The following is a 288358-nucleotide window of genomic DNA, read 5'->3' as shown; positions in this document are numbered from 1 at the left end:
AGGTTTCCCAACAGTTGCCTGTACACCTCATAGCAACAAATACTTTGAGGGAGAACTATAGCCAACTCTAGAAGTCAGGTCATACCTGTAGTCCTACAACCAGGTGAGGTTAAACTGTGGTAAATATCAGTGTGCTGATTTAGAAAGAAACTGATTTAAAAGTATACTTTGCTGTTATTGCTTGTTTGTTTTATGTTGTCATATGTTTGCTTTCCTGATCGCTGGCCGATGGTAAGGAATGAAAATGTTTGTTTCATTTATTCTTTAAAAATTACTATCTTGTCTTTTCTTCTCACATATAAGGGTAGACAAAAGAAATATAGGCTTAGTGATTAAAGTGTGGGATGGAGAAGTGAAAAAAAATACTCTTGAAAGACTAAATAACAATGGATCATTGTAACTGCAGTGGCTCATGATAATTTGTTTGGCTGACAGTCATTATTCATGAAGTATGTACATACTTTGCTCTAAATGTCATTTTAAGTATTTCAGATTGAAACACACGTGAGATACTAAGTATGAGTCACAAAGGGTTAATTTTTCACTTCTCTATTATAAGCTAGGAAGTCTGTCACAAAGGTATATAGTTATGGTGATACCGAGTTCCATATGCGCTTAAGACGGACGACACTGGATTGCACGGTTGACCTAAGACCCCCTAGTTAAGTTTGGGGAGGGGGTCTTAGTTTAACGAATAGCTAAGGGTATTAGTGGAATAAATACAGCCAATCTCCCATAGTGTCCAATCCAGCTGTCATGTTTGCTGAAAAATCTCCCTTTCTGCCATTCTGTTTGTTTTCAAATCCTTGTATTCAAATCCTTGTATTCTTACTATTCGTTGCTCTCCTATTTCTCATTCTTTACATCTCTGCTAGTATCTCTCTCTTCTCTTGTATAGAGATAAATTTAAAAAAAAGAAAAAAAAAAGACGTAGACACGGTCTCATTCATAGGGCTAAGATATTTGTGACATCAGACGGACTCAGGGACACACACACTAGATTGATATAAGTCACAGAACCAGTTAGGGGTTTATTTTTATGTGTATAGAAGCTGCTGATTTTAGGCAGAAAGGTTTTTGTTGTGGAAATATGATTCATGTTTTATAGATCACATATCTGTTCTATTTTTGTCTCCAGTGCAAAGTGTGCCTTTATATATATGCACAAAGGGTGGACAAGAGATTGCTGGGGGTTAGACATACAGATATGCATCTCTGTGTAGAACATTGGAGTAGGATTTTTTCCACAAGACATAATGTGAAACCCTAGAAAATTTAAAATTTTCATGTTTTATATTTTTTCACGTTTTATATTTTTTCACTGTTAGACAGACATGTACTAGATACTGTTATATTCGAAGAAAGTGTTATACAGATAGACCCCTTTGCCCTTCTCACTTAGCCAAGTAGCTGAACGTGTGGGATTGAAAATGGAATGTGAGTTGGCAGAGGGAAAATCGATTGATATACATTGGTCTTCAGCATTTTTCTATTCTAGGGGGTGACGTTGAGGTGGCTGAATTTTTTTTTTAGAATGCAATGCCGGCACATGAGTAGGACATTACATAGAGGACTTGATACAGTGACACAGTTACCAACTGAAGTAGCTGCTAGTAAAGTCCACACTTACACACACGACTGTACATTTTTGTCACACCAGGGCGGATATGGCTGTCAAATAGACAGCAGGGTTTTATGTGACAGCTGACAAATCTAGGTTTTGTTTTGTTTTTCTGTGTATTGTTTTAAACTGGGTATACACCCACACACACATGCACACACATATCAGTTAATGTATGATTATTTGTGTTACCTGAAGAATTTCTCCAGGTAAAACAAATCCACGTCATCCAATTACCACCTTGTAGGATCCTCAAGTATGCACTGGTGTACCGATAAAATATGTCTGCGTGGAGGTGTATTAAAATGTTTCTAATGTAATGCTGTATCATACTCAGGACTTTTGTTATTCAATGTGATAGCCCTAGAGTTATAAAACGTGATAGGGGTATTTATGTTATTGATAATACATGTATAATGTATGAGCAGTGATAACAAAGTACATACTTTTTGATTAGCCACAAACCAGTTTGAAAATAAAGTAACGGTACTAGCTAAAACAAGTTGAATAGAATGAGGGTTGAAACTTGATTGAAGTGGCTTGTAGCTTTGGCCACTAGTCCTCCCCACTATCAAGATCACTTCTAAGCTGCCTCCTAACCTGTTGTCTTTTGAAATGTTTTTGACTTTTCTTGTGATGAGTTTGTAACTGAGAGACTAGTCTAGACCTTGAGAGTAAAGGTAAATAGGGAGACAGCAACCAAGAGTGCTCAAAACACTGTCTTCTGAAAAGTTACACTAACTGTCAGGAGTTGGACCGGGAGAGTAATTTGTGGAACAGTAATTTCCTAGGCTCAGGTTATTTGACAGACAGGTACCAAGTGTAGGCTACCAGCATCACGTCCTTAAGGGTAGCAGAGAGACACTGGTACCCATTCCACCCACTGCAGAGGAGCCAACACCCAGAGAAGGTTTCAACTACACTCATGAATCTGTTCTGGGAGGCCCCGAATGCAATAAGCAACACCTGAGCCAAAGACTAAGACAGTTGTCCAGCATGAAGTGGTAGTTTTTCCTGTTCTGTGTTTCTCTCATCTCATTCTCTTTTCAGGACAGTCAATTCTTTTGATGGCAGAAAGGTGACAGAGGCTGGTATGAAGGAGAAGTTGGTAGCACAATCGGTCCAGCCAATTACTTTATTCAATTCAGGGGTAAAGGAAAATTTGGAAAGCTTGGAGAAAGTTTAAGGGACTATTGTCTGAGTAGTATTACGTCCGTAAGTACGTTGACCCCATAGTTGAAGAGAGGTACATCCAGCGATGCCAGTTCAGTAATATTTGGATTTGAGCAGGCATCTTTGAGAATGATTATCATTCTTGGGTGGGTAAGGTTGTAGACAGAAAGGTGCTGGGTGTGCTCTCACGTTCCTCAGAGTTTATAGCAAGTAGGACTAGCTCTCTTTCCACTAAATATTCCTGAGGTACCCGAATTATGGGGTGGGAGGTCACTAGGGAAAGGTAAGACAGCTAGGTCCCTTAGTTTGGAGTATCATAATATTTGGCAAACTGTTCACTGTTACAAGGAAACTTGAGCATTGGGAGACTGGGAAGAACGAAACAGACAATAGCCCGCCCCACAAGTGTTGAGGAAAGGAAATGTTGATATTATTGGAATGTATATTTTAACTCAGGTTGATGATGTTATTGGTGAACATGAAGTGTTTAAATGTTGTCTGAGCTTAACGACATGCGTTGAACGGATGAACCTGTTAGACATGTTCTATCGTACTCTGTACCCTTCCAAATAATGTATTACATGTTTTGTTGTACCCTTGAAGGGCATACAAAAAGGTTATCTCCAAGCTCCAGTGGTATACGGTCTATAGTAAAAGTAAAATATTTTTGAGGATTAAGACTTTCTCTTATGGTAACCTGTAGGGATCTACAGACAGCGTGGTCATACACCAAGGGGGACTTACATTACAGAGCAATGAAACGTGGTACTGAGATCCTGCATATAAAATCTTTAAGGTGATAGTTTATTATACTATCAAAGGGTGGAACTGTCGAAGTCGTATAATTGGATGAATGAAAGTATATTAGTTAATATTGTTTTACCGTGCGATTGCAATCAGTATGCCACGTAACATGTGACATGGTGCGATCACGCGGTAAAATACGCACGCACACACTCACACTCTCACATTTAGTTATTTATATATTTCATATTTTATAATAGTTCCATTCCACAGTGATTTATGAGCAGATGGTAATTAGTTTATAAATATATATAGATATAGATTATATGAACACTTTAGTGATACTTAAGGTTGAGGTTACAGATAACATGTCATGTTTAGTATAATTTTAATCCCCTATTCATCCGCAGTTGTCCGGTTTATTCACCGAAGGGATCGCAGATTGCATACTCTAGTTAGCGATTTTAGGGAATAAATGTTTAAAATGTTACTGACTGTGTATTGTGAATAGACTAGCTTAAACTGGTTTCCGGGCGGGAGAATCATCTGGAATGTTGACCCTCACCCTTGGAGGGGGTTGTTTGAACTGGCCTATGACCTGTTTACACTGTACCCTCCTGAAGTCTGGACCTATAGAAGCAAGCCACGTCATCTGTATTGTTTTCTCTGTAACACTGAGTCTATATATACAAGGTTCCTGGGAACAGCTAGGCCAGTCATTTTCTGACCACAGTATTCTGGAGTGAAGTACTGTTCTAGCTGGATCCAGCAGAGTGCACAGCGATCGCGGCGGTATGTATATATCTTTGGTATCGACTGTACTGTATTATAATTATGTATTGAACTGCTAACTTTTGCATCTGCTAAATAAATTATTTTGTGGTTTGGAAACACAAGAAATCGCTTAGACAATGCTTATTGTAAAACAATAAAATTACTTTAATAAAGACCATTTCTTTAAATTAAAAGGTAACAACTAATATACAAAATAAAGGTCATTTAATAAATAGCGGTGGAGGTTTCTATCTCATGCAGTCACATATTTAGTGTTAAGTGACCGAATATAGGATGGTGCGCAGCTATTATATACTCAGTATGATCTATTATAGGGAACTCACTGCTGGTTAAAAACGGTGCGGATAATCGTTAGTGGGGTCGGGAAGGTCTCACAAACAGCACAAGCACACTTGCGTGTGTGTGCAGTCAGATGGGATTTGTGTTCCACTGTAGAATGCACTGTTTCCAGACTACAGAAGTAGTACAAAAAATAGATTACCCAACGCGTTTCTTCTCAGACTTTCTCAAAGGATAGTGTGTGTCGGCTGTTGTGGCAGTGGTCATTGATATTACAACTCCTGGATCAATCAGGATGAAAATAACGATGGTTTAGTGGAAATTATCAACCTTAATAGAGGAGTCATGAATTTATCATCAGGGTGTCCTTACATTTAATAAAAAAGGTGGGATTAGTAAATTTTGTACCCAGGTGATACATTATGGTTATCGTAAACACCTAACTTTTTTCTTATTTAGGGGGTCAATCAGTAATTTGATCATTTAACCGGGGATCTTCTCAACTGTGTCATAAATTAAGTAAAGCTTATCTAATACATATGATAATAATTGTACTAATGTACCTATTATAGAAGCACATTTGTAAATTGCTTTTAATGCTTGTATAATAAAATATTATAAGGGTTAGAAATTCCTATGACCCTCCAAATATACTATGGCGAATAGTATCAAAGTTTGTCATGTGGATCAAGACTGATGTTGCAATTTTGCCCCAATATGATCGCAACTTAATCGAATGTCCCGTTGCATGATATAGTATACAATACCATACCTCCATCTAGCAGACATGTAGAGGCAATGTGACCTACAGTACCAGGTGTTCTCAGGTGGACCTCCATCCTGTTACTTACCTGGCTCCTCTCTGCTTGGTTTCCAAGATCGGGCATGAGTAGGCATGTCCAGAGTGGTAAGACTGTAGCCTATACACTCTTAACATGACACCTATAGATGCAATAACCATATGGATATGATAATCATAGTTGTCTCCTAAATTTGGTGACCTTTATAGACATGGTATAATGAGAAGGGATATTGACTTATTCTTCAAAATGCAGACATTTACTTTCTATAATGGTAATTCGAAATTCACATTTAAACCCCATCGTACAAGGGTCTTGAGGGTGTAGATCATTCTGGCTTCCTCTTTCTTAATATTTTTGATAAGATCCCCCCCCTCTTCAATTATTTTTCACCTTTTAAATATCAAAAAACTTCAATCCTGTGATATCACAATTGTGATCTGTGTTAAAGTGATGAAAGAACTGATGGTTATTAAATCCTATTGTTATATCCCTGAGGTATTCGCCTATTCAAGTCTTGATCTTTATAATTGTGTGTTCAATATACTGTTTCTCACATGGGCACTGCAATAAATCACATGATCTGTACTGCAGGTAATGAAATCTTTGATTTTAAAGCTATTACTATTGTGTGTTGATTGGTATTGGAGAATAGATTGTGTACTTCTACAATTTAATAATTTGTAATTGTTGCACTGACCACAGTAGTAAAACACTGGTGTTTGACTTTCAATGTTTAACCAATTTTATTTTTTATTAATTTTACTTTAATATGATTGGATACCAGAGTTTTTTTAAGTCTTTACTGAAATTTACCAGCCGAGGACAGACACAATAACTTCTTGCTTGAATAAACAGTGCTTTTATTGCTTACATCACCAATAAGACTAGTTGGTGTCTGTTGAGCTGCACAATAGAACAATACAGGTTTAAATACAATAAGCCCATCCCTTCAGTCTAATTACCTCCTTAGACTTTATCCTCCACCTGTATATGTTAAATCTAGGAGTCTCACTCTACAAAAGTTTAACCCTGTCTGCAGGCTGTACCTACAGACTATTTGTGTAGATATGTGTGTGTGTATGCAGGAGTGATAAGAACATATAATTATATATTTATTCAAAAACTTAAAATAGGAATGACCAGAATCCCCTATTCTTGCCCTGTAATTGTGGATGTAGTTTTATCTGTCAAATCAGGAGAACTGGAATATTAGTGTCAGGCGCCGTTCCGCACGGCCGCCTGTCTGCTGACAGCGCGTCTGGTTGCATAGCAACCAGACGCATCACTTCCGGATCCCCCTGCCGTCCGACCTCTGGGTGTGATGACGCGCCCCGTTGCTAGGCAACGGGACGCTATGAAGGATTCCCGGCGGCAGGTATGACAGCGCTGCAGCGCTGATTCTGATTGGGTTACCACAGTATTTAAACCTCTTCCTGCCCCCTCACCAGTGCCAGAGTATCAGGTCTTCCTGCCTCCAGCGTTTGTGTATACCAGTTGCTGTATTCGTTCCTGACTATCCTCGTGCTGCTTGTGACCTTTTGACCCGGACCGTTTGACCACCCCTATTTGGATTCTGCCTTTGTACTGTTCTCCCTGAAAGTTACCGACCCGGCTTGCCTCACCATTCTTCTGGATTTCCCTTTGTACCTCTTCTACCTGAACGTTGCTGACCCGGCCTGTCTGACACCTCCTTGTATCTCGCTGTGGACTCTAGGAAGGACCGCGACCTGCGTGTCCCTGCAGCGGAGTCCATACTTCCTTGCGGGGGTTCCTGGTGAATACCAGGGGCACGTTAGACTCCGCGCCTTCCTCTGAGTTGCGCCAACAACAGCAGGTACCCACTATCAGTCGTGACAATTAGATTTTATACTGGATTGTGTGAAAGTGAACATGCATTTTGTCCAACTTAATGCCCTTAAACAAAAATATATATGTTCTAACATGCTACTAAAATAAATAAATAAAATGTGCCTGGGTACAACAAAAATTGTTAATCCTGGAGAAATCAATGTATTACAAAGTACAAACCATAGTCCGGTCATTAGGGCCATGGAAATGTAAAAATATCAGTTCACAAAAATGTTCTCAGTTTGGGCTTCTGTATATAGTCATTAAAATGAAATAATACATTAAAATAAAAAAAACAATTACCAGTTAAGCTGTAGACAATCAGTCAGGTTGTGGTTTCTAGGAATAGTAAGCCTCTTATAGTGTTTCTTGTACATCGTGATGTTGCTCCTCCAGGGCACATCTGGGAAATTGATCAATAACTTGCAATGGGGCTAGATTGCCTTGCAGGCTACACCAATCCTGGAATGATGTTTACAAAGATGTTATTTTTAACTCTCAAAAAAACATTGTCTCTATAAAGATTTACATCCATAAAAATGTTTCTTTCCCCTGATAAAAATACACACCAATGGAAAAGTATTACAAAATGTATGAGACTCCTAAAAATGCATTTGATGATATAAAAAGCAAACATTTAAAGCCTTATAAATAATTTCCAAAGTAAAAAAAAAAGCAATAAAATAAACAAGAATAACATAGAAAAAAATATTCCTATATTCATTATTTTGTATTGGAACTTGGCCCACTTTAAACACATAATTCAAAAGTTAATGAGAAAAAGCTGCACTTTAATCATACATAGAAAGTTTGGCAACATTAAGTAAAACTAATTTGCGATTATTTACTATTGTGTTCTCCTTTCCTTAACTATCCCAAAAAATTAAGTAAAAACATTTTTAATCCTGGGGACATGGCTTGGCATAGAATAGAGTAGGATGCGTTTCTCCTGCTCTCCTCCATAATCCGACATATACATCTGTATTTCGTGTGGCTAATGCCACCATACCCTCACCACATCTACACTCTGATGTCCTGCTGGTTTTGTGGTGACACTGGCCCTGCTCAGCTCTGACTTGCTGGCTCCCTACCTTCCTGAATGTCCTGTGTCTGTCACTGCCGGCAGAGTGCACTACCTGCCATCTTTCTCTACGCCACTGTAGATATATTGGCCCCACTGCCTCTGAAATTCCAATGGTGGCTTAGCGGGTGGTAGTTCCTCCCTTCCTCCCCCTGTGATATATGTCCCACTTGCCTTGTTGGTGCCTGGCAGCTACCATCTGCCCTGCTCTTCCATTTAGCTGCTGCTCTGCACTCTCTCCACGATGTCCCCAGCCTGGCTGGATCCTACGGATGGAGCGTGTATTCCTGCTAGGGCTCTCCATTGCTCTCCAGTGCCTGATTGGCCGCTACCTGGCTCCACATGCTGTTTGGCGGGAGTCCTGTAGATTGCAGCCGCCAACTTTGATCTGCATTGCTGCATATTGGTGAGCTCCCTGTCTGTTCACTCCCCACAGTACAGCTGCCTTCAGTGGGGTAGCTTGAATTCTGTACTAGGACACAAATTTAGGACATCCTAATCTCAACAGTTTGGCACAGCCCTATCAGCTTTACCACCTTAGTTGATGCCTGTTCCACTGGATGCCCTGCATTGCCCCTTCATCTGCATGGCTGAATCCCAGTCATACCTCATTAGCACTTAGATCGCAGTAAGTACTTTAATACCAACACTCTACTGTTACTTCTCATGGGAGAGTCTATTGATCAGCGTTGACTCAGCTTTCCCAGGGCGTAGAGTCTAACGGACCTCCCGGTCTTCAGCAAGAGCCGCCGCAAGGCGGGATGGGTTTAGCTGCTGGAGGCCCACAGGTCACGGCCCCTAGGTTAGCCCTCTGACGTAATAGGCATGAGATTTGTAGATGAGGGATCCAGAAAGCAGACTCTGTAGTGGTACAGCAGGACAGGGTAATTAGCTGAAATAGATCAGCATGGTCTGAAGATTCCTGACATGTTTCAGTAACGCACCGTATCGGATACACCAAAGATATACCACAGGGAGGAGAGTCGCTGGATTGGGTACCTAGCATGACAGCCAGGTGGGATACGCAGGAACACGGGCCACAGAGATGTAGATATGAATAGCCGGGTGGTATACACAGAGTGTTAGCCGGGTTGGATGCACTGAATGTCAGATGGGTCGGATACATGTGGACAAAGCATCAGAGGAGTCAGTGAGGATAGCCGGGTCAGATACACAGATAGTCAGCCGGGTTGGAAACACCAGAGGCACAGGCAAAAGAGTGGTCATATGTGGATAGCCGGGTCGCATACACAGAATGTCAGCAGGATAATCCAAATGATTGGTCTAACAAGGCAGAGGTCACACACGAAGGAGACACCAGGAACCAGCACAGGATGCACAGATGGAGAGCCAGACGCCAAGCTGTAACTTGTTGCTCTGACACAGGCAGTGTATCACAGCGAGCAAGATATAGGGCAAATTCCCCGCCTCCGAATTCACATGACTGCAGCCGCCCGTCGCCTGGTAGAACGGAGCATCGGGAGCGATCTAGCAGGAATGAGGAGAGGTAATTTCTTACATATACGCTAGTCAGTGCCCTGTCACCCTCTGTAACTTTCACTCCGGGGGGGCTTCCCTTACTGTATATATTTTCCGTTTCATATTGTCATCATGGGAATGAGTGGCCAGACGACTGCAGCCAAACTTGACTGCTAAAGACAGCCCATCACTTTTTCAAGTCTAAAGGCCCCCTACTGACTCAGACCAACAGAGCCAGGATCTAAATCCCTCCAACAAGTGCTACAAGCTATTACTACTTAGGAAAAATGGTTCACTGATAACAAGTACAGATTGACCTCTCCCTGATCAGACATGACCTTCAGAAATGCGTGAGAGAGTAGGAGAAGCTGAGCACCATATCTCTAACCTGGAAGAGTCTACTGGTCCCCTCAAAGGAGAGCATCTTAACCTGGCTGCTCAAATTAACCAGTGTAAACTAAAAATATCTGACTTTGAAGGTAAGTTGAGGCGCAATAACCTAAGATTTGTTGGTCTTCTTGAACGTGCTGATGGCACTAACCCTAGACTGTTGCTTAAATCCTGGCTCGTTACAGAATTTGGAAAAAAAGCCATTACATCTCAATTTGCAGTAGAGAAGGCCCCATCGTCTTCCACCTCAGGCACTTCAACCCAGTGCACCACGTACCTTTATAGCCAAGCTTCTATACTTTAAGGATTGGGATGTTGTTTTTAAGCTGGTGCGACAACAATGGAAAATCATACTATCTCTGTGTTTCCTGATTTTGCGGTGTACGTGCAGAAATTTGGATTCCAGTTCATCCAGGTCAAATGTAAACTGCGTGACCTGGAACTGTTGTATTCTATGTTGTTCCCAGCCAGACTTTGAGTAGAAGTGAATGGACAACACCACTTCTTCTCCTCTCCACAGCAGGCCACAGCAGGCTGGAGAGATGTCAGCCAGCCAAAGTCTGAGATATTTAGCTGTATCCTATGTGGTTTTTGGTTTTGGGGCATGCTATGCATCTTGTAATTTATTTCTTGTGCAAGCACTATGTTGTCTCTAAGTTTCTGGAGTAATGGTGAGAGAGGTTATGCAAACTAACATATGGGAGGCTTCCTGCCAATTACAGCTAAGAATGTAGAGCCCCTCCCTTTCATATCTACTTTTTCTCCAGTTCTAGTTAATAGGTTTTTTACAGTCTAAAGTGTACCTTATTGGGAATTCTCTGGGTATATTGGGTGGGTTTGGTGTTTGGGTATTTAATTCTGTTTTTCTCCTATTTTGGGTGTATGGGTGTACACGTGTAAGAGTGTGTGTAAGAGTTGGGTTTGAGTGGTATCATTCTGTTTTTGTATGTACTTGTTTTATCAATGCAATGGCTCTGTATGTATATCTAACTATATGTGTTAATTCTGTACGCTGTGCACAGGACTGGCTGCTGTATTCCTCACCTCTGTTGTTGGGGAAGGTGGTACACCGCTTGCCCACTTGGAATACCAGGGGCCTTAATAACAATGTTATATGTTCCCTAATCCTATCCCATGACAGGAATATAACCCAGAGATTAAGTTTTTGAAACTGTCAATTCCTCCCATCTTATGATTCTTGCTATTTATATACCACCCCCATATAGCAGTAGCATCCTTAAGAAGGCCACAACTTTTATAGCACTCTCACTTGCTACTCCGATGGTGTGCCTGTTCAATTTTAATAATGTCCTCAATGGGGGTTGACTACCCTTTTCTCCCAACTGATTGATGAGTTGGTCTTGCTGATATTTGGAAAATTAGATACCCATACACGCAACATTTTTCCTGCCACACCACTACATACCATACTTTTTCTCAGATTGACCTAATTCTGACCACCTATCGGTTGGCTCCATTTGTCACTTCTATCGAATATCTTGCCAGAGGAATTTCGGACCATTCCCCAGTGCTGATGTCTTTTGACATGACTAGTGATAAGGGTATTCGGTTCTGGAAATTGATCCCTATTTGTCTTAACTCAATGGGGGCTGGGTCAGACTTGATATATCTATGTTTTTTTCAACGAGAATAGTCTGGCATTTTCCCTGGCCATCCTATGGGACGCCTTTAAGGCCTTGTTTAGGGGGATCCTTATCAAGCAGGATTCTAACAATAAAATCTACAGTAGGAAAAATATTAGCTGAATTAGAACAGTGATACAGGGATTTAGAATGCTTGTATCTTCAGTTGAATGTAAGGGAGGATAGGCTTCTGTGGCTGGGTGTGCATCTAGATTGGAAGGATCATCCTTTTTATAAGTCCAAACCTCACCTGTTTTTTTAGATATTTAAATTACATGCAGGGCATTATTTGGCATGCTTGGCTAGGGTTGAGATGGCCAGTAGGAGAATACCGGCTATATACAATAGACAGCAAATTAAACTTTTTAAGAGTAGTGAAATCACCCAAATCTTTTAATACTATTACAAGGACCTCTATAAATCCAAAGGGGCATACACCCGCACTCGACTAATTTCTTATCTTAATACCATTAAATTGCCCAGACTCTCTCAGGACTTGTTAGCTCTTTTAAATGTGTCTCTCACTGTTGAAGAGATTTGGCCATTGCCTCCATTCCAAACAATAAAACTATGGGGATGGGTGGCATCCGTATAGAATTGTGCAAAAGAAAATTGAGAATTATTTTTCCTGCAATTATTGGAGAATTTCACACAACTTTTGGACCTGGGCACCCTGCCACCTTCCATGTCAGAAGCACTTATAATTGTTTTACCCAAACCTGGGACAGATCCCAGGTTATAAGGAATCCTATTTCAGTACATCCCTTTTATGTATGCATGAAATTACTGACCAAATTCCTTTCTGTTAGACTTAATATTGTTATTTCACAAATAGTTCATCTTGACCAAATGGGATTCATGGCCGGGAAGTCTAGTACGTCTAATCTCCGCCACCAATACACTCACATCCAGTTGTTCCATGAAGCTGAGTAGGGGGCTGTAGTGGTGTCTCTCAATGCTGTCAAGTCCTTTGACCCTGTGGAATGGGGCTACTGATAGGAAATACATCATCAATTTGCTTTGGATGATGGATTTATTAAATGGATTAAATTGCTATATTACATCCTTGCGGTTTGTGCCAATGGTCACACCATGACCCCATTTAGTCTGGGACGGGTTACTTGACAGGAGTGTCCCCCATCCCCTGCGCTGTTCATTTTGGCTGTAGAGCCTTTGGCTTGGTTGATCCGGGCCCATACATACATATTGGGATTCCCCGTGGGTATGGTCACGGACTCTATAGCCCTCTACGAGGACGATATGCTCTTATTTTTATCTGATGCTGATGCTTCTTTGGATCATCTTCTCAGCATGGTTAATAATTTTGGTCAGTTTTCAGGTCTGACAGTTAGTTAACTGGGATAAATCAAATATTTTTCAGTTACATGGCATAATTCCCCCTGCAGCTTCCCCACAGCATTCCCTGCAATGAACTATGCGTTTTAAGTATCTGGGTGTATGGATATACCATTCCTCTGCTGAACTTATTACTCCCATTTTGATCCTGTCACACAATATTTTATTCTAAAACCACACACCTGGAAAAAGCTCCCTTTCACTGTGACAAGCATGAATAATTTGTTTAAAATAATCATTCAACCCAAATTCCTTTATATATTACAACATTTGCCTGTATACCTCCCTAGCAGTGTTTTCCAGAATATCAACAGACTCTCCCCACTCCTCATTTGTGTGGGGGGAGAAGAGAACTAAACTCAGACTGCATACACTCTGTAGATCTAAGACCTTATGGGGCTTTGCCCTCCTGAACCTCAAATTATATTATCTTGTGGCATAATTATCACATTTGATTGATTGGTTGAAGGATGCACTCACTGACACTTTTATGGGTTTCCTTAGCACTTTATGTCTTTGACACCGCTGCAGGTCCTATTGGTGGGTAGGCATACTAGACATGTTGCCACGATTATTATACAAGCAATTGAAATATGGAGGTTTGCACATAATCTGCTGGCAGGTCAGGGATATGACCAGCACACTTCACTTTCACCCAATTCCACTCTCCCTGAACTTGCTAAACTGCAGGAGCATAACATTTGGCAAATGATTGGTATTAATACTATAGGTCAACTAGATCAGGATGGTTGTTTAAAATCCTTTGAGCAGTTGAAACAGGAGTGTGGGATCCCCAACCACAGCGCTTTGTTCACCTTCAACTGTGACATCCCTTACCTCTCACTTCCTAGACTCCCAGACTCCCCACCTGTGATTCAGGTCACTCCTCTTATGTCCACTATCTATTGTCCACTGTTGGAACTCGTAGACCCATTTCTGTTCTGTACTCTACCCTCAACATTGAGATTGCCCCTGATGGATTGGCAATGCTTTGGTCCAAGTAGGAGGATTATTTGGGGCTCCTTTTTGATGAGGATTGGACCCACATGTTTAAAAGTGTTAGAGATGCCACGTCTTGCTACTGTTGTCAACAAATACACTTGTTTATCCTTAATATGGACTACCACTTTCCACTAAGGTTGTTTCGAATGGGTAGAAGAGACAATGCATCTTGTCCGAAATGTGATTTGAGAGGCATATGGCATATGTTATGGGAGTGTCTAGTGATCCACAATTTTTTTTGTTTGAAGGTTCGGCATTGTGTCCTCAATACTGTGCCTGCTGCCCCCCCAACCTCCCCCCCACACTCACACACAAATGGTGTCTCTATGGTATTTCCTTAGTGGACCTTATGTTAGGATCTTACCTGTTCCCCGCTCTGCTGTGCTGTCGGGTCTGGCAGCTTGTCATCTTCAGCGGGGAGCGCTCTCCCTGATGGCGCTGCTGCACTTATGGATTCTCGCAGCAGGGGTCATGTGACTCTGGGCGGGGAATTCAAAAACTACTTATTCCTGCTCTGACACGCTATCTGTGTCAGAGCAATGTGTTTCCTGTTCCTGGCTAACAGTACCTGTGTTCCTGACTCCTGTGAACCTGCTTCCTGTGTACTACCTTATTCCTCCTACTCCTGTGTACCAACCTGGCTGTGACCTGACTATTCTTTGGCTTATTCCTGGCACCACGTATTGGACTGTCTTACCTGTGTACCGACCCAGCTGTGTTATCAACTACTCTCTGGATTTCCCTCTGACACCGTATACCCGATATCTCCTGTGTACCGACCCGGCTGTGTTATCAACTACTCTCTGGATTTCCCTCTGGCACCGTATACCTGATATCTCCTGTGTACCGACCCGGCTGTGTTCCTGGACCCATCTCCTGCTACGCACTCACTAACTCCGTGCACCTACCGCTTACTGCTCCAGACCTTCAAACCCTGGAATTTTACGATTAGTGCCTGTACTTACATCACTTGTCATATTGCCTGTCTGACTATCCATCACTTAGAACCTTCTCCCTTACGTCAGTAGGCTAACCTGGGGACCGCGACCTGCAGTTCTTTGGCAGCAAAGACCACACTACCTTGCGGTGGTTCTTGGTGAAGACCGGAAGGCCGTTAGACTCCGCGCCCTAGGTAAGCCTGTGCAAATACTGACTAAGGCATTTAAATCGTAACACCTTACTGGCAAGACCACCTATACATATATAATCACTCTAATAAATATAAATAGAATTATATATATATATATAATATATAAATGCTTAGTGGCGTCTGTGTGTGTGTGGAAAAAAAAAACAAGTTGCAGCGCCACCTGCTGGGCAGAGTTATACACTAACCTACTAAATTCTTAGTGTGTGTGGGAAAAAAAATTCAAAAAGTGCTGAAATTTGGTAGGGCTCAAACTCATTTTCGTGAGGTAATTTTACCTTATGAACACACATGTGTAGAGGCGTGCGTTAGTGTGTGTGTGTGTGTGTGTGTGTGTGTGTGTGTGTGTGTGTGTGTGTGTGTGTGTGTGTGTGGAAAAAACTATTTTCTCAGAAAGGGCTCATCCAATTGACCTGAAATTTGGTATACTGACATTATTTGACAAAAAAATTAGAATAGTCAAGTCAGTTAACTTCCATCATCCCCCCTTCCCCCCGTGGGAGGGGTAGTAAAGGCTAAATTTACGAGTTGAGGGGTCAAACTCATTTTCGTGAGGTAATTTTACCTCATGAACACACATTAAAAAGGCCGCTTGCGTCGGGAACTAACGCTCTTCCCCTGAGGAGGCCTGGGCTAGGTCCAAATGCATGACAAGAACCTTTTTAAGACCTTAAGTAGCTTGATTTGACTAGAATGCATGAGTATCATGCACGGGTTAACTTGTATGTATATATATATATATATATATATATATATATATATATAAGCAGAGGACTGGCTTGTTCCTGACCCACCTGACTTCAATCAATAAACAATGCTTGTCAATGGCACACTGCGACATGAGAGAGATATGTACACTAGTAGTAATGCAATGAATAAATACCAGAAGATTTGGTCCAGATGGTACCCCTCACAGTACGGAGCTTGTTCGGTTGACCTGATAGCCTTTGACTAAATTGCTATTGTGATGGGTGGGAGGGTTTCCTGTCTTATTCTGTGCACCCTCTTGTTCTCTCTAGTCCGTGTGCCTTAAATACACATTTTCTGTTTCCTACTTTGGTCACTTAGTAATGTCATAAACTTCGATTGCTACATCAGTGTTGAGGACATTTCTGCCTGCTGTGAAATACTCCATGCATTTTCTGTATATGTTACATTCTAGATACCAAACTGTTTTTGGGGGCTTGAGGGTTTAATGGGATAGTCGTTATTTTCTGTTGTGTTTTCAAAATTTTTTTTTGCTTTGAAAGATTTCAATAAAAATGTATCTGATTTGAAGAAAAAAAAAGCACTTTTAGTCCAAATTGTTTTTAATTGTTTGTAATGTTTAAATTTAGACCAGCAATATGTTTTGTATCAAATCTGTTTATTTTTGACTTTTTTTCCATACATGTAAATTTGTCATAGTTTTTAGATCACTTATTTTTGTGATGGTTACATTCTTTGCATTGTTGCTGATTAACATAAAACAATTTAGTCATTTTCTATAATTTAATCAATGCATCAGACTGAAGGAAATACTCAATGGAGTAGATTTACTAAAACTTCTGAAAAGGAAGATGGAGATGTTGCCCATAGCAACTAATCAGATTCTAAATATCTTTTTCTACAATGTACTAAATAAATGATAGCTAAAGTCTGATTGGTTGCTATGGATAATATCTTCATTTTTCTTTATTTTAGAAATTTTAGGAAATCTTCCTCTATGTCTTGCCAGAATAAAGTGATCTAATCTACTTTGATAAGTCAATGGTATAACATTATAGAAGCCTACCTAGATTAAGCCCCTAGACTTGTGGTACAATGCTAAAATACATTGAGTATTGAAATTTGGGTGTATGTTAAATATTATATAAATATTATATAAATAAGTATGATATCTGAAAGAATATAGTGTTTCCTGTATTCTTTACAATAATTATACCATACAAAAGGTGATTGATCAATGGATGGCTAATTTATTTATAGAAAAAACATAGTGTCCGGTTGGCAGCATGACTAATCAGTACGTTTATTCTAAATTCTAAAGGTTATATCAATCAGACTATTGCAAATATATTTCAGAAATGATTATAGTTAATCGTGTCTTTTCTTACCTTTAACCAGTTCCTATTACTTAATAGATAATTCTGCTTCGTTTTTTTCCATTATTCAGGTTTATATTATTATCTTAGATTTTTATTCCATTGACATATGTTAAATCAAGACATTGGTGAGTAAAGTGCAGTAAGCACGAGAACTACACTATAGTGAAATGTATAGTGTACATTGAAGGCTTTTTCTTTTTTATCAGTTGGACTGGTAAATACAATGCAGACATTCATAAGGCCTTAATAAAATATATTAAATAAGATTATGAGGATTTTCCTTGTTTCATTAAATATATTTTTAATCTGGCGTTTACATTTAACAGTCATTGGGCATCTTATTCATTATAAAGTGACCTAATGGGCAGAGCTGTAAGTTAAAATTTTAGCGCCTGGGGCGATACGGAAAACTGTTGCCCCCCTAGCCTTCAATTTTAACCTAATCAACTTAAAATGTTCATAAACTCCACCACACTACAGCACACACCCTTGGTGGTCGCCCCTCTCGTACAGCCCTAGTTACGGCCCTGCTTATGGGGGACAATATTATTAGCCCTTATAGCATTACTTTCAAAACGAACCTTCAGAATTTTGTGTTTCCTTGTTTGACTGACAGACAGGATAACTCATTCTATGACGTCTACCTGTTTATGGACTCAGTGGAGGCAGACACAAAACTGGGAGAATCAAATGTATTTTTTTGATTAAAAAAGAAAGAAAAATAATAATTCCTTTAAGTATGATTTATAGTAACTGGAATTCAGGAGAGTGCAATTAAATAAAGGCCATAGCCCTGCAAAAATTACACCGGGGGCCAAATCTCTAGATTCCTTATTTCAAGTAGTACAACTAAGATTTATTCTTTCCCCTAATAGCAGCCTTTCTGTTTTGCTCTGAAACTATGTGCTACAAATAAATGTGCTATAAGTAGCACGAAAGGAATTCAATCTGGCATCATTAGAACTTGTTATACTGGTGTGGTTTGCACAATCTAGTAATTTCTCAAAGACCTTTCAGTAAGAAATTACCTAGTTAAAGATCCTTCATTTCTTTTTATTGCACTGATTGTCCTCCATCAGTAAAATAATTACAGTATTTATTTATTTATAGTGATATTGATTGCTAATGTACATAATACATTGCTTTATAAGGTAGAAAAATGAAGTCAAACAAACATTACATTAACAATACAGAAACCGAATAAAACATCACCTGCTGTATTATACTTTTTTATGTTGACTTGTGTTTTGTATTTAATTTAAAAAGTGTATCCTGTACATATAAAGTATCATTTTTATCACTAAATTAAAATGTACAAAGTGTCCTCTGGTTTGCTCAAGAAGGCAAACAATGTATGATCTATAGATGCTGCCCCCACACGGGCTTAGTATGTCCCATAGTCATGGCAAATTAGCTAGTGATGGATATCTATTCCACATACTTTTTTCCATCTCATCTCATAAATGCTCAATTGACTTAGGATCTAATAACAGGGGAGGAAGCTGCATTAAGATAAATTCACTGCCATATTTCTGAAACCGTTTTAGTGCTTGCTTTCCTTTATGACATGGGTCATTATCTTGCTAAAAAATCCCATCTACAGACAGTACACTGCTGCCATGAAGTATACACCAGATTAGCAAAAATGTTTAGATATCCTCTTGCATCCAACCTTGATATTTGTATCAAGGGACATATTTTATGCCATGAAATAATGTCCAACATACTTATACTGCTATCACTAGTCTGCATTGTTGACACCTAGCAGATTGGCTCTATAGACTCATGTGGTTCTAACCATACCCTGGTTCTACCAGTAGCATGGGAGACACCAGAAACCAGATGTTAGAAAACTAATCTGGACACACTTGGTACCAGGGACTCAGCTGTATTCATTGTACACAAGATATAACAACATTTCTTGACTAAAAAATCCAGGGGTAAATGTAAGGGAAGATTTCATCAGTTCTTGCAATATCCATTGTCAATTGTTGTGGTGTTGAGCCCTCTGCATCCAAATCTCATTGTGTTTCTCAAATGAAGCAGAACTTAATTTGAATTCAAGCTGCTGTACTTAATTTTAGACATGATATGCCTCTTTTGTCACTACAGAGCCAGTATTGACTGGATGTTATACAGGTGGTTGCCCATTCTTAATGCACCTTTCATGCATACAGACCCCAGCATTATTGCTATTCATGATAGACCCATGCCAGAACATCTGACTACACTGAGAAATCAAAGTAGATTTCTTGACGGATAGTGTTGATTTTGTCTTTCAGGTAGGTGAAATTGTCATGGACAGTGCAGGAAGATAGTGGAGGTGGGCAGAGTTGAAAAAGAGATGGCAAAGAGGTGACCAATTTAGTCAACTGGGTGAATATTTGGGCTCTAAAGTAGGTTTGCTTGTTGAAAGAAATAGGGCAGTATATAAATGAAACAGGACAAATTTGTAATGGAGGAAGTTTGCCCTGGAGTGAGATTTTCTCCATTAGTGCTTGGCAGTATGTAACACTTTTACAGGAGATTAGTCTGTTTGGACTGCAAGGATTGGTGGAACCTCTCCTCTAGGGCTGTAAAGCATGGAGTGTTTTAGTTTTATGTTTTACTACAGCATTAGGGCAGGACAGGGTAGAAATAGGAGAAAAGAGTTGTTCAAGTGAGGCTGGGAAGAGGATCGGTTCAAGGCCATTTTGGTGTCATTGTGTGTGCATGGATTTTGGCACAGGTATGGCTGCATAAACCAAGATGAGGTAGAAGGAAAGAAGGTTGCTGTATGAGAGTGGGAAGACAGAGTTTAACATGTTGAAGATGGAGTAGAGATGAGATGGGAGAACACAAGTTCCAGGTAGTGTTCATCACTATAAGTAGGAGATAATGTCCACTAGGATAGATTACAGGAGGAAGTAAGCATGGAAGTGCCAGTAGGGTTATTGATGTGTATGTTAAAATCTCCTAGAATAATAGTGGGTAGGAAAATAGAAAGCCACTTGGTGAAGTTAACGTGGAATTGGCAAACTTGACTTGAGTGGCGATAGTTGACAGCAATACAGTGGTGTAGTGGAGACAAGAGACTTATTTGTGGACTTGAAACGAGATGAAGAAGAAAATGGGTTCACAGGGGATGATTCCACCAACATTATGGTGACCAAGTTGAGGAGTGTGAATGAAGAAGAGACCCCATAAGAGAGACCTACAGGAGAAGGACTATCAGAGGGAGAGAGCCAGGTTTCAGAAGACTGAAGGAGTGAGAGAGTAATAGGTCATAAATTAAACTTTGTTGCAGATAAATCTGGCGCTCCAGAACGCACAGAAAAAGGTATAGTGGAAAAGTAAAGAATGAACATGAGGTTGGAAATTTTGGTTGTATGTATATTTTGGTGGAAGGAAAAATGTGAACAGATTGTCGGGAGTGGGGATTGAACAGAGTCCGGGTTGGGGGATATCTCACCAGCAGATTAAAGGAGGAGGTGGGTGAGAAGTAGGAAAAGGGAGGGAGATATGTATGTGAGAGAGTAGTTGCAGTTAGTGTAGGCTAGGTAGCGATAATGGTAGAGGGAGTATTTGAAGCCACAGACAGGTAAGTAATTAGGGGAAAGGTAGAGCTGAGATGATGGAGAGGAAGAGGTAAGTAGGAGTAAGGTTGAAAAATATATGCATGGAGGGGTGGTGAGAAAACATATAATATTAAAGGGATGAGAGTATCTGAATCAGCCAGTAGAGTGCAGAGGAGGGGTGGTAGTAAATAGGGAGAATGCCTGGAAGGAGTGACAGAGGGAGTAATTGTAAATGAATGAGAAAGTTAAAGTTATTAGTAAACTGTGGTGAAACACACAAAATGGGCACAATTAAGAGCTAGCAAGTGTGGTTTAAAATTGAGTTCACAAACAAAGACAAAATAAAAGGTACAAAAGCATTGTAATAAAGCAGTTGTAAAAAGAAATGTTTGCAATCTGTTGAATCGGGTGTGCCCAGGCAGTGCACAAAGCAGGTGCATGAGGTGAAGTGTACCAGGAGAATGTTAGATGTCTTATTGTAGCAGTATTTTCAGGTAGAGTATTCGCCTCCTGCTCCTAAACTGAATATGAAAGGGTAGCAAAGACGTGATCAGTGACTGGAATTAACTGTTAATAACCCCACACTACTGAAACAAGCAATACAATTATTAATCAAATAGAGGCTGATGCTGCATTGGATGCCTATGCCTTTTAAAAAGCGCACTATTCAAATTGAAGTAAAAGTACTGTATTTGCTTAGTTGGAAGCATCTCAAGAATGGTCAGTAGTGTATGTACAGGTTTACAGCAGGCGTACATCTGATGCATTTAAACCCAACCAGGTGATAAGCACATGAAAAGTTTTTCAACATTTGTTTTTATAGCAAAAAAACACATTCGCTATTAGTTTTGTTTTAAATAAAAATAAACACCTCTGTATCATAGCAGATATAATCTGTCAGAGTAGGTTCCATGGATTTATTTTTCACTAAAGTTGAATGGCGTTGCAACTTGTCACCATTTCTTTCTGCAGTCAGCGCATCTCCTCTGCTTAGTGCCTTCCTGTCATATAACCCTTACCTACTGGTCTAGCATCACATACTAAACAGAGAGAAAGAAGAAATTGTGTTGCTGGGGCACACTAATAACCCAAAACTTAATTACTAAATTAAAATAGTAAATCTTTATTATATTTTGTTAAAATATTATTGTAGCGAAATATTAAAAAAAAGAAGTTAAAAACGAACTGAAAATTCAAAATAACTGTTAAAGGGGTAGAAAAGTTTTTACCCTGCTGGCTGGCTGTCTTGTAATTGTATATATCAACAAGATTCGTGGACTTGAAAGGAGTTATCATAAGTCTTGCTGAGACTAATACACACACACAGTCTGAGTGATAAACTCATTAATGGTATCAATTGCTTAATCCTAGAGCGTACTGGGTATTTCTGGATAGTTAACAGTTAACCTGTATGTGACATTGTAGCGAGGAGCTTAATCAAATCTTAAATTGAATGATAATGATTTTCATCTCCTCTATTCCCCTTATCTGTGCTTATAAAATGAGGAACTAAAATAATATCCCAATGCTGTCAGCTCAATAGCTATATGTAGTAATTATATTATAGCCTAATAGCAATAATATTCTCAGTTCCCCTAATCGGCTTATGTAACACAGTGAGTCTAGTTTATATCTCTCAGCTTTCAGCCGATAATAAGGTCCCTTAGTGTAGCAATAATAATTGTCCCTCTAACTGAGACTGAATCTGCGATCCTACTCTTAGATAAATATCATAACTAAATCAAATTCGTGCCACGAACATTCCTATTAAGAGTCTAAAATAAGACTCAATTTCATTATAATAGATTGAACAAACAGCCAGTGCAGCATCCGCCGACGCGCGTTTTGCTTACTGCTTTTGCAACGGGGATAACAGTGGCCTAGTGGTTAGCACTTCTTTCTGCCTCACAGCACTGGGGTCATGAGTTCGATTCCCCACCATGGCCTTATCTTATCTTATCTGTGGTTGCGTGGGTTTCCTCCGGGTGCTTCGGTTTCTCCCCACACTCCAAAAAACATACTAGTTGGTTAATTGGCTGCTATCAATTTTGACCCTAGTCTGTCTGTCTGTGTATGTACACCTTAACTCTGTGCGGTATGTTCAGTTGATACAACACCTACTGGTGTTGCATTAAATGTTATTACATTTGGCATGCAGTGGTTAGTGAGTGCTTGCTTTTGTGGTGGAGAATACCTTATTGACCTAATGCTTTCACTTTGGCAAACGAAAATAAATGGTGTAGGCAGGATCGAAAAAACCATGCCACAATGCAAACACTCCCGACCACAATTGCAAATGAGTTCCATTTGTACGTCCGTTTGCATACTTCTGCTTTAAAAACCACTAATAAAAGCATGTATTTTGATGTCAGTGGGTAAGGGCTCTAAGTTAGCACATTCTTCCCCACCTACAAATTAGAAGAGAGACCTGCTGTGACTGTTGTACTCCTTAATGCATCAGCCTGTGACATGTACCTAATCATGTGTTTTGGTATTAGTCTGGATTTAAATAAAAATTTAGAAAAATAAAATAAAATCATGTGATTATGAGCTGTTATTGTTCCTACATTACTATTTACAACATCAACATTCATTTACAGTCATTTATAGTCTATTTTCTAATGATCTCTAAATATGAGGTTTAACATAGATAAATGTAAGGTTATGCATTTAGGGATCAAAAACAAGAATGCAATCTATAAATTAAATGGAATTAATTTAGGAGAATCTATAATGGAAAAGGATTTGGGAGTGCTCGTAGACAGTAGACTTAGCAATAGTGCTCAATGTCAAGCAGCAGCTGCAAGGGCAAACAAAGTATTGGCATGCATAAAAAGGGGCATAGATGCAAGGGAAGACAGTGTAATTTTTCAACTGTATAAATCGTTGGTAAAACCTCATCTTGAATATGCAGTACAGTTCTGGGCACCACTCTATAAAAAAGATATTCTGGAACTAGAAAGGGTTCAGAGAAGGGCGACAAAATTGATAAAGGGTATGGAGTCATTAAGTTATGAGGAAAGGTTAGCCAGTTTAGGCATGTTTACTTTAGAAAAGAGGCGTCTAAGGGGAGATATGATTACTATGTACAAATACATTAAGGGTCAATACAGAGAACTTTCATGGGAACTTTTTACCCCAAGGACTATACACAGGACACGCGGTCACCCCCTAAGGTTAGAGGAGAGGAAATTTCACAACCAGCAAAGAAAGGGGTTCTTTACAGTAATGGCAGTCAAGATATGGAATTCATTGCCAGGGAAGGTTGTGATGGCAGATTCAATAGATATGTTTAAGAAAGGGTTAGACAATTTTTTAGCGGAAAAGTGTATCCAGGGATACGACCGCTAATTAAAATTAAGGATAGTAGTGGATATAGGGTAAAAATAGGACTGCAATATAGAGTCTGGGGGGATTTTCACAATTGAAACAGATTGGCGGTTGCTTACTCTGGATCAATTTCAAATATAAGTGCAGGATCGCAGGAGATCCAAAATAGGTTGAACTTGATGGACTGGTGTCTTTTTTCAACCTCATCAACTATGTTACTATGTTACTATGTAACTGTCATCCCACAAACTGAAATGGTTTGAGAAAATCGCTGAATGTCGTCCAAATGAATGTCTAGCTGTCAACCGCATACCTTTGGAAATATGAAATTGGGTAGCAATGACGGTGATTTAGACATAGAAATTGAGAATGCTACTCTGGAACTTGCTAATGTGCAAAAGGATGAGGGTGATACTTGTGGATCTGAAAATGTTACAAGGTGTTGTATGTGAACAAGATAATGAGGAGAATAATGTATGGGGGGAATTCAATTGACCGCATGTTTTTTTTTAACACCACGTTAATTAATTGTCACTCATTTTGCAGCGGGTTAACTTTAACCGCAATTTAATTCAATTTTTAACGCACTGTTTTTCTTGCTCAAATTGTCCTATCACGCTCAAGTAGAAGATCTATTGAAAGTACAGGGTGGGCGAGAGATAGCCGCATTAAAAGCTATTCAATTGTTTTTTAACGTGTTGCGATCAATAGGCCAATATGCTGTTTTATCTCGCACCTCTTTGAGGTGTGCTAAAAATAAAAAAGTGTTTTAAACTAAAAAAACAGGTAATAAAGGTATAAAATTGAACTAAGTAGTTTCTTATTATATTTAAAAATTAAAAGGATGAAATATAGTTTAAAAAGGGCATGATAAAAAAATATTAAAGTAAACTTATTTCCCCTTAGAAAAATAGCTTAATGGTGCAGTCCTTTATTTTAAATAGAACAGACACACTTTTTTTCTTTTAATCACTCGTGTTGACAGTGGTGAAGGAGAGCATTTTTGAGTGAAAACTGTTGACCAAGTGATTATTTGGGGAAAACCACCTTATCCTATATTTTTCTGAAGTGATTTCTGCCAGATTATCGAGTATTTCCAAAGACACATATCGTATTGTTAGGTTTGTGTTGTTTGTCATTTAATTAGCTAAATATACATATAAATTAATCACTTCCACCAAAGTAATATCCTAGTAAACTAGTGCTTCGCACAGGCCCATTCTTCCCCTACACAAACAGGCCTTCTCCCTACATTTTTGGGTGTAAAGAAATAGTTAATAGTTAAGTTTAGTTTAGTTTAATTATCCTTTCTATAGTTTAGTGTCTCTTTTTTAATGAAGCCATTCATGGACACAGTGTGGATGTTCATGTATGCTGCATGTATGGAGGAGACTGCTTTAGATGCAATGCAAGGCGATGCAAATGTGGGAGTGGTTGGAGAGAATGTTGATGCATGTGGTGTGAATGTGAGTATGGAAGAGTGCGAGTCTGTGGTAGAGAATTGTGGACAGGCAATTGCAGCATTGTCAATTGAGGCAAGTAGGACTAGAATCCAAAGGCCACGTCTCTGTACTGCAACAGGCACTGGCTTGATGGATTGCCCAAGGAGGATGTTAGAAGACTTTATCGCCTCTCTTTCAGAACAATTTACAATCTGTATGAGATAGTAAAAGAGGACCTGGAACCTCGTGCCACTAGTAACCGAGCAGTCCCTGAATTTGCCAAAGTGCTTGGTGCTTTGAATTTTTTGGTCTCAGGAACATTTCAGCCCACCTTGGCACTTATTGCTGAATTTTCCCAACCAAAAATAGCAAAAATGTGTGATTTTAGCATATATTAGCAGTTTTTCTAAAAAAATACAGATTCAAAACCAAAACACACGAGGGTGGTTTTGCCAAAACCCGAAACTAATCCAGATCCAAAAACAAAACCACTTCACGGGGGTCACCTCTGTGATCTTTCCACCAGTGGAAAGATCAGATTATTGCATTTTTATTGTAATGTAAACCACAACCTACTATATTGGCGCTATAGTAATACATTTTGATGTTGAGATGACTTATGTATCTTTATTGACACATATAGTACATCCAATACATAAATATTATCTATATATTTATATTCATGTTCGTATTTTGGGAGCAAATATATTTTTCACTACTTGACATGTTATTAATAGTTCACATTTTACAGAAATTGGTTTAAAATATAAAAATGGTTATTATTGTGTGCAGGAGTCTGTGGTGGTATTGTTGTGTTGATTAACAAATTAGCAGGTTTAATAACTGTTTTTTCATACCATCTAAAAATGTGCTAATACATTTTAGGTGAACTATGTGAAAGGTGGCTGTACCTATTGCTGTGTTTATTATCTTTTGAAAAATAGTTGTTCTACACAAAACAAAAATGTGCAAATACATGTTAGGCTACCTATGGCCAGGAATGTAAGGAACATTGCTTATTTTCATTGCATATTGGCTTTTTAAAACCATTTGGAAAAACACTCTTAAGAAAAATATACATGGGAATACTATTGAATTTGTTAAAAAATTGAATCGTTGGCTGATTTACATTTGGACCATAAACTATGTTATCTAAGTTGGCAAATCCATAAATGAATATTTAGTATAATGTCATATAATACTATTGAAAAGTTTTCATCATCATACCTTCATACCTATCAGTGTAAATTCAAACAGTATCATACCTTCTCCTTCTCCACTCCTCTGGCCCTTCTGTCCTCGAGTAGAACCCAAATCTAAAATAAATATATAACACACATTAGACAAAGACATCATTACCTACTAACTATTTTGAAAATGAAAGTCACCCGAAAATAAAAACCTAATTACACTTGGATTTTTTTTTACTGCTAATAACAGTTAAATACATTTTTTGCATTTTAGTTTTAAAAGTTACCTGCAGATTTGGCTTTTCTCTTTCAAGGTACTGCTTCCCTTGCATCTCTTCTGGGGTGAACTGGTTCTTCTTCTGTTTTGAATGAAAAAACATAATTTTTTTAACATATAACTAAATAAAAACAACATTTTTTAAAGACTTGTTAAATAAAATATACCTTGTTACAGGAAAGTTGAGGGTTCAATGGTGTCCACTCCTTCCACAAGATCAGCCCTGAGAATCTGATGCATTTCCTCCTCCCACGGTTTGAATTTGATCTGCAGTGCCTTGCCACCACCAGTGCCCCTGGCATGTCTTGATACTGTTGCCATCTTTGCTTTGGTGGTTTGCTTACCGTCCCGAAAGCGCTTCTGACACACTTCATGTCATGTACTTACCTGTTCCCCGCTGCGCTGTCGGCGATGTCTGGCAGCTGTGTCCTCTCCGGAGGTACAGCGCTTTCCTCTGATCGCGCCCAAGCACTTCCGGGTTCTCCCAGCAGCAGGTCATGTGACTCCTGGGCGGGGAATTCAAAACTCTATATCTACTCTGCTCTGACACGCTATCTGTGTCAGAGCAATGTGTTTCCTGTTCCTGGCTACCTCTTCTTGTGTACCTGATCCCTGTGTTCCTGCTCCCTGTGTGCTCCTGCATTCTCTCAGACTCCTGTGTACCGACCTGGCTACGTCCTGACTATCCTTTGGCTTAACCCTGGCACCGTGTATTGGACTGATTCCCTGTGTACCGACTCGGCTGTGTTTCTGGCTATTCTCTGGACTACTCCCTAGCACCGCATATTGAATCATCTCCTGCGTACTGACCCGGCTGTGTATCCGACCATCCTTGGACTCATCTCTAGTACTAGGCATACGACAGATACCGTGCACCAAACCAGCGTCCGCTCCAGTCGACCAGACCCTGGATTTCACGGTTAGTGTGCTTAATTACTTGCACTATCCTGTCATATTTTCCGCTGTCTATCCATCACTTAGTACCTTTTCCTAACTTCAGTAGGCTAACATGGGGGCCGCGACCTGCGGTTCTTCGGGAGCAAAACCCATCCTACCTTGCGGTGGTTCATGGTGAAGACCGGAAGGCCGTTAGACTCCGCGCCCTAGGTAAGCCTGCCAAAATACTGACTAATGTTCCTAAACCGTAACAGTTTGCTGAGACCTCACTCTCCTACCTTAGATTGGCAGAGACCTGAAGTTCTTGCATGGGGCCCAGGTTGCCATTCCCGTTGTCTTCCCAAGATTCACAGGCCTAATACTGCTCGTTCCAGAGGTTTCTCAGTGGTGTGGGTAGTCACTGATCGCCTTTCTCGGGCTGCTCATTTTGTAGCATTAAAATGTCTCCCTTCTGCTCCTGTTCTGGTTCAACTTTTCATCAAAGAGATTTTCCGCCTACATGGTTGTCCAGATGTTATTGTCTCTGATCGTGGAACTCAGTTTGTGGCTAGATTTTGGAGGGCTTTTTCTCGTGTCTGCGGAATTAAGTTGAATTTTTCTTCTGCATATTATCCTCAAAGTAATGGTCTCACTGGAAGGACTAATCAAGAACTGAAGAAATTCCTCAGATGTTTCATTTCAGCTAAACATGACGATTGGGTCGATTTGTTACCTTGGGCAGAGTTCGCTCACAACAATCATTCGCATGACTCCACCTCTACATCTCCCTTTTTTGCTCTCCAAGGATTTCATCTTAAAGTTCCTCCCTTCAATGATCTACCCGCTTCTGAAGTTCCTGCAGTTGATTCCCTTCTATTGGACTTCTCGGCTAGGTGGGATCTAATCAAACGCAAATTGCTTCACACCTCTGCCATCAGTAAGAAAGCATTTGACAAAAGAAGAAGACCATCTCCATTACTTGCCCCTGGTGACAAAGTATGGTTGTCTACAAAGAATCTTCGCTTGCTGGTTCCCTCTAGGAAATTCGCTCCCCGATTTATTGGTCCCTTCAAGATCTTAGAGGTCGTCAATCCAGTGGCCTTTAGATTAAAGTTACCTCCTACCTTAAGGATTCTCAATGTGTTTCACATTTCCCTTCTCAAGCCACTTGTTATTAACAAGTTTTTCTCTTCTAAAAAATCTCCTGCTGCTATTTCTGCGCTAGATCAGGAATTTGAGGTTAAAGAGATTCTAAACTCTCATATTTCCAGAGGTTCCTTACAGTTCCTGGTTGATTGGGAAGGCTACGGTCCTGAGGAGCGTTCTTGGATTCCTGCACGAGATCTTCATGCTCCAAGTTTGTTGAAGAGATTCCATGCCAGTTTCCTCAGAAGCCTTATAGGTTGTCCATAGGCCGCCCCTGAAGGGGGGGTACTGTCATGAACTTACCTGTTCCCTGCTCCGCTGCGCTGTCAGCGATGTCTGGCAGCTGTGTCCTCTCTGGCGGCTCAGTGCTTTCCTCTGATCGCTGTGTTCCTGCTCCCTGTGTGCTCCTGCATTCTCTCAGACTCCTGTGTACTGACCTGGCTGCGTCCTGACTATCCTTTGGCTTATCCCTGGCACCATGTATTGGACTGATTCCCTGTGTACCGACTCGGCTGTGCTTCTGGCTATTCTCTGGACTCCTCCCTGGCACCGCATATTGGATCCTCTCCTGTGTACCGACCCAGCTGTGTATCCGACCATCCTTGGACTCATCTCTAGTACTAGGCATACGACAGATACCATGCACCAAACCAGCGTCAGCTCCAGTCGACCAGACCCTGGATTTCACGGTTAGTGTGCTTAATTACTTGCACTATACTGTCATATTTTCCGCTGTCTATCAATCACTTAGTACCTTTTCCTTACGTCAGTAGGCTAACCTGGGGGCCGCAAGTGTTTCACAGTGCTACAGTACCCAATCGACAAGGACATAATTCTACTCCTCCATGAAGCTCCTGGACCTTGATGCTGCTGTCCGTTCATCATCATCTTCCTCATTGTCATCTTCCTGATGTGCCTGCTGTCTGCTTGTAGGTGGTTGAACGCGGCACAAATAGGGCACAAACACGGGGAGAACATACAAACTCATCACAGATAAGGCCATGGTCGGGAATTGAACTCCTGACCCCAATGCTGTCACTGTGCTATCCTTACTTGTACATGTCCCGACTTGCACTTACTGCCCCAAAAGCACATCTACAGGCATAAAGCATGGCAGATGCAAGTTGCACAAAATTTAAAACTGAACGCATTCACTGCCCATGCACCGTAAAGAAACATGGCATTTTGCAGACTTCAGTTGGATTTACATCTAAATCAAGCCCTTAATGCTCATTCTTGTGGTTGCTAAATCCTGTGTACTAGCTTCACTATGTTAGCGCTTATGATTCCATTTATGCTGCATTTGTTATGAATGTGGTATAAATGTATTACCCAGCTAAGCTAAATGGAAATTTAAGTTTTGAATCTAAGCAAGAAAGTTAATAGGTTGAAGAGTTATGCAGCAGAAAATAGATCAGTGTAGCACAGACAGCATTAATAAATAGAGCCATTGCATACTGTAAACCAGCCACAGTTTACATTTGTAGAGAATGGAATATAAGATACAATGGATTAAAAGCAAGCCTAACACAAAATGAAAATGAAATAGACCTTGACTGCATTGTAAATGCTTATAGACCTGTAAAATGTCAGGTTTTTACTTATAAACCATTTATTGTCTTATTTGCATTCAGATATAGAATTTGTGGTTTCTTTCACACACCACTAGCACCAAAACCCAACTGTCTAATGTATAGCTCCCCTAGTTATAGTGTATCAGTAATGTTCTTGTATAGAAAGAAATATTAGGAGCCAGAGTATCTACATGGAAAAAGACCTATGTCAGTTCTGCCAATGCGGAGTTTACTGGCATTGAAAAAACGGTCAAAAAGTTAATAAGCTCCCATATTTTTGGTTGGTCGTACTGTTTAATATTTTCCAACCAAACACCGACTGATCATGTAGTGTGTATACACTCATGCTCACGATCAGAGTTTACAGAGTCATGTTCTTTTCCAATGGTAGCAATGAATGTCCCGGTGAATAAATGTAGAGACTGCTGTAGAAGGAATAATTCATTTGTTCGTTCTGAGATGGAATGTTTCGTTTCAGAGTCACAGAAGCTAACGAAATTCATTAGGACATGTGGATAGGTATAACAAGGCGGTTTTAATCAGTGTGACAATGTGACAATAATGAATGAATGAATGAATGAATATTGTGCTGTCATTCTCTGAAGACTAGAGGACCAGATGAAGGACCAGATGAAGAGCACAGATCGTGTGAGTGTGTACGCATGAATCATCAGACTGATCGGACTTTCAGTCATAGGTTCAATCGTTTGAGATAACAAGTCATCAGTCGGAAAATTCTTTAATGTGTACCTAGCCTAATACACAGGAGAGTAGTGATGGGTAGTTCATGAATGATTAATTCAAAATGAACTAATCTTCAAAGTGAAGAAACTCATTTAGTTCACAGCTCTGGCAAAGATTAGTTCATCAAGAACTAAAACAAGTGGGAGGAGTTAGACAGAGATAAAGCACATCAGCTCCAGCAGGCTCACTCACTGTCTCACTCACACTGGCTCTTTAGTTCCTAACTGTAAAAGAAAAGTAGAAAGCACAACACAGTTTATGAAATACAAATCTATTTTTTTTTAAAAAAAAGCATCTGAAATGACACTGACTAGCCAAAGCCTATGTGCGAGTGAGAGTGTTTGTGTGTGCATGTGAATGTTTATGCTACTCACCTTTTTGTGATAAAATTACTGTCCTATTAGTCCAGAAGTCCAAACTCTTGATGCTGGCCTGAACTCAGCTCCCTCTACACTCCTAATCTGTGCTAAATACGCCACTGGATTTGTAGGTGCTACTACAGCTTGCTATTCAGCTCTTTCATGTAATACTCATGAGTCAGTACCTATAAACTACGAAAGGTGGCGCTGCTGTGCGCAGACATTGAGTGGGACTGTGGAGCTGATCATTGAACTATACGTTATGAGTCATTCTCCTGGCTCAGTAGTTCACTAGTTCATCTAGGGCCAGCTAGCATGATCAGACTTGCAGTTAGTCCACAGCTGAAAAGTGTCTGAGACCGTCATCTTCATCAAAAGGAAGATAAATAAGTAATAACACACCAAACACTGTGACACCACAACTGCTGCATTAAGAAAAGAACACTGAGGCGTGGCTTGACAGCCAACATGCAGCTAGCTCTCTCCATAGGGAGCTATTTTGGGGTGCCAACTGTCAAAGTCGTATAATAGGATGAAAGAAAGTATATTGATTAATATTGTTTTACTGTGCGATTGCATTCAGTACGCCACATGTCAGGACGCAATCGCACAATAAATAACGCATGCATACACTCGCACTTACATATTCACTTATATATAGTTCATATTTATTAAGGTTCCAATCCACATTCATTTATTAGTAAAATGTATTAAATTTGTTTATGCATATATAATACTGTAGTAAAGGTATTTATGGTTCAGGTGTTTTAAAAGGTAAAGAGTTTGGTCTCATATTAAAGCTTATTTCAGCAGCATTAACCCGGTGTGGACAGGATAGCGATCGCATCTAGTGATCGCAAGATACAAGCAATATGAGATTAATGCTCAAAAATACTTTTGTGTGGGTCAGTTTGAACTGGTCATTCAGAGTCAAATCATGTAAACAATGTAATGATCAAAAGAACTGATCTATAACTTGTAAGGAACTGGAATATCATTAACCCTGGACCAATGAAGACCTCACTAAGAGTTGTAATCTATACAGTATATACAAGCATGCTGGCTTTTGTTCTTTTTGATCCTGGTAAGGTGAGAGCATAGCTGCATTCATTGAACCTGGGTGAACCCTATAAGGAAGATGTAATGTTTTATACTTTCCTGCTTTAATGTAACATCTTTAATATGAAATAATGACTTGCTGTAAAATCCTGCTATATTTTGCAATTAAATACAATGTGCGTTGGAACCACAGCAATCGCATTGAACAATGTTTCATTGGTAAGCGATAAAATTACTTTAATACAACTGATTGTTTACCAGCACGCACCATTTGAGAACAACTTGTCCGGATCATTGACCCCTTGAGCTACTACCTGAGGCTCAACATATCCGTCTGCATGCCATACGGAGGTCCAATATTAGAAAAAGAAGACTTTAAAACAAAACGCACAGCCATTTCCTTGTCGTTGCACAGATATATTTTTTCGGACAAGGCATTGATTTGGGATCATAGCTGGCACCATCTCCCCCAATGCCGTTATTAGATCTGTGTCTCCTGATTACCAAGTACTCTCCAGACACAGCCAGTGAGGTCCCCTCGGTCCGCCACCACATTATCAGACAGGTATACTACCTCACACATTACCCCTACTGGGGTTCTCACTTTGGGTACCCGCTATGTAACCTCTTGTTTTCCCTAAACTGAAGAGTATGCAATATGTAAAAGGCTAAAGTGGATGGTCTCTGCTTCACAGCTACAATCTCATCTATTAGTGCAACAAATCACAATTTATAAGTTTTGAAAATGGAAAAATACATGAATACGCCTTCTACAACTAAACCGCATCGTTCAAAATCAGAAAAGTCTGTGGGAAAAAAAAGGCGACTCTCACACAAATACTTCTGGAAAAGGGAAACTTACTACTCAAGCCAACTCTGACCCGGCTATGGATCTCCCATTGCCTAATTCATCTTCCTCTAACCAGAATCCATCCCAAGGATTTGTTCCCGGAAATTTATTAGGCCGGTTATAATGTTAGGCTGACGGTCTGTTCACAAACTTACAGAACTTAGATGGCGGAGGTCTTCACCTTTAGCAGTCGCCTTTCCCATAGAGCTTTATACGCTCACCGGTACTCAGATGCCCCCAAGACTTAACTCCAGACGTAGTGCAAGTTTGTAATGCAGAACCGTAGCGGCAGGCCAGGAGGCAGATTAGATGGCAGCGGATGGTCCGACGAAAGCCGAGGTCAGAGGTCACGAGCAAGCAGAATGGTCTAATAACACGCCAAAGGTCAGGGTCACAGGCAACACAGAGGGGGTTCCAAGGTATAGGCAAAGGAGTCAGGGTCACAGGCAAGCAGGCAAGGTCTAAGGTACAGGCAGGGGTCATACCCAGTAATCAATCCGACAGGTTTGCACCAAACACAGTACAGGAGCAGGTTAGCTGACAGGGAAACTGGACGCTATAACCGGCAGGGAGGCTAAGCCCTCCCTGCCTTAAATACCAATGCTGGCCAATTAGGGCCAGACTAATGAGAGCCTTATTAATTAATCAGCCTGCAGGCTGGGAGTCTTTAGCACGCATGCGCCCGGCTGCCCTGTATTGCCGGGGCGTGCTTATCTGAGTACTCGGCGTCTGGCCGTTGCCCTGGCAACGGTCAGGGCCGAGAATAGAAAGTGACGTCCTGGTCGTCATAGAGACGGCCGGGACGCCGGGACCTGAGAGGAGTGAGCTACCGCTTTGCCCGTGGCTGCCGCGACTCCTGACAGATACCCTCTATTTTGATAGACACGCTACCTTCACTGATTTGGAGAAGGGGGTTAAAAATGTTCATACCAAGTGGGGTGTATATATAAAAACAATAGAGATCATGCACAATCTCACATTATGCAGGTATCTGAAGGTACTAAATGGTCGTTACTGAGACGGTTATGATGTTATAACTCCAGAGGGAGAAAGTATGTTAGGTTATAATAAGCCAATATGATATGCTGTAATGTACCAATTGTACACCATTGCAATTTTTAAAAATAGAAATGTAATATAGTTTATTGAATATTCGGCTGTTCGCGTCGAAACTTCCAGCCAAGCATTGAGAGAGACGGACACACTGTCTAGAGTTGCGTACCGTTGCTCATATAAGTCCCCCAAAAACATTTAATAGGTCACCGGAGGCTCCCAATAATCAGTAGGGGAGTCTGTGCCACATCACAATATAAACTGCACGGCTGTGCAGTATAGTAAAGTACCTGCATCTGTATATCTGTATAAAAGTGTATCACCAACTGCATATTTACAAGTGTGTACTGCATATAATCTGTATTGCCTGATTGCTGCAAATGTTGTTACTGCTAAATAGTTCTGTACTACGATCAACTGTGAGTAACTGCATTCATCTATTGTTATCATCTTTAAATAAACAGCAACCTGTTTAAGTTGCAAAAGTATTGTGGATTAACATCCACATTAACACCTTTAGGGCCTGATTCATTAAGGAACTTAAATTAAGCAGTTTCTTATTTCAGTCTCATGGACAAAACCATGTTACAATGCAATGGGTGATAATTAGTTTTCTGTTTTGCACATAAGTTAAATACTGACTTTTTTCATGTAGCACATGCCTATTTGAACCTCCCTTTCTTCATGTGTTCAATACTTTTTCCCTTTGTCATTTCACAAAGGGAAATTTCACAGGAGGCCTCTTGAAGCAGTCACTACCAACAAAGGCTTTTTACAATTCACATCACAGCAAATATCCATTGAGTAGAAATATATATATATTCTTCAGGCTACTTTCATACACTGCTTGAGACTTTGGATTGTGGATTAAACCTCACTTTTGATTGAAGCCCTGTGACTGTGTTTATGTCTATATGTATATATTGTACAAGTTAACCCGTGCATGATACTCATGCATTCTAGTCAAATCAAGCTACTTAAGGTCTTAAAAGGGTTCTTGTCATGCATTTGGGCCTAGCCCAGGCCTCCTCAGGGGAAGAGCGTTACTTCCCGACGCAAGCGCCCTTTTAAATGTGTGTTCATGAGGTAAAATTACCTCACGAAAATGAGTTTGACCCCTCAACTCGTAAATTTAGCCTTTACTACTCCTCCCACGGGGGGAAGGGGGGATGATGGAAGTTAACTGACTTCACAATTCTAATTTTTTTGTCAAATAATGTCAGTATACCAAATTTCAGGTCAATTGGATGAGCCCTTTCTGAGAAAATAGTTTTTTACACACACACACACTCTAACACACGCCGCTACACATGTGTGTTCATGAGGTAAAATTACCTCACGAAAATGAGTTTGAGCCCTCAACGCGTAAATTTAGCCTTTACTACCCCTCCCACGGGGGGAAGGGGGGATGATGGAAGTTAACTGACTTCACTATTCTAATTTTTTTGTCAAATAATGTCAGTATACCAAATTTCAGGTCAATTGGATGAGCCCTTTCTGAGAAAATAGTTTTTTACACACACACACACTCTAACACACGCCGCTACACATGTGTGTTCATGAGGTAAAATTACCTCACGAAAATGAGTTTGAGCCCTCAACGCGTAAATTTAGCCTTTACTACCCCTCCCACGGGGGGAAGGGGGGATGATGGAAGTTAACTGACTTCACTATTCTAATTTTTTTGACAAATAATGTCAGTATACCAAATTTCAGGTCAATTGGATGAAACCTTTCTGAGAAAATAGTTTTTTCCACACACACACACACACTAACACACGCCGCTAGGCTTTTACTTTTATATATTAGATAATGCTAAGAATTTAGTTGGTCAGTGTATAACTCCGCCCAGCAAGTGGCGCTGCAGCTTGTTTTTTTTTTTCCACACACAGACTAACACACGCTGCTAGGCTTTTACATTATCGATTGGAAATCCAGGAGCAGGTGCTAAAAATATTTTTTTTCCTTCACTGCCACTTGGAAGATGCTTCTGTGCACATAGTAGAGCAGAGACCAGCACTACCCTGTTTTTAGAGAAATTACAGTATTTATGTCTTGTGCAGACCATGCTAAGCACGAGTAACTAAGTCCTTAAGCTCTGCTGTGTAAATTCATTAATGCTTATTAACGGATTATTTTGACTGACATATTGTCAGCTGTAATAAAAATCTATAGCTAATGCTAAAAAGTATAGACACATTTATTAAAACATTGATTACAATTAACAACTTTTAATGCAACTAAAAGCTCCTTCTAAATTGCACAAAAGCACAATTTTTTTTACACCTTCTCAGTCGCTAGTAGTTTTCATTAACTGTACAAAAGTTCATTGCAGTGGTTAATAATTTATTACTGTTTCTGAAATTTGCCATGCTTGTCTGACTTGCTTGTTAGATGTGCTTTTATAATAATTTATTAAAGAAGCAAGAAGATAGAATTGTAGTATTTTTACCTGTTCTTCTCTTGTGTATTATTTATTAAGTATTTTGCTTTCAGTTTTAGATAAATGAATGATAGTTCAGAAGTCATAATAAAAGAAGTAAAGTCCACTGTCAACTGTCACAAACTGGTATCTTAAAAAGAAAGCCGCTGACACCCAGTGTCAAATCTCTGTACAAGACTAGGGGCTAGATTTACTAAGCTGCGGGTTTGAAAAAGTGGGGATGTTGCCTATAGCAACCAATCAGATTCTAGCTTTCATTTACTTAGTACCTTCTACAAAATGATAGGTAGAATCTTATTGGTTGCTATAGGCAACATCCCCACTTTTTCAAACCCGCAGCTTAGTAAATCTAGCCCTAGGGGTTAGATTTACTAAGCTGCGGGTTTGAAAAAGTGGGGATGTTGCCTATAGCAACCAATCAGATTCTAGCTTTCATTTATTTAGTACTTTCTACAAAATGACAGCTAGAATCTGATTGGTTGCTATAGGCTACATCCCCACTTTTTCAAACCCGCAGCTTAGTAAATCTAGCCCTAGATATATTTGTATAATGTGTAGTGTATGCAAAGAGCAAAAGGCAGACCTGGTGCAAGGATTGAACGTTGTTCTGGAACCGTGATCAGCTTCACCACCAATTGGTCTGTGACACGTTTATCCAATTGATGTTTGTTGTGCAACGACACCAGTAAAGAGGATACATTAAAGAGGATGCATGAATGTATATATACATAAGGGTCAAAATTACATATCACAGGTAAATCAAAAACAAGTTCAGGATTAAAACCTAGTGCACAGGCCATGAGAAAGCAATGGTCAGAATTCCAAACTACATAAGCAATTATAATATCACAAGTAATGGTGAACCAATGCAAAGTATAGTATAATAATAGTAAAAACTCCTCAAAAGGAACACAGTAAACTGAAGGTACAGGAGTAGTATCAATGTTCCCAGTTGGATATAATATAAGGTGGATGTTAGCAATAATAATAGCCTTCAGTAGAAATCTGATGCCCCGGTTTCAAACAGACAATAGTAGATGTTGCCAGGTGTATGGTGGGTGATGATATCTGCAGTCGTCAGCAAGAATCTGGTGCTTCGGTTGCAAATATGCATTAGTAGTTCTTTCATCAGGAACCTTATTCTCCAGTAGTTAGCGGACACTTGCGAGTAGTCAGAAAGACAGCCGGGGTCTGGTACAAACATAAAGCTCATAAAACAAAGCAGTGGGCAAAAGATATAGCTAGGTTCAAAAGGCAGACAGAGACACATGGTGATCAAAGTGCATGCAGAAAGCCAAATGGCAGCCAAATAGGTATAACCAAAATCAAGTACACGGATAAGGCACAAGAGAAAGTATGCTGCATACTGGTCAGGAATGGCTAAAAAATCTGGAAATTGCTTGCGTGCATTGCTGGATCTTTATAGCTGCAGGTATGCACCCAGCACCTGTAAGGACATCACTTCATTCAGGAAATGACATATGTATTCCATTACCATAGTTTGTAACACCTTCTTATCATGTATTCTACCATCTTGACCAGAACTTGTATACGAGTTCCCAATACTCTGCTCTGGGCACGTCACCAGAGAACAGAGGAACAGAACCAACCACACCTATTCCTCAACCCCAAATGGACAAAAAGCATCCAATCAAAAGATAAAACATGCACCAATTCCACATAACATGCCAGGGTAACAACAACCTACAGTAAGTATCTACTTTTACTATTCTTACTATGTGGAGGACTACTGTGTATGTAATGCACACACCGCACTACTGTCACACCTTTTACAGTCAGTGGATCCTTTTATGGGTTTACCTAGTTTGACGTCACCTACTGGGAGGTGCGGAGTCTAACGACCTGAAAAGGTTTTGACCACTGACCAACATTATAAGCACCCGGGCAAAGCAGTGCACCGGAGCCCCTATATATATATATATATATATATATATATATAACTTTTTTTATGCACTGGTCAGCCGTCAGCGTCCCTTGACATAATTTTTTTAAAAAAACTTACCGTATTTTCCGCACTATAAGGCGCACCTAAGAACCTTAAATTTTCTCACAAATCGGCTGTGCGCCTAATAATCCGGTGCGCCTTATGTGTGCACTGAGTTCCCAAATCTGTTAAAATGTTGTTGTGCGACTTGATTGACTGTCGGACCATTTCCGGCTGACACAGGGACGTAATACGTACACTACGTACGCTGGTTTGTCTAAGGGCCTCCGAAAATGGCACCAGTGAAGAGACATGCCTACGAGGCACAATTCAAACTACAGGCCATCAGTTACGCGGTTGTAAATGGGAACAGAGCAGCTGAGAAAGAATTCAACATAAATGAATCTATGGTTCAGAAGTGGAGGAAGCAAGAAAATGAATTGGGCCAAATTAAGAAGACGAAACAGAGTTTCCGCGGGAACAAAGCGAGGTGGCCACAGTTAGAAGACCAACTTGAGCAATGGATTATTGAACAAAGAACAGCCAGGAGAAGCGTCTTTACAGTCACCATTCGACTGAAGGCAACAACGATAGCACAAGACATGAAGATCGAACACTTTCAAGGAGGTCAGTCTTGGTGCTTTCGTTTTATGAAAAGGCGTCATCTCTCCATCCGCGCAAGGACAACCGTGGCGCAGCAACTGCCAGTGGATTACAAAGAAAAGCTGGCCATCTTCCGCACCTACTGCAGTAACAAGATTACGACAAAAAGATCCAGCCCAACCACATCACCAACATGGACGAGGTCCCCCTCATTTTTGACATCCCCGTGAACCATACTGTGGAGATAAAGGGGACCAGCACGGTATTGATACGCACCACGGGGCATGAGAAGTCGGCTTTCACTGTTGTTCTTGGTTGCCACGGTAATGGACAGCAACTACCACCTATGGTCATTTTTAAGAGGAAGACGCTGCCAAAAGAAAAGTTTCCAGCCGGAGTCATCGTTAAGGCCAATCAAAAGGGCTGGATGGACGAGGAGAAAATGAGAGAGTGGCTGAGAGAGGTGAATGTAAAGAGACCGGATGGTTTTTTCCACGCATCACCGTCCCTGTTGATCTGTGACTCCATGCGCACCCATCTCACCGCTACTGTGAAAAACCAAGTGAAGCAAATGAATTCGGAGCTTGCCATCATTCCGGGAGGATTAACAAAAGAACTCCAACCTCTGGACATTGGTGTAAACAGGGCATTTAAAGTGAAGTTGCGAGCGGCGTGGGAGTGATGGATGACAGATGGCGAACACACCTTTACTAAGACTGGGAGGCAGCGCCGGGCAAGTTGCGCCACCATATGTGAACGGATTGTGGATGCCTGGGCTAAGGTATCTGCTTTAATTGTTGTCCGAGCTTTCGAAAAAGCCGGCATCATTGCTGAACAGCCACCTGACAACGAGACTGACTCCGACAATGATGAGAGGGAACCCGGCATGTTTGATGGCGAAATTGCCCAGCTGTTCAATTCAGACACAGAAGATGAGGACTTTGATGGATTTGTGGGAGAAGATTGATTAAAAAATAATGTGAGTGTATTGTTAATAAAGTTCAACTAAACTCACTGTTTTGCTTCCGTTCCCTTTTTTTTTGTAGACCGTATGTTTTAGCATGCGCCTTATAATACGGTGCGCCTTATATATGGGTTAAGTACAGAAAAAGACCCCGTAATTGAGACTGCGCCTTATAGTGCGGAAAATATGGTACCTTTTTCTCCGATGCGATTCTCTCCACTTTTCTTCCAAGTCACTGCTGCTGTCTGCTGATTAAAGTTGTTTTTGCGCTGGGGACTCCTCCGTTCTGCACTCTGCAATGGATGTCAGGCGGGCGTGATGACGTTATGCCCGACTTGCACTGCGAGTGCCGCACGGAGGAGGAGACTAGAGAGGGAGCTGGATCGCCAGCAGACCGCAACGTAAGTATTTTCTTCTTTTTTTTTGCAGGATTTTTTTTTTTGCGCTGCCTCTGACGGGCCCCCAGGCACCTGCTCATTGTGCCCAATGGAAGAGACGGCCCTGAAGGGGATCTGGGCTTGGCTGCATTCGTGCCACACGTTGTGGCTCTCCTAGTAGGTGCTAAGTGTAACCCAGTGAAGAAACAACAGAGGAGAGGATATAAATTCGGTAGAGGTGTGCTCCAGGGATGCTGGCAGCAGGGGAGCTGGATCAGAACGTAGCAACTGGTAGCAGCAGAATTGCAGGGAGCCAGAAGAAAACACATCCACACAAGGTGAAAGACAACAAAGAACTGGCAATTGAATGAATGCAAAACGGTGTATTAAACTCTGTGGCCACTAGGGGGCATCTACCAACGTAAGTGGATGGAAGGCTTCAAAAGACGGGTCTGAGCATTTCAAAGTTGTCGACCAGGAACTGTGGTGCTGCATGCCGTAGAGCGGCAGGGAGAAGGTCTGGCCTGGTAAGCCGGGACATAACCGCAGGATCGGTGGGCCTTGCATGTGATAACTACAATGCAAACGCCAGTCCCATTACAGAATTATATTAGGTTTCAGCAAACCACAAATTTAAGAAAATCCACCTTTTATGGGAGCAAATGGTAAATGGGCATGCTCCTTGGCAAACAAGTAAGATAGTACTGCATATTTTGTAGTTCCTGTCAGGTGTCCAAGTCTGAGCTTTCAGCTCCACTGAGCATGCGTATATCAGCATTTCTCCTCCATCTGGCCACTGCAAGTCATTATCGCTGAAGCAATATTTTATTGATAGCAGCTGCTGATAAAGTATATCGGATAACTTGTTTGTTTCACTAAATTAAAAAAATCCATTTACTACCACCTTAATATTATGACCTCATCTCATCTCATCTCAAACTGATAATTTTTTTGATAGTTGCCAATACTGTATAGTATAATATATCTCTGTATAGTATAACTTTGTGTAAGTATATATATATATATATATATATATATATATATATATATTACTGCATATTCATGTTCTCAGTGCATATGAGATATGTAAGATATGTTAATATTTATTGTACTGCAGTGTTTAAAATAGGACAGCAATTCACTGTAACACTGATCATGTAGATGGCTGTAATGAAAACGACAAGTAAATGTAATTGAACCAAGCTGTCTGTGTGCAGAGAATGTTAATAGCTAAATTGATGATAAGCAAGACCACTAGGGTAAGGGTTTTTATTTACAATTTATGGAGTTCTAGGCACGTTGGGCTAATGCTGCCCGACCAAGCAAAATTAAATTGCTGGCTCCATCCCTTTTTTGGCTGCAATACAAATGTATTACTTTAGAGGGAAACACTACTGTAGCCTGCTAGACATTCAGCAAACACTAGCAAGTTGGATGTTTCAACCTTAAGGCTTACTTGCACATTCAAAACTGCAAAATTGTAGTGCAATTGCTGTGTTTCATCATTCTATTTTTCTGCAAATGCACCTACTTTTACCAGTAAATGCCTGGATTTGCGAATGAAGATGTGGCATCCGTTGTGTAAAAAAAGATGGACTGTGTAATGGGAGGAGTTGGGCGAATCATAGAGTTCTTTGCTGAGTGCGGATTAGGTGTATAAGTGTTCCACCTTTTCCACCCCACATGTACATATTACATTATTTAAATGAGATAAAGGGGTGGAGAAGAGGGATTTAGAAGGGTGTTCTTTTTTTTACAGGAGGAAGTGCCAGAGGTTGGGCCCCTTCCTGTATTTTCAGTGGGAAGCATTTTGTTGCATTCGCAAATCCAGGCACGTACTGGTAAAATAAGGTGCATTTGCAGAAAAAAAAGAATGAAACACAGCATTTGCACTACGATTTTGCAGTTTTGAATACGCAAGTGAGCCTTAAAGTTAAAACAACCAAATTGTTAGTGTTTGCTGTATGTCTAGTTTGCTACAGCAGTGTTTTCCTCTAAAGAATCACATAAACAAGGTACATGGAACGCAGATAGAATATGTTGAAACAACATAGCAGGCAAACAATCGAAAGGGGTGTGCCAGGGTTTTCCAGTAGCCCACAAAGGGAGGAGACTGGAAAATGGCATATGTCCTGCATCAGTGGAAGTGCATTTTTGCCATGGGTCAGAGGGTCGGGATACTAGGGCATGGACATGGGAGGGGGGGTGGGGAGGCAGCAATTAGTAGAAGTGAGGGGGGTTTAAATTGTGCCAGGCAGTGGGGTCATATGGTGCGAGTACCAGATTCCCAGACTTTGTCGAAGGAGGCCACTTTGTTGCTCTGGAGGAATGTTATATATTCCATCCGGGGCACAAACCATATATGATTGACTACTGAAGCAAGGGGGGTTTCTTTTTTTCCAGTTACGGGCTATTTGGAAGTTTACGGTACAAAAAATGTGCAAAATCAATTTGTCAGTGGTTTTATCAAGATGAGGGATGGAGGCAAATAAGAGTAGGTTGCAGGGGTCAGGTTGAGAGTGAGACTGGTTACTTCTGCGTTAAGGATCTAATAGTGGCCCAGAATGAGGACAATACCAGGCAAGTCTACCAGGTGTACATGAAGTCCCCCGTTGACCACACTGCCTCCAGCAAATATCATGGGTGTTAGGGAACATAGTGTGTATGTAGATGGATGAGGACCAGGTACCACCTGCTGAGAATTTGATAGGAATATTCTTTGACGGCCATGCTAATGGAGCATTTAGAGATTTGAGCATGGATTGTGTCCCACTCTTCCTTACTCAGATGGTCACTCAGGTCGGCCTCCCAATCCATTATATAGGAGGGTTCGGCGGTACGAGAACAGAGTGATAGGGAAGGGAGACGGAACCTTTGTGTAATACTCACCTCTCCTTGATCCTCACTCTGCCGGCCGCTTGTCACTTTCGGGTTGCGGCAGCACCGATCATATGACCCCCGGCGGGGAATTCAAGCTCCGACCGGCTTTCTATGTATATCATGCTCTGACACAAGCCCTGTGTCAAAGCAGCAAGTTATGTTCCTGTCTCCTGCTCCCTGTCTTCTAGCTCCCTGTGTTCTCCTGCATCTCCAGAGTTTTTCGTGTGTACCAGACCTGGCTCGGCCCTCACTACTCTGTTTGGATTCTCCTTCGGCGCGACGGACATCTGATAACGTGTACCAGACATGGCTCGACCCTCACTACTCTGTTTGGACTCTCCTTTGACATGACGGACATCTGCTAACGTGTACCAGACCCAGTACAGACAAGAACAGACAAGGCAGACAAAATTAACGGAGACATGAAAAAAAAGGGTATGGAGGACCCTGCTCATTAGAGAGCTTACATGGTAAGGGGAAGAATGCACAGCTGAAAGAAGAGGAGCAAGTGTGGCTCAAAGTGGAGATTGGGATAGTTTCGAGGGTCATTAGTGTGAATAGTGTTATCGAGGATAAGGTCACCTCTAAAAAAGAGATGGGCTTTCAAAGAGCATCTAAAAATTAAGGCTGTAGGAAAGTCTGATTGAGCGTGGTAGGGAATTCCATAAGTGGGGAGCAGCATGGGAGAAGTCTTGTAGGCAGGAGTGGAAGCCTTCCTTAAGCTTAAAAAGGCCTTCACTTCTGCCCCTACTCTACAACAACCAGATACTACCCGGCTTTTCATTCTGGAAGTAGATACCTCTTCTATTGGTGTCGGGGCTGTCTTGTCCCAAAAATCTTCTTCTGGAAGAATCTTCCCCTGTTAATTGTTCTCCTGGAAACTATCCACTGCGGAAAGAAATTAGGGAATAGGTGACTGTGAGTTGCTTGCTATGAAATTGGCCTTAGAGGAGTGGAGACATCTACTGGAAAGAGCAACCTTTCCTATAACTATGTTCACCCTCAAAAATCTGTTATACCTTCATTCTGCCACTTGTTTAAACCCACAACAAGCAAGATGGTCTCTCTTTTTCTCTCGCTTTGATATGCTTTGATATGCAGATCACATTTAGACCTGGCGTTAAGAACACCAAGGCAGACGCGCTCTCACATTCCTTTGATGCCAACGATCAGGAAGATCTAGATAAATCTAAACACATACTTGATCCTAAATGTATTCTGGCAACTACACCCACCAGCCAAGCTATTTCTAGGGGGAAGACCTTTTTGCCCCTTGATGTTTGAAACAACCTTCTTAAGTGGGCGCATGCCCCACGCTTCGATGGTCACGCTGGCATCAAGACGAGCCAAGAACTCATCTGCTGCAACTGGTGGCCAACTCTACTCTCGGATGTTTGACTATTTGTCTCCTCCTGCGCCATCTGTGCACAGAATAAAACTCCTAGACAAAGTCTGTATGGGTTCTTTCACCACTTTCCTGTTCCTGATCGTCGTTGGAGCCATTTGTCTATGGATTTTTATTACTGACCTAACATTATCTAAAGGATACTCGGTGGTTTGGGTAGGCACTGACCGTCTCTCACGGGCAGCCCACTTTGTACCGCTAAAGACTCTTCCATCTGCATCTTGCCTAGCTCAGCTCTTCATTAAAGAGATCTTTCGGTTGCATGGATGTCCTGATGAGATCGTTTCTGACTGTGGTACCCAATTTGTGGTCAAATTCTGGAGAGCATTCTGTCATCTTGGTGGAATTAAGCTAAACTTCTCTTCCACTTACCACCCTCAGACCAATGGTCTAACGGAGAGAACAAATCAAGAATTGGAGAAATTCCTAAGATGTTATGTATCACCAGCACACGATGATTGGGTCGAGTTATTACCTTGGGCTGAATTTGACCACAACAATCTATCTCACGAATCCACTTCAGTGTCACCCTTTTTCACTCTCCAGGGCTTCCATCCCCGTCTTCCTCCATTCGCTGATCTCCTACCCTCTGGAGTTCCTGCAGCAGATACCCTTTCCAGTAAAAAAAAAATTGACAGGAGGAGACGGTCTGCATCTCTTCTTAAGACGGGATATATGGTATGTTTGTCCGCGCAAAATCTGCACTTACGAACACCTTCTAGGAAGTTCTCTCCTAGAGTCCATTCAAGATCTCGGAGGTTGTCAACACTGTTGCATTCAGACTTGAACTTCCACCTACCTTAAAATTCCAAATGTATTCCATATCGCCTTACTCAAACCGGTGGTCATTAATAAATTTACCTTTTTTTGGAAAAGACCTGCCGCCCCCACCTCTGTACAAGATCAGGAATTCAAGGTCAAAGAGATTATTAATTCTCGTATTTCCAAAGGGATGCTGCAATTCTTAATTGATTGAAAGGCCTATGGCCCAGAAGACCGTTCTTGGATTACGTCTCGGGATATTCACGCATCCCTCCTTCTAAAATGGTTCCAAAAGAGATTTCTCAATAAGCCGTTTAGGGTGTCCCTAAAAAGGGGGGGTACTGTAATACTCACCTCTCCATGATCCTCGCGCTGTCAGCCGCCTGTCACTTCCGGGTTGCGGCAGCGCCGATCATGTGACCCCTATCAGGGAATTCAAACTCTGCCACCGTGTACCAGACCCAGCTGTTCCTCACCAACCTCTGGAAGGATCCTCACTGCACATCGGACCCTGCCTCAGGTAACGTTTTCGTATTCCCTTGCTGCTAGTCTATCCATTCCTCACATCTGTAAGCTCAGTAGGGGCCACGACCTGCAGTTTATCAGCGGTCAAGCCCATCCTGCATTGCGGCAGGTCTTGGTGAAGACCTCAGAGGCTGTTAGACTCCGCGCCCTACTGAGCTGGTGCTAATACGGACTGAGGAACTCCCCTCAGCATAAAACTTTGTAGTTGGCATTATAAGTACAATTACGTTCAAATTGTAAAAGGAGTTGTAAGGGGCGAATGGAGAGGATGACTGTATAAAGTGTCGTATTTGGAGGTAGTGGTAAAATTTTGAGTTAGGAATGTGGTGCCTGTTGTGTATGTCTTAGAATGGACAGTCCAAATTCGCCCATTATGTGGTGGAAACACTTGATCTCTGCCGTCTTCCACTCCGCGGTCACTCCGGGCTTCTGGTGAGGGAGAAAAAGAGGATGATGCTATATTGAGGCAAATAAATACTTTTTAAAAACTCCAAAAATGTTTGCCATACATCTCGCAATCACAGAAAACATTGATTTCTGCATTGCAAATTGTAGAACAAGTGGAACTTTGTAAGTGCGATTTATTATAGGTACAACATAGCTCACTAGTAAAGTGAAGAAATTCATGGCTGCTACCTGTAAGCAACTTTTTCTTTCTTAAGCTAATTTGATAGATAGAAGTGAACGTTGATCAAACAAACTTTGACAAATGATACTTTTAGTACACTGTCATATTAACTTACCCATATTCATTTCCCTATGTGCCTTTATATTTATGTTTTGATATTGACCTTATACAGCAGCACAATGCTGGGGCTGTTGACTCCTCTGGGTACTGTAGTTTTCTCCCAAACAGTCCAAGAACATACTGGTAGGTTAATTGGTTTACTACAAAAATGGACCCTAAAGTGTGTATATGTGTATTAGGGAATTTAAACTGTAAGCTCCAATGGTAGGGACTGATGTGAATGATTCTATAGAATAGCAGCTAAGCTCAGCCAAGATGGCTGCCTTACACTCTGCAACATGTAAAGTACTTTGAGTCCTTTTTGGGAGAAAGGCACTATATAAATATTTTCTATTATTATATTATCATAACTGTTTTGTTAATTTTCCACTTCATGCTTAACTGGTCTCATTTTGTTCCAGTCATTTTAACAATATTATATTTTGACGTTTCTCCTATGTCTGCCTTTGTTTATTATGATGTATTTATGTCATCATGGTTTGTTTTTATTTTTATCAGAAGTAGCATATTTTAAATGCTGTTTTTAAAATAATTTAACCTTAAAAAAAACAGATCATAACTCATAATAAGCTATTTTTTTATGTATGTATTATGTGGATGTCATGTATAGGAAAACAAATACAATGCCTTACAGTATTTTCTGATAAATCCTATTACATGTTGCATCTTTTAGCTATTTTCCATAAACTATCAATACACTTGCATTTGTATTATAATACTTTGGTTAACTCAGCTTTAATTTTTTTTCTTTTATAATGCAGTTCAACACATTTCTCTAGATCAGCTTCGGTGACCTTGACATAGATTGTAGAAGTGAATGGATCTCTTTTGGACATGATTTTGAACTTGATATATTGTTAATAGTGGTGGAAAACATTGTCTTGGGTGCTGATCACCATCCCCACTGATCCTCATAAATCATGAGAAACTTTACCATCTATTGTCACTGTAGCTCCTTCCACGTGTACCCCGGCATTTACTCCCTCTCAAGGTAATTGGACCTACAAGTCCCTAAGCATGATGGGATATTGCACACACTGGTGGACAGTCTCCTGCTTTCAATATTTATTTTATCCCTCATTTACTCAACTGGTTTTTGGAAGTTATGTTGTTAAATAAAGACTGTAAACATGTTGGTAATTCTTAATTTGTAAAACAACAAATACAACTTCAAGTCAATAAAAATAATCAATATAAATTGTATAAATAAACAAATCCAACATTATTTTATTTAAATAGATCTTAACATATTCTGAAAATTCACAATCCCTGTCACAAAAATGTTCCTGATTGCAGTTGTATCCTGACACTGGTGACATTATAGCTTGTCAACATATTTCCTCAATCTCAGTCAAAAGGACTTTTCAGTATGCTAATATATTCTGTGAGAAACACTCTCCTGCTCTCTTTCTTTGCAGTTTGCATAGTGTAAGTTATAGCTTTAAAGCACCAAGATAAAATTGCTGGTATCATCATTGTTACTGGTGCTGGACCACATTTAACTTAAATATTGTAATGTTTTGTTTAGCGGTATACAATGCACGTCCTATCAGTTTTACGATCCAAGGAATTAATTTATAGTAAGTATGTCATGATCTAATTCAGTTGTAATCTGTTAGAAGTGAATGTTTCACTGAAACTGAGCTTCGGTTGTACAATGATGATAAACTGACATAGAGAAGGACTAAAAACAAACAATTATTATTATTATTACTATTATTATCGTAGATTTGTAAGTCGCCACAGTGCTCCGCAGCGCCATATAGCAGGGAAGAAAAGGACATACATAAAACAGTACATACATAAAACAAGAACAGACAAGGCAGACAAAATTAATGGAGACATGAAAACAAAGGGTATGGAGGACCCTGCTCATTAGAGAGCTTACATTCTAAGGGGAAGATTGCACAGCTGAAACAAGAGGAACAAGTAGTTTAGAATAGGTGAGATGAGCGCATGTTTAAAGGAGGATGGAAATGTGCCAGTAAGAGAGAGACAGGTTGAAGAGGTGAGGAAGAGGTGAGTTAGAGGTGGGCATGCAGTGGAGGAGAGGGAGCGGAGCAGTTGGGAGGGAATAGGGTTGAGTGGACGGGTTGTAGGATGAGATGATAAGATGAATGCAGAGATTTCGTCTTCAGTTACTGGAGAGAATGAATTAAAGGTGGATTGGAGATTGTAGGTAAAGGTGGGTAGAGTGAGTGGAGTGAGAGGAATTTGGCAGGATGAAATATCTTGTTGAATGGTGTCACTTTTGTCTTTGAAATAGGTGGCAACATCATGGGCAATGGAAATATAAGGCCTGATTCATTAAGGAAAGTTAAACAAAGGTATGTAAGTAAGGCAAAACCATGTTGCATTGGAAGGGGAGGTAAATTTAAAATGTGATGGCAGATTTATAGTTGGGGTAGGGCATGTACTGACAGACAATATTTTCCTTATGTGCAAAATAACAAACTAATTTGCATCCCTTGCATTGCAACATGGTTATGTGCAGAAAACTTGAGTAAAAAAGCTTACTCAACTGTTTTATTAACTTTCCTTAATGAATCAGACCCATAATGATTAAAGAGTTAGGGGTAAATGTATCAATCAGCGGTTTGCATAATTTTTAAAAACAGCAATTTTATTAAAGGCAATGCCCATGAGTTTTGACTTTAATAAAATTGCAATATTAAAAAATGACAGCAAACCACTGAGAGTCACCAGTTTTAAGTAACTTCCAATTGATACATTTACCCCTTAGACTGTTTACTTAACTTTGAATATAGGTTATCAGTGCAGTAAATTTCAGGCAATACATTTACAGCTATAGCAGAAGGCTACCAGACCACTTGTATGTAAGTCCACTGGACAGATTTCAAAGTACTTCTATTGAGACTGTATTGCATACTGATACTCAGATCCAGGGGAGGACTGGCATTACATAATTCCAGGACCTGAGAGCTAAGGGGACCGGCCCCGAAATTGACAGGCTTCCTGGTTGCTAGCTCTTCCCCATGAACCAGCCACCTTGCTTCATGTGCAGCGGCTGTGTGGATCAGGGCTGTTCCATCCTCTCCCTCGCCTCTTCCTTATCTTCACCTCTGTTCCTGCTCCCAACTGCCTGTCTGAGCTGACAGTTGCAGATTCTCCTTGCTGGCGCTCCCAGTAGGAAAACAGAACACAGGATGCCATAATCAGGTATGGTAAAATATTTTCTTGTGTGTAATATATTTTTGATTACTTTTTAAACAACCTTTCTTGAACTGGGGGCACTACTGTATAGCATGATATCATTTGGGGGCACTACTGTGTGGCATAATATTATTTGAGGGCACTACTGTATGGCATATTATTATTTGGGGGTACTACTGTATGGCATATTATTATTTGGGGGCACTACTGTATGGCATAATATTATTTGGGGGCACTACTGTATGGCATATTATTATTTGGGGGCATTACTGTATGGCATAATATTATTTGAGAGCACTACTGTGTGGCATATTATTATTTGGGGATACTACTGTGTGGCATAATATTATTTGGATGCACTACTGTGTGGCATATTATTTGGGGGAACTACTTTATGGCATATTATTATTTGAGGGCACTATTGTGTGGCATAATATGATATGGGCCACTACTGTATGGCACCATAATATTTGGGGGCACTACTGTATGGCATAATATTATTTGAGGGCACTACTCTGTGGTATAATATTATTTGAGGGCACTACTCTGTGGTGTAATGTGATTTGGGGGCACTGCCCTGCAGTATAATTTGATTTGGGGGCACTACTGTGTCATAATATGATTTGGGGGCACTATTGTATGGCATAATCTGATTTGGGGGCACTACCGAATGGCATTACATGATTTGGGGGTTCTATAGTGGCTTAATATCAATTGGGGGCACACACTCAGGCATGAGGGATGTGTGAGGTAAGGCGGGTCTTAATATAATGTGGGAGGTAGGCTATTAATTTAATGGTGGAGTGTAGGTGGGGCTAATTATTTAATGTGTGCTTTTGTATTTGTGGGGTGATGGTGGAGCAATTTAATTTATTGGTGGGGCTGTTTCGATAGAGGGAAATAGATTTATTTATTAAATAGGAATACTATTAATATAATGTCCAGGCTGGTTGGAGGGAGATAGATCAATTTATCAAATGTGAATACTAATATTTTAATTCTGGGGCTGGAGGGAGGCCTAATTATTAAATGTGGGTGCTATATTGATTTGATGCAGCACGGTGGCTAAGTGGTTAGCACTTTTGCCTCACAGCTCTGGGGTCATGAGTTCAATTGCCAACCATGGCTTTATCAATGTGGAGTTTGTATGTTCTCCCCTCTTCATCCCCCCCCCTCTTCATCACTATGTGCCTTTCTGCCCCCCTTTCTTCACCACTCTGTGCCTTTCTGCTCCCCCCGTTCTTCATCACTCTGTGCCTTTCTACCCCCATCTTCATCACTCTGTGCCTTCCTGCCCTCCCCCTGTTCATCACTATGTTCCTTTCTGCCCCCCCTTCATCACTATATGCCATGCTGCTTTCCCCCCTCTTCATCACTCTGTGCCTTTCTGCTCCCCCTTCTTTACCATCCTATGATTTTCTGCACCCTCTTCATCGCTATGTGCCTTTCTGACCATCCCCCTCTTCATCACTATGTGCCATGATGCTTTACTCCCCTCTTCATCACTATGTGCCATTCTGCTCCCCCCCCCACTTCTTCATTATTATGTGCCATGTTGCTTTCCTCCACTTGCCTCTGTTCCTTTACTTACCTTCCTATTGGCTTCCCTCATCTCTTTTCTTCTCTTCTTGTCTTCTGTCTTCTGACTTCTTTCTTGCGTGCTGGCTCCTCTCTGCGTCGCTATTCAGTGAATGACGGCCATGACATGATGGCGTCACGCCCAACATTCAGTGCGGACTGAATAGGGAGGAGGAAAGAGGGGCGTCTGCTCCGCAATGATGTAAGCATTTTTTTTCTCTTTAAAAATACTTTCCCCCCCCCACCAAAGAAGGGGGCGGAGTTATCTGGCATCAGAGCCCACAGGGGAATACCCCGGCTCCCAGGCGGGCCAGTCCGACCCTGGTTGTCATACAGTTTATGTCAGAATATGGCTGAGATTCGAGAGTTTGTACTAATGTGTAACAGAGTTGTAATATGAAGTAAAAGAGTTTGTTAGATTGTGTATTTTTTTATTACTTTATATTATGTGAGACAATGTGGTGTTCTGAATGAGAATTGTAGTTTAGATAATTGAGATTGTGTGTCATGCATGCACCGGACCCTCTGGCTTCCTTACCGGCGTCTGGAAGGCTTACCTTGTCTTCCATGGTAGGACTGAGACACCACATCACCTCTGGCTTCCTTACCGGTGTCTGGAACACTTACCTTGTCTTCTATGGTAGGACTGATGCACGATGGCGGGCACCTTCTTGGGTTCGGGTCTGCACATGCTCAGATCTTTTATCTACTTTGGTTTTCAGTCTCATAGGCTGATTATTTATCACCTCCCCTCATTACCTCCACCTATTTTTTTAAGGCATCCAGTACCTCCAGTCAGTGCCAGATCTTTTAGTCCTTTAACCTGTGCTGTTGTTGGATTATTTGGTTTCCTGATACTGGTACTTTGTACCTGTATCTTTTCAATTGTTCCCGGTATCCAGTGTCATCTGCTTCTAAGCTAAACCTGGTATCCTCTACTTGTATCTCACCAACTATTCCTGGTATCCGGGTTCATCTGCTTCTATGATAATCCCGGTGTCCCGATATCCTGTATTCTAACCATTCTCTACTGTTGGTCTTGTCTGGCAACCATCTAGAGAACTGCGACCTGCTGGGTGAAGCAGCAAAGTCCAAAGCTCCTTGCGGGGGCCCTGGCAGACAACTTCACTTCGTTAGACTCCACCCCACTGTGGTGGATGGAACCAAACCTCACAGACCGAGAACAATCCTATAGTCTCTCCCATGTTTGTGACATTGTGTGATTAATATGTGATTGTGTTGCATAAATAGGAATTAAATATATTTGAGATAGCATTGGAATTGAACAGTATTGCTAGATATTGTGCTGAATTTTGTGTAATGTGTGGGTTGTTTTGGAACATCAGTTTGTATGCAGACAATAGAAAAAATGGAGTTTAATCCTCACAGGCTTCCAAAATGGCCGATGTACCATATTGTCGTTAACTCCTGCAATACTGTACAATTGTAGAACTATACATTCTATATATGGGACAGGAATATGGTGATTGAATGGAATAATTATAGTTTGTGAGTGTATGTGGAAGATTAGAATGTTTGTTTTGTTGGATGCTTAAAATTGAAGAAAGCCAGAGTGTGTTCTTCTGCAGCATCCCGCCTTCCCCCACACATACACACCACTCAATACAAACTTATACATAAACCCTTTATGCAATAGGCACTGATTCATACTATACCCTCACACCACACAATTCAAGTTTATGCACACACCCTTACTACAATAGCTCACATACACACACACACACACACACACACACACACACACACACACACCAGTGTTCTTTCCAGAAAATGTTGCCAGCCGGGTGGCATTAGGAAGTAGCCGGGTGTGGGCAGTTATAATACTTTGCAATAATATTGAAAAATGTTGCCCACACCTTCCAGGACTGGTCATACTGGTGGTCAGACGTCTAACACACACTGCTGGCTGTAGTGCTCACATTGTGCCTGTTCTAATTGGAGAAACATTGGTTTATTCTATAAATATAAGACTCTGGTGGGCTCCAAAACTCAGGTAGCAATTAAAACTACGGGGTGGAGCACCAGGGAAATAGATACTGGGGAGACACAGCACACACACACAAATACACACACACACACACACACACACACACACACATACACAATAACATATGTATTTAAAAAACAGGTTATGAATGTAATGTATTGTGTTAATATCTATGCTATACCATCAGCGGAGGGCTTGCAAATTTTGGCCCAGGGAGCCAAACTCAGTGGCCTATTAGGATCATTTTAGAGGAAAAAAATGCAGGTGGCCCAGTGACCCAGCCAAAGGTAGCCCCCTATGGGACCGGCACAGGGGGCAGATGACCCCCTGCCCCAAGTCCAGCCTGCCCCTGTATACCATCTATGCTAATAGAGTAACAAAACCTGTTGAGTTTGTATAACATACTCTGTTTACTAAAAAGGGACACCTCCATTTTGTTGTATTCTCCAAGTGTCTCTGTTTAGTATTTAGTACAGATTTTCATACAATGGCCAAGATCCACTTCCCTCTATGCATTTCGTCTGAATGACTTTGTCAGAAGGTTAAGTATAGAGGAAAGTGGATCTTGGTCACTGTATGAAAATCTGTTTTTGTGCCAGAAACTAAACAGAGACACAATCATTCTTACAGCTACAATTTCTTCTTATCCTGACTGAATACAAAGCAGTGAAATTGTTCCCTATTGTTGCTTATCATGTTTTACTTGTACATTCCGAGAGTTTGAAAACTGTTGTTATACTCAAATGACATAAACTGTTGTTATACTCAAATGACATAAGCTGTTGTTATACTCAGATTACATTAGTACATTAATATAATACTTTAAGGCGGTAGTATCACCCCTAAATAAAATATTTAGTTCAGCTGTAATCTCGGAACTTGAACAAATTATTTTTAACATCTTATTTAATTAAAATGTAAAAAAATTATGTTTTTTAAATTAATTCTAATTCACAATGAAAAGTTTAATGAAACATTGTTTCAAACTGTGAAAATTCCGCTGGCTAATATTGCATCAAAATTACATTAACATCCAACATGAACTTTCTACCTGATTAAAAATGCAGACACTTAATTTCCCACTTAATTTGCAGTTACCTGTGCTGAATTAATGAATTGAAGAGTTAGTGTTGCTTAACATACATTGATTAATTCAGCACAGGTAGCTGGAATAGTAAATTAAGTGGGAAATTCATGGGAAATCGAGACATGTTTAACTAAATAGAAGAGTCATATTGGAGAAGCATTAAGTATTTGATGAAATATAAAATGTTTATTTTTAAATATATAAAAATATATATTTTTAAAAGACACATAATTTTCTGTGCTCAGTTATGCCAATTTTCTGACAATTATTTAGAATATGTGCAAAATGGGAAGAGAGAGAGAGACCTTTTTTTTTACATGATGCTGCCATAGAGACCCTCATTGAGGGAGGACTGGTAGCGTGGGTCATCTACTAGGGAAGGACAAATTGATATCTGCTGCATATATATCAGGTTTACTTCAGGCTTAAGTCAGGCATTAATACACCTACTTATGCATACGCACAACCAGGTCATAAGCACAATAAAACTTTGTTAGCACTTTTTTTTTATAGTGAAAATCCCATTTGCTATTAGACTTCTATGAGGAAACGAGGGGTTCATTTCACTTTGCCCAGTCTGTACCTTGTTTCTTACAAAATGTGAGCAAAAGAACTAGTGCTTTTATAGCCCTTTTTTGATATTCCCCAAATCACTAGGGTGCTGGGATGAGGACAATGTAACATTACTTGAGGTTTGAGCTTGTCCCAAGGTCATAAAAGCTGTTATATTGTTCATTGGTGTGAATTTTATATGTTACAATGTTGGGGTTCACTGTTAAATGTGAGTCCACTGTATTATATTTGTGAATGAACATGACAGTGTTTCTATGTGGACCAGTCTGTGATAAGATGTTACATTGTGCCAAATTGTGGTATGTTCATTTTCCGTATCCATTGTGTTTAAATAAGTGTATTTTCTATAGGAGACTTCTATTGTTAAGATTAAATCTAGCCAGGTGGGTTCTGATGAAAATTTCAATTATTAAAGTAATTTTATCGGTTTCAAATAAGCATTGCCCAAGCGATTGTATTGTGTTTCCAAAGCACAAGCAATTTATTTAGCAAAAGCAATTTGTTTAGCAGTTCAATAAATAAGTACATTACAGTACAATATAGCCGATACATGATACCTATTAAAGATGTTACATTAAAGCAGGAAAGTATGAAAAAACACTGAATACATTACATATTCCTTTTAGGGTTCACTCAGGTTCAATGAATGCAGCCATGCGGTCACATTTCCAGCTTCAAAGAAGGGGAGAACAAAAGCCAGCATGCTTGTATATACTTGTTTAGCTAACACTTAGTAAGGTCTTCATTGGTCCAGGCTTAATGGCATTCCAGTTCCTTGCAAGTTATAGGTCAGTTTATTTGATCCTTACAAAGGGTGAGGGGAACATCCCCCACCCTATTGTTCCATGATTTGACTCTGAATGACCAGTTCAAACTGACCCACACAAAAGTATTTAAGAGCATTAATCTAATATTGCTTGTATCTTGAGATCGCTAGATGCGATCGCTATTCTGTTCATACCGGGTTAATGCTGGTGAAATAAGCTTTAATATGAGACTGAACTCTTTATCTTTTAAAACACCAGAACCATAAAAACCTTTACTACAGTATTATATATGAATAAATATTCAATCTAATACATTTTACTAATAAATTAATGTGGATTGGAACCTTAATAAATATGAAATATATAAATAACTAAATGTTGTAGTGCGAGTGTGTGTGTGCGTATTTTACCATGTGATAGCGCCATGCCCCGTGTAGCGTGGCATACTGAGTGCAATCGCACGATAAAACAATATTAACCAATACACTTTTGTTCATCAAATTATACGACTTTGCCACAGTCCAGGACAGAGTTTCCTTTAATGGACATACACTTTGTTTGATAACTTTGTGTATCCTAAACAGGAAGTCCAAATATGACAGTGCATTCCCCAGGCTTGTTACTTCTCTCCCAGACAGGAAGCCCAGAGCACCTGCTGCTTAATTTACATGGGAAAGCTTACAAGGGGTTAACTCTGGCAGGTTCAATTCATCAAGGAGGCTGATCCAATAGGCAATGAAGTGTCTATTGTTTGGTAAGGCATCCCAGGAGACATCCATGTGCCTACCTAGCAGGGGTTAGAAGGAATTGCAGGTAATGAAGAGAAATACCCTATTCATCCCCTTTGTGAATTATGCCCAATCCTGGAGCTTTAAGGAATCTGGTGCCCACCAAGGGTGTATAAGAATTTGGGTCACTTTAAAATAAGGAACTGGATGGACTACAGATTCAATGCTAGAGACTGCTGAAGGAGTTTCATCTTCTACTAGCTCAGTGAAAAGAATCATGAGGAATACCTTATTTATGCAAGTCATGTATAAACCTCTGATCCTGTGGTTCTATCTCCATCAGGAGAAACTTGTTGTTCTGTTATCCTGATGTGCCTACAGGTGACTGGGTGTCAGTTCCAGGGGGAATTGGTCGAACTGCCCAGATAAATGGACATCTCTATCCATAAGGAGGTGCCCGGGATTGACATCACTTGGGGGATTATTTGTGCAACGCCTGGACTATCTTACTTCCCACATCACTCATGAGGATTGTACTGCTGTCATTAATGAAGCTGCATCATTCAAAGACTGTGTGAGTAAGGGTACTTCCTAAGGGGTTGGTGACACGCCTGGCTATTGTTAAGTGTGTTTGTACATAGTGTTGTTATCATTTTTGCATTATATCATTACATTTTGCAATGATATAATGCAAGTGCAAATTTTCGTAATGTACATTATGCAAACGAGCATACATTCAACTCAGCATCAGGTTCAAAGTAAGCAAAGCAATGAAAAACATGATGTTAAGAAAATCCTACTTAAAGGTAGAAAACAAGTGTCCAAAAACTTATAACAGTACATGCCTGAGCTGCTTGGAGATCAGAGCGCGTCAAGTATAAGAAATTATGAACTTTCTGAAACCAGTCTTTATAAAACTTACACAATGGAAAGAGATAACGGTATTAAGGGCAAGGTCCATATCTGTCAAACTGCAAGCATGAAGCAGCTAATGATCTGGGGTCGATCTGGGGAAATCGAGGAGAAGAATGTGGAGAACTTTTTTATCAGTGAGGATAGAAAGCGTCTCACTGAAGGGAAGGTAGATTATTGCAAGTATAGTCTAACAGCACCAAAACATTGGGTCCAGGGCTACCTGAAACAAATAAATATCTGAACACCTACTGACACGAAGGACAATAAGAGAAAACAGGAGGCACTCATGACAGAGCACAGCTGAATGGCAGAGTTCATCCACAAGTCCATGGAACAAAACTCATTCAGTCCATTGAGCTACTTGTGGTTGAAATCCTCTGATCCAAATGCGGAACTACCATTAGTGCTGCAGGTGCCATGCACTGGGCCCATGGAGATAATGGGGCCTGCTGCATGGCAGATGCAGAAGGCCAGGGGCCCCTCTTCCCCGCCTCCCTGCACTAGTTCTGCCTCTGCTCTGATCACTGACATCAGAAAAGGGAGACATAGATATCCGTCTGGTACAATCCTGTGAGCCTACTTCAAAAGAGTCCAGCAATACAGTCTGGGAAATATCTTGATAGGCTAATGAACGTTTCAGATAGAATTCTCATCTAACTTAAATTTGAACTTTAATGCATCAGGCAATTGAGAGTTAAGTTGTGCCATTTCTTGTTCTTAATAGTTCACGACAGTAACAACATTGTCCATTTTAGCTTGATGCACATTAAAATGTTTACAAAGTTCATTAACCTTGTGATAAACGCTTTTCAAGGTAGATTTTAATTCTGACTATAGTATCACTTTACATTTCTGCAATTTATAGGATATATCGTAGTATATATGGTTGCTATATGTTCTATATTCTATAGTATATATTGTAGTAGAAAGGTTGTGAGGTCCGAAGGCCAGAGAAGAGCTGACCCAGCTAGCTGTCTATCTGTAAAATACAAGGCTCCTTCAGTTTTCAGATATTCCAATCTCTGTGCACTTAGTCATGCTTTAAGAATGGTACAGCACATTACACAAATTGGCACCCTGAAAATGTTAACAACATTCTTAACATCTTAAATAACGATGGCATCCATTAGCTTAAAGCAACAACCACTGCTGTTTTATTTAGCTAATGTGAAGTTCCTACAGCAGAATTGGCAATTTGCCCTCACTCTAGTGATGCTAATTGTCTATTATTTCAATGTGAAGCCATGTGGTTATTGCTGTAATACTTTCACTGCTTTGGTTTGAGCTTTCTTTTTTTTTTTTTTTACAATTATTTATATAAATCATCTCCAGGGTATATATTGTGTTCTTTAGAGAATGCTGAATCTGCAGGCTTTCTTATAGATGACTACTTGGAGGATTAGACTATAACCTAAACAGCAATGTAAGGTGTTCTTTGTCTGAAACCAACCCTGCGTTTTTCCTTGTAGCTTGCTCACAGGAATTTTAAAAGTCACTGGAAATCATTTACACACAAGAAACTATTTGGATCTGCAGTGCATTTTATTATTCTTAATTGCACCTATTTGCTCACCTTACTCACTCAAGAGGCCAGTTCCTGTAAGCTGCCCGTAAAGAAAAACACTTTGCTAACTTGTGTGGGATGGGTCCAACTGTAAATGCACATAATGTAAACTCCTAACATTAATTCTAAAATGTCCTTCTAAAATACTATATTGTTTAGTCTCATTTATGTTTTAAACTAGTCATGCATGAGGAAAATCTGGACTTTCCTTACTACACGCATCACTATTGTACATTTTAATGTTTTTGTTACATCTGTCAGATTACTCCTATATATGTACTTTCCTGTACAATATGTATCTTGTCCAGCAAAACAAAATCTAATTTTTGCATGTGAGTGCAATCAAAGGCATACAAGTGGCCTAGCCTAAAATTCAGCAACACCCTGCTTAGATTTTCCAATTAGAATATGCAACATGTTGTCTCCCTGCAGAGACACTGCCATCTTTGTCAGCAAATCTTTGCACTTCGACATATAAATGGGCAAAATTAAGCGCACATCTTCACAAAATGGAATTTTCATGGTGGACGCACATATTTGTTTCTGGTTTATTAAAGAGTTTTATTGAATCCCTGTCAAAACAATATTAATGAACATTGGTTTAAATAGTAGGTAATATTCTGCAAGATATTATTAGGGACATAATTCCCTTAAATATGTGAATGTATAAGACATTCAGCAAACTATATCCATCTGTTGCTGGAAAGGGACATTGCAAAATGCAAAATTCCACAGATTTCTAGAGAATAATGTAATAACCTGCAAAACAATCAACAGAACTATAAGGTTCTGGACGAATAAGTCCTCTTGGCAGAAAAACATTTACTTGGCCCTGACCATTTCTTCTGCTTCTTGCCAGTTCATAAAATATAGAAGCATTTTTTGTGATTGGGATTGCCACTCGTATTAAATCTATTAAGAAAATAGTGGAAAATTAGTAATGCAAAGTTGTTCAAGATAGTGCCCTGCAATTTGGCCATAACATGTGATTATTTATGTAATATAATAAGTCTCTTGACAGGAAAGAAGAAGCACAGATGTCATTTTGTCAATTTACAATGAATTTAGGTGATGTAGTATTCTTACAATGTTGGAGTGTTAAAAAAAAAAGTGTGGAAATGACCGGCAATCAGCATTGGCAAACTTCCTGCAGTGCATCTGGGATTGCGCTGGCAGGATGTGAAGTGAGTTCCTAGTAATGAAATTTAGCAACTGTGCCTTTATTAAGATGAACTATGGGGTAATAAAATTTAATTATTTCCTATGCAATCCCTGTTATTTTCTTCGAAGTTTTATAAAAGTCACCTCCTACACTAGGCCGGACAACCTGTAGTACTCCAGGCGTTGTGAAATTACAAGTCCCAGCATACTCTGCCAGTTCTCACCTGACTATTGCCTGGCACAGCATGCTGGGACTTGTAGTTTCACAACACCTGGAGAGCCACAGGTTGGCCTCGCCTTTTCTAAATTACCACATTCCACATTGGACAAATTCATAAACTTTCCTGTGCACTATTATCTTTCTCCGTATATAAAATTCAAGTGTGCCCAGGGGCGGATTGGCCATAGGCCTTACTGGGAATTTTCCCGGTAGGCCAGTCGCCTAATGAGGCCGCCTGGACGCCGCCTCTTGCATTTTTTCTTTCTGTGCATTTTTTTTCATCTCCCAGCATAGGGGGATGGAGGTGGGAGGTAGGGGGATCTGCTTCTGCTATCTTATTGGTCCTGAAGGGGCTGTCCCAGCAGTGGCACTGTCCTGGCAGCAAAATTGTGAGGCTCGCTGTCACACAGTGGGGGCTGCAGAGGTTCTCATGTGATTCCCTTTGGTTCCACCCAGACGGATGTCTCCTGCATTAGCGGCGCCAACACAGGTAAGTAAACTAATGAAACACACCATACCCATCCCCACATATCTGTCCATGAATCAGTCACCCCTACAACAGACATCTCACCCGTTATGCTACACAGTGAGAAAACTTCTACATAATCACCCACACTAACAGTAATGTAATAACTTTTTCAAGTATGCTTTTACCACACACAGAATAGTCCTATTTTCTTTCTTTGTGTCAGCAGGAATTATAGTAGAGAGCAGTGTGGGATTTGCCCAAGCTATTTCCAAGTCTGATGAGTGAGAAGGGACATTTTTAGTCAGCGCACATGCTTTAAGTAAAGCTATAATTGCTCTTGTCATCTTTTTGAGTGTCAGTCACTTGGTAAAGTCAAGCAAGATTTATATCATATTTTGGGCATAATCAATCTTTGAAAAAAAAGTCTCCTACAATATTAATGTGTCATCGAATTAACAGGGAATATCACCTATACACTCTAACAAACACAATAATATTTACAGTTAAAAAACACAATCTGTAAAGCATAAGAGTACCATTATTCTATGCACATAAGTAGGTATGGTTATACAAAATTAGAGATGCTCACTGACCCCCATGTTTTGGTTTTGGATCTGGATTACCTTCGGGTTTTGGTTTTGCCAAAACCGCCCTTGCGTGATTTTGGTTTTGGTTTTGTTTAGCTATTTTTTACTAAATTTCATTTTTTGGGGGTAAAATCACATAATTTCAGAATGATTTTGTACCTACATTATTATTAACCTCACTAACACTAATTTCAAGTAATTTGCAGTCAGTTTTGACCACCTCACAGATCACATTATTATTTTCATACACTTTTGGACCAATACTGCAGCGACCAGGCTGAATGGTAAGCGACAGAGCAAACACTCAAACACACGGCAGTTCCTAGCACATCTAGGACACATTGGCACACAGCAATGGCAGAAAAGAAAAGTGGTGCAAGACGGAATTGTCCTTGGATCCAGTTATGGTTCATTTGATCGATCCACCTGTTTCTTGGATAAGTGAGGTAATTCTACAGCTAATACATGGCAACGATCGCTCCACCTGTTTCTTGGATAAGTGAGGTAATTCTACAGCTAATACATGGCAACGATCGCTCCACCTGTTTCTTGGATAAGTGAGGTAATTCTACAGCTAATACCTGGCAACGATCGCTCCACCTGTTTCTTGGATAAGTGAGGTAATTCTACAGCTAATACGTGGCAACGATCCCTCCACCTGTTTCTTGGATAAGTGAGGTATCTCTACAGCTAATACGTGGCAACGATCGCTCCAACTGTTTCTTGGATAAGTGAGGTAATTCTACAGCTAATAAATGGCAACGAGCGCTGACCCCCCCCTGGGATGCAGGGTTTTATCAGACAAACACCAATCCAGGGTGCCAGACAATGCACTAAAACGAGCCATTGAAATTCCCAGCAAAAAGCCAGTTCATCAGTGAGCTTCGAATCACCACCAATTCCCACAAAATTGTAATATAGTTAGGTACCTTTCATGTGAAGTGCAGATTACAAACAGAACAAAACACGTGGGAGAATGTGGCCTCTAAGAGGCTAACTACTACACACAAAGACATTGCATGGATGGCTATCCAGGGATGTCTGCCTCTCAGGACATTCATGCACTCCCGGAACCTGTGCCGATATGTCCATTGCCCCTTCTGCATCACCAGAAGGGAAACAGCACAGCGTATCTTTTGGGACTGCCCCACTGCACAGGCACTGTTGGATGTCTTGGAACATGAACATAAGGACAGTGTGCCCAGAACTTGCCTTTCATACCATTCGGTATTTTATGGATTATTTTCTGGGACCCACATCATTGGGGCAATCCAGGAGGCCTGGAGCCTAATGAACTGCTTTAAGGACGCTATTTGGCTTGCCAGGAATCGCCTCATCTAGAAAAGAAAGAAGAGGACCATCCAGGACTGTCGCAGGCTGATCCACAGCCTACTAAGAGACTATAATTCCATTGACAGTCCTGAGGAAGAGGAAGCTGATTAATTTTCTGCCTCCCTCTTCTCCTTCTCCCCCTATGTGTATGTTTATTCAATATAACACTGTTGAATTTGCCTGCAAATTAAGAAGACAAGCCTGCTTGTCTTCCTATTCATCAATGACTCTTAGCAATGGAGCACTCGTCTTTGGGTGTATATTAGACCCTACGCTTATTAGTGAAAATTAAGAAAAAAAGCCTGCAAGGACTTGTAGATTACTATTTCAGCAATGACCAAATGACCAACGCAGCTCTTCTATAAAAGTGTATATCAAACCCTACACTTTGTAGTGCAAATTCAGAAAAAAAGAGTGCAATGACTGGTGTATTAGGATTTCAGCACTGAGAAATTTATCTCTTTTATAATGGTGTATATCAGACCCTACACTTTGCAGTGCAAATTCAGAAAAATACAGTGCAATGACTGCTATATTAGGATTTCAGCACTCAGAAATTCAGAACTTTTATAAGGGTGTATATGAGACCCCAAACACTTTGCAGTGCAAATTCAGAAAAATACAGTACAATGACTGCTATATTAGGTTTGTAGCACTCAGAAAATTCAGCTCTTTTATAAGGGTGTATATGAGACCCCAAACAATTTGCAGTGCAAATTCAGAAAAATACAGTACAATGACTGCTATATTAGGATTTCAGCACTCAGAAAATTAAACTATTTTATAAGGGTGTATATGAGACCCCAAACACTTTGTAGTGTAAATTCTGAAAAAAAATTACCACCCTCCTATTTCTACTCTATTACTTTGCCTGCTCTATACTGTGACCTAACCCTTCTCTCTCCCTCTCTGAAATGGTGCTAGATTGCCGTGGAGGCGAGTATTTATTGATTCCAAAACTCGCGAGAACTGAGATCCGATGACATCATAATGGCGTTTTGCCTTGTTTTGGAATCCGAATAGACGCAAGAGTACCGAGCTGACTCGGCTCGGTACTCGGAAACCCAAAGTTCGGGTGGGTTCGGTTTCAAGGAAACCGAGCCAGCCCATTTCTATACAAAATACACCCATTGGACTACATAGTAACACAAATGATAATTCTTAATGTCTGGCTTTTAAAATCAGGGGATTATATATTAAACATCCAAAATGTCCAATTTGATATACTTGCTCTGTGCTCATTACACTATGTACCAGCCCTGTCACAGTAACAGTGTTAATAAAGTAGTTTATATATGTGGAGCACTTTTACTGTCTTTTTTGTGTGTTTGATTTAACAAATTTAATGTGCAAGTTTTAAAATAACCACTATTGTAATATATGGTTGTTTCTCTCCTATTAACTAAGGCAACTATTCAGATGTTTGGATGCGGTGCAGTTACAGCACTTTTTCCCCTTGTACCAGTATTCATAAATGTCCCAGATTGTCAAGGCTGTCAACCATTGAAAATATTTGTTTTTAGTGGCAAATTTATAAAAACTGCTGGATTAAAAAAATAAATTAAAAAATAAAGTTACTGACACATTATTATGCTGAATCTGAATTTGGACTGAAAGTAGAAGGGGGCTCAGGGTTTATCAGTAAGGGGTTGTTGTGCTAGTTCTGTAGTACTGTAGATTTAAAAGATAGGTCTGATTTTTAATTACCTCTATTTTTCTTACTGATGTTAAGAATGTAATTGAGTATTTTACTGACTGTCAGTGCATAGATTAATGGTTGGTAAGTCTGTACACTGTGCATGTTATGTGTTGATGAGGGACAGGGTGCCACTGTGTAGAACAAATAGATATGTCATAATAAAGCACAGTCACAGCTGTCATAGAAGATGATGGTATACATTTATACTCAGCATTACTTTGTAATGCAGCATGATCACTAAGGTATATAGAAAACTGGGAGTTTAAGGCATATTTAATGAATTATGCCCATGTGCAAGAATAGCATCACTGATCCCAGGGAGGAGGATTGGTCATAGGCCTTAGCAGGAAAAATCCCACCTACTTTTGTGTTGGCCCCACCCACTATTGATTTGGTCCCTCCCACATGAGGACACTTCAAAAAATATTTACAGGACTACTAACTTCCCAATCCACCCCTGAGTGTGCCACTGGTAAATGTCACTAATTGTTATTCACTGTATTAGCAGAATTTGGATAAATCTTGACTTTGTTGAAATGATTTGCTAATCTCTAATTGTTAATTCTAGTTGGTCCCTTTCCTTTAGAAGCACCATGGAACAATCAGGACTAATCATGAAGAGTCATTTACTAACACTGCATTTAGATGGCAAATTTGCATTCAACCACAGCAACCAATCAGCAATTTGTTGTCTCGTGCAAGGTAGACAATGGAAGCAAGCATACAGTTGCTGTGATTCTGTAAATTAACCATTCAAAAATCTCCAAGCAAAAAAACAAAAATATATTTTGATGGCTGTAGTGTTGACAGCCAAATTGCATTTATGTATAGCTGGTGCTGGAAAGCCCTTGTACCAAAAAACGGTGTGGTTTATGTAATTGCACTCATGGCCGATTGCTGTTGTCTCTTGTTCTCTTTCAACAACCATGCCCAAAGAAATCTGATATTCATTAGTGCCAAATCTGTGCTAACTCGATTGCATGTAATTTTGTGCTAGAAGTTGCCACAAACAATGTGCTAAATAGATTATGCACTTTACCTTCTAAAATACATTGACTTTGGAGTAAAAAGAGATGGAGTTAAGCTGGTGTCATTATTCTGAACATGTGCAGTTTACAAACTGTTTCTTAACACTATCAATATCACTTAGTTACTTAGATTATGACAGGTCTGAAACAAACTATGAGCACAGAGCACAGGCAAGGATCTGCAGTCTCTCAGAATCCATTAATGTGACATAATTATAGTAATTACTTTACTAGTCCATAACCTTTTTTGCAGCCAGGGCCCAAATTATGTCTGTGAAGCAGCTATGAGATCCATGTTTCAAACCTTCCATAATAATATACTATAATTATTTCACTGTTGTCTACAAATTAATTATATTATGTTTAAAATATAATGAATAATAAATTTGGAGAATTGTATGACATATTGATATTAAAATCTGATAATTATCCAAACACAAAATAAACATAAGGTCGTATTTGTCACGGATTCTTGCCAAAACTGAAGGCTACTTGTTGGTATTGACGCTGCTAAACAGGGAGGCGCGGAGTCTAACACGTCTCCGGTCTTCACCAGGATCCCACACAAGGGAGTTTGGTTTTCGCTGCTAGAGACGTGCAGGTCGCATCCCTCCAAATTAGCCACCTGTGAAGCAGAAGGTGACCAATCGTAGTCGTGCAAATCAGGGTCAAGCTGTGTGGACAGATCAGGTACCAAAGGTGCAGACAGAAGCGAGGTCAGGAAGCCAAAGGTCAAACCAGGAGATGCAGTCAGGCTAAGGGATAATCAAGAGACAGAGTCAGGGGTAGCCAGCAGAATCCAGGATAGCAGCAGAGTGCAAGAAGCTGAGCAGGAACGCTGGAGCATTAGTGGACCTAGATACTCTGGTACCCACCTGTTGCCAGAGGCTGCTTTAAATAGTGTAGCCAGGGATTTGATTGGTGGCAGTGGGTTCGGCGGTCAGCACAGCCAGAAGCAAATGAGCGTCCCATTGCTTAGCAACGGGATGTGCTGCCGGCAAAAGAAAAGCGACCATCCCTAGCACTTGCTGTGCGTGCGGTGATGGCGCCTGACAGTATTTGTAGTTGAAGGTTAGAATTCCTGGACTTAAATATCTTTATTGTGGGAGACACATTGATTACTCTTGGCTTTAAAAAGGTTAACAATTACATTCACCCTCACAGTATATAGTGAAAGTTTTTATTTCTGTCATTTAAGAGGGCGCTATCTATGGCCATTTTGTATGGTTTACGTGAAAATGGTATTATGAGATAAAATAAGTAAAACTATTAGAAGTACAGTTTTAGGTTAGATAGTTTTAGTCCTAAAAGTTTGTAATAACCCATGATATGGATGAAAAACTTAATTTATATTAATCTAGTAAGAAAACCAATTGGAGGAAGAAGTAGGGGTTGCCGTATTTGGAGAAGAGGCACCCCCTGTTTTGGTTTTGTATTCGGTTTTGGATCTGGATTACCTTCGTGTTTTGGTTTTGGTTTTGCAAAACCGCCCTTGCGGATTTGCAAAAACTGTGCAGGCCTTCCCTAGGGCAAACCAGCCCTGTGATAAAAAGCAGGTAGGTAGGTGCGTGGAACTGCAAATCCCAGCATGTCCGGGCAGCCATTGACTTCTTGGGTATGCTGGCGCTTACATAAAATGTGGCTGCCAGAGAATAATGAAGCTTGTGCAACTACACATTATAGGCTGACCTGGAAACTAAGTCTTCCTGCAACATGTAGTTCCACAAACATACATAACAGACAAAATACACAAAAAAAACAAATGAGAAAAGTACAACTCTTTGTGTTCCATACCCATTTATTCTGATAACTAAATCACATTCAACTGAATATGTGAAGATAGTCCTTTGCCATTCAACCAATCATTAACACTTTGGAAAACCTTGGCAACACAATGTTGTGTATTTCTTAAAGTGCCGCAGTGTGTTAAATGAATGGCAATGTCAATTTAATGCTATCTGTTGTCAACTAAACTCTTGACTTGTCTTATGTGTTTTTCCTTTAGTAATTCTTTTTTCAGCTTTCACAGAAAATATTACTTGTGTAGATCCCAAAATTCAATTTCAAACTAAAAGTGAACTGGAATATGTTATGCATATGATTAATGCCTATTGCATTTAATGTTTATTAATATTATGTTAATATCTCTGATGTTTATTTTTTCAAATATTGTTCCTGTGTAATTTCATAGTTACAATACAAAAACATGCTTTATAAAGGGAAAAAAACATAATGAATTATGTTAACCATTTCACTTTCAAGATCAACACACAAATTTGCAAAGGACATTTCTTTTTTATTTAGTCTTTGGATTGTAAATCAATTTTAGGCTGTAATACACAATCAGTACAAGTAGGTCTACCATTAATCAAGCACAATACCTGAATTTATTGTTTGACATTTCGGAAACTTGTACAGCAGAGAATTCTTGCTTTCATAAATAAAGGCTATGATCTAAGACAAAGTGCTTGGCCTTCTCCAAGCTATTTAGAAGACAGAAGCCAAATGCATTAACCCTCTTTGATGCTCAGTTTGGCCAGAACAGATCACAAACATTTTCACTGTGTCGATAAACATAAAATAGACCATTCCCTAATTCAGTATGAACCTACTCTTGTTTTTGTTTTGTTTTTAAATAAATCAATTTAAAATTAGCTTTATTTACAATGGGACCAGTTAAAAAAGTGTCTAATGTTTAATGTAATATTCACAACTTAAATATAATTGTACATATGACTATTAAATTATATTTTTAAAGAATGGATTTTAGTTAAAAAATAGCATTTTAATGAACCTTTTATAAAGGGACACACGTTAAAGTTAACAACTTCACAGATTCATCCACAGAAAAGCACATTTTGGAAACAAAAACACCTCTTTAATGAATATAATTCAATATGTCAAGATTACGCAAGAGGAATCTGGCTGGTCATCTCTATTTGTAAGGGGCCTACACTGATGTTTTAAGGGTACTGCATCTATAGTACAGAATTTATTAATTTACATGTGAAAGAAGTTTGCTAACTATGACATCACAGTGCACAGATATTCAGCGCATAAGATTAATTTATGTTGTGTATTTTGTTACTCATTCTCTATTATGTTAGTGTAACAGATATTCTTTCTTTTGTAAGCAACCCAGTTTATTCAAACAATAAAATGGTTTTCACGAAAAATATCTTCACTATTTTTTTTAATCCTTATATTATTTTTTTTATTTCTCTACATATCAAATATACTTATGTCCCAGTTACTGCCTTTTCTATAACCTCCTTTTTGTAACCAAGATTTGTAGCTTATGTCTGATCGGTCTTCAATCACTCATCTTGTGTTCCAGATATATCACACATGCTTCAGCAATTAAAATGTCAATAAAAGCATCAAGAATATTTAGGCTGAAGCTAGCATTCCACGTCATGACTTGGCGACTTTGCTTGAGCACTGGTTGGTGCAATCTTTGTTCAATTTAGTCACTTAGTGGGTGGGCAAATTGTAAAGATATGTCTGGTGGTTTGGATGAATGGCCCCACTGATGTAGTGGTCTGATGACCCCATATACATCACAAGTTTCTGTTTCAACTTTATTTTTAGCCAGGAGTGATTAAAATCTGGATGTATTTTAATCACACTTGGAGGTAAATGTATCAAGCTGAGAGTTTTCCGGCGGGTTTGAAAAGTGGAGATGTTGCCTATAGCAACCAATCAGATTCTAGCTGTCATTTTGTAGAATGTACTAAATAAATGATAGCTAGAATCTGATTGGTTTTTCAAACCTGCTGGAAAACTCTCAGCTTGATACATTTACCCCTTGGTCGTCTTTGGTGGTCTGAAGATGCTCACATACACAGTAATTTTGTGCCAATTTGGACTAAATTATCCAAATTGCCCACTGAAATTACATCTGACTCCAGCGTTAGCAGTTTGCTGCACTCAGAAAAATACTGTTGGCCTTTTTAATCTAAACTCTCAGTTCAACCAGTGTCTACAATTTTACCCTATTTTGCTTCTCATCTTATTTTTCTCTTAGCAATTCTTGCTCAGGCTGTCACACTCCGATGACTGATTACTTCACATAGGCCTAAGCCAAACAGGTTACTTAGGAGTTCACATAAATTGTTCTCTGTAGCATGTTGTATGAGCTAATTTTTCAATAAAAACAAATGCATTATTGTTAGCATCAATCTACAGAGCATCTGCTATAAAGTAGTCAATGAGATTTTGCCTGAGACAGCCTTGAACATATAATGTAAGGAATCTAGTGTAACTGCCGATGACGTCTGTCCAATATGGTTACTCAGCCACATGGTTCAGGATTGATTTCTTTGGTCCCTTGGCTGATTTAATCTTTATGCAGGAGCAATGTTTCTGCAAGTTAATGCACCCACAAGGGATAAAGCACTTAGCCTGTCATCTCAAATATTCTTTCTATTATCTTCCATAGGTACTGGTAACACACCACCATACTTCTGGAATGCAAAGCTGAATGAGACTTGGACAAAAGTAGGAGAATGAATCCTATATGTGTCTGTCAAAGAAGCAGATAAACAACCGTGACAGTGTTCCCAACAGTAAATCAAGGCTAGGTAAAACAACCACAGAGAAGCTTAGATGTTTAGGGGTATATTTACTAATCTGCGGGTTTATAAGTGCAGATGTTGCCTATCAGCAATCAATCAGATTCTAGCTGTCTGTCACGGGCACTAGGAGTCTTTGCCCAGGATATCACCAGATGATGGACTTACCAGAGTAATATAGCTGGTACTATGGTTCTCTGGTAGCAGGGTGACAACGGAACAGGAGAATCAGCAGATGGTGAGAGAATGCTCAAGGAAAGTCTATGACTAGCAGCAACTGGTAATGAGTAGATGTATGTACACGAGGAACCAGATGAACAAGTAAACGTGAGGAGAGTCAGTGGTCTGCGTATAGCAAGTTGTACCACTGCTGTAGTGAGGAGGAATGTCCAGGAGTAGCGAGGAGGTAGTGAGAGTCAGCGGTCTGCGTATAGCAAGTTGTACCACTGTCTATAGTAAAGGAATGGATTCCAGGTGCAAGTAGGTAACGGGGAAGTCAGTGGTCTGCGTATAGCAAGTTGTACCACTGCTTATGTGAGAGGATACTTGAAACTGGTGTCACAGGGAAACAGGAGTCAGTGGTCTGCGTCAGCAAGTTGTACCACTGCTATATATATGTGAGGAGGGGCACGAGGAGATGAATGTAATGCAGAGGATACACGGGGCACACAGAACTTGATCCCACGATGATATCCACAATACAATAATAACTGACAAGTGCTGCTTGAAGTATACAAAGTCACTATAGCGATCCAGGTAATAGGAAACAAAGTCAATGGTAACAATAGCTTCAGTGGATAGTAGACTCCGGAGATGAACACAACACAGTCCAGACGGATATGCAATACAAAAGCAAAGTCAATGGAAAGTATGCATACCGCGGTTCAGGAGAGCAGGCTGTCAGAGAGACGTGCAGGGATACCTGAACGGCTGAACGCCGGCAGGAGGAGAAACCACTGGAGGATGGAAGCAGTAATCAGGTTGGTGCAGCGCACGGCAGGTAACCAGTATCAACGGAGCAATACTCAGGAAGCAGTAGTAAATAAAACTGGAAACATGATGAACACGGGAGAGTTGAGGCTGTCTGGTAGCTGGCAGTAGTAGCGGAGGAAGCGGAGAGAAGACACGCTGAACACGGGAGAGTAGAGGCGGTCTGGAATCCGTTAGTAGTAGCAAAGGCAGCGGAGAGGAGACACGCTGAACACAGGAGAGTAGAGACGGTCTGGAATCCAGCAGCAGTAGCAGATAGGAATCAGTGGAGAGCTGACACGATGAACACAGGAGAGTTGAGACGGTCTGGAACCCTGCAGTAGTAACGGAGGCAGCGGAGAGCAGACACGCTGAACACAGGAAAGTTGAGGCGGACTGGAGACCGGTAGTAGTAGCAGATAGGAATCAGTTGAGTGCAGGCACGATGAACACAGGAGAGTTGAAGTGGTCTGGAAACCACAATCGCAGTAAACAGGAATCAGCTGGAGCTGAATACACGAGGAAACACAGGAACACCTTCAGAGGCTCATGGGGAATGAGACTCCAAGATCAGGCAACCAGGTAATGATCACAGGTGGTTTAAATAGGCAGGGTTACCTGATCATCCAATCAATTAAAAGCAACAGGTACTGAAGGTTTAATAAGGGCTGCACATGCGCAGACCCTCAGGATTACGGACGGCCATGGTTCCTGAACACAGGAGAAATGGCACTCACAGTCCGGTGAGTGACTCTTTCATTTTGTAGAATGTACTAAATAAATGATAACTAGAATGTGATTGGTCGCATAGGCAACATCTCCACTCATTCAAACCTGCAGTTTAGTAAATATACCCCTTAGTCTTATTTTGAGGCCCCGTTCATAGCAGATAACGTACATAACTAATTTTGCCAAAAGAACACTGCAACGTGCTGTTAAAATGTTTTGCAATTATGTAAATTAAAGTCTGTAGGAGTTGAAGTGGCAAGAATATCTTAACTAATATTAGTCGAGAACAACTGTCAGAATATAATTAATATTGAGCCATGTTTTAATTGTCTCCTGAATCAGCCAGCAGCAGTTTGTTTGCCATTTCATTCTAACGATGTGAAAGTCTCAGAAACAATTTCTAACTGTTTATTCATAAGAATGGGTTTGATTAAAATTGAAATACTGTCAATTAATAATGTGAAATAATTGTATTTTCAAGATAATCTTGCTAATTGTATTAGTAATTCCATCAATCTGCAACTCATTTATTACTGTCCAATGATTTAACATCATGATGCCACACTGCTAATAGACAATTATAATTAGATTAGCATGAATAAAGAGCATAAGCCTGTGTCATTGTATGAATGGGCATTGAAAATGAATGAGCAGAATTCAGCAAATCATTAGTAGAGAGGAAACACTGTGCCTGGAAGAATGAATATGTATGTCATAGGAGAAAATTCAGTTGTAATAAAATCTGCCCACGGTGACCCTGGAATGGGCGTGAGGCATCTCGCATGGATTTGTTTTTACAGAAGTGATGGTAAAATGTGCAGCAGTGATGTTCTGAGGAACATTGCAGCCAATTGAAATTGCCCCTGAAAGTGTTATATTCCTATACATATCAAAAAAGTATGCCTTATTTTTATAGAGTCATGTTATATCTAAACAACATTTCCAGAATACACAAATCTCACACAAGACTCTGCAAAAATCTTAATTCATGTACTCATCATCTCCCGCATCGACTATTGCAATTCCTTCCTTAAAGGTCTTCCCAAAATCAGACTTGAACCCCTACAATCTATTTTGCACGCAGAGGCTAGATTGATTTTCCTTGAAAACCGTTCTTCCTCTGCTGAGCCACTCTGTCAGTATCTACATTGGCTGCCTGTTTTTTAACGAATCCAATATAAAATTCTTCTATTAACATACAAGGCCGTCAACAAAATTGCACCGACATGCATCTCCACACTTGTCTCAAAATATCTCCGAATTCGACACCTCCATTCTGCACAAAATCTGCGTCTCTCTTCCACTCTCATCACATCCTCTCTTTCCTGGTTATAAGACTTTTTTTGGGCTGCACCCGCTTTGTTGAATTCTCTCCCTCGCACAATAAGACTGTCCTCTAGTCTCCAAACCTTCAAGCGTTCTCTGAAAACCCAACTCTTCAGACAAGCTTATGATATTCCTCAATCAGCATCTTAATCTCCATAGGTTACCCTATTTATAACTCTCTACACAGCTAACGCAAGACAACCCTCTCACCAACATGGCTGTGTGACTGATCACACAGCCCACTCAATACTTTTTACCTTTGCATTCTAGCTGATCCAATGTGCAATATGATGTAACATGTGGACTTGTGGAGATTGGGATAGTTGTGAGGGTGCATTAGTGTGAATAGTGTTATCGAGGATAAGGTCACCTCTAAAAAAGAAATGGGTTGTTAAAGAGCATCTAAAGATTTGAAGGCTGTGGGAAAGTCTGATTGAGCATGGTAGGGAATTCCATAATTGGAGAGCAGCACAGGAGAAGTCTTGTAGGCGGGAGTGAGAGGTGGTTATCAGAGATGAGACAAGGCGCAGGTCAGAGGTAGATCTAAGAGGGCGGGAGGGAGAATATTTTGATCAGATTTGAGATGTATGCAGGGGTGTTGTTGTTGAGGGATTTGTAAGTAAGGGTGAGTAATTTGAAATTGATTCTGGAGCACACAGGGAGCCAATGTAGGGATTTGCAAAGTGGTGCAGCAGATGTGGAGCAGTTAGAGGAAGATCAGTCTTGCAGCAGCATTTAGGATGAATTGAAGTGTGTATATATGGGTGTCAGGAATGCCAGATAGCAGAAGGTTTCAATAGACAAGACGGGAGATGATGAGAGAATGGATCAGAGCTTTGGTAGCATGTGGAGTAAGAAAAGAGCGTATTCTGGCAATGTTTTTAAGATGCGGTTGACAGCCATTACTTTCTTTTACAATAGGACGTTACAGGATTTTATGTTAATATGCAGTGGGACAAATCGAAAAGATAAGAAACATCATGATGTAGGAGATGTCCCTCGAATAGGTGTCCCTCGATGCTATTCCAATCTTCATCCGAAAGAGAGACAAGCTATTAAAGAATTACGTAATGATACTTCGATAGTTATCAGATCAGCTGATAAAGGAGGGGGGGTGGTTATTATGGATCGAGAAAAGTATGTAGGTGAAGCAAACAGACAACTAGGGGATCCTTCGTGCTATAAACAACTTCAGAGAGACCCCACTAAGGATTTCCAGTTGGAACTTAAAACTATGTTACTTAAAGCCCTGAATGAAGAGACAATATCTAAAGATGAATATCTCTTCTTATTTTTAGAACATCCAGTGATCCCAATATTTTACCACCTCCCCAAAATCCACAAGTCCTTAGTCTCTCCACCAGGACGCCCTATAATATCGGGCATTAGTTCGCTTACATCTAATCTTTCGCATTATGTGGATCATTATTTACAGGGTTTTGTCCCGCGTTTGTCCTCTTATATAAAGGATACCATTCATTTTTTAAATATAGTAAGCAATCTAGAATGGAAGCCGGATTACGGTTTTTTGACGCTTGATGTCCAAGCATTATATACGAACATACCCCATGAGAAGGGAGTGGAAGTAGTTAGAAGGACTTTGGACACAGATGATAGCATTGGTAAGGCTAAATGTGATTTTATTCTGGAATCCATCAGATACATCCTAACCCACAATTATTTTTTATTTGAGAACCATTTTTATTTGCAGGTCCTCGGTACGGCCATGGGGACCAGGTTCGCGCCGAGCTTTGCCAATCTGTATATGGGACAAGTGGAGGAGGAACTTATATGGGGGGGCCGGTTTGGCGCGAACCTGGTCTTATATGGTCGGTACATAGATGACCTGTTTTTTGTGTGGAAGGGGGATATAGACTCTGTCTTAGAATTTGTTGAATTTTTAAACAACAATACATATAACCTGAAGTTTACTTATGAGTTTAATAAGGATACTATCAACTTTCTAGACATCACAGTAACAGCTGATGGAAACAGAGTCATAACTTCAAATTACAACAAGCCAACAGATGTTTGTAATTACCTCCATTATGAGAGTGGACATCATCGCCCATGGGTGAACAACATACCCAGAGGCCAATTAGGTAGGCTAAGGAGGAACTGTTCAGAAGATTATGATTTTAAGATCCAATCTGATAAAATGATGGATAATTTTAATAAGAGGGGATATCCTGAGAGTATACTTAAGGAAGCTGTTTCCCATGTTTCTACCTTAGATAGGAGTCTTCTATTAGAATCTTCAGATGGAGACAAAACAATAACAAAAAAGAATAGATTTAATAATAGCAATCCAGCCTTTATTTCAATATATAATGCCAAGTCCAGACAAATTGGCAATGCTGTGAGGAGAAATTTTAATATTCTTAAGGAAGACAATATATTAAAGAATGTTTTGGATAGTACACCGAAAGTGATTTTCAGAAAAAATATGGATCTGAAAAGAATACTAGCTCCCAGCATGTTAAAACAAGAGAAGTGCACAAATAATGTCACATGGCTCCCAGATAAACCTAAGGGATGCTATAAGTGTGGCAAATCAAGATGTTTAACTTGTGACCACATTATGAATAGAACTATGAAAGTACGGTCAAACACTTGTGGGGAAGAATTTCCCATTGAACATTTTATTAATTGCGACACTCCATATATTGTTTACATGTTGGAATGTGAGTGTCATCTTCAATATGTTGGTCGAACTATGAGACCGCTTAAAGTAAGATTCCGCGAACACAGATGTAATATCCTTAATGGTCTCTTGACACATAGTGTGTCGAGACATTATTTGGAGGTACACAGAAAAAATCCAGGGTGTCTTAGGATCACGGGTTTGGAACAGGTATTGCCTACTGTGAGAAAAGGGGATAGATTCCGGAGATTATGTCAATGTGAATCCTCTTGGATCTTTAAATTAGGGACCCTTTCTCCGAGAGGTTTGAATGAAGCATTGGAATTTTGCGATTAAAATGGTCACCCTCTATACGAGGAGACTATTTGATATTATATCTCTTTTTAAAATGCAATGAGGCTCAACCTTGTAACCGATGTGTTATAAGAATTGTAAGAACACCAGACTTAGGAGCTCACGGAATAGTATGTGGTGTTCAATTAAGTTTATAGATATAAGATAAGAAGGATCAGATTGAGTTACAAAAGCAGTAAAGCTGCATAAATTAATAAATACTTACCAGAGGAAAATATATTATATTATACATATTATTGTAACATTCGAATAAGGGTGATGTATAGTACTGTAAACGTTATATGAACCACAAGAATGGTGGATTTATGGGCTAAGCCCGTGTGAAGTAGATTCAATCTGGGTCCATCTCTCTTTTCTTTAAAATGTATTGTTGTATGAAATGTGCATTAGAAAAAGGAATGGATTAATATATAAAAATAACTAAATTTATCCGATTGGGTAACGTTTATGTGGAATTATACATCATTGTAATTTGGAGTGATTATCAGATGTCATCTGGCTTCCTTCCAGAAATAATGGAACAGTTCACTTTAAGACACTAATATGTGTGAGGATGATTACGCCCACTTATCCCTTAAATAGGAACCAAAGGTGCAGAAGTAACAGCTTTGAAAAAGTCCTAGGATATAGGACGAAACGCGTCAGAAGGGTTCCTCTCCATATTCTTGTCAAACACAGCGCTGTGTGAAGAAGTGAGAGGTAAAGGAGAGTGTTTTAATACCTACTACAGCTTCCGCTGCAACTAATTGGTTTATTTCCAACGAAACTTTGGTTCCTGGGCAACCAAGGGGTGTATCCCCAGATACGAGGTGACGGAAAAACGTGCTTGCGTCATACGCACTCTTCGGATCACAGATCCAACCGGGGCAAACTCCGTCTCGCTCCATTTATGGAAATCATCCAGGAGGGGACGGTATATTGTATTTGATTTTCGGTTATACTTTAAGTCACGGATCAAGTCGGGTAAGCCCTATTATTTTATATTTTCCGGAGTGCATAAGTCACTACAAGACAGCCACACGTGGTTATGTTTTACTGCTATACACATGGACTCTAAGTTCAACAAGCGGATACATGATACAAAGGAGTTATAGATGACAACAGTTACCTATGCATAGGTGGAACTATACTCTACATATATGTGTTTGGATGTATCGTTAACCATACGGTGGACAACAATACCAGCAAGTTTTTCTAGGCACTTTTTCCATTCTATTTGTTCAGGTGTATTACTATTATCCAACATCTATTTTTAATCCCTCCCCTTCCCTTAATTTTTGAATCATGCATGTATTCGGTTTCTGGATATTGGAAATGTATACTTTTTAATTTTTAATTATTATTTGGGTATCTGTATCATATTGGATCCATATGCAAGAATATCTTCATCTATATAAAGATTGGCCTCACCTGTTATAAATATATAGAAGGTGTAGGTAATTGTTCCTCTCTGCAACGATCTCATGAGATAAGGAATATATTCTGTTTCATATATTGAGTGGAACTTACCAACTTATGTGATGCTTTGTATTCCAAATTGAGGATATTTCAGATTTTTCATATATTTGTTATATTAGATGGTGTATGAATAAAATTTCAAATTTAATATTTTAATTTGGCTTCATCGAAAATTGTATCCTATGATAGGAATAGAGCAATATCTGTATTGTGGGTGCCCCAGCGCTTGACTTACAATGTGCATTATCGAGGATAAGGTCACCTCTAAAAAAGAAATGGGTTTTTAAAGAGCATCTAAAGATTTGAAGGCTGTGGGAAAGTCTGATTGAGCATGGTAGGGAATTCCATAATTGGAGAGCAGCACAGGAGAAGTCTTGTAGGCGGGAGTGAGAGGTGGTTATCAGAGATGAGACAAGGCGCAGGTCAGAGGTAGATCTAAGAGGGCGGGAGGGAGAATATTTTGATCAGATTTGAGATGTATGCAGGGGTAGTGTTGTTGAGGGATTTGTAAGTAAGGGTGAGTAATTTGAAATTGATTCTGGAGCACACAGGGAGCCAATGTAGGGATTTGCAAAGTGGTGCAGCAGATGTGGAGCAGTTAGAGGAAGATCAGTCTTGCAGCAGCATTTAGGATGAATTGAAGTGTGTATATATGGGTGTCAGGAATGCCAGATAGCAGAAGGTTTCAATAGACAAGACGGGAGATGATGAGAGAATGGATCAGAGCTTTGGTAGCATGTGGAGTAAGAAAAGAGCGTATTCTGGCAATGTTTTTAAGATGCGGTTGACAGAACTGGGAGAGAGTTTGGATGTGAGCAATAACGCAGAGGGAGAAGTCAAGTGTAACACCAAGGCAGTGGGCTTGGGAGACTTAGGAAATTATGGTGTTACTGACAGTGAGGGAGATTTGAGGGCAGGTGGTGACTCTGGCAGGAGGGAAGATAATAAGTTCTGTTTTGGACATGTTGAGCTTTAGGTAGCGTTAGGACATCCATATGGAGAAAGCAGAAAAGCAGTTGGTTACATGAGATAGTATAGAAGGAGAGAGATCAGGGGTAGATATATAGATTTGGGTGTCATCAGTGTAGAGGTGGTATTGGAGGCTGAATGAGTGAATTAGTGCACCAAGAGAAGTGTACAATGAAAAAAGTAAAGGGCCAAGAACAGAACCTTGTGGAACCCCAATAGATAGTGTGAGTGGAGTGGAGGATGTGCCAGAAGTAGAAACACTAAAGGAGCTGTTCGATAGGTAGAAAGTGAACCAGGAAAAGACTCTGTCACGAAGGCCAATGGAGTGAAGGGTGTGTAGGAGAAGAGGGTGATCAACAGTATCAAAAGCAGCAGAGAGGTCTAGGAGAATGAGTATGGAGAAACTACCATTAGATTTTGCGCTAAGTAGATCATTGGTCACTTTTATGAGAGCAGATTCTTTTCATATGCATGGGTGACCTTGTGGCAATTTTGTGTTCACACTATGTTTTTTACATGGATATCTATTATTAAGGATTCCTGACCAATACTACACTGGGGAAACTTATTCTCCCAATTTAAGAGCACCACTGATCGAGGAAAATCAGATAAGATGTTTATCTCTCTTGTGTTAAAATTGTGTTGCAGCATTTTATGTCTTAAACTTTTTAGACATATTACAATATTCTGTTCGCTCTTGTCTTTCTTTATTCTCAAAATACAGAAAAAGATTATTTATCTGTGTTAAGAAAAACTAACACAGCTTCACAAAACTTATAGCTATATATCCCTCAGTAAAGGAACCCTTGTAAAGAAATCTCTTTATATTACCCCACTCTGTACTGGATTGTGAAAGTGGAAGGTGAAAGACCCCATCCTCTGAGTGGTGCTACAAGAGGATTTTGTACATGTTTCTCCACCTCCCAAAATGTTTATGCATGAAAATTAGGGGCATTTCATTGCTTCTCTATGTGGATGCAAAATTACCTTTTCTTATTACAGATACTCATGAGTAAAAGTACATTATGAATATTTGCATTACATCTGAAAAGGCTCCAGTTGTTCCCCTATTATTTCTTAGCTCATTCAGCAAAACTCCAGCCAAGTGCTGAAAGAAAGGCCATTTAAAAATCATCATCATAGTAAATACATCATTAAATGTTGTAGGGCATAATGCAAGTTTGTCTCTTTTATATTCACATTTTATAAACATTCTAAATTTGTTGATAGAACATTTTAAAATGCCATTTACATAATTGGCAGTATTCAAAATCTCTGAAAGCCAGCTTCTGTTTATACACCAGGTAGCACATGCCAAGCTGCATGAAAAGATAGAAATGAATGTATTGGTAAAATCAGCTTTATTGCTTCTGCTTTTCTTATTTAGTTTCCATACCCTACCTTCTAAAAGTGGAGTATGCTATGAGGGCAGCTCTTGCCTTATATATTTCTAAAATAATATACAAACTATAAAACACAATAAAGGAAATGTATGAAAGTACAGCACAAATGCCATTTTGTGACAACACACTCCTATTTTTGTGCCTTCTTATACACCCACATGCAAAAAACTAAAGTGGTAGTAGGTAGGACTGTGAGGTGACTGTTTCACTCCTTCGTAACAACTCTATTTATTATAAGCACTCAAATATAATAGTAAGAAGTGTAAACAATATTTGTAGTGAATAAGAATGAGCAAACATTGACATGGTATTGAATTTAAAATGAAAAGGTCTATAGTTGTAGGTGCTAAACAATTTTAGCAATTGAAAAAAAAAGAGGAAAAGGAAAAGAGTTTAGATAAAAGAGCAGTGTGACATGCCGCTATGAAGAAATAGGGAAAAAGAAAGAAGGAAACAAAAAGGGAGAAGAAAGAGAAAGATAAGGGGTGGAGGAAGCATCAGGACCAAAAGCTTACATAATTATGTTAAGAAGAGATTTTGGATATGGAAGTAGGCAGCCCATGATGCCCACATTTTGTTAAACGATTTAGACATATTGTTAAGAATGCCTGTCATATATTCCATGTTCCAAATTCTATCAATAGTCTTTTGTAATGACCTTTCACATTGAGCATTTCCAGTGGATCCCACAATGGAATGACTTGCATTAGTGTAAATATGTTTTGCACATTCGTAAATGACCTTTAGCGTCAAGAGACAATGTTTATGTACTTTTACAAGGAAACTGTCAATCATTTATAACATTTGAATATTGCAACTTTCTTCCTGCTGATTAAAAGACCACTGTATCAAAAATACAGGGCGGACCATTAGTGTGGAAACACCCTTTTAAAACTTTTTAGGGTATGTGGCCAGTATGGCGGCAATCTTGAAGTCAGCCATCTTGGATGCAACTCTAATTTTTTAAATGGGAAGGTAATCATGTGACATATCAAACAGATACAGAATTTCATAAGAAAAACAATGCGGTTATTTGTTTTAACGTAACTTTATTCATTCTCGAGTTTTAACTGAGTTTTCTTTTGCAGGTAGTGACATTAATGACAATGGCATAAACACAAAAAGAATGTGTTGAGATTGTCCTGATATTTGGAGAACGAAGCACATGTGCTATAGCAAATGATTTCAACCAACGTCACCCAAATAGGCCACCCATGGAGGCTGGACTCAGGCACTTAAAAGACTTTGTGACGCCGCATCTTGCATCCAATTCCAACAGATTCACTTATATGTATTTCATAGGGTATTCCTTACACCAGATTCTCTGTTTAAATGGATGGTCGACAAGACACTGTCTGAACTGTGGTTCTCATGACGGTGACTTCTGGCACCTGTTCTGGGACTGTCCGGCAGTTCAATGGTTTTGGTCAGATGTGTGGAGATGTGTTTGTGACACTATACCAAGTGTTCACTCCTTACACCTCTGATCTGTCTGTTTGGCGTCTCATTAGAGGATACCATGAATAAAACGATTTACAAATATATCTTTATTCTCCTGACACTGGCAAAAGTCATCATAGTCTGCACCTTGCTTGCTGTCGATTCTCCAGACTTCCAAAAATGGCAAACTCTCATAAATGCTGTTATGGGCCATGAACACGGTTAGAAACGCCAGTCATAAGTATTATCAGATATGGTTTCGCTGGTACAACTCCAAGTATAGAATACATTCTAGAGACGGGGAAGTTTATGTGCTTCCTGACTAGTATCTCTATAGGCTTCTCTTTCTGGGTCCCTGGTTGGCATTGTCCTGCACATCAATCTGTTGTGTTGTCCTGAGCGAAGTTATTCTATGTATAGAATTATGTTTTATATGCTTTGTTAGTTTTTCCGCTGACACAGCTATTTATGTTTCAAATCTCTGTACTGGAAAAACAGTTATTTACTTTGTGTTCCCTGATAAATCAGGCCCACAGTTCACTCAAATTGGTGGTCCCCTGCAGTGTAAAAAGAGTTAAAGTCTACCTGTAAAGAGAAGTCTGAGCATGTCTATTTTACTTAAGATAAGAGAAATGCTTAACATGTCATTAACTTTTTCTTTTTTCCTACCTAGCCCCCATCTTTCGACCAGGACCATCCCTTTACAATTTGGGTGCTACTTTTATGTTCCTATGCAAATGTTTTGTGATGTTCATGTAGGTATTGTGTGTGTGTGTATATATATATATATATATATATATATATATATATATAAAATCTCCGATATCTCAATATCTATATATCTCAATATCTTGATATCTATTTATCTATATACAGTATGTATCGATGGCCACACGCACACACACACACACACACACACAAAATACCTACACATAGAGTCATTCTCCAGCTGCTGTGAAACTACAAGTTCCAGCATTCCTGTAATTGTATATAGCTAATAAGGTGTCCTGGGTCATGTAGTTCCACACAAAAAAGGAGAGCTGCAAGTCGTCAAAGCCTGTGCTAAGCAAAGCAGACATAATAACTTACATATGCCTCACAAGTAAAGAAACTAGTATATTTTTATTCCTATCTGCAGGTGCACACAAAGCTAGTGACTCAATATACTTCATTATAGGAAGCAGACGAGCGTCACACAACAATTTTGCTATGCAAAGTGACAGCAAAATGCATTCTGCATAAATGTTTTCTTGGAAAAGCATAATATTGATGTGACAATTGTTTTATATAACACATTAAGTAAAAAAAAAACACATGATGATTCTCAACAGAATTAAAAATTGTAAAATTATTTTAAAAATAAATTAGCAATAACCCTATGCATATTACGTCATATATTTCTCTATAATATTGAGGTATAGGTGTAAATCTTCATATATGATCATTAAAAAATATGAATTTTGAGTCAAATTTAAATAAAATTTCTCCTAGTTACAAGTTTTCAAGTAAGGCTGCTCTGCAGAACATTATCTTCCATGAGAGATATTAACATCCCCAGCTTGTATTTTATACTTCAGTTTGATACGTAACAATACCAAATCAATCTCACATCCTTCTGTACAAATGTTTTGAACCAAAATAAGAAAGAACACAAAAACCATTGTGAGATGTTGAGAAATATTAATATTACAGTGTGCAGAATTGAAACTGCAATCATCTTCCTGCTGGGATAGTTTTCCCTGGAGGACTCCATGGGGGAGGGGGGTCATCATCTAAAATAACTTGGAGCTTTTTCTGCTTCTTTTCCTTCACTTCCTGTCTTTCTTTTCTCATCTGTAAATGGAGCATTATCAAACAGTTACATAATGATCTGGAATAACACACGTCCGTATCCGCACCGGTAGTCTACCTACAATCTTCATTGATCCGTCAGCTCGGTATAACCATTGTATTATTGTGGGTCTCATAGAAAGTTTACCATCAATAACCAAGATTGATCTAGGTAACATAAGTCATGGCAATAGCTCGGTGGGCCCTATGCCCTACTTAATACTATAGTTTGTGTGCATTTATACTATAAAATATCTGTGCTGCCTAACATATATATTTTCTTCAGTGGGCAGATAGATTGCTTTTCTTCTGCTACATTTGACACATAATAACATTTTCTCAGTCCTCTTACCCATTTAATGCATAAACATATTTAATAGAAGACACTTAAGGCCCCAATTCTATGCCTTGCCCACTGTGTCTCACTGTCTCCAAACAAAGCTAATGGGTCTCACCTACATTAGAGACAAGCCTCAGTAGAGAAGGCTCCTTCATGGTTTCACTTTCATGTATGGAGGGTTTCCATTAAAGATTTAATATAATGACAAAATTGGGCTACTGTACAGAGATTAGTCCAAGTCAAGAAGAGTACATGCAAATTGGGCATTTTGTTAGAAGGATGAAATGTAAAGTGCAAGGCATAGTCTTTATTGGACACAAAATGTACACTACCAATAAAGAAAGTTAAAAAGTATATGTCGCCTTTCCTAAAAATAGTTAACAGCTCTGTGTAATATAGATTATAATTGAAATCTAAGTGCCAGTGTATCAAAGGTGACCAATATAAATAGAGCTCATATTTTTGTTCGATATCAAAATGTGCTGACATTAAAATGACTCATGAACTACACACTGGAATCAGGGGTCAGTGATCAAGACGTAAGGCCCAGAGCCGGAGCTCCAAGGGTAGAATGTTACAGTAGGCCAAGCAGACCTCAATCAAACAGTGGTAACTAAGCAAAGATATCTGTCACCGCATTTGGGAAAAATATGACGTTTTGCCACTCCAGGCTGATTTGCTGGGTCAATAACTGATCTCCCCCATCTACAAAAAGTGCAGTAAAAGTTAGGCTAACAATCAGGTTAGTTTTCAAGGGTAAAAAGGTTCTGCAGCCATACTCTAAACCAGAATCTCCACCATTACAGCTTCTTTACATATCTCATCTTGCAACACAAAATCACATTTTTTAATTGGGTGCAGAGTGAGGCCTTCTTTCAGCAAGGAATTGTCCAACTTGCTCAGCTTTTTCCATCGGAAGTTGCAACATTTTGCCACTCTATAGCTATTGACACAGTAAGCCATGCTCTTATCCATATACCCAGACACAATGGTGCACTAACTGTCGCATAAAAGTCATGAAGAAACATGTGGGCTGAAGAGACATATAGTAGGAGATTAGTTCCAGGATGAGTGAAAGGATGTCAGAAGCTTTAAAGCTGCACTATCACCTAGTAAACGGTGATAGGACCCTTCCTAGAGCCCTGGGGGCTGCCACATACAGCAGTTTGTCCCACGACTTCCAGTAAATAAACTCCACTTGTCACTTTACAATGGAGGAGGAGGGGTGTGTGAGCAGAAGGGCCAATTACAAGCTACAATCTCTTAATTGTGGTTTACGATTGGTCCCCACCCCCTCTTTTTGCTCAAGAGGAATGGAAGAGATCTGGTAAAAACAGCTGCACAGCTGGATGGTGAGAAGCATTAAAGGATAGATGGTAGAATTTTAAAGAACACACAATATTTGATACAAGATAGCCATAAGATTGGTAATGTAGAGGCACATAATTCTTGTTTATATAAATGGTATTATAAAAAAAAGAGAATTATAATAGCGCAGGAATAGAGCAGTATAGAACTAGATTAAATACAATGATACTTTACAGGATATTAAAGGAATGAATGACAAGCAAATGTGCATATTCTATCAAACTTAAAAAAAACTTACCAGCCATTGTTCATACACTTCCAGAGCCCTTTTTTCCTTGTCCTCTTTTTCAGCTTTTATTTTCTCCAGTTTCAATTTCTCATACTTCTCTTGCTTTTTCTTCTGATTCAAGACATGTTCCTTTCGCTCGTTCCTAGAATTTGATCAATAAGTAAACAGACTAATTGCACAGCACTCCTTGTTTAAAGGTATAGTTGTTATAGCTGTACAGGCTCTGTGGATATGAAAGACAAAGCAGTGCTACAACAGCACAATGTCTACCGTGATGATTCTACTACAATCAATATTCTCATAATGTGCAGTGTTTTCAATTACGATTCTACTACAGTCTGAAGCATTCCATAAAAATTCTATTAACGTGTGAGCTCCCCCATCAGAACGCTAGCAAAGTATGATATCTAATGTCAACATTTTACTATTACAAGACTGATACAGTTCTCCTGTGGTGTGAGGTCTAATAGTGTGATGTGTACCTTGTTACTACAGTTATTTGCTGTATACATCTTAGGTAAACGTACTTGTCTTGGAGAACAAATTTCAGAGACCTCAGACTATAGCAGCAATGAAAAAGCTATCACAATGTACTACAACATTGGTTATTGCTCTGTAATAACATTTATCTCACCATGTTTTAAAAGCAGACATGTTGACGTTGTTCTTTTCTTTTACAGTTGTATCCTCCATTCTTTTTTTCTCCATTTCGGTTAGCTTTTCTTTCAGAGCTTTTTCTCTTAAATATTCTTCCTTACTTTCTTTCCACTTCTCAAATGCCTAAAAGGTAAATTGCATGATTACTGTTTATGTCTGTTATTGACAAATGTATTTTCTACTTACAATTAGATCCTTATTTAGTTATATGCATTAGTACTTTATCAGCCAGTGTATAATGATAGTATCCATAAGCACATTCTGCACCCGTCGTACAGCATATCTCCATAAAGTGAGGGGTGAGATGCCATTTATCTGTAGTGTAAAATATTAAATTACCCCTCAACCCCTTATCTGAATTAGGTAGAATCTGCAAGTTACATATCTGATGGCATAGCAGCAAAAAGCTATGTAAAGTATACCTGTCACCTATACACAGTGGAGACAGACAAAGTTTAGGCTGCAGGAATATTCATGAGAGTGCAGCCTATCAATTCACTCAGAACTAGTGACATCACTAGGGCATAAAGCACTAATTACTAGTGAATTAAGAGTTGTTTATTGGTGCAGCCCAATAAGCGGCTGCCTCTGCTATGAGTAGGTTATGGGTCGAGTTTAAGGGGATATCCACAAATATATATATATATATATATATATATATATATATATATATATATATTTAACATAAATCCTCCCACTCACTCTCCTTCGCAGAATAGCATAACAAAAAATGTATTTTTTCAAAAGTTAGAGGGAAGACCCTAATTTGTTATAAGAGAAACCCCATAGGTGTATATCCCTTTTGCTCATTTACAGTAGAACTACTCTGTGAACAATATATTAGTCTGTCTCTGTATGTGTTTGTGCATTTATATAAGGGAATTTAGACTGAAAGCACCAATGGGGCAGGGACTGATGTGAGTTCTCTCTACAGTGCTACAGAATTAGTGGCGCTATATAAATAAATAGATGATGATGATGATTGTATGATAGCAAACATTTTACATAACCTACTCTACAGTGTATCTACCTTGTCTCTCCTCTTATCCCCAACATCAAACATTGGATCATCTACTCTATGGCATTATACATTTATTCACAAAAAGGGTAGCGCTTATGTCCATTTCAGCACTACGCCAGTTGATGTTTAATTTATACTGATAACTTATCCCTGAAAATGCCATTTGTTAAAAGTCAACTTTATGTATGTATGTATGTATGTATGTATGTATGTATGTAATGTCCATAAGATTTTATATACACAACATATCAAGGAGCACATCATTTAATCTATAGTTTTGAAAGCTATTGGGAAGGAGCTGCAGTCATATGTTGACCTGTACATTTATATTGTATCAGTAATTTAAGGACATGATTAGATGTTATACTAGGCAACATTTATAAAATCTGGTACACAGGAAAACCAAGCACTGTAATCCATAACAACCAGACATTTGTTTTCCTCAACTGTATCAGAAAAATGGAATAATCTGATTGGTTAGCACCAGAAACCACATGTCAGTACCTTCCTGCAGTCCTCCTGCTTGCGTGCAATTTCTTGAAATTCATCCATTTTTTTCTTTTGTTCCATTTTCTGCTTCATTTGATTTTCTTTTATTTCTTTTTTCTTCTCAGTTTTCCAAGCCCTAAAAGCGGCCATTGCTTCTTCTTTTTTCATGGTGGTCTCCTGAAAAGGCAAATCTACAAGTTAGTAACAGACCCTTCATCATAATTCAGCTCAGTGTAATTTTTGCAGTTCTATGTCCTTGCTAGAACAATGAGTAGTAGCATATCCAACTTGAATACCTAATTGCAGGATAGATTTTCCTATTTAGCAGTGTGAAGGCCAATTGAAGTAGCCTCACAAGAACAATGCATAGAGATAAGAAGCCTCTCAGGCATCCTGGGAAAATATTTAAATACATTTTTCCAAAAGCATAGAGGGTATTTTAAAATGCCAATTACATAGCAGCTCTGAGTCAATGACCCACCAATTGGGCTTTTAGAGTATAACACCAGTGTGTAGTGTCAGCAGGACTATTATGTACATGGCATTTCCCAGAAGTCCCTTCTCCTTTTGATAAGAATTAGCTGAATGCTTCTCTACTATTGAGAAACAAACTGTTATGGTATATTCAACCATTGCTTACAGTGTTTATAATGACAACTGCTTACATTGTGGAGTTTCATATATGAAAACACAAATAGATAGCTGATATGTTTCATAAATACTATAAAATCTTAATGTGAAATACATGCATACAATGTACGACAAAGGAAAACTGTAATTTCAGTATGACTTTCAATACACATATTTCAATCATTTCCTCATATAATCATTTCAATTAGAATCCTGCAGTCCTACATTTTTCTCATCACCATTTTATTAATCAATGCTATTGTAGTACATCTGCTACCCTGAATATATAGATAACAGGTTTTCTAGCACATCAAAGATTACTATATTTCTAAATCTTTGTCCCGCAATACTGAAATAGATCCGGGCAAATGGGGAAACTCTTATTATATGATATTTATTATATTATAATATTTATTATATTAAAATATATATACACACACAGTATAATATTGTAATATATTGTAATATTACAGGTACATCCCAGAGTTGTGAAGGCATAATCTCTCTGGAATATCTGTTGCAATGATGTACATAATGTAAAATAAGGAGATTTCATATTGCTTGCAAAAGGAGGACTAATATTTAATTTCATTGCTTTAATATTGCAAAAAAAATCTCAGAGAACCATGTCCATCTTCCTCACATTGAGTTTTTTCCACAGTGCTTGTATGGAATAAAGGCAAGTTATAAATTGATTGTGTGGTCATTAGGCAACAGGAATATGCTCCAGAAATTAGGATTCATGCACAGTTATCCCAAATGAGTTTAGTTTACCTTCACCACCCCTAATATAATAGCAACTACAAATTATAGCAATGTAGTCGTTACAGAGAGAACAATACGATAAAACAATTTGAGATAGCTTTGAGTCCTTCTGTCTCCAATATCTGTAAGCAGGAGCACATGAAGAGATTGTAGTCACCAATGGAGAGCTAAGAATACATTGATTTCCACAGGTGAATGTAAGAGCTTTTTACACTGCGAGTGGGGGGTACTGACAGAATAAGATTATTATAGAAAACATTAATGTAGTTTAGTTATATTGTGGTTTTACTTGGTGTGTAACATTCATAATAAACACTTAAGTAGGGAATTTGGACTCTAAGCTCCAATGGAGCAGGGATTTGTGTGAACGACTACATATTCTCTGTGCAGTGCTGCACAATGATTGGTGCTGCATAAATAAACAATAACAAAAGTAGCATCAAACATTACATAACCCCTACAACAGATAATACAGACATAGTACAATTGATTATTCATGTGATTCTGCTTTCTAGAACATTTTATACAAATACCTAGTTGAGCCGTACATAGAGGAGCGATGTGGCTATGGTAGAGAAGACACAGCATCTACACACTTGGGGCTAGATTTACTTAGCTGCGGGTTTGAAAAAGTGGGGATGTTGCCTATAGCAACCAATCAGATTCTAGCTTTCATTTATTTAGTACTTTCTACATAATGACAGCTAGAATCTGATTGGTTGCTATAGGCAACATCCCCACTTTTTCAAACCCGCAGCTTAGTAAATCTAGCCCTTGGCCTGATTCATTCAGGAATGTAAAGGAAAAAAAAAGAGTAACTCTGCTCCCCGGCAAAACCATGTTGCAATGGAGGGGAAGGTAAATTTAAATTGTGGGGACAGATTTATAGCTGGGATAGGGCATGTCCTAGATCAACTTTAAACTTCAGTGTAAAAATAAAGCTACCAAGTACTTGTGTGCTGTGAGACAAAAAAAACAGACAATATATAACTTATGTGCAATATAATAAACTAATTTGCAGCCCTTCCATTGTAACATGGTTTGTCCAGTAGAAAACTTACTCTTTGTTTTGCCTCACTTTCCTTAATAAATCAGGCCCACCGTGCCTGCATAGAAAGAAATGCAAATCCAAAATCAGAAATAAAACCAAGTAAGGTTTCCAGCAGATCATGGGTAATGCAATACAGTCAGAATTATTACCATTTTTGTTTTTTCTTTCTCCTGTTCCACTTGAGACTTTTTTATTTGATGTAGCTCATGAAGAAATACTTTCTTCTTTCCCAGCCAGTTCTGCAATGAAAATAATGTTGCTGAAAAAAATGAATACTCTGCAAAACAAGATTTTTTTTAAAAACAATGTTGTTTGCTGAGGGTGTAAAATCCAATGTACCTAAATAAGAAGGAAATTGTACAGAGCTTATCACAGCTCCATGATAACTTAATTGCAATTTTAATAACACTATGCCCAATAATTTCTCCTTCAGAATTTGCTTACAAACAAAAAGAAAAATACAATATTTAGAATAGGCTGCTAAAAGTGCAACGCAGATAAATAGTGAAAATCTGCTGATAATTCAAAATGATCTGGTTACAGAAAAAAAGAAAATATTTTATATATATATATATATATATATATATATATATATATATATATATATATATGTATATGTACACATACACACACACACACTGTATAAACATAAATACAATAAGTCTACATGCCCCTTAAAACAGTCAGTCAGACCTTTCTCCACCTGTAATGTCGCATTACAACCAGCAAAATTTAAATGAAAATCAAATAGACATTTTTAGGAAAACTAAGGTAAGATGAAAAGCATACTCTTCTGGGATCGTTAGTGCTCCAAGCCATGCTGCAATGCGTTTCATCATAAAAACTTCACCAGAGTGGTGGCTTGATGCGGTGCACACCAAGTTTAGATAATAGGAGTGTCCCATTCAGAAAAAAAGGAGTGTACCAAACTTACAATAAGAGCAGCTCCACTGAAAACCAATCAATAAAGAGGGGTGTATGACTCTGAACCAATGAGTAGGCCAGCAAACTGGTCTATGCCATTCCTAATAAGGACTAGATAACAAGTCCTTTGAAATAATCAATTAACGCAAACAACCTTAAGAGTAATAAGTAAACTAAAATAGTAAAAGCCTTTTGGCATAGCTATAAAATCTATTTATATTCATCATAAAACATAAAAGTCCAAATATGGTGTCTTATAATGAATATAAAGAATATATAATCATTTTTTTCCTTTGTGTCCTTACTCTAGATCAGGCCTGCAGTACCTCTGTGTTACCAGAGGTGTTGCTGGTATGACTGTGGACGATATCTCCTCACCTGCAGGAGTTAATCTCTTTCCCTTGTTGGATCACCTGCACCTGCTCCCCTGACTACTTATTTCTGCCCTTCACCATGTACCTTGCTGGTCATTGTTGTTTGCCTTATTCTGTGCCCTGGATATTCTGCTTATCATTGTGTGTTCCTGTGTAATGTTGGCTTTACCTTCTACCATCATTCCAAACTCACAGTTTACCTGGATTCCTTCACCATCTGGTTCGCAGCATTGGCCTATGCCTAGTAATCTATTTCATTGTAAGTTTCCTTCCTTCCTTGCTCCTGCAAATTATTTATTATCCAGTTCAGAGGCTGTTTATTTCTATCCAGCCACACTTGTATTCTGTAAGAACTGGACTGTGTTCTGATTATTACCTGCTATTCCTGGACTGTGTTTATTGCATTGCTCCTTCATGTTCTGCAACAGTGTACTGAACTGGTTTATCCTTCACCTATTCTGGACTAATTTTCTATCATTACAGACACCCAGTCAATCATAACACTGTGCACCTCCTTTTATTGTGTGCCGGGGACCCGTGAGAAAACTGGGCCTTCAGAAAGAAGAACCTGACATGTAGAGCAGGGCATGGAGGAGAATTCTGTCTGGTCTGCTTAGCAATGAACCATTCCGCTGCTTCATTTCATCAACGTAAAGACATTCAGCAGACTCTTTGCTCAGTTACTATGCTGGAACTTCTAGATGTCTTTACATAACAAAGTAAAGCTGTGGCCATACTCGCCTACTCTCCCGGAATTTCCGCGAGGCTCCCGAATTTTGGAAAGTTCTCTCGGACTCCCGGAAGAGTAGGCAAACCTCTCAGATCCTGTAAAATGCAGAAATTCACGGCATTGAATAGTGGGGGCGGGGCTTAATCATTTAATTAAGCCCTGCCCCATGTTATTAAATACCTTTAATTTCTGTATTTATGGTAGGGGCAGGCTATAGTGATGGAATTACGTTGTCACGCTCCCTCCAACCCTCTGTCACATGATCTGTACTCTGATCTCCCGAAGTACAGATGTAGAAAGTAGGCAATTATGGCTGTGGCATGATGTGGTGAAGGTGGGAGACAGAAAGCTTTGCATTGCCATGCTCTGCGAATCCGTAGAGTATCAGTTTCCCTATTCGATTTGCTGAAAGCTGTAATCCTGAGAAAATCGAAACTTGCATGCTGTATATTTTTAAACAATTTCAATTCAGTAAATCTAATCTTGGGCTCAGTTCACTAAAAGGGGATTGATAACAAATCTTTACAACAATGCATCAAATGACAAAAAAGACAAGTTTTTAAGATTTTATATATATATATATATATATATATATATATATATATATATATATATTAGATATATAGAGGTGTGCTTGGATCTATGCTGATGTATGCTACTTCGACTCTGATGTCAGTGTATGGAGATTAGAAGTGAGCTGTATTGTAACATATGCCTGAAACCTTTTATCCTGTGGTACGTGCAAATTTTATTCTCTTGAATAAATCTTTTTACTTGGATAATACACCATGGAAGCGCCCCTTTTTGTTTGAATTTATAGGAGTTTGCTGTTTCCCCTGTGGAGATCGGGTGGTGAAAAAATGGAAGGACGCGCTGAATACAATCTGCTGGTGTTGGATTTCTGGTGGAACATTCCCTTATGATGAACTGGCACGATATCTATATTGATTGTTATTAGATTTGATGCTGTGCGCACTGTTTAATTTATCTGTATGTTTTATATATTTATATATATATATATATATATATATATATATATATATATATATATATATACACATACATACATACAATTTTTGTTCAAATCTTTTGCAGATTTGATTGTTCAGATCTTTTGCAGTAAAAGTTTGTTATGTTGTAAGAAGAAACCAATTTAATTCTATTTAAATAAAAAAAAAAATATCTTCCTTTATCATTTCCTTATTTCTCCCTAAGCACAGAAAAGCTTTCATGTTGTTATTTTTTTTATTTCCAAAGCTTTGTTTAAATGTATTCTGTTGCCACAATGCATCATCTGTATGATATGATTCATAAGCCCCTCAGCTAGCAATATATATTACAGACATTGCATGAAAAAACTCACACACATAAATAAAGGGATTTATATAAGTTACTTGGAGATTCTGTTAGGTCAAAAAATAATTCAATACTAATGAAAGGGGACACACATATTTATACCCTATTATGTACATTACCCTATGGGAATGTGAATACAGTAATACATAGAAAATAATATAGCCAATTAATAAAAGGCAAACAGTGGCTTATATACACATGCATGCAACAAGGACAGATCTCATTTCAGTACTGAGAGCCTTACTTCTAATGAGACTTCCCGCATGTCAATTCAATTCACAAGTCATCAAGCTGTATACTGTAATACATTGGTACACATTCTAGTGCCACCTTGTAGTGGTTGTCACCTATACCGCTACATATTAAACAGATATCTGAACATACAACAAATGTATTTCCAGTGTATTAAGGCCATATAGATTTTTTTACTAAATTTTAACATGTCTGCTTGAAATGACCAAATAATACCCCATGCATGACAGCATCACGCACACTGAGCTCCAGAAAAACTCTGTTGCATTGTTAAGGTGTAGCAATTCTACCAACTTTTAAGATAGACTTCTGGTTGGCCCTTCATGGTCACAGAAGCTTCAGCCTATACAATAGCCCGGCTTTACGGCATTTTTTATTGTAGGATTTTTTTTTTAAACAATTCTATATGTGTTTATAACTGGCCAACGCAATACAACTTCTACTGAGGTAGTACTGTCAGTATTAACATTTTTAAAACTGCATGACAGGTCCTCTTTGAAGGCATCATCATCATCATTTATTTATATAGCGCCACTAATTCCGCAGCGCTGTACAGAGAACTCACTCACATCAGTCCCTGCCCCATTGGGGCTTACAGTCTAAATTCCCTAATATAGACACACACTCACACACAGACATATACATACAGACAGATAGGTACCCAGATGAAGTGCCACTGTAGCGGCCATACAGGTATATGAACACTAAACATGGATGGTTATGGGGTGGTGACAGCGGAAGTGTCAGTAAGTGCAGGGGCCAGTGTGTGGATCCTTTAGCTCAGTTGAAGAGGGTTGAAAAATGATGCGTTGCTTTCCAATATTCTTACTGAAATCATTGGTTAATCTTACTTACTGTCAGTTAACTAATATAAACAGGGTTTTCAAATAATAATTTTGAAGTCCTGTGTCACAGTCACTTGAAACCAGGATATAATCCCTTATTAATACTCTGTGGTGATATCACAGATTCTTTTTATTACCACTTATTGCAGCAGTAGAAAATCTGTTATCTCTGCAATTTATCATTAAAATATCGTTAGAGCAGCTTAGTGGCGATACTTGCCGGAAGTGGTAAGGCTTTACTTGCCTTTACTCGGACCAGATTCAGTGCATTTGTGCATGCATGACCCGGCGTGCATTTTTTCAGCTGCGATCCTTGATAAATAGGCTTCCCCATGTTTTCGCTGTAGAAAGTCAGCTAATCTATTCTCCACCGGTGATAGCAGGGCAGTAGCCTGAACAGGTAAGGATCTAACTCAGTGCTTCCCAAACTTTTGCAGTTCGCGGCACCCTTAGAGTCTCCATAATTTTTTCAAGGCACCCCTCCAAAATAATTACTGAGCAGTCCTGTTTTAGAAGTATTTGGGTCAAAAAATTGTAAAAGTAAAGTATTTAGGTCAGGACAGAAATACTTATTTAGATGTATGCAAAAAGGCCCCCTCTGCATCCAGACACTCTGCCCCCTCTGCATCCAGACACACTGCCCTCTCTCACGCTGTCCCCCTCCTCTGCCCTCTCTCACGCTATCCCCCTCCTCTGCCCTCTCTCACGCTGTCCCCCTCCTCTGCCCTCTCTCACACTGTCCCCCTCCTCTGCCCTCTGTCACGCTGTCCCCCCTCCTCTGTCACGCTGTCCCCCCTCCTCTGTCACGCTGTCCCCCCTCCTCTGCCATGCTGTTCCCCTCCTCTGCCATGCTGTTCCCCTCCTCTGCCCTCTCTCACGCTGTTCCCCTCCTCTGTCACGCTGTCCCCCTCCTCTGCCACGCTGTCCCCCTCCTCTGCCCTCTCTCACGTTGTCCCCCTCCGTCACGCTGTCCCCCTCCCCTGCCCTCTCTCACACTGTCCCCCTTTTCTGTCACGCTGTCCCCCTCTTCTGCCCTCTCTCACGCTGTCCCCCTCCTCTGCCCTCTGTCACGATCCCTCTCACTCTGCCCCCTCTGCCGCGCTCCAGCCATAGAAAAAACAAAGAACACAAAAACTTACCAATCCGTGCGGCACTGGGACCCAGCATCCTCCTCTCTCACGCAGCTTGTCAAATCAGTGACAAGCTGCGTGAGAGAGGAGGATGCTGGGTCCCGATGCCGCGCGGATTGGTAAGTTTTTGTATTCTTTGTTTTTTTTCTATGGCTTGCCCGCGGCACCCCTGTGACACCCCAGGGAGCCGCGGCGCACACCAATCTTCCACAAAAACAACTGTTTTTTTACAGAGATTTTACCTTTCTATGTTTAATAAATTGTCACAATAGTGTGTTAGATAGTAGAAATATCACAATGGTGTAATACTAAACATCTTGCAACTACAAGGAACAAGCAAGCATTGCCTTAGGTGTATTTTACCTTATAACACATAAAAAAGAAAACTTCAATCAACTTGACATTTTCAAATGTGCCAATTTCATGTCAACAGAGCTTAGAAATATAAACAACAATGATACAACAAAGAACATCTTGAAAATGGAAATATGAGAACTGATTAAAATTGTATTTGTCCAGATAGTCCAGCACACAGTTATTGACTGACCTCATTTTCAGTTTTGTTCTCTGTTCTGCAGGATTATTGAACTGACATAAATACATTTTAAAAGAACAATGGTTACCTGATAAACAGCAGCGCGCAAAGAATCTGCAGCTTCTACGTCACAGTTATTGTCATTAACCGACTTGTCTAATATGGTTAATGTTCCCAAATAGCGTGGTTTAGGAGACATCTGAGTCTTGGGTTTGGGGGACCTCTTATTAGTGTGTAGAGCAGAAATAGATCTGTTATGTAAAAGACAAAAATATATTTAAGAATTTGCTCATCATGCTTACATTAACACCAGTGTATGCACGCGTCTGGTTTATGTGCAGAGAAGATGCCAGTGACATAATGGTTAAGCTACTTGGAATGACCTTAAGGGATACTTCAGAAAGAATTATTTAAATGGCAAAGAGAGGCTTTGGGTTAGTTCTTATCTTCTTTCTATGGACAACGATCAAAGTCCTGATATCAGTGAGCCAAATGTTAAAAAACAAAACAAAATAAAAACCTATTATTAGGTTACAATGATATATTTGTTTGGCCGGTAACAGCCCTGTAAGAGGTCTAGTGTGATATATAGGTAGAGTACTTTTTGGGATAAGTACTGTACTAGGATTTGTTTCCAGTTAACTTAGTTTACTTTGAAAGTGGCCAGGGTGAGACAGAAGGAGAATGCAGTAGTACATAGTAAATTGAGGATGGTCAAAATAGATACATTATGAATACTTACATAACATACATTTAGAATGTATTCTCTTAAATGCAGTTGATAAAATCCTTCAGCAGCCAAAACAGCAAGTGATGAAAAATTAATGCTGTGAGTGCAAGGAGACTGCTTTCATTTATATTTCATTGCATTCACATCTTATAGGAATTGAGGTTGGCATGCACATTTATTTTACAGCATGTTAAGTTACTGTAACCATTTCAGCCCTTAAGAGGAAAATTTAGCCTTCAGGATGTTTCCTACGCACAAGTAATGTCTTAAGGTAGAAGTAATGTCTTAAGGTACTAGTAAGTTCACCTTAAGTAAAAAGAGTGACCATCAGATGAAGGTTTCTTCTCATAAACCACCTCTTTAGCGTATGAGCAGGGGCGCACGCAGGGGGGGTTTCTGGGTCTCCAGAAACCCCTCCCCTCCGCTAATGACGTGCCCCTACATAGCGGCACTGTACTATACAGCAGCAGCGGCGCTGTCAAAAAAGCGTCCGCAGCGGTGCTGTATAGTACAGTGCTGCCGAAACGGAGCGCGGGCGCATGCGCAGCAGCTCTCTCGTCTTTTTCCTTTTTGTTTTGCGTGCCTCCTGATGAGCGACACTTCATACTGAGGCATTTTCCTGAGTCCTGCAGGATTGGAAGCACAGAATACAATGCAAACATTTGCCAAAGATGGAGAGGGAAGGTGGTACCTGGCTGTATGATTGGGGCACTTGTCCAATCAGGTTCTGACTACTTGAATGATAACTAGCACTTCAAGCTCTCCAGAGAGTCTAATACAGCAGTTCTAACAATGATCCTGAGATGAATGAGGCAGCAATCCTAGTGCTCCAGCTCTATACCCACATATGTACGCTTGAGGAGAGGAATTGGGCTTACTTGTTTTGGGGGTTGTAGTAAGATAAATTTTAACTAAACATCGTCCTCTAACAGACTAGCAGTCAATGTAGAGATTTGGGGATAGCTATATGCAGATAATTTGGCAATTTATTCCTGAACATAGCAAGCAGTGTATTAGCAGTACAAATGCCCAGTGATTATGGATGTACTGTAAGCATCTGTCACATGAGAGTTTAAAAAGCTGAGCATTTTTGACCTGAAGCTCTACAGCAACTGATGCACATGTTGTAAAGCAATACTAGGACTGTGCTGAAACTGTGTATAAGTCTTACTCTTGCCGATAGAAGGAACTATATAGGAGGAGCAAAGTCGAAGACTAGGAGATAAAGTGATTATGGTACAAAGACAAATATAAAGGGCAAAGTAAACTCAACTCTGTCAGCAAAGAAACACCTTTATAGAAACTAGGAAAAGCTCTGAAACATAAATAGTATTGTATATCAATTAATTTTTTTAACATTTTGTTTATCTCAAGGCTGACAAGTCACATGGGTTACAAAAACATTGACCATAGTAATGAATATATAACAGTAGAACAGTGTGATATCCAAAGCTAACATACCCTGATCTGGCCTTCAACTAGAGATTTTAATTGGTCAAATTATGGGGGAGAATTTCTTACCATTAATAATGTTTATATTGATAAATATTGATGGGAAGGGGTTCCTTAATGAGTGAGAGGTAGGCGTACTTTGAAATGGACAGTCCATGGCTCCAAGGTTTTACAGAAAAATGTTGATGATTGGCTGATGCATTTAATTTATTCCATGTGGTCAACATACCAGATTCTATTTATCCCTGCTGGAATGGCTGCGGTTGCCGGCAACTCCCAGTCTACCACTAGCTGGCAGGTGGCGGCAGAGATCATATGTCATATGATCTTAGTTTGATGCCTAGTTGTCCCAGAGGGAGGGCCAGGGGAAGCAGATAGTATTTAGGGGTGAGTGAAACTTATGGGGCTCCCCAAAATACATGAAGTTTCGGGCATGTCTGCTAGTTGTGTAGGATGAACACAGGAGCCACAAAGCCTCTCCAAAGTGCCAGGGTAAATAGCTTGACCTGACGTAGTGCAAATAGCACAGCAATTTATATGCATTTCTATGCAGATAGAACTGGAAGAGATACCCTCCCATAAGGTTAGCTCAATGCATTATCTTACTTATATGTGATTCTCTCCCTATCCTCCATAACATACCCTTCATGCTATCAAATCATATTTCTTAGTGGGAGAGGACTGTAGGGAAAGGGCAAATATGGTAGTGGGTATGACTACAGTAATCAAACCCAGAGTATCGACAATAGAAAAGGAGATATACGGATATTCTTTCCTCTCAAATTATAATTTCTAAACACACTAGTTACAATTTTTATTATATGTAAATAAACCAATTACCTGTTTGATTTAGACTGGCCTAGTTCCGATGATACCTCAGAGTTCTTTTGATGATCGAGCTGAAAATAAAATGACATTGGGAGTTAGACTGTAGAGAACTAAATGAGTAACATTTAAAAATATGCTCTAGGAGAAATGCATACATTAGTATTTTGTTTATAGTGCTAATGCGATGAGGTGTGTGCATGCGGTGCATGTATTTTACCTCGCGTCTCTGAATCATCGCCTGCAGTCCTTCATCGAACTGTATTTTATTCCCTTGTGATTTTATATAACTTTATTCTAAAATATTTATCTATTCCTGCACCTGATATAAAAATATCTCTCACGCACACACACACACACTCAGACACACACACAATCCACTTACTACTCTAATGACCCGATTTAGAACTGCACAGATCTGCCACTTGTGTCCCCTTGTGTTAGGAGAGGTGGATGAGGGGTGACAAGTCTGCAAAGTCCAAACTACTTCCACTCTAAGACCACTCCCTTTCCTTTATTTCAATGCTTACATTTAAATTCTAAAATATGGTTTGTTTTAACTACATCTATGTCTTAAATGTCTACATCTATGTCTTAAATTAACCATGTGAGTGAGGGGGCATTGAGACTATCTTTATTATATTTGTCAATTGTGTATGTGATTTTGCTGTTTTTTACATAGGTCAATGTGTAACTAGAAATGCCTCTAAGTGCAACTGACAGATGCAAAATTTGTCCCACTTCTGAGCGGGCTGCAAACTCATGTCCTTTTGTAGGGAGAGAAATGCTGTGCACCCACCCTTAAAACAGCGGGAGAGTCTCACTAAACACATCTTCTTCACTCTGCCAGGTCATGTAAATAATCGTCAGCAGCAAAATTAAATCTCACTTTTCTAAAACCACTTGTTCCTAATCCAGATTTAGCAAGGAACTCCTGGCTTGTACAAAGCTGTACAAAGCATCCAATTTGAAAGTACAAACTGTAGCACCACTGCAGGCGCCGCCATTGTGGTCTGCATATCCATACTGATTTCCAGAAAATGTATAAAAGAGCATTTACACTGCGGGTTTCCAGCTTTGCATGGGTTTAAATAAATGTAAGTAAAGCTAAAGTCAACCCCTTATCAAAAGTGCACTCGGTTTGGGGGAAGGGGGAAGCATGATGCTGATCCATCTGCATAAGGAGACCTTTACTCATCCCTTCTGAACATGCTCATTGAGGATTTCAGTTTCAGAACCGAAATCCCCAGCTGGGTTTCACTGTGCATGTGCCGGTCCTAATGCATGCTAAGAAGAGCAGAGAGGGGGCGTCAGCAGCATGTAACAAATTACAGCTCAAGCCTGCAGTACTACAAACGGTTAATGGACAGCAGTACATTAGCAGAGTTGCTGAGAACAACTGCACTTTACACCCCTATCTGAAAACAGAGAACTGGAGGTGGTAACAAATAATGTAATGCACGTATCATACCTTTCAAACAAAATCTGGAGAGAGGAACTAAACACAACAGCCTACTTACAAACCTCCTAACACCATAATCAATATCAGCTCCATCTCACGAGCTGTGGGAATAGTAAGAAACGCGTTGGGTTTCTGAGAATATTGGTTGTAAGACCTATATGCACATTCGAGTGCTCCAAAATGCAAGACAGAGAAACAGAAGCAAAATCTGCAAAGTAACTGTAAACTACAATGTGTATGGCAAAGACTCTTATTCACCAAAAATGATTACACTGAGTATGTGTGACAGCAGGAGCAGAACAACTTAAATCAGATCAACCTGCTATCCATGTAATTGTAAACACACAAAACACTCCTCAACATCCAGAAATCATAGAGGAAATTAAAATAGGTAAAATTGAATCATAAAATAGACTAGGTTGTTTTAAAGGGCTATCAACATCTGTTCTACAGAATGGATCACTTCAGTGGTGGGTCTTACACCTGAAAGTAGCTGTAAAAACCCAGCAATTATTTTAGTAAGGTCTCAACCATGGCTATGCTGATGTATTATTTATAGTTTACAGGTCTATCATAAGAAGTTTTCTATGTCCTCTGTATAATTGGCATATAACAACTTTACCTGTTGTTGTCCATGCTTCAACCTCCCATCATTATCCCAAATATATTGATCACTAGAAGAGCGGATTTCATGATTTTCCATATGAATTGGATCTTTCTTCTCCTGCTTTATAGACTTTTCTTTTACATCCACCATCATCATTTCGAACACTGAAGGTGATTTTCTTCCACTACCATGTGGCTCAGGGCTTCCATGACCATCTACTTCTCCCATGTCTAGATCTGCAAAATATGTACATGTAACCAAAGCTGTACACATAAACATAATTTGTTACAGAAGTCATAAATGTTTTCTCTTTTTATGCAGAGCTAGGAGTGATGGATAACGATTATAAAACAATACACTGTTAAATGCTCTGTGCAAATTAGAAATTAAAATTGTCATCTATTAACGATTATGGTTATTTTCCAGATATTCCATACTATACAAGTACAAACTGAAGCAAAGAGTAAAGAGATTCATGTAGTGATACGTTATTCGATGCCTTCAGACAACTTTAATTTTCTGGTTTGAATATGGCCACCTTTACAAAATACATTGCATTATTTTTCTGTATTCCTCCTGTGTTTCTGATCAAGGCCTTTATATCTACCAGACAAGGTTGTTGAATGTTGTTGCTGTATAATACGATACAGCTCAGTTCTGCATTTTGCACTGGATGCCAATGGCCTCTTTGGGGCCAATTCAATTAGCTGCGAGTTTCCGTAGTAGCCTTTGCTAAGATGGATATTTAAAGCAACAGAAAAGATCATCTGTAATTGTCACATTCCAGCCGTGAGACCAGAACCTGAACAATCACCAGCTGCATCCTATTACCAAAGTTGCTTAGTTAGCATTAGGAGTTTCCCCCATCCCTTTGTCTATGTGCCGGAAAATAGAAACAGACATGTAGAACCGTGTATAAATCTGACAAGCTTGCTATAGTGCTTTACCATAGCTCTCACTCCGAGTCAGGGGTGGATCTAGAAAAAATTTTGGGGGGGAAAGTTAGTCCCTGCCCCTTTTTCATACCTCTATCAATGGACTGTCTGTGGTCACACACTATGTGCAGGTCGATGCCGGCAGACAGGCAGGCATAGTATGCTGCCTGGCTGCTCCGATTGTGTTTAAAACACTATCAGAGGATCCAGGCAGAACTCTCTGTCTGTCGGCACAGACCTGTCATAGTGTGCGGCTGCAGGCAGCATGCCCCTGCTAGGGAAGGGGGGATTTTCCTGATCGCTCCTCCCCCATTGGATCCGCCACTGTTCTGTGTATGGTCCATGCATGTATAAGAATAATGACACCACATGTACCAATATCTTTACAACATTGACTTCAAAAGTGCAATATTTCACCTTGCAACTCGGTTCTGTGTGATGTTTTAGGTAATGCTCTTCTCGCATTTTTCCTTCACAGCATTCCTCCCAACATTTAGAATCACAAAATCGGGATAAAATAAGCCCCGCCCCCACTCTTCCCAAACTCTTCCCACAAATGGACAGAATTTGGGTAAAATTCCACTACTTTTTGTCAAGCTCCTTTTGCGGCCGTGAATCGGGATGTCCCACCAAAATCGAGACAGTTGGGAGGTATGCTCATACGGGTGCAAGTAATATTGAGCGAAGTCTTCAATACCGTAATTGCCAGTAATGAGCACAGAAACATAATGCACAAGGCTACTATGGAACCTCAAAGCTAACTGAATCACTCCCTTTGGGGCAGATTCAATTACGCGGCTGCGCACCTTTACCGTTACTACGGTAGAAATACCCACTCATTTATTCTTGCACCTCCATGGGGCGCAAGGAAAGAAGAGTAGATATTTCTGTAAGATATCCGTTGCTAAGCATCTTTGGAATGGTTGAGACACACTTTACGGCTAATTGAATTCCACTCTTTGGGGCCAACTCAATTTGGCCACGTTATTCTAGGAATAACACGGCCTGCGCACTATTACTGTAGGTGCGCAGTATTACCATTAGTACGGTAATTTTAACGCTGATTTATGCTCGCACCTCTCGAGGACGCAAGTAAAACTCTGGGTTCAAATTACCGTATTAAAGATAATAGTACTAACGCTGCGTTAATCCTAGACTACCGTGGCTGAATTGAATCTGCCCCTGTGTCTTACTCAAGTGCCACATAAATAAAAAGCTTCCCTAGATAGTATAAAGGTTTTGCTCAAAAAAACATAAAGAAGCCCAAAAAAATGCAGTACATTTAGTAAAAGTTGCAAGACTGCATGTCTACATTTATATAAAAAAATGTATTATCAGAAAGGTGGAAATCTCTTTTATATCTCCAAAGAGATAAGAGGACTCTTACAACTAGCCAATTAGTCTAATGAACATTAGTAAAAGTACCACAAAAAGTAGTATACTGCAAAAATGTATAGGTGCAATTAAAAACTAAAATAAAATAAGATGTTGAAGAAAAATTCTAATTACTGCTCAAGTTTGAAATATTAAGTATTAGAAAATTAAAGTGCCTTTGTGAAAATAAACACATTTCGTGTACACTCTTCATTGCATCAACAAGAGGCTGGAAGTTTTCATTGAGCTTTGTGGATCATTTTTCATTTAGCACTTGTAAGGCTTCTGTATCCCAAATATAACAGGAAACAATGTGTTATTTATACTTATCTATCTCGCAATCCAGCGTTAAACGGGTGATATTCCTGTTTAATACACTGTAAAGCGCTTTATTTGAGAGCACATTACTGTGAAACCTACATCATGGAGGGAAGTTGTAAATGGATGTGAATATGGTAAATACTTTTTATAATGGAGAACTCTTTACAGATATAACTGTTAAATGTTTCTTAACATAAGCTTGCACAGAGAACTTTTAACGACAGGAGTTCAGGATTGATGTAATTAAAAAGTGAAGTTGTAGTGTGATGGCATCACCAGCAACCATTGCAGTGGCGCACGCAGGGGGGGTTTCTGAGTCTCCAAACCCCCCCCCAGCGCTAACTTAGTGCCCACCATAGCGGCACTGTCCTATACAGCAGCCGCGGCGCTGTCAAAGAAGCGTCCGCGGCGGTGCTGTATTGCATACAGCACCGCCGCGGACGCTTCTTTGACAGCGCCGCGGCTGCTGTATAGGACCGCGCTGCTGAAACGGAGCTGTTGCGCATGCGCAGCAGCTCTCTCTCGTATTTTTTTTTTGTTTTTGTTTTTTGCGGTCAGGGGCCCCCCTGACAATCCTGCATGCGCCCCTGCATTGGTTTTAAAATAATATATTTAGCATGCCTTTATTAATGCAAGTTAAGTGTATTTAAATGGATGTGAAAATAAAAATCATTGTACTAGATGAGACCATATATATTTGCGGTTTTTTTTATACATTTAACTGGCGTGACGCTGCGTTACTTTTAGCGCTTCTTCTCCATTTCAGTGCATCTGAGGCATGTCAATATACAGGTAAGAAATTAAATTAAGAGTTAAATGCATTTCAAATGCTATTGTGTATGTAGCCTAATAGCATCATAAAATTACTTTGTGAGCCAGAACAAGAGGAAACAGCTGGGCTTTTACCATTCAAGAAGTGTATAAAAATTACAAGCATTCCTTAGGGTTTAGCAGGCAAACAGCTAAGAGAAAATAAAAGACCACTAAGCATAAAATACAAATGTACAATACACAAATGTGATCTGCTCTGAGTGAATGAGGCAGCCCTCTGGGATCATGCATGAGTTTATGACAAGAACAACAGATAGCAGCAATCCTTTCTGGTTTCTGGTGCAGTGTCTATGGGACCCAAAGGCGAGAGTGGCCCTGCAATGCCAAGTTGCCCCCACTTCTGAGGCAACCACTCCCTCCTCAGGCACAAGCTTTGCTTTCAAAAGAGGCATTGCCAGGCCCTTACCCAAATTTTGCTATGGGGCTCAGCAATTCACTGTTCCACCCTGAATCCATTACCTACATACTTGTGAATGTTGATGATAAAAATTAATATACGTTAAAAGGACAAGACCTGTATCATACTCTACGTCAGCCTTGGCCTTTGGTTGATTAGACATGCTGGGTCTTTTTAGATCCAGCATGTAGTTTCCTGGCCATGGACCCAAAGAACACAGCCATGAATAAAGAATGGTACCAAAACATCCTCCAAGAACAACTTCTCCCAACCATCCAAGAACAGTTTGGTGACGACAATGCCTTTTCCAGCATGATGGAGCACCTTGCCATAAGGCAAAAGTGATAACTAAGTGGCTCGGGGATCAAAACATTGAAATTTTGGGTCCATGGTCAGGAAACTCCCCAGACCTTAATCCCATTGAGAACTTGTGGTCAATCCTCAAGAGGCAGGGGACAAACAAAAACACACAAATTCTGACAAATTTCAAGCATTGATTAGGCAAGAATGAGCGGCCATCAGTCAGTATGTAGCCCAGAAGTTGATTGACATCATGCCAGGGCGAATTGCAGGGGTCTTCAATAAGAAGGGTCAACACTGCAAATATTGACTCTTTGCATAAATTTAATATAATTGTCAATAAAAGCCTTTGACACTTATAAAATGCTTGTAGTTTTACTTCAGTATACCATACCAACATCTGACAAAAAGGTCTAAAAACACTGGAGCAGCAAACTTTGTAAAACCAATACTTGTGTCATTCTCAAAACTTTTGGAAATGACTGTACTCAAGGAGTCATTTATAGCATCCATCCAATATCATTCTAAAATGAAGTTTCTGTAAAACATGTCTATGTTTTCTATCAAATCATTATCTACATGCAGATCATAGACAATGCAATAAATTAAGTCAGTGCTATTTGCACTTCTTTGTACTTCTACTGGGAAGAAGGTCCAAAACGACATTGGAAAATCAGAAACCCCCATCTGGCATAACCCGGTGTTCCCTCCCGGATCTGCCTCTACGATCCACCGTAACTGGTTTCGTGCAGGGCTTAAATTTCCAGTAGATTTTTCCAAACATTGCCGCTAGCTTTCGCTAGCGGATCTCCAACCCCAATCCCCGTCCCAAATCCTCAGCCCCTTTGAATTCTTCCAAATTAATCATTTCTTGCGATCCCTGCCACCAACCTATGTTCTTAGGGACCTTACTCCATTTGAATCTCTTTGTAGAAAACTTCCCTTGGACAAGGGCATGATTTCTCAAATATATAGCATTATTCTCACTTCTGCCCTTCCCTCTCCAAACCCTCATGAAGACGAGTGAGAAAAGGACCTTGGTCCTCCCAGGGATGAAGAGGCTTGGGAGGACATGAGACTGGGGATAGCTAAATGCTCTATATCAACTAAACTCAAGGAAACCTCTTACAAAATTTATTACCGTTGGTATTACACTCCCACAAGACTCCATAGAATATTTCCCTCTTCCTCGCCCTGCTGTTGACGGGACTGTGGCCAAAGGGGTACGATGTTTCATATTTGGTGGTCTTGCCCGATTATCACCACCTTCTGGGATTCAGTCCATAGTTTCCTAAATACCCTTTTTGAAGCCCCCATCCCGAGAGATCCCTGGATATTTCTTTTATGTTACCCTCCCCAAGACCTGGACAAATTCTCCAAGAAATTAACTGCCCACATCCTGACAGCAGCCAAATCACTCATAGCCCTTAATTGGAAAAAGACCTCACCTCCATCCCTTTTGGCTCTCAAGAGGCAGATTTGGCACGTGGCCGCTATAGAGGAGATTACGTACTACCTCCACGATAGAGGCCACGTCTTCAGTCAAGTCTGGGCTCCATAGCTAGCCGTGGAACACACCTTCCCCCCTAAATGCTCAGCCTGACCCATGTGCGATGACCCTAACTCTTCCCGACACATATCTCCCCCTCTGCTATAGGCTCAACACACCCTAGTTATCCTCTAAATACTTACAGTGCTTATCTTTGTGGTCCTACCCCCCTCACCCCTCCCCCACAATCCCTTTTGTTCCTACACCCATTTTATATTACTCTTTAAAAATGTAAAAACCGGTCATTTTTGTCTAAAAGTTTCCTAATATGCGATACACCACAATAACTGTTGTGATTTTACTGTGTATGCTACACAGTGTTATCGTTTTGCTGACTGTATTTTCTTGATTGACCACTGAAAATAAAAAATTATAAAAAAAGAAAAAAAAACTACTAGGATGAAGGGAGGATCAATTATTATCAATCAATGTTTTAGCATTGTTTTAATGGCAACATGTTGAGGAATTGCCAACGGTGGAGCAATCACACATAGTCCCCAATAATATTTTAAGGAACAGAAAGAAATAAAGGGATATAGGTAATACTTGTACATGGTATTTTTTTATAATGTCTTTCAACAGACAATGCTTCATGGGGAGTACCTTGCTTTTTCTACTTTGTATAAAGTTGACAAAGCGAGTATAAATGCAATTGCTCTCAGGGTGCTTTTTGCTTTACAAATGAGGTCTGGGATTGACAGAAAGGTAGTGATATCCCTGAGTTCAAGTACAATTAGTGCCCAATTGCTGTATATAGCACCTTTTTGGCTACGTAGCCTCACCTCACTGACTCTAATTAGCAAGAATAGAAACAGGTAAAGCTACAAATATGCGCCAAGACATAGAAGTGGCTGCTGGCATATCAAGAGTTACTTCCTCCCAAAATAGGCTGTTAATAAAAATAAGTAGTGCTTTGGTACAAAGGTCACTTATTTCCACTTGTCTCCAAACCAAACAATGCCCTCCCTCCTCTGTTTATATGAAATAAATTGTTATCAAAGAAAATCACACAGATTTATTTGGATAAGTGAAGATGATAAATTTATTGTACAGTCGTCCCAGAAAATTATAAAAAGAAATAAGTTGTTTCTATATAGCTGATAAAAATATGTTACTTAAAGTTCCTAACTTAATAAATATATACAACTTTTCAGAGAAGCACTTACAAACTATTTACAAAAGGGAAATTTAAATGAAAAGGACAATTAGTCCAGAACAAATTAGAACAAAAAAAAAGCTACACTAATAAGCTAAATAAATGTAGTAAGTAGCTACTATCTATTATGTCAGACACCATAGTGATTCCTATCACCTGGGCCCCATTGAACACGGTCTAACCTACTAGCCCTCTCCATCAATTAGCTATTGACCATTGAGAGCCCCCATGCTTCCTCCCACTCTCTTACCCTCCTCTTTCTCCATTCCGTCTTCCCCATATTGTCGTTTTGTTAGAAGTGTGTATATTACAAATTGGTTAAATTATGTATGAACTCCAAATATCTTTAAAAGACAGCCTGTCATATCTTGTATTCTGTTGTGGGTTTTCTTTATTTGATTCAGTCACTATCAAAATGTTATATTTTTCCTAAATCAACTGGAAAATGCTGAGAATTTCTGAAGATAAATGCTACTTGCTGCACCCCGTGTTTTATGATGTTCATTAATACTTATGTCTCTTCATATGACATGCTGTTTTTCATTTGTTCTTAAGCTTCACAAAGACTCACAACCTATGGCAGAGGTTAAACAAAGAAGAGTTCTTCATCAAACAGTTTGACCAAAGTTAAGGCATTGTTCCTTTCATATAAAGTAGTGTTGGGTCGTGTTTTAGAAGTGTCACATCTGAAGTGTATTTCTTTGGCTTGCAAAGGCTGAAGAAAACCGCTGCTTTGACACTTCAATAGCTTTTTACTGCTTGTATTACAGCTTATAAGTGAGAGGCATTTTGCACTTATTTGACTGAACTTGGATTTCAGCAGCTAAGTTTATCTGCTTCTTTAAAACGTTACATGTACCCGAGAGCAGAATGGCATGGGGTGCTGCCGCTACAGGGCCCAGAGGTGCCCCCCCCCCCTGCTGAGGACCCCATTCCCAATCGGGACCATGCTCTTCTCTCAAAAGTGCAGACAAGGGGCCCCAACAAGCTAGAGGGTCATCGCCTGGCACCTACCAAAATTTTGGCATGGGGTACTGTGGTAAACTGTTGCTCACCTGCTTATGAGCGTTATAAGCTTTGGAAACAATTTGTGTGACAGCAAAAAGGCAGATCCCAAAATCTTTCATGATTTTAATTTAAAAGTCAATATCAGCTCTTTTCTACTAACACATAAAACCATGCTTCCAAAATTCACCTGTCCTATATACTGCTGCTTTCTGCTCAAATGCACCATTGTAGACTAGACATGGCTGTCTACTAGCTTACCTTTGAATAAAGAGAAATTCTATTCTACAGAAATATTTTTTCCCTGAAAGCAAGAATAGCATTTATGGCTAAACATAAGCATAGACAAGCCATGAAGCATTTCACTAAATGGAAAAATGTCAAACAATTATCTTGATACATTTTCACTAGCTAGAATGGACATGCAAAAAATGATTATTAGTATTCAATTATATCATTCTACTGAACAGGCCAAGGTCTACAATTGGAAAAAGAAATGAAGAAAAAAGGTTCTTAAAAGATAAAAAAAATTATTATAATTTTAGATTGTATATCTATAACAGCACCTCACGATAATTTATACATTACGTATCTTCTTTGTGTGTATTTACTTTATATTTACAGGAACTGCAAAAATGGAATAAAAGCTGAATATGTAGAAGCTCTCCCTGGTCAGCATTACCAACTATGGGCCTCATGTAAAAATAGACGCAAGTCCAACTAATAAGCGCAAAAAGCACTTTTGACCAAGGATCAATCTCAGCTTGCACTCAGACTGAGACGGATCTCCCCTTACACCTCTCTACACTAATGAAGGCAGAACAGGGGAAGGTAGTGGGCGAGCCTAGCAATGTAAAGGCGTGTTTATCATCATCATCAGCAGCAGCAGCAGCTATACCGAGTTGAAAGCAGCTACCAATTAGTCTATAGGAGATATATCTTGTAGGTGCTTTCTCATGGTGCAACAGACCTGGCTGTATTAAAAAAAAAGTAAAAAAATAATTACATTTTAAAAAAGGTGTGACCCCCCCTCCCAAACAACTTAACCAACTCTAGTGCTGTTTGGGTGAGGAAGCACACCATTTTTTGTAATTAATTTATATGCTTTACAGGGCCGCTGTGACTGATATTTAAGTGTATCATGCACACCGGCCCGTAAGGCAGATTAAGAGGTGTGTCTGTGCAGTTTGCATAGTATTCCAAGTCGCACATATCTAAAGGTCCGTGCAACTTGGAATCCAATGTAAATTAGGGGATGCAATTCACACTTCCAATTAAGTGTAAATTGCATTCACCTCTACATCAGGCCCAAAAAAGCTGCTTACTTCATGGTTAAAATGATACAATTTTAATATTTTTTCAAAAAATATTATCTGTTCTAAATATTCTTTCTAAAAAAGAAACAAACAAAAAAAAGAAACAAAAAAAACACAAAACCAACACACAGACAAATAATTAAGCAACGTTCCATTGTTCAACTGGTGGCAGAATACATGATAAGGATTAAATTTAGCTCATCAAAACATGTTGCGAAAAAACAGCTTTCACATACACAAATAATTGTCATAAACATTGGATTTCTGTGTATGACAAAATATCTATTGTTCTAACTTAAGCTGTTCATATTTATAGAAATTATAATACACACGCACTCATATAAATTTAATATATAACTTACTCATAATTAGAAAATATTTAGTTGACTGTTCTGTGAACTATAACATACAGGAAAACATTTCTAGGACATAAAAACGTTGCAGCAAGTGAAAACAATTGTCTTTTGTAATCCTTCCTAAATAGCATCTCCCTTGTACCTCAATAGGTTTATAAATTGCCTGTTCTGGAAATCAGAAAAACTGGTGTATGATAAGGCCTTTATCTCTGGAATTTTGTTTTTGTTCGTTCTGTATGTTTATACTTGTTCTACAGACTAAATATAGTACAATACATGTATAGTACAAGAAATGTTTAGGGAATGGAGTCAAGATACTAGGACAAGTAAAGTACAGTTTTCTGTATGCCAAGTATACTAATTATACCAAGTTCAGTTTGCATGGCCATAAACAGGGCTTCAATGCACATGCACAGTCCCCACACTTGCTCAGAAGAGTAGAGCAGGGTTGCAGTAGAATGAACTTGCTATGGGATCCGGGGATGCTGGGTTCTGCCCTGGTCCAGCAGGCATTGTAGCAGTAATGTACATGGCATATTATTGTTTAAATACTAGAAACATAAGGCAATTACAAACTGATCAAGAGGTAGATGAGAGGCTCCGACAGTTGATATCTACAGTGATTGGTTAACACATTTTTGTGGTGCACAAAAATGTTTTTTAACTGACATTTAGGCCGATGACCAATATTTCCATATGGACTGTGTCAGAAAAGATTTTTCCCATTCGACTTTTAAAGGGGAAAACAACTGATGATTGTATTTGATTTAATTGAATCTGTATTTAATTACATTTCATATGGTAAATGAGACTTTCACATTTATTAATAACTGCCAACTCTACTCTCTTGTATATGTGATACTTCATTACATTATTATACTGCGTACAAATAGGGTAATGTGAAAGTTGTCAAGTCACATCTCTACACTATAGTGGGGCATAAGTATACACACTTGTTGCTCCTGACATACACCTGCTGCAAATGCCAGTGATGTACATCAGGATGCATCTTGAAATGCATCCTACTGAACATATGCTCGTAAATGCGCTCTTCCATGCATGTGTCTTTTCCTTGGTACAATCAGACGCAAATGGATATAATTCTAATTTAACAACTTTGGACAAAGACTTATCGTGCACAGCACCTTCCTCCACATACTACAGGCAGGTATGGATTCCTCCACTGCTACCTGTTACCTTAAAAGACAGGCCTTTAGGTTCCCAAAGAGACCATTAGTTCCACTAGCTTGGGAGATTTGAAATCTGTTTAGGTGCTCCATAAAACAGAATCACGCAGTAATTCAGCGCTAATCATTGGAGCGCCAGTGCTCCAGCCTGACCTGTTGACCGAAGTTACAGCTGTACAATGACAAGCAGCGCATTACGTCCTCTTTCCTCAATAAACACTCACACAGTCTGAAAGTTCCTCCAGGTTAATGGAAATTTTGACAACTCAAAAGCCGGACAAAGTCATCCCCCGCTGATTGCTATATCATCATCATCATCACCATTTATTTATATAGCACCACTGATTCCGCAGCGCTGTACAGAGAACTCATTCACATCAGTCCCTGCCCCATTGGAGCTTACAGTCTAAATTACCTAACATACACACACAGACAGAAGACTACCTGAAATGCTACTTAAAGGGGTACTTTTATTAAAATACTGGAAGGTTTGTAAACAATTAAACTCTCCTGATGGTATAGAGGTAAGAAACTTACCCTTTGACAAACAAAAACCTCATTCAAAATCTTCCACAACAGAAAGGCCAGATATAAAGCTGCATTAGATCCAATGTACATTTAAGGTGCGATTAAAGAAGCAGCATGAAATGTATTTAGATTGTGACTTTTCAACAGGCAGTGATCAACAAAATTACTCACAGAGTGAGTAATATTTTAAAATCAGTTGAATTACAGGTAATAAATGTGCAGAGACAATTGGTTGTACAGAACCTCACTTTGGCTGCAATTACTTCAAATACAAAACAGTGTTATTCCCAAGAACAGCGCACCAGCGTAATTAAATAATTAACGGAAATGTGCTTTCTATTTAATTTGGTTTACAACATTTGTGCATTTTTTTTTAGCTATTTTTTTACATGCCTACCTTTTAATGCCATTGACGCTGGTTCCTTTGGGATTGTTGTGCTATTTTCATGACCTGTTATCGAGAGAGACTTGAATTTTGAAGATGGAGATGGTGGTTTTGACAGCCAATATCCCTATTAGACCACAGAATAGAAATATTTAATGTACGATTCATACAAATTACATAACATTTTTGACAACAATTTACCTAAATTAGCCATAAAAGAGCACAGTAAGCTATATGATCAGAGACGGCTGGTTAAAGAGGCAGGAGCACAGTTGCCACTCATATTAAAAAAAAGAGAGCTAATATTTTTTGATGTGGCTACAGTTTCAGAATGGCAATTCATGCATTAAGCAGTGTACCTCAATGTATATAGCATCTACAGCTAGTTGACAAAAGTGGAAACACCAATATAATGTCACTGATTATGGCATTGGTCGTGACATTAAGTCTACCAATGTCTGGTATTGTGGAGGAGGGATGCACCATTCTTTTACTAGAAAGTCCCCAAACTGATGCTTGATAACAATTTAATGTCATACTCACGTAACCATTGGGTGACCACACATGCTCAGTGCATGGAGATTTTGTCATTCTGGAAGACAACACTCCCTTAAGGAAACAATGCATTAAGCAGTAAGTAAGGGAATGACTGCAACCAAAGTATACCAGGGGGTAAATGTATGAAGCTGAGAGTTTTCCGGCGGGTTTGAAAAAAAAGCCGGAACCACTATCTCTTGGTTTATATAGAGACCTGAACCACATTTCGCAAAAAAGACAGGACTGTCCTGAGGACCGCTCTGTCCTCATGAAAAACTAAGTAAGGAACTCTACAGGACAAGTCTCCTAATTCAGACCCTCTTCTAGCATAAGCGATGGCCAAAAGGAAGACAACCTTCTATGTCGCAAATCTGAAGTCAGCCTATTCTAGAGGCTCGAATGGAGGACGCTGAAGGACATCAAGGTCTGGATTTAAATCGCACAGGGCCAAAGGAGGAATATGGGGAGGCTGAACATACAACACCCCCTGAAGAAAAGTACAAATATCAGACATGGAGGCCAACCGGCGTTGGAAGAAAATAGAAAGCACCGAGACCTGAACTTTCAGGGAACGTAACCTAAGACCCGTCTCTAAACCATCCCGGAGAAAGGCCAGAAAACGAGCTAGGCTGAAAAATGCAGGATCGTAACACTTCCTTTCACACCATTTTACATAAATCTACCACACCCTATGATAGATTTTTGCCGACACCCGTTTACGAGCCTTCATCGGGGTATCCACTACTCTAGATGAGAAACCTCTGGATCTCCAGAGGCTGACCTCAATAACCATGCCATTAAAGCCATCCCATTCTTACTCTTCGTAGCACTCGAGGAATCATCGGGATTGGGGGAAAAAGATATCCCAGCCTGAAATCCCACTTCATTGACATCACATCCACTGCTGCCGCCAGAGGATCTGGTCCTTGCGCAAAACTATGGTACCTGATGGTTGTATTTGTATGCCATCAAATCTAGATCTGGAAGACCCCATCTTTGAACCAGTTTCTGAAAAACTTGTGGATTTAGAGACCATTCTCCCAGAAGGATTGCATGCCTGCTTAGATAATCCGCTTCCCAGTTTTCCATTCCTGGAATGAAAACCGTTGATATTACTGGAACCCAGGTCTCTGCCCAAGACAGGATCTGTTCTGCCAGCTGCATTGCCCCAGCACTCTTTGTTCCTCCCTGACGATTTACGTACGCCACTGCTGTGGCATTGTCTGACTGCAAACGAACCGGCCTTCCTTGAAGGAAGGATTGCGCTCCCTGAAGGCCTAGCAACATGCTTCGTAATTCCAGAATGTTGATTGGCAGAAGAGCCTCTCTGATGGATCAGAGTCCCTGCAGCCGGAGATGGAGAACTACTGCTCCCCAGCCTCACAGACTTGCATTCGTAGTTACTAGGACCCAGTCCAACAGAGCAAAGGACCTGCCTACCCTTAGATGATCCCGAATGAGCCACCAACCCAGGGAATTGCGAGTCCTTCTGGAAAGGGTAATTCTTTGAGACTTCAGATGCCGGGTAGATCCTGACCACTGACTCAAAAGATCCCACTGGTAGACACGTGAGTGGAATGGACCGTTGGGAAAAGTTTCGAATGCTGACACCATCAATCCTAGAACCCACATGCCCAACTTCATCGAAGGACGCGGATGGTCCAGAAGTAGCCGAATAGAGTTCTGAATTGAGCAAATCTTTTGCTCCGGAAGGAAGACTCTCTGAAGAATCATGTCCATCAACAGTCCCAAGAACACCATCCTCTGTGAAGGTTGCAGATAAGAGCTTGGATAATTGACTATCCACCTCTACCGCTCCAGAAAACTCAGGGTGAGAGCAAGATGTTGAGACAGGAGCACATCCGAGGGGGCTTTGATGAGCAAATCGTCCAGGTATGGAATTACATTTACTCCCTGGGCACGTAAACCTGCCACCATAATGGCCATAATTTTCGTGAATACTCTGGGAGCAGTGGAAAGACCGAAGGGAAGAGCCCAACATTGAAAATGAGAACTCCCTATGGTGAAACGAAGTAGAGACTGATGTCGTTCCCAAATAGGAACATGTAGGTATGCGTCCCGAATGTCTATTGACGCTAGGAATTCCAAGGGTTCCAACCCGTTGATCACCGAGCGAATTGACTCCATATGAAATTTGGTTACCCGAAGGTGAGGATTGAGACTTTTGAGGTTCAGAATCGGCCGAAACGAACCGTCTTGTTTGGGTACTGGGTCTGACCTTCCGGAACTCTGCAAATAACAATGGCGGAAAGGAGAGAAGCGATCGATTTTAACATCGCCTTTCTCTCGATTCAATCGCAAGGCAATTGAGTTTGGAAAAAACTAGCTGCAGATTGCTTTTAGGTGAGTGATTCTGTGACACCTACCAGTATAAGTATTGGTGACATTCTAAAGATGTATAGGGTACAGATCTATACTAATTTTCTCCATTGTTACGCTGTGTACATCCAGGTCATGATGCAGAGTTGAACGCATCTTGGCTGAAATTTTACGACCCAAAAATGTGCATGAAAAAGAGTATTTCAGACCATACGCTTATTTCCACGCATCTAAATGTGCATCAAGTTCTCTTCATCTGTAACATCTGCACCAGGTTTACAGGAGCCAAACTTACACCTATACGTATACACAGAACTAGGCCATAAACACAATACTTTATAAACATTTAATTTCATAGCCAAACACCCATTTGCTATTACGTTTCTTATAACACACTAAATATAACTGTCTTTCTCACGTACGCATGAAAGTAACAAATAAAATGTATTCATGTATGCACACAAAATCCTATAACATATGCACAAGCAATGAAGAAAGCATCCAGCAACTTCAGATGTGAATTCACAATAAGAAGCGGTTAGCTAGTGCTTGTGATCTTCACCCCAATGCTGGTACAAATAATATGACTGTAAAATGTGCATCTTCATCTTTGCTCAGGTCTGCATTGGTTCGCAATTCTGCAAACATGTCCTTACTGTACTTGGTCTACTTTAGAATGCACCTGCTCTTCCCATCATGTCTCCTCAGGCACAAGCGGGTGCAAGTGTGCATACGCGCAAATCTGCATAGGCGTAGGTACTTGCAGGTTTCTCTGTGGGCATGCAGAGAGCGAACTCACGATATACTAACAGGCGTACGTTCAACTCTGCATCAGGCCCCCCAGTGTTTACAGACATCTGAAGTGATTGTGACATGCAACATTAATACTCTATAGCAATTATTTACAATATATTTTAATGAAGGTGTGAAAATTATTTTCCACTTCTAATATAATTAATTCCGCTTTGAAGAAGTAGTAAAGGTATATTTGGAAATAAATTCCGTTGGTTTGTCTAAATAGACATTAAAGTTATATATGTTTATAGTTAAATAACATCTACAGGGAGCACAAGAGCATATAAGTCACTATTGTAGTAGCTACGAAAATGACGACCTCACATAGCAATGTAGAAAATAATTACAGACTATATCTGGAATTTAGTATATTTTTGTCATCTCCATATTACAGATAAAATCCTTATTTGGAGGGCACACTTTGTAAACTGCCGAACGCTAGTCCACATAATGTAGATTGTTATTCACTTTCGTAACACTTTGGATAGCACTTATAAGTAGTCACATAAGTACAACCTTTCCTATCTCATTGAAGTCAACATTCTAAAACCGTAAGGCAAATTATTAAGGGGCAAGTTTCCAATGCGCTTATGCAGTTATAGGAATTATACAAGTCCATTTATGGCAAACTTGTCAAGCGCCTTATTTAATGTGTCCAGCTGCCGTCACCCCAAGCCTGGCATGTCTTCATTCTCCAAGCAGCCCTGCCTAATAGAAAAATCACTCACGGTGGAGTCTGCTAGTGTTAAGCTCAGGAGTAATGGAGAATGTCTTGTTAGTGAGTTCACCAAACGTTTGTTATTGAAGGAGATGGCCCTTCAATAACAAAATAAACAATTCCTATTTAGGATCTTTTTTTAATTACTGGGTGACTACTGTTTTAAGAAAGTTGTATACATTACAGAAAAATGAATTCAAATGTATAATGCACAATATAATTAAGATGATAAAAAAGAATCTACCCCTTTAAAACATTAAAACCATGTACCTAGTGTGGTAGAAGTTAGTAGAGTCCTCTCTTTGGTACTGGTACTGAACCTGCGCACACATGTTATACCTTCACCCAATAGTACTAGACAATACTTCCCATATGTATGAATGGCCAGGATTAGTTTTCAAAGTAGAGAATTAGTAAGTCATGTGGAAATCCTATTTATTTAGAGAATTATTATCTAAATTCTGCATCACATTTAAAAAAAATGTTGTTTTTTTGCACTCAGTCTGCAATTGTCATCAACTACCTACAAACGCAATCTGTACATCAGGGTCAAAGACCATTTACTATAGCTGCAGGCTTTCAAACACAGTGTACAAAATGGAAATGGTTTTGATTAAAGCAATGAGTTCTAACATTTTCTCCAGTCAGACGCATACAGTTGTGAACACTGTTATTACCTCTGGGCTACTTCTCTCAGAAAATGATTGTATTTCAGAAACAGGAACTTTATCGCTAAGTCTTGTTAGAGAGGAAGGAGCAGAGAGTGAAGCCACTTTGTCGCTGGAGTGTTTTCCCTCCTCTTTGTCTTCTAGGTGACTGCTTTTTCTTGGCAAGTTTCTATGCTGTGGAGTTGGTTTAAAGCTTTCCTCAGATAAGGAAGCACCAATACCTGGAGCTGGATATGAATAAGATAGGTAAACACATTATTCACATAAATTAATATCATATTCAACATTATTTTTTAGATCTACTAAAATACTTGTATTAATCAAGAATTAGTACTCCATAAAAATAATCCCTTTAAACTAGGAAAGCCAGAGCATACATATATTGGAATTGCTTTGCTGCCATCTAGTGATGAAAGTAATTATTTATAATGCTTTTGCAATTTAAATTATACCAGACAAAAAGACCTGGGGCTAAATGTATCAAGGTGAGAGTTATCCGGCGGGTTTGAAAAGTGGAGATGTTGCCTATAGCAACCAATCAGATTCTAGCTATTATTTTGTAGAATGCACTAAATAAATGATAGCTAGAATCTGATTGGTTTTTCAAACCCGCCGAAAAACTCTTAGCTTGATACATTTACCCCCTGGGGGTAAATGTATCAAGGTGTGATTTTGCAAATCCAGCGATTTTCTCGGGAGAGTTAAAACTCGCTGATGTATGAACCTGAGATTTCATGTTAAATCGCCAGAGTTGTGTTTCTGTCAAAATCGCTATTTCCAAAATCGATAGAGATCAAACTCCCGACTGTTTGCCACTCTGCTTATTCGCAGCTTCATACATTTAAGACTTGTATAGCCAAACTGTCTTGAGTTTGCTTTAAAAATCATCAGATACAACACGCTGCATCCTAGAAGCATGATTACTAAACACATCACTGTTACACTGTCCCTGCCTTTAGAGCCGGAGGTCCGGCGGGTGTCAAAAGTGTTAAAAATAGATACAAGTTTTAAAAAAAACAAACTGTGGGGTCCCCCCGCCCGAGCACTATTAACCCTAGTGCTGCCAGCCTACTGCTAGTTATGTGAAAATTGGGGAAAAATTTTGCGTGGTGTTACCCCCGATTTTCATACAAACAGCACTAGGCAAACCAGCCTGGAGTTGGTGGCACTATAGCAGGGGGACATGCGGCATACCAACCCCAGGCTGTTCAGCGCTGGACTGGATTCCCTAGGGAGTGGGGTCCTCAGAAAAAAACAAGCAGGCCCCCCCTCTAGGGACACCCAGCCCAGTGCTGAAAGCACTAGGGCTCTTCCTACACTCCTGGGCGATGGGTGTAGGGTAATAGCGGCGATAGAATGTTAAAAAACAAATGGATGCCATTTTGTTTTGTGGTTCTCCAAGTGCCAGCACGCCCTAGCTGCCATGGGTATGCTGGTGCTTGTAGTTATACAAGTATCAGCATGCCCACACTGTTTATGACAGCCTGGCTTGGCTGGGACTTGTACTTCCACAAAACAAAATGGCGTCTGTTCATTTTTTTAACAATATAATCGCCGTTATTACCCTACACCCACCGCCCAGGGGTGTAGGGAGAGCCGTAGTGCTTTCAGCACTGGGCTGGGTGTCCCTACAGGGGGACACGCTCATTTTTTTCTGTGGACCGCACTCCCTAGGGAATCCAGCCCAGCGCTGAACAGCCTGGGGTTGCTTGTCATTATGGCAAGGGGACCCCTGCCACGTGTCCCTCTGCTATAGTGCGACCCACCACAGGCTGGTTTGCTTAGTGCTGGTTAAGTGAAAATCGGGGGGACCCCACGCAAAATTTTTCCCCGATTTTCATGTAACCAGCAGTAGGCTGGCAGCACTGGGGTTAATAGTGGTAGGACGGGAGGACCCCACGCTTTTTTATTTTTGAACATTTATCTATTTTAAACATTTGACAGCTGCCGGAGCTCTCTCTGTATAGGCAGAACAGTGTAGCAGTGATGTGTTTACTAAACACGCAGGAAAAACAAGAGAGTTAGCTAAACACGGGAGTGTTTGACATCGCAGCAAATCGCCAGAGATTACCAGTGATTTTTAAGATCAGAGTCAAAATCGCAGTTTAATACATCTTACAACTTGGGGACTAAAATCACAGGTTATCACCCGCGATTTTCCGCAATTTTAAAACGCTGAAAAAAATCAGACCTTGATACATTTACCCATGTGCCACGGAGTGCCCCCTAATTCTTCATGAGCGCAATCTGTGGCAATGTACCTTTGCCGAATTTTCCGCGTACCCTATAGAGGTACACAGGAAAATCAGCGATGTTCAGGTACTGTAGTAACCTGAAATGAGCACAGAGAGACATCGCAGTAACATTGCTGGGATGTGAATTCCTCCCTTTATATGGAAGGTAATGTCATAAATAGTGTGAGAAAAGAAAATGAAGCATTTCAGGGACATATGTTTAGTGTTTTGTATAGGCATTTCGTGGTACCAATAATAAAAAGTACAGTACACAAACATACATGGTGGCTTTACAATCATGTGTAAGGAACATTTGACACGGCACAGGCTTCCCGTAAAAAAATTATTTTCAGGTGGACCCTCTGGGAACATCATCATTGTCAAGATTAAATATTCTGTAACAGCATCCATGCAAACAATGATAGTAATTTTTCATCCTTAAACAAATTTATTCTAAAAATGGACACAGCTATCCACCTATTTATTGTTTAGTATAAGCATGATGACCTAAACCTGTAACCACGGCTGTTCTGCAGTATAAACAAGACAAGAATGTAAATCAAATAATTATGTTCACAGATCCTTTGCTGCCATCTCGTGTTGAAGATCAGTATTTACCACATAACACCTTTACAGTATGTGGTGCAGCTAGCTCACACTTCAGGATTAAGACATTATAATACTTAATTTGTCATGGCTGTATATGGAGTTTACGCTAGAAATGATGAAATGATTCAAGCTGTTCCAAAATTGCACTGGGTTGCGAGTTTACAGTTTGAAGTTTGAGTGTGCAGTTAAAGCAAAAGACATTAAACAAAACTATAAAATGTTGCCTGTTCGAGCTTAAGTGGATAAAATTTATAGAATTTTAAACATTAATTCATACTAAGAAAATTAGTGTGTTTAAGGTCAAAGTTTGAATGGAAAACTGTTAAAAATACAAAACAATGTAGCTATTTAAACTTAAATAAGCTATCTTAAGATATGTTCATCTCAAAATAGTGTTAGACTGAAGCCCCATCAAGATACACTAAAAGCTGGAATTAGCCTATAACAGCATAGGCTGGTCCCACAAAAACAGTGGAGCCCACAGCCCGAGGTCTCCCCCACGGTTAAAATAAAAAGCCCTTGTAGATGACGAAGTACTTGTTTCGCTAGGAGACGCAACGCTAATGACAGGAAGTCTGTTCGCAAGAAAGTAATCATGGAGGCTTTATTCGGATTGGCTAGTGTATAATCCAATAGTTAAAATTAAAAAGGGGGCGTGGCCTGAACACATTCTCAACTGGACGTGTTTCTGCAGAGCTCTCCCTCTAGGTCTCAAATTTTTCACCTTTTTGAGACCCCATTGAGCGCCACCTGGAACCTGACAGCTTACTGAACACCCCTGACACCACTGGATGTAGAGGGGCTGATCCTTACTCAGTCTTGCGACCAGGACTCCCGAGTGGACCGCGGGCGGCCACTTCCAGGTCTGGCTGCCACTTCCGGTTCGCGACTGCAGGACCTAGACCAGGGGGCTGCATACATAGGAAGCTGCTGCTCCTTGCCTGCTATCTCACACACCAAATTAGATTCTAAGTGAGGCGTGAGGATACACGGAGTGGCTCTATTCAGCCCCCAGACATTAATAAAAATCGGCAGGCGGGGGGCGAGTTGCCTAGCCTGCATTCATGGCGGACGTACATTACTAGAGCTCCTAGCTGCTGGGCCTGAAAAGAACAATTTCCAGGGAATCTACTTATCTAAAAGCGCCTGGAAGAGTGCTGCTGCAGAGTGATAGGATCCACATAGCCGCCCTCTCTTCACCTCCCTTATTTTACACTTAAACAACAAAGCGCTGATATAGTCTTTCTCCAGGAGACACACTTTACTCGTTACTCACATCCAGAACTGAAGTGTAAACTGTACTCTTCTACTTTCCATGCTTGTGACCCTAGACAGAAAAAACAGGTGGTTGCTACACTCTTTGCATCTCATGTGACATTTGAGCTGGTGACATCCCACTCCAACCCTGATGGTCATTTTCTAATCCTAGTGGAAAAACTCAATAATACCCTATGTATTCTAGTCAATTTGTACGGCGCGAATCAAAACCAGCATTCGTTTTTCGCTGCCCTAGACTCCTCGCTCTCTCAGGTACGCCAGGGAGAAGTGATTATGGAAGGAAGTAGTAGTAGATGACACTGTAGATAGGTAGTCCACTCTGGTTTCCCCCGCTAGCGGCTTGGAGTCCAATAAATCCAGGGCCTTGGTGTCCCTCCTCTCTCACTATCTTCTCTTTGACTCTTGGAGGCTTGGGGAACCCTCCTCCCGAGATTATACATTTTACTCCCCGGTTCATGGCACCTAGTCACGAACAGACATGGTCTTCCTCAGCCACGATCTATCTCTGAAACTCAAGATGGCTCACATACATCCGATGGTTTGGTCTGAACACTCTCTCATATCTGCCAACCTTTCGGATATAGTCTCTCACCCTTGCCAACCACATGGCGTCTTAATGATTTCATTCTTCACGACCCGCAACTTACACTAGAGCTCCGGACCCTTTTAGAAGAGTAATTTCTGTTCAATGACCTCCCAGATATACCCCCACAACCCTCTGGAAAACCCATAAGACGGAAGTGCGAGGTCACCTTATTAGCATGGCCTCATGCCGTAAGAAGTTGGTCATCTCTAATTGTACATAATTAACTATCCAACTCCAGACTCTGGAGAGACAATACAAATTCTCCCCAGATAAAGCCACCCTGACCAAACTTCTAAAGGTGAGGTCTGACTTGAACCTGCTTCTCTCTGAATCCACTGCCACAGCTGTGAAATGGCTGAAGCAAACATTCTAGGAGAAGGGAGATAAAGCAGCCAGAATCTTAGCCGCCGGCCTGAGGGCTCAGAGATCTCAAAACAACGTTAATGGCCTTGAAGTCTCCCTCTGGCTCACCCATCTATAGTCCTGACCAAACAGGTTGCGAGATTCAGAAATTGTACTCTACATTGTATAATCTGGATGCCCTAAACTCCGGGAGTGCTCCCCTGTGGATACTATAGCAGCCTTTCTGAGATGAGCGAATCTCCCCACCCTCACTAATAGCCTAGCTCAACAACTAAATGAAGAGATTACATCAGAGGAAATACTGGCGGTTATCAAGGTACAAAAGACCTCCAAGGCCCCGGGTCCAGATGGCTTCACACCTCCACACCCTGTTCAATGCTGTCTTGCATGGAGACCCCTCCCCTAAATCGATATAAAGCATAAAACATAGAGGAAACAACTTGTATATTAATATTCTTATGTTTAATTTGATGTTAGTATTTTTCCAGTTGTTTCCTTTTAATAAAGAGTTAAAAAAAATAAAAAAAAATATAAATATTTGCTCAGCTAGAAGCTGCGATGCAAATGAAAGGATGGAGGCTTGTCTGCAAATAACCCACCATAGCGGCTTCACTCTAACTATCTAGAGCATATGAAAGCCACACTGCTTGGTACTTGCACATAGACCCCACATGTGGTATCAATGAAAAAGAACTTTGTCTATTAGGATTTTTTATTTTAACCACTGGATTATTGGAAGAAGAAAAGAAGAAGGAAGAAAGACTAATTGAATAAGGTATAAAATAAGGGAGAGAAAAAGGAAATAAAAAAAAAGAAGATTAGTAGTTCTACAAGTGTCCATATGTTCTGGTAGCCACAAGTATGCTGGCACTTGTAGTTCTACAAACGCCAACATACCACACAAATTAATGGCCGTCAGGTTGTGTATTAACTTGTAGTGCTACATGTTTAATTGCTAGTTTTTTACTATTTTACATTTATTATAGAGTCCTGTACTAAACAGACTGGGGACCCCACACTGTTTGCAACTTGCATTAGTTATAACCCAGGCTATGAACGCTGACGCTTGTTTCCCTCTTAGAGGGGTAACTATGCAAGCATCTTTATTTATTTACTTGAGCTATTTTAAGACATTGCATAGATCTCTGCTGATAATTACCAAGAAGACATATGCCTGCTAACAGATGCAACTGGAGATGTGGCCTAACCAGAATAAGACATATCTCAAGGGGCCATGCCACACTTAGCTAGGCACAACCCTATTATACTTTAGTTACACTTGCATGTCCTGATCTGCCTCTCCAAGCATAAAGGGACACAAGGGTAACTTACGCGGACCTCTAAAGTCCACGTTGTATTACTACCATAAAGCAGTAAAACAAATCAAAACCTCATGTTCAACGCTAAATGAGACCTCTGTAAGTGAATTAGAAACCATGTACTCATGACCCTCCGGCATACAAATCCTCTTCCATTATTTGTACTAGAAAATAAATCTTTCAAAGAGGTGCTTTATATTAGAATATCAGGAAGCAAGGGTAATATTTGTACGAAATTCACATTATCGATCATGCCACACATGCAAGTCATTTTATGTCTATTTATGTCAATATGCAATTTGATGAAGTGTGTAAAGGAAACTCTTACGTGAAGGTGCATGTTTCATCTTGGACTCTCTGGGCTTTGGAGTGGGTGGCTTTTCTTTGTCTTCTCCAAAGAGTGGTGATTTCGGCAGTCCATGTTTATAATCTGCTTTATTAATATTGTCTGTAATCACGCTGTGGTCTGGCTCCTTGTGGATATTCCTGTCTGTTTGCTTCTTATTTTTAATAAAAGACAACTTCCCATGTGAATCTTCCTCTTCCGAGAAGTGGAAATCATGAAGAGGTTTATGCACTTTTGATTCGATTGTTTTTGTCTTCCCAAGAGATTCATTTAAACTATCTAAACACAAAATAGACAAAGATGGTCTTCAAAATATGCATCAAACTAGTAACTGCAAAATATAAAACTATCAACAAACATACAAAGAGTGATTTTCTTTTAATACAGACCCAACTGACCAGGGTCAGCTGGAAGAAATGATTTAGAATGTAGGGGACAGTTCAGCAAACCTAGAAATTAGCTTATTTATTTATAGAGCCAGGGAAGAGGTGAACCCATGTTTTAATGCATCATGTTCAGTTAAAAATATCCTTGATGAAAATTCTAATTTATGATATCATATCTATCATGAACAAGGTCTACTACAGTCATTTTACTTCTCTTAATTAATTAAATCCACTACTGGACAATACCCTGTGTATTACTTTATTAAAGCGGTTGTCTACTTGACGGGGTGTGGCTCCCCTCTAACCACAGCTGTTGCTGGTTATCATAAATGGCCACAAGAGGAAGAATAGTAGTGGATTGAGAGTCTGCAAGTTGTTGTTCAGAAGTAACAGGTCCTACAGAACATAATTTTTAACTGACTGTAATGGATGTATACCAAGGTACAGACTGCAAAGGATATCAGTAAGTTTTCCAGAACACATCATACATCTTGGGACCACTGAGTGTTTTTCTCCATCCAACCTCAATTTACCTGTAGAGCAAAAGCCTCTCACAACCACTGACTACAGCCTGATTCTAAACGGCACATTGGCAGGGACATAGTGGTCCAGTGAGATGTGACTGTTATACATAACTATACCATCTAGTGTTTGTGTACATATATTTAAATAGACTATTGCTATATATAAGGAAGCATGAATATAGCCCCATGATCTGGCATACCGTCACTTTCAAACTCTTCAGAGTAATCTGAATTTTCAGAATCTTCCACAGCCTGCTGTCGTGAAACTCGAGCATTAACTGCCTTCTTCAGCTCATCCTATAACAGAAAACATAACGTGCGGTAAATTAGGAATGGGAGACAATAAATATGTTTCCATAACAGTAGCAAGTAGTATGTGGAGTAAGTGGAATTGGTGCTTGTTGTATTTGGTGTAACAGACCAACAAAATGATAGTTAGTTTCATACACTACAACTGCTACACAGGAATTGTTGGATTTGGGTTGTGTAAACGCATCTTAAAAAAACAAGGAGAAAAAGACAGGGGGCCTGATTCATTAAGGATCTTAACTTGAGAAACTTCTTATTTCAGTCTCCTGGACAAAACCATGTTACAATGCAAGGGGTGCAAATTAGTATTCTGTTTTGCACATAAGTTAAATACTGTCAGTTTTTTCATGTAGCACACAAATACTTGATAGCTTATTTGTACACTGAAATTTAAAGTTGATATTTGTGTGCTACATGAAAAAACAGTCAGTATTTAACTTATGTGCAAAACAGAATACTAATTTACACCCCTTGCATTGTAACATGGTTTTGTCCAGGAGACAGAAATAAGAAGTTAAGATCCTTAATGAATCAGGCCCAGTGTGCCCATATTAGGGGTATTATAAAGTGATACTGGGCAATGGTGAATTCATAGAGACATTCGTGAAATACTGTACTGCACTTATGAGTGGCTTTCCTTAGAATGCGCTTTAAGAGCAAATCCAGCACTAAAAGCATTTAAAAATATAAGAAAGAGCATCTGGAAAAAGCCTTAAAGTTTGATAAACAAATTACAGCAGTAAGAGAAAGAAAGCTGACCAGTTTGTTGCCTGTTATATTTAACAACATGGCAGCTTAAAACAGAAAACATAATGAAGGCTCTATTGTTTTCATATTTCAATTATTATTATTATATTTTATTTATAAGCCGCCACAGGGGGTTCAGTTACCGGTTATTAGTGAATGGATAAGTTGCATTCTTATGAATATATTGGTTCAGACCAAAAATGGCTGATTCCACCGTGTTCCCACCGTTTGTAAGTGACCGATGCACAAGAAAAGTGGATTACGTGCTGTGTGATCCTTGTTGGTCATTTTAAGTGGAAGTCAGTCTAATTTATCCATTTCTTACAGAAAGGTTAACTTAACACCTTTCATTTATTTGCACAGTAAGTAAGACTGAGAAAAGACACAGGTCCATTAAGTGCAACCTTTCATAAGATACTTAAATAGTTCCAGAGTTAAAAATAAATAGTAATAGAAACGATACCTGGAAGGAAGTTCTTTTTGATGTTTTCGGGCTTTTTGTGTAAGCTAGGAAAGTGTTGAGACTCTCATCATCGTCCTCCATACTGCAATGTAGAACAGAGGACCGCTAATGAATGCTGGGAACAAATCTGTGTTGGTGGCTCCTTTATTAAACGTTCACTGTGGACTGTACCAAAACATAAAGACCGTGGAAATTATATTTGGACTCACAGGATATAACAAGAAAAAAAACCCCTTATTATAAATAATAATTTAAAAAATGGTGAAAATACGTCAGGCATTCAGAAATATTACTTAACTGTCATTGAATAAAAAATACCATACGTAGCCAAACATAGGGATTTGGTATTGGTATTTTGATATGTGTTAGAAGCAGCAGCACTACAGGTGCAGGGAGAATATTGCAGGGCGCACTCAATATAATTTCAATTATTAAACATATCCCCTCCTCACCATTGTCAGCCAATGAAGAAGGGATGCGTATTTAATTTAAGTGCCAACATTCAATGCGGGGATGCTGGGAAAAATAAAAACATTAAATGAGTGACATATCTATCACATGCTGTTTGAACTTTTTCAGGACACTATGCGGGAAACCATTGAGAGTCATGAGGACGATCCTTCTCTACCACCCATTAAAATGAATGTTGTCCTAGGAAAGAAGACCTCACTGTTAAGATATCTGACAATGGAGGAGGTGTCCCCTTAAGAAAAGTAGATCGCCTGTTCAGTTATTTGTAGCCCTTCTGCTCCACAGGAGGTTTCTGTCCTCCCTGAGCTCGCCTTAGGACACCTGCGTTACGGTATGACAGGTGTACCGCCCCAGTCAAACTTCCCACCTGACACTGTCCACTCATCCAGTATTCTGGGTATCCCTGAAATGCTAACGCTCTATGCAAATTGCAAATCAAATTTACTTCTTCCTACCATTATCCTCTGTGTTCACCATATGAATACTTGCCGCATCGACCGGAATATCCAGGAGACTCCCGAAATCCAGAAAGGTCTCCCAGACTCCCAGGAAGGCAGACCATTATTCCGTATCCTGCCCACTTCCTAACAAAGTGGGCAGGATGGAAGCCTCCATAACACGATTCACGCCATTTTGACCCTGTCTCCTGCGGCAAAACAGCGCTTTCGCGTCATTGCACCACAGGGTCAAAATGACTCTATTCACCGCGCCGCGCCCCTTTCCATCATCAGTCTTCACCTTCCCTCCGAGAGATCCCAGAGGGAAAGAGTAATGAGGTGGCAAGTGTGCTGTAATATCTTCAAACATTAATAAATCCTAAGATACATGCAAATGCAGATACAACTGAAAGGCAGCAATACTGTAGTTGTAGGTTTATGCCTACATTCGGGCTGCAAAATTGAGGCCTAATCTAAATCAGACCTATTGCACTAAGATACGAAACTTATACTATACCATAACAGCCAATCTGATACTTGTATTCACTGTCTGACTTGCACTACAGATAAATATAGTTGATTATTACTTGCTGTGGGTTCAGTGCAAGTTTTTCACCAAAATACAATGCTAGTAAATGAGACATTATAGCTAATAAATTTTATTATATTGCAAGTGCTACTATGAAGATTATATGGGTCAATACATTTTTTTTCAGTAAAGGAACACTAAACAGTTTGAAAGCATACACACATTGGGCCATATTTAACAATAACCGGAATGATATGGAATGAAAGATCGTGACCATATATTAAAAGTGTTCTGCTGGAATAGCAGTCACGATAAACGGCTGTCCTGGATCACCAATCTCTCTATGGTCACTATCGCAAAGTGGCCACCTTTGGGATAGTCACCAGAGGAGAGCAGGTAAGATGCGGTATAAGATCCGAAGATCCCTCTAATGCAATGCTCTCACCAAAGGCTTCAATGGTTTACGCCATATATATGATTTTAGGCATCGGGCACAAGTTCCAAAAATCTTTGATTTTCGGAACTTGCTAAATCATGCAAAATAGTTGTTCCCATAGAAACCTATGGGGACTGCTTTTCCGTTCAAAGTCAGTTGGAAAGCAGCAGATATCAGAGACACCTCATACTATCCTTTAGTTATAAATAGAGGGGATAATTAAATTTGCAGTGGTCCCCCGAAAACTGTGGTTTTCAGGAATGAGCTTGTTAAATAGGCCCCATTATCTTATATGTAACTATTGCAAGCATCAGAGACATCTACACAGATGTATCAGTTTATTGAAATATAATAGCTAACTAGTTTTTAATGTTAACTCTGGAAAATCACTGTTACTGACATTTTGTGAAAATTTACTTATAACCCACTAAATTTGTATGCTGCTCATTTGAATTAAAAATGTATAGAAAAGGAAATGATCAGCAATCTAGAGAACATAGTCTAACAAATTGGAATAAAGCATTCAAAATACTGGCATAGTGCTGGATATGTGTAGTTTAGTGGCAGAAGGTACCTACTCATGGGTGGTTCTATATCTACTGATATGCACTATGCTACACAGTGTTTGGAGTAGACAGCCTGAGCATACTTCAAAACAATGATCAAAAAATTATTATGCATCGAATGCCAAGAGGACCAGAATCAATTGCTGTTCAGAGTCCATGGGGTGCTTGCAAAAAGTAGAAAAATAGACAATGAATTCCTCTTAATGCTCTATTGGCCAATATTTTGAGATGATACAGTGAACATAAAGTTTTGCAACCCGTGGTTAAATAGTGATTGTGACTACTTACATACATACATTCTGACAATTTTTTTTTTCTAATATTGATTTTTTTATGATGCTCACTTTCCTCATTAATTAGATGATCAAAATTGTGCCACTGTTATTTATAATGATACTTTGAAGGCCACCACTATAAAAAAATAAAAATAAATAAGATACTGCACGGCTACATGATATGAGCCACAGGTTGCCTACAACCTGCTGTTTGTTGCCCATCCTGACTCCTCAATCCTCTATATTTACAGCAAAGCTATGTGATAAGAAGCTCTCCAGCTGTGGGACTACACACACTCCAAGGTACAATGGCATAGTAGTCCCTCCTATCGGGAGCTATGGGATACCTAATCCTTGTTTACAACGATAATCCCCTATGAATTTAGAATGATCTTCCCACATGCACCCCGAATACTACTTCCACCCCCTCATATGAGTCTTTTCCATGCTGCACGTCTGTATCACCTTTTCATCTGCCATAAGATCTCTCCCAGAGTCTCTGAGACTGGGGGTCTTCTCCGATACCGGTCTGTCTGCAGCAGGCTCCTTCCTCCCACACAGGGGAAGCTGTCCTGGTTACTAGGCGACGACGTAAGAATACGTCACAATGCACGTCCTAGATGATGAGCCGCTGGGTGGAGACTGGAGACTGTGAGGTCTCTGCGGCATAGCGCTGGTGCAGCTGCTGGTGCTGCAGTCTGGGTTATGTATTGCTGCTGCTTGTATGACATAAACAGTACACGGGGAAGTAAATTCACCAATGCAGGATCAAGTGTTGTTTTTAATATATGATTGACAACTGGGTACACACAGCATATATTAGCAGTAGTGTGCAAATTATATCAGGATTTTTATTTGTCCTTTTACTCCTCACACATATCTACTGTAACTTTCTGCTTCCATACTGTCAGTGTTTTCATTTGTTTATATTCTCCCATAGCTAATTGTGTATTGAGGGTACCCACTAATAGGGGAAATGTATCAAGCTGCGGTTTGTAAAATTGGCAGATTTTCAGGGTATTTATTTTTGTATGGTGATTTGCAAACCACAGATGTCTAAAAGGTGATTTGATTGAAACCTGTCCTTTTACAAACCAACACTAGAATCCACTGTCCTGATTTTGCCCATTAAAAAAACTACCGCAAAATTTATCAAGCAGCGGGTTTCAAACCCACCAGAAAAAAGCAATAAATAAATATCTGGCAGTGACAGGTGAGATCTCTTCTGTCAGTCAGTTATATAAAAAAAAAAAAGCCTCCCCTATCCCCTTCCTGATTAGAATTAGTCCTGGTCCTCTAGGGGGACCATTTGGGCCCCCTGCTAGCTAAGTAGTATTGGACCCTTCTTGGTACCCCTAGCCGGTGGGTACCCACAAATAATAAGCTTTTTCAGGCTTATATGTGTCTTTTTCCTGGTCTGCATCTATTCGCAATTGTGAAAACGAGCTTACTGTACTCGGTCTATGTTAGAATCCCCTTTCTTCAAGGGCAGAGTGGCGAAAGTGGCAGAATAATGCAAATCTGCATGAGCTCACATGCATGTGCCCACTTGTATACAAGATACTCTAAGCAAACGGGCATAGTACTGTCAGAGATAGCCTCTATTGGGTCCTTTCTCTCGAGCCCTGGCACCTGTCTTAAGTGGGTATCGATCGATAGAGAGACAGACAAAGTTCAGTTGTAAGGCTGAAAACTCAATCTGGTTCTGACCAGCCCCCAGTCAGAGTAGCTTTATTTATACACAGAAGATGGCATAAAAAGATGTATGGTTACACAACAAAACAGCAGTTTGACATTTAGGATCAGCAGATGTTCTTGTTTCAGTCGCGCAAGCCAGTGGCAGAAATAGCTGCGGTTTCAATGGTGTGGGGTTTTCACAGGAAACTGCTAGATGTGCAGACTTCTTGAGAACATGTGAAACAAAGCAGAAGAACAAGAAGTCAAGTATCGGTTACATGGTAATGGTCTGCAGAGCCCTGCAGATTGTTGCTCAGACATTAATTATACAAAATGTATCATTTTTCAGAAACTGATTAAATGGATATCTCTCACATAAACCCCTCTTTTTATCATTTTTATAATTATCCTGCCTATCCTTTTGGTGTGCACAAAGTATTCCTGCACCTGACCTACTTCATTCAATTCAATGGAACCCCTAGCAGGCCCTTAGAGGATGGTAAATGTACATTCAGCCAGGTCTATAGTTTATGTACACCTGGGTTCTTGAAAATAATAAAACATAAGGGAGAACCTTTTTAAGTATGTAACTTATTCAGAGTCTAGTGAGAGCGAGTTGGACCTGGGTTTCTGGATCGGACTTTAGATGTTTCTTAAGTGACCTTTTTATCTTGATGTCTTTTTTGCATCTTTTCAAACAGCATTGGAAAAAACATAAGCTTATTTTAAAAGCAACATATAGTATCAATATTGAAATGCATATCTTGGCTATCCATATTGAAACATACATTTATAGTTATTGCAAAACACAGAATGAACACACCCTTCATGATTGATCCTGAGCCACCGTGGCCTTTTTACAGTGGCTGGCGTGGATCCAAGGATCTTTCCCCTCTAGTTTCACTGAAGTGGGTGTGGTCAGCAGGACTTGGTATGGTCCTTCAAATCGTGGTTCCAGAGCCCTCCTGACGTGTCTCTTCACAACAACGTAGTCTCCCGGTACTAAGACATGTGTTCCAACACAATCCTCTGGATCTGGGATAGAAGAGAAAACTCGAGAATGTGTATTAGTGAGGGACTTCTGCAATTCTTTCACATAATTAGTCAGTTCACCTTGGTGTTTTACCATAGATTGAGGAAAATAACACCCTGTTTTTGGCGGCCCCCCAAATAATATCTCATAGGGGCTTAGAGAATAGGTCAATGACCACTAGGACGTATTCATATATCCCACATTTAGGTAACTGTATATAGTCTATTTGTATACGTTGGAATGGGTAGAGAGGTTTTGGGGTTACTCTGAGGGGTACGGTCACTGTGTGACCAGGATTGTTTGTGTTACAGATGGCACAGGCCTTTACCAGATTACTGGCAGCAGTGCTGAAGCCTGGTGCAATCCAGTGTTTAAACACAGAGTTAATTATCCCATCTTTTGAGACATGTGTGGGGCCATGTTCTAGTGTGGCCAGTGTGGGAAAAAGGGCTCTGGGAAGATAGTGTTTGTCTGCTGATCCCCATAATCCCTTTTCAGGTTCTGCTCCTCTCTTTTTCCACTCCTCTTTTTCTGACTCTGTAGCCTGTTTTTGTAAAATTTTAAGCATCTCTAGGTCTACAGGGAATGTGGGAGTGGCAGTGGTCAGTAGATAATGTTTGACCAATGGTAAATCTGCTGCTGCCTTAGCAGCTTGGTCTGCCAGTCTGTTTCCTTTTACCTCTAAGGTTTGTTCCCTTGTGTGCGCTTTTATTTTTATGACTTCCACTTCTTCAGGCAGTTCTAAAGCTGTGAACAATCTCAAAATGATGTCTGCATTTTTTATTGGTTTCCCATTGGAGGCCATAAAATGTCTGTTTTTCCAGATGCTTTGATAATCATGTGCTACCCCAAAAGCATACCTGGAGTCTGTGTAAATATTAGCTGTTTTCCCTTCTGCATATTGACATGCACTGATTAGTGCTTCTAGTTCAGCCTGCTGTGCTGAAAAGCTGGGTGGAAGGGGTTGCTGAATCAATATTTCAGTTTCAGTTGTGACTGCATACCCCGTTTTAGGGGAACCCTCCTCGTAGTACCTGGACCCGTCTACGAATAGTAGTAGGTCAGGATTTGCTAGTGGTGTTTCTTTTACATTGCCTGGAGGTGTGGTTTCCAAGTCCATTAGGGCTAAGCAATCATGATCATTAAAACTGTGAAAATTTTTGAGTTGCATTTCCTGCCCTGTCACAGATTGTGCACTCTCTGCGCTGTCACTGTGTGTGCTGTTTGCGCTTACATCAGTGCTTAGGCAGATGCCACTGTCATTAGTGCCCGGGCGGATGTCACCGTCTTTCTTACTGCTACTCCCCTCTTTTATATCCATGCAACTTGGGAGCAATGTTGCTGGATTTAAAACTGTACATCTTTTTAGTGTGACATTCGAGGGTGTGAGAAGTGCCACTTCATATTTGGTTAGTCTGGCTGCAGAAATGTGTTTTGTTCTGGTTTGATTAAGTATTTCCATTACTGAGTGTGGAACCTGAATGGTGAGTTGGTGGTCCAACACTATGTCTGCAACTTTTTGTAGCAGTAACGCAGCCGCAGCTACTGCTTTTATACACGTGGGAGCTGCTGTTATAACAGGGTCTAGCTTTTGAGAGTAGTATGCTAGTGGTCTCTGTTTGCCCCCATGTTCTTGTGTCAGTACCCCGTGTGCATGACCATTTTGTTCGTGGCAAAACATATTGAACGGTAGTTCATAGTTAGGGAGGCCAAGAGCCGGGGCACTTGCAATCAATTCCTTTATTATTTCAAAGGCTGTTAGTTGTTCACTTGTTAGAGTGATTGGGCCTGTGGCGTTACCCTTAGTTACAGTGTAAAGAGGGTCTAAGAGTTCTGAAGCATTCATTAACCACTCCCGGCAGTAGCCAGCAAGTCCTAAAAAGGCACGTAACTGTCTCACTGTGGTGGGGGGCGGGAACTTTTGTATGGCAGTTACTCTAGAGCTTAACAGGTGTTTAGCGCCTGCTGATATGCAGTGACCCAAAAATTGTACTTGAGGTAAAGCACACTGCAATTTTTCTTTTGAGACTTTACATTTTTCTTGTGCTAGAAATTTTAGCAAACTTTTTGTTTCCTTTAAGCAAATTGTTTCAGTGTCTGCACAGAGCAGCAAATCATCTACATACTGTATTAGACGTGTATTTTCATGTTCTGGTGCCCATGCAGTTAGGACTGTATGCAGGGCTTCAGAGAAGGCCGATGGGGAAATGGCCTTTCTCCCTGGGGCAATCTAGTCCAACAATATTGTGCATCATCTACTGTAAACGCAGTGCATTTCTGACTATCTGGGTGTAGTGGTACAGAGAAAAATGCATTTGCTAAATCAATTACAGAAAACCTGGTAGATGATGCTGGAATGTCATTGAGTAATACATGGGGATTTGGGACAATCTCTTTTCATGTGTCCTGTCTGTTTGCAAAAGAAACATGCTCCGACGGTTGTGCCACTAGGGTCTCTTGCCCCTCTTTTATCACTGGTAGTTTGGATAATATAAATAGGTTTTTTTTCTTTTTCTGCTCTTCCCTATCTTCCATTACCCGTAATATATCAAGTAGGACTTCCATGTCCATACTACCTGCCTCTGGTCTGTTTCTGAATAGAGATTCTCTCATTTCTTGTTTAAGACCCATGAGAAAGGTATTTTTTAGTAATTGTACTTCACGGAGTTCAGCAGTGCCGAATCCTCCGTCCGTGTGATTGATTAGGCACCGATCATACCACTTACGGCAGTCTTCCCCGTTATCTTGCTTTAAGGGAGTGCCTACCGGGACTTTACGTTGTTCTGCAGCTGCCCATACATTCATTTTGGCTAAAAAGGTAGTTGCAGATTCAGATATTATCTACGGGACATTCTACATTATCTGAGTTTTTAAGGACTGCAGTTCCACTCGGGCCGATTATAATATTGGCTAATTCTTCCAAGTCTGACCATGTACAAGTGTAAATTCTATTCATTCTTCTAAAGTAGGCAAGACACTGGGTGGGATGTTTTCTGAGATCGGGACTCTTATCACAGATATCCCTTGATTCACTCGGGGTCCATGGTCTGTGTTGGACCGTTCTACGTATTACTGCAGGGGGGTCTGCATTATCTAATGTGGTGGAAGTTCCCAAGGGGAACATACCCGTGGTTAACTGTGGGGGATCACACTTCTCATCAGTGGATTCCTGGGGACGGCCACAGAATGGACAGACTTCTGAATATGGGGGGACACATCTAAAACATTTTTTACAAGTGATTCCGTAAGGGAGATCACTTTTGACTTTATTGTTGAAAGGTTTAGTATTAGGATTATATGGCGGTGGTCCGGTGACCAGAGGAAACGCCCATTGTCCATAGAAATCGGGCTGTTTCGTGGGTCTTTGTCTTAAATTCAAGCCTGATTGGTTATTAGAGAGGGGTCTTAAATCAGGGTACATGATGGGTCCTGATGGGGAGGGTGGATATGGGGGTAGAAATGGATTATTATTATTATTTGGAACACCAGGGACCCCCACCACTGGTGTTTCTTCTTCTGTATCACTTAAATTTGTCAGTTGTAACATATTACTGGGGATATCATCATCTTCTAACTGTTCTGCCAATTTGCACCACATCTGACACCTTTTAAAATATCCTTTTTCCTTTAAAACTTTCTCATTGTCTTTCACAAACTGTTTCCAGAATGCAACTTTTAATGTGCCCTCTTCAGACAGTCCTACTACTTTAAATAATTTCCTCATTCCCTTAGTGAGGTCTTTACCTCCACGTTTAGACACGTACTGTATTGGACTCAGACCGTCATATATTTCGGGTCTTTGTTGTCCCTTTATGGACCCTTTATTTCCCATTAGGAATTACCTTATGGTCCCTTTATGGACCCTTTATTTCCCATTAGGAATTACCTTATGGTCCCTTTATTTGAATGAGGATTTTTATAACAAATTTGCAGGACTTCTGCCTTTTTTAATATTTCTCACAACTTTCAATAAAATCCAACAGAAAAAGACAATTATAAACAATACTGTAACAATTTCTAAAGTGATTTCACTCACTTCTCCTATTTCAGATGTGGTCACATTAGACATTTATCATATAGATGTAATGCAGTAATTTTGTTAAACAAAAAATTCAACCTTTTAATCTACCTTGATACCCTTAATAGTATCTGTTGCCAGAGCTCAGAGATCCCCGTCAATCAGACTGAGGTACCCTCGAACTAAGACACTACCTCCTTATACAGAGACAGCACTGTAAAAGAGTAAAAATAAAGCTTTTTACTCACCAGCTGGATTTTGTTGATGTCTGTCTGTGTACAAAGAAGAGGTCCCAAAGGCGTCGAGAGGTCTGATGTATTGGGGATCCCGGCAAACGAGCCCCCACTGAAACTGTCAGAGATAGCCTCTATTGGGTCCTTTCTCTCGAGCCCTGGCACCTGTCTTAAGTGGGTATCGATCGATAGAGAGACAGACAAAGTTCAGTTGTAAGGCTGAAAACTCAATCTGGTTCTGACCAGCCCCCAGTCAGAGTAGCTTTATTTATACACAGAAGATGGCATAAAAAGATGTATGGTTACACAACAAAACAGCAGTTTGACATTTAGGATCAGCAGATGTTCTTGTTTCAGTCGCGCAAGCCAGTGGCAGAAATAGCTGCGGTTTCAATGGTGTGGGGTTTTCACAGGAAACTGCTAGATGTGCAGACTTCTTGAGAACATGTGAAACAAAGCAGAAGAACAAGAAGTCAAGTATCGGTTACATGGTAATGGTCTGCAGAGCCCTGCAGATTGTTGCTCAGACATTAATTATACAAAATGTATCATTTTTCAGAAACTGATTAAATGGATATCTCTCACAGTACTCACTCTGCATCAGACGCTGTACCCTTTTTCTTTTAAATGTCTAGCTACAAACCAGTTCTTTGATTTTTTTTTCACTTATCTGAAGTTTGTTTTTTTTCTCCACTTTTGCACTTTAAAGCGAGCATGTTGTTTTACAGGAGCAATGTTTAGTCAGCCTAATGTTAATTGCGATGCTGGTTTGTCCTACAATAGGCAAACCACACAGACAGGGCCCGATCAACCCATTGGCTGATCAGGCTGCACCCTGGGGCGCTGGGTCCTGGGGGGGCGCAGTGTCGTCACACTTAAACAATTTTGTTTTTTTCTTAATGCATATTTTTTTTTTCAAAATGATGGCTTTCCAGAAGACATCAAGGTAAGTTAACTTTCAGTGGGAAAATCAAGAGGAAGGGAGATTATGACTGGGGGGAATGGATTGCAGGGGCATCAAAATTATTAATTGGCTAAGGGGAAGATCATGACTGGGTGAGTGGTTTGGCTGCAGGGGGATTAAGATTATAAATTGGCTGGGTGGGGGGGTTAATTAACTGGCTGCAGGGCAAGATGAATTGGCCAGGGGTGGAGATCATGACTGGTGTGGGTAGATATATATATATATATATATATATATTTATTTATATATATACTCTACGGAGACAAGTATTTGGTCACACCTGTCGATTATTGAATTGAGGTGTTTCAATCAGACCAGTTGCCAGAGGTGTATAAATTCAAGCACCTAGCCATGCAGTCTCCATTTGCAAACATTTTTGATACACATTGGGTTGTTCTGAAGAGCTCATTGACTTCATGCATGGTACTGTGACAGGATGCCACCTTTTCAATAAGAAATGATTGGTCTCCAAGTGTTTTTGTAGAAAGGGATTTTACTGGAAATGTTCTGTTTAAAAGATGTTTGCAAAACACAAAAATACTGTTTATAAGATAAGAAGTTATGGCTCTTTATAGAGCAGAAAACCACACGTAGAGGTAATGACCTCTCAATCGTTCTCTATTGTCTTCCAAACATCAACCAGGATGTTGTCTGTCTTCTCAGGAATAAACCTTTGTACTGTCATTACTCTATCCCCCTGTCAGGTTGTTCATCCTCTATATCGATGCAGATAAATAGACTCTAAAACTTGTACAGGAGTGTCTCTTGTCTCTGAGAGGTGGCATAAAATGCAAATGATTTGTCATAACTTTCATCTGTTCCGGAGGACCCAGAGAAAGGGAACAAGGACTATTTCCCATTACGTCAGCATGCAGTTCTCAACTCTATAAGAAGACGTTGCTTGAAGTGAAAATCCAATCATTTTTTTTTTAATCCATACCCCCTACTTATAACAAGATAGTTTGTAAATTTTTGTGGTTATGGTTTCTGTATCCTTTCTGTTGTGAGACTGATATTTCAGCTGACATGTATGGTACATTTGAAAAGACAGAAGCCTGAGCTCTCCTCCTCTACCCCCCCCCCCTTCCCCCCTCTAGCCTCCACCTCCCCCCACTCCTTTTCATATTCAAAACAAGACTTGGCAGGCAGACAGTACTGTTGTCATTTATTTACTGATCCAAAATTAGTTGACAGAGAACAATGAACTTTTAGTAGTACAAATAAGTAGTTCCTTTCAAATCCTGTTTCTAGTCATAAGGTAAGAACGGTAACAATGAATAGGAATACTTGGAGATAATATCTACTGGAGCCTATTAAGTCATGGACATGGATTTACCATGTTTACCAAACATATAAAAAAACAGCTGTTTCCGCATGGTTTAAGGTTCAATAAATAGGCCCCAAGAACTGATACAACAACAAACATATACATGGTTTACAATATGAGCACTTTATACACCAATGTTAGCTGACATTTGCATATAGTTTCTCCTGAGTTCCTTGGTATGCTTTATGATATGATTGGCCAAATAAGAATTCTCTTCCCCATGATGCTGGGTTCTGCTTTGTAGGCTTGCGGATTGGTGTCAGATTTGGCACACTCGTGTTGTAAATCTGTATGTAAATTAGTTTGTAATAATTTTAAGTAACTTAATTCTTTACTGGTTGTAATTACATTTTAATTGATGGATTAAAGGATTTCTTATATTAACTGGTGCAAATCCTTCTATATTGTTAACGGGTGAAAAGTGACCCTCATATTATATTTAACTTTTTTTCTGTAAATTTGTTGTTCCAACGTAAGGGACAATTGGGACATATTTCTCTCTTCATTCTCCTTAAATTCTGCATAAACCAGTTAGTGCTGAGTGCTTCATATTAGGGAAGATGGGAATTTCAATTCCAGGACCATGTGGCCCTTAAGCTGGCCCTGAGTGTGTTATGTTTTTGTGTGCCTGTGATAGAGAAATTGTGCACGTTAGTGGTGTAGAGACTGAGGAGAGTGTGTCAATTTTTTTGTACAGTCGGTGTGTAAAATGTTTGTGCTATATTAATGAACAGAAATACTAATAAAATGACAGACAATTCCTCAAAGCACATGTGAATTTACACTTATTTGCATAAGTTACCATGTATGGTGCCATGGTTGAATCTGCTAATGTGTATTATTATTGGAGAGGAGTGTGTTAAATGCCTGAATTGTATTTATTTACAAATTCCCCAGAAAATAAATGCTATCCTTAAATTCCAATTACAACGTTGCTGTAAAGTCCACTCTAGTCAAAATGGAGTTTTGTCCAGTGTTTGCTGGGCTGATGCTTTTAAGGTCTTGTCATTTGATTTGCTTTAAAAAAAGCCATTAAAACAATGTCAAACGAATGCATTTGATCTGCAGTTGTTGAAGTTGTTTTACTCTCATTGTGGAGGACATTGCAGGATGATTAGACTCCCTCAATGCATTAATTTGTGGTAAAAGCAATTTAATGGAGTAGGAAGCTTTTGGAAAAACGAAACGATGCTGCATGCTACCGGATGAGAATAATGGTGGTTTCTAGATGCAAACCCTTTTCCATGTTTCATTAGAGTTAGAACTGCTAGTACAATGCCCAAAATTGACACCAGTGTATACGAGGCCTTGTTTAACTGCTTCCCACACACTCAATGGTCAGCTGCTGCGGTCATGAGTGTAATTCTGTGTAGAATGTGTACGTTCTGCCTTTGTCACTGTAGGTTTCCTCCCATAATCTAAAAACATAATGATAGGTTAATTGGCTGCTGACTACAATGTAAGCTTCAATGGGGAAGAGACTGATGTGAATGATATGAATGATGATATTCTCTGTACAGTGCTCAACTCAATAATTTACCAGCTTTCATACACATAGAGCAAATGTAATTATTGTTTATATCCTTTATATAACGCCAAAATTAGAGGGTATTTCCAAGTAAAATAAAGGGGTAAGAGAAGTGATATAACCTTTATAGTTTTCACCAAAAGAGAAAACATGCCAGAGAAAACTTTAATATAATTTACGCATTTTAATCTCAACTGGCATTATTTACCTGTTGTTTTACTCTTGTGTTTTGTAATGAAAACTACTATATTTATAAAATATAATCTAAGTACTCATATGAAACAAAAAAGGGACAAGACCTATTTGACATTTGGTATTATTGAATAAATTGGCCTCACCCAAGTAACAAGTTAAAAACACCACACCCATTGAACCAGGCCACACCCAAACCCCACCATATGACTTTATAAAACTGTAAGTCACATACATAGTTGCCAATTCCACTTTTAACAAGCAGAATTGGGCTTCTTTTTTTGTGAAGTTGCGTTTTTTTTCCACTGCTGCGGGTAGCTTGTTTTTCGGCTTGGACACATTCTCCAAGTCCTCAGGCTGCATAATCGTTTCTTTTGTTTTTTTTCCCCTCTGGTACCATTTTGTGATTGGTGCATTCAGTTTTGTTTTTTTTATATGCGGGTTGTGCAGAGAATTCCTCCAATTAAGTGGCGCTTAGTGGGTGGGCGGAATCAGAGGAGGACGTGGAATAAATCACAGGAAGATGGATCTACAACAACCTACTGAAATAAGTGCTGTGACAGACACACGATCGCTGCACTTATAGCAGGTAACACTGCTATATAACAGAAGACTGCATATACTGTTATATCATGGGGCTGTGTGGGATAGACATACCAGTGTCCTAAATTACAGCATTTGTGTTTTCATTTGCCCTATCAGTGTATAAATGTGTCCTCTTGTGTTTATAAAGGTTTTCTAAATGGAGATTCAGTGTAGAAATTAGTGTTATAGAAAAGGACGGTCCCCTGTAAGTTGGTCTTTTTTTTGGGCTTTTTAGGATTGGTTTGGGCTTGTTTTTCATTTCAGAGTTGGCAACCCTGAACATAGTAGTCTCAGGATATTAAAGAGGGGACCACAAGTCAATTTGCCTTCAGCCAGTGGCAGAGGGGACCGGGAACCCACAAGTCAGTTGCTTTCAGCCAGGAGCAGAGGGTTTGGGAGTCCACAACTCAATTCCCTTCAGCCAGGAGCAGAGGGGATTGGGAGCCCACAATTCAATTCCCTTTATCCGGGGCCAGAGGGGTCTGGAAACCTACAAGACAATTGCCTACCGCAGAAAGAAAAATAGGGACAGCATACTCCAAAAAAGACAATTGAAACACAAAATTCACAGGATACACAGAAAGCATAAGAAAATGAATACAGGAACAATGAGAGGTAAATAAACATGCCCCAGCTACATTGTCCGGCCGGGTCGGGTCCTGCAAGCTGTCAAAAGAGCGGACAGCAAAAGACAAGCAGAAACAAGTAGAGAAATTAGAAGGTAAGTAGACTAAAACGGGGAAGGGGGAAGAAAGAATGCCACACAAGGGGGGGCGGAAATGAAAAGATGCCACACAAAGGGGGGGGGCAGAAGTGACAGGATGCCACACAAGGTGGGGGGCAGAAGTGAAAGGATGCCACACAAGGGCGGGGCAGAGGTGAAAGGATGCCTCACGGGTGGGGGGGGCAGAAGTGAAAGGATGCCACACGGGGGGGGCAGAAGCGAAAGGATGCCACACTGGAGGGGGGCAGAAGTGAAAGGATGCCACACGGGGGGGGGGGGGCAGAAGTGAAAGGATGCCACACGGGTGGGGGGGCAGAAGTGAGAGGATGCTACACTGCTGTATGGCATAATATGATTGGGGCACTACTGTATGGCATAATATGATTGGGACACTACTGTATGGCATAATATGATTGGGGGCACTACTGTATGGCATAATATGATTGGGGGGAACACTGTATGGCATAATATGATTGGGCACTACTGTATGGCATAATATGATTGGGGGAACACTGTATGGCATAATATGATTGGGGCACTATTGTATGGCATAATATGATTGGGGGGAACACTATGGCATAATATGATTTTGGGACACTATTGTGGCATAATATCAACTGAGGGCAGTATTGTGGTATATGATTTGTAGGCTCTATGGTGGCTTAATATCAATTGGGGGCACGTACTCGGACATGAGGAAAGGGAGATAGTGTTAATATAATGTGGGAGGTAGGCTATTAATTTAATGGTGGAGTTTAGGAGGGACTAATTATTTAATTGGTGCTTTTTTATTTGTGGGGTAATGTAGGTCACTTTAATTTAATATTGGGGCCTAGCAATTTAAGAAAGGATGATTGGACCTTTAATTTAATGTTGGGGTGGTTTGGGGGCAATTGAAAGTGGGGTTCTGGGGAAAAAAATAAGTCTATTTATTAAATGTGAATATTAATTATTTAATGGTAGTAATGGTTGTGGGAAATAGATATATTTCTTAAACGTAAATGCTATTTAATTTATTGCTGGGGTTTTTTGGAGGGAGGGAAATAGATTTATTTATTAAATGTGAATACTAGTATTTTAATGTTGAGGCTGGAGGAGGCCTAATTATAAAACATGGGTTGTATTGATTAAACACCAGGGCTGGTTGGAGTTTTTTAAATTCAATGTACCAATTTTTTTTCCCAAATAGGGCCTCCAGTATTCCAGGATCCAGACAAGCAGCAACTAAAGACACCAGCAGCCATAGGTGGTGATAGTGACAAGAACAGGTAGGAGAGAGCAAGACTGTCTGCCAACTGTCCTGAATTTTGGTGACTGTCTCGTTTAGTGAGATTTGGTCCGACTACAAGGACAGTTGGGAGGTATGTCCCACTTCACACTTTACTGCTTGTGAAGGCAGAGCTGCGTGCAACTAACAGTAGAGCACACAGTATTGCCTCTGTATTTGTCTAACATTTGTCTAAAATGATAACCATGTTACATAATAGAGGCCTCCTGTCTTAAATTCCCTGGGCCCTCCGAGTGTTAATCCAGCTCTGGTGAGCAGGAGGGAGCTGATAGCTGCTCCCAGTCCCTGGACAGGACACAGCCTGCAGAGCAAGCCGAGTAGCTCTAAGTCTCGCAAGATTTGGTAATCTCGTGGGACTAAGAGCTTCCCTGCTCACTCTACAGGAAGTTTCCACCCTGGAAACTTCCTGTAGAGTGAGCAGGGATGTCAGCAGCACCAGAAGCATAGATAAATATAGTGGTCTGGGGGTGTCATAATGTGTCTGGGGGCATGGCGTGATGTGACTGGAAGGGCGTGATAAAGGTAATGTTTTATTATAATGTATGTAACAATGCCCCATGTTGGTCACACCCACAGCACAGTGTGGCCACATACAGTTTCTTTCCTGCGGCAACTGATCTGGGCCTGTGTACTTTAAAAGCCAGGGCTGATTTTTAGTCCCAGTCCGGCCCTGAATCAGAGCCATAGCTAGAAATTATAGTTCCCTGGGTGAAAGAGATCACTAGCCCCCCCCCCCCCCCCACTCCAATTTTGATGGTAGTAGATGCTAGGGTACTAGTATTAGATGGTTCTCCAACCTGCTCTCTATTACCTGTCCTTGTAGCTTTGACTACCTGGAGCTGCTGCTGGTGTCTTAAGTTCATTTACTGCTTGGCTGGATCCTGGGGCACCGTTTGGAAAAGAGATTATTCAGAGTTATTATTCACCACAAGGAAAGCAAAGCAACTAGTGAATACTCTAGGCTTCCCTCCTCTAACCAGCCTTGACATTAACTTAAAGTACCCATGTTTATAAATTATTTATTTCCATTTAAAAGATAGATATTTTCCCTCATTATGAATAGAACCACCAATAGATAAATAGCCCTACCAATAAATTAATAACCCCTACTCCTCATAAATTAATAGCCACTACCCCCATTAGATAAATAGCCCTACCAATAAATTAATAATCCCTACTCCTCATAAATTAATAGCCACTAACCCCATTAGATAAATAGCCCTACCAATAAATTAATAACCCCTACTCCTCATAAATTAATAGCCACTACCCCCATTAGATAAATAGCTGTGCTGCAGATGAGTTAAAAAGAATATGGGACATATATTTAGCCAAGTATGAATGATCCAGTTATTTATTATATACCATTCAGTTCACTAGTATATAGCTTTTATATATATATATATATCCATTTTAAAATAGTGCTTTTACATGCTATTTAAAGCTGCTTTATATTTTGTATACTTTCATAATTACATTTTCATCTAGCACAGTATTTTAACACAGGTCTGATATTGAAAATATATGAGTCCTCTGTCACAACATAAATAAGTTTGAGAACCACTGTCTTAACTTAACTAATCTGTAGTTTTATTTGTAAAGGTATGTGAAAGAGCAATGCTTGTATCATACATTTTAATTAATTGAGTCATTTATTGGTCATAATAATATATAATATATTTTTATATATTTTGAATAGCTTATTGGAGTAATTAATCTAGATAGGTTTTTAAAGCCTAAAAAGAATTACTGTTCTGGAAACTAGCACTAGATGGCAGTTTTAGTACAGCATTAAGTGGTACAATCAATGTGTTGATTGCTTTCTCTCCTTTGTAAATGTTCTATTATGGTAGATGATAATTTTACAAATATTCAAATATACATATAACTAAACAATGTGAGCTAACCTAGAAAAATGTTAACTATAGCAAGGTGCATAATTAATGTTATATGTAAACAATTGTTTCACAATGAAATGCAAATTAGTTTATTATTTTGCACATAAAATAAATACTGGATGTTTTTTCATGTAGCACACAGATACATGATGGCTTTATTTATATACTGAAATTTAAAGTTGATCTAGAACATGTACTACCCAACTATAAATCTGCCCTCACATTTTAAATTTACCACCCCCTCCAATGCAACATTGTTTTGCCAAGGTGCAAAGTTACTCATTTTTATGCTTTACTTTCCTTAATGAATCAGACCTAATGTGTGCACTCTCCCTAAAAGCCATGACCAGCACTAGTGGAAAACAGCCTGGGCTATTTCCCACCACGGCAGTGAGACAATGGGAGCAGGGTTCTTCTCCAGCAGTGCAAACCAACACCAGGCTAGAAAGGCTCAGTAACACTATAACAGGTCCTCCTGTCATAATGTAAACCAGAGCTAGCCTGGTCAGCATGGTATTGGAGCCTCTATGGAAGAGCAGATACACCCTTTTCAAAGCGACTACCTGCCCTCAGGTAATCTGTAAATGAGGATTCATACCCACTGGCAATGTAAAATGTATGTAAATGTTTCTGATACTTACTTCAGTCATATTATTGCAATTGAGTCTATATCAATTTTTATCATCATCAGTTATTTATATAGCGCCACAAATTCTGCAGTGCTGTACAGAGAGCTCACTTCAGTCCCCACCTCATTGGGGGCTTACAGTCTGCATTCCCTAACATACACACACACACAGACCAAGAGAGGTCAATTTAATAGGAGCCTATTAACCTGTTATTGTGGGAGGAAACCTTAGCAACCCCACGCAAACACGGGGAGAGCATACAAACTCAACAGAGATAAGGCCATGATTGGGAATTGAACTTATGACCCCAGTGCTGTGAGACAGAAGTGCTAACCACTAAGCCACCGTGCTGACCAAATTTTGAAAACTATACAAGCATCTCTAAAAGACTTGTAAACATGCATATAATATATATAGCAAACACATTTAGTTTGTGCTTTTTTTTAGCCATATACACAGATCATGATAAAATATGCAACTGGAAATGCTTATGAACCTAGCTCTAAGTTTGCAATACATAGAATAATTGTAATTAGTTTATGTTATGGGTTGGGTACTGATGAAGAGCTTTTTCCTTGATCATGTGTAAACCTTTTCTTGTGGGCGGAGACTATCTTCCACAGGAACTGCTCACAGCATTCATATGCTAATTACTGACCAATTAAACAAGACTGGTTTTACAAGTATTCACAAGCCATGTTTCCAGTGGGGTAAGGAAGGTTTTGTGCAAAGCCAATGTGCTCATTCAATTGTGGCTGAATCTGTTATATGTTATGTTCATATATAAAATAATAGATTATTTATATACTCTTCATCAGGTACTAAACTATGATTACATAACCCGATAAGAATTTCTGTTATAGTATCAATATGCTATTATCTTAAAGAAAGGTTTTTCATCTCAGCATCCTCTTTTATTTTGCCTTCCCATTCTGCTTTTCTCCATAAAAGTTATTTCCTATTTACTTCCCTCTGACATCTATATCTTATCTCCAATTAATTGAATTGGATCACTCCATCACCCTATTTACAATTCTTCTATCCTCATCACTATCTGCATCCTTATGCATTTATCTTATCAATTATCCATAATGAGAAAGCTATGTACATGTAACACTGCACAGTGCTCTGCAGATGGTAGTACTGATATACTCGGCACATTAACGCCATAAAAATATACATTACCACTGAAAGAAATGGTGGCGACATGGCTTGTCCCCTCAGGTTTTTTTCCATATTATTTGTTATCTATGGAACACATGTAATAATTTAATATGTTACACTTTATTTAATGGTTCATTGATATAAATAGCTTGCCATATAATATGAATACATTTTTCTTCAGTAGTAAATTGGGCTGGTAGCCATGGCGACACAAGAAATGTAAACTTTGTATTTAAATTCTCACAAGTGCTTTTCCTATTTTCTTGATGTAATATAGATCTTTGGAAGTGTCAATTACAGCATATCATTGAGAGCATGGCTAGATAGGAATGAGCTAGATGTAGCAAAGAGAGAAAAGCATGGCTTCTTTCAGAATTGCAATTACTGTATTCACCAGTGCAATATTTCTTGCATCTATGCAGTGGTATGGCTATTTACTTGGCTGATAGGCCACTTCAATAGATAAAATAGTCATTTCTATGCAACGTAGCTCATTATGGAGTATGCTCAAAGGAAACTCAAACCAACTGCAGATGTATCTTACTTCGAGTTAAGACAACCTTTGGAACCATTTCAATACATGCAAGTCATCTTCCTTGTGAATAGTTGTCTCAGCTAATGACAGCTTTGCTTGAAGTATAAGTAAGTTTTACTCAGGTTAATGAGCAGACTTGGAAGGGTCATGCCAAAATGCAGCTGGTTAGGTGTAAAGATACACCTTACTATGTCTAAAGATCTTTAAGAAGAGTTCCATGGAACAAAGTATTCAAATGTACTGCCAGAGATGGAAATTGCCAATATATGATGCCATTTCCATGGTATACCAGGACTATGTAGCTAAGCAAAATGATCACAAATATACACCATTGTAAGAGTGGTTGAAAGCAACACTGTAATGTGTACAGGTGTTGGACAAAAAATGGAAACAACAAGGTAAAGTCACTTAATAGGGCATTGGGCCACCACATGCAGGCAGTCGAGCTGAGTGTACCATAGCATTGAGTCTAACCATATTTGGAATTGTGCAAAAATAATGCCACATCGTTATTCCACAAGATAGTCATTGAATTGTTCTATAAATGCTCAGTTGAGTTCAGATTTGAGACTGTGAAAGCCATGACATGTTATATATGTTTAAGATCATTGTAGTGGGTTAACATCAAGTCACCAGCCAAAGTCTTGAGTTGGGATCAAACAGGAGCTTTATTGGGAGGATCTACAACACAGCAACACATGTCAACAGCAAAACCAAAGCTATTTGCAAAGTTCAGGATATATTGGCTCCTTTAGTGGAGATGTGCGAGACTTGCACCCTCCCCAAACACCAGCCAAGGCTAGACTGAATTTGAGCCTTTTAAAGGGCCCAAATTCCTCCCCTGTGATTACTGGGTGGGTCTTCCTTCTGACTCCCAGGAGGTTAACCCTTTGCTCAGATGTTGCAGTTTCTCGCTCTACCAAAATCATGCTCATGCCCATTAAGCTTTTGGGCCAACACATATGCTCTGTGGATGGGGACATTGCCATCTTTGAAGACATCCCATTAGCAAAGAAATGTTGCAACATGGGGTGAAGAATAATCATTTAGAAAAATTAAGTAGAAATTAGCAATGACTTTGTTATCTGAGGCAGATGATTGCACCCAAATCATGCCAGGAATATGTACCCCTCAGGGCTGAAGAGTTCTTTAACAGTAACGGGTTTTGATTATTTCCATTGGTGCCACACATTCAACTTTCCACTTGTTGTTAGGATCTCAAACTACTGATAAGCCTTTAGAACCGAGCTAGTAGAGGTCTTTACCTATAGCAGCTGCCTTTCCCATAGAACTGTACACGTTCGACAATACTCGTATGCCCTCAGGACTTATCTCTATGTTAGTCCAAAAATCAGGCAAAGATCATGGACATATGGACACAGGCAAAGAAGCAAAATCCAAAATCCAGGCAAAAGGTAAAAAGTCAAGGCAACAGGCAATCAGGCAAAGTCCAAGAGTTCAGGCAAGGTTAAAATGAAGAATCAATCAGGACTGTAGAAAAACAAGCAGGTCAGCCACACACAGGCAGCAGATGATATAACCAGCAAGGAGACTAAACCCTCCCTGCCTTAAATAGTAGAACTGCCCAATCAGAAATCAGGGCAACAGCCCACATAATCAGCCACAAGAGGCTTAATAATTAAACCGATGTGTTTGCGCACACACCTGGCTGTCCAGCTGGCCGAGTCGCGGCAGTGAAACGAAGAGTATCTCGGCAGTTGCCATGGTGATGACCAGACGAGAACTAGAAGTGACATCTTGGTCGTCATTACAACAGCCGAGATGCAGTCTGAGATGAGCCGCCCTAGCTCGTGACAGTACCCTTCCCTTGAGGAGTGGTCAAGGAACCCCGACATCCAGGCTTCCCAGGGAACTGTTTATAGAATTCTTTATGGAGTTTATCAGCATGCAGGCGTCTTCGAGAAACCTAAGAATATTTTTCTAGGCCATAGCCCTTCCAATGTACCAGGAAATGGATTTGCCCTTGGACCTTCTCAGAATCAAGGATTTTTTCCACAATATATTCATAAAATCCATGCACTTTGACTGGCTGAGGATTTCGTGGCTCATAGAACCTGAACTTACTAGACAAGGCAACAGGTTTCAAGAGAGAACAATGGAACGTATTTGGGATTCTTAATGAGGGTGAAAGTTTTGGCCTAAAGACAATGGAATTAACCTTTTTGATTGTGGCAAAAGGTCCAATGAATCTAGGACCAAGTTGTTTGAGCTACATATTCCCCCGTGAGGGCCCCCCCGTGATCCCCCCCCCCCCGTGATCCAAGCTGCCCGCGCCCCCCCCCCCCTCCCCGGCACTTACCTCCTTCTCTGGCGCGCTGTATGCTCTTTACTGAGGAGATCTCGTGAGAGTGAGACTCATAAGATCTCTTCAGTAAGGAGACTACAGGGCGCCGGAGAAGGACCACAGTGAAAGTGCTCAGCAGCACTGTTCGCGCCGGGGGCGCCCCTGCCCCCGACCGATCAATACTGCTGCTAAGCACTTTCAAGGGCCCCCTGGATGCCATAGGCCCCTGGGCTGTAGCCCAGTTAGCCCTATGGTTAATCCGGCCCTGGCCACGGTAGGAAATAATGTCTTCAGGCAGACCGTGAAGGTGAAAGATATGCCGGACAAATAAAAGAGCCAAGGTTTGAGCAATGGGCAGCTTGTCCAAGGGAACAACATGTGCCATTTTACTGAATCTATCTACCATCACCCAGATGGTGGTGTCTCCAGATGACCAAGGGAAGTCTATAATGAAGTCCATTGAGAGATGTGATCAAGGTTTAGTTGGACTAGGCCAGTGTTGACTAACCTATGACACTCCAGGTGCTGTGAAACTACAAGTCCCAACTTACATTTCAGCAATAAGCTGCTATTTATTGGCAAAGCATGCTGGGACTTGTAGTTTCACAACACTTGGAGTGTCACAGGTTAGCCAACACTGGACTAGGCAGAGGCATAAGTTGACCCGAAGAAAAACTTCTGACAGATTTATTTCTGGCACAACGTTCACAGGAAAGAACAAAATCTTTGACATTGGAGGACATGGAAGGCCAACAGACAGTGCGAAAAAGGATTTCGGTAGTTTTGGAAATTCCTGGATGTCCAGTAGTTTCACTTTCATGAGCTTCAGTTAGTACCACTTTCCTGAGATGGACAGGCACAAACAGTCAGTCTTTAGAGGTCTCTGGAGGTGCCAGTTTTTGATAACATTGAATATTTTCCCCAAGATTTTGGGTTAATCCGACATGAATTAAAGTAGGAGGAATGATAGAGAGATGTTCTGCCGGTGGGGAATGACAGAAGATGAAACTCCGGGAAAGCACGTCAGCTTTAATGTTTTTAGAACCTTGTCGATAAGAAATGATAAACCTGAAACGAGTAAAAGTTAAAGCCCAACGAGCCTGTCTGGGTTTCAGACGTTTAGCAGATTCAATAAACGACAAATTCTTGTGATCTGTAATAACAGAAATCGTGTGCACTGCCCCTTCCAGCCAATGTCGCCATTTTTCAAATGCCCAATCAATGGCTAAAAGTTCATGGTTGCCCACGTCATAGTTAGCTGCGGCAGTGGAGAATTATCGGGAGAAATAGGCACATGAATGCATTTTATGGTCACAGTGGTCTCTCTGAGACAATATGGCTCCTGCACCTATATCAGAGACATCTACCTCCACCACAAAAGGTAGATTCGGATTAGGGTGCCTCAGGATAGGAGCAGAAATTAATGCAGCTTTCAGAGCCTTGAATGAGTTAATTGCATTGGCAGTCCAATTAACGGTATCAGCTCCTTTGCAGGTTAGGGCAGTTATCGGTGCTACCAAATCTGAAAATAAATAAATCTCAGATAATAATTTGCAAAGCCCAGAATCCTTTGTATGGCCTTAAGATTGATTGGCCGTACCCAATCTAATATTGCCTGAACCTAACTAGGCTCCATGGAGATGCCAGAAAAGAAAATCACATATCCAGAAAACGACACCTTTTGGGCTTCAAATTCACATTTTTTCATCTTAGCGAAAAGTTGGTTTTCTCTGAATTTTAAAATAAGTTGCTTAACATGGAGAGACTGAGAATAGATTAGGATATCATCCAGGCATACTACAACGGATCGACCCAGAAATTCACGGAGGACATCATTGATTGGATCGTGAAAAACCGCGGGAGCATTACATAGATCAAACTACCAAATTCTCATAATGGCCTGAGTGGGTGTTAAAGGCGGTCTTCCATTCACCACCTTTCCACATGCATACAAGGATATATCGTAGATCAATCATAGTGAACACAGTAGCACCCCGGAGCTGGTCAAAGAGAACAGATATGAGTGGAAGGGGATAGGTGTTCTTTATGGTGATCTTATTTAGGCTGCAAAAGTCTATGCAAGGCCGAAGTATTCCATCCTTTTTGGAAACAGAGATGAATCCCGCTGCCAAATAGGTCTTAGAGGGCCTGATGAAACCCTTCTAAAGGTTCTCCTTCAAGTACTCTTCCATGGCCTGGGTTTCAGGTATAGAAAGCGAGTACAACCTACCTTTGGTAATTTGGTGCCAGGTACTAAATCTATGGCACAGTCATAATCGCGATGAGGAGGCAACTCTTCAGCTCTTTTGGAGAATACATCTCGGAAATCCTGATATGGCAGAGGTAACTGATCCGGCAGAAGTTGTGTCAACCGAAAAGGCAGAGACAAACAGGATGATGCACAAGTAGAAGCCCACTGAACAATCTTTCCTTTACTCCAATTAATGACTGGGTTATGAAGCTGGAGTCAGGGGTGCCCCAGGATTAAAGAAACAGAATGACACTTGATGAGATAGGAAGATAAATACTCAGAATGCAGAGTTGCAACGGAAGTATTTGAGAGCAAATTTAATGTCCAAAAAGTTCCCAGCGGCACCACTGTTTAGGAAGGAAGCTGGAACCAAAAGAGCATTTTTGGAAGATATGATCTGTAGACCTAGACAAACCTCTTTCTCTTGCTCTAGGTCTGCCCTTTTCCCGACATTTTAGGAAAGGAGCGGAGAAGGTGACCTTTGTTGCCACAATATAAACAACGGTCCAAGGTACGTCTCCTTGTTCTCTCCTCCTGAGATAGATGATAAACCCCTAACTGCATAGGTTCTGTAGGTTCCATTGGAGGGGTAGATGAGAAAAGAGGTATAATGGATGAGGAAGTTTCTCTCTCTCTCTTTGATACGTCTATCAATCTTGATAGCCAGCTGCATAAGTCCTTCCAGGAAAGTGGGTGAAGGATATTGAACCAAAGAGTCCTTAATCTGGTCGGACAAGCCTAGACGGAACGGACTATAATGCTGGGTCATTCCACTCTCTGTCAGTGGACCACCGCTGGAACTCAGCTGAATATTCTGCAGAGAACTGGCCTTGCTTTAAGGATCTCAGGTGGGTCTTGGCAGAAGCCACATGGTCCGGGTCATCATAGAAGAGACCTAATGCATCAAAGAACGATATTCACCGACTGCAAGGTGGGGCTATCAGTAGGCAAACCAAAAGCCCAGGTTTGGGAATCTCCCGTGAGGAGCGAAATTACTATTCCCACTCTCTGTTGCTCAGAGCTGGAGGAATGTGCTTGCAGGCGAAAATCTAATTTGCAAAGTTCCTTGAAATTGCGGATCAAGGCTCTATTCCCAGAGAAGCGATTTAGTTTGGGCTCAACCGCCGGAGCCTCTAGTCTGTAAGAGTCTAGAGGCCTCTTCTTGCGCAGATAAATGGTGCAACAATCCCTGGACCATCTGGGACAGAGTCTGGATCTGACCAGTCAACACATGTGCTGGAGTAGGATTAATCCCAGTCTCATCCATCAGGCCAGTTCTTCCCAGGATTTCTTTATAGCCGGTTATGTTAGGATCGCAGCTACTGATAAGCCTTTAGAACTGAGTCAAAATTAATCAGGACTGTAGGAAAACAAGCAGGTCAGCAACACACAGGCAGCGAATGCTACAACCGTCAGGGAGACTAAGCCCTCCCTGCCTTTAAATAGTAGAACTGCCCAATCAGAACACTGATCAATAGCCCACATAATCAGCCACAGGAGGCTGAATAATTAAACCGATGTGCCTGGGCACGCACCCGGCTGCCCAGCTGGCTGGGTCGCAGCGGTGAAGCGAAAAGCGTCCCATCTGTCACCATGGCAACGGCCGGGATGAGAACTGGAAATGGCGTTCCGGTCGTCATGATGACGGCCCGCAAGCAGTCTGGAAAACTGAGCGAACCGACACTGGCTCATGACACTTGTCAAGTACATAGTGCAGGATTATTCATTTGACCATATCACTCTCTGCTCGGTAGTCCAATTCTGGTCCTCTTTGCACTACAGAACTTGCAAATCTGGTGAGCTGTTTATGCACTGGACTATGATAACCTGTTCTCAGATCATTTTTGATGTGAAGTTATTGTCAGGCAGCTTTTGATGAATGAAACTGGTTGCCCTCGCTACAGGTTGAAATTTGCATTCAATTGATCTACCATTGATCACTTGCTTTGGCTTGTATTTTGATTTAATGTACAGATATTACTATCCTGGAGTATATGCTTTCTTTACGCCACTTTAGAGCTATCATTGGCACTAAAGCACCTGCCAAATGTGCCCCCACACCTCCCCTTTTCAATAAGGTATCCTTTTACAACAACAATAGACATAATTTGGGATACCAGGGTAGTACAGCATTTTTATAAATGACCCTTACCAGGCTCAGATATCATGATCTTAATTAACATATGAGCCATTGTGAAAGCCTTTGCTGGCTCCTATATGCCATTCTTCAACAAATTGCAATTTTCCACCAACCTTCAGTGGAACATACTCCTGAAAAGTGGATTCAAAATAGGATGAGTGTGGCCTTGTGCCCTCCACGGTGTTCTATCATTTTAAAGCCATGTTTAAAATTTTAGAATGTGACAATCTCTTATGTGTTATTGTGCACAATAGATTTACACTACAATGGAAACAAACGTAAAACATGTCTAAAGCATGCTTCAGTTTTCATGCGGTCTTACTCATTCTACCAATGCATAAGTGTGAATGCATCTTTATGGGCAGCACGGTGGCTTAGTGGTTAGCACTCCTGCCTCACAGCGCTGGGGTCATGAGTTCAATTCCCGTCCATGACCTTGTGTGGAGTTTGTATGTACTCCCTGTGTTTGCGTGGGTTTTCTCTGGGTGCTCTGGTTTCCTCCCACACTCCAAAAACATACTGGCTGCTATCAAAATTGACCCTAGTCTGTGTATGTTAGGGAATTTAGACTGTAAGCTCCAATGTGGCAGGGACTGATGTGAATGAGTTCTCTGTACAGCGCTATATAAATAAATGGTGATGATGATATAGACATAAAGGGTTACAAACTTTGCTGTTTACATGGGGTAAATTGATACATAATATGGTTATCTATGAAACATTTACAAGTATAACTATGTACACAATGCATAACAGGTGGGTTACATACAACATGTAGCCAGAACATTACAGATTCAGTTTACAGCCAATTGCAAGATGTCATGCTGCTGCCTCAGTTAATGACGTCCTATTCACAATTAATAAATTGGTATCTTTCAGTGCTAGCTTCATGAGATCCATTCTAAGTAGGGCACTAAATGTGGAGTTTCAATGTTGCCCCTGTGTTTACGTGGGTGTCCTTCAAGGCCACCAGTTTCCTCATTTAGTCATCTGATGAAATTGACCCTGTTGTGTTTGTGTCATAGAAGGTTTAGACTTAAGCTCCATCCTGGAAAGGACTAACATGAATGATTAACATTTTCTGTAAAGTGCTGCATACATACACACACACATATATATATTTATATATATATAGAATGTCATTTGTATTTTCATTTGTTTTCCACAAGACAATTGCAATAAAACTAACTTGATAGAGGTATTACAATAGGTAACCACATTCTCTCAGCACTCTTGTACGTACTTTATTGAGATTTCCAATTACTTCATTTTCAAAAATAGAGCTGGACTCAAGGTAGGCTCTCTGACTCCATCAATAACCTTCATGCATCAGTGATTTTAATGAATGTTAGGAAATAACTGTGGTAACATGAAGATCAATGAATTTAATTCTATTGTCATTTTAATAAGGATTTGCTTCTAAGCCCTGATGAATTTTCCTGCTGTAGTAAGTTAGGGCATCATTCTCTTCTTTGCCATCACTGTGTTTGGATTGTCTTAATATGTATTTACAGTACCTCTTGTTATGGTTATATTACAACTTATAAAGTATGGTTTGATTTCTTTGTGGTTATTTTGGATTTAGCAGTATTAGATTCATAGGAGCAGAGTTCACATTCCACAGTTATACCTTTGTAAATTAGGAAAGTTAGACTTTTGTTTAAAGACTTCACATGTGTCAATTTTGTGCCCAGTAAAGTATGTCGCTTTTATTCTATTACTAACTGTAGCAATTATTTACCTTTGTATCTCTTTGGTGTACCCATTTAAAGACCCTCCCTTAGTTTAGTAATATCCCCAAATTCTGTTTAATAACCCAATACATATTAATATTAATAATCCTATGTCTTGGCTACCTGAGCTGTCATCATAATTATTATTTAAATATATCTAATATATAAAAGAGAAAATTTGTCCTTCTGTCTGTCTTTCTATACAAATCCACATTTTTCAAGCGAAGTTCATGAAATTTTGCATACGAGTGTATTAAAACATGACGGAGGCAACTAAAAAAATTGAAATTGAAATTCATTACGGGGTGGGGGTGGCGAGGGGGGTAACACCTAAAAATCATCGAAAATGACCATAACTCTGGAATGTCTGGAACAATTTACACCAAACCTGGTACACATATGACTTACAGTCTGACAACAAATATTGTGGGGGCAAGACACCCCTAGCACTCGCAAGGGGGGGGTAACACCTAAAAATCATCGAAAACGACCATAACTCTGGAATGTCTGGAACAATTTACACCAAACCTGGTACACATATGACTTACAGTCTGACAACAAATATTGTGGGGGCAAGACACCCCTAGCACTCCTAAGGGTGGGGGTGGCGAGGGGGGGGGGGTCACACATAAAAATCATCGAGAACGACCATAACTCTGGAATGTCTGGAACAATTTACACCAAACTTGGTACACATATGACTTTTAATCTGACAACAAATATTGTGGGGGCATATTACTTAAATCTCTACAGGTTCATTCTTAAAATCCCAGGCAACGGTGGCCCCAAAAACAAGGTAAGGCCTATATACTGCTGTCCTTCTATCTTTCTATACAAATCCACAGTTTTCAACACTGCGGAGGATCTCGGGTAATTTGGGCCACGGCGGAAAAATAAGAGAAAGCGGCTGTGACAGCGTCACCATGAGAACAGCAGCCCCAACAAAAGCTGAGGCCCCTGCTGCTCATCACTGCACATTACACATATAACTATCTAACCTCATTGCATACAGGAAGTTGATGCCACGTCACCATGGCAACAGTGGCTCTAGCTGAGGCCTGGAGACTGCTGTCCTTCTGTCTTCCTATGTATTTTTCTTTTCTTTTACAAATGTGTTAGCAGTTGTGCACATATTATCTTCCTTAATATTTTATTGTTCTTTCCTGGTACGCATGAACTTGAAATAATAAAATGCCACGAAAGAAAAGAAAATGAAGAAACGAGAACCGATAAATATAGTTTATCAAGCTGTTTTGAAGTAATTGTTTATCGGTTCGTTCCATCATATACAGTTCAAATACAGTTTTACATTTTCACTTTTCGCCTTCTACTGGTCCAATTTTAACATGATATTTACATGTATGTTTAATATTTAGATTGATTTTTGTAAATAAACATTCTTTAAATCCCGGGCAACGCCGGGTATTCTGTTAGTATATATATATATATATATATGCGATTGCATCATAACACGTGGCGTACTAATCACAATCGCACAGTAGGACAATAGTGATTAATTTGATTTACTTCATCCAATTATTTGACTTTCTCACCTATGTCTGCCTCTGTTTCCAACACAGAGATGCCTTTTTATAATGGGACTTTGAAACCTGGTGATTGTACCTGCATGGCAGGGTAGAGTTGTCACACTAAGGAGTAGCGTTATGGCCTGATATTTTATAACCAATTTCTTTACAAAGAAATTCTATTATGTATATATAGATTTACTTATTACATTTGTGCATATATTATTTTTCCAAATAATGATTAATCCCCAAGTTGTATAAGATCATCATTAATTCAAAATAACCACACAGATTTAGAACAATAATCAGCAGATAAATGTGTATATAGATGTTTTTTTTTAATAGACTAACCCCATATGTAAAAATAAAATTAGCACTTCATTGTTTAAGAATAGTGTCACAAAAAAATGATGCATATATATCATAGAATTCACATTTTAATTATTTAAAATTTTGTACAAAATAATATTCATAATATATAAAAGAAAGATCTTCAGTGCCACCATCTTGGTATGTTTCATTCCTAAAAATGTGTTAAATGCCTTTGGCGCAAATTCAGACTTAAAAAGAAACAAGAATTGTGCTAGCAAAGACTCTTAGGCCGGTCATCATTAGTGAATGATTTTCTGGCTTCAAAAAAGTAAAATCTAGAACAGATGAAAGTGAACTGTGACACCAGAAGCTGGAAGTCAATATCCTCAGTCTCCGGGTGATTTACCGTATTACTTTGATTATAAAACGCACCTTTTTCCCCATATAAACTACTCTAAAATGGGGTTTGTCTTAGAATATCGGGTGCCTCTTTAGCGTTTTATTTTATTTATAGGACTCATTCTCAGTCATTCTCAGTGTGCATCTTACAGTCGATGGCATCTTAGAATTGAACAAATACGGTATCTCCCATGTAAAATGAAAAAAAAAAAAGAAATGTGTATAATGCCATTTCAAAAAGCCAACAGCAATAGTGAAACCGTGATATGCCCACCTTATCCACATATTGGTAGTAAGCCACATCAAATAATATAAAACAACTTCAATGTCTTTAGTTCCAACAGACAATTTTTTCCTATTTCTAAAACATAAAGACTCACAATAGTGTGACTCCAATATAAAATATATACAATCCAAATCCAGTTGCTCTTACATAACCAATGGGGTGAAAGTAATTTTAAATCTACTCTACGTCCGTAAGTCTCTGAGTGTTGAAAGTCTCCCCCTTTTTATAGGTCACTTGAACACTTTTTCGCACATTTTATAAACTTTTATTTCATTTATTTCTTCAGAACAAGTAAAAGAGAAAGTTTACCCCATCATCATCATCATCAACATTTATTTATATAGCGCCGGCAAATTCCGTAGCGCTTTACAATTGGGAACAAACCTTAATAAATCAATACTGGGTAATACATGCATAGAGAGATAAGCGAACCCTGCTCGCAAGCTTACAATCTATGGGATAATGGGAGTTTGAAACACAAGGGTATGGTATACATCATATTGCACACTGGACCATCTAGAATGCAAAGGTAGTATTGAGTGGGCTGTGTGATCAGTCACACAGCAATGTTGGTCAGAGGGTTGTTGTCTTGTGTTAGCTGTGTAGAGGGTGGTAATAGGGTAACCTAGGGAGATTAATATGCTGGTTGGGGAATATTATAAGCTTGCCTTAAGAGGTGGGTTTTCAGAGAACTGTTGGAGGTTTGAAAACTAGAGGAAAGTCTTACTGTGCAAGGGAGGGAATTCCACAAAATGGTTGCAGCCCGAAAAACGTCCTGTAAACGGGAATGGGAGGATGTGATTAGAGTTAAAGAGAGACGCAGATCTTGTGCCGAACAGAAGTGTTGAGTTGGGAGAATTTTTTTAGACAAGTGAGGAGATGTAGGTCGGTGCAATTTTGTTGACGGCCTTGTAAGTTAGAAGGATTTTATATTGGATTCGTTGAAATACAGGCAGGACATGTAGACACTGACAGAGTGGCTCAGCAGAGGAAGAACGGTTTGCAAGGAAAATCAATCTAGCCGCTGCGTGCAAAATAGATTGTAGTGGTTCCAGTCTGACTTTGGGAAGACCAGTAAGGAGGGAATTGTAATAATCGATGCTGGTGAAGCAAAAATAAATAAAATTAACAGCATAACAAACAAAAAGAAAAGTAACAGAGCTAAATGTCACACTAATAACAGCAGAATTGATGTCTGAAAATAACAACTGGCTTGCTACTAAAAATGATATTTGTTTAATTAAAACATGCAAACATCTCTAACTTAAAATAATGACCTTAACACGATAAAAGGGAGGCAAACACGCATACATAAAGCACATAATTTCTAAAACATTGATATATCTGAGATTTGGGCACCTACATAGATTTGTGGGTTTTATCCGTTGTAAATGCCTACTGCCTAGTTAAGAGGAAAATAACAGACAGTAAGACATTTATTTCAGCATTAGAACAATAAACATCTAGATTATGGAAACTATTATCTAGAGCAGCTTTAACATGTAGTACTGGACATAAAAACAAGAATTACTATGCCATGTAGAGCAGTAAAATGCTTATTCCAGTTTAATAGAATGAAACATATTCATATTTACAGTAGAAGAACCCTTTCAAAAATATATCATATATGTAAATTCTATTTGTGTGCATGGTTGAAAATCTGGGTAAACAGAAAGACAAATCACTAGCAATTTATTCTTGTGTTTCTACATTTCTGACCATAATCATTTTCACTATCTTGTGAATGTTGTATTTATGAGGATTGTAGTTTATCACAATTCTTTTTCAAGTTCATCGCTTTTATCATACATATAATACATACTTGCCAACTCTCCCGGAAAGTCCGGGAGACTCCCGAAATTCGGGTCAGTCTCCCGGGCGAGCTGGCATTTCTCCCGGATCCTGAATATCACTGAATGACGCGATTCTCGGTGAATCACGCCATTTTGGAGGGCGGGAGGGGGCGGGGCGAGGCCAATCGCGTCATTTTGGCACCGCCGCCCGCGATGCAAATTATGTTTTCCCCTCCCGCTCTCCAGTCACGCCCCCTCTCCCAGGAACTTGTTTCCGGGAGTTGGCAAGTATGATATAATATACATATATTTCATTTTTAGAATGAAGAAAAGTATTTTAACCAATCACCAGGGTTACACCTCTATAACTAGGTCCAATTTGAGTTGGAATTATTTTTTAATTTCTCATTCTACCCAAATAAATTTTATAATATTTTATCAGGACATTTAGTAGTTTCTTTGTGTAACATACTGAAATACAGAGCTTTTTATTTTATGTCCCCTAGCAACAGAAAGCACAAAAATATTAAATATTATTTTCTTTATTTTTGGTTACTTTTGCATATTTACAGCAATCACAGAAAGTTACTCAAAATATATAGGTTTATTCTACAGTGTGTAGGAATACCTAATATGTATACTATTATTCAAGGTCTGAGGGAGTTACAGGGACAGAAACAAATGCAATAGCTATAATCAGATTCTCTCTGACATTTTTCACATTTTATTTTCTTACATCATGGAGTAAAAGAAAAATTGCTAAACAAAAACTTTGTAATGTCAAATTAAAAGACAAAAACATCTAACACTTTTCCTTAATTAATAATAAATACAAACATAATTAATTGCATAGGTGTACACCCTCATTTGCCAAATAGACAAGTAAAATCATTTGCCTCAGAGGTCACATAATTTAGTGATTAGAGTCCACAAGTAGACAATAGATGTGTCTCAATTAATTTAAAACTAAATAAGTCTGTGAGATGTCCCATGGTTGGTTAGTGCACTTACAAACAGGACATTAATCATAAATATCAAAAAAAAGCAGAGCAAATTAAAGGAAAATGATTTTGAAAGCATTAGATAGGGGGCTGAAAGACTTCTAATATTCCCACCACCCCTATATGACACAATTGTTAATTTATGTAAATGCAGGTCTTCCTCCAAAACTGAGCATCCTTGTGGGAAAGACACTTAATTCACGGGAAGGGCAATGGTTACAGTCACATGAACAGAGATGAACCTATCCATGGGTGAACAATGGCCTGGGCACATCACAAATCTGTGCTTTGTGGCCGGTTGGCAAAATAAAACCATTGTAAAAGAAAACATGCCAAGAGGAGGAAGATTCCTCTGATTAGACTGAGATTTCACTTTTTGAACCCAATGCTAGTCGTTATACAATATTTGGTGCACACATGTTTGGTCATTACAAACAATTCAAATTAGTTGATCCTGTACAGTACGTGGTAGCATTCCTACAAGTATTAAATTATTTGCTACAAATTATCACCAGAAGGGGTTTCTTTTAAATCAGTGTGCTCAGAGCTGTTAACTTATATGGAGGTGGGGTAATTGGACTATTGTTGTGTCTCGTATTCAGATTTTAATAATTATAAATTAAATAATGTTGGTATACTTGTGTACAGTGAGACAGTCATGTTTTCTTTACCTTAAATATTGGCGGTGAAAATTCATTTTGTTTATTGACACCAGTGTTGTTTGGGGCTATTACTATAACAGGGGACCGTTTGGCCACCTACCAACAACCTCCAATGGAGAGTGTGCACGGATTAACTGGTAACAACTCCTGCACCAAGTCACTACTTATTGGGACACTTATTAGTCTATTAACAGCCATACTACTATGGACTTCTGATGGACTTCAACCCAGGCAAATAATCAAATTGAATATATATTTTATTTAACCATAAATTATATGCCCGCTGAGCTATAGTTCTCTTAGGAACAATTATTTGATCCCACTGCTCAATTGCAACTAAACACAGAAGGTAACAGTACTACATAAAGGCATATACTATCGAGCTAAAACCTGGGATATCTCTGACCGTGGATGCTACAATAGCCTTTGGCCGCTTGACTCTACCTACTGTTGAAGCAGTGACCCAAATGCAGTGCTGTCGTGGCTCACACTGCCACTGAGCTAATAGAGTTTGTGTATCAGGATGCCCTGTGTGGAACATCTTGCAGCACTTCTGATTGCAGCATTTAGTCCTGAGCAGTCCACCCCATCCAGTCCTGTCTTCAAGTCTCTGGGTGATCCCTGGCTACAGAGTACCAGTACTTAGAGTAGGAGTGTTCATCTAGTTTTTCAATAAATTAAATTATCCCACAAAGGCCCCCCAGCATGTATACAGCTCTTTCATTTCATAAAATGTCTTAAAATACACAGAACACAAAATAGTGACACAAAGCAACATTTAAGAAAACAATGTGAGGTGCCACTGGCACTCTTTCAGATGGGAGAAAGTCCAGAGCTGGCTTAGCCGTAATTGAACCTGCATAGTAACTTCATCTGGTCACAGAGGCTATGACTACTAAATAGAAATCTTTCTGGTGTTAGAGGGAATAAATTTTATTCCAATTGAATGCTTTGCTTTGTTGTTTGTAGCTATCACTCATGCAGTAAGTGAGGCTGACCAATGTTCCCTCTAAGCTGCGCGCACGCGCAGCTTCCCAAACACCGCCACACACTGGCTGTCTGGCTCCGCGCAGCCATTTTCCTCACTTATCATGGGGCAATGACGCGCGTTACTGTTACACGCCTGGAGACATTGCAAGCTGTTGATATGGCACGTTCTAACCCTCACCCAACGAACGTTCTATGGAGCGGGTGAGACTATTGAAAGAGCACTCTTCTTTCTGGGCTCAAAAACAGTACCGGTAAGCGAATGACTGCTTGATCTTATGTGGATATTTGTCGTGGGATTACTAGTAGGAGCAACACTAAAGAGGCACTTGGCGGAGAATTGGGAGACACCTGATTACCTTGACTTATACTAAGTTGAGCCTCGGTTGCCTGTGGACCCCGTTTAGATAGTTTATATTTTCATGCATGCTAGGAATTGAATAAATCATTCCGTCTAGGAGGAGGACTTGAGGGGATTCCCTCCTTGATATTCCTATCGGTCTTTATCTGATATCATTACGGGTAGATCTATTAGATTGAATAAGAAATACTATTGAGGATTGTGTTATAGTGGTTGTTTTCTATTATTGATCTATTATATTTATTTTTTATATTTTGTTTATTTGTATTGACGTGGATATGTGTTTGTTTTTTTTTGTGATTATTAAATATGTCATTTTGATTATCAATCCTTTTTGTCTACTTTCATGTATTTGAGAGGTCCTCTCGTAACGTATATTTATTTATATTTTTTTTATATTCTTGATTTATGTTAATCAAAAGTATATTTTAATATACTGTAATGACATAATTGGCATTTGTACAAATTTAACAAATATGTATTTTATCAAATACAATAAGTCTGCTACATGCCTAACTAATTAACAAATATTATTGTGGCTTCCGCAAGTTCTGCTCAGTCAATTTTTGCTTTATTTTTTTCCAGCACACGTTATTCTTTTTTCCGCCCATCTTTTTTTTTTTATGTTCCATTTTTCAATTATCTGCTAAACTTTAGCTGTGTATAACAGTTTCCTTACTATCATCTACACTTGACACATACAAGCTTTCTGAAAATAATGATTGTTGAATATGACAGTTGGCTGCAACCACATAATGGTTATCTTTGAAACTGGTGCTTGTTTGTCACCCTTCACTGTTTTAATGCCTTCTGATGAGAATGACTTATGATTACATGTAATTATTTCATTAGCAGTGACTGTGCCACTAACAGTTTGTTTTTTGCAAAATTTAATTTGAATGATGCTGAATTGTCTGATCATGTTCTCTGTGTTTTGGTCATACAGCAATCTCGTTGTCTCAGTGTTAATGTTTTGTCATCATCTCTTCACTGTTGGGCATCACACGACTGTAAAGTTCATCTTATTCATCTGACTGATGATTAGTGGTATGTTGCAGTCATGTCTCATGTGCCCTATTTAATGTATTGGCCATCATCAGCAGCAGCAGCACGTATCTACACCAGACCTTTGTGAGCTGCCACTGATATGCCTCCTAAGAGGTGTATCTGCAGATGTGATCTCTTCTAACTATGCAATACACAAGGGGTTTGTTACACTTCCGTGTGCACGTCCCTACTGTATTTAACTTACACAAGCATGCCTGAGATTCGCCTCTCCAGGGATAGTGGGGTGCAAGTTCATGATAGGTTCAACTAATTTCTGCTTTATTTATTGCAGGTTCCAAGACATTTATGAAAAGGAAAAAATACCCCAAAAGAGCAGCATGCAAATAAAGGTACAAATAAAGTGATATTAGGTCTGAGTCATTAAGGAAATTAAGGCAAAAAAAAAGAGTAAATGTTCTCCGGGAAAAAACATGTTACAATGCAAGTGGTGTAAATGAGTTTATTATATTGTACATAACTTAAATGCTGCCTGTTTTTTCATCTAGCACACAAATGATAGCTTCCTTTTTACACTGACATTTAAAGTTGATCTAGGACATGTCCTATCCCAACTATAATACGGTCCCCATTTTATATTTACCTCCCCCTCCAGTGCAACATGGTTTTGCCTAGGTGCAAAGTCACTCCTTTTTTATGCTATGCTTTCCTTAATTATTCAGGTCCATTATGTGAAACACTTTATGGGCAGGGCCGGTGCTAGGGTCCACGGCGCCCTAGGCATTTTTAAAAAAACAGTGCCCCCCCCGCAAAAATCGCCACCCTCCTCTCCTTACCTTGTCTCACCAACGCCGCCTCTCTGCTCCGTCTCCTCCCCTCCACTCACTGACACTAGTAAGTGGAGGGGAGGAGACGGAGCAGAGAGGCGGCGGTGGTGACAAAATAGCCTCTTCCCCCCTCCCCCGTGCATCTGATGATGTGCGGCGGTCGTGACAGGTATGGTCAGCGGTCGCTGCAGTGTTTTAATGTATTTCAGAATTCTGTGGCACCCTCCAGGTGCCCTCCAGAGCCCGGCGCCCTAGGCAAGTGCCTAACCTTGCCTAATGGGAGCGCCGGGCCTGTTTATGGGTAGTCTAAATATACTTTTTAATCTTTCTAGACCATAATAAAATATTCACTTGAATATAGCTCAAACTAGTGGTAGCAGCTGATTTAAAGTAATACCCTCTATTTAGTTAATATGTTTTAACAAAGAGCACATATTCCCATATAGCGTATTGTTTTATATGATTTAGTGAAGTTTAATATTGTGTTTTTATTTTTTCTTCCATTAGTGCTAACTGGTTTGTTTGCCCTTACATTAGATCTAAAATTCATAGGACCAAGGCACAAACCTATTTTTGATATTTTAAGAAACATCGCACAACTTTTATGACTTTTTATTGGTTCAATCCATTACTGTGCTCACAAAATCATAGAAAGAATCTCCTGTATTAGCAGTAAATCCTTTTATATATTTTGAAAGCAGTTCTTCCAAGCTGTTTCTTGGTTAATATATAAAAGAACATTTATCCTTGAAAGCAGAGGCTCCTATAACTATTTTATTAGTGCTGTCCATCACACTGCACATTGACCTGCTCAAATAGTCTGAAGACATATAACTAAGCCTTTACTTTTAAAGAAAGTTCTACATTAATGTGGTTTTATATAATAAAATGTGCTACTGATATTATGCATTTGGTAATACATTTAAATATACGAATATCAGAAAAAATACACTGTTACTCAATTGTAATATAAATCCAGTTTTTTAAACTGTGCCCATCATATACGGACAGTGGATACAGCCAAATTATGAATCAATATTTTAATTGAATAAAATGCAGCCTTTCAATTCACTAGGAATGAGTGGTATGATTGGGTTTAGGGGATAGGTGCACTTCAATCCTGTGACACCATCTTGTTCTTTGCCAAGGTGGTGGAGAGAGTTGCATTTAAAATTTTTGGATCTCAAGAATAAAGGACAACATGTGTGATTTTGGAGAAAGTGGAGATAATGGCTTCTGATGAGATCACATGGTGGGTTTATGATAGCTTCAAGCTTTGTTCTTGTCCAAAATGTAGAATTTAAGAGAGAGCAAAAATTGTGTGACCTGATATTGTATAGAGTGGGTGCACAGTCTCAAATATGTGGAACTGGTTCAAATGGAAACAGTTGCATGAAATTAATTGTATACAGTTGTTGCAATAGCATAAAAAAGTAACAACATAGAGATGTGTACCTTAAACACTTAATACTTACATTTTTCTGAGAATAGTAAATATATAAAACACAATACATTATAATTGAACCCTTGCTCTTATTTTACATCACATGCTTTTTGAATACCCCATGCACTTTACTTTTCAGTTCTCTACTACTACAACATAGTTAATTTACTTACTATTCAATATTTTGTTTTTTAATAATCTCTTGCATGTTCCTATCATCTTCTGTCCCAAACTGCTTCTACAACAAAAAGGTTGTCATCCCGTCTGGCCCCAGGCACTCCTGCTTCACCTACTGCTCCCACATATTTTAATGTCTCTAAACTGTGTTACACCTAATAAGTTTCACATTGGGACTCCCACTATAGTGAAATTCCTTTCGTGGAATAATTAAAAATGTTAACATTGAAGGCTTGGTTTGGATGTTGAAGGGGATGACATCTTGAATTTGGAACTCCAGCACTTAAACCGTATTTCTAAGTGACTCATACAATATACAGTAAATGTAAGCAAATGGACCTGTACACAATCTTTCTCACTAATGCTTGCTTGCTTTTGTGTCAGTTTCATTGCAACTTGTAATGTTAACAAGTTTATTGCTCAGAACTAGCAAGTTCTATGGAAGCACTTATACACTACACTGTAGGGAGGTTTTGAGAATATTTTTTGATCACTATGTTAAAAGTGAGGATAAAGTAGAAGGTTTCTGTTGCTTTAAACTGACATTGCTTTTCTGTATCAATATGTACAGGACCTAAAAATCCAGCCACTACCAACTTATTTCCACAATCTTTCTCTGCCAGGTGCAGAGCCTCTTTAAGAGCTAAGTAAGCCATAAAGCGTAAAGTGAGTGTACAGATTTCCTAAAGAATACCTTGCATGGTTGGCTGGACATACTTTAGCCCCCATGAAGTGCTCTGAGAATGCACCGATGGCAAGTCCAAGAGCAAACACCATCATGGTTGATTCTCCAAACACTATAAAGATTAGTGAAGCTGAGAGGAAAAACCATATAACACAGCCAGTATTTCTCCAATTGGTGTTAGTGAGGGCATCAGTTTGGCACAACATTTGCATAGCTATCAAATAAGTGCCTGTTTCCTCCCTGTTTTACTTGCACACAGTTACAGACAAGGTTTCCTCCCAGTTACCTGCTTCCTAACCATCTGTCACAGATCTCAAGCAGAAGTACAGCTAGGAGTCACGAATTTGGTGAAAACACGCTGTGTTTATTTGCAGAGAGGTATTAACAGGTAATAAGGAGCAGTGATAAATACCAGGTTCCAGCTGATGCAGAAAGTAGCATGAATGTCCAGAAACAACCAGGTAAACGGTAATGCAGGGTAGCAGAGGGTAGGTATTAACAACAGGTAATAAGGAGCAGTGAAAAATACCAGGTTCCAGCTGATGCAGAAAGTAGCATGAATGTCCAGAAACAATCAGGTAAGGACAACAGGAAAGGACATCACAGGATGGGACAACAATAACCAGCAATGACTGCTGGGAGGAACAGGTATATATAAGGGGAATGAGACACACCCAGGTGCATGAGATAATTAGTGAACATACAGGTTAACTCCTTAAGCACAAGAATAATGCACAATAGCAGCACCTCTGGTGAAAAGAGGTACTGCTGGAACACAAAATAGCAATACAAATAATAGAGTCCAAAAGTCCAGGAGGCAGGTTGTTACACCATCACTGGACAGTAAAAAGTGCTTGTCCCTCTCTACACATAATTATAGGCAACATATATTTTTATATACTAATTGAATGCAATCTAGTCAGTAATCCAATAAACAAACCCATTCTCCCTTTTCTGAACCAATCTCTTAACCTTCCAAGTGCTGCGACGGATAAAATGAGTCTTTTTAAAGCACGGACCATTGTAAGCCTTACAAGTCTGTCCACACCATCTTTGGCCAATGACCCTGAGGCAGAGGCCAGAACTCTCTGTACCAGACAAAATGTATTATTCATAGAATTTTATTGTGATTTTCACATGTCTGTCTTTGTGCTTGTATATGTTTCCTAACTTCCCAGGCATATATGATTTAGAATGTGGTAACTAGACATGGTAGCTCTCTTTCAACCCATGACAATGTGATACTGTTGCTATGTCTGATAAAGAGAAACCCATTCTTGTAGATTTGAACACTGAACCTCCAGTCCCTGAAGTTCACCTATTTATCTTTATTTACAACCATCTCTCTCATGGGTCTATGCATCAATAAGATGCAGTGCAAATAAATATGCATCACTGCATAATTATGCACTGCTGGAATGCATCCTGTCGGGGCTACTCTGGGTGCAACGGGGAAGTGACCCCTGTGCTGTGCTGCTTTTTTTCTATAAAAGAAGAAAGTGCTCAGTTCCACTGTACCAAATTCTGCGAAGCCAGAGAGACTTCAGCAGGTTCCCATAGGAAAAGACTGGTAACACCATCCTGAGATAGCGTTACCTGTCTGCGCAATGCAAAGCTCTTCAAAGCTTCATGCATTGCCTAATTATGCAGTCCCCATATTAATCTATGGGGACTGTGATGCTGCCCGGTATTTGCCTAAACGGAGGATATTTCTGCTATATCTCCTCCATAAGGCATGTAATTCATACCAACCATACTTAAAAGATGCGGAAACAGCCATTTCCGCATCTTTTAAGTGTCAAATAAGCTTGATGCATAGACCCCATAGTCTCTCAACTTTGTTTTGCATTTACCAAAGTGTTGAAAAATAATTCTGACAATGTTGTTTTTTATTCTATTGAAAATATAAAGTTTAAAGATAAAATGTTATAAAAAGATGAAGATGAAAAGTAACACTGAATCGGTAAACTTTAGATATTTATTTACAAACACTTTTAATGCATTATAAAATCCTATGAAAATTTACCAGAGATCATATAATTTAAATTAATGCAATAATTGTCTTTCTGTACTTTGATTTTGCTTGTCAGGAATGTATATGTTTTGCCTCACTTTATCATCATCATCATTTATTTATATAGCGCCACTGATTCTGCAGCGCTGTACAGAGAACTCATTCACATCAGTCCCTGCCACATTGGAGCTTTCAGTCTAAATTCCCTAACATACACACACACACACACACACACAGAGAGAGAGAGAGAGAAAGAGAGACTAGGGTCAATTTTAATAGCACCCAATTAACCTACTAGTATGTTTTTGGAGTGTGAGAGGAAACCGGAGCACCTGGAGGAAACCCACGCAAACACAGGGAGAACATACAAACTCCACACAGATAAGGCCATGGTTGGGAATTGAACTCATGACCCCAGCGCTGTGAGGCAGAAGTGGTAACCACTCAGCCACCATGCTGCCCATACTTTAGTGTGTATCTGCGTTTTACTATCGGATTCAGTTATTAGATAAGAAACTTTTTAACTGAAACAAAATATCAGGCTTGTCATTTTGCATGCAGTGAAACATACAAGTTTTGTTTTTTAATAGAAAAGCCAGATGGTAAATTGTACAGCTGAAATACATGCATATGACTCAGATTTGTTTCCCCAGAAATGATTGCAGATTGTGGATTGTAACACAACAAAACATGGAGCTTCATTTGAATGGGAATATTTCTTCCAAGTCTTTCCAGACTAAAGGTCCTCCATCTGCTCCATGAACAAATTAAAAACCAAGCTGTGTGACTCTGACCAGCTGATCAAACACACATATTCCCACATTGCAGCAGGAAGCTTCACATGTATTATAAGAGCTAAAAATCTGTGACTGCCACCCAGGGATTTAACCTATAATACATGACACGAATACAGTTTATGAGAAAAATATTTTTTTCCATGCATGGGTGGATTTATTGAGAGATTTGTCAAACTTAATACGGTGCCTGGTTACATAGTTGCTAACACTTTTTTTCTATGGAGAATTTACGTTTTGTATATTTGTTTATCAAAGATTTGGACTTAAAAATATCCATATTTTTTTAATACTGATCCACTTCACAATTCTGATTATCTGTAAGTATTCTGTATCATATAATCTGTTGTCGCTTCTAAAATTACATTTATGTCTTTAAAACCTAAAATAAGAATATGTCTGGGTGGTAAAGTGTTTTAAACAAAGGGTGTTCTGTAATGGCGATGTTCATACTTTTTGTCTAAAGCACAGTGGTAGGGTCTACTGTCTATTATTCTTTATAAACTATTCTTTATAAACTACTGTCTGCTTATTCTACTGAGTCTCATTTGCACTAGCATTAGACAGGAATGTCACCAAGAATTGCACCAGTACTCAATTATATGGTATCAAAGTACACTTACTGTTGATTAAGGAAAAAGAGACAACCCTAACTTCTTGGTGATAGGCAAAGGGAATATTTAAAATAAGATGCAATATAAATAAATTATGAAAACGTTTGGTGATTAGGCTAAGTGGTAGGGTGTGGGAAGTAATCTCTTAATCAGAGAAGGCAAAGAGAGTTGTGTCAGGCTGGGAAACTCAGATTAGAACTGCAGATTGTGAGTGATTAGAATGGAGTTATCCCACCTCTGTGAGGTTAGTGTGTGAGCATTCAGATGCCTTTGGAGAGGTATGTAAACAACATATGATTGCAACTGTTGAAAGTTAACTGCAAAACTACTTATTGAAATTGACTTGTGCTGGAGAAGAGTAAGACAATGGACTTTGAATAAACTCGTTCCTTTACTATTTATTCATCAAGCGAGATGGCCCGGTGCCCGTTATTGCTTTCATTTACTTTTGTATACTGCTACACTTATTGCATTTCTCACACTTCAAATTTGGTGTTAATAATGTGCATCTGCCTAATCACCCATGAGGAACTGAGGTTAAGAGACTGAGCAGTGACAGTAGGTGACATTTCGATATACACAAAGAAAAAAACACTAGCACACTGCTGTGAACCAGTAAAAGAGCTGCTATTCTCCTTGTACATCAAATGCAGAAGTACACACTGTTACAAATATATAATAACCCATGCACCCCGTCAAGGTGCTACTGCTAATAGGGTCATCCTAACTTTAAACAATGAGAGTCCCTATATTGGGTCATACATTAATGTGTTTTTAAATTGAGAGCTAACTTACCAAAAGGTACTCCAGGAACCTCCAAATGGGAACAGAGGACCAGCACCATTGTTTTTGCATCCCCTAGTGGAAATCTGCCTGAACAACATAATGCCGGACTGTTTGCTTACTTGCCATTTATTAACCAACCAGCACACCAGTCCTGTGAAGGTCAATGCTGGTCCCATTATCACTGTGGGAGAAGTTTTTATAACAAATAATACTACTAATGTTTCAGCTATAGACTATCAATGGTCACCACTGCTTGGTGCTTTGTAAACAGTTTTGCCTGATTATTCAATACTAGCTGATCTAAATCTTCAAGTTATTAAGTTATCAATGAGTTGGATGTAACTGTCAACATTTTAAAAATAATTAGCAGCTTATATGTCATCCAAATCCGTCCAGTGGAAGGCCCAGAACAGGCTCTATGTGTCAAAGTTCTGCCCAGCGTATACCAATGGGAGCTCCGACAGGGACTCCAACCACTCCATTAGGCATTTCAGACCAATTGCCACCTCTCTGTGAAGTTTTCATCCAAATCCATCCAGTGGAAAGCCCAGAACAGGCTCCCTGGGTCAAAGTTTTGCCCAACATACAGCAATGGGAGGTCCATCCGGGACCCTACCCACCCTTAAAACCTGGCCAGGATCCAACTGGACCACCTTGCATTGGTTTCATTCCATTCGGTGCAGAGGTGTCCGAATGCATAACCGAACAAACAGACAGACCAATGATTTTTATATATAAGATATAGCAAAGTTTTGGTGAATTGGCACCAATTCCATAATTAAAGCATGAATTTAAGAATTAACCAAATTGATTATATTGTCTCTACTGGTAATAACATCATATATGATGTTGATCTTGTTTTTAAATTAAAAAGATATTTACTCTTTAGAGTATCTTCTTACCAAATTTAGAAACTCTATAGTTACAGCAAAACAATGTGCAAATAAAAAAATACTTCCATAGCTATTAATTACAGAAATCCAATTTTAGAAAATGCTCTGGTAATTTATTGTGTTTCAGTTGCCAAAACGTAGTATGAATTATAATTCAAAAGTAGTAGCTAAAGTTAATCATATTCTTTAATTGAGCAACTGCTCTGTTTTTAGATGCAGCTTGTTTAGCTTTTGAAATAGTGTCTGCTATTTTTGTTTGCTTTTTCAAAGATTTTTGCCTCTGGCATTTTTTTGGCATGTTGTTTTGCAACATTTCAAAGTTGTCTAATTTTAGGAGTTATAAAAACTATTCTGCCGTATAACGAAGTATAGTCCAGTTACGCTCAATTTTTACAGCTGGTGGTTAACCGAAATATAAAGAGGATTTCTTTTCATAATCACTTCCAAGGAATAGATTGAAACACCAAGAAGACTTTAGGATTTGCTCTTTAATGACCTTCTGCTTCTGATTCATTTGCTGTCCATTAAATACATGAACTGTACCCCAGCCCTTTAGTCGCTTAAAGCTGTTTTTTTAATGATTTGAATGATCAAATAAATTGTTCCATCAACACACTTACGTAATTTACAGGATTTCCTAAAAAAAATAAAGAACCGTTCAGTACAAAATGCAAACTGCTCCACATACCCTGATTAATACAGATATCAGAGAGACTCTAACTTGGTATTGTGAGAGCTACATGTGTTGCCTTCAGGGCCGGATTAAGACATTGTAGGCCCCTGGGCTAGGGGTACTCTGAGGTCCCCTTTTGTACAGCAACTTATGCCCAATCTGATATTGATTATATAAGCTGGGTACACACTACACTGTTTTCATCCAATAATCGGCTCAAACAGCCGACATACGACCGCTCATTCAAAAGTCAGGTCAGTGTGTGCAGACAAGTCTGCCCAAATGGACGATTATCGCCTCATTTGGTTGGTCGTACCGTTTAATATTTTCGTTCCAATCTCGTTTCCGCTGTTTAGCGTGTATAAACTTCCGACCGATCCACAACAGTAAGTACGAAATTACAGTCATTGCTCACGACAACATGGCTGTAAAAAGTCGCTAAAGGGACGTCCGCTCTTCCCTTTATCGTCCTAAACAAGGCTAGTGTGTATGCAGTCCATGAACCGAGCGATCGGAACATCAATCGCATGTAAAATCTCTCGGCATAAAAAGTTGGTTGAAATTTCTGTAGTGTGTACCCAGCTATAGAGATGTCATAGTCACACTCTCACAAGACCTTCTCACTAAGCACCACACCCGCAGGGCAGGTGCAAGGTTGCCTGGCACCCTAGGCAAATCTTTAGCCTACCGCCCCTCCTCCGTCCAATACTCCCTTCCTTACCCCTCACACACTTGACAATTGTAAAATAAAAATAATAACTCTTACCTCCTTCTGGCCGGCTGGCAAGGCTGCACTGATGTGTGAAGCAGAATGTTGTCCAGTCTTCACTGCTGCCCAGGAGCAATCACAGGACATATAGAGGGGAGGCCCCAAATGTTCGGTTTAATAATAGAAAGCAAAAAAAATGGACATCACTCACCTGTTACACATTGACATGTCCCCTGCTGCCTACTAACTTTTCTCACATATGCCCACTAGCTATTCTCACCCCTATCCTGCCCCCCTTGTTTTTCTGTAGCCGTCTCTTTCTGGCGCCAATTTTTTTTGTAGCTCTTTCTGCCCCCCATCGTTTTGCTGTAGCCTTCTCTTTCTGCCTCCCTCATTTTTCTGTAGCCTTCACTTTCTGCCCCCCCTCGTTTTGCTGTAGCCTTCCCTTTCTGCGCCCCCTCGTTTTGCTGTAGCCTCCACTTTCTGCCTCCCTCATTTTTCTGTAGCCTTCACTTTCTGCGCCCTCATTTTTCTGCAGCCTTCTCTTTTTGTCCCCCTCATTTTTCTGTAGCCCTATCTTTCTGACCCCTCATTTTTCTGTAGCCCTCTCTTACTGCCCCCCTAGTTTTTTTGTAGCCCTCTCTTTCTGCGCCCCTCCCCCACTTTCTGTAGTCTGTACTTACCTTCTATGCTTGTTTTTTTACTTCTCTGCTTGTTTGATTGATCACTGCTTCTCTCACTGGCAGTGTTGTGACGTCACGACGCTGCCAGGAGCCGGAAGCCAGCTCTCATTAACTAATAATAAAAATGGAAAAATAAAATTATAGAACACATATTTTGTTAGCGGCCCCCCAAACTGACAGAGGCCCCTGGGCTGTAGCCCAGAAAACCCTGCGGTTAATCTGGCCCTGGTTGCCTTGTTTAGTATTTACTTATTACCGTTGATTTCTATATTTCCACTATATTGCACATTGCCTTATTGAGAATTTGTTTAATCATTACTTATAGTCCCATCCTCATTGGAGCTTACTTTCCACACATACACGCCTTGTGGTCCATTTTTGTCAGCAGCCAGTTAACCAACTAGTATGTTTTTGTACTGTGAGAGGAAACAGGAGCAATTTTTATTACAGTTGCACGGGATGCTTATGTCCTCTCCCCCTTCTTTAGAATCATTATTATGTGGGAGGAGGTGCTACCAATAATTATCTATTTTTAATATTTACTAAAAAAATGTAAAAAGTTTTTACCAAATAGTGCACTGACTTTACACATTATTTGTAGTTAAAAACATTAGACTTTGTGATATTGATTTATCCAAGTCTTGTATATCTAGTAAAATAATAAAATCCATGAAATAGGGATTGTTTAGAGAATTTATAAAAGGATTAACGGTTGATGCTCAACCATGCCATGACTCTCGAAATCATAATTCCCCTAAACATAAAGTAAATACACAGACACCAATTTTTAAGCGCACCAGTAAAACAGCGTGGTATCTATACACCCCAGGATTTAGAGAACCCACATCCCCTTCTAGACTGACATGTCGGAACAATAGCTGCCCCCTCTCCCCCCCTGAGGGCGGTGCCTCTAACTGAACCTAAAGCCTGACACTTCAAAGGGATGCAGACTCTTTAGCTAAATTACTGTGCGCTCATCAAGTACTGGCCTCTGGCTGCGAATGCTTTCCTACTCACCACACCCACCAAATCAGGGGGCTCACAACCCCACCCCAAAATCAATGTGTGATCTGTCCAACCACACAACATCGTCACAGGGACTGGAACTCAGAATCCCGGCAACACAAGGTTCGACCGACATGAACATACCCCTTTTCTTAACCCTTTAATGGATAGGAGCCTATACCAGACTTGATCCCAAACCTCAGCCTTTTAATCTCATATGGGCTGACTGTAAAAACCACTTAATATGATATGAGTGGGTATTTTCATAATGGTTTTTGAAATTTAGGAAACAGGTGCAAACACAGGGAGAATATACAAACTTCACACAGAAAGAGCCCAGGTCAGAATTGAAGCCATTAAAAGGTTCTATCAAAATAAAACAAATAACAATGAAACAAACAGGAGAAGATATTATTAAAAGGTTGTACATGTGAGAGGGTGAATTAATGGCTATACCTTTATGTGATAAAGGAATGTATAAGTGGGGCAATAACAACTGCAGTTGCTTATGTGAGAACTTGTGTAGCTGCTTAGTGCATGTATTTTATACAGATAGAAGTAACTGATGTCTCAGGAAAATTGTATTGCATACTGCACATATACCATATGCTATATGTTAATGATTGTTTTTGTTTACATTTTAAATAGTAGTGTATTTATTCTCGGAAACAGAGCTCCATAAGTGGCATGGTCAATCTATGCCGGTATAAATGCTCTCCAAGTATAAACCTGATTTAATAGACAAGTGAAGCTTGTTTACGGATTCATAATATAATAATATGTACTTGCCAAGTTAATATGAAAGCCTCAGATTTTTATTAAATGGTCATCAGGAAAAACCTGAATAGTTTCGGACTAACGTGCTTTGTCAGGGCTTAAACCCGATGACTGTGTACTCCCTGCCCTTGTTGCTATCAACTTGGCAAGTAGATAATATTGGAATGTGCTCTAATATACAAGCTAAATTTGTCTGTTGAATTGTCATGGACAGACGATTTTTCATATATTGTTTGGAATTCACTAAGCACTGCAGCAGCACTCGCACCACTTCGTGGAAAAATAGAGCCACAGAGTGTGAGTGTATATTCTATATGTCTTCTTTGTAGTACATAAATTTAATGACCCACACCCCAAGTATTATCTGAAGTCGTCATTCATAAAATCACATGATAAATGACATGTCTTGCATGTCTACTGCATCACTGATTTTGAACAACATCCCCTAAGACATTGATTACAATAACAACTAACATCTATGTCACTCTAATGTAATAATATATATTTAAGTATAGTGTACTCTCATATAAAACTATGGACTTGAAAAAACACTATCATGGAAATGTCAAACATGCAAAACTGTGCCCCTGCCCACTCATACGCCACTTTGTCACACACATTTTTGGAATATATATGCTCAATTTTATGGGAAGCACAATTATCAGTGCGTAAAAATGGGGGTATCTGCAATGGGGTACAAATTTTGAGGTTCTATAAATAATTTGAGGAGAAAGGCGGTTTGGGCCTCCCTCCTTCTTGGGCCTTTGGTTTAATGTACTTATATGCCTTGAATTGGGGCCGTATGCAAAAATTAGATTTTGTTATTGCAGTACAATATATTCAAATTAGAATCAAGGGATTGAGAGAATGCATTCATGGCAGATTTATAGGGCCTGAATAAGGGTTCCGGCCACCATAGGCTAATACACCCGTAGTTCCCCCACCCCAGCCCATGAAAACATTAAAGGAAAACTCAGGAGTATTCTTCAGCATTCAAATTTAGACAGATTCTCTTACCTATTATTGCTGTTCTTTCTTGCGTGTTCTTGCAGCTTTGTCTAGCTGACTTTTGGAAAGTTGGGATCCTGTTTTGAAAATGTACAAAAATTGTATTATAATGAAAAATGTTAACAAACCCTGAATTATTAAGCTCTTTAGAGAGCATTCTCATGAATGCAACACAATATAGAGATCATGCCCCCATCAGACATTTCATCAACTCCCCCCAGCCAGTTCATCAATCACCAATAACCAATTCATGACTCCCTCCCGCTCCCAGCCATTTCATCACACCCCAGTGGCTAATTCATGACCCCCTCTGGCAATTTCATCACCCATCCCACCAGCCAAAGAAAATGCAGTGCAAAGAAAATTTATGGTGGCGCCACAGCCCCTCTAGAACACCGTGCCCCAGGCTGTAGCCTCATCAGCCTATTGGTTGATAAGGCCCTGGGGCTTTCCCTGGTTAGCTGATAGCAGATTTGCATCTTTTTCCCAGGCAAAATAGTGCTCAGATAACACATAGCAGTGACATGTAAAGACAGACCACATTTTCCCTGATGCTCAAGATTAATAAATGAGGCTAAAGCGAGCAGTATTTTAGAGGATAATTTAAAAAAAACTTTAATTTAATGGCTCCAAAGTGGTAGTAAGTGTGGCTATAACATTTACACCATGTGCTTTCCAGCTGCTACTGCAATCCTGCAAAAGTAGTAGAGTGATTTTATAGGAGCAGTTTTCACATGATGAATATATAGGCACATTTGTGCATAGAAAGATCACTTGTATACGTGATATGTACTATTTTCTTTGAAAGCGAAGAGTGACAAACAGTAAATATATAAATTCGGTCTATTATAATTATTCTTAATTTATAAATTACAGGCATATTACACAGCAATCTACATTGAGAGGTCAGGATACAACCAAATTGTGTGTAATGGCATGTAGCAGAAGGTAAAGATGGCACTGCCCAAATAAGCTTACAATCTAAGAGGTTTTTGAAACACTTAATAAATAAGGTAGTAGAATAATGTAGCATCTGGTGGTGAAAGTGTGTGTGGCTAGTTTAAGGCAGCGGCATTATCAGCTGCCAAATAGAAAGTAGCCATTGGCGACTGGCAGTTCTGTGCAGCTACTGGTGCTGTAGTGTGGTGAGACTGAGGAGACATGACACATCAGCTACTCATTGAAGAAATCTTTAAACAGTCAGCTATTGGCAACCAAAATTGTTCTTCAACATTTATCTTTACTGACCCTCCTTCCTCTTCTGGTTCTAGAGAAGTCTTATTCATTCTTGCTGCACAACATTCTTATGATTGTCTACCAGCTTGGAGTAGCTGAGTGTTTTCTTTAGCATGCTTCTACTGGCCACCATCCCGATCACAGCCGCCAGGACTGTGTATATTCAGGTGGGCGGCGCGGCTCATTGTGGTCATGTGACTGTGGGAGGGTAATTTGAATTCCCCTCTCCTATATCAGAAGCGCTCTAACACATTGCCTGTGACAGAGAAATGGGTTTCCTGCCTCAGCATCTGGTTCTCCTAATGTTTTGCTTGAGCATATATCCCTGCCTTCTTGTGTATGACTCCTGCCTTGTCTGGCCCTGCTTCTGGATATCCTTTGTACTGTGTGACTCTAGTGTATCTTACCCGGCTCATCCATTCTAACTTAGCTTCTTGGATTTCCCTTTGGTACTGCATTCCTTCTAATGTATCATACCCGGCTATCCATACTGACTACGGCCTTGGATTCTCCTGTGTTGCTGCGGTTCTCCAGAGTACTAGCATACTCTGGCTTTAATATCTGCCTACATCTTGCTTGTCTCGATGCACTACCCTGATCACTAACCTGTGTCCGTACTTTCTATACTCAGCATTCGGACTCTTGCCACTACCATCCATCTATCTCCTATCACGTCAAAGAGCTAACCTAAGGGCCGCGATCTGCGAGCCTCCAGCAGAAAAATCTATCCTGCCTTGCTGTGGTTCTTGGTGAAGACCAGGGGGTACATTAGACTCCATGCTTTGGGAAGGCCAGCACTAACTCTGACTGATAGAAATCTCCTGTGAACGTAACACCTAGTGATCAAGATTCAAAACAGAAAGCATCCTAGTGACCGCCATACAACACAGAGAGCATCATAGTGACCAACATGCAGTACAAAGAGCACATAGTAACTGCCATATAATGCAGAATGCTCACAATGCTATATAATGCAGATTATTCTACTGACCGAAATAGAATGCAGAGAGCATTCTAGTCATAGATTTTCAAGACGTAGAGCTTCATACCACCATACAATACAGAGAGCTTCCTAGATAGCGCTGCATGCAATGCACTACCATACAATACAGAGAGCTTCTTAGTGACCACCATACAATACAGAGAGCTTAGATAGTGATCACCATACAATTCAGAGAGCATTCATGTGGCTGCCATATAATACAGGGAGCATCCTTATGACAGATATACAATGCATAGAACATTCTAGTCAAATGCATTCAATACAGAGATCATCCTATTGATAAACATTCTATAAAGAAAGCATCCTAGTAAATACCATAAAATACAGAGAGCATCCTAGCTACTGCCATACAATGCAGAAAACATTCTAGTTACCAATATACAATACAGAGCATTCTAGTTACCAATATATACACACAGAGCATTCTATTGACCACTGTACAATAGAGAGAGAATCCTAGTGACTGCTCTAAAACTAACAGCATCCTCATGACTGCCATAAAATACAGAGTGTATTCTAGTAGCCGTCATACAATATTGACTGCATCCTAGTGACTGACCTACAATACAAAGAACATCCTTGTGGGCACCATATAATACAGAGATTGTCCTTGTGACCACCATCAAATACAGAGAGGATTCAAGTAAATAGTATACAATACATTAAGCTTCCTAATGACCACCATATATTACAGAAAACATCTAGTGACCACAATACAATACATAGAGCATCCTTGGGACTACCATACAATACATTCTATAATTATTATTTACTTTTTTAGAAGGTGGCACAAAATATCTGCAGAGCCGTACAAGGTACAAACAGTGGGACAGTGCAAGGTAGAACAGTACGGCACAATATACAAGTAACACTATAACTCCAATAACTCAAAGCACAGCTAATAAGAGACTCTGAGAGGGTGAGGATGAGCCTGGAATACTCAGCACAAGCTGGAAACTTGTGTTCAAGAGGGTGGATGCAGCTAACAGGTTAAGAACCACTAAAATGGTGCAAAGAAATGCGAGAGTGGAGTTGGTGGACAAAAAGACCAAGAAGGAGGTGGGGAGAGTAGCTATTGGGCAAAGTTAAAAATGGTGGATACAGGAGGAGAGAGAGAGCCCTGTGAAAAGGGAGTCTATAATATAAAGAGAATGGTAGCCACACCAAGACACAATGGTTGAGATGAGGACAAGGTCCTGAGGAATGAGAGAGAAGGAGGACGGAGGAAAAAGGGATGAGAGGGAGAGATAGCAGACAAGTTGAAATAGTTAAGCGGATAACTGATAAATATATAATAAAAAACGGGTTACCATGACGACCGCTTTGGATTCCGATATTCCCACATAAACGATAATAATGGTAATCCATATGATCCTGGTAAGTCACACACTCCAAAGTAAATGTCCTAATTTGTTATGCAATCAGATGGATTGCTAGTTCCACAGTCTGCCGCACACAATCTCTCAGCTGTCAGAACATGCAGGTATTATTGGAGCGGTCTGGGAAATAACATACATATTCAATATATATTGCAGAGAGCATCCCAGTGACTTTTATATATACAGAGAACATTCTAGTCAAATATATTCAATACAGAGAACATCCTACTGATAAATATTCAATGCAGAGAGCTTTCTAGTGTCTGCCATACTATACAGAAAGCATCCTATTGAACACCATACAATTAACAAATCATCCTTGTGACCACCATACAATTTAGTGAGCATACAAGTGACCATCATACATACAATACAGAGAGCATCTAAATGTCTGCCATATAATCCAGAGAGTATCCCAGTGACCGATAAACAATGCAAAGAGCATCCTACTGATATATATTCAATAAGGAGAACTTCCTAGTGACCACCATGTAATATAAAGAGCATCCTAGTTACCATTACATGCAATACACTACCATACAATACAAAGAGAATTCCAGTGACCACCATACAATACAGAGAGCATCCAAGTGACTGTCATATACACTATCATGCAAAAGTTTTGGATCACTAAGAAATTCTTTATTTTTAAAGAATTGATACTTTTTTTTATTAAAGTACCATTAAATAGATTTAAAATATAGTTAAGACATTACTAATGTTGCAAATGACTATTAATACTTAAAATTACTATTTTATAATTTATTATTCACATATGACTGCAAAGCCCAATTTTCAGCAGCCATTACTCCGGTGTCCTAAGTCTGGGTTCAAAAATGGGCAAAACAAAACAGCTTTCTCAAGAAATAGGTCAGTCTATTGTTTTGAGAAATGAAGGCCATTTCATGCATCAGATTGCCAAGAAACTGAAGATTTCATTCAAAGGTGTCCAAAACTGTCTTGTAAGAAAAGGACAAACTAGATCTAACCAGAATAGTATCAGAAGGCCCAGATGCACAAGAAGATAAGTGCATCATGTGTGATCACCAGACAATAATATGTGAAGAAGGCACTACGGAAAATGCGAAGGAGCTGAGAATAAGGAGGGATTTTGTAATGCACAGTTCTCCACATCCTGGTGCCTAGAGACTCAGTGGCACCTTTGTTTGATTGATGGGAGTCCCTTCTTTCTAATGAGGTGCCCTCTTAGTAGTTGTTGTCTGGTTATCACCAGATGATAATACCCTACACTACAGACAGCATTAAGAAGTTCAGAGATGAAGGGTTATAGTGTCCAGATCTCCGCTATCCTGACTTCAATAAACGCAAGAGTACCCTCATTTGGTGCAGTAGGTTGTATAAGTTTCCAAATGGTATGACTTTTTGGGCTAACATATTCCTACACCTTTTCTTCCTACATATGTTATGCATTGTATGCATTTCATTGCAAAAAAAAGTGCATAATCATTTACAAGTGCAGATATTTTGCTCTACAAGCCTATGTGTAGAATACTGCTTTTTGCTGTTTTGGAACAGTGGACCAGTGCTAATAATGCAAGAACTACAAATTATTTATTGTTGGTGTTTAGAAAAAAACACACACACTTTAGTGCACTTTCTTGCAATTTCAATAAAAAAATAGTTTTTTTGTTAATTTTGGGTAGATTTCTTTGCCGTGACAGGGTATATAAGCAAACTAATGGAATTTTCCGAAAATTCAGTCTTCTGGAAAAAAAAACGGTCAAATAGGCTCAGTGGTTTATATTTTCTAGTCTTACCAATGGTTATATGTTTGTCCCAATCATTCTTCAATTCTGTTACTATGTGAGACCCCACCACAATTTCACAGCTCTATCATCATATTTGTTAAAAATGTATTTCAGAAATCATCTTATTTTTTAAAAAATACTGCTTTACTGCTTTTGATATATTTGACTCTTTCATTGATATCAGCTCTGTCCCTACCCTCATGTATCAGCTCTTAAAGTCTTTGATATTGTTATATATGCACCATTTATACTTCTCTAAATTTGTGTCTATTTTTATAAAAAAAAATTGGAGATAGAGCCTCCAGCATTGAAAACAGTACTACTTAAAATAACTTTCCATTTTAAGCAACATATATAACATCCCTCTTCCTGATATGATACCTCTATCTATACAACCAAGTACTCTGCTGATGGACTACACTGCTTGCATGCCATCATATCACCTGAAACTGGAGGTATATTTATTAATCTGCGGGTTTGAAAAAGTGGAGATGTTGCCTATAGCAACCAATCAGATTCTAGCTGTCATTTTCTAGAATGTACTAAATAAATAAAAGCTAGAATCTGGCAACATTTCCACTTTTTCAAACCTGCAGTTTAGAAAATATACCCCCAGGTCCCTTTCTTTATTTCTGTTATTAGTAGCAATACATCCATATTCAATCTGTTTTATGCTTTCTGACTTCTGCGTCCCACATGCATTATATGACATTTAATATTCCACACTTTCATCGATTACTGCTTTTTCTATAAATCATTATACATTTGTTTTACCTCTCCTGGGTATCAACCCTATTACAAATCTTCGTATCATCTGCAAAAAGACGCACATTCAGTTGTAGACTGCAGTTTCAATAATTTATACATTAAACCAGTGGTCAAACTAGTCATTTAGTAGTGGCATATGAAAAATGTAATGGGAATATAAGTGAATGGAATTTGATGGGTTTACAATGAAGGCAGTAGGAGAAGTGGCGGTATGGCATTCCACAGTATATACCCCATTTCAACCACTGCGTTTAAAAAAATGGGATCAGCTTCTGGATCCAGAAGATATTCCAATGGTTATTAGCCCTTCTGAGCTTACAATATTGTCTACAATACCTTGTCTTCCACTATTTTTGAGTCAAATCCAATCCTTTTGAATTAATATATAGGTGGATACCATATCAAGTCCCTTGCTAAAATCTTATTAAACCCTATATGTAATGGATGGTGCGTTGCTAAGTAATAACATACCACTAACATATTATGCCAGCTTTTTGGAACAACCTGACAATACAATTCTAATTAAAAACCCATAAAGAGGTATGAGGTTTGAAATTAGAGAACCATCATGTTTTGGCAGGATACAGGGATCTGATCATTAAGTAGCCACAATACAAACACATTAAAAATGTTTGTCTTAAATTAACATGACTAAAATACTAAAATGTGAATTATTTAATGTTGAATGCACTTTACAGCCCATTTTGCTGCCCAAGGCTGTTTGGATTTAAAACAATTTGACAGTAGCAAATATGAGAAGTAAGTAGGCCTTCTAAATGTTTTAAATTAACCTTGAGGATAAAATGGGTTAAATAGCTCTCATGTCCAAACAACTTTAAAATGAATCGAGTTTGTATTAGATCATTATATTACAGGTCACCCATTAATCCCCCAATTGAGTGTATCAAAACCAAACATTGAAATTCACAATGCAATGAGGTTAAAACCTTACTTCTCAACTTCCAGGATCTTGGAATTGGAGCAGGGTGTATGCGCCAATCACACAAGAATTTTAATACATCAATTACATGAATATTGGGGAAATGGGTGACAAAAAAACCCTGAAATGTTTAACAAACCCGTTGTAGTTCAATCTCAGTTGTAAAACAATCCTACTTTACTAAATAAATCTTTATTTTTTTGTAAATAAAACATGCTTCCTTACACATGCAGGGCCTACTTCAATCTGCACACAAGTTGCTTTTTAAAATGAGCACGGAACTTGAGAGTGGATCTCACGATGCATTTCCATTTGAATCTGGGTATAAGTAAGCTCTACCTAAACAGTACTTGTTGGATGTTAACAGACAGAACAGACTGCAGGACACGCCCATGCATATGTGCAATATCAAGTCCCATCAGAACGCACCCCCTTCAAAAAAAAATTTTTTAAACAAATTACTCATGATACTATAATTATTAAAAAAAATTGTCTTCATTTTTTTTTTACATTAAATACTTAAATCAGGATGTTCTTAAAGCATACTGTACATACCATCCGTTTTTATATTTTCTATTACTTGCAAACACATGCTCTGTGCTATCAAGTGGCACACATGCATGTAGTGACAGTCATCACTATCAGTCGGCACTTACACATGTACTTTACAGAAACCCAGACCTTGAGCTGGCTGCATCTTTTGGACACCCGACTGTGCATTGCCTACGTTCATCCGCCCATTTCCCATTCCACCCTTCAAATTGCAGGCAGTCTTAAGTGTCATTTACATTCAAACATGAATTGCATGCATTGGTGTAAGGCATACTTACCAACTTTCTGTTGGTGAAATCCGGGAGCCTGCAGAGGAGGTGGGCGTGACGGGGGGGCGGGGCTCCAAGTGACGTCATTTTGGACCTGCCCCCATGACGTGATGACGCAAAATGCGTCATTTGACAGCGGGGGGCGGGGCCAAACGCCGCGATTCACCGGGAATCGCGGCGTTTGGGACTTAATTCTGCCCACTTCACTAGGAAGTGGGCAGAATTATCCAGATGCGGGGGATTGCCACACTCGCCCGGGAGCGCGGGAGACTCTCGCAAAATGCGGGAGAGTTGGCAAGTCTGGTGTAAGGTCCGTTTCTGAGCATGCACAGAGCTACTTCACAAAAGATACGCAGACAAACTTACATCCAAAGATGAATCAGGCCCACAGTGTGTAAGGGCATTCTACAGTTCAAAGTCCACTAAATTAAAGTACAAACAACACGTCACAGTTTAGGAGGCAAACAAAAACATGAATCCAATTTGCGTCATCTTACAGTACAATCAGAGATAAGCAAAGCAATTAATCATGTTTCTATGAATATCAGTGTATTGGAGCCTCTGAATAATTTAGCAATTTCTGAATCTTTAAACATAAATGTCAAAAGGTAACAAAGGAATTTGTCGCAAAATCTACAATGCCTACATCACTATACAGTACTGACAAGGAAGCACTATGATGCTGCTTTCCTTTGTTCCCTGCCACTCTACCATAAACACCTTAATTCTTCTAGTTTAATTGATATGGTTTACAAAAATGGTATAAAATTTATACACCAAGTATATTCTGAGATATTTTAACATTTATTTTCTTTACTGTGTACTACAGATAATGTATGGGCAGCAATCCAGCTTGATAATGCATATAAACATGTAAACTCAGAGCATATGCAGAGATATATTGAAACCTATTCCTCTGCAACACAATGCAGATAAAGGTTTTGGTAGGACTAATGTATGCCGGTGTTTCATTGTTATAGCAAATTTCAGTTCTAGTGTATAGAGAGATTTATTTCATTTTTCCTCCTTTATTGTTAATTGTCACGAACACGTTCCCAGCTGCCGTGACAGTATTACAACGCATATTACTATTCAGCCAGATGAACCTTACTAGTAGCATAAAAAACCCACTTATAAGTAAAACAAGATATTTGAAAGCTCCGCTCTTGGCCTCCAATGAATACTCTGCCTCCGAGAAGTGCATAGTACTAGTCTTTTAATTTTTTATTATGGGTGCAGGTCACCTTTGTCTATTTACTTTTTTGAATGTCTACCGCTATTCATTCATACCAATGCCCACCCAATGACCTCTGCCTGTTTCTGTAGCATCAGTATCTATGCTGGATGCCCTATTATGTTCCAAATTTATTGTGTGCATAGTCTTTCATTCATTTTTCCCCACCTAATACAGGTGTCACTGCCCCACACCTCAATTATTTTCTCTAGGAAACTCTTAAAATAAATAAATCTAATTGTTTTTTGTTTTTTGCTGCTAATAGTCATACAGCAAAAGTACACTGTTTTTCGCCACTAAATACCAGTTAGTTCAGATTGATGTCTAACTCTATATAGTGCTATATATAGAAACATTGACATGAAAAGTATTTTACCTCGCTGATCTCTGTAGAACTAAACTGCATTTGTCATGAATCACCCTATGAGTTGAGTTATCAGAACATGTTGTTGATGAGAGCTTCACCTATAGCAACCCCCTTTCCCATAGAACCAGATATGTTCGCCGGTACTCGGTTGTCTCCAGGACTTATTCTCGAGTAGTGATAACTCAACTCCGGTAGGTAGGCACCACAGAGGACTTGACAGCGGGATGCTGAGCAGACATACTCCTGGACCAGATTAAGCAGGAACACTGAGTACTAACAGGATGTAGTACCAACCTCCACCAGTATTACAGATTGGCAGTGTGGAGTAGAGGATGGTGTAGTACCAGCTGTGTCTTGAGTGAGATGGAGCTAGAGAGCAGCACAGTGTCAGGGACAATACCGGAGCAAGATGGAGCAGTAAATCTGCACTGTGAAACATTGCAGACACAGGTGAGTCTGATGGAGCAGACGGCTGGCACCACAATCCTGCGGATGGAAGGAGATATCTCAGATGAGAGGGCAGAATCCAAATCCAAGTCAGGGCCACGAGCAAAGAAGCAAGGTCAGAATTCAGGCAGAGGTCAAGGTCACGAGCAAACAAGCAAGGTCGGTATCCAGGCAGAGGTCACAACGGGTATCAATCAGGACACTGGCAGACAAATCACAGAACCAGGAGAACCAGGAGTACAGAGAAGCAAGCTTATGAACGTTATAACCAACAAAGGCAGAGTGAAGCTGACAGGTATTTAAACCAGTGGTAGCCAATCAGGGAGGTGTCAGAGCTGCAGGTCAGAGGAGTTCAGGCGATCACACTCAGGCTGAAAACAACACTGCAGCAGCCAAAAAGAGAACAGCATTTGGCTCAGAGACATGACTGCTCTCTTGTACAGCCCTTTATTGAACTCTACCAAACTGGGGAGAGCTTTTTCCTATGACCACCCTTGGCAGGATGGACTTTGGTCCTCGGAATTGGAACCATTTTAAAAAAAGAGAATGCAAGGAAGCTTCATGTGTGTGTGAAAGTTACTGGTGTTGGAGTCTCTGCTTCTGCCAGTGTGCTGAAGATTGTGCCTGGGAACAAAATGATTACTGGACTGCAAACATTTTTGGGACTCTGCTAAACAGTAGCTCTTTAAGACTCCAGTGGTACTACTCCATGTCAGGATTCCCAATATAAAAAAACACTGAGTAAATGCAAGTGGAGCAAAGTGGTTTTTTAATTAATATGAGTTACACAGGTAAGTGATGTAATAAATGGTAAGGCATAAAAAATCAGCAGAGTACAGCCGTTATAGCAAGGAGATGAGACAGGATGTAATAGTATGTGGACTGACACACAGGAGATACTGGAGACAGTGGAGATGACACACAGAATGCAATAGTCTGCAGACCAATACACAGGAATTACAGGAAACAGGATGCGATGGTCTGCGAGTCGTTACCACTATACATGTTCAGATGACACACAGGATGCAATAGTCTGCAGACCAATACACAGGAGATACTGGAAACAGGATGTGAGCTGTGGGTGCTGTCATTACAAAGCCGAGTCAGGAGTCACAGGAAGAGATGCCAAAACGGAGGGACATGCAGGGGTCAAAACCAGGAAGTCAAACAAGGATAACTCATGGGAGGAGCAGCAGAGGTTAAGGCAACAGATGAACTAGCAAGGATTGCTCGGGTAAGGCAGTCTTTATAAGCCAGGGACAGGTGCTAAGCATCCTGAAGTAATGAGCTTAGCTCTGGCAGGTAGGAGAGCAGTCCAAGTACCACAATGACCCTTTGGTGGAACAGTGGTACAGCAGGCTTGGATACACACAAAGGCACAAGTCCAACATAGTACCTGGCAGACAGGAGCTGCAGGAGGCAGATCATGACATGCCATTATAGTACATTTAGATCGATTGGGCATTAATCACGAACAGTGTGAGAAAGTTCTGGGAAGTCTAGCGGTAAACTGGTGTTTACTGGGACCTATTAGTCTGGTTTCAATTCTTATTTTTTATCCTTTTGCTGATTTAGAGAACTTGTATTAGACAACGCTCTACTAAATATATTGTTGTATCTTTCCCTCACTCCTGTCTGTATGACTTGACCCAGAATTCACAGGAAACCCTTTGTGAGTTTAGGCTGTAAAACCCTGGGTGTTCACAGATGCTTCCTCTGTTGTTCTTACTACCAGCTGCCTATCTTCATGATTTACTGTCAGGCTAAAGGGGAAGCCCCATATGTATTTAATTTCCATGTCTCTTCTTTAAATTAGTAGGAGCCAAGTCCTAAAATATAGCTAGTTGTCTATCTTTAAATCTATCATGTTTCAAGAGGCAAAGATGATTTTTGCTTTGGACTTGTAGTAGTGAAGCATTACATAACATCTCAGGGTGGAAAGGCACCTTAAGGTTTGGAGCATAAGGTTCTATGAGTCTTATCAATGAGTAGATAATCTAGGGCAATGTCTGGTACAAGATGTTAAAAGGTTGCTTCTCTTAGCTCTGTTATCCATGTGCCTTGACGCTCTTTAGGGTATTGGACATCTAAGTGGAGTGTTTGCATATTTTCCTCTACATTCTATTGGAAGTCAATTATTTCCTTAAATTTGTTATCCAAAGCATCCATTCTAGTACCTAGACACAGATGTTTTTAGGCTGCTCTATTGTATGAATTGTGTTTTAAAGATTTATATAATAAGAATGATTTATTCAGCAATTCTTACTACTACAACCAGTCATAATGTAAAAAAATCTGAAGCTTTTTTTTATCAATTACAAATAAAAATCAGGCTATAAATAATTAAATATTCACTCCCCTTGTATTGATACGTATCAGAAGCAGCTTTAGTAATCACAGATGAGAGTCTATTTAGGTAAGTCTCTACCAATTTTGTAGATCAGCATACTGCAATTTTCTTATTTGCAATTTTTCTCAGGTTCAATTAGGTCGCATAGGGACTGTTGGGGAAGAGCAAATTTCAAATCACTCCACAGATTCTGAATGGAGTTAAGGTTGGGGCTTTGATTGGGCCACTACAGGGCAATGATTTGTATTTGAACCACTCAAATGGAACTTTTCATGTATGGTTTGGGCCATGGTCCTGCTTGGTGTACAAGTAGGCCACCCAAGTACTAAATCTCTTGCAGACTGCAGTAGGTTTTCTTTCAACTATTGTTTATATCTTGCACCATCCATTCGCCCTCTGCTTCGCCAAGTTTCCTGTCTCAGAAGCTGAGAGGTATATTATAGTGTTTACTATAATATTATGCTCACATAATTATGTTTTTTATTTGCAATTAATTAAGACAAATTACAGTTGTTTTTATTTAACATTGGAGAGTATTTTGCGTGGATCAGTGTCAAATAATTCCATCTTGATTCCATGTGTAAGGAAAATGATTGTATCTAAGGTGATGTCAGTATGGAACCCATCATCAGCAAAGGACAAGAGAGGGCACAAGTGCATATACCAAGATTGTGATATCCATGCTATAGATTAACCGGTTTCATCAAAAACAATCCCAGGAGAACTCCACATAGCAGACTAAGCCACAATACTCATTTGCAAGTTTGGTGGTGCAAAGAGAACAGGCAATGAAGCAGTGAATGTAACTGACAATGTCAAATGAATCAATCTTTGCAATGTTCTTGACAATTAGTCAACTACACTTAGTGCCATCCTAAAAAAATCTACAACCCTGAGCGTTTGTATCTAACAGTGAAGTCTCCTGCTGGTTACATAATGTTGTGGTGTGCATTATCTTGGTATGGTTAGGGTGCAGCCATTATCTTAGAATAAAAGTTGATACTAATCCTTCCTTTAACGTACTGAGTGGTCATTACTGACAACTGGCCTTAACCAATTTTCTGTACTCTGGTATTTAGGGACCCCACCGCCATGCACACAGTTGGGGATTCGCCCCTTACTATTATCAGAATAACAGTGCATTGTCATGCTGACAGTACATATATGCACTGTGGTATCAAAACCATGGACCTATGGGGCAAAAAATGTGTACCATTACTTGTGCATAATGTATATTATAATTATAAATTTATATTATTAAATAAGAGCTAGGGCAGCGAGTGAAGTTCTGTGGGGCATAAAACAGAGAATAAGACTGAACTTTGCCCAGTACAATCAATTTCCACACTTTGTGACCTACTCTGCACCATGTGACCTCTTCCGCACAATGCAGAGAAGTCATGCAGCGCCTGAAGCACATTTGAGATCACAGGAGAGTTACATATATTGTTGTTCCTTATTACTAAGATTGAGGCTAATGTACAACCCTCATGAAGATTACAGGGCAGCAGACGCGGTCCTTGACATGTATCAGATAGCCCATCATTGGTCTAAGTCCTTAATAATCAAGGTTTGCAACATGCATGCAGCAAGTAGCCCAAATATTGCTAAATTAAAATGTACCTTTTTTGAGTTTGAACAAAAGCACATCTTTCTGGTTGTCATCTTTTTTTGGATTTAAAGCAAATACATTTGCCGGAGGAAAATTCTCGTTTTATCAAATTAGATGTGGTGCACCGAGGCAGAATATGTGGATCATTGTGCTGTTTGCCTATGGTAATATACAATGGACTATGAAAATTAATTCAACATGAAATGTAGAAGCAGTAAGGCATGTTTCTGCTTTATATGAATTCATGTTCACTTGTGTGTATATGTGTGTGTCTATGTATGTATGAATCATTCTCTTTCATGATGTGTGTTGTGGTTTAAATCTAAAGGTATGTACATATCCAAATGAGAGAATTTGATTTATTTTACAGATGTTGCATTAATCTCTTTTGCTTTATCAGGCGCTTTGGAAATGCTTTTCTTATTTGCCATTCTGGTATAGCAGATGATATACAACTTTATTATTATCATTTATTTGTTAGGCGCCACAAGGTATCCGCAGCGCCGCACACAGTACTAACAGTAGACTATACAGGGTGAAACCATACAGAACAATGAACAAAAAGTACCAATACTTCAGAAACTCCGGCCAGTCATATGCAGTAAAGACGGAGCGGAAGAACAGGTATGGAGACAATTGGGGAGGGGGCCCTGCTCATACGAGCTTACATCCTTACATCCTAACTTTATATGGACAAATTAAGGCAATTCTTACCTGGTTGGGTGGAGCAGAATAATATGGTCTGCACCAAATAGTAAACGCCTATCTGCCATCATAAATAATTTCCTGAATTAATGAAAATCTACCTACAATACATGAAATGTTTTTTACAAATATGGCTTAATTTTTTAATCATTTGTGCCACTCCAAATTGTCAGATGTGTAAATTTTAATTTACATTTGTTCAAAAGTTTGTTTACGAAATAATGCATTTGATTAATTTGCTTAGTTGCTGATAAGCTAATAGTTTCTTTCTAAACAGGCAATTCCTGCTTTGCATCTGAACTCTACAGAACCACATTAAACTTGTGGAGTTACAAGCATTGGATTCTTACAGATCCCTGTAGGAATATTTTGAAGTAGAATCATTGTTTAAAGAACATTTGTTGCTTCTACACTATGGAGTAGAGATGAGCAAAATGTTAGTAGAATTTAATGCAAATTGATTCTCATGGCAGACCAGGTAGTTTCAGAGCTGCAATTCTACATTTGCATTACTTGGAATTTATTATTGATGAATAAAGCTGAGACATTGGTAATTAATTCTGCTGTATAGTTGGAGTAGGACTGTAAGCACTTATGGTTACGTTCCGCCAGCCACATGCAGGCAAATATTTCTGGGAATGCTTTTGGAAATTTACTTAGCTTCACAGGACACTGTGGGCCTGATTCATTAAGGAACTTAAATCCCGATACAGGCCATATTTCGTGTAAACTTGCTCTGTGCATGCTCAGAAATGGACTATAACACAAATGATACTTACCTACTCAAGATTTGTTGATCCTACCTAATCCTCCAGATTAACAAGACCATTTGGCCTTCAAGGCATATGTGGTTTCATTTTACTTACATGTAAGTACCTTTTGGGTTGGCTTAAAATGTAACGGTTAAAATAAATGGGCAAACAACCATTGAAACCAATTTTTACAAAATTGTGTATTTACTGGAACAAATAGCAAAAATAGCACGGAGAAGGAGGGTAAACATGTGACATATGGGAAGAAGGGTAAACATGTGGCACAGGGTAAGGAGGGTAAATGTGTGGCACAGGGGCCTAGCATGTACAAGGGTGCCAACAGGTCAGAAGACTACAACGGTACCACAACGGAAGAAGGGAACAAAGGTGCCACAGGGGAAGAAGAGTAAACTGGTGAATACCGAATAGAATAAGCAATGACATCAGTAAATCTGTCTAAGGTTGTATGGTTCATGTCCAATTCAATCCATTTTGTCTTCTTGACATGTATTGCATGTATAAATTTCCTGGAAAAATTGGTACTTGACCGATGGCCACTATCCCTAGATTCTTCTTCATGTGGCTGCTGTTTCTCCACCACGTTTGTGGGGTCCGATTCTACCTCACTTGGCTCCTCTGCATCTACAGCTAACATAATGTAAGAAAAAAGTAGGCATGTATGTTTTGTGTCCATAACATCCAGGTTTTTGCATATCAGTAGATTTCATAACACACATTACTAATTTCATATGGGAAATGTCATTTTTTTCCATGTGTGTATAAGTGGGGTCATGTAGAGAAAAAATTACACCAAATGATTTGACAATATGCATAAAGTGCAAACTTCATGTCTTTGGCTTGATGGCAATTTTACCTATGCATTCATGTATAACTTTGTTATTCTCCAAAGGATCATCACAGAAAATACATAGTAATATTGAATACATGGCCAGATTATTCAATAGGCTGCCTATGTTACAGTCTATATTTACTAAACTGTGGGTCTGAAAAGGTGGGGATGTTGCCCATGTTTAAATTTTCAAATGATTAAGTTAACAATGAGTTGGATATAACTGTCAACATTTTCTAAAATAATTAGCAGCCTAGAAGCTCTTCCAACCCATCCATTAGGTGGCTGCCAGTGTTGTTTTTGTTTTTATATTAAATGTTATACAAATCCATCCAGTGAAAGGTCCAGAACAGACTCCCCAGATAAAAGTTCTTGTCAGCATACACCAACAGGAGGTTTGACCGTGATCTCATCCTCCTAGTAGGTCTTCTGGGATCCAATATTACCAGTCTGTGAAGTTTTCATCCAAATCCATCCAGTTAAAAGCTCAGAACAGGTTAAAGTTCTGTCCAGTGTACACTAATGAGAGGTCTGACCGGGACCTGAAACCTCCTAAAACCTGTCCAGGATCAAACTAAACCACCTCTCATTTGTTTCATCCCTATCGGGACAGGGGTGTCCGAATCCATAACTGGACAGACAAACAAACCAAATCCATCCAGTGGAAGGACCAGGAAGGCTCCCCAGGTTAAAGTTCTGGACAGCGTACACCAACAGAAGTCTGACTGGGCCTTCAACCCCCTGGTATGTCTTCTAGGATACAATGTTACCAGTCTGGGAAGTTTTCCTCCAAATCCATTAAGTGGAAAGCTCAGAACATGCTCCTTGGGTGAAAGTTCTGCTCAGCGTACACCAACGAGAAGTCCAACCGGGACCCTAACCCCATTAAAAGCTCCCTAGGATCCAACTGGACCACCTTGTGTTGGTTTCATCCCAATCGACGCAGGGGTGTCATAGACATTCGCCTACAAACAAACTTCTTCTTTTATATATATAGAATAAATTCCTCAAAATGAAAGATAGAATCTGATTAGTTGCTATAGGCAACATCTTCACTTTTTCAAACCTGCAATTTAGTAAATATACCCCTAGGGCGGTAGCTCTTATTGGGGCTGTTTTGAAAAATTGACAATCTCACTTGTAAAAAGGCAAGTGGAGATTAATTTAGAAAACACGGGCATAATTACATAGTTGATGGGAGGTGTTAAGATTTATTTAGTCACAAAATTACAGTCATTTGAATAGTTAATGTATGTATTCTGATATTAAATTTACCTGGAGATGATTATTGTGCTGTTGGGAGAGGGCTCTAGCCAATGTCAATGCGCCCAATGCCTTACACATATTGATCATCTATGCAGGCCAATGCCATTCGCTCCAGAGGATTGAGGTCTAAGGACACCATGGGATCACTGCCTGACCCCCTGGCATCTCTGCAGTGGTCTCTAAGTTTATCTTTTAAACAATGTTTAAGATTCTGCCACCTGTGGGAAATGGTCAAAGTGAAGAAAGTTGCAATTTATACTGGAAAAAATAAGTTCAAAATACTGTTGCATACATGCAAATAGATATAAATGTATTTTTTGGGAGAGCCATAAGGTCACACAATAATAACAGACCACTACACAGCCATAAACTTTATTTAACACTTAAAGCAGGTTGCACAATAAACTGGCATAGATTTAAATTTCTATGGTTTTAAAAGGTTTTGGGTTTGGCTTTCCTATGCCTTGCACAACATTTGTGTGTTTGCTAATATTGAAAGAAGGTGAACATTTTGGTAATCTATTCACAGTACGATGTAATTAAAACAAAAAATTATGCTTTTGCTTACCGCTTCATGATCTCAGTCACAGGTCATTGAATAAGAGCCATGGCATTGACATGCTGTCACATACTTGAATGGCAGAGGTGTTTGCTTACTGATTTTAGCGCTACTCCACAAGGAGGTGTGGAGTCTAACGTGCACCAGGTCTTCACAGGGACCCCTCGCAAGGGAGTTTGGACTTCGCTGCGGGAGGCACGCTGGTCACTGTCCTCGGAGGGAGTAATCAGTGAAGCGAGAAGAAGAATAGCCAGACAATCCGGGTCAAACCACACAGGTAGCAGAGGTGCAGAGGGAAAATCCGAAAGCTAAGTCAGCAAGCCGGGTCAGAACACAGAAATCTGGAGTAGCCAAGGGAGAAAGTGAACTCAGGTCAGGGGCAAGACGGGTCAAACACAGGAACAAACTCTTATAGTACAAGGTAGTTCTGGAGCTGGGGGACCCAATACTCTGGCACCAGTCAGGTGCCAGAAGCAAGACTAAATAGTGAACAGGTCCTAATTACCGCGTCCCGTTGCTAGGCAACGAGACGCTACTCAGAATCCCGGCAGCGGTGTTTGACGTCACCGCTGCCGGGATTCTGAGTAGCGTCTCGTTGCCTAGCAACGGGACGCGGAGCCCCGGCCGGAGGAGGAAGTGCGTTTGGTTGCCGAGCAACCGGACGCGAGAGGCAGGGAGGAAGTAGGCGCCTGTCCCCGTGTAGGAGCGCAGACACGGGGACGGCACCTGACACATGCTTTCTGATGTCCTCCTAAATTCGGTACTTCACTGGGGTGGATAGCTGTTGCTTGGAATGGTGCAGCCTTTCCACCACCAACTGCACAAGAAAACCTCTCGTTGCGCAAACCTACGTACGATGAGGTGCCCGTGACGCTGGGATGCAGGCTTAAATGTTTTGATCAGGATATGACATAATACCCCACATTTTCATATTGTTTATACACATAAATATGCAGGGGTTATGATAAAAGCTAATAACATCTGTATTTTTGTTTTGTATACATATATAGGCATTTATATTGCCATGCAGCTGGTACCATATATAATATGGGATATGCTGAGCACAGGTGTATTTTTTCTCTGCTTTTATATAGCATATACAGCCTTGATCACAAAATGGCAAAGCACTATGATTGCCTGTTCAGCTTTATAGAGTGTCTGAAGAGGCGTTTTATCCCACCATTGGTTGTGTGTATACGCCCAGGCTTTAGAACGTCCTTAATTGCCTTTGTACGGCCCGCTATTGTGATTGAATGCCAGATACTCCATTTAGGATATTTGAAAGGAAATCCACAATTTAGATATGGTATAGAAGGGATCTGTGGCTTACGTACCTATGCCCCTACGCCCAGGGCTGCCAAGAGGAATTCAGGGCCCGGGTACAACAAATTCATGGGGCCCCCCCTCATAGTCGAGCAAGCCCCAAAAAATTTTTGCGCCGCCTTTTGGTGTGTAGTAATACATTCAGGGGCGTGGCAATGCGCCGTTGGGGCGTGGCTAGCCTAACGGCGGTGCAAAATTTTTCGGAGGTTTGGTCATGCATTTGGGGGCGTGGAAAATGCGCCATTGGGGCGTTGCTAGCATCAAAATCACTAGACTCTCAATTCGCCGGAGCGTCACATATGTTCAAGCACTCCTGACTTTCAGGACATCTACCACCACAGTGTAGTATACAAAGAATGCAGTGTGTACACAAACAGTTCAGTCTTGGCCTACACCTTACATTGGGCACAACATTCACCAAAAATTGCCATTGTCCCTACTAGAATCACAACATTTCACACACTGTGCTGCTCTCTCCTACCTGTTCTTCTCACTTCCTCCACCTGTGGCTGCTGGTTTCTTTAGTTGTAGCTTGTCCGGATCCAGGAATGTTGAAGGACCTATTTTGAAAAAAAAATGGCTACATTTAGAAAATTACAGCCAGCCCCGGCGTTAAATCAATAGCACTCACGATTAATAATTAGGCCTTCCTCCAGCCCCAACATTAAAATAATACTATTTACATTTAATAAATAAACCTATTTCCCTTCCTGCAAACAGCCCCAGCAGTACCTATTTCTTGCAACCATCACTGCCATTAAATAATTCATAGTCACATTTAATAAATAGACCTCATTCTCCCTAAACTCACCCCAACATTCAATAGCCCCAAACCTTTTTTTCTCCTCTGTTCCTCTCTCCTTTTTTTCCTCCACTGTTCCTCTTTCCCACTTTTTTTTCTCCTCTGTTCCTCTTTCCCACTTTTTTTCCTCCTCTGTTCCTCTCTCCCACTTTTTTTTCCTCCTCTGTTCCTCTTTCCCACTTTTTTCCTCCTCTGTTCCTCTTTCCCACTTTTTTTTCTCCTCTGTTCCTCTCTCCCACTTTTTTTTCCTCCTCTGTTTCTCTTTCCCACTTTTTTTCTCCTCTGTTCCTCTCTCCCACTTTTTTTTCCTCCTCTGTTCCTCTTTCCCACTTTTTTTCCTCCTCTGTTCCTCTTTCCCACTTTTTTTTCTCCTCTGTTCCTCTCTCCCACTTTTTTTTCTCCTCTGTTCCTCTCTCCCACTTTTTTTTCCTCCTCTGTTCCTCTTTCCCACTTTTTTTCTCCTCTGTTCCTCTCTCCCACTTCTTTTTCCTCCTCTGTTCCTCTTTCCCACTTTTTTCCTCCTCTGTTCCTCTTTCCCACTTTTTTTTCTCCTCTGTTCCTCTCTCCCACTTTTTTTTTCCTCCTCTGTTCCTCTTTCCCACTTTTTTTCTCCTCTGTTCCTCTCTCCCACTTTTTTTTCCTCCTCTGTTCCTCTTTCCCACTTTTTTTCCTCCTCTGTTCCTCTTTCCCACTTTTTTTTCCTCCTCTGTTCCTCTTTCCCACTTTTTTTTCTCCTCTGTTCCTCTCTCCCACTTTTTTTTCCTCCTCTGTTCCTCTTTCCCACTTTTTTTCCCTCCACTGTTCCTCTTTCCCACTTTTTTTTTATTCCCCTGTGGCTCTCTGCTTTTTTTTCCTCCTGTTTCTCTCTCCCCTTTCTTTATAGTACTGCGTTGCCTCTCCGTTTCTTTACTTACCTTTTGTCAACTCCTTTCCTTTCTTTTCTTCTCTTCTGTCTCCTCTTCTGTCTTCTTTCTTCATGCTGGCTGCGGCGCTCCTCACTGACTGACGGGCGTGACTTGATAACGTCACACCCGGCAGTCAGTGTGAATGGAGAAGAGGAGAGGAGGGACACGGCGCCGCGTGATCACGTGAGTATTGGGTTATTTTTGTTTTTTTTTATTCCAGCTCCCCCCACAAACGAATACCCCCCCCCCCCGCGGGAAAAATAAAAAGTAATAAAAAAAAATCGCTGGAAAGAAAATAAAAAAAATAATTTTAATTAGCGGAGAGGGCCCGGCCCGGGCCCCCTGGCATGGCCGGGCCCGAGTAAAATGTACCTGCTCCCCCTTCCTCTCGGCTGCACTGCCTGCGCCCATATATAGCCTGAGATGCAATCAGTAAGCAGTGAGGAAGCAGGCGCCCGTCCCCGTGTAGTAGCGCAGACACGGGGACAGCGCCTGACACATGCTTTCTGATGTCCTCCCAAATTCGGTACATTACTGGGATGGATAGCTGTTGCTTGGAATGGTGCAGCCTTTCCACCACCAACGGCACAAGAAAATTCTGTATTCTAAAATGCCTATTCTACCACTTTGTCTGTTTCCCGGTATCTATGTATGAGAGAGAGAGAAAGAGAGAGAAAATTAATTAAAGCTAATGTAGAGGCTCAGGAGGATGTTCAGGACGAGATACTGAAGGAGGCCCACGAGAAGGCCCTTTCACCACCCCTAGAACAACCCATTTCACCACCCCTAGAACAACCCGTTTCCCCACCCACGGCACAACCCCTTTCCTCACTGGCAGAGGAAACCCTCTTCCCACCCAATGAGGAAGACCATAAAGTGTCCTGGGAGAGACGGTGGTGAAGACAGGGAGCCCATCCCAGGCACCTGAAAATGAATGTAAGTATCTTGATTTTATAATCTGGTATTATATTATTATTATTTTTTTTGCAGCATAAAAGTGTAGGGCTCAGAAATCCTTTCTCTACTAAATGTTTGTTTGTCTAGGCCTAGCCAAATATTGCTATTCTACAGGTGTCTGACTTCATGAACCTAATAAGTGTTTGTTGCAACGCAATCCCTCACAATATATCTACATGTGCCTCCAAAATGCAGTCCTCCGGCTAGTATTATGTTTACACTAAGATGACTGGTTCAGAGAATTCTCTTGCAATGTAGCAGCTCTAAACTTTGCTCAGCTAGAAACTGTGGTCCAACATTGCACGCATAAAGCAAGGCTTTGTTAACAAAATACCATGTTGTGAGGTTAAAATGTTTTTTTTCCAGGTACAGAAGAAATCCTGCCAGCAGATGTACTGATAGAAAAAAATTGAAAAGGGAACACAAAAGAAATTACAAAATATCTTGATTTGCTTAAAGAGTATTACAGTTGATCTTTTGTTATATTTGTTCAAAGTTTATTATTGTTTCTTTTGATATTATAAAACGTTTGTTTTTTAAAAAAAACTTTTTTTGTGTGTTTTATTTTTTTTCTAAGCAAATGTGTGCTAGTGAGACATACATGTGATTAAAGTATGCTCTAAAGGGGTTTTTGTTATCATTGAATAGTGCAGGTTGATGTTGTTGATGTGATTGATTATAATGCATATAAAGGGTTAATATGCAGTAGTTGTTATGAAAAATGAGTATTAAGGAGCAATGAAAAAGGTTGATGACGGAATTGCACATGTTCTTCTGTCAGTCAGGAGTAGAGAAGCATTTAGGGCAATAGGGTGCCTTTGCTCATAAATCAGAGGAGCAAAAAAAAACCGCAATGACACGTTCGTCCCTTTTTACGTTATGTAAGTGAGTTACTGCTGTATTCATCTATGAACAAATTGCCTGTGTGTACTCATCCTTGAATACGGACGTGCATGTGCACGAGTTACTGGGTTAATCAAATTGTTCATCATCAGGGCTGGTGCTAGCATGTCAGGCGCCTCCCTGCAAAAAATAAATTTGCACCCTCCTCTTTTAGAAATTATTTTTTCATTCAGTAATGCTTTTTCCTTTTAATGCAAATTATTTAATACAATTTAATAAATAGAGTAATACATATGAATACATTAAACAGCAAACATGATTTGCTTTATGAATAATATAAATGAAGAATATGTATTCTTTGTAATAGGATTTTACATTTTTGGCAAATTGGTTTGGTTGTGCCCCCTTCATCACACGGTGCCCCTTCTCCTTCATCATATGCTGCCATCCCTCCTCATCCACATTGCTGCCCCCCTCTCCTCCACAACATGCTGCCCCCCTCTCCTCCATCACACGCTACCTTCACTCTTCTCCACCACACACTGCCCCTGTCTCCTCTATCTCACGCTGTCCCTCCTCTCTTCCACCACACACTGCCCCCCTCTCTTCCACCACACGCTGTCCCCCCTTTTCCTTTATCAAGCTTGCTACCCCCTCTCCTTTTTCAACCTTGCTGTCCCCCCTTTCCTTTTTCAACCTTGCTGTTCCTCCCTCTCTTTTTTCAACCTTGCTGTCCCCCCTCTCAATTTTCAAACTTGCTCCCCCCCTCTCCTTTTTCAACCTTGTTGCCCTCCTCTCCTTTATCAACCTTTCTGTCTCCCCCTCCCTTTTTTCAACTTTTCTGTCCCCTCCGTTATTTACTTACCTTTCTATGACCTTTTTTCCTTCTCTTCTTCTGTCTACTTCTGTCTACTTCTGTCTTCTGTTCTGTCTTCTGTTCTTGGCTCGGTGTGCTGCTCCTCTATGCGCGCTCCTCACTGACAGTGTCAGGACATGATGACGAGCAGAGGGGAGAGGGAGGAGGGCGCCAGCACCGCCAGATTTTATTTCTATTTTTTATTTTGTGTTGGTGGACAAGCGCGGATGGCAGGCTGGGGGAGCGTCCCAGCCTAGCTTACCCCACTTACCGCATTCTGCCAGCCCTGATCATCATTATCAAACACTTGTCATTGCTGCAAAACTTATGTGGATGATTTCATGGAATTAAGATATTGGTCCTAGGAAAATAACTAATGTGTTTTTTATTAACTTGTTGAGTGCCAAAACACATTGTTTCCATCACAAAAGATCCCAAAATGCATGCTTCCAGAGCAAAACAGTACAAGATTAATACATTACAGATGTAATACCACAACGAAGAGCAAACATTTCACCTTTGTGGCTGAACAGCCTATTTTGGACAATTTTTCCTTTTATGTTTGTAATGCTTTGAAATTATATATTAGGGTGGAATCGAATAAATATGTCATATAAAAAGAAAAGAAAACTGGAAACATTCTTTATTTATAAAGTCTGGTGCTTAAGAAAAATGTTGATTTGCTTCCATGAATCTTTTGTGTGCCAAATCACTTTTTAATTGCATAACAGATGGGTAGAAGAAGTCATAGGGCTTGTTCACACATATGCAGATTCCATTAGGTTTTTGTTTTCATCCCAAGTGCAAAGTTTGTGTCACTCTTGCTGTATGTACATTGTAATGTTTTCACCCCGGGCGGGAGATGTAGAGATTTCTTACTAAAGAAAAGTGTGGATGCTCATATGAAAACCATAACTCAAGCCATCTTTAAAACATTTAAAGACAAACACATTACTCTCTCTTCAGGACCTCTTTATTAAAAGAACCCAACATTGTAGTGATAATAAAAGTACTTATCGGCAAGTTGTTTTTTCCGCTGTGAAAGCTGAATGATATTCAGCTGCCATGAAGAAAAATATACAGAACAATAAGGATTATTTATCACTCTGGAGCTTGATAAAGCTTTGTCCCAGTGAAACACGTGTCAGCGTCTGCTGGTGGTGCTACCCAATAATTTTACAAGTGTTAATGTGAATATGAATATTTGATTGCATAAAAAACTTTTTTAAAGTGCGGGTTAAAATCTGCCATTGAGGCCAGATGTCCAGAATAAAACGTATGAATATGTGTTGCTGGTGAATGAACAAGCTATTAAAAAAGTAACGGTTGTTTCAGGGTCTGGAAGCAAGCGCCCTGATGATTTATTAGTCCTAACATTTACTCAAGACAATCAAATCATGTAAGGTTGAAGCACTTTTGATTAGTAGTATATGTTGTAAATCATGTATCATAAGTATTATTAAGATGATAAGAACATCAACATTCCATATATACATCATTATATGATTAATTTCTGAATGGGTGTTATAGTTTGAGTATTGCCATACAATAGACTATAGATTTATTTGGATATCTGAATTAAGAAGAAGGCAACACACGGATTTGCAATGCAAACTGCATTATTATTTACACTTTACACACTTGGGGGATTGCAAAATCACATGTTTTTATGTGGATTTATGGGCGGTTTACATACCGTGCAATGCATCAAAAGCAAAACAAAATGGTTTGAAAACGCTATCCAGATTATTGGTCATGACAAGTATACAACCATTGCAATGTGTGAACGTGCTGTTTGCAAAACTGTCTGTCAAACCTCATGACAGATGCAGATATTTTAGACGAGCTTCTGATATACGTTCCATTAAGAACATAGGCATAACATAAGAGAAGTCACATAATAAATATTAATGATTGCATCATCCATTAATTAATAAGGGTTCAATATTTAAAAAATATGGGGGCTTACATATATCAGGATAATATTAAGGACACCATATTAAGATAACTTTTGATTGAATAGTCAAGAATTTTGTCATATGATCATTATAGGATATTATTTTTGTGACATAGTATGAAGGAGTTTCTATGATGGGGCAGCCATTGTTCTGTCCTTACTATAAACTTCCCTTTGGCCCAAGTATTATCAGATAGACAGTATAATCACTCCTACTATCACTACAATCCAGTCTAGAGGGTAAATGTATGAAGCACCGATTTCTGCAAGTCGCCAGAAATCTGCCACTTTGCCAAGTGGTGATGGCTTGTAAAAGCAAGTTTGCCTTTATAAGGCATCTCTGCTTTAAATTTCCCCTGCAAAGTCGGTGCTTCATACATTTACCCCTAGATGTGAAGATTCGATGCATGGTGTTTATTTAAGTAGTAAAGAACATGTGAATTCAAGCTGTAAAACTGTAATAAAGCAATGATAGAATGCAGTCACAATATGAACAAATATAATGGAATACAAACATGAAAACATGGCATAACTGCACAACTTGACACAAAATCTTATCATCGATGCTGTGCTAAGCCGAGATATACACTGCATCTCTGATTAACATGTGAAATCTAAAATGGTGACCTCTTATCGTTACCCAAGATGCATTGAGAGCTAACTACAGCAGGGGCAAACGCAGGATTTTTAAGGGGGGGTTTCCAAATAGTTGAATTCGGAACAAAGCAAAATAAAGCATAAAAAAATCATTCCTACCACACACTAAAATACTGTACATTAAAACAATCTAAACCCTTCATTAAAATGAGTATTGAAACTCCATATTAAAACTAGCAATGGTACCGCACATCAAAATAGCATTGATAACACACATTAAAACTAACATTGCTAATGTATATGAAAAAAAACAAACAACAAAAACAAACAAAAAACATTTATAACATGACACAAGTTTGGACTATATATAATATATATATATATATATATATATATATATATATATATATATATATAAATATTTATATATATATATATATATATATATATATATATATATATATATTTATATAGATTTGTTATTGGGTTACAGGGTGAAATAAGATACTGGCCACAATCAATCTGATGTACTGTTTTATTAAAAGACCAAAGACTCCATTTCTGGGCAGCCTGCAGGGTATGCAGAGCTGTGTGATTATATATAAATATTGTGTTATAGGATTCCTCTACTTTTTTAATCCTATAACACAATATTTATATATAATCACACAGCTCTGCATACCCTGCAGACTCCCCAGAAATGGAGTCTTTGGTCTATTAATAAAACAGTACATCAGATTAATTGTGGCCAGTATCTGAAGCACTTTTATTATTTAATAATTGAAATAGCGCTTGAAACATCAAGCCCTACCGTGCCCCAGCAGGGAAGCCAGCCAGTGATGCCGGGTATTCAAGGGAGGAGCCGCTGCGCTCGCGCATGCGCAGCAGCTCCTTCTCGCCGAACGGGGGTTATACAGCAGCCGCAGCGCTGTGACAGAAGCGTTGCGGCGGTGCTGTAATAGAAAAAATCTTTGGCATGTTTTAACACATGCTTTTGCCCGACTGATCCGCGGAGGGGGGGGGGGGGGGGTTTCTGGAGACTCAGAAACCCCCCCTGCGTGTACCCCTGTACAGAGGCCTGAGTGTTCAGTTTAAGATGACACTAGGTTGTATACTAGATGGAGCTTACACAGAAATAATGCATATGTAAAGCAACAATGCTGAAGGCATAACAACCATTATTACATCCTGGTGGAGGCAACATATACATATTAATTATCATCTAGTGGTATGGATACTATAAATGGGGGTGGAAGGTGAGCTATCTAAAACAATTTAAAAAAAAAGCAAATGTAATTCATGTGAAAAATTATTTTTATTGTTGCACATTAGTTTGTAAAATTACACATTTTACAAATTACAAGTTTGGTTAAATTATAACATTATTTTTGCCTTTTGGAGAGGGTGGTGTCCCCTCCCCCTATCTCCTATTGTGCCCACTCCTTCTACAACAAAGAACAAGACAACTCTTACAAATCAATTAACAAATACCTCACTCTCTTGGAAAATGCACAAAAGCTCCTCTTCTCGGCTATCACCACTCAGAGCACAGTAAAATGACACGATTTGCATGTAGGAGAGTTTTGGATTGAAAATTGAAGGTCTGATGTAAACAGAATGTGGTTTGATGTAAACTTTCAAACCCATCACACACCGCATGCAGTTTGAGTTTTCAGCCTCCAAACCGAAACATATTACATTTTAATGAAATAACAATAACGATTTAATATTATGACAATTGTTACAATACATCCATATGGTGCCCCATTTAATTGCACTTGTTTCCTTTCTTTCATCACTAATTACTTTTGCACCTTTGTAAGGATTTTTTTCCAGGAAAATTTTTTGCCATTTGCCTGGTTCCGGATTTTTTCATGGCTGGAAGAGAACCAGTGCTGGACTATTGTTTATCTGCCTGTTTCAGCATAAAAACATGTCACACTACACAAATAAAAATAAAAACAAAACTCTTCAAATTATAGGATTAACATACTGTACACATCAGCCAGTTTTTAACATTTATATTCAAGATGATATAATTGAGGTTTGGAACTGGCAAGAATTCAGCTAAAACATTTGTTGCTGATTTATTTCCCAAGCGGTTTAGCAATCTTCTCCTTTTCTTTTAATCTGTGTTTAATGTCAAGAAATGTTTTAATGAAGAGAAAAAAAAGGATTGCAGAGACAAGGATTTTAATATCCTGGCAACATCATTAGCCAAATGTCCTTCTTCATTATAGTGTCTTCTCATTAGTGCAAGATCTTCACTCCTTTTTTGGTACAATTTAAAATTGCATTTAAGCATAATGCTATTCATTATATGTGCATATATTTATATAGGGGTAAATAAGTGAGTAAAAATTAGAAATGATACTGTAATTACTCTAAGTGGATATATAATATGACCAAAATTTAAACTTTTCTATTTTATTACTTGCACTCAGTAGAGTATTATGACTACCATAGCCAATGGCAATTTGTAAGCAATGATCTTCAAATTCACATACTTTTGAGTTTTCTATTGGAAAAAAGAGCAAGCCCTACAATCTAAGTGTATTAATATATGCAACAATTCTTGCATTACCATAACCAGCAAGAGTATCCCCATGTGCAGTAAGTTCTTCATCGTAGCTCAATTTATCTCTTGTCAAAATCAAAACTACCACAGAACCTGTGCTACCACCCTAAATACCTCTATTGTGATCAACCACTACTTCTGCTAGTTTTCTTTGTTGAACATTCTTCCAACTATTTTCCTACATTCATGATAGCCAGGGCCTGATCAACCAATAGGCTGATCAGGCTGCAGCCTGGGGCGCTGGAGTCTGGAGGGCGCAGCCTCCCCGAGATTAATTTTTTTTGCCTGTCATTTTTTTTTTTTTTCCGGTGAGGCAGCGTTCGGCCTGCATCATCGGGACCGCCCCTTGTCTAAAGGGGGTGGCCCGACTGTCACTACTACATGACAGGCAGTCTGGCAGCGATCGCTGCTAGCTGCCTGTCAGTGTGGCCGCGGGAGCTTCTAATTGTGGTCACGTGAGATCAGGACTTCCACACCTCATGTGACCACAGTAAGAAGCGCCCACGGCCTCACTGACAGGCAGCTAACAGCGATCGCTGCCAGACTGCCTGTAATGTATAGCGCTAGAGAGAGGACTGCTGCCCAGGAACAACAGGTAAGTCCTAATATCTGGGGGCGGAAGGGCAAGTAAAGAGGCTAATGGTGGCAGATAATGCTAAAGGGGCAGGTGAAGAGTCTAATGGGGCAGATAACAATGCTAAAGGGGGCAGGTGAAGAGGCAGAACAGGGCTGATGAAATGGCTGAGGGGGCTATTTAAAAAAATAGAGCAGCTTTGGGGGGACATAATCTATGTATTGTGTGGCCGGTATGAGGATGGTCTCTGTGGGGTAGTTTTATCTGGCCATAATGGACTGTTGTGTTTTGGAGCCTAATCATTCAGGATTCATTAACATTTAGCATTATAATACAATTGCTGCATATTTTCAAAACAGGACCCCAACTTTCCAGAAGCCAGCTAGAAAACAACAAAGCTGCAAGAAAAGGGAACAAAGAAGAGCAAGAACAGGTAAGAGAGAATGTGCACTCTGTCTAAACTTGAATGCTGATATGTATATATATATATATATATATATACATACATATAGATATATATATATATATATACATATTCAGGCGTATTCCTATATGGGGGGGGGGGGGCACTGCGGCGGTAATAGCCTAGGGCGGCTGGAACCCTTAATCGGGCCCTGATGATAGCCTAGACTTGCATACTGTTTAGAAAATAAAATCAGCACCTTCACACAATAACATAACAGAAAGTTCAAATAAGTATATTCGCTACCTACGTAGCTTAGCTGTGTCATATGGCAAAATAGTGCACACAACCTTCCTTTCTACACACTACAAAACCGGATAACTTACAGACTAAACCAGGCAAGAAGAACATATATCTTATAGATTCTTAATTTTAGTTATGCTTTATTGACCTTGGCAAGTGTAGGTACATTATAGTTAGTGCTTGTTGTGATCACTGTTGCTAACCACTAATAAAAAATGTTGCTGGCAATTTAAAAAAAAAAATCTAACGACTGCTTTCATTTTTTACTAAGACGTTAATATGTGGTGTATGGTTTAACAATGTATAAAAATTGTACAGAATTGAAAGAACCTGCAACAAAATAGGGCTCATTTTGATAAATGGTTTATAACCCTACAAGCTACACAATATCAATATCAGATATTATTGTAGTGATAGCTACAAGTCAGAATTTTCCTGATAATTACTTTTTTCATACTGATAGGTTAAAAACTTAGCGTCACTCGCCAGGTCTCTGGTCCCTCTAAGCCTAGATACAGGTCACTCACCCCTCTGCCGGCGTCCGTGCTGCGCCGCAGCCGTCCGCCATCTTAGGTATGGTTCTGCGCATGTACAGACCGGAACGAGCTTTAAAAACTTTCCTCGCTCCTTATTATTCCTCGCATCCTTCTAAAATTCCTTCATAGAAACACATCTGACTTTGTTTAATAAGTTTAACTATTACGAAACATGTTGGCACAATCGTATTTGATCAGTCTGGCAGAGCAGCATATGATTAACTCATAACTCATACACTGCTGCATCTCTCCCTTACGTCCTGAGATGCAAACTACCAGTCAAATCTCTCTCTTTAATATATAAATATATATACTGTGTGTTTCAAAAAATACATAAACAATTAAAATAAGTGACTGTCCAGGTGTTTGCTTGTAATATAGTAAATGCAAAGGAGGCAGGATTAATGATATTGTCAGTGCAATGGGGGCTGAGAATGGGACCATTGCAAGGTAGAAGGCAGGCAATGAGATCAATGCAAGAACCACTAAAGTATCACCAGAGCTGGATTATGGCTCCAGGGGGCTTGGGGCACTTAGGCCAGGAGGGTTATCATTTTGGACAAATGCAAAGGCAATACTGTGTGCACTACTGTTAGGTGACCTCAGTTCTGCCTTCACAAGCAGAACGGTGTGAAGCAGGACTGACCTCCCAATTATCCTTGTAGTCAGACCAAATCCAAAGCGAGAAGGTCACCCAATTTTGGAACTGCACCACCAGTTTCAGGACAGTTGACAGACTGTTCTGCTCTCTCCTACCTGTTCTTGTCACTTTCATCACCTGCGGCTTCTGTGGTGTCTTTAGCTCAGTTGCTGCTTGCTTGGATCCTGGAATGATGGGTGCCTTATTTGGAGAAAAAATTAATACATGTAATTTAGAAAACACCAACCAGCCAAGGCATTAATTCAGTAACACTTACGTTTAATCATTTTTTCCAGGGTCAATTTAAGTTCCAATCCATCCCTGCCTCTAAAACATGCACATCTAAAATTCAAATGGAGGACACTGAGGATAAAGAAGAAGCAGTTTGTTCTTCACGTAATCAGGAAGAAAGTGTCTATGGATGCTAGGAGGGACCCCTGTTCTTTCAGGGTTTTTTTAAGACATTTTTTTTTTAACACTGCAAAGGTGTGTACTGATGATCAGCAGCAGCAGTATGTATCTTGCAACAGGGGTTGAGCACCTACAACAGATACCCCTACTGACAGGTGTCTGCTTCCACCTCTGATTGTTCTGCAATTACATGAACACGACCTTATTGTACTAACCATAGCCCTTGCCCTCCTCCATTCTGCCTCACTAAACATACGGGCCTGATTCACTACGTATTTGCAGATTTTGAGCGTATTGCCTGAAAAAATCACTTTGTGCATGTCCAGAACCTGGAGATTCAGCCGCAAAACAAAGAGACACGGAAATGTATGCTAACAAGGAACAATTACACCTTTGGGGAGGGAACTGGGCAGGAAGGGACATTCTCCGGTAGTCAATGTACAATAGGGACATGCCAAACTCGAGTGCATGCAGCTTTGTCCGAATCAAGCCCTACGCAAGACAAATTTATTTGTGTTTTTACTATATCTCTTGCTCCAGCTAAAAAGCTAGTCTTAGTCCCGATCAGTAATAATGGCAGTCTCGTATGCATGCTGTAACATGAGCTTGCAATCGCGAGCAACTGTAAAAAAATTTTTTATGTTCAGTAGATATTAACAACGTTCTGATGAATGTATATCATTGAAAACAAAAAAAAGCCAAAAGCCTTAAAAAATGATAACTATAAACACCTCTCTCATATAGCCAAATGGTCAAGCAGCTTCAGTAAACAACATGGCTGCAAACCACTTGTGAACGAAACACCACATAAACTAAAATAAATTGCAGCGCTAAAAACCTCAAAGGCTAATCATGAAAAGAATATAATATTATACATTGAATCATAAAAAATTGTCACAAATCACCATAGAAAATATTTATTAATAGCATAAAAAAATACTATATAGAAATAGAATGTTATAAAAATGGGTGTTGATAAACCTAAAATAAGCCAGCTAAAACACAAAATACAACATATAATAAAATACAATCGAATGGAAAAATACCATGGAGATTCGTGACCATTTTTCATGATTCATTGTAAAATATAATATTCTATTCATGATTAGCCTTTGAGGTTTTTAGCGCTGCAAAAAAAACCACTTTATTTTTTGTTCAATATTTTATCATTATTTCCTTTATTATTGCTATGTTACATTAATTCTATAATTGTTTTATTTTTTTTATTTTCCTGGGTGTTCTTTTGAGAATTTATAATCCACACAGGTATTGGATGTATCCTGCAGTGTCTTGTGTAGTAGAACACAGCAGACCTACACCCAAATTCAAGAGCGCACGTATCTTGATATCCGTTCCTTGATGAATTTGGGAGTCCGCATCTCATGGGTATGTGCGTAGAATACAGAGCACGAGTTGCGTTCCTGAATAGGTGCCCTAATGAATCAGGCCAACGGTGTCATAAGTTTAAAATATGGCCGACTCTGCATATGATCACATGTGTACCCATTTTGGTGCACATGCATAGTACAGAAATACGTATTTAAGAAAAATAAAAAGTATGTCTAACTCTGCATATCCTCAATGTTGCTAATTGTGAGGTTGCATTTAAGTAATGTAAATACTAATATAGGACCAACACGGTGGCTTGGTGGTTAGCACTTCTTCCTCACAGGACTGGGTCATGAATTTGATTATCGGCCATGGCCTCATCTGTGTGTATGTTCTTCCCATGTTTGCCTGGGTTTCCTCCGGGTGCTCCGGTTTCCTCCCACACTCCAAAAACATACTTAATCGGCTGCTATTAAATTGACACTAGTCTCTCTCTCTCTCTCTCTCTCTCTCTCTCTCTGTATGTTTGGTAATTTAGAGTGTAAGCTCCAATGGGGCAGGTACTGATGTGAGTTCTCTGTACACCATTGTGGAATTAGTGACGCTATATAAATAGCTGATGATGATGATTAGCTCCCAATGCCATGATTTAATAAGGTTTTTTTTTCAAAAGTTTTCATCAAATCTACATATTTGAGAGAAATACAAAACATAGAGTGGTTAGCTCATCTCTAGAATTTAGTAAGTGTTGTACATGATAAACCTTAAAGGTCTCTGAACTAAGTGTATATTTTAGCAAAGCTTTTCAGGAAAGCTTGTCTTTTCCATTTCTTTTTATCGAAATGACTTTAAAAGAAAATTTGGCTTATAAATCTTGAGTATTCCATTCATTGATGCTAATATCTAATTAACCTTTTTTTCTTTCTATTGCTTTTTTATTATCACTTCATTTCCACCTTACAGTTATCTCATGTTAATTTGAACTGTAAAAACTACACACTGCATTCATGGTTTGAGGTAAGAAAAAAATGTTCCAGAAATGAGTTCAATAAGGCTACATTTAACCTTTTGACAACGCTTTATCTAGATGTATAAGCCATTCTATGCTCCAATACAATTATGTGTCTGGTTTAAAAAGAACTTATCACCTTTTGGAAAATTAACTTTTTACATATAATAGGGAACATCTATTTAAACAAACTACCGGAGTCCCTCAGTGCCCAATTCTCTGAGAAAGCATAATAAAGCAGTGCATGTTATATACAAATAGCTACACTCAGGTTCCGGGAGGGGTATGTGTAGTGAAGAAGCACACAGATAGGGATGTGTGGTGAAGAGACCCAGGGAGGGGAATGCGTGGCGAAAAGTCACAGGAAGGGTGATGTGTCCCTATTGCAGCTCTTCACTGGATTGTTTTAAAGGGAAATGTAGATCAGCACAAACTAGAGTGCTAATGATGCTGTTAAATTGTATTTGGGGATTTTGATAGTACATAGGGCATGTGAGACTTTTTTGGAGCATGTAGGAGGTCTGAAGGGCTTATGGTGTTATTTTGAAGCATGTGAGAGGCATGTGGGGGCATTTTTGGATGGGTGATGTGTATGAGTGTTTGGATGAGTATAATTCTTTTTAGGGGTAATTTTTAGTTCTCAAAATGATGGGGTAATGGTAATGTGTGGCCCTTTTGAAGGTTGGATGTTTTTATTATACACAGCAAAGAAAAAGATCTATTGGCGCAACGTAGGTCTTATTGAATGATAAAATAACTATATAAGTATAGTGATAAAATATCAATTTTTAAAATTGAACTCTCATTTGTGATCTTGGAGATTACAAAATCAAATGAGTTCTTGAGTTTTATCCTTTTCAAAGTTATTGTAACAGCGCTGTTATCACAACTTACACTTGTGTTTGTTTGTTTTTTATCATCTTGAGCTCACATTCAGCCATTTTTTATATGTGTGTCATTATGGCAGGGGGACCCCTGACGCGTGTCCCCCTGTTATACTGCCAACCACCACAGAGCTGGTGTGCCTAGTGCTGGTTGCTTGAAAGCCGGGGAGACCCCACACAAATTTTTCCCTGATTTACACGTAGCCAGCAGTAGGCTGACAGCACTAGAGTTAATAGTGCTCGGGCAGGGGGACCCCACACATATTTTTTTAAAAACATTTTACTATTTCGTAACTTTTGACAGCCGCCGGGACCTACGGCTCTATAGACAGAACACTGTAACAGTGATGTGTTTACTAATCACGCAGCAAGGATGCAGCGTGTTGTCTATGGAATTTTAACCTAAACACAGGAGAGTTAGCTAAATATGGGTGAGTTGGTTAAACACCAGCGAATTTTAAGGTCAGAGCAAAAAGCGCATCTTAATACATTTCACGACTTGGGAACTAAAATCGTGGGTTTTCATCCGCGTTTTGCCGCAATTTTTAATCAACGAAAAAATGGAGCTTGATACATTTACCCACAGGAGTAGGTCACTAGTTTAGATAGGTGATTAGCTTAGTTAGGGTTACGGAAAGGGGCAGTAATTTGAAACAGAGACCTGGATTGGGGATTACCTAAGGAGGTGGGGTAGAGGGCTGAATAGATTACAGGCTTTGTGACAAGTCATTCAGTAGCAAGAAAGACAATCAAGCAGACACTTTCCCAGCACATAGTTGTCAACAATTTAAAAAAAATTCCAGGAACATTTTGCTGCCAAGTCACTGTATCCTGAGAGGCTATGGGTAATAATAATCTTTGAGCCCTAGAATCCCTACCATGTCAGATGGTAGATGTGCAGCCTGCTCTGGTGGTGGTTGGACCCATTGGACACTATGTGATCTGTGGCATTGATCCAGTAGTCTGCTGGCAGTAGCATAAGGAGCATAAGGTTGCTGTTCTTGACAATGCATGATCAGTATCCAGGAGACCAGCGATTCCACCATGTGTCAGGAGTGTTGACAGGGTTAAAGGGCTTGCTCACTGTGTAAAAGTTAGTTACAGTAATTTACAAGACAGGGACCTCTGAGTTCTGGGATCTGCGGTGCTGCGGGTATTAATTTATTTTACTTTTCTTTTCTATTTTTCATTCATTTTTATTTTTCCGGGGTGGGGGAAGGGGGGTCGCCATGGGGGGAGGGGGTTGAGGTGGTGACGATTAAAGGTATTGGTGGTCAGTGGTCAGCAACAGGCAGCCATATCTATAGGGAGGGAGAAGGGGGGACTGCCATGCATATCTATAGGGAGGGAGAAGGGGGGGACTGCCATGCATATCTATAGGGAGGGAGAGGGGGGACTGCCATACAAATCTATAGGGAGGGAGAGGGGGGCTGCCATACAAAACTATAGGGAGGGAGAGGGGGGACTGCCATAAAAAATCTATAGGGAGGGAGAGGGGGGACTGCCATACAAATCTATAGGGTGGGAGAGGGGGGTTGCCATGCAAATCTATAGGGAGGGAGAGAGGTTGATATGTGTGAAGGAGGGCAGAGGAGGGGGGCTGATATATGTGACTGGGGGGGTTTGATGTGACGGTTGGGGAATAGCTACAGAGTGAAGGTAAGGAAAATGGCTGCAGGGGGGTGGATGCAGGGTGGGAGGTAAGGAAAATGGCTGTAGGGGGGTTAACAAAAATGGCTGCAGGGGGGTTAAAGAAAATGGCTGCAGGGGAGGCTAAGGAAAATGGCTGCAGGGGGAATTTAAAAAATAGAGCAGCTTTGGGGGGCATAATCTCATGATTGTGTGACAGTTACAGGGCTCATGCTCAGCAATCACTAGAATACTAAATATTAGTGAGATGGGGCTGGTAGAGGTTTGTATTTGATTGACCACAAATATTCAGATATTACTTATATATGCCTGTCCAATGGGGTACTATTAACTGCCCATAATGGAGTGTTTTGTTTTAACTAAAGGGCCTAATCATTCAGGGTTTGTTAACATTTTTGCATTTTCAAAACAGGACGCCAACTTTCCAGAAGCCAGCGAGAGGATAACAAAGCTGCAAGAGAGAAGAGGAAGAACAGGTAAGAGACAATGGCACAATCTGTCTAAATTTGAATGTTGGAGAATACACCAGAACATTCATATTCAGGAGTGTTCCTATACACCTATATATTTGGGGGGTGGGGGACGCTGCGGCTGTATTAGCCTAGGGCAGCCAGAACCCTTAATCCGGCCCTGTGGAAATCACACAGCGGATGTAAACACATTTTATGCACAACAGATCAGTTGTGCTTGTGAAAATTAACCTTGCTAGGAAATATGGAGGCCAACCACAAGATGGAGAATGTCTCTGATGTGACAACCATGACATGGAGAATGTCTCTGAGGTGACAGTTGGTTACAGTTAAAATGGAGGTCCTGTGTGGCTAATAGATAAGAGTCTCTGTCCCTGGACGCACTTCTCTAATCTCTAGTGACTAAAGATAACTTTCAGCAAAATGTTCAGCATATTTCCTCATATAAACTGTTTTCATCTATTTTCTCCACCACAGTGTCTCCTCAGTACACACATCTTGTGGCTCCTTCCTTCTACAGTATATATATATCTCTCTCTCTCTCAAAGGCTGGAACTTTTTTTGCAGCCTCTCGGTACAGTGTTTTCCCCTGGGTCCTAGTGTCTCTCCTGTATTAACCTGTGACACCTTCTTGCTCCACAGAGTCCTAGTGTACCGCAGTTTTGGAGTATCACACTGGCTTCTCCTCCTTGTGCAGCACTGCAGTGTAGGTCATACTTGTCGATACTCGTCATTCCCTGCGAATCGCGGCATTTTGGATCTAATTCTGCCCACTTCACTAGAAAGTGAGCAGATGCGGGAGGCTGCCATACTCTCCTGGGATTCCGGGACACCCACCCAGGATCCGGGAGTCTCCCGGGCATTCTGGGAGAGTTGGCAAGTATGGTGTAGGTAGGCTTATACATAGGTGACTTACACATTTTCATAGCAGTGTTAATTCTAGGAAGTTGCACATTAGTCTAGAGGTTAATTGCTGTGAATAGTTGCTTTATGATAATAGCACAGCCAGGTTAAATGTTAGTAGGTCTCTGACATTTGGTCGAATTTTAAATATTCACCATAACCCATTTAATTTGTGTATTGGTACCATTTCACCAAACAGCTTAATGTAACAAAGTCAATCATCAAGCACCCATAAATGTCACATATTCATAGGTCTATAAAAAGAGCTCTTCGGGTCAGGGCCGACACTATCAATAGGCAAACCTAGATGGTCACATAGGGCGCCATGTAAAACACTCTTTCAGTGTATTTAAAGTCGTTGGCATGGAGTGGCATCTGCCGGCAGCTTGTTTCTTGCTCTTCCATGTCTGTGATACACTTGGAATATGGCGCTGGGCTATGAAATTACAACCCAGCACCAAACTCCCAGTATACCACAGTAATACCATGGGGGGCGCTCTGCCTGAGAAGTATGGCATCCACGGACCGTCTGACAGCCTCAGACACTTATTCTTCCTATATCGCATTAGGGGAAATTAGGGAAAATGTCTGTGGATGCAGTCAACTGTAAGTGATATTGTTAGAAAGTGGAATTGTTTAGTAACAACAGCAACTCAGTCACAAAGCGGAAGACCACGTAAAATCACAGGGCAGGGTCAATGACTGCTAAGGGATATGGTGCTTCACATCACCAAGACCAATGCTAAGCGAAGGATAGAATGATGAAAAGCACACAGACACTGGAATGTGGAGCAGTGGAAACGTGTTCTGTGAAATCATGCTTCTCTTTTTGGCAGTCGGATGGGCGAGTCTGGGTTTGGCGGATGCCGAGAGAACGTTGCCTGTCTGACTGTATTATGCCAACTGTGAAGTTTGGTGGATGAGGGATAATGGTATGGGGCTGTTTGTCAGGGTTTGGGCTAAGCCCCATATCTCCAGTGAAGGGCAATCTTAATGCTTCAGCATACCAAGACATTTTGGACAATGCTATGCTTCCAGCTTTGTTGTAACAGTTTAGGGAAGACCCTTTTCTATTCCAGCATGACTGTGCCCCAGTGTACAAAGCAAGGAATACAAAGACATGGTTTGATGAGTTTGGTGTGGAAGAACTTGATTGGCCCGCACAGAGCCCTGACCTCAACCACGTCAAACGCCTTTTGGGATGAACTGGAATGGAGATTGGGAGCCAGTCCAACATCAGTGTCTGACCTCATAAATGCTCTACAGAATGAATGGGCACAAATTCCCACAGAAATACTCCAACAGCTTGTGGAAAACCTTCCAAGAAGAATGGAAGCTGTTATCGCTGCAAAAGGGGGGCCAACTGCTTATTAAAGTATATGCATTTGAATCAAATGTTATTACAGTCCCTGTTGGTGTAATGGTAAAGCGTCCGAATACTTTTGTCTATGTAGTGTATGACATGGGGGGTGCATGTATATGGTATTGTGTATGTATATGGCATTGTGCGTGAATGGAAATGGCATTGCATGTGTATGGATATGGCATTGATTATGTATATATTGTGTGATGGTCACAAGGTTGTCCTCTGTATTTTGTGGCTGTCACAAGGCTGCCCTCTATTTTGTGTGGCGCTGACAATGTTGTCTTCTGTATTGTCTGGCAGTCACAAAGCTGCCCTCTGTGTTATGTGGCAGTGACAAGGCTGCCCTCTGTTTTGTGTGACGGTGACAAGGTTGCCCTCTGTATTGTGTGGCAGTATCATGGCTGCCCTCTGTACTGTGTGATGGTCACAAGGCTGCCCTCTGTATTGTGTGACTGTCACAAGGCTGCCCTCTGTATTGTGTGACTGTTACAAGGCTGCCCTCTGTATTTTGTGGAGGCCACATGGTTGCCCTCTGTATTGTGCGGTGGTCACAGCGGTGCTTTGTATTGAGTGGCAGTCACAAGAATGCCCTCTATATTGACTGATGGTCACAAGGGTGCTATGTATTGTGTGGTGTGCACTAGAGTGCTCTGTATTGTGTGGTGGTTACAAGGGTGCATTTTACTGTGTAATGGTCACAAGGGTGCTATGTATTGAGTAGTGGTCACAAGGGTTTTCTCTTTATACACTCTATTCTCTGTTCATTTATTGCTCAGTTTTCCATATTTCATCTACCATTGTTTGTGACATTAGCTTCATCTGCCATAAACAATGGTGTGCTTACCCAGTTTACTTTAAAATTGACCCAGCCTACAATTGATTTGGTCCCGTCCACATAAGTCCACTTTCAGATTTTTGTCCCGGGCCACCTTCAGTTCCCAATCTGCCTCTGCTCATCTAAAAATGGGATTTTGTTTTGCAGACATTTAAATGAGGTTCAAAGAATAGAGAAGGTGTTTTTACAGATATGTTCCATGGTTACCGGGAGGCTATAGAGTCTTTTTTACTTACAAAATAGCTGCTGAGAATGTGCAGGTAATCATACATATAGCTTATGTTTCTTTGTGTTTGTAAGTAGAGCGATCAGGAACACCATTAGCTGTGGAGTAAGTGCCCGATCATGCCACTTACTCGGCTCTGATTCTCTTGTTAACCATGGATGCTCTTTTTTCCAGAAAAATATGTACTCCACCTTTATATTTTCAATTGGACTGCTTTTTGTTTTTTTAACATCCAGCATTTGATGTACAATAGAGGAGGGTATTTACAAGCACACAAATACCCATGTAATAAAAGTATTCTAACTCACAAAAATGTCAATTCACTCTCATCACAGTGGTTATGTGAAACAAAGGAGTCTGGAACAAGAAGTAATTTAAGAGAAAATTCAAAAAGTATAATTTAATGAAGGTTATCATCATCTTCATTTTTTATGAAGCGCCACAGATTCTGTATTTCCATACTGTCAGCAATACACAAAAAGAACATAATACAAATAAATATTGGAGAGCAAACAATAGCAGAAGACAAATTTTAGAACTTTCACAGAGGAGGAGAAGGTGAGGACAGGAGATGGGAGTTATAGAGGGCCCTGCTCTACAGAGTTAACATTCTAATGAGGTATAGAAACAAGCAGAGACAGTAGGAGTGTATGGAAACAAGTGAAATGGGCAGGTGGAGCATGAGGAGGGAGTTCTCTTAGGATGGGGTGGAGTAGGTATGCATGATGAGGTGAGTTTGGAGGGAGAGCTTCAAAGATCGGAGGTTGCAGATGAGACTGGTCATGCAGGACAGGGAATTCCAAAGGTGGGGTACAGCACAGGAGTGTGATGTGGTACTTGGAGAGGAGGAAAGATGATAGACTTCGGCAGAACGAATTGGGCGTGTTTTTCTTTACAAAGGTCAGAGATGTAGAAGGGGCTTTATAGATGAGTGCATACTATGTTTGAGGTTCATATGTAGCAAACTACAGACATCCAGGTGAGCACAATAGTCAAATTAATACCACTCTTATTCAATATGGAATGAAAGACAGTGGTGTTCAGCATCCTGCTTTGTGTAGTTTTGTCATTAGAATGGCATATATATATATATATATATATATATATATATATATATATTTATTTATTTTTATTTTATTTTATTTGTGTGCTACATGAAAAATCAGCCAGTACTTAACTTATGTGCAAAATAATAAACTGATTTGCACCCCTTGCATTGTAACATGGTTTGTCCAGGAGAAAAATTACTCGTTCTTTTGGCTTACTTCTTTAATGAATCTAGCCCTTTATCTGTAATCTGACACATTCCAAACCATTCCTGAAACCCTATTGGATATTCCTCATACTTGTTACTTTGGTGTTGTTATTGGAATAAATCATTCAAGTGAATGGCATAATTATAAAATGTCAGTTTGGTTGTAGTAATTATACATATATTCACTGACTGACAATAATGCTCCATAGATGCCGTTTTGCATTTAAATGATAATTACAGATAAAAAAGAGTTTGAAATGCCATTACTTACTAGCAGAAATGTGGGGGAGGGGGGTCACCTGCATTTCAGAACAACTCATGTATTCTGGCATGCCAATGATTCTTATTGCTGGGTTAACAATTGGTAGCTTCAAAGTTTCACTATAACACAGATTCTCATGTGACCAATAAGAAGTTTGCATTGGATTCTTCCTTCTTCTGAAGGCTAGATAGCTCAAACATGGCACCATTGATTTATGAATTATGGGGGCAATCATAATTTTTTTTAAGGGGCAAAATTAATTTATAATTAACTTGTGGTGTCAAACTTTATTTTTCATTATATTAAGAGGGCAATATTATTGTATTATGTTATGGATGCAATATGTAGAAAAAGAAAGACTTAAAAATTGACTTGGTAATGAAAGGAGAAAAAAATTCCAATCATAAAGTTAATGAAAGGACACAAATGCCATTTATAAAACACAATGCATATTTTTCCTTTTATATTGTCCTATGTTTGCAACTAAGGTATACACATTACTAGTAACCATCATCAATTTAGTGAGCCCCTAGAGACATTCAGATGCTAAATGTTTGCACTTATTGTTGCAAAACATTTCTTGAGATTGAAGAGCTTAGAAAACATTGGAATGAGTTTCTTTCAGATAGTAAGTAGCATGCATTTAACCTTAGACTGATTCATCAATGTTTTTCTCTATCTAGTACCGAGTAGAATATCTTGACAATGACAAATCACTGCAGAATGAGAAATGTTATCAGCCTCAAAGTGCCGCTTATTTATTAAATTACCATTTTTATTAAAGGACAATTTTCAAGAGCAAAAATATGCTCTCTCCGAGTGTTATTGCTTATTCCTAGACGAAGAAATGTTTGAAGATGAATTGTACTTGACTTTATTTTTAGTTCCTATTGCTATTCTGATCATTTGTTGCTTTCCTATAAATAAAACAATAAATATGCTATGCACATTTTTCTGTTGCATTTTGAATTCTTTTGTATTTTGTTATTAAGTTACTTTTAAATTGTTTTTTTTTTAATATTAAATAAATGATGCATTTTGTGCTTTTGTTGCTCCAACAGAATATTTGTTGGCATTTGAAAGCTATAATCAGTCAATCTTTCTTATTGTAAATTAGTTAACATTGTAAATAAACTTATTTCTCTTTAGTTACCTTGACAAGTGCAAATGTAATATTAGGAATTGTAAGAAATAAGAAATGTTATGGGCCTCATTTCCACTTGAGTGCACTCTACACTTTATGAATATCATCATCATCATCATCATCAACATTTATTTATATAGCGCCAGCAAATTCCGTAGCGCTTTACAATTGGGAACAAACATTGATAAGACAAAACTGGGTAATACATACAGACAGAGAGGTAAGAGAACCCTGCTTGAAAGCTTACAATCTATGGGACAATGGGAGTTAGAAACACAAGGGCATGTGCTACATCATATTGCACAATGGACCAGCTAGACTGCAAAGGTAAAAGTATTGAGTGTGCTGTGTGTGTGGCAATGTTGGTCAGAGGGTTGTTGTCTTGCGTTAGCAGTGTAGAGGATGGTAATAGGGTAATCTAGAGAAATTAAGATGATGGTTGAGGAATATCATAACCTTGTCTGAAGAGGTGGGTTTTCAGTGAACGCTTGAAGGTTTGAAGACTAGAGGAAAGTCTTACTGTGCGTGGGAGGGAATTCCACAAAGTGGGTGCAGCCCGGAAAAAATCCTGCATGATTATGCCTCTGCAACCTAAAAGTGTGCCTTTGGATAGGTGGAAAATGTAAAAAGGTGCACCAGGCATAAGTAAAAATGTCACATCACAGTTTTTTTTAGATTGGTTGGAGTGATTGACAAGTGTTTGCAGTCAATTGAAATGAAAAGATAATAGGTATCCAAGGAAAAAAATGCAGTGTAATATAAGGCATGTGACACCAACCCTGCTCTAGTGTAAAGCCTTATAGAAGACATCTCTAATTTAGTGATGAGCAACCTGATATTATTCATGTGGCCCTCCAACATTCAAAAGAGACCCCTCCCTCTCCTTGACTCCCCACATCCAATCCTTTACCCAATCCTGAAGCTCCACAATATAGCCTGGACAATATAGCCTGGATTAGACCGTTCCTCTCCATTGATGCCACTAAAACTATCATTCATATTCTGATCACCCCCTGCTTTAATTACTGTAACATCCTCCTTACTGGCCTACCCCATACCCACCTCACTCCTCTTCAGTCCAAACTCAATGCTGCAGCGAGACTTATCTTCCTCACTCGCCGTTCTATATCTGCCTCCGCTCTCTGTCAAGCACTGCATTGGCTCCCACTCCATTACAGAGTCCTCTTCAAACTCTTTACCATCATGTACAAAGTCCTCTCCAACCTCAGGGGCACACCCACGGGGAGTTTCCCCAGAAACCCCTGTCCTACCTGGGGTGCCGTATGCTTACAGTGGCTGGCCCCTCTCCCGGGACCAGCCACTACTGCTGGTAGCTTGCAATCGTCTGCCAGTTAGTCCCCTGCTGTGTGAGCACAGCTGTCTGCCGGCAGTTTGGCTCCGCCCCTTCCTCCCACACGGCCAGCATGGGTGTGATGCAGGAGGCAGCAGCAGAATAAGGTAAGAATGTGTGTGTGTATTTGTGTGAGTCTGTGTTTGTCTGTGTATATGGCAGTTTACATGTCTATGTGTTTGATCCTGTGTGTGTATGTGTGTGTGTGCTTATCTGTGTATATGGCAATTTACATGTCTGCGTGTTTGTGTATATGTGTCTGTGCTTGTCTGTGTATGGGACAGTTTACATGTCTGTGTGTTTGATCCTGTGTTTGTTTGTGTATGTGTGTTTCTGTGCTTATCTGTTTATGTGGGCAGTCTACATATCTGCATGTTTGTGTATATGTGAGTTTGTGCTTATCTGTGTATGGGACAGTTTACATGTCTGTGTGTTTGACCCAGTGTGTATTTGCAGCCACGCCCCTACACATGCTGGACACGCCCACTGGTATTGTGGCGTGGAAACCCCCCTCCTCGAATCCTGCATTTGCCCCTGAACCGCATCTCCATTCATACTGCTTCTCGCACTTTAGGTCAGCCAACATCTGCTGCCTCCCATCTGGTTATGACGTCTCACTCCCGCTTTCAAGATTTCTCCCATGCTGCACCCCTTCTCTGAAATGATCTCCCTCGCTCTATCAGGCCCTAGCCTGCAAAACTTCAAATGCTCCCTTAAAACCCATCTAAAAGCCTACCCTTTCTCAGTCTAACCTCTCCCCTTCCCTCCCCTACACCTCTTCACAATCCTTCTCCAATAACCGTGCAATACCTCACTTTTATTCCCCCTTCGGTCCTCTTACTTCCCGCATATGTTTATCTCTCCCTTCTGAGTTCTAGACCCATCATCCTGACTCCCCACTTTGTGATTCTTGTCAGTCTGTCCCTCCCGTTTAGATTGTAAGCTCCCTTGAGCAGGGCACTCTATCCTCTTGTCCTCCTCCTCCTGTTCACCTTGCCTTCAGTTCCCCAAGCCCTATTTTGGCATCTTGGCCCTTGGCGCCTGCACTTGGTTCTTCTCTTTTCCCCACCTCTCTTTCATCACCTTCATATTTAACCTTTTTAATGTAATTCCCCTATAGCCCTTTGCATTTCACACCTGTTCACAGCTTAATTAAGTTTGTTCTGTTGTTTGTACTGCCCTGTATTTAGACTTCTTTTTTACCTATACTCTATGTATGGTGCTACCGACCCTTTGTGGCGCTTCATAAATAAAAGATAATAAAATAATAATAACATTACCCTTAAGTTCAATAATGAATAAACAGTCTGAAAAGTACCTTAATATGCAAACATCACTCATGCCAAAATGCTCTCACATGCCACTCGTGCTCCAAATTCCACCACACGCTATGCAAATCTGCTCCAAAATAGCTCCTTGTGTCCTCAGTCACCTGTATGCAGCCACATACACTCAGACAACCACAAGCCCACAGACCCCACAGGTACTCCAAAACGTCCCCACATGCCCATCAGACCTCCCAATAAACACATCACACCACTCCCACATGCCTCTCACACCACCCCCACTTTACAGCTGGAGCCCACATGGGCGTAGGTAGCTGGGGACAGATCCCTGCTTGCGAAACGCTTGTTGCCCACCAGTGCCCTAATTTAATAGCTCTATTAACAGACTTCGGGTATATATGACTGTATATACATTTGGCATAATAATGCTACCAACCAACACACATTCAGATTAGTATGAAATATTGTCCTAGGTTAGCTGGAATGCTATTCTGTTTAATAATAACAAAATGTCCAAAAATTATTTAAAATTGATGTGTCTGGTGCCAAATCAAACAGGAAATAATTCTAAATACTCAACTTTATCTTCATGTGAAAAATTGTGAATTGCCAATGTGGTACACTTCAGAGTTTATTATAATATGGTAATCACTGATTTTAGTTTGTGTTTACTAGTGTTAGGTTTCAAGATTACCTTAGTCAGTATTTACGCCGGCCTTCCTAGGGTGCGGAGTCTAATGGCCCTCCCGATCTTCTGCAAGAACCGCCGCAAGGCAGGGTGGGTTTTGCTGCCGGAGAACAGCAGATCGCGGCCCCCAGGTTTAGCCTACTGACGTAAGGAAAGAGTTCTATGAGATGGACATGTAGAGGCACGGTCAGATCCACAGGGAAATTGATAAGTGGAATCACTAACCGTATATTCAGAAGGTAGTAGTCTGGAATAGAAACTGGTGGCGTGTAGGAATCAATCCGCTGTTCAGCCCCAGGAGCAGAAGCGTAGTCCAGAATAGCCAATTCGGTACACAGAGATCCGTCCGTTTATGCAGTACCAGGGATAAGGCAGAAGAGTGGTCTGAGTATAGCCGATTCGGTACACAGAGATCCGTCCGTTATGCAGTACCAGGGATAAGGCAGAAGAGTAGTCTGGAGTATAGCCGGTCCGGTACACAGAGATCCATCCGTTTGTGCAGTACCAGGGATAAAGCAGGAGAGTGGTCTTGGATATAGCCAGTTCGGTACACAGGAATCAGAAGAAACAAGGGAGAACACCAGGGAGACCAAAGCACAGGAAGTGCAGCCAGATACAGGTAACACGTTGCTTTGACACAGACAGTGTGTCAGAGCAGCCCTGAAATAGGATTTTTAATTCCCCGCCCAGATCAGCTAACCTGCCGCCGGGACCTACCCTGAAGTGCGGCAGCACGGAGCGGAGAATCGGCGCTGACATCTGTAAGTGCAGTTACAACTAGCTTACAGTTTGTGCTGTGCTAAAAATCAAAAACAAATAAAGCATATAGTATTGTTCTGTACTCATTGCAAGTGGATGATGCAGTGAATTATAAGTGGATTGTGTAAATAATATGCAGGTAATTAGTTTGGGAATCTTGGGGTTTGGTACAGATCTCAATCAGTTACTTATTGATAAAGAAAAGATGACACATAGTTAATTGCACATTACAGTGGCGATGGATTTGTAAAAACTATGCTAAACACTGTATACGTTTTGTCTTGTTTTTAATTGCGAAAGCTACAATGAAAATAAACTTACCTGCAACCTGCAAAGGCAAAAATTATCTTACTAAATTGTGATACATTGCTGCAAAAAAAATGTATTGATCCCGGTTGGCTCCTCTTTCAGAATTGTTCAATACTAGCTAGATAGAAATGTTTTAATTCCCTACCCTACATCGGTGACAGCTATTTGGTTAGGTACCTCAAATCTAGGCAACAGACTATTTTATTGTACCACTATCTATTTCACCAGAGGTTTCAGAGAGACAAAAATAGTGACCCCACACTGTATCTGATGGTTGCGCATTAGGGAACATTAGTTGGCTATGGACTGTTTTTTATGCCGCTCAAAAAGGGCAACTAGGTTATTACCCCCAATTATAACATTGAGGTTGAGATAAGATCCTGACATCTAGCTACTCATTTTAAATACAGCATCCACATCTTTATTTCTATTTTTCATATTTTGTCTCTCCCTGCCACTACACCACTACTTTAGCACTGTATTTTCTATTCTTAGCAACAGCTCTCTCTTCCAGCTGGGTGAGATGTATGATGAGCAGTGATGAGCAGTGCGGTATAATGTCAGTGACAGATTAAGATTACTGTCAGGCGCCATTCCTCCGCTCCTTCAGGATGGTCCCCTGTCATTTCCCCCGCCGCGTCTGGTTGCCTGGCAGGAGAAATAATACTTCTGGCAATATAGCCGGCTCTGAAGTGCATGCGCGTCCCCTTGCCAGGCAACGGGGCGCTATCAGGATCTCCGGTGGCGCCCGCTGACGTCACGCCGCCAGCACTTCTATTGTTGGTTGGTGCTATTTAAGACAGACTCTGGCACCATGCTAGTGCCGGAGTATTTGGTCACCCTGCTCCAGCATTCATGTGCCTTATTCCTGTGTACCATTTGGCTGTTTCTGACTTCAATTCTGCTCTCCAGTGTTACCTTATTGATCCGGTCTGTCTGACTATTCTCTTGGATTCTTCCTGTGAACTGCATACTCCTGGAAGTTACCGACCAAGCTTGCCTGACCATTCTATTGGATTTTCCCTGCACATTACTGATTTGACTAGTCTGACTACCCTCTCTCTCTTGTACCTCGCTAACAGCTCAGTGGAAGGGCTGCAACCTGCGTGTCTCCTGCGGCAAAACCTAAACCAGGGGAAGAGCGGGGGGCACATTATACTCTGCACCTTCTACTAGAGCTGCGCCACATGTCCACATATCTGTGGTTAAGTGAACAGTGGGCAGAATGGCATTTTTCAGCGCAATCTCTACATTTTTACACACTTTTTGGTATAGTTGTGGAATTGCTTTACGGGAGAAATGGTGTCGCAATGGAATTCTGTAACGCGGACACAAAACCTCAATTAACTGTGAAAAACTAGCTGCGTTTATTGTGGAGATTGGACGCAGATCTAACACTAACATTGCAGCCATGGCGTCTGTGATTCGCCTGGCGACTGGGTGACTGCTGTCATATTTGCTTCCCCTAGCAAATGATTGTTTCACAGTTAATTGCTGAAATGTAGGACTGCTCATTTTCTTGACCTGCCTCTGGGCTGACGATTCACCCCCAGCAGCAACAGCAGCAGCAGTAGCAGTGGGACTAACGCTTTTTTCAGAGGAATCAATAATAGTGCAGGAGTCATCCAGCCTTAATAAGTGGGATGCAGGGCTAACTCCAAGCGCTACTGAGGATATTGATGAGGATGGTGTGGTGGGTATATTTTGTAGCCGTCGGGATGTCGGTGACCGGAGGGTCCTAGCTGATGATGGAGTGCTTGTAATTTTTTGGGAAGAACTTTCAGCTTTTCCCAACACTTTGCCATGAACTCTTGTTAAATGGCGTAACATAGAAAAGGTTCCAAGATGGTTTAGGTCCCTCCCTCGACTGACTGTGGCTTGACATACACTACAAATGGCTATACAATTGTTGTCTGGATTTGGGTAGAAATAATTCCACACATAAGAAGTGGATTTTTTTTATTTTATGCCCAGGCATGACAATGGCCTTTTTCTTGTCCCGTGCCAGAACTGCTGCCACTGGTGCAGGACTTACACAAACAACCTCATCCTCATCAACATCCTCATTAGCGCCCTCGTCGCCTACATAAATCTCCCCATCATCCTCTTCTAATTCCAAAGTGGCATCCTTAATTAGTGTATCACCGGCTACACTCGGGCTATTAAGGCACACATCAGCAGAATGCTCACGATTAGACATCCCACTGTTGGATGGACTCTCCACAGGGATTGGTGTCATTTGTGAATCAGAGCAAACATTATCCTCTAATGCCTTACTGTTATCTTACAGCTCGGCTTTGACGCGTAACAGTAGTTGTGCACCAATTGTAGGCTCGGTAATTTTTTGGGATCTGCCACAAATAGCCAGAGGTGAAGGCCTCATTCTCTCTTTGCCACTGCGTGTGTAGAATGGCATGTTGGCAATTTTATTTTTATTGGCACTTAACTTTTGCTTAGTAACACTTCTTTTTCGCTTCAACACAGTGAATTGTTTTTTTGTTTTTGTTTTTTGGACTGATTTCGAAACACTGTGTAGTTTGACATCGCCGTGCCCAGATGACGTACAGGGAACACTAACATCAGGACTGGTGACAGAACCTGGTTGCTCATTCTGATCATATGTGGACTGCTTTGAATCCATTCTGAGCCCAAAGTACTGGGGAGTGCTAAAAATTAGTTTGTAGATACTGCTGACAGATAGTAATTTTGACAGCCAGAAATATTTATGCACAATTATGGGGGACACCCCAAAAGCACTGGGGAGTGCTAAAAATTAGTTGGTAGATACTGCTGACAGATAGTAATTTTGACAGCCAGAAATATATATGCACAATTATGGGGGACACCCCAAAAGCACTGGGGAGTGATAAAAATTAGTTGGTAGATACTGCTGACAGATAGAAATTTTGACAGCTAGAAATATTTATGCACAATTATGGGGGACACCCCAAAAGCACTGGGGAGTGATAAAAATTATTTGGTAGATACTGCTGACAGATAGTAATTTTGACAGCCAGAAATATTTATGCACAATTATGGGGGACACCTCAAAAGCACTGGGGAGTGCTAAAAATTAGTTGGTAGATACTGCTGACAGATAGTAATTTTGACAGCCAGAAATATTTATGCACAATTATGGGGGACACCCCAAAAGCACTGGGGAGTGATAAAAATTAGTTGGTAGATACTGCTGACAGATAGTAATTTTGACAGCTAGAAATATTTATGCACAATTATGGGGGACACCTCAAAAGCACTGGGGAGTGCCAAATATTGAAAAGAAAAAAAACCTCTATCCTCCTCTCTTCTCTAGTGATTTTTGTTACAACAATTGGAATCAGAATATTGGATTCTCTGTCCCTGCTCTAATCATCTGTGACTACACCCTGCTCTCTCCCTCTGTCAAATGGCGATGGATTGCTGTGTAGGCGTGAATTTATAATCTTGAAGTATCGCGAGAACCGAGCCCCGATATCCGACGACGTCACGACGACGTCGCGCGACGTCACGACGACGTCGCGACGACGTCACGACGACGTCACGATGACATTCGGCCTCGATTTGGATTCGGAGCGGGCGGGAGAGTACCGAGCTACTCAGCTCGGTACTCGGATACCCAAAAGTTCGGGTGGGTTCGGTTCTCGTGGAATCGGACCTGCCCATCTCTAGTTTTGAGATTAAGTTGTGCTTTTGTTTGCAATGCGGTTACTCAGAAAACAGGCATGCCCAATAGCGATTGATGCAAAGTTGTACATATCTGAGATGTTTTAAACCCTATTACTCAGTGGGTGGGACAGGATGTGAAAGGGTGTTTCAACATTCCCCAATGCACATTAAGGGTGTGTTGATGCAGACCTTGCTAACAGTCCTAAATGCATCACACAGGCATTTCTTTTGCAACTCCTCAACCCTGGTGCAATGCTAGTGATGAAGTTACTAGTGATGATGACAGGAAACCTGACACTAAGACATAGGATAGTGAAGCCGACCAATGGATGGATAAATATGGAATTACTAACATAGCTGAAATCAGTGTTTTTTAATCAGGCCACCATGTATGTATGTATATATGTATGTATGTATGTATGTATGTATGTATGTATGTATGTATGCATGTATGTATGTATGTATGTATGTATGTATGTATGTGTACCTTATTTAAACAAAATACCAAAAAACACCCAACATAGCAGTTTATTATCAGCCTTAAGGGAATAGATGGTGCAACATAGCATCATAAAGAAAACCTAGCTAAGCTAACCTAAGATAAGATCATAGTTGCTAATTTATCTTTGCTTCCCTTCGGGATATCCAGGAGGGGAGGTGAAGTATAAGTATGGAGGGGCAAAGCATTGTGATTTGTGTCATTTAGGCCTCACCTCCATGATGCACTACCACAACCGCATCATTTCACCACATGACGCGGGGCCTAAATGACACATCATGGAGGACCCCAAACCGCTGACTTCACTAGGAAGTAGGCAGGATGCGGGAGAATGGCTTGCTCTTCCGAGAGTCTGGGAGACTATCTGGAGTTTGGGAGTCTCCAGGAGAGTGAGCAAGTATGAATAAGATGATGCACATGGGATGTATGTATATAGGTCAATGCAAATTCATACGTATTGTTTCCAATCTGCATCCAGCCGCACAATACACACATCGCTACGTGACAAATACCTGCCGTATCCTGCAACTGATGCCTAGTTTCCTTTGTTGCGTGCAACTCTACATGGCCCGAAAATATATGCCGATTTTATGCGGTTTTACTACAAACGCACTTTGCATACACCTTGCGTTAAACTCTGCATCTGCCCCAATGTTGCTAACTTTGAGTTGGTCATTACAAATTAGACTGTAAATGAATGTAAATTTTTTAACTACTAATGTAGGAACAAAGAATAGTAAAATACATAATTCTATCAGGGTTTTTTCTACCATTTATCAGCAAATTACATTTTTGGAGGAAACACTAAAATAAAAACAAAACATCAGCCTGGGATTACTAAAGCTAATAGGAAAACCAAAACATAATGATGGTTTTGGAAACAAAACCAAAACAGGAATTTTTGGTTTGCTCATCACCTAAACTTTGGTCACTTATATCAATATTTATCTTGCGACACTCACCTATCACCTACCTGCAGCAAGACACTTACTTGTAAAATGTGTTAATAAATCTGATTTTCATACTGTTGATAAATTAAGACTGCACATAAAAGCAATATTAACAGTACCTTAGTATTCTGCAGTGAAGGCCATTGCACCAATTAAACTGTAAAATATAAATCTATGTTAAATGACTTTGAAGATTTGCCAGATTCACAGCAGAGTGTCATTAAACTCATAATATGCCTATGAAAGAGCTGATGTAGATCAAATATCCTTTATTATAATGATTTATTCATTTAAGATTTTCCCTAAAATTAAATCAAACCAATAACATATTTCACATGTGGAATATATCCATGTAGACAGAATAAATATCCAGATGGCTAAAATTCTCACATCTGATTCATCATGAGCTATCAAAGTGATAGCCGCATAACTATATTGTATACTGACAAATGATTTGTGAGTTTTTCGTGTTGTAAATGAAAATATATACCCTCCCATTACTATTCTTTTACTGACTCCAAAGTCCAAAATAATGCCAAATACTAGCTTCATAAACATAGACTGCAATTTTTAAAATGCACTGTATCCCCTTTATTCAATCCAATTTGAAGTTACTATTGGCAGCATGCTCAACAAAAGTACAATATGTCCTTGGCTGATAGGAGGAAAGATATAAAACACATATGAATATGATCATATCAGGAATTATACTAAATATTTAAAGGTGCTCAGATCCAGGTTGCTTTTAGCCAAGTTAACATTTAATTATCCTTTAATATGCTATTTTAATAGTCAGTGAAGGCATAATTGAAAGTTATTGTACAATTAACCAGAAATTATGTAGAATCTGATATTGGATAATTGAAAGGGATTTTAAAGAGTCATTTTCTTTTTGAACGAACTAGCATAATTTAAATATGACCTCACAATGCAATAAGCTTGTTTCCATGATTGCTATCTCATTACCAATAAACAGATCACGTTAAAGTAATAATGCACACAGTGGATAATTCAAGTAAAATTAGGAAGGGTGGAGAGATTAGGATACATAAGAATTGATCTTGGATTGGCTGAATACCATTTGGTGGGGGAGTCGGGATATTTAACTTATAAATTATTGCTATTATTTATATAATTTATTAATATAGCACAGGTATGTATTATGTGATGCTTTACAGAGAATAGACACACAGGGTTCTGGTCACTACCAGCTGACAGAGCACCAAGTTTGCTTATCCTTTATATATATTGTCAATTTCTCTGAATTCGTCATCATAAGCTCTCAATTATCTTTTGCCTGTATTTAATCACTATACTATCACTAGAAACTGAGGCTGACTTAATTCATTAATGATGCAGATGGTTCTAGAGGTGGAAATAACTATCTTAGTGGAAGATGTTGTCCTAATAAATATCTGTATCATGCTTACATTTTACTAATGTCTAAGAATACTTGGGAGAGAAACAATGACCTGGCAATGACAATGACAATGACTAGATTATTATTTGTGCATTTTGGTTTCTTTAGTAATGGACACATCGCTTTCAGTGTCATTTGCAATACAACAGCAACCAATATACGGTAGTAGTAAACTTAGACTATCTATAGCTTGTCTTAGCCAGGGGAGGGCTGGCAAAATTTAGCACAGGGGCAAGACTCAACTCAGCAGCTTATCAGGAACATTTTAATGGAAAAAAGTGCAGTTGGCCCAGTGACCCAGCCCAAGGTAGCCCACTATGTGACTGGCCTGGGGGGCATATGCCCCCCAGCCAAACCTGTCCCAGGCCTTAGCCTTACTCTATAGATAAGGTGTTACAAATTTTACTTTTATTTTATCTCTATACTCTCTGTTTTTCAAAGCTGTGAATGATTTCTCAGCAATGCTACTGTTGATAAATGCCCCCAACTTTAAATCACTTGGCGGGCAAACATGTATTTTTTAGCTATTTTCATCAATAAGGAGCTTTGCTAAATGCATTTACTTTTTTTGTAAAAAACATTGGACCTGATTCATTAAAGAAAGTAATGCAAAAAAGGGGTAAATTTTCTCCTGCACAAACCATGTTACAATTCAAAGGGGCATATTCAATTGACGGCGGGATCGCCGAAAATCCCGCGCTCAAAAAATATTACCGTTATTACGGTAATCCTGCACGGGAAAACCGTTAATACGGTAATTTACTCGCTGGATTTCAGCTCGCAGCTCATGGAGCTGCGAGCTAAAATCCAGCGAGATATTACCGTAATAACGATAATATTTTTGAGCGCGGGATTTTCGGCGATCCCGTCGTCAATTGAATATGCCCCATAGGGTGCAAATTAGTTTATTATTTTGCACATAGGAAAATACTGGCTACTTTTTCACAGAGCACACAAATACTTGATAGCTTAATTTTTACACTGGAATTTAAAGTTGATCTACCCCAACTATAAATCTGGCCCCGCATTTTAAATGTAAAAAAAAAAAGTGGAGATGTTGCCTATAGCAACAAATCAGATTCTAGCTGTTATTTTGGAGAATATACTAAATAAATGATAACTAAAATCTGATTGGTTGCTATAGGCAACATCTCCACTTTTTCAAACCCGCAGTTTAGTAAATATACCCCTTGGTATGGAACATGAGATTCCTGGTTGAAGCAGTAAGAACATCACACCTCTGCCATTTGTGAGCTTGTAATTTTAAATAAAAATTAAGCTTCACAGTTGTAGGGGAAGAATGCAGCTGGATATTGTTAGCAATATTTTAAAACACCTTTGAAAGAAATGTTAATATTTCGCACTATTCAATGAATAATTATATTGAATAATGATACTTGCACTGAATAATGGTATATACAGTAAAGTGAGGGAAACAACTGCATCTCCGATACACATTTTTGCAATTTAGTTTGCAGAAATAAAAGCAACGGTATAGTTAAGGAACCAAGAATATATAGTAACATACTTATTTATCTTATTTTTATGTAAAAGGAAATAGTAATAAAAATGAGGTGCTTTATTACTATTACTTTGCATTTTTTATGCTTTAAAATATAATACACATTAGTAAATAAATACATTATTATTTAGAATGTCTTAGTTGTGTAAGTAATTATCTGTTGCTATTGTGCCTCTGACTTCACATATTGATAGGGCTTATCCATTAACTGACTTGTTTGACTCATTTCATGCCTGCAGCCAGTGTTTCTTCTTCTGATGTTAATTCAACCTGACATACATTGTTAATTATGCCTGCATATACTACCAATGTTCTTTTCCATTTACAGTAATGTATTAGGTTGTTAGTTTTAGGTTATTTGCAAATGTAATAAAGATATTTTTAACATAGTAGTTCTTATGAACCAACACTATATATAATAGCAAAAGTACAATTGCAGAAACCATGTTATGTGCTAAATCAGTGTTTATTAAACCTGGTCCTCAGAAGCCCTAACAGTGCATGTTTTCCTAATCTCCTTGCTTTAGCACAGGTGTATTCATAATTGACTGACACATTGCAACAGATACATAGGTGGTATATTTATATCTCATGTCACCTGGGAAACCTGCACTGTTAGGGGTCCTGTGGACTGGGTTTAATAAACACTGATATAGCACATAACATGGTTTCTGCAATTGTAAAATTAAGCAATTAAATTCTCTAAAAGTCTGCAGTGTATTTCCTTGCCTGTAGCAACTATTAACATATTAATATATGCACAATTTTCATAATATATACGGAAAAAAAAGCTATAGCCCAAAAACTGAATTTATTATAAGTTACTACTTCCTTAATATATGCAACCTTGGTAAATAATCTGTTATGCTATTTATTCAATTACCATTTACAAGTGTGTAGATTATTCTCCTTCTCTTGTAGCTTGTCCTGCCACCATTCTTTTATATGTAGCGTCAAATGTGTAAAATAGATTAAAATACTCTAGTTAATAGCTGCCGAGGTCAGCAATTTTGCTTAATTGCAAACCTTTGAGGTTCTCTACAGTCCTTCTTGGCAATGTAGTGCATTCTAACATATGTAGGTACTAGGGACCCTCTTCAAAGCTTCTGCCACGCCCCTCCCTCCGCTGTAGATGAGGGAATTGCCATGATACAGAAGGAGCTGGCCATGGCACTAAGGGCGTAAAGGGTTATGTCTTCTGCCATAAAACTTCCTACCCATCTGTTCAGCCTGGAAATTCATTAAAACTGGGTCACATGGCTTCCTGTTTATATATACATAGGAGCCAGCTCTGTGCGTGCTGTGGGTACTTGAGCACCCACAGTGTTTGGTGTTGTCTCAGCCACTAACCATGCCTATAAATGGCACTTTTAGTGTGGGTAACATGAGCATTCATCTTTAAAAAGTTGGCTCATGGACATACAGGGCCTAATTTATCGGCATGTATCTGACGATTTTGAGCGTATCATATGCAAAATCACTCTGCGCATGTCCAGAATCGGACCATACGCCAGTAAACGCAGCCATGTCCGCTCCATCTGTGGGCGCAAAGGACACTTACTACATACTTGCCTACTTTTCAAACTTCTCCTCACTTAATATGTACATCAGATTAAAAGTAGATTGCTTATCAAAGAATTTGAAGCTCCAGCAGAGTCATATAACAGAAACACGTTTCAGCAGATACAACAGGGGGGAACAAAAGATACCATACACAGTATTACTGCAAAGCCAGGTGTGCCGGTCACACACCTATACATTTCATCACCATAACTTTCATCACTAGGTCTTCATTAGAGTGTCACGACTTAGTATAGCGTATCTGCTATCGTTGGCACTACTCGGAGGAAGGTGCGGAGTTCTTTAGTAATGGACACATTACTGGAGTTCTGGAAGCGCGGTACACAGGGATATCCAATAGGGGTAGTCAAGGAAATCCGGGTTACAAGGGTCACAGGCAGGCAGGCAGAAATCAGGATACAAGCAATACACTGGAACACTGAGGAAATGCTGGAGACAGGTTAGAGACCTGAAACTCTGGCACTGGAGGGGAGAGCCAGGAGGGGTTAAATACTCCTGTGGGACAATAAGAGATCACCGCTATGCGCTGTCATAATTAGCGCCTAGCTAATTATGACAACGGGAACGCTCTATAGTAGCTGTAGCCGGCCAGAAGTGACTATAGAGCGGATACAGGCCGGCCGTCCCGGAGATCACGGGCGGCGCCTGACATAGAGTCTATGGAATTACTGCTACCACTGTGTGCAGTATCCTTTTTGCAGTTCACTGATTCAGCCGGTTGATAGGCAAATAGTTACAAGCTTCATTCAGCTCTCAGTCTGGCGGCCTCATGTGTGCAAACAGCTACCACAGTCATGTAGCTAATCATCCTGCAGTTCTGATTGGTGCTGCTGCTTTTATAAACTTCTTCCTGGCAGCATACCAATGCTGGTGATAGTTTCTGCTTGACCTACAGTCATGGCCAAAATATCATTTTTTACAAAGTCTGCTGCCTCAGTTTTTATGATGGCAATTTGCATATATTCCAAAATTTCATGAAGAGTGATCAGATAAATTGCAATTAATTTCAAAGTCCCTCTTTGTCATAACAATGAAGTTTATACAAAAAACAACATCTCCGCTGCATTTCAGCCCTGACACAAAAGGACCAGCTGACATCAGATCAGTGATTCTCTTGTTAGCACAGGTGAGAGTGTTGACTGAGACAAGGCTGGAGATCACTCTGTCATGCTGATTGAGTTAGAATAACAGACTGGAAGCTTTAAAAGGAGGGTGGTGCTTGAAATCATTGTTCTTCCTCTGTTAACCATGGTTATCTGCAAGGAAACATGTGCAGTCATCATTGCTTTGCACAAAAAGGGCTTCAGAGGTAAGAAAACTGCTGCTAGTAAGATTGCACCTAAATCAACCATTTATCGGATCATCAAGAACTTCAAGGAGAGAGGTCCAATATTGTGAAGAAGGCTTCAGGGCGCCCAAGAATGTTCAGCAAGCACCAGGATGTCTCCTAAACTTGATTCAGCTGCGGCATTGGGGCACCACCAGTGCCGAACTTGCTCAGGAATGGCAGCAGGCAGGTGTGCGTGCATCTGCATGCACAGTGAGGCAAAGACTTTTGGAGGCTGGTCTGGTCTCAAGAAGGTCAGCAAAGAAGCCACTTCTCTCCAGGAAAAACATCAGGGACAGACTGATATTCTGCAAAAGGTACAGGGATTGGACTGCTGAGGACTGGGGTAAAGTCATTTTCACTAATGAATCCCCTTCAGATTATTTGGGGCATCTGAAAAAACGCTTGTCCGGAGAAGGAAATGTCAGCGCTACCATCAGTCCTGTGTCATGCCAACAGTAAAGTATCCTGACACTATTCATGTGTGGGGTTGCTTCTCAGCCAGCGGAGTGGGCTCACTCACAATTTTGCCTAAGAACACAACCATGAATAAAGAATGGTACCAAAACACCCTCCAAGAGCAACTTCTCCCAACCATCCAAGAACAGTTTGGTGATGAACAATGCCTTTTATAGCATGATGGAGCACCTTGCCACAAGGCAAAAGTCATAACTAAGTGGCTCTGGATCAAAACATCAAAATTTTGGGTCCAAGACCAGGAAACTCCCCAGACTTTAATCCCATTTAGAAATTGTGGTTAATCCGCAATAGGCAGGTGGACAAACAAAAGCCTACAAATTCTGACAAACTCCAAGCATTGATTAGGCAAGAAAGGGCGTCCTTCAGTCAGTATGTGGCCCAGAAGTTGATTGACAGCATGCCAGGTCAAATTGCAGAAGTCTTCAAAAAGAAGGGTCAACGCTGCAAATATTGACTCTTTGCATAAACTTAATGTAATTGACAATGAAAGCCTTTGGCACTTATGCTTGTAAATTTTACTTCAATATACCATAGCAACATCTGACAAAAAGGTCTAAAAACACTGAAGCAGCAAACTTTGTGAAAACCAATACTTGTGTCATTCTCAAAACTTTTGGCCATGACTGTAGTGTATCTTGCATCCTGACCTATTCTGCTATCAGTGTTTGACCCGGATTGTTTATAGAACTTGCTGTTTTCTCCACTCCTGACTCTTGGCTTTGTTAAACTGATTTGCTCTCATATCTCTACCTGCACTGACCCCTGTCTTTTATAAAGGATTCCACTGTCTTCTCTATTTCTGATCCCTGCCTGTCTGACTCTTAAGTTTTACCAAATACATTCTGGCTGCTCACTTCCTGCTGCCGTGTGCTGCCTATTTTATCAGACAAGTGCCAGGCTACTCCAGATTAACCCTTGCCTGTCTGGCTCAGAGTTCTGCTAATATATCCTGGTTGCTCATTATCTTCTACTGTGTTCTGTCCTCTCCACTGGTCAGGTGCTAGATCAACAACTGCTACTACCTGAGCCTAGGTCCAGGGGCAATTGAGTACTGTGGAATGTAACAAGTTTCTTGGAAAGGGTCTGCTGAAGGTGAACATCTTACGAAGTTGAGGATCTCATACTACTCTGCCCTTAACAGGCTATATGTGTTTCATAATCATCTGGTATTCGTCAGGGCCCTCTTGCAAAACCTTGGTGATGAAACATGTAGAGACTATTCTGGCACACTTCAGACTTTGCAGTAAAGCTCTGTATGATGAACTTTGAGATCAGAGATCCCTGCGATTCTTGTAGTGTATTTCGATCTGCGTGATGATTCAATCACATTGTTTCACTGCAGGGGCCCTGACAAATTGTGTCATTGCACCCCCGCACTTGTCCTTTGAAGCTGTCTTCGGGATTCTACTAGAGGGGAGTTCCAAAATGTAGGTAAGTATAATTTAAACATTAATCTTACCTCTCTGTCTTACTGTCAGCCAGTGAGGAGTGGGGTATTTAATTGAAATGCATAGGGGAGCAGGTGCTTAGTACAGGTGTGTTGGGGAAAGTAAAACACTAAAATGAGTGACATGATATCACTCATTCAGTGTTTTAGGAGCCCCTGAAAATGCTAGTGCCCTAAAAGATACTATGGCAGAATCAGATTTAGAAACAAGCTTTCCACAATTATAGCCAAAACATTAGCTGCAAAAGAGTTGGAAACAATATTAGTATTTGTGTCATGTTCGTGGCAATATCACTTATGTCAATAAAAGTACCTAGATATGAAGGGTTTAAATGCATGAAAACACCATATTTATGCCCATTTGCTGACCCGTACACACCTTAAGACCTATGCAGGTTGGTACTAGTAGCATTTGTGCTGCCATCAGGGGGGTACAGGGAGTACTGCAGTATGGGGCCCAGCAGCAGAGTGGGGCCCCACCAGCCCTGGGCCCAAACAAATTTATTAGGGGAGGAAGCATCCATAGTGAATTAAGTGAGGTAGCGGGCACTATTTATAAGCAGCAGCTTCTGTTGAGATCTGAGAGGTGATGTGGGGAGAGACCTCTGTGTGTAATTAAGGATGCGGTAGTGGGCCCCATTGTTGGCAGCATGTTTGCCTCCACTCCCAAGATGTCGGGGCCCCACAGCTTCCACCATTTACTCCAGTCCCAGGGACCCAGGTGCTCGGCTCCCGGACAGAGAGCCGTGACTATGCAGATAAACTCCCTGCAGTATCGCTGACGTCATGTAATTAATAACGTCACAGCGCTGTCAATAGAGGGAAGTCAAAAGGAGAAAGGAAGAAGACGCCGAGATGTAAGTAAACTACTGCAGACGTTAGAACTGGGGATGGGGGGTGACTGTAGTGACTGGGGAGGCAATATTGGCTTGAGAATAATTTGAAATGAGGGTGGGGTGAGAGAAGGAAAGATGTGGCCCCTGCCTGTTACATTTGTACAGGGCTCCGCAATTTATGCAATTTCTGGCTGCAGCCCTGCAGATATTACGCCACTTGCACCCATGTTTTTTTATCCAGTCTCGTGTACACATAAAAAAGTTTTCTTTAAACATGCACAGAAAAATATAATATGCCAGAGCACCAAAGAAAGCAGCAATCATCGTCAGTGATGCAACTAGAATTCACTTGCAGTTCACTGTCATCTTCATCATCCGCTATATGCACCTGCCCCTGAATACCTGCAAATAATATTGCTTTCTCAGGCATATATGCATCTTTTTCCCTGTATCCATTTACAATTGTCTAACATGCTCTCCTTACTGTACTTAACCTGTGTTAGAAGCCTTTTCCCTTGCCCGTCCTGCTTCTCCGTGCACAGGCTGACATAAGAGGCAAAATCACGCAAATCTGCATGGGTGTCTATGTGTGAGCCTACTTTCTGTGCACGATTTCACACAAGATACTCTATGTCGACTGGCGTAATACTCAGTCTACATCAGATCCAATATGTGGAAGTCCTGCACATTTTCTATTGTATAATTGTGGCTGATTGTTCTTCTATACTTAGGTTCTCTCCTCTTTTCGCTTATTGGACCTACCACATAAAAATACTAAAAATAAAAATATGTGACGTTTTATGGCATTTTTGGTTCAGATACAAATACATATGGTGGAAAGAATAAAAACATCTCTTCAAAATCATGTTTAGTATCAGTTTAGCACCACCCCTCTTTATTAATGTCAACTCTTCAGTTGAGCCTCATTTACGTCTTAAATTATGAGAATCATGAGAGAGAGGGGACATCAGATCTGTCTTTATTACTTATTACACAATCATAATTGAATAAATTGCATTGGTAGATTTGTACCTATAATTGTGCTTTCCATATAAACTGAAAGGTGCTAAAAACGTCTCTTTGAAAGTATAGGTCGACGTGTAATATATGGCACGTCTGAGGATATGTAAAAACTCCTTAGCAGTAGAGACTCTGCACAGGAAGGCCCCTGAAATGTGTTCTCTGCACCCCTTGACGCTTGTCTCATTAGTGCTTCTCACTTGCACTCACACTCTTATTTTGTGAGTGTGGCTCTCCTGGAAGTAGGTGTCGCCCCCAGTGCCCTCCATGACAGGTGACCACTTACATCATGTGTGAAGACTCTTGTAAATGAGATGTAAATGAAGCAATACTTTGTTAATGCTCTGTACCTTAATAATTTAAATTCTAAAAACCTTTGCGACAAAAAAGCAAAAGGCATTTTACATTGGTCTGGATCCATGTCCTGCTTCATTCAATGTTGATTGCCCCAGGCTTCCTACCAATACAGGGAGGTGCCAGCAGGATATATCCATTAATAGTAAACTATGGTTAGGATTTTGCGTCCTCTTAGAACAAGTATATATGGTTATATGTTTTCATGAATACATTACAAATAATGTAAAATGAGCTTTGTAATTCTGTATCAAAATGTAATTAATTATATTAATCGCTATATATGCAAAATTCTGAGAAAATAAATACATTTCTGTAGGTAGGATCATCTGTGCACATTACTAATTTGCTATAATATTTTTTTTTAGTTTGAGTCATCTCCTATATATAGCCCAGTTAATTATTTTTTACATTACAGAAACATATTTACATACCTACAGGGAACATATACATGGTCACTGCTTACAATCTAGTGGAAAAAATCAAGGTCATTGTGATTCCTATGAGAATGCAACATACTCAGTTATTGATTGATGAAAGTTTTCTAGTTATTTTCCCACACACTGACCAAGTGAACTTGCAGAGAGACTGTTGCTGGGAGCAATGTTGTTATGTGAAAAAAGAATGTATAACAGGGAAACTAATGAGTTTATAATTTGAAGCTAAAACATATGAGCAGCCTTTATTCCCAAATGAATTTAAGTTATCTGAGTCATCTTAGTCTAATTACAACTAAGCATAAGTGAAGTTGCTGTAGAAGTCTGCTCAACTTGAATTTTATGGCACAAAAGATAGTTTTGCAGAGGTGAGAAGTTCTGACAAACTAATCTTTGAGTTCCTCTTTTGCTTATCCATGCCACGGTTTTAATAATTGCTTAAGATAACACATTGGCTGCATCTGTAGTCTATTAGCTTGGATTTAGTTTATTAACTAATCTCATATTAAGTTATTATTTTTGACCACATCAGCTGCAGCAAGATCGAAGTTACCTGTTTTTTCTTCTAATCTGCATTGAAATGAAGACACGCTGTGTCCTTCAGGCTTTGGTGCCTATATCATAATAAGTCACTACCTGTGATTTCATTGGCAGAAAGAGAACAGCAACATTTTTTTCTACTTTTATCTGTCTGTCGCCATGAAGTGCTGCATAGAGCTGCTTTATGTCTTGGTAAGAATTCTGGACTATGTGGCACAGTAGCTGTATTCTGGTTGGTGATGAAGAGGTTTGGAAGTTTGGAGATGTATGGTGTTAGCTGCCAAGAGGCACAGAAAAACATAACATAATAGGTCCAAAAAAGGGTGTTAATTATTTAACTTCTAAGTGAGACTATAAAGAGAGTGAGATGTGTGTGGAGAACAGGGAAGTGAAAGCAATAAGAGGAGTTATAAGTAAAAGGAAGAGGTAAGGAAAGTGGTGGCAGAGAGGAGAATGGGACAGGGGAGGGGTGGAAGTATTAGGAGAGTGGGACAAGTCTAGTTTAGAGAAAGAGTTTTGGCTGATGGCTAACATGGAATTAATTATAGAACAGACGATTAATAGAGCAAACTGCAAAGTTGTAAGAAGTAATAATGATAGACACTAAAATTAAAAAGTAAGCAATAGAAAAGCATAGAGCAAAAAAACAAACATTTGCAGCCCTCTAAGTGGGTAAAAAGCAAGATCCAGTGGAGATCCCCAGAGATAGTGGCCCAGAGAGGGATGCACTTGGTATACTGGTGAGAGGTACAAAAGTCCACAGAGATGAGATGGTCAGCAAGTTGGAGTGCGGCTAGAGTCAGGAAGGCCGAGTATCCTGGTTGTTCAGGTTCACTTTGGAGTGTAAGTTCTGCAGGCTAAGGGAACACCGGAGTCGGTATAAGTAAGAGATATTCTGATGAGGGGATCTGCAGATGAATGGAACACAGGTCCTGGGGAGCCTGGATGCTCTGAGACAAGTTTGGTAGGAGGTGTAACAATTTGCAGAACGCAGGGGAATGGTACAGAAACACACTGAGATGGTGTGTAGTGAAGAGCAGAACCAGAATTCAGGTAACCAGGAGTCAGCACCAGAAGGAAGAATTCACAGCTAGTAGTACAGAAGCCAGAATGGAGCACGGCCAAACAGGTAGTGAGACCTGAAGATCTGGCACCCAGGGAATGCAGGAGGTGCCTTAAGTTGAGGATCCGACCAGGTGATTAACAAATGGAATGAATGAAGGGAGATTACTAAAGGCTGGGTCCACGCATGCGCAGGAGAGCTGGCAAGATGGCGCCCAGCAAGGAGAGCCGTGGCATCTAACAGGAGATGAGCACGGCAGTGAGGAAGGCAGGTGAGAGTGCCGGACCCAGTCAGACAATAAGCGGGTCTGGCGTTGACACCTCTGCCTGAATACTGACCATTCTTGTTTGCCCCTAACTTGACCTCTACCAAGATGCAGAACATTCTTGAATGCCGTCTGCACCAACATTTGGCCTGGTTCCGGTGGACATGGTACAATCACCTGCAATACTTTTTGTGTGCACAGCCTTAGTGTATGTTTTAGCTATCTACATCTGGACCAATATCTTTTAGTTTTTTTCCCCATAATGTCTCCCATAGTCTTCTGTCAGCCCCTTCCTAGAATAAGTATCTACTGCTGTGTTCGCAAGACCAAGGATCAATCGTGTATTTGGGGGCCCATTTAGCTTAAAGACACTGTTATAAGCGAAGACCACACCGAGCCTAGAATGAACTCGAGGTTGTTTGGTATGTTGATAAGACCAGATAGTCCAATTAAAATATCTTTGGATTTAAGCCAAACCTCAAGACTTTACCAAGATATACATGTGACAAAGCTTGATAATTCAGTTGAAACTAACATTTGCAGTAAACCTACCTATGGGAACACACTCCTTACTGCTACCAGCAATCACCCTCCTCTTCTGAAACAAGGCATGTCCTTAATTGATCAGGGTTAAGATACAGGAGTCATGGTCCAACAAATCTGAAAACATGGACAGATAGAAAATCCTATTATCTTAATCAAAAGCATCTAATCTTGAGAAATGAATAGTGAGATATAGCTTCTTCAGTAATAGAGGATATGAACTGAACCAATTCATTAAGGGAAATTGGAAACTTTTATCCAGTGACCCTGAACAGAGGGGAGCGTTAACTAAAAAAAACAATATTCTGTTATAAAACATGACACAATATCAAGGACATTTTAGTACAAAATAATACAAAAAATAGGACTAGCCCATCTTTTTCATCTCCACTAATCTGGTAATACCAGAACAGATGAATAAACAACATACAATATTATGATCATTGAAAAATCCTTTAATCAAATACAAGCAGGCAAAAACATTGGTATGAAGCAGAGATTACCCTGCACAAATGCCTTTTCTGCTTATATGATTAAAAACACTAGTGGTTTTATGTATGTGGGCAAATGGAATGGTCATTTATAAAAAGAGTAACCAACCATTGGTCAAGTATACACTTGGCATTGAGTGAATGGAAATTTGACCAACCATTTGCTCACCTCTTTATGGAATATGAACATGGGGTGCAAATGTTACATCCAAAAGGCATCACCATGAACTTGAAATGTAACTGTGTCTTAGACAACAATTAACCTGGTATAGTACTGGTGCAGTAGTAGTTCACTATCATATACAGTGCTTCCTGTATAGGAAGAACTGTTGCAATTATCTTTCTCATTAAACTAAACAAGGAACCAGCAATGTATATGCTCTAGCAAATAATATATATTTTCTATGTTTTAATTTTTTCTAGTCCCACGGGATACTACTGCCCACAAACTTTTGATTTATTGAACATGGACAGCTACACATTAGATATGAGCGGGCTCGGATATCTGAAATCCGAGCCCACCCGAACGTTGCCGATCCGAGCCGGATCCAAGACAGATCCGGGTATTCCCGCCAATTGCAAAACTGAAACCGAGGCTCTGAGTCATAATCCCGCTGTCGGATCTCGCGATACTCGTATTCTATAAATTCCCCGCTAGCCGCCGCCATCTTCACTCGGGCATTGATCAGGGTAGAGGGAGGTTGTGTTAGGTGGTCCTCTGTCCTGCTATATCTCGTGCTGTGCTGTGCTGTGCTGTGCTGTTCAGTTATGTGCTGTGCTGTGCTGTGCTGTGTTCTGCTCAGTCCAGTGGTGCTGTGTCCTGTGCTCTGTCCTTCTGAGTTCAGTGGTGCTGCTGGGTCCTGTGCTGTGTCCTGTTCAGTCCAGTGGTGCTGTGTCCTGTACTCTGTCTTTCTAAGGGCATTGTTATTTCCCCATTATTCCCAAGTTATAAAAAATGTAAAAAAAAGTTATATAAAAAAATTATTATAAAAAAAAGAAATTAAAAAAAAGTATCCAAAAACAATCCTGCAGTATAAGTCCATTGGTACTGCAATATTACAAAGTTCACTGATTCTGCAGTATAAGTCCATTGGTACTGCTATATTACAAAGTTCACTGATTCAGCAGTATAAGTCCAGTGGTACTGCTATATTACAAAGTTCACTGATTCTGCAGTATAAGTCCAGTGGTACTGCAATATTACAAAGTTCACTGATTCTGCAGTATAAGTCCATTGGTACTGCTATATTACAAAGTTCACTGATTCTGCAGTATAAGTCCATTGGTACTTCTATATTACAAAGTTCACTGATTCAGCAGTATAAGTCCAGTGGTACTGCAATATTACAAAGTTCACTGATTCAGCAGTATAAGTCCATTGGTACTGCAATATTACAAAGTTCACTGATTCTGCAGTATAAGTCCATTGGTACTGCTATATTACAAAGTTCACTGATTCAGCAGTATAATTCCAGTGGTACTGCTATATAACAAAGTTCACTGATTCAGCAGTATAAGTCCAGTGGTACTGCTATATTACAAAGTTCACTGATTCAGCAGTATAAGTCCAGTGGTACTACACTGTGCCGCATATAATTTTTTAAGGCTTGCCGAGTGTGTGTGGCTTAGGGGTATGCTCTCTTGTGCTACATATAATGGAAAACAAAAATTTGGAGGATAAAGTAGGGAAAGATCAAGACCCACTTCCTCCTAATGCTGAAGCTGCTGCCACTAGTCATGACATAGACGATGAAATGCCATCAACGTCGTCTGGCAAGCTCGATGCCCAATCTCCTAGTACAGGGCATGTAAAATCCGAAAAGCCCAAGTTCTCAAAAAGCAGCAAAAAGAGAAACTTAAAATCATCTGAGGAGAAACGTAAAGTTGCCAATATGCCATTTACGACACGGAGTGGCAAGGAACGGCTTGGGCCCCGGCTCGTGTTCATGACTAGTGGTTCAGCTTCACCCAAGGATTTTAGCCCTCCTCCTCCTCCCCCCCCTACAAAAAATTGAAGAGAGTTATGCTGTCAGCAACAAAACAGCAAACAACTCTGCCTTCTAAAGAGAAATTATCACAAATCCCCAAGGCGAGTCCAAGGGTGTTGGTGGTTGTCAAGCCTGACCTTCCCATCACTGTACGGGAAGAGGTGGCTCGGGAGGAGGCTATTGATGTAGCTGGCGCTGTGGAGGAACTTGATGATGAGGATGCTGATGTGGTTATTGTAAATGAGGCACCAGGGGGGGAAACAGCTGATGTCCATGGGATTAAAAAGGCCATTGTCATGCCTGGTCAGAAGACCAAAAAATGCACCTCTTCGGTCTGGAGTTATTTTTATCCAAACTGGCCAACCAATGTATGGCCATATGTAGCTTATGTAAAGCTCAAATAAGCAGGGGTAAGGATCTTGCCCACCTAGGGACATCCTCCCTTATACGTCACCTGAATAACCTTCATAGTTCAGTGGTTAGTTAAGGAACTGGGGCTAGGACCGTCATCAGTACAGGGACACCTAAATCCCTTGGTCCTGTTGGATACACACCAGCAACACCCTCCTCGTCAACTTCCTCCACAATCTCCATCAGACTCAGTCCTGCAGCCAAAGTCACCAGCCAGACTGAGTCCTCTTCAATAAGGGATTCATCCGAGGAATCCTGCAGCGGTACGCCTACTACTGCCACTGCTGCTGTTGCTGCTGTTTGTCGTTCATCTTCCCAGAGGGGAAGTCGTAAGACCGCTAAGTCTTTCACAAAACAATTGACCGTCCAACAGTCGTTTGCCATGACCACAAAATACGATAGTAGTCACCCTATTGCAAAGCGTATAACTGCGGCTGTAACTGCTATGTTGGTGTTAGACGTGCGCCCGGTGTCCGCCATCAGTGGAGTGGGATTTAAAGGGTTGATGGAGGTGATGTGTCCCTGGTACCAAATCCCGTTGAGATTCCACTTCACTAGGCAGGCGATACCAAAGATGTACAGAGAAGTACGAGCAAGTGTCCTCAGTGCTCTTAAAAATGCGGTTGAGATTCCACTTCACTAGGCAGGCGATACCAAAGATGTACAGAGAAGTACGAGCAAGTGTCCTCAGTGCTCTTAAAAATGCGGTTGTACCCACTGTCCACTTAACCACGGACATGTGGACAAGTGGTTCTGGGCAAACGAAGGACTATATGACTGTGACAGCCCACTGGGTAGATGCATCCGCTTCCGCAGCAACAGCAGCAGCTGCATCAGTAGCAGCATCTACACAACGTCTGCTCGTGCCAAGGCATGCAGCATTGTGTATTACAGGCTTTAATAAGAAGCACAATGCTGACAACCTATTAGAGAAAATGAGGGAAATTATTTCGCAGTTGCTTACCCCACTTAGACTGTCCTGGGGATTTGTTGTGTCAGACAACGCCAGAAACATTGTGCGGGCATTGCATATGGGCAATTTCCTGCACGTCCCATGTTTTGCCCACACCGTTAATTTGGTGGTGCAGCATTACCTCAAGAGTGACAGGGGTGTGCAGGAGATGCTTGCGGTGGCCCGCAAAATTGCTGGACACTTTCGGCATTCTGCCAGTGCCTACCACAGGCTCGAGGCACATCAAAAAAGCCTGAACCTGCCCTGCCATCACCACAAACAAGAGGTTGTGACGCGCTGGAACTCCATCCTCTATATGCTGCAGAGGATGGAGGAGCAGCAAAAGGCCATTCAGGCCTACACCGCCACCTACGACATAGGCAAAAGAGTGGGGATGCGCCTGAGTCAAGCGCAGTGGAGACTGATTTCCGTGTTGTGCAAGGTTCTCCAGCCGTATGAACTTGCCACACGAGAAGTCAGTTCCGACACTGCCAGCTTGAGTCAGGTGATTCCCCTGATCAGGCTGTTGCAGAAGCAGCTGGAGAAAGTGAGGGAGGAGCTGGTAAACCATTGCGATTCCACCAAGCTTGTTGCTCTTGTGGATGAAGCCCTTCGTACGCTTTGCCAGGATCCGAGGGTGGTCACTATTTTAAAGTCAGAGGAATACATTCTGGCCACCGTTCTCGATCCTCGGTTTAAAGCATATGTTTTGTCTCTGTTTCCGGCGGACACAAGTCTGCAGCGGTGCAAAGACCTTCTGGTCAGGAGATTGTCCTCTGAAGAGGACCGTGACATGCGAACAGCTCCACCCTCATTTTCTTCCACATCTGTGGCTGCGAGGAAAAAGCTCAGTTTTCCTAAAAGAGCCGCTGGCGGGGATGCTGATAACATCTGGTCCGGACTGAAGGAGCTGCCAACCATTTCAGACATGTCTACTGTTGCTGCATTGGATGCTGTCACAATAGAAAAAATGGTGGAGGATTATTTTGCTGACATCATCCAAATAGACATGACAGACAGTCCATATTGTTACTGGCAGGAAAAAAAAGGCAGTTTGGAAGCCCCTGTACAAACTGGCTCTATTTTACCTGAGTTGTCCCCCCTCCAGTGTGTACTCGGCGAAGGAGGTTGCTTCCTCAGAACGTTGAAAAAATGATGTTCATAAAAATGAATTATCAATTCCTCAATCAAGTACAGCACTGCCCTCCAGATAGTACAGAGGGACCTGTGGTTGTGGAGTCCAGCGGGGACGAATTAATAATGTGTGAGGAGGAGGAAGTACACACTGTAGGGGGAGAGGAATCAGAGGTTGAGGGTGAGGACGACATCTTGCCTCAGTAGAGCCTGTTTAGTTTGTACAGGGAGAGATGAATAGCTTTTTTGGTGTGGGGGCCCAAACAAACCAATCATTTCAGCCACAGTTGTTTGGTAGGCCCTGTCGCTGAAATGATTGGTTTGTTAAAGTGTGCATGTCCTATTTCAACAACATAAGGGTGGGTGGGAGGGCCCAAGGATAATTCCATCTTGCAACTCTTTTTTTTCTTTGCCAGCTCTTTTTGTGGGGGTCCAAATAAACCAATAATTTCAGGCACAGTTTGGTAGGCCCTTTCGCTGAAATGATTGGTTTGTTAAAGTGTGCATGTCCTATTTCAACAACATAAGGGTGGGTGGGAGGGCCCAAGGACAATTCCATCTTGCAACTCTTTTTTTGCCATTATGTGACCATTCAACAGTCGTTTGCCATGAGCACAAAGTAAAACAAAATTAAAACAAATTCAACAAATTAAACAAAAAGTAAAATGCCCTGTCATAATCAAAAACAAGAGGTATTGTTGTGCTAGAACTACTGTAGTGTTTATAAGTTAGAAACACTACACTTGAAAGCTTGAGCCTTTAAATGAAAAAGTCACTCTTCATTGCACGAATATTTGCAACAGGGACAGTTTTTTTGTTAACAAAGTCAACAAATAACACTTTGACGCTGTCTGTCTTTCACATACTTGATGGGATCTCAATGATGAATGCTCTGTACCATGGTCGTCTAAAACAAGAGTTATTGACGTGCTATAACTACTGTAGTATTTATAAATCATCATCATCATCATCATCATCATTTATTTATATAGCGCCACTAATTCCGCAGACAGACAGAGACTAGGGTCAATTTTTTTTTTTTTTTTTTTTTTTGATTGCAGCCAATTAACCTACCAGTATGTTTTTGGAGTGTGGGAGGAAACCGGAGCACCCGGAGGAAACCCACGCAAACACAGGGAGAACATACAAACTCCACACAGATAAGGCCATGGTCGGGAATCGAACTCATGACCCCAGTGCTGTGAGGCAGATGTGCTAACCACTAGGCCACTGTGCTGCCCACTATAAATGATAAACACTACACTTGAAAGTTGGAGGAGGTATTGTGGCCCCGGTACCAAATTGGGTACCGGGGCCACTCCACTATGCAGTCCAGATAGAGGCGTATCAGATATTAAACAACGTTGACTGTTGCTGCCAAATCATAAATTAATGAAAATGACCTGTCATCGTCAAAAACAAGAGGTATTGACACGCTCGAACTACACCCTGTATATGCTGGATGTAGGAGCAGGCAGCTGTGCAGTAGAATTCAGACCATTTGAAGGCGGAGGTATTGTGGCCCCGGTACCAAATTGTGTACCGGGACCACTGCACTATGCAGTCCAGAAAGTTACCTCGGTGAAACGTTTTGGTCTAAAAACAATATTGTGAGGTGTGAGGTGTTCAGAATAGACTGGGATTTAGTGGAAATGATTGTTATTGAATGTTATTGAGGTTAATAATAGCGTAGGAGTGAAAATAAACCCAAAAACTTGATTTTAACACTTTTTATGTTTTTTTCAAAATAAATCTGAATCCAAAACCTTAAATCCGAACCAAAACCTTTCGTCAGGTGTTTTGCGAAACAAATCCGAACCCAAAACCTCAAGCAAATCCGAATCCAAAACACAAAACACGAGACACCAAAAGTGGCCGGTGCACATCCCTTCTACACATATACGTCCCTTAGATATTTAGGATGAATTGACCCAGAAATAAAGTGCAGTTATTCTGAATACAGTTTTTGAAAGATTGGTATTGGTTGTGAATAATGAACACAATGAGTAATAATGGATTGACTGATATATTATAAACAATGGGAGATGAATAGCAATGTCCAATCCAGTTTACTACATGGATTACTATTGTGGACCTTTTAGTCATCTCTAAAAATAATCACATTTTTAGTTTTCAAATATTAGGTTGCTTGGTGATGTTTTCTCTAATTGGAGGAGTAAAACAATGCGTTATGAAAGAATGGTTCATTCTGACAAGCATAAATTCCATGAATTATTATTGCGCCTCTCTCTCCAATGAGCTTGATTTATTTGTGTGCAATTTGGATTATCTTGAAATATATTATTTATTACTATCATTTGCAATTAAGCAATTAACTGATGTATTGCAATTGTTTGCTAACATATTTTATATTTAGTAATATATTATCTTCCTCCCTTTTTGTGAAATAAGTAACTAATTCCAATTGATATTCTGGATTTACAACATCAGTGTTATGAACTAAGATAGCGTAACAAACCAGGGGGTAAATGTATCAAAGTGCGATTTTGCAACTCCAGCGATTTTCTCGGGAGAGTTGAAACTCGCCGATGTATGAAGCTGAGTTTTCATGCAAAATCGCCAGAGTTCTGCTTCTGTCAAAATCGCTAGTTGCAAAATCGCCAGAGATCAAACTCCCGATTGTTTGCCACTGCAGCTATACAGCTCTCAAATGTATGAAGCTGCTAGTGAGCAAACTCAGGAGAGTTTGCTTCTAAACACGCCAGATACAACACGCTGCTTGATAGCAGTGTGTTGTAGAAACACATCACTGTTACACTGCCCTGGCAGTGTTAAAATGTTAAAGTACAGATAAAAGTTAAAAAAAAAAAGCGTGAGGTCCCCCCACTATTCATGCTCAACCCTAGTGCTGCCTGACTAGTGCTGGTCCCGTGAAAATCGGGGATAAATTTTGCGTGGGGTTCCCCCGATTTTCACTTTACCAGCACTAGGCAAACCAGCCAGGGTTGGTGGCACTATAGCAGGGGGACGCGCGGCAGGGGTCCCCCTGCCATAATGACTAACCAACCCTAGACTGTTCAGCGCTGGGCTGGATTCCCTAGGGAATGGGGTCCGCTGAAAAAAACGAGCGGGTGCCCCCCTAGAAAGAACCAGCCCAGTGCTGATAGCACTAGGGCTCTTCCTACTACCCCTGGGCTGTGGGTAGTAGGGTAATACGGCGATAAAGTATAAAAAAAATAAACTGACACCAATTTTTATTGTGGAACTACAAGTCCCAGCCAGCCAGGTTGCCCAAAAAAATGTGGCAATGCTGTTGCTTGTATAACTAAAGCACCAGCATACCCACGGCAGCCAGGGCATGTTGGCACTTGGAGAACCACAAGTGCCAACATGCCCTGACATCCCTGGCTTGCTGGGACCTGTAGTTCCACAAAGAAAAAAGTTAAAAAAACAACAACACCCTCTTAAAAACCACATCTATTTATTAAATATAAAAACCCCACAATAAATACACTAACCACCCTTATTTTAACCACCCTTATTTTAACCACATCTATTTAATAAAAATAAAAAAAAACCAAATACTCACCAAATATGTCTTCTTTCTTCTTCCAAAGGTCCAGGCTTGCCCCAGTCCCAGCAAATTTGTACTTCCAAATGGGATGGCTTGTAGAATATCTTCTTGGCTTCGGCCAGAAGGGCCCCATATTTGTAACATCCCGACTCTGTGTTCTTGATTGTAGTAAAATAAAAAAAATCTTGAGGCGCCGCAAACACCTCCTACTAGGTAGGAGGTCCTAACCGCAATGAACTTACGTTCATTGCGTAAGCTATAACTACAGTATAATGTGATTTTCCCACGCTAGTGGAGGAATCACCTAATACTGTACCTAGAGCTTACGCAAGTAACGTAGCGCATGCGCAATGAGCTACGTTACTTGCGTAAGCTCTAGGTACAGTATTAGATGATTCCCCCACTAGCGTGGGAAAATCACATTACCTAGTAGGAGGTGTTTGCGGCGCCTCAAGATTTTTTTTATTTTACTACAAAACTTTTATCTATTCTTTTACATTTTGACAGCTGCCGGAGCTCCGGCAGCTGTATGACAGGGCAGTGTAACAGTGATGTGTGGACAACTCACTGTTAAAACACAGGAGAGTTTGCCAAACACAGGAGAGTTAGCTAAACTCGAAAGTGTTTACATCGCCCAAAATCGCCAGAGATGACCAGCGATTTTGAACATCAGTGTCAAAATTGCAGCTTGATACATTTCCAGTTTTTTTTTCAAAACTCGCGGGTTTACCCGCGATTTGCCGCGATTTAAACACGCTGGCAAACTCGCACTTTGATACATTTACCCCCTGATCTCTTTTATGTGTATTAAACATATAAATGTAATGTTTGCATTACAGAGTAGAAGTGTACTTTGATGTGTAAGTTGGATTGGCACTTACATAAACTCTTTTAAAGATTTTGGACATATGACTGTTTTTTCACTGTTGATATATTATTTTCATTTAATATATGCTTCACTGGTTTCTTTATGATTGGAGACATTTAAGCCTACACATTCTAGGCCTCAATCATCATCGAATACAAGCTGCACACAAGTTGCGTTTTTAAAATATAAGTGCGCTCTGCCTACATGGTACTTGTCATATGGTAACTGACAGAACAGAGTGCAGCATACGCACACAAAAAATCTGCATGCAAAAAAACTCTTAATAGGCTACTGTAATTATTAATAAAAAACATGTTTTTAAAAAAATAATTGCTTTTCCTTTATTTTTACATGAAATACATAAATCAAAGATGTTGTTAATACATACTGTACATACAATGCATTGTATGTACAGTATGTATACAGTATAGTCAATCTTCCTTGCAAACATATTTTTTTGCTACCTAGTGGCACGCATGCATGTAGTTTTTAATGCAAAGATCATGCCGAGACAGTCATCGCTGTCAGTTGGCACTTACAGCTGCCCTGTAGCTGGTGCAAATATGGTTACAAAAAAGTAATTTAGTGAAACACAGACCTTACTGTACATTGCCTACATTAATCCGCCCATCCCCTCCCCTGTTCGGCCTGTCAAGTCGTAGGCTGTCATAAATGTCGTTTGTGCTCAGACATGAATTGCATGCAATTACATCAACTGGGATAAGGTCCATTTCTGAGCATGCGCAGATCTAATTCACGCAAGATACAGAACACAAAGGGACTTCCATCTGAAAATGAATCAGGCCCTCTATGTTTTCATTACAGGGGTGTATAAGTTTTTATTTTTTTTTATTTTACCTGTAGATGTCTTTCAAATAGCATATTGGGTATTCTCACATGTGAATTTTGACACAGAATCCAGAGTTTTGCAAATATAGAGGTCAAGTTAATTAACATGAAAATATATGGTGGAGGAGAAAGCATTAGCAGTTCATTTAGAACCAATTCCCATCATATCACAATGAAGATTATTTACCCCCTCGATATAAACAAAATGGGGAATATTTTCCTTCCAGGGCGCATCCTTGCAATAATTTAATACCCTTAAAACGCCAAGCGTTCGAGGACCCACAACCCGTCAGGACTGACTGAATACAACCAATAAACCCCCCCTTGAGGGCTGTGCCTGTATCAGAACCAAAGCCTGATGCTTTGAAGGTGTCAAACTCTTTAGCTAAATAACATTAACTACTGTGTGCCCATCAGGTATTGTCCTTTGGCTGCTAATGCTTTCCGGCCAACATGCACAGTCATTCCAACTGTGTCGGGCCTCCCAAGCCCAGAAACACCCACCACCACTCTTGGAAAACCGAAAAAAACACACAGGTATGGCACTGGGTGTCTGTAACACAGAACCTCCAGAAACAAGACGTGATTTACTGCCACTCACCATTCATGTAGATGTACATTGACATCAAAAGCCCACAACAACATACATTCCTCAACCTGAACAGGGCAGCCAGTATGCACCCAACTACCAAAGTACAAATCTTAGCCTTTAATTTTCTTTGGGCTGATGATATTCCTAAGTTGACTGGTACCTGCCTCAACACACCACTGCAGGAAAGAATTAAAACATTAAAAAAATGCACAGAATATGGTGTAACCCATGGAGAGGCACTTATAGATATAAAACCCATCAACCAGCTTGAAACCATGAACGGAAACAAATTGGGGTGCAGAGGACTGAGGCAGAAAGCAGATTCAATTTCCACCTTTACCAACAGGACCCCAGGACCAAAACCCTGAACCATCTCCAACTCCAACTCTAATGACTAATGCACCGCCCTGCACAAACTATTGTTGATTGTGTCATTGACTGACCCCCCCAGATGGAGAGATAAGGTGCTGCAGCAGGAGTTGTTGAAAGTGTAGTGCTTTGCTTTCCTCTTGAGGGGCGCACTAGGTTTCCCATGCACACTGAAGTTGTGCAGCTGCATGCAGTCAGTGACAGCTCTACCCTTGTGGGAAAACTTCAGCCAGACCTCAACATTCTTAAACTTTTGGAGAAGACTGGCCATCATACTTTGCCCTGACTTCCTTGTCATAAGCCAACCAAGTATTGGGTTCATAAACCTCTCATGGACCAAGTGTACACACTTAAACATATCCATGAACTCATGAGGCCTAGTGTCCAAGTAACAAACAGCAAAAACATAGATATTTCCCAACAATTTGGGGTGTCTTATAACTTTTGGTGCTTCTGCCACCTTTTGTGCTTACCTCATCCACCATTTTCAGGGATAAAAAGCAAGGGATGCAGAGGCAGAAAAACAGATGGAAAGCACAAAAAAGAGAGGAAAAACAAAAGAGTGGAAAAGAAAAAAAGGCAGGGAAAAGCTGAAACACACAGGAGGAAAGGAGAAGAGTGGAGAGAAACAAGGCAGTTAAAACAACCAATCAAACAGCAACAAGCAACTCCAAAATAAAGTGAGTGCTACTTATCCTTCCAACTCAATCCAGGCTAAAGAAAAAGATCAACAGCCCAGCAAGGAAATTTAGAATATGCTCAAGCTAGGTAAACTCCCACAGTGTCATACCTTGGGAGTGACCAAGCAAACATGTCATGCCCACCTAACCCTTCAAAGAAAGTCGACATTTATGGTTAGAACACAAACCTTAGCCTTTTAGTTTGAAGAGAGATGAGTAACCCATCCGATTAACCTATTGATTCTATAGACGAATTGTCTAAACATTATTTTTAAATATCTTTCCCATGTTGCTATTATAAAACATTAGTTATCACTTTATCATTTCCAATCACTCTGAAACCAAAATTAATAATTTATGCTCAATTGTCTTTCCACAATTATAAATATAAAAATTTTCTTTCATGAGATGCTTTGTCGCATTCGGTAAGAACAGTCGTAGGCCCAGTAGTAATCCAGACTGAACTGTAGTCGGCTTAGTGCTTTTGGTTCCTTATTATCCTCTGTCCCTTGTTTGTATGATTCTGTTTACGTATTTTCACCTGTCCAGGACATAGTTTGATGGCATACAGTCATGGCCACAGGTTTTGAGAATGACACAAGTATTGGTTTTCACAAAGTTTGCTGCTTCGGTGTTTTTAGACTTTTTTTGTCAGATGTTGCAATGTTGCTATGGTATTGTCGAAGTCCGCATATTGGATAAAGTCATTTCAATTAAAATCGAGCAAACTTGGTTGTCTTTGTCTGAAAAGATGCGTACGGTACGCTACGGCGTGAAAGGGCACGCTACGGCGTGGAAGGGCGTACGCAGCTGCAACACGTGGCAACAACAGTATTTAGTCTTTTACATACATCATCATCATCATCACCATTTATTTATATAGCGCCACTGATTCCGCAGCGCTGTACAGAGAACTCATTCACATCGCACAAACACTCACACTTGTAAAATAGTACACATTAAAGGTAGTTGCAACACATAGTCATTTATGTCAAAATATAGCAGTATTTATGTGTAATATTATAAGTTATATGCATATCATTAAAACATATGGTACACGTTGAAGGAATCTAGTCATGTGTGGTATCATACTAATCCTCTTCACATTTGCGACTGTCCGGTTCACTCTGCGAAGGAATCGCAGAGTGCATACGCAAGTTATTAATGTTAAGGAATTATGGACTATTATGACTGAGTAATCTTGGCGGGAAGATCAGAGCTCATCCCCTGGAGAGATGACCCCCTCCTTTGGATTCCTGAGCTTAAACTAGCCAATGATTGACAACCCCTTGGACCTTCCTGAAACCTGGACCAATAGAAGCAAGCTATACCATCTGCATTGTATTACTGTATTTCTGTGTGCATATAAGCAGCAGCTCCTCATCTAGTGTTCAGACATCTTGTCCCCAGACTTCAGGATTGAATGACTGTACACTGGATCCAGAGCGCCTGCGATAATTAACGGCTGTACTTATTATTACTTCGCTTGAATATATTCTGCTACCTTTTGAGAATAAATCTTTGTGCATTGGAAACACAAATCGAGATCCGACAATCATTATTGGTTAGCAACAAAACGCTCATAACAATTTGGGGGCTCGTGAGCTTTGGAGGTTTCGTTGCCGGACGATACGCAAGACCAACAGATTTTGGTTCCGCAACAAAGGGTGGAGACGCGTCATATACGAGTAAGAACGCAATGAGTTCAAAACCTGAATTTTACTCTGTGTTGTGAAACCGAATGTCTGTTTTGCATTGTCTAGGGCACGCTAACTAGAACCTAGGGACAAAAGAGAAAACTGTTTATTTTTACTGTCATTGTGCCTTTTAACTGTATTGCATTGCTTAGCGTATGTGTATTTCCTGCAGTGCGTACGCGAACTTCCGGTAGATTTGCCACGTGGTTAAACAATCGTTTTGATAGTTATTATATGTGCATAGTATAATTACTTGTGAAAACCTCTGAGACATTATTACTATTGTGGGGAACTTTTGATTTTCTGCGCAGAAAAGGTGTATAGTGTGTGATTTTGTAACGTAGATACACTGTTTTATTGTGGATTGTGCTCAGTTGCTGTCTGACGAGGCAGCTGTCCGGAGAAAGTGCAAGATAAAACTGAGACCGACGACATAGATCTGTCACTTGTGAGTCTGTTCTGGGAGACCTAAAGCCTGTAGTCGAGACACCTGAACCAGAGACGTTGCCCCAGAACTATCTTTCCAGCGATGGAGTGGCGGTTTTTGTTTTTCATTTGTTCCAGGATTTTCCTTGTTTTTACTTTTTCTAGGACATTCTATTTTTGTGAAGGAGGATGGAGGACAGAGGAGGGTTCTGGTAGTGATGCGGATGAAATGGAGGCAGAGGAAAAGTTATTAGAATACTCAGAGCAGCCCATTGGCAAGCTTGGTCCGGGGGTTATGAAAAGGTCTGCTAGCTCAGGAACTTGGAGACAGTGTGAGGGGCTATTGTTTGATGAGTATTGCATCTGCAAGTTCTGTGACTCCCTAGTTGAAGAGAGATGCATCCAGCGATGCCAGACCACCGGTAATCTGAATGTGGGCGGGCATTCTTTGGAGGATTATCACTCCCTGGTGGGTAAGGTGCTAAACCAAACCGAGTGCTGGGTGTGCTCTCACGTGCCACAGGGGCAGCATAACATAAGACTAGTGCCATTCCCTCTAAACATATCCGAAGTACTCAAATTTAGGGGTGGGAGGCCCATAGAGGGGAGGTACAATAACACTAGGTCCCCTAGTCTAACGCTTCGACAATACTCTGTAGACAGATATTTGCTGTGCCTGAATATCTCTCATGCAAAATGTCTGGAGAATTGGGAAGCTGACCCATCAGATCAGACAATGGCTCGCCACACTCATTTTAGAGGGAGACTCACAAGGTCACCAATAGGCAGGAATGTTGATGGAAGTCACAAATTAGGGCTTATAACCAAACATAAGAAAGTATCCATTGGAAAAGTCTCTATAGATAATTGTAAGAATGTCATCCATGCGGACACGTGTCTTGAGCAAATGAAGACACTGGGCATGAGTAGTTTTATCAAAACTCTGTGTGATATAATTAATGGGCATACTGTTCCTTATGTTCTCCTTGATGATGTGTATTTTGTTTGTGGAAGAAAAGCTTATTCCTGGGTGACTCCGAGTTCCAAGGACTTGTGTTTCTTAGCTAAACTGGTTCCTGAAATCATGACTATTACTCATGAAGAAATGGTTGATATTCACAAGACTACATCACCACCATACATACACACACAGTATAAACACCGTGGCAAGAGAAATATGATTCCTGGTGAGGAGCCCATAGCTACAAAATTGATTAGTAAAACCGCTGGGTTTCAAGTTATGGTTGCTCTAGATCTCACCAGGACCGCTCGGGGATCTTTAAACTTTAAATATATCCAAGACCTAGCTAAATTAATAGATAATATCACCGAGATGTATGATGACACTTTCAGGTTACTGGAAGGGAGCTACAAGCGTACAAGAAGGAGTTGGTGCAACATAGACTGGTACTAAATTATCTCACCTCTATTACTGGTGGGTACTGTGTGACACTGGCCACCCAGTTCGGTGTAAAATGTTGCACGTACATCACCAATAATACGGATGACCCTAAGGAGGTTATAGACCGGAAGATGGATGAAATTCTGCAACTGAAATGGGAATTTCGAAGGAACCATAATTCTTCGTTATATGAGGTCGGGGAAAAGGTGGCAGGTTGGTTTCTCATGGTTGAACCCTTTGAAATGGTTCTCTGGTCTGGGGGAGTGGGTACAGGAAATGGTTGCTAGTGTAGGTAAGCTCCTTCTCCTTATACTGGGTGTCATCTGAGCAATTGGTTTATTTGTCAAATGTGTTCCTACTGTGTTGAAGTGTGGGAAACAGTATTCTAGGAGAAACACTGAGAACGAGACAGAAAGGGTGGTGCAAGACACCGAGATCATGGTATGTGAAGAAGTGTTGTATAACCCTGAACTTGAAACGGTGATTAGGTGATAGTTTATTATACTATCAAAGGGTGGAGCTGTCGAAGTCAGCATATTGGATAAAGTCATTTCAATTAAAATCGAGCAAACTTGGTTGTCTTTGTCTGAAAAGATGCGTATGGTACGCTACGGCGTGAAAGGGCACGCTACGGCGTGGAAGGGCATACGCAGCTGCAACACGTGGCAACAGCAGTATTTAGTCTTTTACATACATTCGCACAAACACTCACACTTGTAAAATAGTACACATTAAAGGTAGTTGCAACACATAGTCATTTATGTCGAAATATAGTAGTATTTATATGTAATATTATAAGTTTTATGCATATCAGTAAAACATATGGTACACGTTGAAGGAATCTAGTCATGTGTGGTATCATACTAATCCTCTTCGCATTTGCGACTGTCCGGTTCACTCTGCGAAGGAATCGCAGAGTGCATACGCAAGTTATTAATGTTAAGGAATTATGGACTATTATGACTGAGTAATCTTGGCGGGAAGATCAGAGCTCATCCCCTGGAGAGATGACCCCCTCCTTTGGATTCCTGAGCTTAAACTAGCCAATGATTGACAACCCCTTGGACCTTCCTGAAACCTGGACCAATAGAAGCAAGCTATACATCTGCATTGTATTACTGTATTTCTGTGTGCATATAAGCAGCAGCTCCTCATCTAGTGTTCAGACATCTTGTCCCCAGACTTCAGGATTGAATGACTGTACACTGGATCCAGAGCGCCTGCGATAATTAACGGCTGTACTTATTATTACTTTGCTTGAATATATTCTGCTACCTTTTGAGAATAAATCTTTGTGCATTGGAAACACAAATCGAGATCCGACAATCGTTATTGGTTAGCAACAAAACGCTCATAACAGTATACTGAAGTAAAATTACAAACATTTCATAAGTGTCAAAGGCTTTTATTGACAATTACATTAAGTTTATGCAAAGAGTTAATATTTGGCGTGTTGACCCTTCTTTGAAGACCTCTGCAAATCGCCCTAGCATGCTGTCAATCAACTTCTGGGCTACATACTGACTGATGGCCGCCCATTCTTACCTAATCAATGCTTGGAGTTTGTCAGAATTTGTAGGCTTTTGTTTGTCCACCCTCCTCTTGAGGATTGACCACAAATTCTCAATGAGATTAAGGTCTGGGGAGACTCCTGGCTGTGAACCCAAAATTTGGATGTTTTGATCCTCAAGCCACTTAGTTATCACTTTTGCCTTATGACAAGGTGCTCCATCATGCTGGAAAAGGCATTGTTCTTCACCAAACTGTTCTTGGATGGTTGGGAGAAGTTGCTCTTGCAGGATGTTTTGCTACCATTGTTTATTTGTGGCTGTGTTCTTAGTCAAAATTGCGAGTGAGCCCACTCCCTTTGCTGGAAGCAACCCCACATATGAATGGTCTCATAATGCTTTACTGTTGGCATGACACAGGACTAATGGTAGCGGTCACCTTTTCTTTCTCTGGAAAAGCTTTTTTCTAGATGCCCCAAACAATCTGAAAGGGGATTCATCAGAGAAAATGACTTTACCCCAGTCCTCAGCAGTCCAATCCCTGTACCTTTTGCAGAATATCAGTCTGTCCCTCATGTTTTCCCTGGAGAGAAGTGGCTTCTTAGCTGGCCTTCTTGACACTAGGCCTTCTTCTAGAAGTCTTCGCCTCACTGAGCGTTCAGATACACTCACACCTGCCTGCTGTCATTCCTGCCATTCCTGAGCAAGCTCTGCACTGGTGGTGCCCCAATCACGCAGCTGAATCAACTTTAGGAGACTGTTCTGGCGCTTGCTGGTTGTTCTTGGGCACCCTGAAACCTTCTTCACAACTATCGAAACTCTCCTTGAAGTTCTTGATGATCTAATAAATGGTTGATTTAGGTGCAATCTTACTAGCAGCACTATCCTTGTCTGTGAAGGAATTTTTGGGTAAAGCAATGTGACTGCACATGTTTCCTTGCAGATAACCATGGTTAACAGAGGAAGAACAATGATTTCTAGCACCACCCGCAGATAGACATTTTGCAAAATAAATCTGAAATGATGGAACCGATTACAGGTGGGGTACAGAATAATGATGCTGATTATTCCAACAAGACTTACCCCGACATCTTCACACCAAAGGGCTCCTTCCCAACAAGGCTCCAGGACCACTGATGTGCCAAGCGTCTGGAAGCAATTGCAATGCATGAAGAATCCACCGCGACTTGATGACGTCACTGCCAACCGTGGCGCTATTATCAGTGCTGTTAAGGGGGTAATGTAAGTATGCGGGCATGGACCATGTACTTTACTAAGCGTTGCACATTGTCCAGTCGTCCTGGAGCCTCGTCGGGAAGGAGCCCTTCGGTGTGAAGACGTTGGGGTAAGTCTTGTCGGGGCAGTCAGCATCGATATGCTGACTACCACCGCCGATTACAATGACAATATTTTTCTGCAAATCTATAGTCCAAGACCGTTAATTTGGTATATGATGCCCTGCTCAGACAACGGTATCATAGAAATTAGTCATTCATAAAAGTCATACTTATGCTATTAATATATACATGAAATTTCACCTACTAAATTATTAATAAAATAATTTGGCTACCGTAAGATAATTAATAATAATATTTGCTCCTCTAAACAAGAAATCATGATAACCCTCATAACCCTCATAATTAAAATGTGTATTATGCCTCCTGTTAAGTTAATATTGGTCAGCAATGGAAAGTTAATGCTGTGTTTGCTAATCTCGCCGAAGCCGCGTGCTGATTCTTGTGTGATTTTTACAGCAATCTCGGGCACAGCAATTGCAGCTTCATACATATGGTCACTTGTATTCTTAAAATGGGCAAAAGTAGGGAAGGCGATTTGTAGCCTGTCGGTTTTGGTTACATCACTTTACTGGCGATTTACTATCAACTTGCACTTTCATACATCAGCGAGTTCAAACTAACCCAAGAAAATCTCTGAAAAAGGCAAATTGCAGTTTGATAGATTTTTCCACAAGTGTCCTTTAAATAGATAATTTTGTAATAATATTATGTGCAAGCACATGGGTTATGTAAATGTCATTTACTCGTATTCCAAAAGATGAAAGTGTCAACATCTAATTCAGCAAACTAGAGATAGAAATCATTTCAACACAGTGTGTGTGTGTGTGTGTGTGTGTGTGTGTATATACAAAGTTAAATGATCCAGCATATGTAATTTTGCGTGTCTTGTTCTAAATGGGAGGTCTGCTCATCATAATACCATCTTTATTTGTAACATTTTGTAAAGTAGTAACAAATTGTAAAATGACAGTTAAAATATACTTTGTTAGCTGGCAAATCTCTGTGTTTACCCAGACTTAAACAAAGTTGTCAGACAAGTAAATGATAGTACTTTCAAACGTCAGCACTCTCCAAAGAGTGGAAATCAGGAAATGTATACATAAGTTAAAAATACTGTACCAGTCAAACATTTCAAAACGACATGAAAAGAATTTTGCAGAAATAATATAAAAATATGTAAATGTTATGGAGCATCAAGTGTAGACCCTTAGAACAGTGATGTCTTATTGAGAACATCTGATGTGACAGTAGGTCTCCAATTACTCTCATTTTTTTAGATTTGTAGATGTGGACTCCACATACTAATGGAGCACATTTGTTATATATACTCTGTGGGGCATATTCAATTGTTGAATATGCCCGCGGCGTTAAAACTATTACCGTTATTACGGTAATAGTAAGCCGGATTTCAGCTCACAGCTCCCTGAGCCGCAAAATGAAATCCAGCAAGAAAAGTATCGTAATACCAGTATTTACGCGCACTATTACCGTAATGACGGTAATAGTGCGCGCACCGTTAGATTTTTGGCTATAACGCCAACAATTGAATATTCCCCTATGTGCCCTCAGAAATGTGAAGTTATTAAACTATGTTCCAATTATATTTTCATGTTAAGAAGGGTATGACATGGCATTGTTGGATGAGTGACAAATATTCTGTATTGCCGTTTGTCTGAACTAAATATGTACAATATGTCAGCTTCGTTATTGGCTTAAACAACATGTACAAGTATGTTTGTGTTGGCTTTTCTTCTTGGATGTTTGTACTTGGGTGGAAAACTGGTTGGCAAATAGGGAACAGAGATTTGTGATAAATGGAACATTTTCTAATTGGTCAAAAGTTTTAAGTGGTGTACCTCAAGGTTCTGTGCTGGGGCCACTATTTTTTAATATAGCTATTAATGACCTTGGTGATGGTTTAGAGAGCTAAGTTTCCATTTTTGCTCATGACACCAAACTTTGTAAGATAATAAGATCAGAGCAAGATATAGTTTCTCAGCAGAGGGACTAGAATTAACTGGAGGATTGGGTGGCCAAATGGAAGTTGAAGTTTAGCATAGATAAATGTAAGATTATGCACTTAGGAATCCAAAACAAGCAAGCAATCTATAAATTAAAGGGATAAATTTAGGGTAATCTAAAATGGAAAAGGATTTGGCAGTGCTCGTAGACAGTAAACATAGCAATAGTGCTCAATGTCAAGCAGCAGCTGCAAAGGCCAATAAAGTATTGGCATTCATAAAAAGGGATATAGATGCAAGGGAAGATGGTGTAATTTTGACACAATATAAATCGCTGGTAAGACCTCATCTTGAATATGGAGTACAGTTCTGGGCACCCCTCTATAAAAAATACATTTTAGAACTAGAAAGGGTTCAGAGAAGAGCGACAAAATTGATAATGGGTATGGATGGAGTCATAAAGTTATGAAAAAAGGTTAGCCAGTTTATGCATTTTTACATAAAAAAGAGGTGTCTAAAAGAGGATGTGATCACTAAGTACAAATACATTAAGGGTCAATACAAAGCTTTCATGGGCACATTTTACCCCAAGGACAGTACATAGGGCACGTGGTCACCCCCTAAGGCTATAGGAGAGGATGTTTCACAACCAGCAAAGGAAGGGGTTCTTTTCAGTTACGGCATTGAAGATATGGGATTCAGTGCCAGGGAAGGTTGTGATGGCAGAAGCACTTGATATGTTTAATAAAGGGTTAGACAAAGTCTTAGCAGAAAAGGGTATCCAGGGCTATGACGGTTAATTAAAATGAAGGACAGTAGTGCATCCAGGGAGAAATAAGACTGAAATTTTGCGTTAGGAGGGATTTTTCCAGATCAAAACAGATTGCTGGTTGCTTCATCTGGATTCATTTCAAATATAAAAGAGAGATCACAGGTGATCCAAAATAGGTTGAACTTGATGGACTGATGTCCTTTTTTCAACTTCAACAACTATGTTACTATGTTGAATGGGTTCACAAGATATTTAACATAATATAAAACACTAATAAAATAACTGTGGACATATTGGTATGAAAAGGCAACAAAAGCCTAATTTAATAAATGTATCCTGTCCATCTGTCATAATATATACATCCCAGCTTGTAGCAATTCTTGTAGAGGTCTTCAGAGGGGAGAAAATAGACCCATTTTCAGCTGGTCAGATGAGCATGCAAGTGAATGGGGTGGGTATATTGTGATAGGTGGAGTGGGAAAAAACATTTTTCCGTTTGAATTTACTACTCTTTTAAGGGAAGGAAACTTATAACAGGGGTTCTTGACCTATGGGTTCAAACCCGTAAAGTGTGTTGCAATGCTTTTCAGATTGGGTCAAACTAATGCTCATTTTGCCAAACTATGTGTACTAGCAATTAACTAACAGATAATCATTTTTTAATGTAATTATATTTTTCAAGTCCCCGATAAGTTTCCCATTCATAATACATATTAGCAATCATGTGATTAAATTGTAGACAGGAAACAAAATTCATTTTGTTACAATAAAAATAATTAAAAATGAACACTTGACCACTTGACCAGAAGACTGATTTACCAATTAAGACAACCCCTCTCCATGACTCCGTGTATACCACTTCACTTGGGAGACTAATAAGCTCATTTGGAAAGGGGCTGGGCAGAAGCTGGCAAGTGTAGGCACAGTAAGGATCAGGGCCATCTCTTCCATTGGGCACAATGGGCAGGTGCCCGGGGGCCCTGTGGGCAAGGGGGCCCATCCGAGGCAGCGCTGAAAAAAAAATCCTGCAAGAAAAATAAAATACTTACCTTGCAGTCACGTCACCTGGCGATCCGGCTCCCTCCCTGGTCCCCTCTTCCATGCTGTACTCGCAGTGAATGCCCACCATGCACTGCAAGCACAGCATGGAGGAGCGTGAGAACAGAGAGATGCAGAAAAAAGAAGAGAAGGGGATCGGACTTAAGGTTAAAGGGGCCCCTATATATGCATGTAAATAAAAAAGTGATTTTAAATATATATATATATATATATATATATATATATATACACATATATATATATAGCACACACATGTCCATGAAATAGGTTTCGAGTCGATTGTACCATTACTTTTGGTCCCTTAAAAAGTGGGAGGCACATATAGAAACCGTTGTACTTCCTACACCGTTCACCTGATTTAGATGTAAATACCCTCAAATTAAAGCTGAAAATCTACAGTTAAAGCACATCTTGTTTCATTTCAAATCCATTGTGGTGGTGTATAGAGCCCAAAATATGAGAATTGTGTCAATGTCCCAATATTTATGGACTTGACTGTATATATATTTATATATTTATATTTAGGGGCCCCGATGGACTGCATTGCCCGGGGGACCATATTGTAGTTAAGGTGGCCCTGGTAAGGATGTGTTTGCACAAATGTGACATAATTAGACCATGCATCTGCAGATACACATTTCAGTGTAAATATTTTCCCTGCATAAATTCATATGCTTCCACCTCTAAATGAGGCCGTCTGTTTCCTGTACGCAAACCTTTATCCATTCAGTTATTTAGAGTCACCATCAGACAGACTATTGCAATAAATGGGGCAGCCAATAAGGAAAGAGACATGGACTACTGGAGGCACTGGAAGGGTGGAAAAGTCAAGAAATAAGACACTGAACAGTGACAAGAAAATTATATCCCCAAAAAGGACTGTACTTTTTTTGGAGATTACATTGTAAGTGGTATATCTTTATTAGAAGCTCCTGAAGTAAAGCAGGAAGTTAGGTGACTACCCAGGGCTACAATTCCAAGGGATAAAGAGTCATTAAGGAGAGCAAAGAAAAAAAAGAGGGCAATTTTGGTTTGGAATGTGTCAGATTACAGACACAGGGCCAGATTTATTAGGGAAAGTAAGGCAAAAGAAGGAGTAAGTTTTCTCCTGGACAAACCATGTTACAATACAAGGGATGCAAATTAATTTACTACTTCACACATAAGTTAAATACTGGCTGTTTTTTCATGTAACACACAAATACTTGATAACTTTATTTTTACACTGAAATTTAAAGTTGATCTAGGACATGCCATATACCAACTATAAATCTATCAACACATTTTAAATGTATCTCCCCCTCAAATGCAACATGGTTTTGCCCAGGTGCAAAGTTACTCCTTTTGCATGCTTTGCTCTCCTTAATGACTCAGGCCTAAAGAGTTCATTTTGAAAATAATGAAGGCAGCAACAAAGAATAGGCAGGTGGATGGCATTGTCTACCAAGCGATGAATGACCTGGTTAATGCTGAAGTAATGGCGATGGAGGAATAAATGAAGAAGTTAGGAATTGTTGTGACAACTACTATCACATTTTCAGAAGTATTGCTAGAATACAGAGGTGAAAAAGACAACAGGAACTTAAGGTGGTGTGAATAGGAGGAATTTGGATTTATGGATCATGATAAACTTTATCCATATTTTGAGGTTAATCAGGACTGAACAGGAAGTATTAATTGCCAAATGGCTGATACTCCCAATCTGCACCACCTTTCTAGTGTCCTAAGTTATAATAACTATGACTAATACCTGAAATAATGACATGTACACTTTCGCTAAGGTCGCAGTTTTAATTGTTAGATAATAGTGGCAACGAATGCAGCTATTTTTGTTTCTGAGCAAACCCAGAGCTATTTCAAGCAAGATAAGACACACGAACGGACTTACATCCAACATGAATCAGGCCCAATGTAACAAAGCAGTGAGCAAAGTCAGTCAGAAGTTAGGTTGCATATGTAGAGTAAATAGGGCAGATATAGTACCACTACATACGTCATTGTTGCAACCTCAACAAGAATACTATGTTCGGGTCTGAGGCAATATCTTTAGAATGACATATATTAGAGATTGTGTAAAGAAGAGCAACTGAAATGGTGCATGGTCTAAATCACAAAGCCTACCAGGAAATAATAAAGCAACTAAACTTGTATAGCTTGGAACGGAGAAGGTATGGGAGGGGGGAGGGGGGTGTGATAGAACCTACCAAACATATTAAGAGGCTACTATAATGGGGGATAGAGCCAAGACTATCCTAATCTGATGACATGAAGGGACTGAGGATATTAGGGACTAAAAAGAAAAAACTAGATGACCAAGTGTTTTTTATCTGCTGTCAAAGTCTATGTCGCTATAAGAATGTGGCGTCAACTCATTGGTCAGCCCTATTTATATATTATACAGCTGTTATATTATATATAGAGTGTTACTGAAAGAAAACATGTAATATAATTGATGGATAGATCTTTATTATTATTCACTTGTATTATATTATGCATTGAATTAAAATGCTCACCACACCCATAACACTGCATGAATGTCTTGTTACAAAAAATAATACTAATTATGAATAATGCTTTCCACCTTATCCAATAGTCACTGTCATCTAAGCTTAACACAAGACCAAGCTACACTTTATTTTATGAAAGCAAATATTCAAATGCATACTGTAGATTTTCAGTGGTAAATCTGTGGATAGTCCTGAGAAAACTAGTAATAGTGGAAGCCCTAAGAAAGTTTTAAATAATCACTATTTTGTATAGCTGATTCTTTTTGTGGTGGTTACAGTGACACATGAGAGAAGAATGGTAACTTGCTACATTCTGCAGCATCTATGCCAAATGCCTGCATGTTGTCATCACATCTGATCCTACCGACCGCTGGCTTGTGTTCTGTCCTTCCTAATCTCATCTGGAGGCTTGAGTTATTTTTGCAACACATCACCCCAAGTACAAAGCAAAACTGTCACTGGTTTTATCGCTCTTTGTTTTTTATGGCAACCACTTCACTTCATCCGTCTGGAAGAAAACGAACAAGGCAATCAATAAAAAATTGAGAATTTTTAAAAAGGTCACTGTAGCAAAAGAGGCCATTGGAGCTTTAAATCACTGAAACATTCCAGTCAACTAAATGTAACATTTTGCATGTCTTTACTTTTTGTGCAGTGTGCCACATCCTATCACTGCAACATAACAAATGCAACTGTCTCAGTCCATTAGCAGTAAATTTCCATGTGTAAAGTTTCATAGCACGTTTCCCTAGGAATATATGATGTATCCCTTGCAAAGTATATTTTTTAAATTCTATTCTGTTATACGCAGACAATACATTATTGCAGAAATATTTTAAAGCCATTTTCCATATGTATACTATAGCAAAATAGGGTCAAAGTGCCTCTGTGTTTATGAATTCCCAGGTTGTATCAACATTCAGTGCAGTGAAATAGAAAGAGAGCCACTATTTTTAACCAGTAGTGACCTTCCTGGAATGTAATAACATTTCTCATAGCGTGAGCTGAATAAATCTTATTGGTAACTGATTAGATGAGTGTAAGGAAGCATTATTAAGAATTATTATGAATTTGTATTATTGTTTTATTTTTATTGAAGTACTGCAGTATAATATCTTCAGTTATCTTGCACTATGCTTTACAATTGTAAAGTAAATATCATAACATCATTCAAACTTTAGCAGAACAGAACCATACATAGTTCCTTGTTACAAATCAATAGTCAATAGATGGGAGAATAAGAGAGGGAGAGGAGTCCTATGTGCAATTGTATGTCACAAAGAATTACAATAATATGAGAGGATCAGGCATCAGGTTTCTAAGCTTGTACCAGGAAGTATATTTCAATGTGACATGTATTTTTATAAATTTGGGCAATCATTATCATCTGCTATTTATATAGATCCACTAATTCCACAGCACTGTACAGAGAACTCACATCATTCCCTGTCCTATTGGAGCTTACAGTCGAAATTCCCTAACATACACATACACCAAATGAAAGAGATTAAGGTTGATTTAATAGCAGCCAACTAGTATGGTACTACTAAGTGGGAGGAAACCAACACAAACATGGGGAAAACATAGAAACTCCACACAGATAAGGCCATGGTTGGGAATCAAACTCATGACCCCAGTGCTGTGAGACAGAAGTGTTAACCACTAAGCCACCATGCTGCCCAGCAATGTGTCAATATAACTCTCCCATACATCAACAAAACTTGCCTATTTTCTTCTTTTTCAGGAGTTATTTCTAACCAATCCATTTAAATAAGTAAAATAAAAGAGGAATAAAAACAGAAATGATCATTGTGGTCTTAGCACACTGACATTCTCTTTGCTTAATTTTGCCACCTGGGGAAGGCTAGAAGTCTGAATAGTTCATCAGTAAAAGACTAAGCCCCAACAACTGACAATTTCTAAAATAATTTTCATATTTTTTTAACATCCTAGCCCTGATTTCTTAAGAAAAGTAAATGTCCATATGTGCCATATTTTCGTAAAATTGCACTACTCATGCCCACAAAAAGACTATACGCCAGTGAATCTTTAAACACAGAGACATTTCTGAAAGTCTACGATTTGAAGGGCAGAACGGGGGAGGAAAGGGGCATATGCACAATCAAAATGTAAAGGATGCGCCAAGGTTGAGCGCATGCAACAGCATCCAATTCAAGCTTTGGGCAACTCAATCGTACATGATTTTCAGTCGCATCACTTGCACCAGCTACAAAGCAGGTGTAAGTGTCAAGTGACAGTGAAAACAGTTGCGTATGCATGCTAGAACATGTGTTTGCAATTAAGAGCAACTGTAAAAATGCATTTTATGTAGAGTAGACATTAATAACATCCCGATAAATGTATTTCATGTATAAAAAATAAATAAAAACAAAACCATTTTTTTTTATGTTTTTTTCATTAATGATTATATTATGAACAGGTGGTAATAATTTATTTATTTATTCTGTTTGTTTATATTCTGCATATGTATTTTTCCTTTCCTGCAGAGTGCACCTACACCTATGTTCAACCAGAGATGTATCTGTAGATCGATTGTATTTGAATACGGACGTGCATATGCCCGAATTAGGTGAGGGTTTTTTTTGTAACAAAAAGACATTACTTTCATTTTGTATATGTCTTAATAAATCAGGCCCTCTTTGCCTAAACCTTCCTTTACTTGTGACATCAGGCAGGTGGTGTGCTGGTATGATAATCTGTTTTACAGCTGTTTTACTGCTCTTTTGGTCAAAATAAACTTTAAGTAATGAAGCCTATAAATAGAATATCTCTCCTCTGCAATATAACAGAGATATAAAATGTCCTTTAAACATGTTATGGTTTTCTAAACATATGCTTAGGAAACATTAATATGTTACATAGATTCCTTGGGGAGAAACATTATCTCTCTCTCCTTATGGTGCTGGTATATATAAATGACACATGTCATTTGGCTGATTTAGCTGATTACAAATACATGGGATGGACAAAAAAATGGAAACACTTTTGAAAAGACACAAATTTATTTATTAATACACAGTTAGGTCATCATTTGCCTGTAATATATTTTGTATCCTTCATGGAATAGACTTAATGTAATTTGACCCTTAAGAGTAATTATAGGGGCAGCAGAATACCAAGATATTGATGCCTAAACTATCACAGGTCCACCTCCATGTTTCACAGTTGGAAGCAGGCATTCAGGATTACAGGCTTCCTTGGGGGTTCTTTTGTAAACCTAGCCTAATGTAGGAAATAGCATAAAGGATCTGCCCATATCAAGGGTTTCCAAGAATCAGACATCATGGCTTTATAATCCTGAGCCCATTTTTTTGCCTTTTAGCATTGTTGTAAATAATCAGAGGTTTGGCAATTGCAGCTCTGTTGGATATGTGAAGTTCTCATTGGACAATTTTTGCTGAAACAGGGTCTTCAAGATGAATATTGAGTTCTGTTGTTACATTTGCTACAGTTGTTCTAACATTTTCAGACACAATCCTCTTCAATGTTCGGCACTACTGTTCTCTTAGTTTTGGAGACACAGACTAAAGTGGCTGTTTTTGGCACATGTGCTCTAGTAAAATGCACACCAACAATCTGCCCTTGTTGAAAATCTGACAGGTTTCCCATTTTACAATATTTGCACACATATTGTTACTCACCACAATTTGTAATGTATTGACCCCAGATCTACACAACATGGACAAACAAAAAACTAATAGCAGATGGCCCCCTCAAATGTTCTTGCAGTGTAGCCAACAAAATCTGTTTCAATCCCTATATTGTTTAATGCATCCATTTTTCTGTCCACCAGTGTATATATCTTTTCTTCAAACATGGATTCTGTAACTTAGTGCATTGATGCATTGTTTTTCCTATAAAAATATATATTGAACTTTGAGTGACCTAATCTATTATCCTTTGTGACTACAGGGAATTCCTAAATGGTTGCATCTCTATGCAATAAACCATAGTTGACTGGTTGTCTGAACACTCAAGCCTCTGCACCGAAACTCCAGCTAGGTGACACAAAGATTGTCTACCAAAGCAACAACAGCATACGTTAACACCATGTTTACTTACACAGAGTGATGTCACATGTTAAAAACAACTCACATCTTTGGGAGGGAGCCTGAGTAAGCCATAATCATGACATATGGTATGAAATTGACTGTTATAATTGTTGACCTAATAAAGTATAAGGTTTGTTAGCTTTCTGGAGAATATGAATAGAAGGGTTTTCTGTGTATCTTGCATGAGGAAATAATTCAGTTTACTTTTAATGCTGATAAAATCAAATGTTTAAATCCGCTAAATGTATGGCAAGTGTACATGCAACATGCTCAATTTTTGACAAATGTCTTACACATATTACAAGTGCAATTGACATTCAACTAAATGTATTACATGTATAATTATAACAAATATCAAATAGTTTGGATAAATATTGAACAGACGCAATCAGATCTCCCACTGCCTGTTGTCACTTTGGTCATCTCTTTAACCTCTCTCTCCACTGGTATCTTCCCCTCAGCCTTCAAGCATGCTCTAATCTTCCCTATTCTCAAGAAACCATCCTCTCTCTCCAACTGTCACCCCATATCTCTGCTTCTCGTTACTTCTAAAATTCTTGAATGACCTGTCTTCAATTGTTTGACTGGCTTTCTCTCTTCCCACTCTCTTCTTGACCCTCTCCAGTCTGGCTTCCGTCCCCTTCACTCAACTGAAGCTGCCTTCACTAAAGTAACATATGACTTACTCTAAGCTAAGTCACTTATCCCTTCTCTCTGCTGCTTTTGACAATGTCGATCATTCTCTCTCCTCGTCACCCTTCACTCCGTAGGTCTGTACGAAGCAGCTCTCTCCTGATTTGCCTCCTACCTCTCTGGCCGCTCTTTTAGCGTGTCTGCTTCTGACTCTTCCTTCCCCACTCTTCCCCTTTCTATTGGAGTCCCATAAGGCTCTGTCCTTGGCCCTTTGATCTTCTCTCTACACCACCTCTATTGGAGAACTCATTCAATCATTTGGCCTCCAATACCACCTCTATGCTGATGACACGCAAATCTATCTTTCCTCCCCTGATCTCTCTCCTGCCTTTTTAACCTAGATATCTAGCTGTCACTCCACTGTAACTACCTGGATGTCACAGCTCTTCTTGAAACTCAACATCTCCAAATCTGAGCTCATCATCTTTCCTCTTGCCAATATTGATATCCCTTCTAATATCATCCTCTTGATTGACAACATCACTGGCTCTCCTGTCACCTAAGTCTGCATCCTTGGAGTCACCTTTGACTCAGCCCTCAGCTTTACCCCCAATAGCTAGTCCCTCACCAAATCCTGCCACTTTCTCCTCTGTAACATCACAAAAATCTGTCCTTTCTTCTCTCTGGAAGGAAACAAAGTCCTGGTCCATTAGCTCATCATTTCTCATCACGACTATTGCAGCCTCCTTCTCACTGGCCTTCCTGACTCTCACATTTCTGACCTCTCATGCTACACCTCTTCTGCTACTTCTATGCGTAAATCCCTTCATTGGTCTCTATCTGTTTCAAAATTCAATTTAAGCTCCTTACCCTCACTTGCAAAGCCCTTACCAATGCTTCTTCCTCTTACATCTCTGACCTTGTCTCGAGGTACAAACCTATCCAGCCACTCCACTCTGCCTCTGACCTTCACCTCAATTCACCTCTAATTACCTCCTCCCATGCTCGCCTCCAAGGTTTCTATCATGCTGCTCCCATTCTTTGGAACTCCCTACCTCGTCTTACTCGACTTTCCCCCAACCTTTAGTCCGTCAAACGCTCACTAAAAACTTACCTTGTCAAGCTCGCCTATCCTACCATCTCCTAACCATTCTATCCATCACATTCTTTCTTTGCCTGCCATCCCCTTTTTCTTCTAGTTGGTCCTACAATCTCTCACCACATCTTCCTTTAGAACAGTGTTGGCTAACCTGTGACACTCCAGGTGTGCCAATATATAGCAGCATATTGCTGGAAGGGTATGCTGGGACTTGTAGTTTCACAACACCTGGAGTGTCACAGGTTAGCCAACACTGCTTTAGAATGTAAGCTTTCACAGGCAGAGTCCTCTCTACCTATTGCCCTATGTCTGTCTGCTGTCTGACTCCTTTGTACATCCTGTCATGTATTTTGCTGCACTCTGTGTAAGTCCCCATAGCATTACTCACACTAATCTGTGCTATTTATGCATATTGCCCCATCTATTTGTTACTTGCTTCTATATCAGGCAGTACAGAACCTGTGGCGTCTTATAAATAAATAATAATAATAAAAATTTCCCAAAGATTTTTCAAAATGTCATTAAATTAATTTAATAACTGTTTTCAAATGTTTCGGAAATCTCTATTTACAAGAATAAAATTGACAACCAGGGTTAAACACAGTAAATATAATGAGTAAAAATTCAGTATGCTGGTGATTGAAATTTTTTTTTAATATTTTGAAATTGCTAATAACTTGTGCTGATATATTTAGACATAACTAAATGGTAGAGGCAGGCCCTGCTCTAAATAACTTCTTGAAAACATCAAAATTACCATAGTGGATTATTATTACTAGAAACTGTTTTACAGAACCATATCATGCATTTTAAGAAACTATAGCGGAGATATAATGCAAACAGATATAATAGAATTTCTCAACAACAAAAAGTTTGCTAGAATACTTAAGCATAAGGATGACGTGCACAGCTAGAATTCTAAAAGAAACATAAGCGACATTGCAAATTAAAAGTGATCCTTGTGTAATGTCTGCAAAATCTGTTGACAACAGAAATACTGCATGACCATCTTCCAATCATTAGGGAAACAAGCCTATGAAACATGCTAAAGGACAATCTACTACTGAGGACTAGCATCAAAGGAGGCAGACTAAATTAGTCCCTTATCAAAATGTGGATAATTTAAATAGCTCTTCTCCTAAGCTACTGTCTTTCAATTCCCTTCCCATCTTAATGAAGCAGTCCAGATGCAGAGCAAATGCTTGAATTGCAGAAACTCCAGTAATAATCCAATTGCAATGTAGGTCTTGAAAGGTAGGAGAAGCAATTCTCAGCAGTTCTGCAATTATATTGATGAGCTGTAAGGTATTAAAGACCAAAAGTAAATCGCATGTATATTGAATTTTCAAGTAATGCATATTGTCTTAATGATTGGAACTGCATTAGTTCAACAATCATATGGGCAGAATGTATTGCATCAGCCATGCAATTATCCACACACAAATATTAAATATTTTCACACATATATCTAAAGAGGCATTATGAAGACTTAGAAGCCTATTCTTACTACTTTGAGATGGAACTTTCCTCCTTACTTAATGCATTCATTTCTTTATGTAACTGGGTGGACATCCGATCCCGCAAAGAATGTTGGAGGAAGAACCTGTGTTTAGGCTGGCACCTCAGTTACAGACACCTATTTCTACTGATGAACCCATGCAGCTTGGCTGCTCCCAACTGTCTCCTGTAGAACAGGAGACGAAGGTGAAAAATAACCTTTGTCTTTACTGTGCTGACTCTGGTAATCTCCTTGCACCTTACCCCAAGTGTTCGGGAAACTACAACTGCAAATCTGTTCAGGAAAGGTCAGGTTAGGTTCCTCCAAATACTTTCCCATCTCTCAGAATTCCAATATGTGTTCCATTCCTGATATCCTCCATTGTCCTACTGGTTGGCTGACCATCTGTGCCTTCCTTGATTCCGTTGCTGCAGAAAATATCATCTCATCCACTCTGTTGGCCCAGTGGTCCCTTCCTACCTCTCCACTGGAAGTTCCTGTAGTAATTGCTGCTATTGACGGCAGACGCATTTCCATTGGTGTCATCCGACATCATAACTCTCTCCTCACCCTTCAGGTGGACGTCCTACACCAGGAGCAAATCACCTTTCTCATTTTATCTGGCACTACAAGTCTTATCATTCTGGGCCTTTCCGTGGCTTCAACAACATTCTCTTCAACTGGATTGGTCGTCCTCTCAGCTCCTAGCCTGGGGTCCTGGGTGCGTGTCCCGTTGCCTTCAGAAGGTCACTCAGGGATTGCTTTCCTTGTCTGAGGCAGTCAGCACTTCCCTTCATTTGCAGTATTCTTGCTATTTTGAGATGGAACTAAAATCTACTAAAGTTTACTAACGTGAAATAGCTGACATTTGCATGGTGATGATCTGGTGGGAGTAGTTATCTCCAATGTGCATTGCTAATCAACTTTTCACACGCCGGACCTGGCCGGATCCACTGGCGCTGATGCACCGCATACCTTCCGATAGTGCGTGCCATCTTGGATTGGTGTCTTGTGCAGACCCGTCTTTTATCTTCTTTGATTTTCAATCATAGGCTGATTAATTATAACTCCCCCTCATCGCCTCTAGCTATTTAAGACACTTGGAACCTCAAGAGAGTGCCAGATCTTCATGTCCTGTGATTTGAGTAGTTGCTAGATTGTTTGACTTCCTGTGCCTCAGTATCCAGGTATCCTGGTCATATGCTTCTAAGCTAATCTTGATATCCTGGCATACCACATTTGTATCTCTTGAACTGTTCCTGGTATCCCCCATCATATGCTTCTAAGCTAATCGTGGTATCCTGGCATCTTGTTTTTGTATCTCTCCAATTTTTCCTGGTATCCAGACTCCTACACTTGTAAGCAAATACTGGTATCCTGTATTCTAATCATCCCCTCCTGTAGGTCTCACCTGGCACCCATCTGGAGGGGTCTGTGGTGCAGCAAATTCCAAACCTCCTCGCAGGGGTCTGTGGTGAACACCTCCACCATGTTAGGTGGAGTCAAACCACAAAAACCATGAACAATCCTATAGTTCCGCCTACTTTTGTGACACAACTCCATGGCAACATTAATTCATTATGTAACACAGTAAGTCTAACGTGCAATTAAATGTGTATATTATCCTCTTTGGCTGGAATATACCATGACAGTTTTTGAACTACCTTACTTCTGTTGCATGACAGGTAATATGTCTGTAAATACTTCAACTATCAGGAGTAGAGAGACGTGCAAGTGTGAAACCCGTCTGGAATCTGTGTTGTGCTGTGCAAGCACTTACTTGGGGTATCCAGTTGTGGCATGGTACCTCACTTGCTGGTGCCCTCCTCTACCGCTCCAGCTATGGTGTGACTATGACATCCACAACCAGGGGTCCCCTGAATACTAAAGGATTTAATCACAGTTACAGTGGTGTGGCAACAAGTGGCAGAGCAGTGTAAATGGACATAAAAATTGCGTGCCAGGCCATCTCGGTTCAAAACGAAAGGTAACTTTATTATACTCCTCTTTCTCCAGCACAATAATCAACAACAGTTGCAGCAATAAAACAATTCTGGCAGTTCATGTACTCTTTGTTATAGGCACAAGTATTACACAGCATCAGGCAGAACTAATCATGTACACAGGTGGACGGTAGGCATGGTCCAGGGGTTCATGCACACCATCTCTTACATAAGGGAACCTCCTTTACAACTTGTAGTCACACTGATTTTATGCAGTGACCCTCCCTCATGGTATGGGGGTACTTTCCAAAGGGACTCTCCTATTCCGGCAATGATTCCCCACTATACAGGGACCTCCCTTCACCTGTCTACTAAAGCTGCATATAAATGTTTCGAGAACACTTCCAGATTATATTTGACATTACAAATCCCATTTATCAGGGATTCATCCACTACAGACTTGTAGTCACTCAAAGCCCTCCCCTGACTTCAGGGTCCAACTGTACTACTATACATACACATCTCCGTCCATTTAGGGACACAGTAAATCACAGTCTTCCATGGCATCTGGCCATGAACCCTCTCCGGGGATGCTCCCTCTTTTAATTACTATATCCAGAGCTTCCACCTTTTGCTCATACAAATGCTCCTCAGTGGCAGCTCCCACGCACTCACCCTGTCCAAGGGTCTGCCATTCATTTATGCCTCTCTTCTCCAGAAAAGCTATTACCGGAAATCTAATTTAGAGGCACCTTTCTTCCTCCTTTCTTGGTAGAGACTCTCAGCTCTTTTTGTGGCTCTAAGTCTTTTGATTTGGGACCTCTTCTGGCATCCCCCGTAAGGTGGGGATCCACCTTTCGTATGGCACCTCTTTGTGGGGCTCTTTTACTTTGGGGCACTGTCCCCCCTTACAGAGGTTCTTCATAAATGTGCCTTGTGGAAAATACCGCACCCCTAACACTTCCCCCAGGACCCAGGACCACCCACCTCCTGCCCAGCTCACAGCTAAAATGGCTCCCCTCTCAGGGCAGAAAGCCAGAGTCTTTATTAACTCTAGCTCCCACCTGTCCGCTCCATACCCGGAACTGGCATTTCCGGGGGTTGCTCCAGGCTTTTCATCTTGACATTTCCTTTTTTTTAAAAAAAAAAAAGTCCCACATGTCCAGGATATATAATGCAGCCCCATGAATATCATTGTATATCATTTAATGCAACCCTCTAAATATCCAACATTTAATAAAGACCCATTTAACAATGTAATGCGGCCCCCAATTGTCCCTGAACCTGGTAGCTGAAGCAAGGCAAACATTCACATTTCTCAAAGTGGTAAACATACAGATAATGGAAACTGAACTTTTAGTTGCTAAGTTTCCATAAGAGATCAGTAAACAAAAATATAGGAAGAGAAATAATTGCACCGTTTTGTATAATATATTCTAAATGATTTAATATTACATAACTAACATAGCAGTGAAGAAATGTACATTAAAGGTTTGATCTTGATCTAAAGTGTAATGTCCATTTTCAACATATCTTATACTTGTGCCCACTTTCTCCTGAAGAGACAGGTCAGGGTTATTCACATGTAAGTTTAATGCTTAGAGATGTGTTTGATTTAAACTTAAATGACGCCTTTTCAGAATGTTCACCTTTGTGTGTCCCATGGGTCTGGTGCAAGTTTCCGAGTTGATGATGATGACAGCTGCATGTTTGCACAGAGTATATCTATACATTAGATTTACAGTTGCAGGTGTCTTAAGATGTGTGTACCTAAAAATACAGTCCAAAATCTATATGCACTAAAAAATAATCTATGCAAAAAGGCAAAAAAATCCAAAAAGCTGAGCTAAATTAAAAAGGAGTTCATAGGTGTTTCGTATAAAATACATGAAGTAAGTGTGAAGTGCCAGTTCCATAAATGGATGCTCACAAGAAGAACGGTATATAGTTTTGCATACAGTGATCCATTAGGATGACCAGATGAGTGTGCTAGATTTATATGTGCTGGGAAAATTTGTAAAAACACATGAATGCTGTGGCCAGGGCACCCTCGATCCCGTCACCTGATATGTGATTAAGATGGCTGCCACAGCATCTGAAGGGTTTATTAAAAGAAATAAAAGTATTTTAAAATGTAATCACTGTGCAGTGGCGAATTAATGTAAAAATGCATTTTAAATGTATATTTAAATAAATGGATGTACAAATTTAATGTGTGGCCGCTGAAGCACCGATTAGTAACTGGCGGGCACTGAATGGGTTAATTTGCAGCGCTATGTTCCAGGAGGGTGAATAATAAAATATGCCTGTTTAAAGTTTCTATATTAATTAATGTATGCAATGTATTAACCGAAATGTCTCCTACCTTCCGTTATGGTCCAGTGGGGATCTGGGCTCTGACAGAATCTTTAATCTCCTGCTCTGGTTCCGGTTCTTCGAGCGCTTTGAAGCTGGTAGTGTTCCATGTCAGTACAGTGGCTGCCAGAGGGGTTTTCAATGGCGTCATCTGGATTCAAATGAATCCAGGGCAGGCTCGTTGTTTAAGCCTACAAATCAGCATACTAGAGCTCAAAGAGCTCCAGGAGCGGCAGCCTCGAGATTGCTGCCCTGGGATCTGGCTGCCAATTTTGGCTACATTGGGGATCTGTACTTCTGGAATATCACTAGTACCTTTAACTAGTGTGTAACGCTCCTTATAAAGACCATTGCACAATAAGCATCACTGCTTCAAGATTCTGCCTGACTCCTACTGCCTGCTGTATCTTGTTACCAACAGATAAGAGCTTACAGTCTTTTCCATTCGCTGGCTGTTTTGTATTGAACCAAGTGTCTCTCATGCAATGCTCTGACTGCTACCCAGCAGCTAGAAAATTGTAGACCGCACTGGGTAAACCCATACAGAAAATATTTAATAAAGTCAAACCAAATGTGACCTATGTAAATAATCTATTACTGATTTGTGGTGCACCCTCACATACTATAACATGTATGTCCAAAAGGGAAGAGAGAAAGAGAAAATATGTATCGAGGGGCACTCAGCAGTCCTGATCCATAGTAAGCAGCCAGGAGGTACCAGCCAGCGCTCATCAAAGAGGCACTTCAGCAGCTAAACCAGCTACCCCAAAGTAAGCAGTTCCAGGTGGCAGTGAAGGAGCCTGGTGATGGCAGCACTATCCTCCTACAACTATTGCACAGTTGGCATTGGCAGTTTGTGAATGTCTGGTGGTAAGTGACACCAGAAGGAGTGGTCAGTAACAGCCAGTTACTGACGGTAAGAAGGAAACCTACATAAACTGTGTAAGGTCTCACTCCAAAGGACTGCCCAAAACCAGGTGGCATAAAAAGCCAATCAAGTCACAAATGCTATTTTGCATATTTAATAGAGATGTGTGCTGACCCCTGTGTTTTGGTTTTGGATGTGATTTTGGTTCTAAAACAAATTTGTGGTTTGGTTTTGTAACTGGCTTTCCCAACAAATCACCAAACTTTTTGGTTTTGGTTTTGGATCTGGATTTAATTAGAAATTGTGAAAATGTAAATTTTGCAACAGGTCACAGTTTATTTTTAAACAAAAATGATGGCAGAGAGAGCAATATGAGTCAGCTAACAACTAATGGCAAAATAGTGAAAGTCAAATTGCCATTACACCACTGGTGCCAGGATATAATCCTCTACGATTAGCCGCTGCTAAATCTGGCATGAGAGTGACTACACCTCTTCTAGGCTCACAATGATGTGCCCAGACAAAGCAGGTCAAGGGATCCTCCACACAAAAGGATATAGAGTCACGTTACTTGAAAGAAACAGTGACCTGCGGATAATCGACAGTAGCACAAAATGAATTAGTTGCTGACTGTAATGCTCTCCTGCCTACTGTGCCTCCTCTGTGATAGGAAAAAAGCAAAATTGGTTAACACAGACAGTAATGCAATAAAACAGGTACATTTGTAGGGCGGGAGGAATGTATTCTGTGCACCAAACAAAAAGACCAGGCATCCACTGGGGGAAAATATATTGAGAAGCCTACGGACCTCCATGTGGATCTTATTGGCTGGGAATGGAGGAGACTTAACCCCAAATGACACTCACACAAACACATGAATTTAATTGCTTTTGGCTTATGGCCTCTGTGACGATTATGTAGTATATTTAATGACTGTTATTTTCTGTTGAATTCATGTATGACAATGTGAATATTTTATGTAACTTGTCAAAATTTGCTTTACTGGCTGACTTAAGTGACCTGTGCAATTTACTAAGAGTCTTTTGAAATTAGCCAGGCCCGGATAGATAAGCATCTTGGAGGAGTTTTAAGCTCCAAAGTTGTAAACCGTCTAGCCACTCAAGCAGAGAAGAGGTGAGAGATTCTCTGAGGTGCCAACATATATCTTAGTGATAGATAATTTACTTCAAAAGCTCTGTGTCATTTTGGGAATCAATCTGACTTAATTGAAAATGTAATTTCCTAAGGCGGGGGTGAAGAGCCATGTAAGGAGGGTTCAAAATCTTCTGCTTTAGACATTACATTGTGCATTTTCATGTGGGAGTCTATCAAGATTGAAATGTCCCATATTTCTCAAATGTGTTCCCTCACACACGCCAAGTCTTAACTAGTAAGTAGTGACTCTGGTTTTATTTCCTATTTTGTTTCTGAAAACTATTTTTGCAATTTATTGTATGTTTTGTTATTACCTTTTTTGTAAATAAGCCTTGGAAACATTTTTCGGATTAAAATACATTTAGTCTAGCGTATTCTTCATGACTCTTTGTGAACTAGCGAAGCCCAAGGAGGCTCATGCTACATGTGTATGTGATTTAAGTGTGCAACATTAATAAGTGGTTTTGGTAAATGTAAGGACACCATAGTAAATTCTTTGTGGTGGCAGAAAAGGTGTATTCATTGGTAAGTGACTAAGGTAACATCAGTCACGGACAGCTGTTCAGATTGCTGTATCTGGGACAGGCTGGGTGTTCGTGACAGCCTCTCTTGCCATAATCATTTCTAACTCTGTCACATAGCGTAAATAGTCAGCCATCATATCTCCATCTCTACATGTATTCTTTGCAAGGACCAAATTCCTCGGAATGTGGACTTTCAACGACATTGTCGAAACACGTTTTTGACAACCAAATCTGCATCAGTCTGAGTACTATACATACTTGTGTGGGAAGGGCAACTAATGGTCTATCTGAACTGTTTGCTTTACATATTTCTTACACTTCACTAATAGAACATATACAAATTATTTATATATTCCATATACATGGGTCTTGGGGACCACCTCAAATGCAAGTCTCGGGCAGTGTCCTTTTCCCTGGAGTTGTGCAAGGTGAGTGTTACAGTCCCAAAACCAATGCATTTTCATCTAACTTATGTGCCCTGTTCCCCGGAGGCACAGGTACCTCAGGCTCCAAACATCACTGGTCTTCTGGCAACAGACCAAGAGGATCCGCTCATTCAGGGCATCCTGAATCAACCATACTAGGCAAGATACTACTCTTGACCAAAAGGATGAATCGAGATTGACATTTTAATCTCAAACTGGACATGGTAACTGGATGTAGATTTATATTGCATATATAAGAGAGTTCCCTTGTTTGATTCACAAGGGCAGCATTATGGCACATATCTACCTAACTCGTAGCTCCACTCATGGCTAGTGATGAATGCTCTGCCCATCGAGAAGTGCATAGTACTAGTCTGTGAAGTTTTTGGTATGGGTGCAGGTCATTTTCGTCTATTTACTTTTATAAATGTTTACCTGTATTCATTAATACCACTGTCTATCCAGCTGTTACTGTAGCTTCACTGTCTATGATGAAGCCCTGTAACATTCAAAATGTATTGAGTATGTGGTCTTTGAGGTTTTGTAGTATGGGTGCAGACCACCTTCATCAATCATCATCAATTTTTTTTTATATAGCAGCAAGGTATTTGAAAACTCCAGCCCTGGCTAAGGATGAATGCTCTGTCCATTGAGAAGTGCATAGTACTAGTCTGTGAAGTTTTTGGCATGAGTGCAGGCAACCTTTATCTGTCAACATCATTTATTTTTATAGCAACAGCAAATTACGTAGTGCTTTACAAATGGGTATCTACTTGTCTAAATATCTACTGATGCCCATCTAAAGGCATCTGATTTTTGCTACCGCTTCACTCTCCATGATGCATGCTATCTAACATTCCAAATTTAGTGAGTGTGTAGCATTTCAATAGTTTTATCTCTTGCACCTTACATTCATTTTGTAGTTCAATTTATCTAATGGCCTTGCTTCAGTTGGTGGCATGGCAGTTGACATTTTTGTGCAGCTGCAATGTTCTAAATGCGGTCGCTGAATGTCGAAAATGGTCAGAAAAAACCCTCACATGCAAACTCCCTTTTTTAATATAGATGTCACTGAATGACCTTTTAAAAATTGACAAGTATTGAAAAACAAAGAGATTAGAATATATAATTTTTTTTTGGGGTGTACAGCTGACACAGAAACACCCTTTTTTAATATAGATGTCACTGAATGCCCTTCTAAAAATTGACAAATATTGAAAAATAGAAAAGATTAGAACATATAGCATTTTTATGGGGGGGGGAGTGCAGATGCGTTAACACTTACACGCAAACACCCTTTTATTAATATAGATGTCACTGAATGACCCTTTAAAAATTGACAATTATTGCAAAATAGAATATAGTTTAGAATATATTGTTTTTTTGGGGTGTAAAGCTGCATTGGCACTCACATGCAAACACCCAGTTTTTTCAAAATTAATTAAGATGTCACTGCCCACACATGATTACTTTCATTAAAAAAATAAGTAAATCTGGTTTTTTTTTTGGGATTCTGCTGCTAATAGTCATGAAGCAAAAGCACACTGTGTTTCTCCACTAAATATACTACTCAGTTCAGGATGATATCTAACTCTAAAGTCTATATACTAGTATTATTATATATGTATTAATAACATCCAGTAATCACTATTCCATCTAAACTCTCTGACCGACTGAAATTCAAAGTAATTGATCAGTAAACTATTCTAGCGGGCTGATCTCTACAGAGCTGCTTTACAATAATGACACAATTCTATTGTTTTCTCTGTCCCTCTTTCCCCCTGATCACCATTTTCAGAGCAGAGCACAGCAGCTAACATCCTCCCTACACGCTGCCTATTCTAAAATTGCACATAAGAAAACTAGGGAGGGCTATATATAGAAGATATCGTTCCAAAACTCTCTTTGCATTGCTATTTTCCCGGAAATTACGTTTTGCCTCGTTTTTAGACACTGGCACGTGAAACCGAGTCATGAACCCCAAATCCCGGATCTGTTGAATCTAATGTTTAATATGTTCTAGTGTCATGTTTTTAATATGTTTTTCATGTGCTTTTGTTACGTTGCACTTTTATCAATACAATGTATTGAATTGTGCTTTAACTCGAGAGAAATGTTGCGTTGTAAGATTTCTAATACAATACTACAGATTTTGAATGCAATCCTGTGAACAAAACATAAGGAGCCATTCACACTATTTTTAGTGTGCGTTTCAGGCATTAGTTAATAGCTGGGAAGTCCATTAACATTGGATATTTGTGAATGAGCACTGATTGTATTCAGCAAGTACTCTATACATACTGTAGGTGTCCTTTGCATGTTTTTTTGCCAATGAAAATCCTTTCAAGTCCTTTAAAAGTCCTTTTTTTTAAGGAGTATCTCACCTTAAGATAAAGACAGGCTTTTATTTAATATATTATTATCATAACAATGTTATATAACATAAGTAAGATCTTATTTTAACCTGATCTACAATCATAAAGAGCTTTTTCTTTTCATGCCATTATGATGAACAATACATTATTTCAAAACAGTAACTAAGAACTTCTTTAAAAATAACAAGTTATATATTTCCATGATGTGTCAACTATTAACAATATTTTTTTAATATCATCCTTGAATGTGCATTTCTGCTTGCAGGATTTGTATAACTAAACTTAGAATTTTAAAGAATTCAATTAGAACTGTGTACAATGTGTTAGTTGTTTAATGGATATTTGCAGATGTGCTGAAAAAAAATTGGAGCAGAAAATAATTTGGCTTTTGTGATAGTGGGCATAAGACTGACATAACATCATTATGAATATGACACATTTTTAATTTACACTGAACATATTTGTGTTGCTGAGAAATTTTAATTTGATTTATGTCGCCTTTTTGCTTTTGTTTTTTAATCATACATTAGAAAAGTAAATATAGGGATTGCTTTATCAAACCTTCTATAAAGAAAAATAGAGGTGTTGCCTACAGCAACCAATCAGATTCTCACTGGCATTTATCTAGTATATTCTAGAAAATGATAGCTAGAATCTGATTGGTTGCTATGTGCAACAACTCCACTTTTCCTACTTAGAAGGATTAATAAATCTAACCCATGGTGTACATATGCAGGTGTAGGGCAGAATTACAGGTGCTCGGAAATCGCTTTCAAGAAAGGCATTAATACAGTCATGGCCAAAATGTTGAGAATGACACAAATGTTATTTTTCACAAAGTTTGCTGCCTCAGTTTTTATGATGGCAATTTGCATATACTCCACAATGTCATGAAGTGTGATCAGATGAATTGAAATTAAATTCAAAGTCCCTCTTTGCCATGACAATGAACTTTATCCCAAAAACAACATTTCCACTGCATTTCATCCCAGCCACAAAAGGACCAGCTGACATCAGGTCAGTGATTTTCTCGTCAACACGGTGTTGACGGGGACATGGCTGGAGATCACTCTGTCATGCTGATTAAGTTAGAATGACAGATTGGAAGCTTTAAAAGGAGGGTGGTGCTTGAAATTGCTTTGCACAATAAGGGCTTCACAGGCAAGCATAGTGCTGCTAGTAAGATTGCACCCAATCATCAATTTATCGGATCATCAAGAACTTCAAAGAGAGAGGTTCAATAGTTGTGAGGAAGGCTTCAGGGTGCCGAAGAACATCTAGCAAGCACCAGGACCGTCACCTAAAGTGGATTCAGCTGCAGGATTCGGGCACCAACAGTGCAGAAATTGTTAAGGAAAGGCATCAGGCAGGTGTGAGTGCATCTACATGCACAGTGAGGCGGAGACTTTTGGAGGATAGTCTGGTGTCAAGAAGTCCAGCAAAGAAGCGACTTCTCTCCAGGAAAAACTCCAGGGACAGACTGATATTCTGCAAAAGGTACAGGGATTGGACTGCTGAGGACTGGGGTAAAGTCATTTTCTATGATGAATCCCCTTTCAGATTGTTTGGGGCATCTGAAAAAACGCTTGTCCGGAGAAGTAAAGGTGAGTGCTACCATCAGTCCTGTGTCATGCCAACAGTGAAGCATCCGGAGACCATTCATTTGTGGGGTCAGTCAAGGGAGTGGGCACAATTTTGCCTAAGAACATAGCCATAAATAAAGAATGGTACCAAAACATCCTCCAAGAGCAACTTCTCCAAACAATCCAAGAACAGTTTGGTGACGAACAATAACTTTTCCAGTATGATGGAGCCATAAGGCAAAAGTGATAGCTAAGTGGCTCGGGGATCAAAACATCTAAATTTTGGGTCCAAGGCCAGGAAACTCCCCAGACCTTAATCCCATTGAGAACTTGTGGTCAATCCTCAAAGGGCAGGTGGACAAACAAAAGCCTACAAATTCTGACAAACTCCAACCATTGATTAGGCAAGAATGGATGGCCATCAGTCAGTATGTGGCCCGGAAGTTGACTGACAGCATGCCAGGGTAAATTCCAGAGGTCTTCAAACAGAAGGGTCAACACTGCAAATATTGAGTTTGTGATAAAACTTAATGTAATTGTCAATAAAAGCCTTTGACACTAATGAAATGCTTATAATTTTACTTCAGTATACCATAGTAACGATTGACAAAAAGGTCGAAAAACACTGAAGCAGCAAAATTTGTGTAAACCAATACTTTTGTCATTCTCAAAACTTTTGGCCATGACTGTACTGTGTAATATCATCATCATTTATTTTATGTAGTGCCAGCAATTCTGTAGTGCTGTATAGAGAATATTTGTCATTCACATCAGTTCATGCCCCATTGGGACATTCAGCAGCTAATTGACCTACTTTTTTTATGCAAGGTTGGAGGAAACCCACACAAACATGGGGAGAACATACAAACTCCACACAGATAAGGCCCTGGTCAGAAATCAAACTCATGACCCTAGCAGTGTGAGGTAGAGGTGGTAACCACTGAGCCACCATGCTGCCTGCAAATATGAAAGAAATACTCTCCAAAGTCATTTTACAGCTACACAAACACTTACGCTTGCAGTGTGATTTGTAGACTTATCCAAAGCAGGAGATATATAATGTTTGCTATAAGTTATAATTTGAGTTTATTTACATACCTACATAAATGCAATATGAATATTCTGGTGAAATGTCATGTGGCAATTTTGCTCCTCATGTGGCCACTTCCCTTTTCACATAGGGCCTTATTTAGAGTTAGGAGCAAAGAAAAAAAAGAAGCAAATTTTCTCTTGCACAAACCATGTTGCAATGAGGGGATACAAATGTACTTACTAACTCTAAATATATGTGCACATTCTATATTTGCCCCCTCCCTGCAAGTGCAACATAATTTTTCCAATGTGCAAATTTGCTCCTTTTTTTAGCTTGCTCCTAACTCTAACTGAGGCATCTCGTTTTTATTTAATATTTTTACTCAAACTTCTCTTTTAGGTTACATAGGGCCAGGGCCAGGCTGGGCTGGGGGGCAGGGTAGCAGCTGCCCCCTGGGCCGGTCCCATAGTGGGCTACCTTGGGCTGGGTCACCTGCATTTTTTTACTTTAATATGTTCCTAATAGGCTGCAGAGTGGAGTCTTGCCCCCCAGGCTAAAATTTGCCAGCCCTCCCCTGCATATGGCTTTCTTTTGGTTGATTTGTTTTATTTATGGCTATTCTTTAGGGATAAAGAATACATAAGCAATTTGTTTGACAAAATATATCTCAAAATAACTCCAATGGTATTTATTAAATACCAAATACATTTAGCAATATGTGCACTTTATTAGGTTTATAT

General features: G+C 39.9%; 1 protein-coding gene and 2 long non-coding RNA genes across 3 annotated transcripts; 1 reads left to right on the top strand and 2 right to left on the bottom strand.

Moving 5' to 3' along the window:
• Positions 1 to 83783: 83783 nt before the first annotated feature.
• MAP9 (microtubule associated protein 9) lies at positions 83784 to 131080 on the bottom strand. The gene is made up of 14 exons (XM_075198325.1): positions 130957 to 131080; positions 127778 to 127942; positions 126459 to 126555; positions 125331 to 125627; positions 118623 to 118840; positions 113568 to 113682; positions 101931 to 102151; positions 99862 to 99920; positions 96928 to 97090; positions 90843 to 90932; positions 88263 to 88424; positions 86715 to 86860; positions 86090 to 86222; positions 83784 to 84146 (listed from the first exon to the last, which is right to left on the bottom strand). The coding sequence occupies exons 2-14, from the start codon at positions 127856 to 127858 to the stop codon at positions 84027 to 84029; spliced, it is 1902 nt and encodes a 633-aa protein (XP_075054426.1). The 5' UTR covers positions 127859 to 127942; positions 130957 to 131080; the 3' UTR covers positions 83784 to 84026.
• A 34299-nt stretch (positions 131081 to 165379) lies between these two features.
• Positions 165380 to 272258, top strand: LOC142105289 (uncharacterized). Its single transcript, XR_012679694.1, has 3 exons — positions 165380 to 165439; positions 270562 to 270644; positions 271988 to 272258. It is a non-coding gene; the product is annotated as an uncharacterized LOC142105289 (long non-coding RNA).
• LOC142105278 (uncharacterized) lies at positions 193754 to 204455 on the bottom strand. Its single transcript, XR_012679693.1, has 3 exons — positions 204384 to 204455; positions 195645 to 195846; positions 193754 to 194167 (listed from the first exon to the last, which is right to left on the bottom strand). It is a non-coding gene; the product is annotated as an uncharacterized LOC142105278 (long non-coding RNA).
• Positions 272259 to 288358: the final 16100 nt, after the last annotated feature.

The sequence above is a fragment of the Mixophyes fleayi genome, chromosome 1 (genome assembly GCF_038048845.1).
Source record: "Mixophyes fleayi isolate aMixFle1 chromosome 1, aMixFle1.hap1, whole genome shotgun sequence".
Taxonomy (NCBI): Eukaryota; Metazoa; Chordata; class Amphibia; order Anura; family Limnodynastidae; genus Mixophyes; species Mixophyes fleayi.
The sequence above is the reverse complement of the archived record's forward strand: the minus strand, read 5'-3'. Positions and strand labels throughout refer to the sequence as shown.

Coding starts and splice junctions, on each gene's coding strand:
- MAP9 (XM_075198325.1), bottom strand. CDS start 127,858: ATGGAGGACGATGATGAGAGTCTCAACACTTTCCTAGCTTACACAAAA. Junction 125,628..126,458: donor TGAAGAGTTTGAAAGTGACG/GTATGCCAGATC, acceptor TTTTGTGTTTAG/ATAGTTTAAATGAATCTCTT. Junction 86,861..88,262: donor AGCAGGAGGACTGCAGGAAG/GTACTGACATGT, acceptor TTTACCTTTTAG/GCATTTGAGAAGTGGAAAGA.